This window comes from Podarcis liolepis (genome assembly GCF_965112155.1).
Source record: "Podarcis liolepis genome assembly, chromosome: 8".
NCBI lineage: Eukaryota > Metazoa > Chordata > Lepidosauria > Squamata > Lacertidae > Podarcis > Podarcis liolepis.
Window position 1 is genome coordinate 1,854,324 of NC_139560.1, and position 249,769 is coordinate 2,104,092.

The 249,769-nt window shown below is 48.5% G+C and overlaps 8 protein-coding genes and 2 long non-coding RNA genes across 16 annotated transcripts; 5 read left to right on the forward strand and 5 right to left on the reverse strand.

The window, feature by feature from the left end:
• The first annotated feature begins 18,255 nt into the window (after window positions 1-18,255).
• On the forward strand, window positions 18,256-63,115 carry SLC39A4 (solute carrier family 39 member 4). The gene is given in 13 exon segments (XM_083516689.1): window positions 18,256-18,916; window positions 18,918-19,214; window positions 31,799-32,083; window positions 34,252-34,456; window positions 35,679-36,004; window positions 38,050-38,221; window positions 42,592-42,764; window positions 45,084-45,251; window positions 46,796-46,900; window positions 51,584-51,641; window positions 55,758-55,910; window positions 58,568-58,755; window positions 61,428-63,115. Coding segments are annotated over 13 exon segments (2,370 nt in total). The 5' UTR covers window positions 18,256-18,805; the 3' UTR covers window positions 61,557-63,115.
• A 5,319-nt stretch (window positions 63,116-68,434) lies between these two features.
• CPSF1 (cleavage and polyadenylation specific factor 1) lies at window positions 68,435-110,632 on the forward strand. Of its 3 annotated transcripts, none has more exons than XM_083516507.1 (38): window positions 68,435-68,533; window positions 72,487-72,643; window positions 74,180-74,207; window positions 74,966-75,099; window positions 75,927-76,007; window positions 77,709-77,860; window positions 79,096-79,242; window positions 80,775-80,914; window positions 81,734-81,844; window positions 84,032-84,125; window positions 85,175-85,262; window positions 85,410-85,535; window positions 86,720-86,771; window positions 87,394-87,488; window positions 88,354-88,428; window positions 88,690-88,770; window positions 91,139-91,234; window positions 91,376-91,486; window positions 92,801-92,942; window positions 93,194-93,372; window positions 95,544-95,680; window positions 97,056-97,230; window positions 97,329-97,535; window positions 99,165-99,254; window positions 99,389-99,532; window positions 99,729-99,881; window positions 100,056-100,172; window positions 100,306-100,396; window positions 101,322-101,406; window positions 102,552-102,693; window positions 103,982-104,134; window positions 105,547-105,723; window positions 105,836-105,902; window positions 106,256-106,303; window positions 106,655-106,810; window positions 107,583-107,712; window positions 108,653-108,791; window positions 110,416-110,632. In XM_083516507.1, exons 2-38 carry the CDS (start codon window positions 72,500-72,502, stop codon window positions 110,461-110,463), a joined length of 4,335 nt encoding a protein of 1,444 aa, XP_083372633.1. In that variant the 5' UTR covers window positions 68,435-68,533; window positions 72,487-72,499; the 3' UTR covers window positions 110,464-110,632. The 3 variants fall into 3 exon arrangements, with proteins under 3 accessions (XP_083372633.1, XP_083372634.1, XP_083372635.1); XM_083516508.1 differs by having other exon boundaries at window positions 68,457-68,549; XM_083516509.1 differs by having other exon boundaries at window positions 68,484-68,533; window positions 72,348-72,643.
• An 876-nt stretch (window positions 110,633-111,508) lies between these two features.
• ADCK5 (aarF domain containing kinase 5) lies at window positions 111,509-136,271 on the reverse strand. Its single transcript, XM_083516749.1, has 15 exons — window positions 135,951-136,271; window positions 128,663-128,766; window positions 128,194-128,343; window positions 127,082-127,157; window positions 125,497-125,697; window positions 125,149-125,289; window positions 123,816-123,929; window positions 122,527-122,658; window positions 120,147-120,230; window positions 118,363-118,444; window positions 116,659-116,737; window positions 115,846-115,937; window positions 113,800-114,058; window positions 112,724-112,840; window positions 111,509-111,958 (listed from the first exon to the last, which is right to left on the reverse strand). Exons 1-15 carry the CDS (start codon window positions 135,966-135,968, stop codon window positions 111,844-111,846), a joined length of 1,764 nt encoding a protein of 587 aa, XP_083372875.1. The 5' UTR covers window positions 135,969-136,271; the 3' UTR covers window positions 111,509-111,843.
• Window positions 136,272-138,022: 1,751 nt separating this feature from the next.
• Window positions 138,023-147,405, reverse strand: MFSD3 (major facilitator superfamily domain containing 3). Of its 2 annotated transcripts, none has more exons than XM_083516891.1 (6): window positions 147,261-147,405; window positions 142,658-143,357; window positions 141,352-141,499; window positions 140,672-140,778; window positions 139,565-139,674; window positions 138,023-138,547 (listed from the first exon to the last, which is right to left on the reverse strand). In XM_083516891.1, exons 2-6 carry the CDS (start codon window positions 143,334-143,336, stop codon window positions 138,383-138,385), a joined length of 1,209 nt encoding a protein of 402 aa, XP_083373017.1. In that variant the 5' UTR covers window positions 143,337-143,357; window positions 147,261-147,405; the 3' UTR covers window positions 138,023-138,382. The 2 variants fall into 2 exon arrangements, with proteins under 2 accessions (XP_083373017.1, XP_083373018.1); XM_083516892.1 differs by lacking the exon at window positions 147,261-147,405 and adding an exon at window positions 143,808-143,937 and having other exon boundaries at window positions 142,658-143,451.
• A 1,635-nt stretch (window positions 147,406-149,040) lies between these two features.
• On the reverse strand, window positions 149,041-195,351 carry RECQL4 (RecQ like helicase 4). Of its 2 annotated transcripts, none has more exons than XM_083516506.1 (25): window positions 195,226-195,351; window positions 188,567-188,676; window positions 188,423-188,456; window positions 186,960-187,069; window positions 186,209-186,352; window positions 184,486-185,609; window positions 183,798-183,897; window positions 181,116-181,245; window positions 178,940-179,071; window positions 178,504-178,653; window positions 177,451-177,543; window positions 176,261-176,397; window positions 175,411-175,494; window positions 174,387-174,575; window positions 174,102-174,284; window positions 172,932-173,136; window positions 165,284-165,561; window positions 164,189-164,326; window positions 160,433-160,589; window positions 158,947-159,076; window positions 156,145-156,311; window positions 153,746-153,932; window positions 152,260-152,422; window positions 151,445-151,553; window positions 149,041-150,055 (listed from the first exon to the last, which is right to left on the reverse strand). In XM_083516506.1, exons 2-25 carry the CDS (start codon window positions 188,648-188,650, stop codon window positions 149,934-149,936), a joined length of 4,350 nt encoding a protein of 1,449 aa, XP_083372632.1. In that variant the 5' UTR covers window positions 188,651-188,676; window positions 195,226-195,351; the 3' UTR covers window positions 149,041-149,933. The 2 variants fall into 2 exon arrangements, with proteins under 2 accessions (XP_083372632.1, XP_083372631.1); XM_083516505.1 differs by lacking the exon at window positions 195,226-195,351 and adding an exon at window positions 190,217-190,262.
• LOC310713286 lies at window positions 159,554-160,424 on the reverse strand. Its single transcript, XR_014529187.1, has 2 exons — window positions 160,220-160,424; window positions 159,554-160,086 (listed from the first exon to the last, which is right to left on the reverse strand). It is a non-coding gene; the product is annotated as an uncharacterized lncRNA (long non-coding RNA).
• A 100-nt stretch (window positions 195,352-195,451) lies between the features above and the next one.
• Window positions 195,452-210,111, forward strand: LRRC14 (leucine rich repeat containing 14). 2 transcript variants are annotated; one of them, XM_083516793.1, is made up of 4 exons: window positions 195,452-195,620; window positions 203,191-203,545; window positions 204,335-204,976; window positions 208,694-210,111. In XM_083516793.1, exons 2-4 carry the CDS (start codon window positions 203,223-203,225, stop codon window positions 209,262-209,264), a joined length of 1,536 nt encoding a protein of 511 aa, XP_083372919.1. In that variant the 5' UTR covers window positions 195,452-195,620; window positions 203,191-203,222; the 3' UTR covers window positions 209,265-210,111. The 2 variants fall into 2 exon arrangements, with proteins under 2 accessions (XP_083372919.1, XP_083372918.1); XM_083516792.1 differs by lacking the exon at window positions 195,452-195,620 and adding an exon at window positions 195,932-196,455.
• Window positions 210,112-211,276: 1,165 nt separating this feature from the next.
• On the forward strand, window positions 211,277-219,260 carry LOC310713073 (uncharacterized protein). Its single transcript, XM_083516796.1, has 3 exons — window positions 211,277-211,411; window positions 213,149-213,233; window positions 217,544-219,260. The coding sequence occupies exon 3, from the start codon at window positions 217,545-217,547 to the stop codon at window positions 219,102-219,104; it is 1,560 nt and encodes a 519-aa protein (XP_083372922.1). The 5' UTR covers window positions 211,277-211,411; window positions 213,149-213,233; window position 217,544; the 3' UTR covers window positions 219,105-219,260.
• Window positions 219,261-221,250: 1,990 nt separating this feature from the next.
• LRRC24 (leucine rich repeat containing 24) lies at window positions 221,251-247,314 on the reverse strand. 2 transcript variants are annotated; one of them, XM_083516781.1, is made up of 5 exons: window positions 247,156-247,314; window positions 229,819-229,990; window positions 228,206-228,484; window positions 226,444-226,612; window positions 221,251-223,529 (listed from the first exon to the last, which is right to left on the reverse strand). In XM_083516781.1, exons 1-5 carry the CDS (start codon window positions 247,188-247,190, stop codon window positions 222,511-222,513), a joined length of 1,674 nt encoding a protein of 557 aa, XP_083372907.1. In that variant the 5' UTR covers window positions 247,191-247,314; the 3' UTR covers window positions 221,251-222,510. The 2 variants fall into 2 exon arrangements, with proteins under 2 accessions (XP_083372907.1, XP_083372906.1); XM_083516780.1 differs by having other exon boundaries at window positions 229,819-229,993.
• Window positions 241,522-244,911, forward strand: LOC310713664. The gene is made up of 2 exons (XR_014529392.1): window positions 241,522-241,703; window positions 244,710-244,911. It is a non-coding gene; the product is annotated as an uncharacterized lncRNA (long non-coding RNA).
• Window positions 247,315-249,769: the final 2,455 nt, after the last annotated feature.

Consider the following 249,769-nt stretch of genomic DNA (forward strand, 5'->3'; position numbering starts at 1 on the left):
CCACAGAAAAAGCCCTGAAACCATTTTGTCCCTCCCAAATTGACCTCAAATATTTCTCTGCAAGATCGAAGGAAAATGAAAAAGCCTCCCCATTGTCTTTTTGTTCACAAATCCTGTCTTAAGGGTATGTCTGTATATGAATAGGGTGAGCCTGTGACCTGGCTCAGGAACTAAGTATTTATCATTGCAAAAGACTGGCCAGGCTCCCCAGGGTATCCAGTCAAGTGACCATTAACAGGTACCTTTCCAGACAGGAGATAAATAACGCACTCAGATTTCTGTTGTAGACCGCCTTTTCTGTGATATAGGTATGATGTTTGGGGGAGAGGGTTGTCTTGAGCACCAGGGAAGGCAGTTTAAAATATCTATATAAGGGTGGGCACACCTTGGTTCGGGGTCCTCCTCCTTCTCCTGCGTGTGAAGGGGGCACCCTGTTGCAACAGTCAATAAAGATCAGACTTACTAGCTGTTTTGCTTCTCAATATTCTCTGGTTGGTCTCTGTTATTTTCTCCTACTGATGGAGAACCTGCAAAGGACTCTATATGGGCTCTTGTGTCCCCCATAAGGGAATAAGGGCAGATTTTTGTTTATTACACTCTCTTCACTGTTCAGCGGGAGTTAGTTGTAAGCCTGTTAATAGCATCAGCTGCACCAAGTAACGAACTTTATTTTTTCTCTTGCAGTTTATCACATGGTGGAAAATAGAAGCCAAGCTTCCCATCAACAATGCCTGGCAGTAAGTATGGCAACCTGTTGAAAAACGAAAGGCGCTTGCACTGAGACTTTGAGATTCGGTCCTTCGGTGGAAATCTCTTCTGAAAAAGGAAAAGCAGAAACAAAATGTGGCAAGTGTGAGGCATCTTTGAACGTGGAGCTCTGGCTTCAGACGTTGTAGCAGGCGTGCTCATTGCTATCCAGAAATGTATTAACTGCTTTGATTTTAACTGCTATTGTGAATACAATACTAGTCAAACCGACCGAAGTGGTCACATCAGGTAGTGACCACCAGATGGTGCAGGTGCTCTTTAGGACTTATATAGGCCCGGAGTTGCCTTGCCCTTGGAAATCTCAGAAAGCAGAGCTGCTCTGGTCTCTCAAGAGCATGTTAAAAGAGCCATGGGCTCTATTCAGCATGCCGGCAGCACAATCATTTCCCACATGGGCTGGAAGAATGGGTCCCTGATTGACTCCAGCTGCAGAAGCTGAGGCTGCTTGGACTGGGGTATTGTTTGTGGGGGGTAAGTAATACAAATTACTTATTTGTATCTTTATTTTAGAGCTCATGACTTACTTTATGTGTACTTCTTGATGTTTTATTTATTGCCCATGACTGCTTTTGTTACATTTAGAATTAGTAATTTTTAGTAATTTTGTTCATTTTTCATTTTAGAATTAGTAATTTTTAGTAATTTTGTTCATTTTTCAAGACACCTTGAACATGGTTTGGACTATGGAAAGGCAGCATACAGATAATACAGGGGTCAGCAAACTTTTTCAGCAGGGGGCCAGTCCACTGTCCCTCAGACCTTGTGGGGGGGGGCAGACTATATTTTTTTGGGGGGGATGAATTAATTCCTATGCCCCACAAATAACCCAGAGATGCATTTCAAATAAAAGCAAACATTCTACATATGTAAAAACACACAGATTCCTTAACCATCCGTGGGCCGGATTTAGAAGGCGATTGGGCCGGATCCAGCCCCTGGGCCTTAGTTTGGATAAAACGATGTATGGATGAATGTATATCATAGAATCATAGAATCATAGAGTTGGAAGAGACCCCAAGGGCCATCGAGTCCAACCCCCTGCCAAGCAGGAAACACCACCAGAGCACTCCTGACATATGGTTGTCAAGCCTCTGCTTAAAGACCTCCAAATTAGGAGACTCCACCACACTCCTTGGCAGCAAATTCCACTGTCAAACAGCTCTTACTGTCAGGAAGTTCTTCCTAATGTTTAGGTGGAATCTTCTTTCTTGTAGTTTGGATCCATTGCTCCGTGTCCGCTTCTCTGGAGCAGCAGAAAACAACCTTTCTCCCTCCTCTATGTGACATCCTTTTATATATTTGAACATGGCTATCATATCACCCCTGAACCTCCTCTTCTCCAGGCTAAACATGCCCAGCTCCCTTAGCCGTTCCTCATAAGGCATCGCTTCCAGGCCTTTGACCATTTTGGTTGCCCTCCTCTGGACACGTTCCAGTTTGTCAGTGTCCTTCTTGAACTGTGGTGCCCAGAACTGGACACAGTACTCCAGGTGAGGTCTGACCAGAGCAGAATACAGTGGCACTATTACTTCCCTTGATCTAGATGCTATACTCCTATTGATGCAGCCCAGAATTGCATTGGCTTTTTTAGCTGCCGCGTCACACTGTTGGCTCATGTCAAGTTTGTGGTCAGCCAAGACTCCTAGATCCTTTTCACATGTACTACTCTCAAATATCACCTCTCGGTATTTTCTTCTCCATGCCCAACTCCCTCAAGTATTCTTCATAAGGCTTGGTTTCCGGACGCTTGAACATTTTGGTCAAACTCCTTTGCACAGGTTCCCTTGCACACCCTCCTTTGCAAAACATCTTTCTTAAATTGTGGCACCCAGAACTGGACACAGTATTCCAGCTGTGGTCTGCCCAAGGCAGAATAAAGTAAAGGTAAAGGGACCCCTGACCATTAGGTCCAGTTGTGGCCGACTCTGGGGTTGCGGCGCTCATCTCGCTTTATTGGCCAAGGGAGCCGGCGTACAGCTTCCGGGTCATGTGGCCAGCATGACTAAGCCGCTTCTGGCGAACCATAGCAGCACACGGAAATGCCGTTTACCTTCCCGCCGGAGCGGTACCTATTTATCTACTTGCACTTCGACGTGCTTTCGAACTGCTAGGTTGGCAGGATAGAGCAGTACAATTACTTCCTTTGATCTAGACACTAGACTTCTGTTGATGCAGCCTAGAATAGCATTAGCTACTTTTGCTATCTAGATGCCTAGATACTTTTCACATGTACTGCTGCCAAGTCAGGTGTGCATCTGCAGCACCACAAATCCAACTCAATGGTGTAACATAGGAAAATGTCATTCACTTATCCTACCTGGGCAGTTATCTTTCAACAAGGGCCAACATTGATGCCGAAATCCAGCATCGCCTGAGCTCTACGAGTGCGGCTTTTTCCCGATTGAAGTGCAGAGTGTTTGAGGACCAGGACATTCACAGGGAAACCAAAATGCTTGTTCACAAAGCTATTCTACTACCAACCTTACTGTATGCTTGTGAAACATGGACCACTTACAAACGCCATCTCCAACTCCTCGAAAGATTCCATCAATGGTGTCTCCGAAAAATTTTACACATCACTTGGGAAGACAGGCAAACTAATGCCAGTGTACTGGAAGAAGCAAAGATCACCAGTGTTGAAGCAATGATTCTTCAACATCAACTTCGTTGGATTGGTCATGTTGGACTGGTCATGATTATTGTCTTCTAAAGCAACTACTTTATTCTGAACTTAAAAATGGAAAGTGTATTGCTGGTGGTCAACAAAAGAGGTTTAAAGGCTGTCTCAAGGCAAATCTTTAAAAGTAGTATACACACTGACAACTGGGAAACACTGGCCTGCCAGCGCTCCAGTTGGAGAACAGCCTTTACCAAAGGTGTAATGGGCTTTGAAGACACTCAAACTCAGGATGCAAGGGAGAAACGTGTTGAGAGGAAGGCACGCTTGGCAAATCCACACCATGATCAACTCCCTCCCGGAAACCAATGTCCCCACTGTGGAAGGACGTGTGGATCCAGAATTAGCCTCCAGTCACTTACAGACTCATTGTTAAGACCGTGTTTATGGAAGACAATCTTACTCGGCTACAAGGATTCGCCAAAGAAGCACCTGGTTATTCCTGCGTAAGTGTAGAACCATGCATTTGCCCCTGTTGAAATTAATTAATTAATTAAGCAGACTTAATTAACCAGCAAACTAAGCCAACTTCTTTGCTTTGGGCTGGATGGCTGGGTAGGAGTTGACATTGACCTGCAGGCTTCTCTTGGCCTTTCACCAGTGGGCAGAAGTGGAATCCGCCAGCAGTAGCCAAGAGATCTCTGTGTGCCACCTCTGCCTTCTGCCCTGCCTATTGCACAGATGTGGCACTCCTGAAAAGCCCTACTGGGCTTTGCGGATGGAGAAAGAGGGCAGTTAGGAATGCTCCCTGAAAGGATAGATGATTTTTAAAACTGGACTGCTGTGCATCTAATCTGCTCAGAGAGGCTGAACTTTGTGCACTAGGTACCCGCTGACCCTCAAACCGTGCCGTTTGTTTATTCCACCCTTCAGGTATCTTTGCACCCAGGTGACTGCCAGCTGAACTCCACCAGCTGGTAAAGTTTGAGCCCCATGACTGCATTTACGAGGTGTGTTATCGACGCTTCTTGCAGAAGTCTGGCGTCAACAGCTGATAATGGGGGGCAGGCAGCAGGCAAAGGGCTCCCACCTGGGGAAGGAGAGAGGCAATAAGGTGCAGGAAGCACATCAGGGCAAAGAAGAGCCTGCTGGATCAGACCAGTGGCCCATCTGGTCCAGTACCCTGTTCTCACAGTGGGCAGCTGGAAACACACAAGCAGGATTTGAACACAAGAGCCCTCTTCCCTCCTGCAGCTTCCAGCAACTGATATTCAGAAGCCTTGCTACTTCCAACTTTGGAGACAGAGCAGAACCATCCTGGCTAGGAAGAAGAAGAAGAAGAAGAAGAAGAAGAAGAAGAAGAAGAAGAAGAGAAGAAGAGTTTGGATTTGATATCCCGCCTTTCACTCCCTTTAAGGAGTCTCAAAGCGGCTAACATTCTCCTTTCCCTTCCTCCCCCACAACAAACACTCTGTGAGGTGAGTGGGGCTGAGAGACTTCACAGAAGTGTGACTGGCCCAAGGTCACCCAGCAGCTGCAGGTGAAGGAGCGGAGATGCGAACCCGGTTCCCCAGATTACAAGACTACCGCTCTCAACCACTACACCACACTGGCCTTCAGTAGCCCTCTCCACCTCCATGAATTTGTCTCATCCTCTTTTAAAGCCATCTAGGTTAGAGGCCATCCCGGCCTCCTGTGGGAAGGAGTTCCACAGGTTAACTGGGCGCAGTGGGAGAAAGGCCTTCCTTTTGTCTGTTTAAACATGTGCTGCTGAAAGAAATGCTTCCTTTTATCTGTCCCGAAACTTCCCGCAAGTACAAGTCACTGTCTCTAGGACTCCCACATCCACTCCCCAACGCTGCCGAAGCCGTTGGCTTCATCTCACAGCGTAATCTGGAGACCGTGAGCACCAGTGGGGCAATGTTCTGGCTGCTTCTGGCGGTGGCAGCAGCAGCAGCAGCTTTGAGTTGTGTGTCTGTGCCAGGGCACATTGCCCGTTGCCACACAGGCCAGACCTAGCTGAGCCCAGGGAGGTAACAACATGTCCTGGTGATGGATGGGCTGCGCAGTTTATCAGCTGGGCTGCCAGTATTAATGGATGCATGGAAAAGAAGATTGCATGGAGAAGAATGAACAGTCAACAGGGGGCCATTCCTTCAGGCCACACCACAGCCGCACCCTATATTTAAGACACATTGCTTCCCCCAAAGAAACCCAGCAGCTATAGTGTCAGGTGTGCGTGCAGGAGCCAGGCCCTGTGACCAATAGGACTCTGCAGGACTGGGGCCTTCCTACATTTGTTCTAAAGAGGCAAGGTGCAGCCTCACAGGTGAGGCCAATTGGTAACTCACAGCACCTGGTGGCAACAGCTGGGAAGGGATATAAGGTCAGCATTTTCCTTCGACTCTTTGCCACAGCAACACGCTTTCTGCCTTGCTGAGTTTGGCTTCTTGCTTCCTGATCCTTGAACCTTGGCTTCTGGACTCCCGGCTTTCTGACCCTCGGACTCTTGGCTCCTGACTCCTGGCTTCTGGACCCCCGTTCCTGCTCCCATCCCGCCATCTTGCCTTCGGTCCTGACATCCCCTGCCGGGACTTCGATCGCCCATGAACCGGACCATGACATATAGGTTGTTAAGGGTGCTGGAAGCTGTAGCTCTTTGAGGGATAAACTACAGTTCCCAGGATTCTTTCGGGGAAGCCATGTACTTTAAGTGAATGGCATGGAAGTTTTAGCCAGGGGAAAGGCAGGAGAAAGGTTTAGCAAGAATCTCTGCTGAGAATTCCTTATCTGAGATACCAGAAACTTCTCTAGAGATTTGTAAGAACATCAGAAGAGCCTAGAATCATAGAGTTGGAAGAGACCACAAGGGCCATCGAGTCCAACCCCCTGCCAAGCAGGAAACACCATCAGAGCACTCCTGACATATGGTTGTCAAGCCTCTGCTTAAAGACCTCCAAAGTAGGAGACTCCACCACACTCCTTGGCAGCAAATTCCACTGTCAAACAGCTCTTACTGTCAGGAAGTTCTTCCTAATGTTTAGGTGGAATCTTCTTTCTTGTAGTTTGGATCCATTGCTCCGTGTCTGCTTCTCTGGAGCAGCAGAAAACAACCTTTCTCCCTCCTCTATGTGACATCCTTTTATATATTTGGACATGGCTGTCATATCATCCCTTAACCTCCTCTTCTCCAGGCTAAACAGGTCCAGTGCCGAGGTCCAGTGCCGAGGGCCTTCTGGCAGTTCCCTCACTGCGAGAAGCAAAACTACAGGAAACCAGGCAGAGGGCCTTCTCAGTGGTGGCACCCGCCCTGTGGAATGCCCTCCCACCAGATGTCAAAGAGAAAAACAACTACCAGACTTTTAGAAGACATCTGAAGGCAGCCCTGTTCAGGGAAGCTTTTAATGTTTGATGCATTACTGTATTTTAATATTTTGTTGGAAGCCGCCCAGAGTTGCTGGGGAAACCCAGCCAGATGGCGGGGTAGAAATAAATTATTATTATTATTATTAATTTATTTATTTATTTATTTATTTATTTATTTATTTATTTATTTATTTATTTATTTATTTCCAACTATGCAATATCCCTTTTGAGGCAAGGCGAATGAAATTGTACACAGTACTCCAACTGCACCCTAGATTTGTATAAGGCATCATGATATTTTATTTTCAGTTCCTTTCCTAATTATCCCTAGCATGGGAATTTGCCTTTTTCATGGCTGCCACACACCGGGGCCACATCTTCATCGTTTCCAGTAATTTGGAGAAGGGTGATATCCCGGAACACTGCAGGAAGAGGGACAATTTGCTCCTTGACCTCACACCAGCCAAGGAGAACTTCTGGAGGTCAGCCAGAGGTGATTCAAGCCGAAACTCCTTATATAACCTGCAATCTTCCTCATCATATCTCACACAAGACTGGGGAGAAGTTGGCATGAAGACAAGGTCTTGGACTTCGGTTTACCTGTCCGCGCTCTGATCCCAGCAGCTCTAAACAAGCTTTAGAGGAACTTTCTGTCGCCATTAAGAATGCCAAAAGAACTCAGCTGCTGCTGGATCAGACCAAAGGGAGACTGCAGAATCCAGCTCCTCCTTCCTTTGGAGAGTAGCCGGTCCCAGAGGACTCCCAGGACTCTGGAAGACCCACAACCAGGGCAGGAGGACAGCTGCCAATCGAGGGCACAGTGACATTGACAGTATAGCCGCCGACACCCTTAGGATTTCCATTATTTTGTAAAAATTATACTCTGCTTGATTGCAAACAACAACACCCCTCAAAGCAATTTACGAAAAAGTTCAAGCAATACAGATGTTGTTGTTGTTTAGTCGTGTCCGCCTCTTCGTGACCCCCTGGATCAGAGCACGCCAGGCACTCCTGTCTTCCACTGCCTCCCGCAGTTTGGTCAAACTCATGCTGGTAGCTTTGAGAACACTGTCCCACCATCTCGTCCTCTGTCGTCCCCTTCTCCTTGTGCCCTCCATCTTTCCCAGCATCAGGGTCTTTTCCAGGGAGTCTTCTCTTCTCATGAGGTGGCCAAAGTCTTGGAGCCTCAGCTTCAGGATCTGTCCTTCCAGTGAGCACTCAGGGCTGATTTCCTTCAGAATGGAGAGGTTTGATCTTCTTGCAGTCCATGGGACTCTCCAGAGTCTCCTCCAGCACCATGAAAACACCATAATGTGAAACTTTCAGAAAGTTAAGGCAACAGTAGGCCGGGGACAGATTAAAACTGGCACCAGCTTTCTAAGCATCTGGGAAGCCTTGTCTTGACAAAAATATTTTTAGCAGGTGCCAGAAAGACCATCATGAAGGCCTGGAGTCAAGAAGCAGGGAGTTCCATAGATGCTGCCTCACTAAAAGAGGACGTCCTTACAAATGCCGTTCAGATATCATGTGGCAGCTGTAAATGAGCCAGTTCCTCCACCATTTGAAGTGGCTGAGTGGGCAGATGTGGAGCAAGGCGATCTCGTAGGTAAACTTACCCTCTGGGAATCTGTCTAATCCTCTTTTGGATGCCCCTAAGAGCTCCTATTGCTCGGTCCCAGCTCCTGCCCACTTAGCAGTTCGAAAGCACATCAAAGTGCAAGTAGATAAATAGGTACCACTCCTGCGGGAAGGTAAACGGTGTTTCCGTGCGCTGCTCTGGTTCGCCAGAAGTGGCTTAGTCATGCTGGCCACATGACCCAGAAGCTGTACGCCGGCTCCCTCAGGCAATAAAGCGATATGAGTGCCGCAACCCCAGAGTCTGTCACGACTGGACCTAATGGTCAGGGGTCCCTTTACCTTTAAGTGAGAGGCCATGACGGTATCCTGTTCATTCTTTAGATTAACTCTGCGTTGTGTCACAGGTCAGGAACCTCCAGCCCAAAGGCCAAATCTGACTTGGCGTGGGGGCCAGTTTAGCCCACAAGGTCACTTCCCCTAAACCACACCTGCCGGCCTTACACCTGATGGCACATGTAAGTAACATCAGCTGCAGGTTGGGCGGAGATGCAGCCAGATCAGGAACAGTTTCCCTGTGGGGATCTTGACCATGGAGCTGATCCCTGCAGAAAGCCATTTAGCCAGTCCTATGCTTGATGCTGGCAATAACATCAGAAGAGATTGCTGGATCAGGCCCGTGGCCCATTGAAACCAGAATCCTGTTCTCACAGGGACACGGGTGGCGCTGTGGGTTAAACCACAGAGCCTAGGGCTTGCCGATCAGAAGGTCGGCGGTTCGAATCCGGCAGAAAGGTAAACAGTGTTTCCGTGCGCTGCTCTGGTTTGCCAGAAGCGGCTTAGTCATGCTGGCCACATGACCCGGAAGCTGTCTGCGGACAAACGCCGGCTCCCTCGGCCAATAAAGCGAGATGAGCGCCGCAAGCCCAGGGTTGGCCACAACTGGACCTAATGGTCAGGGGTCCCTTTACCTTTACCTTCATGCTTGACGCTGGCAATAACATCAGAAGAGATTGCTGGATCAGGCCAGTAGCTCATCGAGACCAGCATCTTGTCCTCACAGTGGCCAACCAGAATCCGTGAGAAACCAACAAGCAGGATTTGAATACAAGAGACCTCTCCCTTTCTGTGGCTTCCCGGACCTGGGATTCAGAAGCCTTGCTGCCTCCAGCCCTGAAGGCAAAGCATTGTCATCCTGGCTGGTAGCCATCAATAGTCTTCTCCTCATAGAATCTTAGAGTTTGAAGGGACCCAAACAGGCATCCCCAAACTCGGCCCTCGAGATGTTTTGGGACTACAACTCCCATCACCCCTAGCTAACAGGACCAGTGGTCAAGGATGATGGGAGTTGAAGTCACAAAACATCTGGAGGGCTAAGTTTGCAGGTGCCTGATCTAGTCCAACCCCCTGCGATGCAGGAATCTTGGCGAAAGCATTCCTGACAGATGGCCATCCAACCTCTGCTTAAAAACCTCTGAGGAAGGAGAGGGAGACTGTTCCACTGTTAACAGCTCTTACTGTTCGTGAAATTGTCCAACCCTCTTTTAAAGCCCTTCAAATTGGTGGCCATCACTGCTTCCTGTGGGAGGGAGTTCCACAGGTTAACGAGGTGCCGTGTAGTTTAACTGTCCCCCAGTCTTCCCAGCATTCAAATTCATTGGATGTTCATGAGTTCTTGAGTTACGAGAAAGGAAGGAAAACTTTTCTCTATCCGCTTTTCTCTATTAAAGTCATCCCAAGTTGACGGCTATCACTGCTTCCTTTGGCAGTGAGTTCCTACAGTTTAACTATGCATTGCGCAACAAATTGCCGTACATTTCCCCGCCTCCCGTCCTGAATCTTCCAGCATTCAGTTTCGTTGCGTGTCCATAGTGTTATGAAAGAGGGAGAGAGACTTTAGACAGGCTCTCCCTGCCCTCGAGAACCCAGCGGTGCCCAGATTTTGCCATCTGTCCACTCACCATACAGACACCCAGGTACACATCCTGTTCTTCCTCCTCTGGGTCCGTATGGCCTGAGGCATCCCAGCTATGAGGAAGCTGGCGGGAGTGAAGCCGCTGGGGAACCCCCCACCCATGGTGACGCAATCCCAGGGGCCCTTCCTATGTTGAAAGAGCTCAGGTTCCTTTCCATGAATGGGAGCAGAGAAGCAAGTGAAAAGAAAGTGGTCAAATATTGAAGTAAACTTAAAAGGTTCGTGACGAAGGTAGGGGGAAAAGGAGGGGGAGAGGCATGGCAGCAACAGAAGACTTTGCTCTGGGTGGGGAAATTACCGTATTTTTCGCTCTATAACACGCACCAGACCATAACACGCACATAGTTTTTAGAGGAGGAAAACAAGAAAAAAATATTCTAAACGAAATAGTGGATATATGATTTTTGTGGTTCATGCTGTGGCCACAGACATGTGATCTGACAGTGAGTTTGGAGTAGCCCAATGCAAAAATCCTGAGGATCCATGTGGATCCATGCTTTGTAACCACGGAGGAGGGAAGGAAGGGGAACCATGGATCCTCTGTTCACGACTGCAGCAGATCCCCCCCCCCCACTCACAGGCATTCGCTCCATAACACGCACAGACATTTCCCCTTACTTTCTAGGAGGAAAAAAGTGAGTGTTATGGTGCAAAAAATACAGTATATGGGGAAAGAGAGAGAAAGAGGTTTTAACATGCAGCTTAAAAATAATAATACTGGTTTTATTTAGATTTTAAATTGGGCAGGGGTCACTGAGTTTTTGGTTTCTGAACTCTCACAATAATTCTAATATATCCTTTTGAGGAAATGGGTTAGTATCTCTCATGACTTATATCCTGCCTCTAAGGAAGTTGGTGTCCACACTTCTCCTTTCCAATCCTCACAACAACCCTGTGAGGTCAGTTGGGCTGAGAGGCAATGATTCGATCACAAGAGAGGCCACTCACTTCAAGAAAATTAACTACGAACCCCAAAATCTGAGATCCTCTCTAAACCCAGTCCAAAGTTTTGCAGGTGGGGGGTTTTGTGTGTTTTTTGGCAGCATTTTGCTGCGAAATCCCTGTGTTTTGCAGTACCCCACAAAACTGATCAATTGATACATCAAATGTGGGGTTCATACTCAACATTAACTATGAACTCCTCAAATTTGGGGTCCCCTCCAAACCAGTGCCAAACAGTTGCAGTTGTTTGGTACTGTTTTTCTGTTAAAACTCCAGATTTTGCAAACTGAGCAATTGCTGCTCAAACCTATGGTCATAGCTATTGCCCCAAAACCCAACGCTGTCCACTTCAAACCGGTGCCGAAGTCTGGCAACCGTTTCCAGTGACTGGCATTCAGAAACATATACAACTTCTGACTCTGGTGGCAGAGCATGGGGGCTAATGGCCACTGATAGACCTCTCCTCTGTGTTGTTACGAAAAAATCTAGGTGTGAGGCTGCTCAGTCACTCAGCTCATCAGGCAGAGTCCGCGGGTCCCTGCGGAATAAAGGAAAGAGTCCAGCCACCAGCCGGAGCAAATAGCTGTAGACCAAAGTTTATTGCGCAACAGGTACAAAGAGGAATTTTGAAGCCCGAGGATGGGGTGACAAGGACTTTTAAAACTTTCCCACCATATCCCAGAATACAGTTCGTACAGCATCATTGCTACATCACTGACATGTCACAAAAGGGGGGGGGGGTAGACAGGGGTTACACTAGTTTAACCTTGGGAAACCTGTCCAGACAAGTCCTTGGTACAATATTAGCATAACCAGGCATGGCAGGGCAAGACTCAGGTATAAGATTAGCATAGGCAAACACCTCTGAAGTCCCACCACCCAAAGTACAAGAGAACTTCCTTTGCATGTCTGGGCCCTTGGCAAGTTTGGTGATGGCATTAGGCTTTCCCAGGCCAACAATCAGCTCAGCAATTGTCACCTCTGGGAACTTCCTGGAGTACTTTTTCAAGGGGAAAATAGCTTTGGAATGGAGGAAACTGGCAAAGGAGTTGATTTTATATTATTTTTAAAGCTAGGTAACTTCCCTGAGCTGTCAAATTGAAAGGATGTTGTTGTTGTTGTTTAGTCGTTTCCGACTCTTCGTGACCCCCTGGACCAGAGCACACCAGGCACTCCTGTCTTCCACTGCCTCCCGCAGTTTGGTCAAACTTATGTCCGTAGCTTTGAGAACACTGTCCCACCATCTTATCCTCTGTCGTCCCCTTCTCCTTGTGCCCTCCATCTTTCCCAACATCAGGGTCTTTTCCAGGGAGTCTTCTCTTCTCATGAAGTCTTGGATCCTCAGCTGCAGGATCTGTCCTTCCAGTGAGCACTCAGGGCTGATTTCCTTCAGAATGGAGAGGTTTGATCTTCTTGCAGTCCATGGGACTCTCAAGAGTCTCCTCCAGCACCAGAATTCAAAAGCATCAATTCTTCGGCGACCAGCCTTCTTGATGGTCCAGCTGTCACTTCCATACATCACTACTGGGAAAACCAGAGCTTGAACTATACGGACCTTTGTCGGCAAGGTGATTTGTCTGCTTTTTATGACTGACTCCCCTTGCCATCTCGACATAGTCAGAGCAGGGAGGCTGGGATGACAATTCTCCTTCCACCTGGGGCTTAAGGTCTTGCTTGGTTAGCCCTTAGCACAGCTGAGCCCCTAGGAGTGGGCTAATCCTGGAGCGAGCGGGGCTTGTTGCTCCAAGTGAGCCTCTGGTTATTAACTTTAAGGGTGTGGAGCCAGGATTGCAGCCACCAAACCAGAATGGATTGTCTATCTCTGCTTGCTGTTTGTCTTGGCCACATCACTGCTCATTAAGCATCACAAACCTAAACCACAGAGGAAAAGAGGACATTCTTTGTACACAGCAAGATTGTCAGGGAGGATTTCTGTGAGATCAGCGCATAGCGGCAAAGTTCCAGGGTTATAATTTGCGTCAAAATGATAATTAAAAACCAACAACCTTGCAGGTTCTTCTGTAAGTTTGAAGGTGTGCAAGGGAGCAGCAAAAACTACAGCAGAGATTCCTGTGGCTCCTTAAATACTCGTAGATTTATAATGGTGTAATCTGCTTTCATGGTGGTTTCTTGTTTTGCCCCTGATGAAAGAGGTTCTACAGTAATCCCCCAAAGCTTTTGCCAGATCTGCACATATTTAATGTTCCATTACCCTGTTTTGTCGTGCTTGTAAGTTAGGAGCTATTTATAACCTGAGCAGTTACACAGCACTTTCAGAACATTCTCAGATGCTGGAGAGACAACATGATGTAGTGGTTAGAGCGTCAGACTAGGTCCTGGGAGACCAGGGTTCGAATCTCCAGTGAGCGATGAAGCTTTCCTGGGTGACCTTGGGCCAGTCATCATCTCTTAGTCCTAACCTAGTTTGCAGGGTTGTTGTGAGGATAAAATGGAGGACAGGAGAAATCATGGGCTGCCGGGGGTTGGTATGGATGACCCTTTGGGTCCCTTCCATCTCTGATTTAATGAATGCTGCCTACCAACAAACGAACCTGTTTGCATTAGGGGATGTCCTGAAGTAGGGGACCTTATGCATTATATCTTGCACTGCCCCTTATATAATGAAGCAAGAGAACAATTTTTAGCACCTATAATGACAAGGTCCCCAAGCCAGAACCCCTCTGACATGATTTTATATCTCCTCGGAAACACAGATAAGTATGTGACCTGGCGTGTAGCACTCTTTGCAATTGCCGCTAGGAAAATTAGAGCAAATTATATAGCCAAGGTAGCCACCAACTGTAAAGGAGATGAATTTATTTGACCCTATCTACATCAAGCTATCTTTATCACCAAATTCCGAATATAATTGCACATTGTATTAATTAACATTATTTTTTAATATAATAGTGGCCATGTGATGATTTTAGCCTATCAATTTTATTGTTTAAGGTCTTAACCTGTATATTAAGATACTTTTATAGCTCTTTTTTAGAGTAGGTAATGTCTTGATAATATAAATGTTTTAAGTTTTTTGTATTAATCCAGCATATTTTATTTTAATTGTGGATTGATTCTGTGTACATTGTGGCAGCCCTTGGCTATGTGCAATAAAACTGACTGACTGACTGACTGACTGACTGAATGCAGCCGTAGCCCCTTGGCTGAAAGGTGGAATATAAATGAAGTCAGTGTACTTGCCAAATCCTCATGTTTTAGAATCTTAGAACTGTAAGTTGGGAGGGACCATGATGAGGGCCATTTATTCCAACCCCCTGCAAAGCAGGAATCTTTTGCCCTTCGTTGGGCTCGAACCCACAACCCTGAGATGAGATCAAGGGTCTCATGCTTTACCAACTGAGCTATCCGGTAAACGCAGAAAGCTGGGATGTGTGCGGAGGAGGGCAACCAGGATGATAAAAGGTCTGGAATTGGAAACCAAGCCGTATGACAGGCATCCCCAACCTTTGGCCCTCCAGGTTTTTGGACTACAATTCCCATCATCCCTGACCACTGGTCCTGTTAGATAAGGATCATGGGAGTTGTAGGCCATAAGGCAGGAGGTTGGGGGTGCCTGCCTTATGAGGAATGGTTGAAGGAGCTGGGTATGTTTAGCCTGGAAGAGATTGAGAGGAGATAGGAGAGCCAATATCTCAAAGGCTGCTGCATGGAGCAAGCTTGCTTTCCCTTGCTCTGGAAGGTAGGACTCGAACCAGGGGCTTCAAGTTACAAGAAAGGAGATAACTTTCTGACTGTAGGAGAACTCTACAGTTCTGTGATTCTGAATGAATGAATAAACAAGCTCAGTCACATTTACAAGAAAGCTGAGAAAATAACTGTAGGGTTGGGAGGGGCTGAGAAATCTCAGGAGCATGACTTAGGCCATCTAGCAAGTTCCTGGAAGAAGTGAAACCTGAACTCGTGTCTTCCTAGTCTGCTCAACCGCTACACCATGCTGACTCATTCAGTTCTTGGCTTTGAAAAGATTTTAGCTTCAAGCCTTTCTCAAACAAGAAAATAGACATTGAAACATAAACAGAAAGCGGAGGTGCTTGGGAAATCTTTTCTCTCTCTCAAGGGACACCGAGTCGCAGGGGGTGGAGTGGAACCAGTAACACAATTGCTACAGGTGATATATAGTAATGCCCAGTAAAGATCCTGCAGAGTTGTTGAATTTCCCTGAAGTTCTGCATACTCAAGTTCTGATCCATTGACTCACAATACTCCAAAAAGTTAGAAGGGACCTGCAAGGGGCATCTAGTCTAACCCCCCTGCAATGAAGGAATCACTGCTAAAGAACCCCGGACAGATGGCCGCCCAGCCTCTGTTTAAAAATCTCCAAGGAAGTAGAGTCCACCATCTTCTAACGGAGCCAGCTGCAAAGTCTGACAGCCCTCGCCGTTGGAAAGTTCTTCCTGATATAGCCGGAATCTCCTTTGTCATTGGAATCCATTGGAACAACTTTCTGCCATCCTCCATGTGTCAGCCCGGGCCCTAAGGAAGTCAGATTATCCTCCCCCAGGGCCAGGGCCTTCTCAGTGGTGGCTCCAACCTGGTGGAATGCTCTGTCCCATGAGACCAGGGCCCTGCAGGATTTAACTTCCTTCTGCAGGGCCTGTAAGACAGAGCTATTCCTGGCTTTCAGTTTGAACTTAGCCTGAACTTTTATTCCCCTTCCTTCCCTCCCTCTTCCCTTTTTATGAAGATTACCCACTCTGGGATCCCACAGCTAATTCTCCCCTGGTCTCCTCGCTGGCCCAGATAGGACTAATTTAGCCAGCTAGCCCTGGTGATCCTCTAATGTTTATTGGATGGATTTCCCCCCTAAATTGATTTTTGAATTCTGAATTTATTGTTATTTACGTTTTATACTGTATTTTATGCTGTTTTTGTTGCATCAATTAAGTGTTTTGAATTTGTTGTTAGCCGCCCTGAGCCCGGTTTTCTGAACCGGGAAGGGCGGGGTATAAATAAAAAATTATTATTATTATAATAACCCTTCAGATATTTGAACATGTCTATCATACCACCTTCTTGAAGACTTCTGCTGCACTCAGAAGCTTGCCACGTTTGTTGACTTTCTGGCGAGCCCTAATGAAGGTTTTACTTTCTGAGATTCCCCTCCCCAGCCCTGCAAACCAGCTCAGCTACTCTTGCTTTTTAAGAAAAAATGCTATAATTATCCCTATTCAGTGCTACCATTTGCGCAATGGATCAGAACAATAGGGTCTTTTTTATGTACTGTATAAAAGAAATCACACTACCTGTGCTAATTGGCTTTCCAATGCCAGGATGTCTGCGTAACCAACAACTGTTTTGTGTATTGCCCCTGTTGCTTACGCAACTAACTCTATCTCTGCTCTTATCTGCTTTTCATTCCCTCTGACCTGCCTGCTCCCAATGCCCTCTTCCCAAAGCGAATATATCTGAAACTCAGGATAACACTTCAAGCATCAGTCCAGGAAAGCTTATGCTGTGATAAAACGCGTGAGTCTTTAAGGTGACACAGAAGTCTGTGTTGATATCCCCGGAGAGGGAGGCAGGTGAAGACACGCACCTGTGATTTCAGCCAGGTTAAATCCCTGGGCCAGTTGCTGCCTCTCAGGCTAGCCCTACCTCACAGTGTTGTTGTGAGAAGCAGGAGAACAACGTAAAGTCCACGACAATCCTGTAAAGCGACTGGCCTGAGGTCACCCAATGAACTTCATGTTCAAGTGGGAATTCGAACCCCGGTCTCTCCAGGGTCCTAGTCCAGCACTCTAACCACTAGGCAGCACTGATTCTCTCACACCCTATGCATTGCTTCTGTGCTGCCTGTCTGGATACTTCAGCTGGAGGGGCATGCCCCTGGGTGGTCAAGGAATGTGCTGTTTATGCTCCTGAAAGTCAAGGAAATTGGCCCTCAACATTCCTGGGTCCTCTTTAGGACCGCAAAACAGGGGTGTGGCGAAAGAGCAAGGAAATGTGTCAGCACGGCTGGGTTTCATTCCCAGCAGCTGGAAAGAGGGTTGTGGCCTCTAGGGGTTAGAGCAGGCTAGGCGGAGCAGGAATGCTGGGCGCTCAGTCCCCGAGGGCTTGGAGGAAGAACAAGGCTGGAATGATGGGAGAGGGAGAGGCAGATTGGCAGGTGCATAACTGTTCCTCGTAATGCCATAACCAGACATAATTTCTTATTTCTAAAGCACCAGCTGTTTGGCTGCTTTTAATAGTGTGTTCCCAACGCAGGGGAGGGAGCCCAAGGGCACCTGTGGAATCCTGCTGGGTGCCCACTTCTTCAAAGACATCCTTTGCTCCTAGTTTAGGCGCTGTCTCCTGTTCAGTGCCTTGAGGCAGGGAACCAGGCAGAGGGCCTTCTCGGTGGTGGCGCCCGCCCTGTGGAACGCCCTCCCACCAGATGTCAAAGAGAACAACAACTACCAGACTTTTAGAAGACATCTGAAGGCAGCCCTGTTCAGGAAAACTTTTAATGTTTGATGCATTACTGTATTTTAATATTTTGTTGGAAGCCGCCCAGAGTGGCTGGGGAAACCCAGCCAGATGGAGGGGGTATAAATAATAAATTATTATTGTTATTACTATTTCCTGAGCAATGTCTCAATCTCTCCCTTTTTGGCAGCCCCTGCAGATGAGAAACCTACACCGCCTAAAATGTTGCGTTTGAGGTTTAAACAATTACCCTTTTAAAATTTCCCGTATGACGCTGCCCCCTTTCGTATTGGAAAAAAATCTGGCACTTTGAGCCAGTACCCTCTGAGCACGTGCAAAGCGCTCCCCACCCCGATTGTGTGTGTGTGTTTTTAAAGGAAATAAAGGCAAACTAACTCAGTTCACGTGCTGAGTGTCCTCTTCTGGCGAGGATCTTTTCCCTCTCTCTTAACACAACAAGCAACAGTTTTGTGATGCCTTAAAGGCACTCTGGTTGTCGCATAAGCCTTTGTGGGCTCACGAAAGCTGATACCGTAATGAATCTTGTCAGTCCTTAAAGTGCCACAAAACTCTGTTTTCAATATGTGCTGTGGAATACTAATCCTCTGGAAAGCTTTTAATGCAGTTTACAGAAAGCTCAACAAAAACACACATCCACACATAAACCAAACGCTCACACCTCCCAAAAAGAAAAGAAAAAAATCACACACTTTAGATGTCCCTCTGTCCTGGAACCCAGCCAGGAGCCTTTCAAACTGTTTGACACACACACACAAAATGACTCATTCTGGGCTGAAAGGGGATCTCATGAGCACCGGTTGTGAAAAAACCCACCGAACGCCTCTCTCCCTCCTTCCTCATCCTCACCCTTGTGGCCTGGATGAGGTAACAGCGGAGGATCCCTTCCACCCCAAAGGGGGACGTTGGGTGGGTGAGCTCATGAGGACGGTTGGGCAAGAAGCTGGAGGCTGAAGCTGGCTCATTTCCTCCCTGGCTGGAGCCTTGGCTGCTCGCCTCTTATCCTGGTGACCCAGGAGCTCGGATTAGACAGGGTCTGCCGCCTCTGCCTCTCTGCTTGCCAAGACCTGCCCCTCTATCAAGGTGAGGGATCTGCGTAGCTGGACAGGTTCTGTGGAATGGTTAACCTGAGGCAATCTCACCCTGAGCCAATCATCGCAAGCGGCAGAGCGGGGCAGCCGAGAGTCTACAGCACCTGGGCACCTGCCCCAAAGCCTGTCTTGGAGAAGCAGCCAGCCAGCCAGCAGCAGGCACACCTGCCAGTCTCCAGAAGACAGCCTTGCCAACCCAGCCATGACACCTCTCCCCTGGACAGCCTCCGTCGTCGCCGTCGTCCTCCTGCTCTGCCTCCCAGGGATGGCAATGCCAGGGCCCGGCCCGGAGGATGCCAGCCTGGACCCGGCCCTGCTGGAGCTGCGGACTCTCCTGGCGTCGGGTGAAGAAGGCGCTCTGCCCCAGGGCACCCTGGAGTCCCTGTTAAATATTGCGGTGGGTCGTGTGCAGTGCCCAGCAGTGCCGTGTGAAAAGGTAAAGAGGATGGCGGCAGGTGTGCAGTCTTCTCCCACTCGCCTGGGTCAAACTCCAGCCGGGGTTCAAAGGTCCGAAGGATGAGGCAGGCAGCCTGGACGGGATGCCGCCGCCGGCCTCACTCGCTCGCTTTAGGCGCAGAATAGGAGGAGGGGTGGGTTGGGAAAAGGAGGCAACCAGGGAGAAACCCCTTTCCTATTAGCCGTCTGGGAAATCCCTTTCTCTCTCCTGCTATCTATCTCTGGGAAACCACAGGAGCTTTGGCTGGTCTTTGTGGGGTGCTGGGTTCAATCTTACGGTTGTGATTGATTGATTGATTGATTGATTGATTGCACTGATATCCCACCTTTTATCCCAGAAGCTCAAAGCGGTGCTTTTAGGGCTCCCTTCCCCTTCTCAACAGCCCTGCGAGGTAGCCAGGGCCAGATTTAGGTTTGATGAGGCCTTAAGCTCTTGAAGGTAACGGGGCCCTTTATATGTCCAGCTGTCCTTTGTCAACAACAAACTGTTGCTGTTTTTTGTGTTGAATATATGCTATATGGTAATTTATGGACCTGATAGGTATCTAAAGTCATTTGCACATCACAAATAGGAGCCTACACAACACAAAACACTGTTGCTGTATGTAGGTTTTATTTTTATTTTTTTATCTTATATTTTGGAAATGTACATCCAGTTTTATTTTTTATTTAAATTGTTTGGGGCCCCCGAGAGAGTGGGGCCCTAAGCTATAGCTTGTAAATCCGGCACTGGAGGTAGGTTAGGCTGAGAGGCAGCGACTGGCCTCCAAGGCCACCGTGATGAGCTCCCTGGCTCAGTGGGGATTCGAACCCTGGTCTCTCCCACATTTTAACCCCCTGCACTGCACTGGGACACTTCCCAGTGCAAGTTTCTCCAGTTGTCTTTCCCTTCTGCCTCTGAACTGTGTTATGTGCGGGCGGGGGGCGTGCATTTTGCCAGGAATGGCGAGACATGTAAAATGCCCGTGCGTGGACATTTAAGGCGCCGCAGCAACACCTAGCATGTTATTTCACCTGCTGGCAAGACTCACTTTGAACCACTTAATAACAGGTTGCAGGACAATGAAGGTTTTTCCCCCCCAGCTGTATCATGGATCTAGAGAGCCAAAGAAAACTTTCAGCTTTAAAACCGGTGGAAACCAGGCTGATGTGAAGACACGGCTGCCAGCAGATCCACACCATATATTAAAGCGCACATGACTTGCCCCCCTCCAAGAATCCTGGGAACTATAGTTTTCTGCTACAGTTCCCAACACCCCAGTTCTCAGGGAACTTGGGGGGGAGCCATTCCCCTGAAATGTGTGCCCTTTTAGGGGGGAAATGATGTGAATCTGCCCAGAGCATGTAGGGGATGAGGGCTGGCGATGATCCTTGGTGTGGCAGGAAGGGCATAGAATCCTAGAGTTGGATGGGGTCCACCAGAGGCCATCTAGTCCAACCCCCTGCAATGAGGTCGTTTGACGCGGGGCCCATTCTTGCCTGCAAACTGTTGGCAGGTATGGAGTTGCCCTCCTACATCCCTAAGGAAGGAGAAGGAATCCCTTCAACTCTTTGCTGTGGACTCCGTGCAATGCAAAGCCATAGAACGTGTCTTAAAAAGAGGGTAAAGGTGTAGTTATCTTCATTGTATGCTTTCGTAAAGTTATGTGTAAAGTGAGGGTGGGGTCATGAATCCATGGAGCTCTCTAATAAGAGCATAATCACAGGGTGGTACTCAGTCCAGATGAATTGGGACCAGAATCTGATTTTGGAGAAAGCTGGTCTAACAGAACAGCTGACAGCCCACGCACAGGCGTGCTCTTAAATAAATGAAAGGGGTTTTTTTCCAAAAAGGAGAAGAAATAAAATGCAAACAGTATCAGCTGAAGGAGCAGCAGGTACTCCTGAACTCGGATCAAGAGGTCGTAGAATTTTAGACTTAGAAGGGACCACAAGGGTCATCTAGTCCAACCCCCTGCAATGCAGGAAAACAGTGGGGCAGATGAGGAAATTTCAGCAAAGGATGCAAAGCCCAGCTCCCCATGCCCAGACGCCTCTCCTCGGCAGCTGGTCAACTGAAGGACGTGCCTCACATTCCTGGAACAGTTTGCTAGGCAATATTTGTAAGAATTCTCAATGGTCCTCCAGCCTCACCTGGAATCCAGTCAGTTATTAACAGACTTCCAGACCATAGGCTGGCCCCATTCCTCCCAGTAGATTAGGAAATTGGTTGTCTGCTAGAGTTTCAGGCAGGGGACTCTTCCAGCCCTATTGGAAGATGCCATCAGGCCTCCTGCCCCTTAGTCACAACCCTTCCTGGGTGAATCCCCGTTCTCCTGCCCTGGCACCGGATCATAGGTTTAGACAAAAAACAAGGTATTTAAAAAAAACAGATGTTTTGTTATCCGTGCTCACCCCTTTTGCACAGTGTCTCTGGGGAAAGCACCAAGCAAAGAACGAAATGTGGAAAAGTTAAGAGCTCGCCGGGGCAACAGGAACTGTCTCCTGGCTGGACCAAAGAATCTAGCCCAAAGTATCCTCATCATCATGGAATTGCAGAGTTGTAGAGCTGGAAGGGACTTCTGGAGATCATCTAGTCCAACCCCCCTGCGATGCAGGAATTGCAGTTAAAGAATCCATGACAGATGGCCATCCAGGAAGGATACAGCTCACTGCCTTAATCAAACACCTTTTTTTATACTAAAATGCATTGGGTAACGATTGCAGTCGTAATCTCTTGGTTGACAGGATCTTGGCTGCAGCTACGGTTGCCAAAGTTTTCACTTCCACTGCTTCTGTGGGCTTTAAGAGAGGTTTTAAGAGGCTTTAAGAGCTCAGAGAGGTTAGGCTGGCCTCAACTAGAGCCAGGGCCTTCTCGGCTGCGGCTCCAATCTGGTGGAATGCTCTGTCACAAGAGACTAGGGCCCTGCGGGACTTGACATCTTTCCGCAGGGTCTGCAAGACAGAGCTGTTCCGCCAGGCCTTTGGTCAGGGCGCAGCCTGACTCCCTCCTCTGGCAACCTGCACAGAATTTTGCTTAATCGGTTGCCATCAATCTGATTTTAATTAATTTTCATAATGAAATATTTTTAATTGTGTGATTATTGTTGTTAGCCGCCCTGAGCCCGGCTTCGGCTGGGGAGGGTGGGATATAAATAAAATTTATTATTATTATTATTTAAGAGTTTCACGTCAGGCTGAAGTGCTGCAGAGCATTTTCTGCACTGCATTTCCCCGCAGCGTTCAAACATCATCTGCTACATTTCTGCCTGTACTGCAGCTATTAGCTCAAGGAACAAGAGCCCTGTCAGAATAACGGTTGGCAACCTCCGCTGGGGCAAGGTTTGGCCGCAAAGCTAATGGCCATGAGTTTGAAGAAGGGGAAGAGGCTACATCACAGATTGAAGCAAAGTGGGGGCCCCTTCCCCAAGGGCTGTGGGCAGCAAAGAGTTAATAGCCAATATGCAGATGGCCTACAGAAGTTGGAGATTTCACAGGGTCAAAGGACTGTGCAGGTCCTTTTATCAGGACAGATAAAAGAAAGGCCTTCTTGATGTGGCACGGAGTTAAACTGTGGAACTCCCTGCCACAGTGATGGCCACCAACTTGAATGGCTTTAAAAGAAGACTGGAGGAGGAGAGGGCTATTGAGGACTACTAGCCAGAATGGCTGTGCTCTACTTGCACAGCTGGTGGCAGCAATGCTTACAAATGCCTGTTGCTGGAAACTGCAGGAACAGAGAGGGCTCTTGTGTTCGAATCCTGACCCTGGGTTTCCCACAGACATCTGGTTGGCCACTGTGAGTGTGATGGCCTGGGACTCGAAGCCAGAAGAGTCTCAGTCCGCACTGGACCCTTTGCCTCAGGCGGCAGCTGAACCTAGTCTGGGGCCTGATCCTGAAGAGTCCCAGTCTGCACAGGTTCCCCTGCAGCAAACACCAGCTGGGCTGAGTCAGGGGCCTGATCCTTCCCTGGTTCCAGATGTGGGGATTATATTGTTGCCTCCAGCTGGGCCACCATTTACAGCTGCTCCACTACCGGTTGGGTCAGGGGAGGCTGAGGCGGCCCCTGGGTCTAGTAACCCACCGACGTCTCCCGAGCTGCAGAGACTGAGGTCTGAGAGAAGGAGAGACCTGAGTATTCACAGGAGGAGTGCTCGCCTTCGGCCGAAACAGGAAGGTGAGTCTCCAGGGGATCAGGACCGGCCCCGACAAAGATAAAAGGCTGTCGGACTCTGCCCCAGGTTGCGGGAGCAACAGTGGCGTAGCGTGGGGGGTGCAGGGGGGGCCGGCCGCACCGGGCGCAACATCTGGGGGTTAGGGTTAGGGGGCGCAAATCCACGGGTTAGGGGGCGCAAATTACTTGCCTTGCCCCGGGTGCTGACAACCCACGCTACGCCACTGGGGAGCAACATTGCTGTTTGCTAGAACCTGCCTGTGATCCTGTGCCAGACCTTGCCTGGTTTCCTGCCTTGGCCCTGTTGGACTGACTCCTCGCAGAACCCTTGGATTCGGGACCAGACCTGGACCGCGTTACTCTGGCTACCCGCAGGCCCAGCACAATGGATGAGCTTTCATCTGATCCAGCAGTCAGGCTCTCCCGAGCTCCTTCCGCCTTTGAAGCTTTTCACCCTGTGATGTGGTCAGTGCAAAGGACTTCTGTTTCTTTTTCTGCTGGAGCCACTTTGCTGCATCATGTTCAACCTGCAAAAAAGGCTTGGCGGTTGTGTTTCACCTCAGACACCACCGCAGCCAGCAGAGTGGAGAAGTTGAGCTTCACCTTTTTTTGGCATGAACCAGCCCGCCCCCTGCCCAACCTGGCACCTTCCAGGTGTTTAGCGCTACAACTCTCATCACCGACAGCCAGAACATGATGGAAGCAATAGTCCAAAACATCTGAGAGGCTTTTTAGCTTCTTAGAGATTCTTGCAGAGGAACTGACCCTGGGAAGGTTAAAAAGGTAAAGAAGAAGAGTTTGGATTTGATATCCCGCTTTATCACTACCCTACAGAGTCTCAAAGCGGCTAACAATCTCCTTTCCCTTCCCCACAACAAACACTCTGAGGTGAGTGGGGCTGAGAGACTTCAAAGAAGTGTGACTAGCCCAAGGTCACCCAGCAGCTGCATGTGGAGGAGCGGAGACGCAAACCCAGTTCCCCAGATTACGAATCTACTGCTCTTAACCACTACATCACACTAAAGGTAAAAGGACCCCTGACCATTAGGTCCAGTTGTAGTCAACTCTGGGGTTGCGGCGCTCATCTTGCTTTATTGGCCGAGGGAGCCGGCGTCCACCTTCCGGGTCATGTGGCCAGCATGACTAAGCCGCTTCTGGCAAAACAGAGCAGCGCACGGAAACGCCGGTTACCTTCCCATCAGAGCGGTACCTATTTATCTACTTTCACTGACGTGCTCTTGAACTGCTAGGTTGGCAGGAGCAGGGACCGAGTAACAGGAGCTCACCCCGTTGTGGGGATTCAAACCGCTGACCTTCTGATTAACAAGTCCTAGGCTCTGTGGTTTAACCCACAGCATCACTCGCCTCCCTCTGGGAAGGTTAAGCCTAGAGAAAAGTAGGGACTAGGAAAGCATGGATTTCCTTCAGGTTCTCTTCCCAGATATCTCTGGAACTTACGGTAAATTAGACTTTGGGCCCAGCTACTATCCTCGTCAAGCATGTCTCTGATCATGCACAAAGTCCATTTCCTTGAATGGCCACAGATTGTTCCTATCCATGAGTTGAAGTAAACGGCATTAGCCCATCGAAAGTGACAGCTTCCAAGCAGAAAGGAGACCCGAGACTGTTTCTTATTAAGAAACCAACCACCATTGCATTGCTTGACCCCAGAATGGCCAAGTCCAAACCCCCAGGATCCAGATTTTCACAGAGCCAGCCTTTGAAAACAGGGAAGCGGAGATAATAGAATCATAGAATTGTAGAGTTGGGACCCTGCGGGGTCATCTAGCCCAACCCGCTGCAATGCAGGGATCTCAACTAAAGCATCCACGATAGATGGCCATCCAACCTTCAATGAAGGTGGGTCCACAACCTTCTGGTGGACTCCGTAGCGTTCTGCTATTGAACAGCTCTTACCATCAGAAGGCTCTTCCTAATGTTTTGTTGCAATCTCATTTTTTGCCATTTGAATCTGTTGGTTCGGATCCTGCTCTCAAAGAGAACAAGGGTTCTCAGGATTCTTTTGGGGGACAGGATTTTTTTGGGGGGGCAGAACCAATGTGATTGGGCAGTTAAGTATTCCTATTGTTTTACTTGATTTCATGGCTTGCACATAACTTCTGTTTGTATCCTGCCCTCGATGACCAGCTCTGTCTTCCCACTTCTGTTCCCACCCCAAGCCTCCATTCACCAGAAATTCTTTACCTGTTACAAGCAAATGCAAAAACCCGTGTAGGGCCCTCAGGTAAACCCCAGAGGCTGTGTGAAATGCCTTTATTATGAGGATTAGTTTAGGAACGGGATCAAGGAGGAGGAGGCAACTGTTTAGGGTGGTGCCCATTTTTTAAATGCATTTATTTTGCATCTCCTGCTCATCAAAAGCATTCAAATGCCCTCACCCTTCCTTTCCCCTTTGATCTGTTCCTTTGCAAAGGAAGGATGAAAGGGCCTCAGCTCTTTGGGTTGTCTTAGTTACCCTCCAGCAGGCTCAGCTGGAGACAGAGCCCAGCAACCTTCAAATCAAACCACAAATACAGAGGGGAGTCCCTAAGGCAGTTGGATGGTGCCTTGATGAGGGTGCTCATCAATGGTTCCTCTTCATCCTGGAGAAGAGTGACTAGTGGGGTGCCACAGGGTTCTGTCTTGGGCCCGGTCTTATTCAACATCTTTATCAATGACTTGGATGATGGACTCAAGGGCATCCTGATCAAATTTGCAGATGACACCAAACTGGGAGGGGTGGCTAACACCCCACAGGACAGGATCACACTTCAAAACGACCTTGACAGATTAGAGAACTGGGCCAAAACAAACAAGATGAACATTAACAGGGAGAAATGTAAAGTATTGCACTTGGGCAAAAAAAAATGAGAGGCACAAGTACAAGATGGGTGACACATGTGAAAAGGATCTAGGAGTCTTGGTTGACCACAAACTTGACATGAGCCAACAGTGTGACGTGGCAGCTAAAAAAGCCAATGCAATTCTGGGCTGCATCAATAGGAGTATAGCATCTAGATCAAGGGAAGTAATAGTGCCACTATATTCTGCTCTGGTCAGACCTCACCTGGAGTACTGTGTCCAGTTCTGGGCACCACAGTTCAAGAAGGACACTGACAAACTGGAACGTGTCCAGAGGAGGGCAACCAAAATGGTCAAAGGCCTGGAAACGATGCCTTATGAGGAACGGCTAAGGGAGCTGGGCATGTTTAGCCTGGAGAAGAGGAGGTTAAGGGGTGATATGAGAGCCATGTTCAAATATAGAAAAGGATGTCACATAGAGGAGGGAGAAAGGTTGTTTTCTGCTGCCCCAGAGAAGCGGACACGGAGCAATGGATCCAAACTACAAGAAAGAAGATTCCACCTAAACATTCGGAAGAACTTCCTGACAGTAAGAGCTGTTCGACAGTGGAATTTGCTGCCCAGGAGTGTGGTGGAGTCTCCTACTTTGGAGGTCTTTAAGCAGAGGCTTGACAACCATATGTCAGGAGTGCTCTGATGGTGTTTCCTGCTTGGCAGGGGGTTGGACTCGATGGCCCTTGTGGTCTCTTCCAACTCTATGATTCTATGATTCTATGATTGGCTGAGTGGGGCTTTGAACCCTGGTCTCCCAGGTCTAAAGTCCAACACTGATGTTCACCAAGCAAACAGAAACACATAGTTCTTCAGTGAGTCTCCCCACAGCCTGCGCCCAGCAGAATAGGAATTAAAGGGGAATCTGCAAAAAAATATGGCTCTGCTGGGAGGGATGTCTAGAGGTTAGCATGGTCCATCCTAGCAGTATGTCTGCATCTGGAAATAAGATGCGGAGGTGACAGACAGGGGCGTAGGAAGGGGGGGTGCAGTGGAGACGGTCCGCCCCAGGTGCCATCCCAGAAGGGGGGTGACAACACCCCCCCCAGCGGATCGCACCGCCGTGCCGCTCCGGATGTAGGAGCAGCTAGCTGAGCCACTGGTGACAGAGGAGAAGGAGCCTGCGGATCAGGCCAGCTGCCCATTTAGTCCATTTGATGAGGAGGGACAGGATAGCGACAGCGTGGCAGAGTGATTAGAGCGTAGGACTTAATGTGCTTCACAGGGTTGTTGTGAGGGTGAAATGGCAAGGGGGAGGATCTTGTAACAACAACAACAATTTATTATTTGTTCCCCAGCCACTCTGGGTGGCTTCCAACAAAGATCAAAAATATATTAGAATGTCACACATTAAAAACTTCCCTAAACTGGGCTTCCTTCAAATGTCTTCTAAATGTCTGGTAGTTTTTCTCTTTGACATCTGGTGGGAGGGCGTTCCACAGGGAGGGCGCCACTACCGAGAAGGCCCTCTGCCTGGTTCCCTGTAACTTGGCTTCTCGCAGTGAGGGAACCGCCAGAAGTCCCTCGGCGCTGGACCTCAGTGTCCAGGCTGAATGATGGGGGTGGAGACGCTCTTTCAGGTATACTGGAACAAGGCCAATTAGGGCTTTAAAGGTCAGCACCAACACTTTGAATTGTGCTTGGGAATGTACTGGGAGCCAGTGTAGGTCTTTCAAGACCGGTGTTATATGGTCTCGGCGGCCGTTCCCAGTCACCAGTCTGGCTGCTGCATTCTGGATTAGTTGTAGTTTCCGGGTCACTTTCAAAGGTAGCCCCACGTAGAGCGCATTGCAGTAGTCCAAGCGGGAGATAACCAGAGCATGCACCACTCTGGCAAGACAGTCCGCGGGCAGATAGGGTCTCAGCCTACGTACCAGATGGAGCTGGTACACAGCTGCCCTGGACACGGTTTAACCTGTGCCTCCATGGACAGCTGTGAGTCCAGAATGACTCCCAGGCTGCGAACCTGGTCCATCCCCCCCCCCTTTCCCCATTCCCCATCAAACCCCACCGAGACATTCCTCAACTCCTCTCTCTGATTTCTCAACCCATGTCGCTCTCTGCATATTATAAAACTATTTCCATCCTTATATTATCTATCTACCGTGTTACCAAGCACTAAATTTGTGTATGTTTATTCAAAACCTGCCAAGGAGTCCAATTCATTTCGTTGTCTTTTTAAATACTTTGTAAAAAGTTCCCATTCTTCCTTGAAGTCACAGTTGTCCTCATCTCGCAGTTTGTATGTCAGTTTAGCCAATTCTGCACAGTTCATCAACTTCTCTTGCCACTGCTCCTTTGTTGGGGTTTCTTCGTTCCTCCATCCTTGTGCTATCAAGACTCTTGTCGCTGTTGTGGCATACATGAATAAAGTCTTTGTTTTCCTTGGCAGCTCTTGTCCTAAAATCCCTAACAAAAATGCCATAGATAGCTCTTCTCTCCCGTGAATTTGTCTACCCCTCTTTTTAAGCCCTCCCGAGTTGTCAACCGTCACTGCCTCCTGTGGCAGAGAGTTCCACAGTTCAACCCTGCACTGTGCAAAGAGGTATTTCTTTTCCTGCTGCCTCGTATTTCACAGTGCGGAGGAGACATGCCGGCACCCAGACAGAAGTTGGACGTGTGCCAGGTTGCGAGAGACACAGAGAGAATGACTCTTTGTACTCTCTGCCAGCGTCACGCTCGGGAGTACACAGGCGAGAATGTCAGGCTCCAGGTGTGATCATGCACACCTTCCCCTGGGGTGCCACCCACTTTGGCACAAATTGAGGCACGCTTGCCTTGGGGAGGAAGGCATTCCATTCCTGGAACGATAGAGCTATAGCAGTTTCGGCCGGCGCAGTGATACTGTAGTGGGGCGGAAAAACTGCAGAAGTCGAATTTATTTGGAACATGACTACATTCCACCTATTTCAAGAAGAAATTCTCGATGGGTAATAATCAAAAGCAACAAGATCCCCCTAGGGCAGGCATCCCCAACCTTTGGCCCTCCAGATGTTTTGGACTACAATTCCCATCATCCCTGACCACTGGTCCTGTTAGCTAGGGATCATGGGAGTTATAGGCCAAAACATCTGGAGGGCCAAAGGTTGGGGATGCCTGCCTTAGGATTGCCATCTGACCAGGTCTGGCCTGATCCTATGCCATTCACGGCCAGCTGACCTGTAGAAATTAGCAAGGCAACCTCTTTGCCGTGTCAAGAGTGACAGAATTCCTGCATTCCTGCACTCACCTGACTTATTCAATCAGGGGGGAAATGGATCCCATTCGCAACCAGTGGTACCACTGTCCTCTGATTCCTGGACCATTCGCAGGCCGGATTTAGAAGGCAATTGGGCCGGATCCGGCCCCCGGGCCTTAGGTTGCCTACCCATGGTCTGGACTAAGGATTCTGAGCTCCTGTGTTCTGATCCGATATGTCCAATCACAGAATGTTTCAGGATTTGGGCCTCTGCCATTGGCCCTTGAACTCTGAGTCGTGATTCGCAACTTGGAAGTTTAGCCAGCCAATCACGTTGGGAGTGGGAGTGGCCCAGGCTTTCAGAAATGTATATAAGCATTTGCTTTGCCCCTGTTTCCCAGTTATGTCGTTCAGTAAAGGTTCTTGTTATGTATTGAAGTTCTCACCCTGGGCCAGCAGGGGGATACTGTAGATAGTTATGCAAATGAAGGATCGAAAGTGACATTCAGTGATTGGATAGTTTGTATGCAAATGAAGGCTCGAAAGTGACGTTCAGTGATTGGATAGTTTTAGAAAGTTGCAACAGTTACGATTGTTCTGGAGCTCTATATAAGCAGGCTGACTGAGCTCCTCAGTTCAGTTCTGTTCCAGCTTACAAATAAAGAGCTGTTTTGGAAGAATCGCTGTGTCGTCTGATATGTTCGCCCCCAACTTAACAGTTCTTGCTGTTATCACTGTGCCTTGCCTCATGGGAACCCACCTACACTTCACTGGCATTTGGGATCAGAGTTTTCTGGGTCTGGATTTTTCTTGTCCTAAATTAAAAAGAGGAAAGGGGGTGCCTCTGCCTATTATTATTATTATTATTATTGTTGTTGTTGTTGTTGTTGTTGTTGTTGTTGTTATTTATACCCCACCCATCTGGCTGGGTTTCATGTGATCTGGCCCCAACCAGACCTGACAGAATAGCTTCAAACAACTGGCAACTTCCTAAACTACCTATCCAGGCTTTGCAAACAGCTCAGCAATCCTTTATCAGCACCAGGGCAAAAGCCAAGGACTCCATGGTTTGTCTCAGCCCAAAGCTATCCAGACCCATCTAGTTGCAGGCTGAGCAGCCTAGTGAGAGCTGGGTTCAAATCCCACGTGAATCATTCACCTCTTATCTGGTGCTGATAACACCCAAGAAATTCACTTTTATTAATGTTCTGTCCCCTGCACTCAGAGGCCCTGATTCAGCTGATAGCTGCAGGAAACAGAACGCTAGGTGCAATGGATCTTTGGCCTGATCCAGCCTTCCCCAACCAGGTGCCCTCCAGAAGTTTCAGAGGAGCCACATAGCTTCGAGGCCGCTTTACTTTCAAAAAGTTCTTTTATTTTCATGTCAGCGTGTGCAAGCTTCGGAGCTACACAGCACTCGGCGTCAGATGTCGTTTATTTATTATTAAATGTGTCCACCCATCAACAGAATAATTTGGGCAGCTTGCAACGGAAAAACGAACAAACACCATAGGGTTTATTTTTAAAAAACACAATAATGAAAACCAAATCTCCAAATGAATCCGAAGTTCAATGTCTAAAATCCCTGGTAGAGGACAAGGCTCCTGAGATCGCGTTAAGGGTAGCCAAATTCTGTGCGATTGCCATAAAACTTAGGGAACAAGCTATGCTATCATAATGATTAAGGTTTTATTTTTTTAAAAAAAAATATTTATTGCAGATTTAAAACAGAAGAAAGATTAACAAACATACATAGTGCCATCACCATACAGTCCAGCAAAGAAAGAACAGAAAAGATTTACAAAGTAAAAAGAAAGAAAGAGAAAAAAAAATGCATAAAAATCAATTTGTCCATAAATCATATTTCCATAAACTTTGGACTTCCTCACATCACCTTTTCCTATGTTCTCAGTCATACAGTTATAAACAGCAATTTATTACCTTATTTCAAATCATATTAATAGTTCTCGAATATTATGTCCCCAATTATCAATATTTTTATCATATATTAAACCAATTAACTTAAGCATAATATTATCTCAAATATCATCATTATCTTATACATCGCTTACTCATATCTCTCATAATGATTAAGGTTTTAAATGATAATTTTAGGTTATATGTTAGTGACTAAGTTTTAATTTATATATTTTTAACTGTTGCTATGTCTGTATTGTCCCTGTTACACCTAATTGCAAATTCAAATGTATCCCTATCGTGTTTTATGATTTCCTTGATATTGTATGTGGGCTGGAACTGGTCTGGGACCGAAATAATAAAAAATCAAATAATGAAAACCATAAAAATCTGTGCAAAAATAACAAATTGTCCCCCTCTTCTCTCTCTCTCTCTCTCTCTCTCTCTCTTTCCCCCTTCCAGTGTCTCTCTGCTTCGGATATTTTTACACTCACAAAGGGAAAAACTCCCAGGGATGCCAACCTCACATCCTCGGAGCTGTTGCCGTTCTCCGCTGGCCTGGTCTACTACCTCTCTGACCCCATGACAGCTTGCCAGGCTGTGGCGGACGGAGACTGGGTGGCCAAGGTCCGCACTTTGCAGAGCGAATTCTTAGAGGGGAATCCTCCCGCTGAGCCTGATCGAGAGAAGGTGGCCGAGCTGATGGGGGCCGTTCAGAGAAACATCCAGGAGAATGAAAGAAGTGAGGTAACAACAACAACAAAATTTATTTCTACCCCGCCCTTCCCGGTTCAAAATCCGGGCTCAGGGTGGCTAACAACAAATTTAAAACAATTATAAAAGCAGCATAAAATACAGTACAGTGGTGCCTCGCAAGACGGAAAACTCGCTAGACGAAAGAGTTTTCCGTTTTGGAGGTGCTTCGCAAAACGAATTTCCTATGGGCTTGCTTCGCAAGACGAAAATGTCTTGCGAGTTCCTGCTGGTTTTTTTCCCCTTTCCCCCCTTTTTCTAAGCCGCTAAGCCGCTTATCAGCTGATCGGATCAGCAGATAAGCCACTAAAAGCCACTAATAGCACTAATCCGCTAATCCGTCAATGGGCTTGCTTCGCAAGACGAAAAAACCGCTAGACGAAGAGAATCACAGAACGGATTCTTTTCGTCTTGTGAGGCACCACTGTATAAAAACATGGATAACAATAGCATTCAAAAATTAAAAATAGATTAGATAATCCCCAGGGCTAGCTGGCTGAATTGGTCCTACTTGGGCCAGCGAGGAGACCAGGGGAGAATTACCTGTGGGGTCTCAGAGCGGGTGATCTTCATAAAAGGGGAGGGAAGGGAAATAAAAGATCAGGCTGAATTCATATTAAAGGCCACACGGAATAGCTCTGTCTTACAGGTCCAACGGAAGGAGGTTAAATCCTGCAGGGCCCTGGTCTCATGGGACAGAGCATTCCACCAGGTCGGAGCCATCACTGAGAAGGCCCTGGCGCTGGGGGAGGATAGTCTGACTTCCTTAGGGCCTGGGACCTCTAAACTATGGTTATTCATAGACCTTAAGGTCCTCTGCGGGGCAGACCAGGAGAGGCAGTCCCATAAACACGAGGGCCTAAGAGAGGTAACACCTGGGAAAGGATCTGCTGGCAGGATCTACTCCCATTCCAATTAAGAACATAAGGAGGAGCCCAGCCTTCTGTTCTCACAGTGGCCAACCAGCAAGCAGAATTTGAACACTAGAGCAACTCTCCCCTCCAGGGACTGGGCTTCAGAAGCATTGCTGCCTCTCAACTGTGGAGGCGTCATAGAGCCATGCTGGCTAGGAGCCATCGATAGCCCTCCTCCTCCATGAATTTGTCTGACCCTCTTTCAAAGCCATCTAGATTGGTGGACATCCCTGCCTACTGTGGCAGGGAGTTCCACAGGTTAACTGGGTGCAGTGGGACAAAGGCCTTCCTTTCGTCTGCCCTGAATCTGACAATATTCCATTTCACGGGATGTCCATGAGTTCTAGGGTTGTGATACAGAGCAAAACATTTCTCTATACACTAAGATTTTAATAAGTTTATAATTAACATGTAGCTTAATGTGCAGACCAGTTTTCCCCACATTGGTGAGTTTCAGGTGTTTTGGATTACAACTCTCACCTAGCCAGGTCAAACTCCATGTTTTTGAGAGATGCTGCCAAGACGAATTTCCTGATAAATGGTGATGCCCGTTAAAGGAAAACCGTAATTAAAATGCTGGCATTCCCCTTGCCTTGCCCTGCCATTGCCTCCTTGCCTCCTGTGCTTGTGAGAGCCGCACGGTGGCATGGAAATTAGACAGCGAAAGCTTTTCCTGTCTTTTCCTGATGGGGTAAAGTTCTACCTATTGGATATCTGTCTGTCACACTATAATTAAGGAGGGGAGAGCTGGCAACTCTAATCTTCTCTACTGTTAATCATCTGGCCTTTGATGGCAAGGAAGAGGAGGAAGACTGAACTTGATAAAGTTCTAGGTGGGAGCAGTTAAAAGCTAGTTAAATACGACAAGGCCAACTTTCTCGTCCTCATTGCTAAGACAGAAAAGCCTCAAGACACACAGGCTTTTCTTATTGCTCCCATCGCTAAATTCCCACACTTCCATTCCCTTTTCACGTCCTTCTCTCCTCCACTGCCACCCTCTGTTATTCCTCTGTCTCGCCATTAAATTAAGTACATCGCTAGACATTCTGCAGCCATGGGTGTCAGGGTGGCTTACAAAATAAAGCACAAATACGTAGCTGTGATTCCTGCTTTGCAGCAGGTTGGACTAGATGCCCCCTGGGGGTCCCTTGTAGCTCTAAAATTCTAGGATCCTGTGAAATAAATTGCTCGGCTGAGCCGCCTCAGAGACTCAGCCTGTCGCCTGACCTGCTCTCCTCTCCTTCCCAGCCCTGCGCAGGAGTGGACCAGATCCTGGAGAGCAGCGCACGCATCTCCAAGCAAGTAGCCTCGGAGCCAGCTGGGCGGGTGCTGGCAGCCGTTGCCTACCATGCCCTGGCGGGGGGCTGCTTCCATGCCCTCCCCCCCGAGCACTACTTTGTGGAGTACATCTTTGGGCTCTATGGCAACAAGACTCACAACCTCACCTTGGCAGGTAATTTCATCCCACTGGGGTTTTTTGTTTGTTTTTTGAATTCGACAGTGTTTATTATACAAACCATTAGAAGTAAATTTAGGTAAAGGTAAAGGGACCCCTGAGCATTAGGTCCAGTCGTGGCCGACTCTGGGGTTGTGGCGCTCATCTCGCTTTACTGGCCGAGGGAGCCGGCGTACAGCTTCCGGGTCATGTGGCCAGCAGGACGAAGCCGCTTCTGGCGAACCAGAGCAGCGCACGGAAACGGCATTTACCTTCCCACCAGAGCGGTACCTATTTATCTACTTGCACTTTGACGTGCTTTCGAACTGCTAGGTTGGCAGGAGCAGGGACCGAGTAACGGGAGCTCACCCGTCGTGGGGATTGAAACCGCTGACCTTCTGATCAGCAAGTCCTAGGCTCTGTGGTGCATGTAGTGCAAGCTCTGTCTTGCAGGCCCTGCGGAAAGATGTCAAGTCCCGCAGGGCCCTGGTCTCTTGTGACAGAGCGTTCCACCAGATTGGGGCCACGGCCGAAAAAGCCCTGGCTCTGGTTGAGGCCAGCCTAACCTCCCTGTGGCCCGGGACCTCCAAGATGTTTTTATTTGAAGACCGTAAGGTCCTCCGTGGGACATACCAGGAGAGGCAGTCCCCTAGGTTCGTGGGTCCTAGACTGTATAGGGCTGTATAGGTCAAAACCAGCACCTTGAACCTGATCCTGTACTCCACTGGGAGCCAGTGCAGCTGGTATAGCACTGGGTGAATGCGATCCCGCAGAGAGGACCTCGTAAGGAGTCTCATTGCAGCATTCTGCACCCGCTGGAGTTTCTGGGTCAGTCTCAAGGGCAGCCCCACGTAGAGTGAGTTACAATCCATCTTTGGAAATACACCCGGGTGTGGCGTAGCTACCAAATGCAACAGACAAATGTCAAAAGCTCAGCTGGGGACTCTGTGAGAGTGCTATTGAGACATTAACAGTGCAGTCTCTCTAATCCATGTCCACCGAGAAATAAGTCCTGTTGAATTCAATGGGCCTTATTCCCAGGTAAGTGGGGGTTAGGATCGCAGCTGAAGGCTGTGAGCCTGAAAGTCCTTGGCTGCTGGTGCTGCTGCTGCCACCAGCTCCGTAAGTCTTTGATAGAGAGTGTGCAAAGAGCTCAAGGAGTTGGGTTGGTGGTAAATCCACCTGGCAGTGATGCTGAGGGCATCTGGTGAGATCAGGGCCTCTTCTGTGTTTGCAACAGGCTTGACCAGGCTGATGGAGCAGCTCAAAGTGGGTCCTGAGGCGTCCCATGCAGGACACGACCACGGGGAACCTGGGCACGAGCACCCTCACGATGACCACGCACTTGGCAGCCACCACGACCACTCGCACGAGGGCGCCACGCACGATCACCCTCATGATCATGGTGACCACGAGGGTCACGATGACCATCACCACGGCAATGACACTGACCACCACCATGGCGATGAAATGGACCACCCTGGAAACCGGACGGAGAAGAGCATGGCCCGGCGAAGGCGGAGTCTGCCTGGAACGGGAGAGCAGGACGCAAACGTCTGGGATACGGTGAGGAGCGTTTCTCCCCCCCCACACATAATATTTATTATTTTCAGTAGATAAACATAGTAAAAAAAGAAAAGATTAACAATAATAAAGACAAACAAAAAATAGGAGAAAAAGAGAAAAAAGATACATACAACAAATTACCACTTAATTAATTAAAATTAAGTACCATCCATCTTCATAAACATAATATTTGACTTCCTCGAATCTCTTCCATCCGAATTTCTTAGTAATTATATGTAGCATTTTCCAATATCAGAGTTTCCAAAGACCATATCACAGTCCTAATCATATTACATAGCTTTCCTTATCGTACATTTTCTTATTTATAAATTTAATTCCATTTTAATCCTAGGCCTAATTGTTTCTTTCAAGTGGTTACATATCTTTAATATTACAATATTTATAATAAATATAGTCTTTAAATTTCTTCCAGTCTTCTTGGTGTTCCTTGGTGAGGAGCGTTTTCTGTCCCATCACAAACATCTAAAGAGAGGGACCTCTTGGTGGTTCAAGGGTAGGAGCTGCTCAGGAGTGCCAGTTTGGCCCTGCAACCATGGGTGCCCAGAGACGTGGATGCCATGCAGCATGCATGGCCCTGGCAACAAAATTTATGGGTGCCTGGCCCCTTCATGGGGAGTTGTGTGGGTGACCAGGGAGTTGGCACCTATGGATCTGCTAGATAGCAACCATGATCATGTTGCTCGTTACTTTCCCATCCCTGGTCCAGGGCTCCCTCCTTCTCTTCATGTTCCACAAGGGAAAGGAGAATTTGACTTAAAAGTCTCGTGAACGTCTGACGTGATGAAAGCTGGCACAAAAAGGCTTTTAAATAAAAACTGAATTAATTTCCACATGGTGTGGAGTCGGAGAGGGATGTTGCCTTGCCCTCCGTGCATCAGGTGATGTTGGAAACAGGTGGTTTTCTCATGAAGGGCAGAGCCCAGAGGCAGATGATGAAATTCTTTTCCCACTCCATGTGTTTCATCAGCACTTAGACAAGAAACTGAGAACAGGACTCTGATTGTAGACCAGTGGCGAGGGGTCTGTGTGCATTTGTGTTCTGTCCATTAGGATTGCCGTCTGGCCTGCTCCTATGCCATTCAAGGCCAGATGACCTGTAGAAATCAGCAAGGGAACCTCTTTGCCATGCCAAGCGTGACAGAATTCCTGCATTGCGGGGGGCTGGGCTGGATGACCCCTTGAGTCCCTTCCAACCAATTCTATGGTTCTAGAATTGAAGTGTAGATGGGTCCCACCAGGCAAGGCACAGCGATAACAGCAAGAACCTTTATTGAACTACATAACTGGGAAACAGGGGCAAAGCAACTGCTTATATACATTTCTGAAAGCCTGGGCCACTCCCACTCCCAATGTGATTGGCTATCTAAACTTCCAAGCTGCGAATCACAACTCAGAGTTCAAGGGCCAATGGCAGAGGCCCAAATCCTGAAGTGCACTGTGATTTGGACATCATGTATCGAATCAGAACACAGGAGCCCAGAATCTATAGTCCAGACTCAAGCTCAGGCAAACAGACCACGGAACACATAACAGGAATCACCTGGTTCCAATGGCTACAGATCAAATGGATGCAAAAGACATGGTGATAGGGGCCATTTATAACAACAACAACAACAACAACAACAACAACAACAACAATTTTATTATTTATACCCTGCCCATCTGGCTGGGTTTCCCCAGCCACTCTGGGCGGCTTCCAACAGAACACTAAAATACAATAACCTATTAAACATTAAAAGCTTCCCTAAACAGGGCTGCCTTCAGATGTCTTCTAAAAGTTTGGTAGTAGTTGTTCTCTTTGACATCTGGTGGGAGGGCGTTCCACAGGGCGGGTGCCACCACCGAGAAGGCCCTCTGCCTGGTTCCCTGTAACTTGGCTTCTTGCAGCGAGGGAACCGGCAGAAGGCCCTCGGCGCTGGACCTCAGTGTCCGGGCTGAATGAGGCATTTGAAGAACTGGCAACCCTAGTCTCCTTGGGATCTCCTTGTGGCTCACTCATCTGGGGGGCATGTCTTTATTTCCAGGTCTGCCTCAGCCCCAGTGACCTGTTTGAGATTTACGGGATCGACGAAGGCGCAGGAATCTCCAGCCCTGATTTCAGCCGCGTGAGCCCAGCGCTGGTGCAGCAACAGCTGAGCAAAGCCTGCTCTGCCCCCCGGAACACCCCTGCCGATGGGCGACTCACCACTGCGCAGAGTGAGTCCACCCATCCTTAAAAAGAAACTGGTCTCTTAAGCCAATTAGAAAACAAATTGCTGAGTCCTGTAGGAACCTGTCCAGTTAAAGGTCTGGGCTTGAGGTCCTAAGGCTGCTTCTGTGTAAGATGCCCAGTAGCTTACTGAGACATTCCCAAAGCAAAGGAAGGGTTAGACTCTGATTAATAACACACAGAGGCTTGAGCCAGCAAGACTCTGGGAGGAGTGCGTATAATAATAATTCCTGTCCACCCTCCGGCCCAGGTTGTTTTATTCACAAAAGAACTTTTATTCACAAAAGAACACAAAAGCATCAATAGGAGTATAGCATCTAGATCAAGGGAAGTAATAGTGCCACTGTATTCTGCTCTGGTCAGACCTCACCTGGAGTACTGTGTCCAGTTCTGGGCACCACAGTTCAAGAAGGACACTGACAAACTGGGACGTGTCCAGAGGAGGGCAACCAAAATGGTCAAAGGCCTGGAAACGATGCCTTATGAGGAACGGCTAAGGGAGCTGGGCATGTTTAGCCTGGAGAAGAGGAGGTTAAGGGGTGATATGATAGCCATGTTCAAATATATAAAAGGATGTCACATAGAGGAGGGAGAAAGGTTGTTTTCTGCTGCTCCAGAGAAGCGGACACAGAGCAATGGATCCAAACTACAAGAAAGAAGATTCCACCTAAACATTAGGAAGAACTTCCTGACAGCAAGAGCTGTTTGACAGTGGAATTTGCTGCCAAGGAGTGTGGTGGAGTCTCCTGCTTTGGAGGTCTTTAAGCAGAGGCTTGACAACCATATGTCAGGAGTGCTCTGATGGTGTTTCCTGCTTGGCAGGGGGTTGGACTCGATGGCCCTTGTGGTCTCTTCCAACTCTATCATTCTATGAACTTTTTACACAGTGTTCGTAAGAACCAATCAGACTTCCTCTGAGCATTTCAAAACCCCCACGTGGGGACAAAGTCAGATCAGAAGAAATTCTTTTAACGACAAAGACTACTCTGAACATGCATACACAATCTGAGAGTAAATAAAAGAGGAAGCAATGCTTTTTGGAAACTACGGAGGTCATAAACAGCAATAAACAAGAGAGGACGGAAGGATGGCAAGGAAAGAGTATTTACCAGCTCCTTGTGAACTCTCTTCCTGGCTCTTAAGATCTATCTAAAGATTAACAAAACCAAGGAAAGTTACATCAAAGCTAACTATCATTTTTCATAGAATCATAGAGTTGGAAGAGACCCCAAGGGCCACCGAGTCCAACCCCCTGCCAAGCAGGAAACACCATCAGAGCACTCCTGACATATGGTTGTCAAGCCTCTGCTTAAAGACCTCCAAAGCAGGAGACTCCACCACACTCCTTGGCAGCAAATTCCACTGTCAAACAGCTCTTACTGTCAGGAAGTTCTTCCTAATGTTTAGGTGGAATCTTCTTTATTGTAGTTTGGGTCCATTGCTCCGTGTCCGCTTCTCTGGAGCAGCAGAAAACAACCTTTCTCCCTCCTCTAGGTGACATCCTTTTCTATATTTGAACATGGCTATCATATCACCCCTTAACCTCCTCTTCTCCAGGCTAAACATGCCCAACTCCCTTTTTATGGCCCAGGATGCCTGATGAAGCAACTGGCCTGTGTTTAGAATGCTGATATGTGCCTGTCAGGCAGAGAAATAGGACAGAGATGCAGAGGTGTGGATTGATCAGAAATCATATCAAATTGTCTCAATCCCAGTCAACACAATGCTTTCATTGCTGACACAAATGGCTTGCTCCATATTTTTTATATTTCCTCATAGCAATCCTACCTGATCACTACAGCTGACAGCTGTCAAGAGAGCCATGCCATGGAAGGGGCTAAAAGACATTCCACTTCCACAATGGCTCTGCTCTTCTTCCGGCAGCTGGGAATTGCAAGCGGGAAGAGTCCTGGTCTTGCTTGTGGACTTCGGGATGAATAAAAGAAAGCATTTCTTAACACAAGGCATAGTTAAGACTGTGGAACTCCCTCCCACAAGGGGCAGGAACGGCCACAACTTGGATAGCCACAAATTCATGGAGGAGGAGTGGGTTTTTGATGGCTACTAGCCAGGATGACTGGGCTCTGCCACCATGAGTATAAAGATAAACTGTAATTGCATTAGCCAACGGCCATGGCAACATAAAACAAGCAATATATACAAATAAAAAGACAGCAATGGGTAAAAAGGGGAATCAGATGACCAAGATTATCGTTCAGATAGTGGCCCTTAAACTCACTGCACCCTCGATAAACCTAGCATCCTTTGCTGTTGTCTGATCATTTTGATCTGATAAAAGAAAGAACAATGTGGCCTCAGATGGGCGGCCTGGGATGGTAAGTAAGAGTGGGGTGATGATCTCGTTCCTCAGATTTTTATAAAGGGGACAGGACAGGAGAGCGTGAGCCACTGTTTCCAGACTGCCATCTCCACAGGGACAGAGTGGTTTCTCTGTTGGAATCTTTTGGTATCTGCCCTAAAGTACGGCAGAGGGCATCACATCCAGTCTGGCCAGTGCGAAGGCATGTCTGTATTTTGGGATAATTAATTTATACAAATATGGTGCCATATTTCAAACTGAGAAGGGGGAGTTCCGCAGTGGCAGTGAGTTCCGCAGTTTAAAACTGCGCGGCATGATTTTATCTGTCCTGCATCTTCCAACTTTCAGCATTGGATGTCCACAAATTCTAGAGTTAGGAGGGAGAAAAACTTCATCCGCTTTCTCCGTGCCACACATAATTTTATAAACTTCTGTCACGTCACTTCTGACTTTCCTCTCATCCTAAGCTAAACCTTCCCAATGGCCTCCATGCCTCTCTGCCCAGTGGTGCTTCGACAGACTTCTTTCCCCCTGTGTCATTCTTTTCTTAAGATTTTAATTTGATTGAGAGTATTACAGTGAGTTAAAGTCAATATGAAATAAAAGGGGAAAAGAAAAAGGATATATAAAAAACATTTTAAAAGGCAGAGGAAAACAACAATAACAAAATAACAATAAAAAGTTATATAACTATGTAGTAGTAGTAGTAGTAATAATAATAATAATAATAATAATAATAATAATAATATAATTTTTATTGATACCCCGCCCTCCCTAGCCAAAGCCGGGCTCAGTAGGTGTTTAAGCAGATAAGCTTATTGTTTCCCTCAAGTATACGTTGGTTCGTGGTTCACAATGGTTTTGATAATAGCATAATCTTCCTCTGACAGCGATGTCTTCATGGGTTGCAAGAGATGTCCTGCCATCTATCCATTCATCCAAGGGGGCAATATCTTTATCCTTCCAATATATTAATATCGATCTTCTTGCAGATATAAGGGCCCAGAGAATCCATTTATGCTGACCAATAGTCATGCCCCATATGTTAGGCATATAGTTTAAGACGATGATAATATTAATATAATAATAATAATTTATTATTTATACCCCACCCATCTGGCTGGGTTTCCCCAGGCACTCTGGGCAGCTTCCAGCAAAATATTAAAATACAATAATTCATCAAATATTAAAAGCTTCCCTAGACAGGGCTGCCTTCAGATGTCTTCTAAAAGTCGGATAGTTGTTTATTTCCTTGACATCTGATGGGAGGGCGATTCACAGGGTGGGCACCACCACCAAGAAGGCCCTCTGCCTGGTTCCCTGTAACCTCACTTCTTGCAATGAGAGAACCGCCAGAAGGCCCTCAGAGCTGGACCTCTGTGTCCAGGCAGAACGATGGGGGTGGAGATGCTCCTTCAGGTCTACTGGGCCGAGGTCGTTTAGGGCTTTCAAGGTCAGCACTACATGAGACACACCCAGGGGTAGTAAGAATGAAGGCCCTCTCCAGGAGTTATGTGTGGTGGCTGGGGATTGACAGAGAGATAGAGGCCTGGGTCAAACACTGCCAGGCCTGCCAAGAATCCCACCTTCGTCGCCAGTGAAATATACTCGGAGTCGAGAGTGGATTTCATGCTCTTTATTCGGCTCATATTGGTGAGGAGGAATAGAAGTTCCCCCAGGATGTCTGCTTTATATACATTATTTACACAATGGGCCCCATGTGATTGGCTAATTCTGGGACTCACCTGTAGCCAATCAGGTTGCGGATTCACTTCCACCTGGAGCTGGATTGGGTGGCTCCTGTGGACCAATCAGACTGCTGCTTTCTGGATCCTATTGTTCTAGGGCCAATCAGACTGCTGCATTCTGAATCCTATTGTTCTAGGACCAATCAGACTGCTGCATTTTGGATCCTATTCAACTCAGTACAGAACACCAACACTTTGAATTGTGCCCGGAAATGTACGATGTCATCTTCTATCTTCTGAGACATACGTTTAACTCTTTCCCCGCAACCCCTCATTGCCCCTCTTCCAGAATACATCTACGGCTCGCTGGCGACCCTGCTGATCTGCCTGTGTGCCCTGTTTGGCATCGTCGTCCTCCTCTGCACCACCTGCATCAGCGCCTACCAGTACGTGATCCAGCTCTTCGTCAGCCTGGCGGTGGGATCCCTCACTGGGGATGCCATGCTCCACCTCATCCCCACGGTCAGTTCACACGGCGGGTGGGGCTGTTTCTGGCTTGTGCTGAGGCTGCGCTCTCTGGGCAGGTGTGCCTCAAGGTGTGCTGGCAAGAGCATCCATTTGCAGGTGTGTGCAGCTGCACGTGATCCAACCTTTCCCTTAAAAAAAACATTTATTAAGTTTCGATTTTATCACCTTTAAACAAATCCTTATTATACTCATTACACATCTGCTCAATCGAGCTACGACTTCCCTCCCTCCCGTCTCATGGTTTCCATAATTCATTATTGCCTCATTGTGTAGCGTTCCCAAAGCAAGGAAGGATTGGACTCTGATTAATAAAATACACACTGTTGTAAATAAAAATATGCCCTTTTCCCTTATTGGGTATCCAAGAGCCCATATAGAGTCCTTACATAGGTTCCCTATTGGTAGGAGAAAATAACAGAGGCCAACCAGAGAATATTTGAGAAGCAAAGCAGCTAGTAAGCCTGATCTTTATTGATCTGTTGCAACAGGGTGCTCCCCTCACACGCAGGAGAGGAAGAGGACCCCCAAAATTGCTGTGCAAGGGCTTATAAAGACTTTTTAAATTCCCATCCTCTAGATCAAGACCACCCCCAGAAACATTATGCATACATCACAGAAATTTTAATGTTGTTTTTCTCCTGTCACAGTTTATCTCCTGTCTGGCAAGTTACTTGATTGGATTGCCTGGGGAGCCTGGCCATTCTTTTGTAGTGGTAAAATACTTATTTCCTGGGCCAGGTCACAGGCTCACACCTTATTCAAACAGACATATCCTTGAGACAGGATTTGTGAGGAAAGAGACAATGGGGAGGCTTTTCCAGTTTAACCTTGCAGAGAAAGGATTTGGTCAGTTTAGGAATCAAAATGGTTCCAGGTTGGTCTTCCTGTGTTGATCTATGTATGTGCAGTTATGAACATTACCATATATCTAAGACCATAAAATTCCTATCACAACACAAGGCTTGACCAGCAAGACTCTGCGAGGGGTGCCAATAATAATTCCTGCACCCCTTGGCCCAGGTCATTTTATTCACAAAAGAACTTTTTACACAGTGTTCGTAAGAATCAACCAGATTTCCTCTGAGCATTAAAAAAAAAAAATCCACGTGGGACAAAGTCAGATCAGAAGAAATCCTGTTAACTACAAAGACTACTTTGAGCATGCATGCATATCTGAGAGTAAATAAGACAGGACTAGAGGAATGCATTCAGGTCATAAACAGGCAGGAAAGGAAGGAAGAATGGCAAGGAAAGAGAATTTACCATCTCCTTGTGAACTCTCTTCCTGGCCCTTCAGACCTACCTAAAGATTAAACTACATCAAAGCTAACTATCATCTTTATGACCCAGGATGCCTGATGAAGCAACTGGCAACTGGTCTGTGTATTTAGAATGCTTATATGTGCCTGTCAGGTGTAGAGAACGCAAATGCCAGAGGTGGAAAGGCTTGTGAGATGTGATCAGAAATTATTGTCAATGAATCAAACCCAGTCAACGCAATGCTTTCATCGCGGACACAATGGCTTGCTTCACATTTCATAATTCCTCATAGCAATCCCACCTGACCCCCACACTCTGGATATATGCATTCCTACATCATAGCATTTGTACATTATCCCATTTACGTTTCACTCCTTCCGTTAATCACAATCTTTTAAACGAATATAAAAAGGTACAAATCCTTAACATTGCAAGTTTACTTACGCCAACCCTGCTAGTGTTGTTAATTGTTTGCAATTGTCCTTCAAATATTGTACAAATTTACTCCAGTCTTTTCGGAAAGTTTGATCGCGATGGTTTCCGATTTTCCCGGTCAGCCTCGCCAATTCTGCATAGTCCATCATCTTCGTCTGCCACTCTTCTAGCAATTCCATTTTGGGGCTAAAAGAGTTCTTGCTGCTGTTGTCACATACATAAACAGTTTTGTATCTGTCTTCAGGATGTCATTCCCTACTATACCTAACAGAAATGCCTCTGGTTTTTCCACAAATGTACTTTTAAACATTTTCTTTGACTCATTATATATCATTTGCCAGTGAGCTTTTACCTTACTACACGTCCACCACACGTGATAAAAAATTTCCCTCCTTTCGCAATTCAACCTTTCCCAATCTGGTGCCCTGCACCCGGTGCTATACTACAACTCCCACCAGCCACCATGGCAGCTCTCCTGACAGCATCGCATGGCCACAGTGGGTGCTGCTGTGGATGGGAGTTGTAGTCCGGCATGTTTCGAAGGCAGGGATGTGTGGTCTTCAGAAACTTCTTCCCTGTGCCCCAAATCAAGCTGTGCCTCCTCTCTCCTGCCCGCAGTTCCTGGGTCTCCATTCTCACTCCCATGGCGAGGGCCACTCCCACGACCCCCACGGAGCCGAGGGCCACAATGTCCTGTGGAAGCTACTGGCTGTGCTGGGGGGGCTCTACCTCTTCTTCCTCCTCGAAAAGTTCTTCATCCTCCTGGGGCACTCGGACGACGACGAGGTGCGTTGGTTGTTTATCGGCTGCTAATTGTTGGCAGCGGTGGGGAGGAGGAAGGGAAAGGGAAAGGGGCGCGCTTTGGCAATCACAGGGAATATGGCACCCTGAGCGAGGCCAAATTCTGGTCCCACAAATGGATTGTCTCAATTATGGATCTTCTCAGTTTGGCACCCCTTCTGCTTGGCACCACCCACAGTGCCCTTAATCATGGGTAGGCAAACCAAGGCCCGGGGGCTGGATGCGGCCCATTCGCCTTCTCAATCCGGCCCCCGGACGGTCCAGGAACCAGTATGTTTTTATATGAGTAGAATGTGCCCTTTTATTTAAAATGCATCTCTGGGTTATTTGTGGGGCCTGCCTGGTGTTTTTACATGAGCAGAATGTGTGCTTTTATTTAAAGTGCACCTCTGGGTTATTTGTGGGGCATAGGAATTCATTCATTTCTTTTTTCAAAATATAGTCCGGCCCTCCACAAGGTCTGAGAGACAGTGGACCAGCCCCCTGCTGAAGAAGTTTGCTGACCCCTGAATCCAGGGCCGAAAGTAGCTTGTAACACATCCTTTCTCCGTAACCTGATGCAGAAGTGGGGAGCCTCTGGCTTGCAGGCCCATCTGTAGAGGCATTTTTTTGGGTAGCGCAACCAGTGCAGCTGCACTGTGCGCTTTGCTGCAGGGGGGGCCAGAACATTGCTGTAGAACAGAGTGCAAGAGGTTGGGGGGGGGATTTTAGCGTCGCACAGGGTGCCGCTGAAATTTGAGAGCCCAGGGTCCGCTGCTGCAATATTGACCCAATGTGGCCAGCGAGTCCTTTAAAAAAAATAATTGCTCACCTCTCCGTCAGCTGACATCACCCTGATTGGAGGGTGATGTCAGCTGATGATAGGGGTTCAATCCTGTGGGGAACTGGAGTGCCTACTTGATCCCTGCAGAAAGCAGGATTTAACCTCCTGCTCATCGGCTGATGAGCAGGGATTGAACTCCTTTTTTAAAATAAATCATTTTTATTAAGTTTTCCGTTTTAACAATCCAATCAAATCACATTAAATATTCCAAATTACAGTATACATATAGGTAAAGGGTAAAGGGACCCCTGACCATTAGGTCCAGTTGTGGCCGACTCTGGGGTTGCAGCGCTCATCTCGCTTTATTGGCTGAGGGAGCCGGCGTAAAGCTTCCGGGTCATGTGGCCAGCAGGACTAAGCCACTTCTGGTGAACCAGAGCAACTCACAGAAACGCCGTTTACCTTCCCGCCAGAGTGGTACCTATTTATCTACTTGCACTCTGACGTGCTTTCGAACTGCTAGGTGGGCAGGAGCAGGGACCGAGCAACGGGAGCTCACCCCGTCGCGGGGATTCGAACCGCCGACCTTCTGATCGGCAAGTTCTAGGCTCTGTGGTTTAACCCATAGCGCCACCCGCGTTACATATCAAATAATCGAAATATTCTGCCAAATTATAAATTAGCAGGGATCGAACTCCTGCTGGGTTGCCTAGCAACTGCACGGGTCCAACCGGATGACATGTTCCCTTGTATCTCCCGCCTCCAGGAGCACAGCACAGGGCACCAGTGTGACCACGGCATGTCTCTGCAGCTCTACCAAGACGAGATGAAGAGGAGGAAGCAGGAGAAGGGTGCTTCTCACGCTGACCTGGTGAGTGGCCTGCCCTGCCTGCCTCCACCTGGGACTGGCATCCTGGCTGCTGAGATGCCCTCAGTCTCTCTGGGTTGTTTTACGCATTTCTGGGAGGAGTCAGAGGCTAAGCAAAGATTACTCAAGGTCCTGGAAAAGAACCCCAAGCAAAATAAGAGTCGGCATGGCAGCTGTTATGTACTGAGTTGAGTATTATCCAGAATGCAGCAGTCTGATTGGTCCTAGAACAGTAGGATCCAGAATGCAGCGGTCTGATTGGTCCTAGAACCATAGGATCCAGAATGCAGCAGTCGGATTGGTCCTAGAACAATATGATCCAGAACACAGCAGTCTGATTGGTCCTAGAACAATAGGATCCAGAATGTAGCAGTCTGATTGGCCCTAGAACAATAGCTTCCAGAATGCAGCAGTCTGATTGGTCCACAGGAGCCACCCAATCCAGCTCCAGGTGGAAGTGAATCCGCAAGCTGGTTGGTCTACAGGAGAATCCCAGAATTAGCCAATCATGTGGGGCCCATTGTGTAAATAATGTATATAAAGCAGACATTCTGGGAGGACTTCCATTCCTCCTCACCACTATGAGCTGAATAAAGAGCATGAAATCCCCACTTGACTCCGAGTATATTCCAAGCAAAAGTAAGAGTCGGCATAGCAGCTTTGGCCAAGTTGATGCCCTCCAGATGTTTGGGCAGGGGCTGATAGGAGAGGTTGTGCAAAACATCTGGAAGGTGCCAGCTTGCCCGACACTGCACCGTTGTATAGATGAAGGCTGTTCCTTTAACCCAGGAGACAAGTCCTCATGGATACTTAGAAACTTAAGAGTTAGAAGGGACCCCGAGGGTCATCTGGTTCAACCCCCTGCAAAACCTTAATCTCAGCTAAAGCATCCCTGACCAATGGTCACCAAACCTCTTCTTAGAAACTTCCAAGGAAGGAGAGCCCAACTTCCAAAAGAGTCTGTTCCCCTGTCAAACAGCTCTTCCCATCAGAAAGTTCTTCCTGATGAAGTTGGCATCTCCTGTCCTGCTACTTGAAGCCGCTGGTTGGAGTCCTAGCCTCTAGAGGTCCCTAAATGGCAACACCCTCGAGGTCCCGGGCCCTAAGGAAGTCAGATTAGCCTCAACCAGAGCCAGGGCCTTTTCAACACTGGCCCCAGCTCTGTCTCATGAGACCAGGGCTCTGTGGGATCTGATTTCTTTCCGCAGAGCCTGTAAGACAGAGTTGTTCTGCCTGGCCTTTGGCTTGGAATCAACTTGATCCCCTTCCCCTCTTTCCTCTTTCCTTTTTCCTTCTGTGATGGAACTCCCCAAAAAGGGGTGTAGCTCAAGACCACCACCCGCAGAGACATCATACCTACATCACGGAAGGGCGGTCTACAGCAGAAATCTGAGTGTGTTGTTTATCTTCTGTCTGGCAGGTTACCTGTTAATGCTTACTTGATTGGATACCCTGGGGAGCCTGGCCAGTCCTTTGTAATGATAAATACTTAGTTCCTGAGCCAGGTCACAGGCTCACCCTATTCAAACACAGACATACCCTTAAGACAGGATTTGTGAAGGAAAAGACAATGGGGAGGCTTTTCCATTTTCCTTTTACCTTGCAGAGAAAACATTGGGACTGTTTGGGAATCAAAAATGGTTCCAGGTCGGTCTTCCTGTGCTGATCTATGTACGTGCTTGGCTGGTACACTTATGAATATTGAACATATATCTAAGACCTGAAAATTCCTACCACACCACCCTTTTCCTTTTTTGCTGCTGCATCACACTGTTGACTCACGTTAAGTCTGGATGAGCCAGTGAACTCTGAGATACCCAGAGATGGCCAGAGAGCTGCTTCCACCTGTAGCCCGGCATTCCAGGAGCTGTGAGTGATCTCCATAAAAAAGCAAAAAATAAATTTCTGCCTTCCTCTTTCGCCCAATTCTGTGCCATGCCTTTATACAGAACCCAAACATGATTTACCAGCCCCACCTAATGGTGGAAGGTGGAAATGGTGGAATGGTGGAATGGTGGAAGATGTGCGGGAAGAAATATGTGGCTATGTGAAAAATGCCTTGCACTGCTCCAGACTATTGGTTCATCGAGCCCATTATTGTCTTCTCGGACTGGCAGCTGCTCTCCCAGGTTTTCTGGCAGGGAAGGGTATTCTCCCTATCGCCCGCCACCTGAGATCCTTCTTAACTGGAGAGGTCAGGGATTGAACCAGGGACGTTCTGCATGCAAGGCAGGAGCCTATTCCACTGCTCCACGGTGCCTCCCTGTTGGGTTTTGCTCCTGCTGCTTAATTCCCACATTCATTTTTATTTTATTTTTTAAAGTGGGAGAAATCAGCAGTCTGAGTCAGTGGGGCATGCAAACACACACCCTTCGAAGATTTGAAATTGAAATGAAGTATAAAAAACATCGATGCTCAAGACATCGATTCTATAAAACATATTTTGCTGCACTGTGCGAAATACGAGCAAGCTAGGACTGAACTGATATTACCTTTTCCGGGAAAATCAGGGGCTCACTATGTCAGTTTCCTATTGGAAGAACAGACAAACACTACAACATTAGCAGTGGCGAAGTTTTTATCGGCGGTTGCAGGAACCAATGATCCCTATCTTTAAGTCTGAACAAAATGCTTGTTTAACCTGGAGGTAGGCTGTCTGAATTGTGCATTGCTTTGTGACGATTTGTTGGGTCTCTGGACCGTGATAAAGATTGAAAAAACAAGCAACAGTGACCCAAAGTCTAAAGCAAAAATGGGTAGTGATTTTGTCCTCTAAAATCAGCTTGAGAGTACGATCGCTCTGTTGTTCTGTTTCCAAAACAGGAGAGAAGTCTTTCCCCCAAGGTTTGCTTCTTTAATGTATGCTTAAAAAAAAAAAAAAAAACAACCTGGGGGGAAACCACACCAACCTTTTGAAAATGTTATGATTTATTTGGGGAGGCGAGGACGTGGAACTGTGTTACTCATCTTTTAATTTAATTTAAATTTATTATCACAGAATTGGAAGGGACCCCAAGGTTCATCTAGTCCAGCCGCGTCTGATGCAGAATTTCTCACATTCATATTCCACCCAAGGAGCTCAAATTGTTGTACATGGTTTCTCCCCTCCCCATTTCTCCCCTCACAACAACTCTGTGAGGTAGGTTGGGATGAGGGACAGCTAAAAAAGCCAATGCAATTCTGGGCTGCATCAATAGGAGTATAGCATCTAGATCAAGGGAAGTAATAGTGCCACTGTATTCTGCTCTGGTCAGACCTCACCTGGAATACTGTGTCCAGTTCTGGGCACCACAGTTCAAGAAGGACACTGACAAACTGGAACGTGTCCAGAGGAGGGCAACCAAAATGGTCAAAGGCCTGGAAACGATGCCTTATGAGGAACGGCTAAGGGAGCTAGGCATGTTTAGCCTGGAGAAGAGGAGGATAAGGGGTGATATGATAGCCATGTTCAAATATATAAAAGGATGTCATATAGAGGAGGGAGAAAGGTTGTTTTCTGCTGCTCCAGAGAAGCGGACACTGAGCAATGGATCCAAACTACAAGAAAGAAGATTCCACCTAAACATTAGGAAGAACTTCCTGACAGTAAGAGCTGTTTGACAGTGGAATTTGCTGCCAAGGAGTGTGGTGGAGTCTCCTCCTTTGGAGGTCTTTAAGCAGAGGCTTGACAACCATATGTCAGGAGTGCTCTGATGGTGTTTCCTGCTTGGCAGGGGGTTGGACTCGATGGCCCTTGGGGTCTCTTCCAACTCTAGGATTCTATGACTGGCGGAGTGGGGCTTTGAACCCTGGTCTCCCAGGTCTATAGTCCAGCACTCTAACCATTACACCACCAAGCCTCTTCTGTTTGGAGGGAAGCACCTGCTTATTATGTTGAAACCTGACTGTGCAGAAATGCCTCTTGTCTGGTGACTGGCTGCCATTGGTAGGGCAGGCGGCAGGGAGCCCAACAGCAGGGGGCGCCAATCAGTTCTGAGCTTCATCCCCAAACTCCTTGCTGAGTTCCGAGGGGGAGCAAAATTGTCTAGATCAGGCTTTGGTTCCTGCACTGCAAGGGGTTGGACTAGATGACCATTGGGATCCAATTCTACAATTCTGTGATTCATTGCAGGTGTTTAAGCAGAGGCTGGATGGCCATCTTATCAGAGAATATTTAGCTGAGATTCCTGCATTGCAGGGGGCTGGACTCAATGGCCCTTGGGGTCCCTTCCAGCTTTGCAATTCTCTGATTCTATGAATTGCCCAGCGCTTTCGTATGTAGGTGACTCTTTAAATTTAATTAATGCTACTACAGTCATACCTCGTGTTACGTTTGCTTCCGGTTGAGCGTTTTCAGGTTGCGCTCCGCGGTGACCCGGAAGTACTGGAAAGGGTTACTGCCGGGTTTCATCGCTCGCGCATGCACAGACGCTCAAAATGACCGCATGCGCAGAAGTGGCGAATCGTGACCCGCACATGCGCAGACACGGGTTGCGTTCTGCTCAGGTTGCGAACGGGGCTCTGGAACAGATCCCGTTTGCAAACAGAGGTACCACTGTACTAATAAAATGGAGGGCTCAGAAAATGAACAGAAGGCAGGGACTGCGCCTTGGAAAAGCAGGGCCTTTTTTGCGTGGCCCCAAAGTGGGACGCAGGCTATGCCTGTCTCACATTCTCTTTTTCTACCCGCCTGTTCTTTCTTAATAGGTGACTGCTGAGGAGGCAGATTTCAGCCGGATGCGGAAGAAAGAGACCCTCAGTCGAGGTGAGCACCAGCAATGTCCTGTCCAGCAACCACATGGGATTCTCCTTGACATGTCTAGCATTTATTTTTATTCTTCTTATTATTTATTAAATTTGTATACCACCCTATACCCGTAAATCTCAGGACGGTTCACAACATAACCTCAAGAAGCTGCTTTGATTGAACGATTTTCATTTCTAACATTTCCATGCACCAGGGCAGGTTATAACAACCAGAAATATAATTATAAAAACAGGAAACCGTGGTAATAATGAAACTAAAGACCAACTCAGAGCAAAACCATGATCACAATCGTTCACTTTTTTTTAAAAAAATCGCTTATATTAAGTTTTCCATTTTAACAATCCAATCCAATCATATTAAATATTCCAAATTATACATATACATATCAAATAGTACAAATATTCTGCCGGATTATAAAATTTTAGTTGTTGGGACTTCCCATGCTTCACGTTCGGATGAGGCTCTGATCATCTCATATCTCTTTTGCTTTTGATAGTCATTTCTAATAGTTCCTTTAAATCTTCCTGTTATTTTCACAATCGTTCACTTGTATGTTGCCTTTCCATAGTTAAAACCACTCTCAAGACAGCTTACAGACACAGAAATATTTGCGCAAGTACAAAACTGTAACCAAAGCAGTCCTAAGCGATGTGTCAGAGTGGGCACGACAAAATCAAACAATCCCCGCATGTCATAAGAAGATCCAAAAATCAAGGCGCAGAGAATTGATACCAAGAGCAGCAAAACGAACACCCGCAAAGTGGAATCTTGGCCCCCAACGCAAACCCTAAAACGATGCCCCACTCCAAGAGTCTGTAGGGTTTATATGAGTTTTCCATCAGTGAGATCTCTTGGGGTTTGTATCCTGTGTGAAGCTGGTCTCAAGGGCTGGACTCGCCATCACTCTGCAACGCAAGCAAATCTCTGTTGCGTCCTAAATCAGTCTCCCCCAACCTGGTGACTTCCAGATGTTTTGGACTACAACTGCTGTCAGCTGGTGATGCCGTCCAAAACATCTGGAGGGTACCCTCCAGATGTTTTGGATGGCATCACCAGCTGACAGTAGTTTTGGTCCAAAACATCTGGAGGGTACGAGGCTGAGGAAGGCTGTCCTAGATATAATAATAATAATAACTTATTTATTATTTATTATTTATACCCCGCCCATCTGGCTGAGTTTCCCCAGCCACTGTGGGCGGCTCCCAATTGAGTGTTAAAAACAATACATAGATTTGTCAGCCACTTCCTGATGGGGCCCAAATCGTATGTCCAAACCTGGGACCCCGCTTCCTGGACACACTTTTGGTTGAACCCCGAGCCAAGAAGTTGTCTGAATTGGCACTCAAAACCTGCCCAACTTCCCACCTTGATTTAACCCTCCTCCTAATTTCCCATATCTGAGGTTTCCTGTCTGCAAATTCCCTCCTTTCGGCGGGGAAAAAAGAATTCTCTTAAAACAAAAGAAGCTAGCCGTCCGACCCAGGTGGGACTTGAACCCACAATCCCCAGCTCCGGAGGCTGATGCCTTATCCATTAGGCCACTGGGCCACTCCTGCCACAGTTCCCTCTCGTTTTTCAGAACAAACGGCGCATTGTGTTACGGGCTGAATCCCCCAGCATGAAGGGAGGGCGGCTTGGGAAGGGTCATTGACAGCTCAAGTAGAATTGCTCTCTGCCTGCTTCCCAGAGGCTGCCTCTGGCACATGTCGCCTCCAGCAGGGCGCAGGGCCTGAAGGCTGCCAGCTGGGAAGGAAAAATGCAAAGGGTTTCAGGGCTTGTGTTTCGCACACACTGCTCTTTGTGTGTCCTGCAGGGGGTGAGGACACATGGAAGGAAGCCTTTATTTCTGCGTAGCTGAGCTATGGAACCCGCAGGAGGCAGTGAGGGCCACCGACTTGGACGGCTCCAGAAGGGAATTATAATAATAATAAATTAATAATAATATTTTTTTATTATACCCCACCCTTCCCGGTTCAAAAACCGGGCGGCTAACAACAAATTTAAAACACTTAATTGTAAAAGCAGCATAAAATACAGTATAAAAACATGAATACAGTGGTACCTCGGGTTACAGATGCTTCAGGTTACAGACTCCGCTAACCCAGAAATAGTACTTCGGGTTAAGAACTTTGCTTCAGGATGAGAACAGAAATCGTGCTCCGGCGGCGCGGCAGCAGCAGGAGGCCCCATTAGCCAAATTGGTGATTCATGTTAAGAACAGTTTTAGGTTAAGAACGGACCTCCAGAATGAATTAAGTACTTAACCCGAGGTACCACTGTAACAATAAAATTCAGAAGTCAGTTTAAGGGAAATAAGCATTAGATAATCCATCGGGGCTAGCTGGCTGAATTAGGCAAATGCGTGGAGCATAATGCTTTTGATGGAGCATAGTGCTTCCATTTGTCAGAGTAACGCTTCTTCATCCCAGTTGCTGGAAACCTCAGGAAGGGTCTTGCGCATGAATCCTGCTGACAGGTTCCCCAGATGGGTATCTCTTTGGCCACTGTCAAAACAGGTCTATTACGGAGGTCTGTTGTCAAAGGAATAATAATAATAATAATAATAATAATAATAATAATAATAATAATAATAATAATATATTATTTGTACCCCGCCCATCTGGCTGGGTTTCCCCAGCCACTCTGGATGGCTTCCATAGAAACCAAAAAAACACTAAAATATCATACATTAAAAACTTCCCTGAACAGGGCTGCCTTAAGATGTCTCCTGAATGTCAAGTAGTTGTTTATTGTTTTGACATCCGATGGGAGTGCATTCCACAGGGCGGGCGCCACTACCGAAAAGGCCCTCTGCCTGGTTCCCTGTAGCTTTGCTTCTCACAATGAGGGAACCGCCAGAAGGCCCTCGGTGCTGGACCTCAGCGTCCGGGCAGAACGATGGGGGTGGAGACGCTCCTTCAGGTATACTGGGCTGAGGCCGTTTAGGGCTTTAAAGGTCAGCACCAATACTTTGAATGTGCTCGGAAATGTACTGGGAGCCAATGTAGGTCTTTCAAGACCGGTGTTATGTGGTCTCGGCAGCCGCCCCCAGTCACCAGTCTAGCTGCCGCATGGAGGAAAGCCTCCATGCCCGGGGCAGTCTATCTCTTGAGTACCAGATAACGGAGAACAACCATTAGAAAATACTGATGTGCTCAGGTCCTGCTATGAGGTCAGGTTGTTGGACTAGGTAAGCCATTGCCCTGAGCCAGCAACAAGGCTCCTCTGTCCTTATAGAACCTCCAGGTGCAGAGGCAGTCTAGATTCCTAGCTCCTTTTGGCCACTGGGAGGACAGAATGCTGGACTTAGATGGGGCCACTGGCCTGATCCAAGAAGCTCTTCTACGTCCCAGTATACCTGAAGGAGCTTCTCCACCCCCATCGTTCTGCCCGGACGCTGAGGTCCGAGGGCCTTCTGGCGGTTCCCTCATTGTGAGAAGCAAAGCTACAGGGAACCAGGCAGAGGGCCTTCTCGGTGGTGGCGCCTGCCCTGTGGAACACCCTCCCACCAGATGTCAAAGAGAAAAACAACTACCTGACATTTAGAAGACATCTGAAGGCAGCCCTGTTCAGGGAAGTTTTTAATGTGTGACATTTTATTGTATTTCTAATCTTTGTTAGAAGCCGCCCAGAGTGGGTGGGGAGGCCCAGCCAGATACAGTGGTACCTTGGGTTACATACGCTTCAGGTTACATACGCTTCAGGTTACATACGCTTCAGGTTACAGACTCCGCTAACCCAGAAATAGTGCTTCAGGTTAAGAATTTTGCTTCAGGATGAGAACAGAAATTGGGTTCCGGTGGCGCGGCAGCAGCAGCAGGCCCCTTAGCCAAAGTGGTGCTTCAGGTTAAGAACAGTTTCAGGTTAAGTACAGACCTCCAGAACAAATTAAGTACTTAACCCGAGGTACCACTGTACAAATAATAAATTATTTGTATAATTTATTTGTATAAAAATACTGGGGAGGCCCAGTACAAATTATTATTATCATTATCATCATTATTATCATTATTATCATTCTTCTTCTTCTTCTTCTTCTTCTTCTTCTTCTTCTTCTTATTATTATTATTATTATTTTGAGGTTCTGATGTCTCCCCTTTGCTCCTTCCGCAGAGCTGAGGATGCTGCCGTACATGATCACCATTGGAGACGCCATCCACAACTTCGCCGACGGACTGGCCGTTGGCGCCGCCTTCTCCTCTTCTTGGAAGACGGGTCTGGCCACCTCGCTGGCCGTCTTGTGCCACGAACTGCCCCACGAACTCGGTGCGGAGGGAGGAGGGGCTGGGCATTGCATGGCACTGAAGGCAGGGTTGGGGTTTATTTAATTTTGTGCGCTGGAGGAAGCCGGCGGGCAGACGAAAAGGAAGTCCTTCTTCACACAGCACATCGTTAAACTGTGGAACTCCCCGCCACAGGAGGCAGGGATGGCCGCCAACTTCGATTAATTTTTAAAAGGATTAGGCAAATTCGTGGAGCAGAGGGGTATCAGTGGCTACTAGGCATGACCGCTGTGGTCTACGCCCGCAGTTGGAGGCAGGGATCCTTCTGAATCCCAGTTGCTGGAAACCGCAGGAAGGCAGAGGGCTCTTGTGTTCGAATCCTGCTTGCTGGTTTCCCGTTGGGTCACATAGCTGTCAACTTTTCCCTTTTCTTGCGAGGAATCCTATTCGGAATAAGGGAATTTCCCTTTTAAAAAAGGGAAACGTTGACAGCTATGTTGGGGCATCTGGTTGGCCATTGTGAATTTAGGGTGCACAGTCTTTCCCATCCTGGCGTCCTCCATATATGTTGTACTATAACTCCCATTGTTATAGCAGTCACGAAATGGTGACGAAATGGTGATGGTGACAGCAGTCACGAAATTAAAAGACGCCTGCTCCTTGGGAGAAAGGCGATGGCAAACCTAGACAGCATCTTAAAAAGCAGAGACATCACCTTCCCAACAAAGGTCCGTATAGCTCAAGCTATGGTTTTCCCAGTAGTGATGTATGGAAGTGAGAGATGGACCATCAAGAAGGCTGATCATCGAAGAATGGATGCTTCTGAATTCTGGTGCTGGAGGAGACTCTTGAGAGTCCCATGGACTGCAAGAAGATCCAACCTCTCCATTCTGAAGGAAATCAGCCCTGAGTGCTCACTGGAAGGACAGATCCTGAAGCTGAGGCTCCAAGACTTTGGCCACCTCATGAGAAGAGAAGACTCCCTGGAAAAGACCCTGATGTTGGGAAAGATGGAGGGCACAAAGAGAAGGGGATGACAGAGGACGAGATGGTGGGACAGTGTTCTCGAAGCTACCAGCATGAGTTTGACCAAACTGCGGGAGGCAGTGGAAGACAGAAGTGCCTGGCGTGCTCTGGTCCAGGGGGTCACGAAGAGGCAGACACGACTAAACGACTAAACAACAACAACTCCCATCAGCCTTAGTGCCTTATGGCTATGCCGGCCTGTGGATCATGGGAGCCGCAGCATCTGAGGGGTGCCAGCATGGGGAAGGCTGAGCCGGGATATGCCGCATGGTGGCAAAACAACGCGGCAATTTTGCTTTTCCGTTCGACGGGGCAAGCGCTCAGAGTGGGCAGCTGCAAGCTCCTGATAAATAAGTTGGAGTTCTTGTTATTAAATAGACCAAGAAAAAAGCACACCAAGAACTCTGGCCAATATAAGTTTCAGTAGTGGGAGTGGTCCCTACTCGCAAATCAATAGTCAATTGTAACGAAAACTAATCCATTCAAAAGTATGTATTCTGACAAGGATTACAAACTCAAATAGAGATTACAAACTCAAACAGAGATAACAAACTCAAACTCATAAGGATATGTATAACACAATAATTCATTACAGAATTAGAGATAAGAGTTTATGGGTAGAGATACCGGTAAGTTCATGTTAGTCCATAGTCAGATTCGACGTGAAGGTGTTAATTTCATTCATAGAATCATAGAATCATAGAGTTGGAAGAGACCCCAAGGGCCATCGAGTCCAACCCCCTGCCAAGCAGGAAACACCATCAGAGCACTCCTGACATATGGTTGTCAAGCCTCTGCTTAAAGACCTCCAAAGTAGGAGACTCCACCACACTCCTTGGCAGCAAATTCCACTGTCGAACAGCTCTTACTGTCAGGAAGTTCTTCCTAATGTTTAGGTGGAATCTTCTTTCTTGTAGTTTGGATCCATTGCTCCGTGTCCGCTTCTCTGGAGCAGCAGAAAACAACCTTTCTCCCTCCTCTATGTGACATCCTTTTATATATTTGAACATGGCTATCATATCGCCCCTTAACCTCCTCCTTTTGAGCAGAAGTCAAAAGTCAGTTATGGATTAGAAGCCAGGACAGGGTCCTGTTTCGATGTATTCACCTTCATCAGCTGGAAGTATCAAACATTACACGAAAATACATTTAAATTCAAAATTATCATAAATTATAAAACAGTCATAAATTATAAATTATTGTGTTATACATATCCTTATGAGCTTGAGTTTCTAATCTGTGTTTGAGTTTATAATCTCTATTTGAGTTTGTAATCCTTTTCAGAATACATACTTTTGAATGGATTAGTTTTTGTTACAATTGACTATTGATTTGCGAGTAGGGACCACTCCCACTACTGAAATTTATATTGGCCAGAGTTCCTGGTGTGCTTTTTTTCTTGGCAAGCTCCTGAGAAGGCAGTCTTGCCTAGCAGGTAGATCCTGGGCGGCTTCCAAGCAGGGATCTGAAGGCAGGTGCTTCCCCTCCACCCCCAAATGATAGGGACGGGGTGTCTCCTTCGGGCTGCATGATACCTGGCCGAATGCCGCTGCTCCTAGTAGAATCATGGAGTTATAGACGTAGAGGGGAACCCTGACACCATCTAGTCCAGCCTTCTGCAATGCAGGAATCTCAGCTAACGAATGGCTGACCATCTTCTTCCCGCCTTTGCAGGGGACTTTGCCGCCCTGCTCCACGCCGGGCTGAGCGTCAAGTGGGCTTTGCTGCTCAACTTCCTCAGCGCCCTCACAGCCTTCGTGGGCCTCTACATCGCGCTTTCTGTGTCCACGGGAGAAGAGTTCGAGGCCTGGATTTTCACCGTGGCCACTGGGCTCTTCCTCTACGTGGCCCTGTGCGATATGGTAAGCAGTGAGAGTTCTACCCCTGGCAGTTGCTCTCCTTTTCTTACCATTCTCCCACCTTATTATTATTATACCACAGAGCCTCTTGGGCTTGCCGATCGGAAGGTTGGCGGTTCGAATCCCCGCGACGGGGTGAGCTCCCGTTGCTCGGTCCCTGCTCCTGCCAACCTGTACTTCAAAAGCACATCAAAGTGCAAGTAGATACAGTGGTACCTCTGGATGCGAACGGGATCTGTTCTGGAGCCCCGTTCGCATCCTGAAGTGAACACAACCCACGTCTGCGCATGCGCGTGTCATGATTCGCCACTTCCACACATGCGCGTGACGTCATTTTGAGCGTCTGCAGGTGCGCGAGCGGCGAAACCCAGAAGTAACGCACTCCGTTACTTCCGGGTCGCTGCGGAGCGCAACCCGAAATGGCTTAACCTGAAGTGACTTCAACCCGAGGTATGACTGTAAATAGGTACCGCTCTGGCGGGAAGGTAGACGGCGTTTCCGTGCGCTGCTCTGGTTCGCCAGAAGCGGCTTAGTCATGCTGGCCACATGACCAGGAAGCTGTACACCGGCTCCCTCGACCAGCAAAGCAACCCCAGAGTCGGCCACGACTGGACCTAACGGTCAGGGGTCCCTTTACCTTTACTAGTTTAGGGGAAACATGTGTAAGTGGGGAAATGAGAGAAGCATGTAAAATTACAAATGGTGTCATATGAGTCAACTCCAGGAGACCATGGGTGTTTGGGCACCCGCAAGAATATAATTTTGGAGTCCGGATACCCACAAAGTCAAGGTCACCAAGAAGAGAAGCGGTCCAGCTCCACCTTCCACAGCCAGCCAGCGAGGCTACCGTATTTTGCGCCCCATAGGACGCTCCGGCCCATAGGACGCACCTAGTTTTTTGGGGGGGAAATAAAGAAAAAAAATATTTCCCCCCCAGGTGCGGGGCTGGAAGAACCAGGTCAGGGAACAGTGGGAAGGCACGCTCTGCCTCCCCGCTGTCCCCCGAGCTTGTGGGGCTGGCGATGGGGAGAAGTGCGCTGATCCCAGGACTGCAGGCAGCTCTGCCCCGCCATCTGGAGCGGGGCGGGACTTAGCGCCCCGTTCCCGGTGGCCACGCAAAGCTGCGCTGATCCCGGGACTGCAGGCAGCTCTGCGCAACCCTCGGAGCCGGTCTCCCGAGGGTTGCGCAGAGCTTCCTGAAGCCTGGAGAGCGAGAGGGGTCGGTGCGCACCGACCCCTCTCGCTCTCCAGGCTTCAGCGAAAGCCTGCATTCGCCCCATAGGATGCAGGCACATTTCCCCTTCATTTTTGGAGGGGAAAAAGTGCGTCCTATGGGGCAAAAAATACGGTGCCTTTTCCGGGGCTGGGGGAGGCACAGACACAATAGCAGGGTCTCTCTGCCTCCGAGTCCAAGCCCTTCCACTTGTTGTGGAGAGGAAGAAGAAGAGGAGCCGCTGCCATCGACCGCCACAATGCGGATGTGCACCGTTACACACACGAGCCAGATGTAGCGCGTGTGCCGTCACACATCCGCGTTGTGGCGGCGGGCACCCATGATCCTGAGGGCGAGTCGGCACCCCTGAATGGTGTGGGGGAGGTGGGTGCTAGAACTCATGACTACAATGAAGCTGAATGTAGGAAGATTCTGGACCAAAGAAAAAGGCATGGCTAAACTCTGTAGTTTGCTCAGAGAAGATGTCTCCGAATATACCAGTAGCTGGGAGTTGCAGGTGGGGCAAGAGTTGCACACGCCCCGCTTCTGGGCATCTGGGCATTAAATAATATTTAACGCTGTATTGTTTTTAACACTCAGTTGGAAGCCACCCAGAGTAGCTGGGGAAACTCAGCCAGATGGGCAGGGTATAAATAATAAATTATAATTATTGTCATTGCCCCCTCTCGGGGACAACGAAATTATTATTATTATTATTATTTACAAGGAGGACAGGATGCTAGACTCAATAGGCCCTGTTGGCCTGATCCTGCCGTCTGCCTCTTCTTACACTTGATTATTTATTTGTTGCAACAACAACCACCACCACAACAACAACTTATTACTTATACCCCGCCCATCTGGCTGGGCCTCCCCAGCCACTCTGGGCAGCTTTCAGCAGGGCATTAAAAACACAATAAAACATCAAACATTAAAAACTTCCCTAAACAGGGCTGCCTTCAGATGTCTTCTAAAAGTCAGGTAGTTGTTTATTTCCTTGACATCTGGTGGGAGGGTGTTCCACAGGGCGGGTGCCACCACTGAGAAGGCCCTCTGCCTGGTTTATATCTCACCTTCTCTTCCAAGGAGTGCACAGTATCGTACATGGTTCTCCCTCCCATCTTAATTAATCCCCACAACAACAGCCCTGCGAGGGAGGTTAGGCTGAGAGGCAGTGGCTGGCTCAGGGAGCTTCGTGATGGCCAGGCGTGGATTCGAACCTTGGTCTCCTGGGTCCTAGTATGATGCCCTAACCACTGCACCACACTGTCTCTGATGTACACAAACAATAGATGGCATGAATGAGTTCTGTGGGCAATTTCTGGAAGAGTGGGACAAGGAAGGGAAGGGAAGGGGAAGGGTGGGTTAAAGAATTAGACTGAAATCGGGGCACAAGGAGACTGGGGTTGTGGGACCCAATCTGTGGTGCTCGCTAATCTCCCCTCTCTGCTCTGGTTTGCAGCTCCCGGCCCTGATGAACGTGAAAGATAAGCGCCCGTGGCTCCTCTTTGCCCTGCAAAACGTGGGACTCTTGGCTGGCTGGGGCATCCTGCTGGTGCTTTCCATCTTTGAGGACAGAATCGCACTTTGAGTGCAGCCGGGCACCTCTCGCTTGCCTGCAGGTGTGGCGAGGTCCGGGCTGTCCTTTGCCAGAGACTAGAGAGTGGGCGGACAAAGGCCCGGCTGTCATCATCCTCAAAATCAAAGACTGGGGACTTTCTTTGCCACCCATGCCCACAGCATGGCCTTGAACGATGCCCATGCAACAGCTCCCCTCTCCCTCTTCTCTTATTTATTGCATTTCGACATGCCACCCCAATCTCTGAACGGTGCATGTTTCAGGCGTGCTTGACCCAGGGTCTGGTCTTCATTTGGAAATTGGGCACAGCAGAGACTGCGTCTCTACGATATATGGTTTATTTACCTGTCTACACAACCTGAGTCTAGATGGTGGGCCGATAGCGGAATTCCAGCTAGGCTTGGTTCCCATCTACAATCTTTACTTGAAACACAATGCCCCCCAAAGCTGGGCAAGGGAATGGTCGTTGGGCCAGTGAAGGGGCCCCTCTGGGTCTCTGGGGCCAGTGCCCAACTTTGCTGACCGCTGATGTGAATAATAAGGGACAAATTCAGAAGCCAAAAGCTAGTCCTAGCTGGATAAATCAAGGGGAGGAAAGCTGCTAGTTCAGGGGTGAGAGACCAGGGGTTCGTCCCTGGCATGTCCTGTTAAAAGCATCTTAGCTGGCGAGGCCACAAAAGGAAGATGCTTCTCTGCTTGGGACCCTGGAAAGACTAGCATGACTTATATTAAGACAGCCCTCTGGGCGGGACACAAGCTGGCTGGGCCTGATGGGAATTGTAGTCCGGAACAGCTGGAGCGGCTCTAGCTTAGCAAAGTCAGGTGTAATAATTCTGCAGGGATGGATTTAGGGCTACGCTTGTGGGGCACCCGCACTGGGCGCTGAGCTGAGGTGCTGGGCTTTGGGAAGGACGCATGAGGCTCTGACAGTGTCTTAGAGTCCTTCCGCTTCCTTCCAAAAGCCTAGTTAGTGCTTTCCCAACTTTGGGAAGGAGCTGGGAGGGCTCTGGGACTCTGCCAGAGCCCTTGCACCTCCTTTACAAAGTCTGGCGCCTCCTTACCCACCTTTGGGAAGGCAGTGAGAGGGCTGGGGTGTCAAATGTTGGCCTTGCACAGGGTGTTGTCAGGGACTGTGTTGAGGAGGGCTGCACTGAGGAGGAATGGGGGAAGTCCACCCCCCTGCTCCAGACCCTGAATCTTCCCAGGAGCAGGAAGACAGTATAGATTTGGAACAGTGGTTTGTAGAGGGACATAGTTCAGAAGGCAGCAGCTGGGAAATACTGGATGGGCAACAGCTAGGAGAAGAAACTTTGGGAGAGAGAGGGTTAACAGATTCACTGTTTCTGGAAAGCATTCCTCCGCTTTCCCCAAGGTCAAGAAGAGCTGAGAAAGCGGCAAAACAGAAAGCACACAAAGCACAGAGGGGACAGGCTCAGATTACAAGACATAGTAGTGATGTGGATTAATAAAGACTTAAGGGGGTGGGATTCTTAATTCAGAGCACCACCATTTCTAGGAGATGGATTCTTTGTTCTCTTGCTGTGATTATTAAAGTTTCTAACTGGTAAGAAGACTCCTTTTCCTTTGTTCTGCTTATCTACTGCCACGAGGGGGGGGGGACCGATTCCCTGAAGCCTGACAGGTGCCATAGTACTCACGTCCACCACTGAATTCCGCAATCGTGCTATATATATATATATATATATGCAGGTTTTGGTGTCCTCGGGTGTCTTCCCGTGTAAAAGTTGGGGTGTCTAGGCGACGTTTCGACGAGGTCTCACTCGTCATCTTCAGGCTGGTGCTTTCGGCTTCTTGTTACTGGAACAGAGCGGGATCTCAGTGTTTGAGTTCCTATAAATACTGTAGAGGGGTGTGGTGTATTGCCTCAAAAGTTCTGGGCAGAGGGGAAGTTCCCAGGCTAGTGTTCTTTTCTTCTTTTGTTCCTTAATTACTTGAGGGATATCTTGAGTGATTTCTTGAGTGATATTCTGAGTACCACTTAGGTGGGTCATTAGGTGTGGATTAGTTGCTAAAGCCTTCATGTCTTGACCTCTTGAATTTGTGAAGAGTTTTTCTGGGAAGATGGCTGTACTGCACTTAGTTGTGCTTTGGCTTGGCTTCGTGTATAGGGGCGAGCTGTGGTTTTGTGCCCTGTGCCAGCCAGATCTGTGTAGGGATTGCAGGGGGGTGCAGCATCCGGAGGTGCCACTATGGTTTGGTTACTGGATGGTGTCTGTAATTTATCTGTGGAGAGGGTCTGGGTTTGGGTCTGGTGTGGTTGATTGGTGGTGGCGTTCTGTGTGCCTCTGGATCTGGTGTCGGTTTTTGTGGGGAGGGCTAATTTCCAGATGTCTGGCAGGCGGGACGTGTCGTCACGCTTGTTCATGTTGTGAGGGTGTTTCTCTATCTCGATGGCTTCCATGATTATTCTCTTGTGGTGATGTTCCATGTTAAAGAGCAATTTGGAATCTGCAAAATTAATTTCGTGTCCTGTTTCTTTCATGTGTTGGAAAAGAGAGGAAGATTTTTCTTCTTTTTTGACGGCATTCTTGTGTTCTGCGATACGTGCATTTATTCGTCTGTTTGTTTGTCCAATGTACGTGGCTGGGCAGACTTTGCAGGGTATTTCATAGACCCCTTGGTTTTCCAACTGGATTTTATCTTTGGGGTTTCTGAGGATATCGGCTATTTTTTGGTTGGTGCAAAAGGCTGTTTTGATATTGTGTTTATGGAGGATTTTGCTAATTTTATCTGTAGTGCCCTTGATATAAGGAAGGAGGGCCATGCCATTGTTTTCTTCCGTGTCTTGGTTTTTGGGGGGTGTTTCTTTTTGGATTAGCTTCTTAACCCTGTTTTGCTGGTATCCATTGGCGATTAACACATTTGAGAGATTCTGTAACTCAGTTGTCAAGTGGTCTTTGTCAGCCAGGCGTTTGGTTCTGGAGATGAGGGTCTTGGCTACGGAGTTTATTTGTGCAGGGTGGTGGTGTGATTGAGCATGTAAGTAGCGGTTGGTGTGTGTTTTTTTCCGGTAGATAGTGTGTCCTAGGGAGCCATCAGGTTTTTTGTAGATTAGGACGTCAAGGAAGGGAAGCTGGTTGTTGGCTTCTATTTCCATAGTGAATTGTATTTTGGGGTGTAGGCTGTTGAGATGTGTGAGGAAGCTATCTAGTTTTTCTTTCCCGTGTGGCCAAATTACAAAGGTGTCGTCAACATATCTGAGCCAAAGTTTGGGTTTGTGTTCTGACTTGTCTAAAGCATTGGTTTCAAAGTGTTCCATGTACAGATTTGCGATGACCGGTGAGAGGGGTGATCCCATAGGTGCTCCTTCTATCTGTTTGTATCTTTGTCCATTGTGGATGAAGTACGTGTTGGTTAGGCAGTGGTTGGTCAGGTCCAGGATGTATTCGGGGGGATTGTATTTGTTTTGAATGGCTGTCAAGGCTTCATTAATGGGCACTTGTGTGAAGAGAGATACAACATCGAAGCTCACAAGTAGGTCATCGGGATGTAGGTTTTGCTTCTTTATTGTTTCTATGAACTGGAAGGAGTTTGTAACGTGTGAAGAGATGGATTCTGCATAGGGCTGAAGTTGCTTAGCGAGAAATTTAGCGAGATTTTGTAGAGGTGAGCCTATGGAGCTGACTATTGGTCTGAGTGGTGTTCCTTCTTTGTGTATCTTGGGGAGGCCGTAGAGTTTGGGGCATCTGGATGATTTTTCTCTGGGGATGATTCTTAGCTGGATTTCTTCACTGATAGGAGAGGCTTTTATTTTGGATTTGGTGGTTTTTTCCAGATAGGTGGTGGGATCTGTTTTTATAGGTTGGTAGGTAGGGTCTTGGAGTAGATTTGATAGTTTTGCTTGGTAGTCCGATGTGTTCATCACAACAGTGGCATTACCTTTGTCTGCTGGGAGAATGATTATGTTGTTGTCTTTCCTCAGGTTGGTGAGTGCTTTCTGTTCTTCTTTGTGTAAATTGCTTCTGGGTGGTTTGCTGGAGCAGAGGATGTTGGTGACTTCAAGTCTGATTTTATTGGCTTCATCTGGGTTGATTTTGGTTAGGCTAGCTTCGACTCCGCATATGATGTTTTCCGTGGGGATGCGTCTCGGGGTAACTGAGACGCATCCCCACGGAACCCCACCAACCTGGGAACTTCCTCTCTGCCCAGAACGTTGGAGGCTATACACCACACCCCCTCAACAGTATTTATAGGAACTCAAACACTGAGATCCTGCTCTGTTCCAGTAACAAGAAGCCGAAAGCACCAGCCTGAAGATGACGAGTGAGACCTCGTCGAAACGTCGCCTAGACACCCCAACTCTTACACGGGAAGACACCCGAAGACACCAAAACCTGCATTCCTGTACCCGTGAAAATCTACGAAAGCATATATATATATATATATATATATATATATATATATATATATATGTATGTATGTATGTATGTATATACACATTTTTATTAATTTTTTAATATATCATTTCTAACAGTCATTTAACATAACATATTATACAATATTTTAGACTTCCGTCCAAATCTCTGAAGATTTTCCGTTCTTTATCACTTGTTCTGCATTTCTTAGTTTCTCCATTACTTTTAATTATCATTAACTAATAATTCTCTTCATAGTCTTCCTTGCAATATTTCACATAATCCTCCTTACAGAACTTCTTGCAGTCCTACTAGCACAATCTGTTTATTACAATTGCTTTTCAAATAGTTCAAGTATTTACTCCAGTCTTCTAAGAATCTCTGGTCCCGCAGGTTTCGAATCCTTCCTGTTAATTTATCTAATTCTGCATAGTCCATTCATTTCATTTGCCATTCTTCTTTCGTTGATAATTCTTCTTGCTTCCATTTTTGTGCCAATAATATTCTTGCTGCCGAATTCTGCAGTCGTTCTATGGCTCAATTTTTATCTCATGTTTGAAGAGCTGGCCCAACTGTTTGCCCTTGGGGTGAAGGAAAGTGTCGTCCCTTTCTCGCCTTCCTTCGAAAACTCATCTGCTGGGTTTCAAAAGAGAGGTGCTGCTGGATCTCAAATCGAGCCGGAAAATGCGCCTTTTGATTGGAAGACCTGCCTCTCCCCCTTCCAATATGTCTGAGGTTGGGCTGTAGATAATTCAGCGGCAAGGACTCCACACATGGTCTGTGGCACTCTGGTCCTTACCCCTTGCTGCTGCAAATCTGATGCCTGGAGTCCAGCGAAGAAGCCCAGCCAAACCCTCCCTTTTCTCCTTCTCAACATCACCTTCTTTCTGAAGAGTTTTATCTGGGAGCTGTGCCGTCTTTCTGCCCCCCAATCCATAAGGTGCTGTCCAGAATCCAGATGTAGGGATCTCTCTGCCCTGACCCTGGGCACAGTAACCGTCACGCAGGCTGCGGTTGACCGATGGGTGACCGATGTAGTGGAATCTGTGTGTGGAATCAATGTGTGGAATCTACTGTTTCCTGTCTTGTCAATGGTAAATAAAAATCTGTGGGTTTTAAGCGTTTCTCATCCCTTGCCTTGCAATGCACGTTTGGATCGGGGAAAGAGCTTGCGGCTGCAGAGGGGAGGGTCCCAGTGGAGAAGAAGCCCCTGGACCCCAAGCCTATAGGGTAAAACGGGAGACACACAACTCATTTCCAACTGCAAGGGGTGTGTACACACCTGTTATGGAAAAATCTAGGTGTGAGGCTGCTCAGTCACCCAGCTCATCAGGCAGAGCCCGCGGGTCCCTGTGGAATAAAGGATGGAGTCCAGCCACCAACTGGAGCAAATAGCTGTAGACCCAAGTTTATTGCGCAACAGGTTCAAAGAGGAATTTTGAACCCCGAGGATGGGGTGACAAGGACTTCTAAATCTTTCCCACCATATCCCAGAATACAGTTCATACAGCATCATTGCTACATCACTGACGTCACAAAAGGGGAGGGGTAGACAGGGGTTACACTAGTTTAACCTTGGCAAACATGTCCAGACCAGTCCTTGGTACAAGATTAGCATTCCGTAACAACGCCATTGTCATCAAATCACGATTTGTTTGTTTGTTCCCCTGCCCTTCACCCTAAGGTCAGGTTACAGCATTAAAACACAATATTGAAAACAATTTATAACAACTTACAATCATAAGGTAAAGGTAAAGAGACCCCTGACCATTTGGTCCAGTCGTGAGCGACTCTGAGGTTGCAGTGCTCATCTTGCTTTACTGGCCAAGGGAGCCGGTGTACAGCTTCCGGGCCATGTGGCCAGCATGACTAAGCTGCTTCTGGCGAACCAGAGCAGTGCACGGAAACACCGTTTACCTTCCCGCTGGAGTGGTACCTATTTATCTACTTGCACTTTGACGTGCTTTTAAACTGCTAGGTTGGCAGGAGAAGGGACCGAGCAACGGGAGCTCACCCTGTCGTGGGGATTTGAACCAACGACCTTCTGATTGGCAAGCCCTAGGCTCTGTGGTTTAGACCACAGTGCCACCCGTGTCCCTTATTATATATATGAGACCTTAAAATAATAATAATAATAATAATAATAATAATAATAATAATAATTAATAAAATAAATAAATATTGATATAATAATGTAATAATAATGTAATAAATAATAATAATCCCCCTTTATGTGTATACCCCTTTCTTCTCTGCTTCTGCACTCTCTCTTCTCCCTCTCTCAATTCCCCCCCTTGCTTCTTTCTTTCCCTTTTCCCCCTCCTCCCTCCCCACATCCCTCCCAGGACAAGGCTTCTTCCATTTGCCCCCCAAACGCCTCTGCCTGCCTCACAAGTTCAACCCCGCGCGGCACCTCTACCCTTTCCCAGCTCTATCGTTACGTCCCGCTCGACGAGGCCCTTGCCATTGGGCCTCCGGCTTGCCGCTCATTCTCCTCCCCGCCAATCAGGAGTCCGGTTCCGCCTTCCGGCCTGGCGGCTGCGCCGAAGGTTCCGGCGGGAGCGGTTTCCTCCCGGACCGGTTATGCCCGCGCACCCCGCCGGCTGAGGGGGAGTTGAGGGCGGGGGAGGTAAGGCCGGGGCCCGGGATGGGGGGGGGACGGCGGGAGCGGGAGGGGAGAAGCGGAGGGGCGAGGGGGGAGAGGAGGGGGAGCCGGTCCGGCCCGCGAAACCGGCCCCGGGGAGCCCCGGGCAGGGTGGCCCTTGAGGGCGGCCTTGGGCCCCTGCAGGAGCGGCTCCAGTGAACGGGCCCCCTCGCCCGACTCCCCCCCGCCAGAGCAAGGCGGCCTCGTCAGGGGTCTGCCCTCCCTCCCCCCTCAATATTATATCATATACTGTGTATATCAAATATATGCCATATATGAGATCATCTATATCGTAAGCATATATTTATCATGGATATATATATCTTCCACTATATTTGATATATATATATATATATATATATATATATGTTTTCGTAGATTTTCACGGGTACAGGAATGCAGGTTTTGGTGTCCTCGGGTGTCTTCCCGTGTAAAAGTTGGGGTGTCTAGGCGACGTTTCGACGAGGTCTCACTCGTCATCTTCAAGATGACGAGTGAGACCTCGTCGAAACGTCGCCTAGACACCCCAACTTTTACACGGGAAGACACCCGAGGACACCAAAACCTGCATTCCTGTACCCGTGAAAATCTACGAAAACAAATATCTCATGAAGATGACGAGTGAGACCTCGTCGAAACGTCGCCTAGACACCCCAACTTTTACACGGGAAGACACCCGAGGACACCAAAACCTGCATATATATATATATATATATATGTGTGTGTGTGTGTGTGTGTGTGTGAGAGAGAGAGAGAGAGAGAGAGAGAGAGATATTTAATAAAATATGTATTTTAAATCATATATATATATGATTTAAAAATATATATTTTATTAAATATATATCACATATATATATACATCAAATATAGTGGAAGACAGGAGTACCTGGTGTGTTCTTGTCCATGGGGTCACGAAGAATCAGACACAACTAAAAGACTAAACCAACAAATCAAATATATGTCATATATTTCATGCACATATCTCTATCATATATGATTTTTTTAAAAATATTTCATTAAATATGTATCATATATATCAAATATATGTCATATATCGTATATATATATATATATATATATATACACACACACACACACACACACACAGTGGTACCTCACATTACATACGCTCCAGGTTACAGACTCCGCTAATGCAGAAATAGTGCTTCAGATTAAGAACTTTGCTTCAGGATGAGAACATCTGCGGCGGCAGTTGGAGGCCGCATTAGCTAAAGTGGTGCTTCAGGTTAAGAACAGTTTCAGGTTAAGAATGGACCTCTGGAACGAATTAAGTTCTTAACCCGAGGTACCACTGTATAGTGGAAGACAGGAGTGCCTGGTGTGTTCTTGTCCATGGGGTCACAAAGAGTCAGACACAACTAAACGACTAAACAAACATATCAAATATATGTCATATATTTCATGCACATATCTCTATCATATATGATTTTTTAAAAAATATTTTATTAAATATGTATCATATACAGTGGTGCCTCGCAAGACGAAATTAATTCGTTCCGCAAGTCTCTTCGTCTTGCGAGTTTTTCATTTTGCGATGCACGGTTTCCCATAGGAATGCATTGAAAATCAATTAATGCCTTCCCAGGGAAACCGCCTTCAGACCAGGTCCGGGGACAGACTGTCCCCGGACCTCTTCTGAAGGCTGGGGGGGGGGGGACAAGGGCTTTTCTTCCCACCCCAGCATTTTAAAAAACCCCGGGACAGCGGAGGACTTCTCCGCTGTCCGGGGCGATTTAAAAGCCCCTGGGAAGGCAGGCAGGGGGGACAAAGACTTTTGCCCCCCGCCAGCCTTCAGAAGAGGTCCTGGACCTCTTCTGAAGGCGGGCGGGGGGCGAAAGTCTTTGCTCCCCCCGCCTGCCTTCAAAAGCCCTCCGGGACAGCGGAGAAACGCTGTGTTTCTCCGCTCTCCCGGGAAGGCAGGCAGGGGGGAACAAAGACTTTCGCCCCCCGCCCGCCTTCAGAAGGTGTTCCCTCCCCGCCGCCCGGCTTCGGAACGATGCTCCGAAGCCGGACGGCGGGGGCAGGTGTTCCCTCCCCACCGCCCGGCTTCGGCGGGAGGAGGCGTTCCCGCCCCACCGCCCGGCTTCAGAGGAGGTCCGAGGACAGTGGGGAAGACGCGCTGCGCTTCCCCGCTGTCCCGGATATTTCCCTATGGGCTGTCGTCTTGCGAAGCAAGCCCATAGGGAAATTCGTCTTGCGAAGCGCCTCCAAAACGGAAAACCCTTTCGTCTAGCGGGTTTTCCGCCTTGCGAGGCGTTCGTCTTGCAAGGTACCACTGTATATCAAATATATGTCATATACACACACACACACACACACAGTCATACAGTCATACTTCGGGTAGAAGTAGCTTCAGGTTGAGCATTTTTGGGTTGCGCTCCGTGGCGACCCAGAAGTAATGGCTCACGTTACTTCCGGGTTTCGCCACATATCACACGCATGCACGGAAGCGGCAAATCGCAACCCACAGACGCGGGTTGTGTTCGCTTCAGGATGCGAATGGGGCTCCGGAACGGATCCCATTCGCATCCAGAGGTACCACTGTATATGATTTTTACAAAATATTTTATTAAACAAACATTACATACAAAAAACAAACTAATCTTATATTGGATATTTCTAGACTTAAGATCGTTATTAAAGTATACATAAATTGTCAAGAAATCTAGAATAGATGTATATTATATAAAGGAAATAAGAAGAGAGAGGGGGAAAGAAGAAAAGGAAAACGCACAACGATAAAACCGAAAAATTAACATAACTAAAACTAACTGTCAAACAAAAAGCATTATTTGATTAATTCAGACTGGTACCAGGGAGAAATCTTGGATGGATCAAATATCAGAGTTGCCTGGGTTACCCAAAAATGCTTCCCCCCAACTATTCTGGTCTCTTCAGAGGATTGGTGGTCTCTCAGGTGTTGTTGGACCGACCCCAGCACTCATCAGCCCCAGCTATCAGGGACAATGGTCTGGGATGATGGAAGTTGCAGTCCAACATCTGGAGTGCCACAAGTTTCCCATCCCTGCAATACACTGCTGGGCCATGTATATGAGGGATTAATTGTGCTTGCCATATTGCTTTAAGCTTATCTGTCAGTTCAGATGAATATAGCGCTACCCCAAAGACAGCTGTCAGTCAGGCCTAATGTGTGGATGCCGGGGTGAGGGAAGTGTCTACTGGGAGTAGCTCATGTGACCCCCTCCAGATGTTACTGTACTACAACTTCCACCATCCCTGACCTTTTGCCACGTTGGCTGGGGCTGATGGGAGTTGGAGTCGAGCGGTATCTGGAGAGCACCAGATTGGCCATCCCAACTCCATTTTATTTCATAAAATCTGTACACTGCTTGTGGTTGTTGTTTTTTTAAGAATCCTCAAAGTGGTTTGCTAAGAGAAAGAAACAAGAAAATTGCCTTTAAAAACAACTTTTTGAAGCGTTCGGAAGATAAAATCAGCAATAAACTAAAAACAGATTAAAACACACACGTGTGTTCTTCTACATGTCTGAGTAGGCTTGTCTGAATTAAAATGTTTTTAGCAAGCACTTTAAAGATTACACAGAAGGCACCTGCCTGATGTCAATTGGCAGGGAGTTCCAAAGTCTATGTGCTGCCGCCCTAAAAGATCGATTTCTTGTAAATGTGGAAGGAGTATTATGTGACAGCTGCAATAGTTGCTCAGGTTGAAGTAGTTGATTGGGCCCATATGGGGTAAGGTGATCTTGTAGGTAAACTGGTCCCATGTTGTGATCTATTGCAGATAACGTAGCAGCAGAGTCCCCTCCTTTGGCTCAGCTAGTTGGCAGATAGGCTGACACCTCTCAGGGCCAGGTCCTGCTGTGGGCTTGTGTCCTGGCCTGCTTGCCGCTTTCCCCACACTGAGTTGTGCCTTTCTGCAGGGAGCCTGCGGAGATGTATGCCGTGTACAAGCAGGCGCACCCTCCCACTGGGCTGGAGTTTTCCATGTACTGTAACTTCTTCTCCAACGCCGAGCGCAACTTGGTGGTGGCAGGGACCTCTCAGCTGTACGTGTACAGGCTCAACCAGGACTCTGAGGTATGGTGGAGCGCCTGCTTGGGGGCGATGTATGCTGGAGGGATCCAGGAGGAAGGGAGCCATGGCCTTTCACTTTTGTGGTGGGTGTGCATCTCCTGAAAACAACAGGCCGTGGGCTTGGCAACAACGAAAGAGTTCTTTCCCACAATGTAAAATTGTGGAGCACCTGAAACTGAGTGTATAACCCTGCCTCAGACAAGTGGTCTTGACAAATGGGGAGAGGCCTGGCCCAGCAGTGTTGGAGAGCCAGGCGTAAACAGGATGCAGCCCCCACCCAGGGACATTAGCTGATTGTCAGGTAGGCATGGTTAGGAGGAAATGGCATAGGAACCCCCAACAGGCCAAGATTGAGTATATAACCCTGCCTCAGACAAGATTGGCCTGTGGGCCAGAAGTTTCTCACTCTTTACTTCAGGGCACATCTCTGAGTTTTGCCTCCAGCTTCCCAGGGGCATATGCCCTGCAGAATTTCTCCTGTTCGGTGATAATGCTGAACTTGGATGAGGCAACTTCCCCTTACTGGCATCCCTGGAAACTGATTTCTACCCCCACCCGACCCAAGCATGGATGTGGCCTTGCAGCTCTCGCTGAACTGCGTTAGGATGGAAAGTGCCTGTAAGGACTGGAACTGGCCGTCCCTCCCTCCCCGCTTCCAATCTCTCTCACAAACACAGCCTTGTCGTTAAGCACCCACCTCGTCACCTAAAGCAACAAGAAACTGCATGCAGGCGAATTCATAGACTTGTGTGTTGGCTGGCAGATGTGCGGAGCGTTCAAACCGTCCTCTGCACCAAGTGTAGAAATGCAGCAGAGACTGCAGGGCGAGCGTTGGAGCTCCCCGCCTTTTTTTGCAGGCTATTAACTTTTGTGGGCCAATTTGCAAAGCTGCACAAACCCCATATCCTGCCCCTCTGCTCTTCCCATGCCAGATGGTGTTCCTGGCATGGGTGCCTTTTGTGTAATTGCTTCCAGCACTCAAGTAGATTCCCTGGAGCGCTTGTTCTTTTTGAGCCGGCCTGGAATTAACGTTCCTTTTGCAGAGAAAGAGTGATGGTGGCCCAGCAGGGCGGATTTGTTGACCTGCTCTTTTTTAAAAGATAGAAGGAACTGACTGTGGCACCTTTTGCAGCAGGGAGGCCTGGAAAACCCTGGGCCTGCTCCCTAGGATGGGTGTTTCATCCAGAGCCAAAGAGGCCCAAAAGACAGAGGCCCAAAAGACAGGGAGTTGGGTTGGAGAAACCTGACGCAGTCTGAGAGCCATGGAATGATTTGGGTTGGTGCGGTTATGGGGTACATTATGGTTCTGGGCTGCATCCTCGGGGTGTGCAGTTCTGGGGGTGGAAGGGAAAGCAATGCACAGGTGATTTGCCATTCTTTGCTTTCTCTCTGGAGCCTTAATGCAGCTTTGAGCAATGCCTTGGCACGCTGCCCCAGAGAGACGGGAGGTGCTGGCCTCCTCAGCCAGACTGTGCAGCCGGTGCAGTGCGCCTGCATTGATGCTGCAGGACTGACGGTGTTCCTTTGCTTCTCTTCTAGACCTCGACCAAAAATGACAGGATCTCTGGTGAGTGGGGTGTGGGGAGCTGGGGCTGCAGTGTGCAGGCATTGGGGGCAGGGGGGGGGGAGCGGGAGTCTGGGCAAAGGAGCTGTGGAACCAGAAAGCTTGTATTAAGAGGTTTCTGTGGAAGAAGACTGCTTGAAGGAAGCTGCTTCTGCAACCCCCATGGGTAGCTCAGCTAGGAGAGCAACACACTGAGGGCCCCGGGTTCAAATCACTGGGCAGGCATCTTGCTTGTGGGTTTCCCATAAGGGCATCTTGTTGGCCTCTGTGAGAACAGGTTGCTGCACTAGATGGACTGCTGGCCTTGAGCCAGCAGGTTGTTATTATATTCTTATAGTGGGCTCTGATTTTCTTGCCCGGCAGGCTCTCCCAGGTGCTGTCTTGGGGCCGTAAGTGCTTGGTTGCTTCTGGTGCCAGTTCTCAATTCTTGAAAAGAAGCAGCACGGCCACCTGGCCACCAGCATTGAAACACACTGAGGTTGGCTTTCCATGCTAAGCCCATCTTCTCAGTGCTTATGTAGGCAGGTCTAATGTAAAGGCTTGCTAGGAACAGGTCCTCTCCTCTTCACCTAAAGCAGAACATTTAGGTGGTCCTTTCACTGGTCTTGGTAACGTCCACAGGCTGAGTTCACCTGGGGGCAGGATGCAGGCTGAAAGGTTTTGGAGGCTTCTTTCAGGCACAGAAAAACGGGTTGTGGGAAGGGGCTCTGTGCAGCAAGGGCCTCAGAGCCTAATGCGCCTCCGCTTGCTGTCTTGCGCAGAAGGCAAAGGTCACAAGGAGAAACTCGAGCTGGTGGCTGCCTTCTCCTTCTTTGGTAATGTCATGTCCATGGCCAGCGTGCAGCTCGCGGGAGCCAAGCGAGATGCCCTCCTGCTCAGCTTCAAGGATGCCAAGGTAAGGGGTCGGCTTGGGTGGGGAGCCGTGAGATGCAGAGGGCGCAGGAGCCTCAAGGCACCCTGCTTGGGGAGCTTCACATCTTGGAGGTGGTGGAGGGTTTCGATAGGTAGTGGGGTATAAGTTGGAGGCCCTCGGAGCCTTTCCTAAGGGCCCCTGACCCCTCGACTTCCAGTTGACAGTATATGGCACGCCTCCTGGGTGGCAATTTTGTCTGGCATGAGGCTAAACAAAATAGCCCTGGAGTTCTTAGGCTGAATGGAAGCCAGACAACTTTCCAGACCCTCGTGGGGAGAAAATGCTTCTGAATACCAGTTGCTGGAAGCCAGAAGGAGGAGGTTTCTTGGGCTCGAATCCTGCCTGCTGGTTTCCCACAGCTTCTTAGAAGACAATGGAACTCTTAGTACAGCCTTCCTCAGGCTGGAGCGTCCAGATTTTTGGACTACGGCTCCCATAATCCCCAGCCAGCACCAGTTTAGGGAAGGCTGCCTTGGTGCACTGTGTGACTTGCAGCAGTTAAATGAGTTTTTGTTTTGTGAAACAGGAAGAACTGAAGAGCAACCATGCAAATTGAGGAGTGAGTTGCCTTAAAGCTCTTGGATTACACGGGGTTCTCCTTTAGGTTGGAAAAATGGCCTTGCAGCAGGCAGATTAGAAGTGAATAGGCACATGAGAAAATGTAGCAAGCTTTATTAGGGGAGGGAGGTAATTAGTTAGATTTATAGCCTGGCCCTCACTGTCTGTCAGGTTGATTATTACAATTTTCCACTAAAGAAAAAAAACGAAACTAGCAGATTGCCTCTAATTTCCCTTTTCCTGCCTCCTAGCTCTCCGTGGTGGAATATGATCCTGGCACCCACGACCTGAAAACTCTCTCCCTCCATTACTTTGAGGAGCCAGAGCTGAGGGTAGGTATCCTAAGGCTTGTGAAACAAAATAAAAAAATTTCTTCTACAAGCACCTTAGAGACCAATTAAGTTTGTTATTGGTATGAACTTTTGTGTGCATGCACACTTCTTAAGATAGTATCTGAAGAAGTGTGCATGCACACAAAAGCTCATACCAATAACAAACTTAGTTGGTCTCTAAGGTGCTACAGGAAGGATTTTTTAAAATTTTGTTTTGACTACGGCAGACCAACACAGCTACCTACCCATAACTAGAACTAAGGCTTACACTTGAAGTTTTGAAAGCTGCTGTGGGAGGAGCTGCCACCTGTTCTCTTTCATAGCCAAGGGACATTGTCAAATCTCTTGCAACCCCTGAGACTCTTAAGGCAGCTGCTGGAATTCCTGTGTGGTGGTGATGATGATGATTTATTATTTGTACCCTGCCCATCTGGCTGGGTTTCCTTAGCCACTCTGGGTGGCTTCCAACAAAAGATTAAAAATACATTAAAACATCAGTCATTAAAAACTTCCCTAAACAGGGCTGCCTTCTGAATGTCAGATAGTTGTTTATTTCTTTGACATCTGATGGGAGGGCATTCCACAGGGCAGGCACCACGACCGAGAAGGCCCTCTGCCTGGTTCCCTGTAACTTTGCTTCTCGCAGTGAGGGAACTGCCAGAAGGCCCTTGGCGCTGGACCTCAGTGTCCGGGCAGAACGATGGGGGTGGAGACGCTCCTTCAGGTATACTGGACCGAGGCCGTTGAGGGCTTTAAAGGTCAGCACCAAAACTTTGAATTGGGCTCGGAAACTTACTGGGAGCCAATGTAGGTCTTTCAAGACCTGTGTTATGTGGTCTTGGCGGCAGCTCCCAGTCACCAGTCTAGCTGCCACATTCTGGATTAATTGCAGTTTCTGGATCACCTTCAAAGATAGCCCCACATTGAGCACATTGCAGTAGTCCAAGCGGGAGATAACTAGAGCATGCACCAATCTGGCGAGACAGTCTTTGGGCAGGTAGGGTCTCAGCCTACCTGGTATCCCTCTGTCTAGCTGGTATCCCTCTGTCTCCCTGTCCATCTCACCTTCATCTCAGTATTCATTCAAAGCAGCAGCTATTGGAAAGGTGAGCAAGTGCCTGAAATAGAGAGCCATTTTGACCTGTTTGCTTTTTCAGTTAGGAGTGGGCAGCCTTTTGCCGCTGTCCTCCCTTGTGGGGAGCCCCTCACTTTGGATAGCAGCTCTCCATTTGTCAGTGAACACAACCAAGACTTCTCCCTTCCTGAATCCCTTCCAACTCTGTGCTCATCCAGACTCCCATGTCGCCTTTGGGCAGGGGTCAGCAAACTTTTTCAGCAGGGGGCCGGTCCACTGTCCCTCACACCTTGTGGGGAGCCCGACTATATTTTTTGGGGTGAAATGAACAAATTCCTATGCCCCACAAATAACCCAGAGATGCATTTTAAATAAAAGCACACATTCTACTCATGTAAAAACATGTTGATTCCCGGACCGTGTGCGGCCTGGATTTTGAAGGCAATTGTGCTGGATCCAGCCCCCGGGCCTTAGTTTGCCTATCCATGCATTTGGGTAAGTTCCGTGGGTTGAGAGTCACCGTGTATTCCAGACCCAAGGGAGCACAGCAGATTAAAAGGAAGGGTCTCCTGCTCCCTCTGTGTTGCCCTGCCCGGTACTCATGGCCTGCTCTGTCTCTCCCCCAGGATGGCTTTGTGCAGAACGTCCACATCCCCAAAGTGCGGGTGGATCCTGATGGGCGCTGTGCGGTGATGCTCATCTATGGCACGAGGCTGGTGGTGCTGCCATTCCGCCGAGAGACCCTGACGGATGAGCACGAAGGCGTCATGGGAGAAGGGTAAGAGCTGCCTTGGCTCTGCACTGAGGTAGCATTTAAAATAATCAGGGTCTCAGAATGGGTGTGTTCCGTTGAGAGTCCGTCAAGGCTGTGAACAGCGAGACTGTTGGGGCATCCAGTCCGCTTCCACTGTGCCAACCTGCTTCTCCCGGCTACATCAGAGTATCTTGTGCAGCGGTGTACCTGTGTTGAAGGAATCTCAGCCAGGCAGTAAAACTCTCGTACAACAGCTTCTGTTCTACGAAGCTTTATCGTACAGCAGTAAACAAACACTTCAGCCAGGAGAGAGCGAAGACATGATGCTTCTCCTGTCGCAGCCAAAACAGAAAGTAAAAACGTTCACATAACAAAGATGTGAACACACCCGCAGTGACAGGACGTCATTTCCCCTTGAGCTGTTAACCCCGTAAGCTCTGGGTATCCTCACAGGGTGGCATTTAGAGGAGAAAGGGACTGCAGTGCAGGGCGGGACAGTCAGAAAACTGCAAGTAAGGGCTCAAAGCAAGAGTACCGTATTTTTCGCTCTATAACACACACCCGACCATAACACGCACATAGTTTTTAGAGGAGGAAAACAAGAAAAAAAATATTCTAAACGAAACAGTGGATGTATGATTTTTGTGGTTCATGCTGTGGCCGCAGACATGTGATCTGAGGGTGAGTTTGGGGTAGCCCAATGCAAAAATCCTGAGGATCCATGTGGATCCATGTTTGTAACCACGTTTTTGCACCACTGTGGCCCCAGGCAACAGTGGGTGCGTGGTTTTTTGGTGCAAGCTGTAGCCATGGACATGCTATGTGATCTGATGGTGAATTTGGGGTGACCCAGTGCAAAAATCCTGAGGATCCATGTGGATCCATGCTTTGTAACCGGGCTCTCTGTCCCTCTCTCCTCCCCACTCAGCGGCTCTTCTCCCGCTTTGCTGTTTCAAAGCGAGCCACGGAGGCGGGAAGGAAGGGGAACCATGGATCCTCTGCTCATGACTGCAGCAGATCCCCCTGCCATCCGCAGGCATTCGCTCCATAACACGCACAGACATTTCCCCTTACTTTCTAGGAGGAAAAAAGAGAGTGTTATGGAGCAAAAAAATAATAATAATTAGTGCCGCATTGCCAGTTTTTCATCTGTGAAATGGGTACTTTGTGGAGCTCGTGACAGTTTCTCAAGCGTGTGCCTTGGTAACCCTGGGGTGTATTTGGCCTCTGTGAACTCCTGGCGATATCTCTTGTTGCAGCCAGAAGTCAAGTTTTCTGCCCAGCTACATCATTGACGTGCGGGAGCTAGACGAGAAGCTGCTCAACATCATCGACATGCAGTTCCTGTATGGCTACTATGAGCCCACCCTGCTCATCCTCTTTGAGCCCAACCAGACCTGGCCTGGGTATGTCTTGCCTTCCTTCTCCCTCTCTGTTGTTAGCTTTGCCCCAGAACAAGTGCTGGCCAGCTAGCCCCCCGTCACAAGAAAAAGGAACTGGCACTGCAGCTCAGTGCTAGAGCATCTTTTTTGCGTGCAGAAGGTCTCCCGCCTGAAATTCTGGAGAGCTGCTGCCAATCCGTGTAGACACTACTGAGCTAGGTGGACCAACAGTATAACTTGGTACCGGTATGTGGCAGCTTCCTGTGCTCCTCTGTGTCTGCCTCGGAAAGCTAAACTCAGTCTGCAGATAGCCAAGGGAGAGCTGTGGGTCTTAGTACGGATGAATCCCACTGTTATGTTAGGAAATGAGCTCTGTGGTTGAATCATAGAATCATAGAATCATAGAGTTGGAAGAGACCACAAGGGCCATCGAGTCCAACCCCCTGCCAAGCAGGGAACACCATCAGAGCACTCCTGACATATGGTTGTCAAGCCTCTGCTTAAAGACCTCCAAAGAAGGAGACTCCACCACACTCCTTGGCAGCAAATTCCACTGGTTGGAGGGAGTCTGTGCCCTTTGCCAGACGTGGTATGTCAATGCTGGGACAAAACCTGGGGCTTTTGCTTCCACTTCTGTCCCCTTCAATGTTGCTCCCTCCCAAGCACCATCTGACGCTTCATTCTCTTTTTTACATATACATTTTTATTGGGTTTTTTAAAGGTATCATTTCCAACAATCATATAACATAACTTCTTGTCTTATTTCCAACAATCATATAACATAACTTCTTGTCTTATTTCCAACAATCATATAACATAACTTCTTGTCTTATTTCCAACAATCATATAACATAACTTCTTGTCTTATTTCCAACAATCATATAACATAACTTCTTGTCTTATTTCCAACAATCATATAACATAACTTCTTGTCTTATTTCCAACAATCATATAACATAACTTCTTGTCTTATTTCCAACAATCATATAACATAACTTCTTGTCTTATACAATGTTTTAGACTTCCGTCGACACTTCTGATCATTTTTCGTTCTTTATCACTTATTCTGCCTTTCTTAATTTCTGTATTACTCTTAATTGTCAACTAATAATTCTCCTCATAGTCTTTCTTGCAATATTTCAAATACAGTGGTACCTCGGGTTACATATGCTTCAGGTTACAGACTCCACTAACCCAGAAATAGTGCTTCAGGTTAAGAACTTTGCTTCAGGATGAGAACAGAAATCGTGCTCAGGATGTGCGGCAGCAGCTGGAGGCCCCATTAGCTAAAGTGGTGCTTCAGCTTAAGAACAGTTTCAGGTTAAGTACGGACCTCCGGAACGAATTAAGTACTTAACCCGAGGTACCACTGTAGTCTTCCTTACAAAACTTCTTGCTGACGCGTCATTCTCTTGGAACCTGATACTGCCAATGTCTGTTCCTCTCCTCCTACCACCTTCCCCAGTTTCGGCTCACCTTGACTGCACCTGCCCCACATGCTAGGCTGTGCGGACAGCGATGTCAAGTAGCGGAGCTCTTTCCTTGTCACTCTTCAGGCGGGTGGCTGTGCGCCAGGACACCTGCAGCATTGTGGCCATCTCCTTGAACATCATGCAGAAGGTCCACCCGGTCATCTGGTCTCTCAGCAACCTGCCCTTTGACTGCACCCAGGCCCTGGCGGTACCCAAGCCCATTGGTGAGAGGAACGGTTTCTTCCCACTTGTTGTGTGGAGAGGGGGAGGCGGCGCAGGCGCTTGTGCGTGGGGAGAACAAGGTGGCTAGAAGCTGTGAAGATCTTGGGGGAGGGATTTCCATTTTGAGTGGAAATCCCAAATTGTGGCAAAGGTGGTTAGACAGTGCGGGGAGGCCCATAACGCACGCAAGCTCTCAAGTTCAGTTGCCAGTAAAGATAAAGGGACCCCTGACCATTAGGTCCAGTCGTGGCCGACTCCGGGGATGCGGCACTCATCTCGCTTTATTGGCCAAGGAAGCCGGTGTACAGCTTCCGGGTCATGTGGCCAGCAGGACTAAGCCACTTCTGGAGAACCAGAGCAGTGCACGGAAACGCCGTTTACCTTCCCGCTGGAGCGGTACCTATTTATCTACTTGCATTTTGACGTGCTTTCGAACTGCTAGGTTGGCAGGAGCAGGGACCGAGCAACGGGAGCTCACCCCATCGCAGGGATTCGAACCGCCGACCTTCTGATCGGCAAGTCCTAGGCTCTGTGGTTTAACTCACAGTGTCACCTGCATCCCAGTATCCCCCCTTAAAAAGAGATCTTTGGAAAAGGCACGCACCTGAGACCCTTGAACAGCCTCTGCCAGTCAGAGTAGGTGATAATGCGCTGGATGGGTCTAGCATATTTTTCAGATAGGGGGTGTGTTCTGGGCAGCAGCCTCCCTTACTCGGAGGACAACGTAGACAAGCTCACTTTCCACCAGCTTGAACCCTGCGCCACAAGAGTGACAACTCCGTCTTGGCCTAACTCTCCTCTCCCCTTCCTTCCTCCTCTAGGTGGAGTTGTGATCTTTGCGGTGAACTCATTGCTGTACCTGAACCAGAGTGTGCCGCCTTACGGCGTGTCCCTCAACAGCCTCACCAACGGCACCACCGTCTTCCCGCTAAGTAGGCCTCGCTGCTTTCCTTCACTTCTATCAAAAAGAAGGTCTAAAGCGCTTCATATTTTAAAGATCCCTCAACATGTACAATATGAAAACAACACACCTTAAAACAAAAATGCAACCTAAAATCAACAAAACAACACAAAAGCGTATAAACAAATACAAAAACAAGTACAACAGAGATGCATGAAATTTGTAGTCAAAGATCAGGGTCCAGTCTCATGAGCCAGAAAAAGTCTGGGCAAAAAGATTTGCCTATATAAGACATCTAAAGCAACTGATGGCTGCTGCTCTGCCTATGGCAAAGGGAAGGGATTTTCAGTGTCGGGCAACAGCAGAAAAGGCCTGTTTTGGGATCACTGCCCTACAATATTCTGCAGGGTTGTGTGCTGCAAGTAGAATCTCCCCCAGATGATCTTGCTGATCTTTACAGGAGCAAGTGATCTTTCACAAAGGTCATCCGGTCCCAACTTGTTCAGGGCTCTATATGTTAACAGCAAGACCTTGAACTTGGCCTGGGAGCTGATCAGCAGCCAGTGCGCTTGCTCAACACAGGTGTAAATATGTGTGCCTCCACCTGCCCCACTCTGCAACCTGGCCACTCCCCCCCCCCCCCACTTTTTGAAATATGGCAACCCAAGGTTACCAACACATGAATCACAGTGGCTAAGCTATTCCTGTCCAGGAAAGTGTGCTGTTGGTGTACCTACCTAAATTTGATAATGGGTGCTCCTTGCCACAGAGGTTATTGGATGTTGGCAAGCTGCTGGTGGCCCTGGAGGTCTGGCCACTGTGCTCCTGATCCTTATGGGCTCAAACTGAGCAGCTAGCTCTATATAGGACCCTTTCCCTGCCCTTCCAGTTTTACTTTCCTGTACCCATGAGTGGACAGAAAAGGAGAGCAGCGAACTCCTAACCTTGTGCCCTTAACCAGATGCTGTTCAACAGAGAATACTACCTGTTATGTCACTTCTGGCGCAGGTTTTCATAGAATCATAGAGTTGGAAGAGACCACAAGGGCCATCGAGTCCAACCCCCTGCCAAGCAGGAAACACCATCAGAGCACTCCTGACATATGGTTGTCAAGCCTCTGCTTAAAGACCTCCAAAGTAGGAGACTCCATCACACTCCTTGGCAGCAAATTCCACTGTCGAACAGCTCTTACTGTCAGGAAGTTCTTCCTAATGTTTAGGTGGAATCTTCTTTCTTGTAGTTTGGATCCATTGCTCTGTGTCCGCTTCTCTGGAGCAGCAGAAAACAACCTTTCTCCCTCCTCTATGTGACATCCTTTTATATATTTGAACATGGCTATCATATCACCCCTTAACCTCCTCTTCTCCAGGCTAAACATGCCCAGCTCCCTTAGCCGTTCCTCATAAGGCATCGTTTCCAGGCCTTTGACCATTTTGGTTGCCCTCCTCTGGACACGTTCCAGTTTGTCAGTGTCCTTCTTGAATTGTGGTGCCCAGAACTGGACACAGTACTCCAGGTGAGGTCTGACCAGAGCAGAATACAGTGGCACTGTTACTTCCCTTCATCTAGATGCTGTACTCCTATTGATGCAGCCCAGAATTGCACTGGCTTTTTAAACATTGTTTTAAAACATGGCTTTTATTGGAGAGGCAGGGGTTGGGATAGGAACCACATAGCATCCTTTGCAAACTTTCCAGTGCAACCCTTAATCATTAGGACTAGAGATGTGTACAGTGGTACCTCGGGATGCGAACAGGATCCGTTCCGGAGCCCCGTTCGCATCCTGAATAGAACGTAAGATGCGACGACGCATCTGCGCGTGCGTGGGTCGCGTTTTGCCGCTTCCGTGCATGACATCATTTTGAGCGCCTGCGCATGCGCGAGTGGCAAAACCCGGAAGTAACGCGCTCCATTACTTCCGGGTTGCCACGGAGCGCAACCCGAAAGCACTCAATCTGAAGCACATTCAACCCGAGGTATGACTTTACTAGTGTGTGTACACACTTTCAGCTTCTGAAATTCTGCCCCGGTTAGCAGGCTGTGAACTCTCGTTGCAAACCTGGTAAGTGGATAGAACGCTTATAACCCCAAGCAGTACTGCATGAGGGAAAGCGCTCAGACCAGGCTACCTTTCCAAAGGGGTCAGCAGAAGCGTCCTGAGTCCTGCCCCTGTGTCCTGCTACTTTGGGCTCTGCTGATGCCTTCCTCCTCTTTACAGGGATCCAAGAGGGAGTGAAAATCACACTGGACTGTGCCCAGGCGGCTTTCATCTCCTATGACAAGATGGTCATCTCGCTGAAAGGAGGGGAGATGTAAGGCTTCGGATTGCTCTCAGGTCACCAGGCACTAGCAGGGAGCTGTTCTGTTCAGACCTGGGATGTTTCAGCTCTGCAGCTCTGCTCACTTGGCCAGATGCAGGCAAGCTGGCTTGCTGCTCCCAGTTCTCTTGGACCGTAAACATCCATCCCATTGGAAAGAGATTCTGCTTTTGATGTTGTCATGTGCTGGGAGGCAGCCTGAGCCTGTAGCTAAGTCAAGCTGACCTCTTTCTCCCCGGGTTCTGTTTCTGCCCCCCTCAGTGCAGTGAAGTCGGTAAATATTTCATGGCTTAGCAGATAAATTTAAAGCCCAAAGACGAGCCTGACACGGGTGATGGAGAGGCAAGAGCACATATTTCTTCAAAGCACCAGAAAGAGAAAGAAGTGGAAGAGAAAATTTTGCATCTGCTAGCCGATGTCCTATAAAAGAGATTATTGGACACCCGGCTCCAGTCTTGGGCAGGGCTGAGTTTGCTTTAGTTGAATGCATGTTCTTTAAACTTAACTGTTTGCAGTGTTTCTGGTGAGTGGGAGTCGAGTGGAACTTGGTTGCCTGAACAGCTGCAACACTCGGCTTTTTGCTGTTTTTCTTGGGCAACTCATTGCAAACCTCTGGAGCCGGACCCCTTCAGACAACCTAGTTTTGCTTAGTTGCCAGTGTGTGGCAGTTGCAAATTTCAGTTAACGTAGAGGAGAAAAGTAGTCTTCTAGACCCACCTAGGGAGAGTATGGTAGGGCAGCTGAAACAAATAGAAAATCGGCAGTGGGAGAAGGAGTCCAGTGTGTGGTAGGTCTTTTGGCCTTTACCTTGAATTGTGTTGTCTCCCTCTCATAGAATTTTATAGTTGGAAGGTACCTAAAGAATCATCTAGTCCACCCCGCTATGCTTTGTGTTCAGTGAGAGAGGGGCCAATATCCTGGGGTTGAGCCTCCCCAGGCCACCACATGTTTGACAGGGCTCCTTGCAAGCTTTCTTGCTCAGACACTGCTTGCCCTCTGCCAATGGGATCCCTTCACCTGCCTCCCTCCCTCCCTTTCCCTAGCTACGTCCTGACCCTCATCACCGACGGCATGCGGAGCGTCCGATCCTTCCACTTCGACAAGGCGGCAGCCAGCGTCCTCACCACTTGCGTAAGCTCCATCAGGCCGGGCACTGGCAGAGTCAGGTGCCTCTGGGCGCCCCCTGCTCCCTTTTGATGCCTCTTTGCCCGCTTCTCCCATGAGCCTTGCCTGACACTCCGTCTCCCCACCCTGCCCCTTCTACCTTTCGCATCTCAGATGATCACCATGGACCCCGGCTACCTCTTCTTGGGCTCACGTCTCGGCAACTCCCTCCTCCTCAAATACACAGAGAAGCTGCAGGAGACCCCCATGAGCGTTGCCAAGGACCCCGCAGAGAAGCCAGTGAGTTCACCTGGGACCTGGCCTGCCCCATTTACTTAAAGAGCAGCGTCGCATTAGAAGCTTCCCCCACCCCCCATTGCAGGACAAACCCTTCCTGTCCAGTGCTGCTTGAATCTGGCCCAGCCACTTGGTCACAGGATTTTGGCCATTCAATAACCTTGGCCCAATGGGAAAACTTAGGGAAAATCAATTGGAAATTCACAAATTGTTATACAATTAGAGAGAACTTTCAAAAAATGCAACACCGATGGTACCTAACGCCATGGAAACTTTTGAAAATGTATAAAAATGTGTCAAGTAATTGTTGGAGATGCAGAGATAACTCAGGAACTTTCTACCGTATGTGGTGGATATGTAGGGAAATACAGGTATTCTGGGAGAGTATTCATGCAGAACTGCAAAAAATGCTAAAGGTCTCTTTTAATAAAAAACCAGAGGCCTACCTCCTGGGAATAACAGATCTGGATACTCCGCAAAAGAGGAAGGGTATCTTTTTATATGCAACGGCGGCAGCAAGAGTTCTGAAATCCCCTCTATACAAGATTGGATCCAAAAGCTGATAGAATATGCCGAACTAGATGGTCTATCAGAAAAAATAAAGAATAAATCAAAACAGGAATTTGTCTCAAAATGGGAGGTTTTCAAAGAATATTTGAAAAGTAAATATAGTAGTTTAAATTCTGTTGCAGCATTCAAGGAACTTCAGTAATAGTTGCAAGGTAGAAATAAGAAATTAGATATATTAAGAAAAAGTTTGATTATGATAAAAGCGTGTATTGGCAATAAGTAATATGAAATCAAAATATGGACTAGACGGGCGGTTGGGTCTTTAGTGTTAAGACCAATTTATGTTTTATTGTTTGTTAAGAAAATTATGTGTCTGTGGTTATTCCTGTGTGTAATTTGGTATTTGTGTTTTTTCTTTTTTCTTGCTGTATCAATTTTTTAAAAAAGAAAAGAATCTGGCCCAGCCACAGAGAGTGTTGGGGGGGGGAGGCATAGGGAAGGGGAGCCCGGTACTTGAGTGGGTGTTGGTTGGAGGGAGAGCAAAGCAGTTGATACACTGACTGCTGTGAATGAATGGAGGTTTCAGCTGGAAACTCTTCGCCTGTTGGCTTCCAAGGGAAGCCGGACTTGGTGAGTCCCCTGCCTTTTGTCAGCATGCAACTTCCTTCCGCCTGCAGGAGGAGCCTCCAGTCAAGAAGAAACGTGTGGAGCAGACTGCAAACTGGACGGGTAGGTGGCTCTGCCCCAGAGCCAACGAGAGGGGATGCTGGGGGATCCGGTACAAATTACCGGCTCCTGGTGTTCTGGGGAGTGGGTCTAAAAGGGGGGGAAGTGTCGGGATACTGCCGGGGAGACGGGGGCATTTGGCAGGCCCCCAGCTGGCTCCAGCCACCGGCCGGCAGCCGGGTGATCTCCAGTACAGCATCAATTAGCGACATGAGCCTCAGATACGTTTAGAGACTCGGCACGCTCTTATCAGCAGAGTGAATAAATCTTCACAACGGAAGTGGCGGACAGAGACATGTGTAAGCCTTATTTACAGGCGTTTATTCAGCATAGTTCAGGAACAAAGGAAAAACATGTCTGCTTCCCTTCGTCTCCAGCAAACAGCAGGATAGCAAAAGCAATAAAGAAACGGAAGTTCCCAGCAAGCCTGTGCTGGAAGTAAACAGGCATGTGACACACAGCAGTCATGCCTGCTCCTTTTAAGGTGGAACGGAACTATATCCTAAATGGAAGTACCTAGGAAGAGCTGTTGAGTGGAGTGTGCAAGAGAAGGAAAGCTATGAAGAGGAGGCGCAGAGCTAATCCCGAGGCTTCTCCTACCCACATCCTAATGTGTCCTCTGCAGGGGGAAAGTCAACTCCTCAGGACGAGGTGGATGAGATCGAGGTGTATGGCAGCGAAGCCCAGTCTGGGACCCAACTTGCCACCTATTCTTTCGAGGTACCATTTAAATGTAGCTTCTGTTGTTTTTCTTTTAGAATAATATTTATTGAAGTTTTACAAACATTAATAAGTTTCAAAATTTATACTTAAAAAGATAAAGACAAAAAATAACCCTAATAGGATAAAAAAAGAATTACAAAAATACAAAAACAAAACACATGGAAAATACAGAATAGAGAACAGTTAACACGAAGAAGAATGAAAATAAAAAAATAAAAAATAAAATCAATAATTTCATATCTTATACTTCATTTACTAGTTTCCTGACCTCCTCACACCTCCCTTTTTGTATTCCAGTTCAGATATTTAGTTCAGCAAGTCCTTACCCTCTATCATTTGTCCTTACTCAGTATCTTAACCTATTATAAATATATATTTTCCACCATTGTCAATCCATATTTACATATTCTTGTTAATCTTTTTACCAACACCGCTTATTTTCAATCCAACATCCCTTTAACATTCATTAATTTTACAGTATTTCTGCAAGTAGTCTTTAAATTTATTCCATTCTTCTTCCACCGCCTCTTCTCCCTGATCTTGGATTCTGCCAGTCATTTCTGCCACATTTAAATGTAGCTTCTGAGGACAAGATACAAGCCTGCTTATGGCAGGCATGCTCTCTTTTCCTGGGGCGACGGAAGAAGGGCAAGAGAGTTGCGAAACTCAGTACTAAAGACTCAGCTCCTCTTCCCTTCCCCATGCTAGGCCATTCCTCTGAGCTGGCAATGGATCAAAGCACACCTGGAATCAGAAATGATTTGGAGTCTCCCATCCTTGCTCCTCTGCCCAGAGCTATTCCTTGAGCAGTAGGTAACCCATGTGCCTTTTCTGTTTCTCTCTCCTCCCCCAACACTGACAGGTTTGTGACAGTATCCTGAACATCGGTCCCTGTGCCAACGCCGCCATGGGGGAGCCTGCTTTCCTTTCTGAAGAGGTGTGCACTTGGCTGGTTCCTTCTCTGGGTGTAGGGACAGTTCGAGGGTCCGGTGCCTGAAGAAAGAACCCTAAGACGGGTGGGGAAACGTGCTAGGTTTGGCCCTTCTGCCCTCCCAAGGGGTTTTAATGGCACGGAGGAGCTTGCAAAGGGTTCCTGGAGGAAACCAAGGACACTTGCTGTGGAGTTGCTGTGAGTGAGGCTAGCTCACCACTCTCAATCGCCTAACAGTGTCTGTCTGTCGTGTGTGTCCGTCTTCAGTTCCAGAACAGCCTTGAGCCCGACCTTGAAATCGTAGTGTGCTCAGGATACGGCAAGAACGGCGCCCTCTCGGTTCTTCAGGTGAGCGAGCAGGTGAACTGCTGGGGTGGGAAGCGCAGGGATTGCACTGTGCGAAGGCCTGCGTCGGTGAGGAGAGTCTGGCGCAGGTCAGGTACCAGTGCTACAGCAGCAGCGGCATGCCCTAGGCTTACCAGGGCTGCCCCAGAGATCAATGGAGCAGCCTATAAACACCTAGGAACATGTAGGTGGGTGGGGTAGCACACAGGAGGAGGAAACCACGCCTGATGAGGAACGGTTGAAGGAGCTGGGTATGTTTAGCCTGGCAAAGAGGAGACTGATAGGAGATATGAGAGCCATTTTCAGGTATCTTAAGGGCTGTCGCATGGAAGATGGAGAAGGCTTGTTTTCTCCTGCTCTGGAGGGCAATGGCTTCAAGGTGCGAGAAAGGAGATTCCGACGAAACATCAGGAAGAACATCAGTTCAGCTTCTGAGTCCTTTTGTGGTCTTCTCCAGACTTTGGCCTGCTACTGTGCCCAGCTGTGTTCCAGCTTTTAACAACCTTTCTAATGTTCCAGCTTTTAACAACCATTTTGGCATTTACCCCTCTGTCTTGCAGTTGTTCAGAGGGCTCTTCAGGTCTTCCGGTGTCTGACTTCTCAACTTCCTTAGTATCATATTTTCTAGCTTGGCTTATATACAATATTTCCATTTCCACTTCCAATCTTTTAGCCAATCAAGACCTGCTATTTCACACCAGAGCTATTTTTCTTCATGGATCTCCCTTCCACACAGTGAGACAAACAGGCCCTTTGAGGTGCATACTTGGTTTACCTGCCCAGAAATTGTACAACTGCAAGGGAGCCCGCCTTGAGTGCTGGAGTCCTAATTTCAGGGGGGCACGACTGGTGTGGTCGCATTGGGTGCTGTGCTGCAAGGGGCGCCACAACAATGCTGTAGAATGTAGCACAAGAGACAGGGAATGTTGAATTTAAACATTGCACCGGGCACCACTGAAACTTGGGAGCCCAAAGTCTGCCACTGCCTAATTTCTTTTATACACACACACACACACATAAACATTTTTATTTATTTTTTAACTTATTAATTCCAAGTCATACAATATTTTTGGACTTCCGTCAACGCCTCTGATGATTTTCCATTATTTGCCACTTATTATGCGTTTCTTAATTTCTATATTACATTTAATTATCCTTAACTAATAACTCTTCTCATTACCTTTCTTGCAATATTTCAAACAATTCACCTTACAAAACTTCTTGCAATCCTACTAGCGTAATCTGCTCATCACAACTGCTTTTCAAATAGTGCGTATATTTACTCCAGTCTTCTGAGAATCTCTGGTCCTGCAGGTTTCGAATCCTTCCTGTTAATTTATCTAACTCTGCATAGTCCATCAGTTTCATCCTCCATTCTTCTTTCGTCTGTAATCCTTCTTGCTTCCATTTTTGTGCCAATAAAATTCTTGCTGCCATCATTGCATATAAAAACAACTTACAATCCTTTCTGTTTATATCATCTCCTACAATGCCAAGTAAAAATGCTTCTGGTTTCTTAATAAATGTATATTTTAACATCTTTTTCATCTCATTATATATCATTTCCCATAAGTTTTTCACTTTTTTACATTCCTACCACATGTGATAAAATGTTCCTTCTTTTTCTTTACATTTCCAGCATTTATTACTAACTTTATACATTTTAGCTAATTTCACAGGCATAATATACCACCTATACATCACTTTCATCACATTTTCTTTTAAGGCATTGCATGCAATAAATTTTAATCCTTCTTTCCACAGTTTTTCCCAGTCTTTTAACTGTATATTATACTCAAATTCTTTGGCCCAATGTATCATAACTGACTTTACCTCCTCATCTTTCAAATGCAATTCAAGCAGCAATTTATACATTTTAGACAAAGTTTTACATTTATTACTCAATATCTCCATTTCAAATTTTGATTTGTTTTCATCAAATCCTTTCCCCTTAAAACCCTGTTTAAACATTTCATTGACTTGGCGGTAGTGCAGCCAATCATTCACATATTCTTTAACTTCTTCATAGGGTTTCATTTTCCATTTACTCCATTCTTTTTGTATTAATTTTCCATATATAACCCAATTCTTGCTCATATTTATCTTTTTCACACTCATTGCTTCTAATGGAGATAATCACTGTGCTGTTTTACGTTCTAATAGGTTTTTATGTTGTTTTTGTTTAGTCGTTTAGTCATGTCCGACTCTTCGTGACCCCCTGGACCAGAGCACGCCAGGCCCTCCTGTCTTCCACTGCCTCCCGCAGTTTGGTCAAATATAGGTTTTTATACCTATCCCATATTTCAAATAGAGATCTTCGAAATGTATGGTTTGCAAGCCACTACCTAATTTCTTCCTTCCTTCTCAACAGAAAAGCATCCGCCCTCAGGTGGTGACGACCTTTGAACTCCCAGGCTGCTATGACATGTGGACGGTGATCTCGCCCCAGAAGACGGAAGAGGCAGCGGTGTGTATGGCCTCTCCTTCCCAGGGGCTTTGAGCCACCTTCTTTTGAGGAGGAGGATTTCCTTCCAGCCTCTCTCCCACAAAGGCAGAGGCTCTGTGCACTTGTGACAGCATCACCCTGGCCACCCTCTTCTCCCGACAGGAGGAAGACGCCCAGGGAGAAAGCGCAGAGAAGGAGCCGGCCCCGCCAGAGCCTGCTGACGACGGGAAGCGGCACGGCTTCCTCATTCTGAGCCGGGAAGACTCCACCATGGTGAGTGCTGGCATTTGTCGTTGGGCATGGCCCCGGGTGCACTTTGGAGCTTGGCTGAGTGTGCTTCAGTGACTAAGGGGAAGGCAATTGGCAGCTCAAAGGGGCTGTTTTGAGGGAGATCAGCCGAGTGGGCTGTGTCAAAGAGGTTGCGGGGTGTGCAGATCTGCCAAGGGCTGGCAGCATGAGAAGAAAGCTGGAACTTGCTCTGACCCTTCACTCTGGCCCTAATAATAATAATAATAATAATAATAATAATTTATTATTTATACCGCGCCCATCTGGCTGGGTGTCCCCAGCCACTCTGGGTGGCTTCCAAAAAAATATTAAAATACTGTAATACATCAAACATTAAAAGCTTCCCTAAACAGGGCTGCCTTCAGATGTCATCTAAAAGTCTGGTAGTTGTTCACTTTGACATCTGGTGGGAGGGAGTTCCACAGGGCGGGCGCCACTACCGAGAAGGCCCTCTGCCTGGTTCCCTGTAACTTGGCTTCTCGCAGTGAGGGAACCGCCAGAAGGTCCTCAGTGCTGGACTTCAGTGTCCGGGCAGAACGATGGGGGTGGAGATGCTCCTTCAGATATACTGGACCGAGGCCATTTAGGGCTTTAAAGGTCAGCACCAACACTTTGAATTGGGCTCGGAATCCCAAAGGATCCATCTCCTCAGAGTATTGCGGAAGAACAATGTCAATCAACATCTGATGATCTCCTTCTACCAGTCCACAATAGAAAGTGTCCTTTCCTACTGCATCACGGTGTGGGACGCTGGTTTGACATCAGCTGATAGGAAGTGCCTACAGAGGGTGGTGAATACAGCACAAGATATTATGGGCTGTCCCGTGAATCCGCTGGATGAAATAGCGGAAGAACGTTGCCTCAGGAGAGTGAGGGAAATTCTCAGGGATGCTTCACACCCTGGCCGGCACTTTCTTGCTCTCCTGCCCTCGGGCAGAAGATATAGAAGCACAATTAGTCGCACCAACAGGGTAAAGAATAGCTTCTATCCTGGGCTGTTAGGCTGCTGAATGAAAAGATAACAACAGGGCAACTGACCTTCGGGTTTGGTGGGTGTGCGTCAGTAAATGAGGGGAATTAAGACTAAGAGAGCTGAGTGGGGGGTGCTCCTGTAATCTCCCTGTATACAAGTTGTACAAGTGACAATAAAGTATTTCATATTTCATATTAATTAGGGGTGGCATGACTCCACACACACCTTGCTTTTTCCGGGGGCAACCCCTGTATGATCTCCCTCTTGGGAATATTCCCTGCAAGGGCACATGGATGTGACTGTTTCTTCTTTGCCTCCCCCCTCAGATCCTGCAGACGGGCCAGGAAATCATGGAGCTGGACACCAGCGGCTTTGCCACCCAGGGGCCGACTGTCTATGCCGGCAACATTGGCGAGAACCGCTACATCGTCCAGGTGTCTCCCCTGGGAATCCGCCTGCTGGAAGGAGGTGAGTGCAGCTGGAGGTCTCGAGCTTGGTTTTAAAGGCAGCCGTTCCGGGAAAGAGCCCTTGGCCTAGAAACTGAATCACTAGGCAGGGGAAACGGTGGAGGTTGTTGAGAGAGACTTGAGCAGACATACTTTTGAAAGCACCACGGATTCTGGGACTGTTGGTGTCCGGGGTGGGGGCCATTGGAGGGCAGCCTGAGCTGCCGTCAGGGCTTGGTCTGCCTTTCAGCTGCCTGTGTCTCTGCCTCACAGTGAACCAGCTGCACTTCATCCCAGTGGATCTCGGCTCGCCCATCATACACTGTGCCGTGGCCGACCCCTATGTGGTGATCATGAGCTCCGAGGGGCAGGTCACTATGTTTGTGCTGAAGAGCGACACCTACGGGGGCCGGACACACCGGCTCACGTTACAGAAGCCACAGCTGCATCACGTGAGTACGAGCTGCAAATAAATAAATAAATGAATTTTATTTATACCCTGCCCTCCCCAGCCAAGACCGGGCTCAGGGTGGCTAACACCCAATATAAAACAAATTGATTGAAATACAACTTAAAAACAAGATTGGAATACAACATTAAAATACAGCCTCATTTCAGTAGAAACTCAAATCAAAAACTTTTGGGGGGATGAAAACGTCAAGTCTTCACCAAGGCTAACTTTCCAAACTGGTCCTACGTGGGCCAGAAAAAGCCAGGGAAGTCCCCAAATAGGAGTTCCATCACAGGAGGAGAAAGGAAAAAGGAAAGGGGGGAAGGGGATCAAGTTGATTCCAAGCCAAAGGCCAGGTGGAACAACTCTGTCTTACAGGCCCTGCGGAAAGAAATCAGATCCCGCACGGCCCTGGTCTCATGAGACAGAGCGTTCCACCAGGCCGGGGCCAGTGCTAAAAAGGCCCTGGCCCTGGTTGAGGCTAATCTGACTTTCTTAGGGCCCGGGATCTCTAGGGTGTTGCTATTTATGGACCTTAAGGTCCTCCGTAAGCGTAGAATCATACAATACAATTGGAAGGGAGCTTGAGGGTCATCTAGTCCAACCCCCTGCGATGCAGGAATCTTGCCCACAGCCGTCCCTAGATGAGCTTGAACCACCAACCTTCTGGTCCACAGCCAGACACACTGACCCATTGCACCAGGAGGGAGTCACAATCCCTTAGAACAGCATTGTGATTATCCTAGTCTCAACCCTGCAAACATTAGCTGCTTGTTATACAGAGGGCTTCGCAGTCACATCTCATCACGGAAACTCAAAATCCTGTGTCTGGTTCTGCAGCTCAACCACAGAGCATTTATTTTACTCGCAGAAGGCCCATGGTTCAGTTTGTGGCATCTCCAATCTGCTTTGTTTTACAAGGAAAGGATCCTAACCCTCCTCCACCAGGGCCAGGGCCTTTTCAGTGGTGGCTCCGACCTGGTGGAATTATCTGTCCCACAAGACCAGGGCCCTGCAGGATTTAACCTCCTTCCGCAGGGCCTGTAAGACATAGCTATTCCGCCTGGCTTTCAACTTGAACTTAGCCTGATCTTTTATTCCCCTTCCTTCCCTCCCCCTCCCTCTTTTATGTAGATTACCTGCTCTGGGATCCCACAGCTAATTCTCCCCTGGTCTCCTCGTTGGCCCAAATAGGACTAATTTAGCCAGCTAGCCCTGGTGATCATCTAATGCTTATTGGATGGATTTCCCCCCTAAATTGATTTTTGAATTCTGAATTTATTGTTATTCACATTTTATACTGTATTTTATGCTGTTTTTTGTTGTATCAATTAAGTGTCTTAAATTTGTTGTTAACCACCTTGAGCCCGGTTTTTTGAACTGGGAAGGGCGGGGTATAAATAATTTATTATTATTATTATAACCCGTATGTGATGAATATAGGGGTTGCTCGTGCGTAAGTTGCCGCTACTCCTGGCTAAGTTGGCTTGTTAAACCTTTTCTGTCTGGCCAGCCCTTCACTTCGTGGCTGCCTCAGTCGCTAGCAGAATCCGTCAGTGGGCGTTTCTTAAACCTTTTCCAGCATAAAAGCTGTTTGACGCCAAGTCTCCTCCTACTCTCCCTGCGCGGAAGTCTTCTGCGCAGGGAGGGTGTGGGTAGCGGAGGACCCGTGCTTTCCCCACTGGTGTCCGGTGAAGAGTCCTGGAGCCTTCTCGCTGATTCTCCCATCAGCCCCTCTATATCCCTGGTGTTGCGCTGATTTGCTTCCCCAGCTGATGAGCTGCCTCTCTCCCTGCTGGGTCCCTCTCCAGTATCACTTGAGAGCCTTCCCTCCGCCTCTGGCTCCGACACCGTATGATTAACTTGCAGAGATACATTTGAAAACACTGAGCAGTGCCTGGCATGGTGAGGCTCTGTGCAGGGGCTTTTATCACCCCTTCTTCTTGGCTAGCAGTAGCAGAAGACATTGTGCAAAAAACATTCACGTTTGCTCAGTTTGCATAGCTTATTAGTGAGGTCTCCAAATGTGTATCTTGTAACAATGAAGGTGCATAGCCTGCTTTCAGCTGAGTTTCTTGGCATAACCAGATTCTGAGTCTGCTTCCCTGCTGCTCAGTTAAGAGCAGGTCATCCTGTGTCTTGCTCTGAGGCAACCTGTTGTCGCCCCTCCAGCAATCGAAGGTGATTGCGCTGTGCGTATACCGGGACGTCAGCGGCATGTTCACCACTGAGAGCCATTCATCCAGCTCCCGGGACGAGCTTTCCTTGAGGACTCAGTCAGAATCTGAGGCTCCCATCCAGGACATCAGGTGGGTCTTGAGGCATGGCGAAGAACTCTGGGAAGGGCTAGGGATTTAGCCATTTTGTGTGGGAGTTTGGGTTGTAAAATAGGGCTTGTGAGATGGTTGCTTTGGGTTTTTAAGGCTTTTCTGCGTAGGAGGTACATTGGATGGGTAAAAGTACAAAGGGGTAGCTTGCTTAACTAGTTTTGCATGGAAGGGCCAAAAGTTCGTCTTAGGAACCCAGCAATTCGGAAATAGAAACTTAATCAGTACTCCCTTGTTCCGATTGCTTAAAAGGTTGAAAGGGGGGAGTGAAAATGTTGTATATAAGTCATGCTAGAAGGTAAGTTAGGCAGCAGTCCTAATCATGCCCAGTATTGGAAGGAGGCTGGGCCACTTCATCCAGGTTAAAGGACTGTCTGGTAGAGACAGTGAGAGGAAAATAAAAGATATCCACTTGGTCGTGGCGGTTCACTTAATACACTGGTTCTCAAACTTGTAGGACCAGTGGGCAAGTATGATGGGAGTTGTAGTCCAACAGCAACTACAATTGGGAGACCCAATTTGAGAAATACCGATTTAACAGGAAGTAGGGATTGGATTGGCTGGTTTGTTTGCCAGCCTCTCTCATGGTGCAAGCTACAGCCTGCACTGTCACACCCGTTCTTTCAGGGCAGGTGTGCTCAGTGAGGAGGTGGGAGGATTCAAAGTACCGTATTTTTGGCTCTATAAGACACACTTTTCCCCTCCTAAAAAGTAAGGGGAAATGTGTGTGCATCCTATGAAGCAAATGCAGATGGGAAGCTCTGCTCAGCGCTCCCTTTAAAGAGCTGCACACACACTCTGCGCGCTCTTTAAAGGGAGCGTGCGGCTCTTGGGGGAGCCTTAGCTGTGCGCAGCCTCTCCCGGGCAGGGGATGAAAGCTCCTCTTGCCCAGGAGAGGCTGCACACGGCTATCCCATAAGCCAGAACAGCCAGCGGGATCGCTGCACTGTGATCCCTCTTGCTGTCCTGGCTTCTGAGATTCAGAATATTTTTTTTCTTGTTTTCCTCTTCCAAAAACTAGGTGCGTCATATGTTCTGATGCGTCTTATAGAGTGAAAAATACGGTGCCTTGTGTAGATCCTGAGTAAAGAATCAGATACCTACTTGTGAGGACAGTAGCAGGAGAAATTCTCAGCCAGCCCTCAGTTTCTTTGGCCCTCAGTGTTGTTCAACCCTGTAGTGATTCCCCATCTGGGACTTCATTTAAGCTTTGGGCGCATGTGCTGCCTACAAAAGTTTTGAGACCTGCACTGTAATCTTGCTGTGAGTGGGCCCGTTCTTGGATCCAGCTTTGCAACAGCTGCCCAGCTGTCTTGAACGTCACTGCCTTCCTCCTCCTCTCTTCTCCCATGTACAGCAACACAATAGATGATGAGGAAGAAATGCTCTACGGTGAATCCGGCACCTTGTTTAGCCCCACCAAGGAGGAGCCGCGCCGCTGCAGCCTGCCCTTGGCCGACAAGGATCCTCACCAGTACAAGGCAGAGCCCACTCACTGGTGTGTGCTGGTCCGGGAGAACGGTGCCATGGAGGTGAGGCCCACGCAGTGCCCGGGGCAGCGGGAGTGAGCCAGTCTCAGCCGGGTCCCTCTTGGCCCCTGCTACTTTCTCCCTCTTTCTCTCTCATGTAGATCTACCAGCTGCCTGAATGGCGCCTGGTCTTCCTGGTGAAGAATTTCCCCATGGGGCAGAGGGTGCTGGTGGACAGTTCCTTTGGGCAGCCTGCCAGCCAGGGCGAGGCCAAGAAGGAGGAGGTGGTCCGCCAGACCGAGATGCCGCTGGTCAAGGAGGTGCTGCTGGTGGCCCTGGGAAATCGGCAGAGCCGGCCGTACCTCCTGGTGAGCTCCGGGGGAGGGGGGTCCTCTGTGCGTAGAGTTATCTGTGTCTCCCGTCTGCTTGGATCTGAAGCACGTAGACATTTTGATACACGTGCAAAGCAGCAAAGCAGGAGACCCAGTAAATCAGGTACAGATACTCAAGACACCAGCCCTTCTACAAGTTTGGCTCTCTGACTTGGATGGTGTTACTGGGGCAAATGGTTTCTGCACAATAAGGTAAAGGTAAAGGGACCCCTGACCATTAGGTCCAGTCATGACCAACTCGGGTTGCAGCGCTCATCTCGCTTTATTGGCCGAGGGAGCCGGCGTACAGCTTCCGGGTCATGTGGCCAGCATGACTAAGCCGCTTCTGGCGAAACCAGAGCAGCGCAGAGAAACGCCGTTTACCTTCCTGCCAGAGCGGTATCTATTTATCTACTTGCACTTTGACGTGCTTTCGAACTGCTAGGTTGGCAGGAGCAGGGACTGAGCAACGGGAGCTCACCCCATTGCGGGGATTCAAACCGCCAACCTTCTGATCGGCAAGTCCTAGGCTCTGTGGTTTAACCCACAGCGCCACCCGTGTCCCTAAGTAGGTGCAATTGCTTTTCATCTGGTGCAGGAAGTGGGAGGCAGAGAGCCAATTTCTTGGGAATGCCTGGGCTCTTCCATGATCATGTTATAAGGTGTGTTTCTGATCCCCACCCCTTCAGTGCTCAACACACATGGTGAGCTAACGGGATTGATGCCCACATTCTCCGCCAGCAATCATACTCGCGGAAACTATAAGCCAATGGCCCTCTGGATGTGGCTGGACTACAACTCACACCATCTTTGACCATGCTGGCAGCTGAGGTTTGTGGGAGCTGGAGTCCAGCAACATCTGGAGAGTTCCTGAGACCCTTTGCCCTAAGCTGTCATTCACTCCCTGCGTCTGCTCCCTCCCTGCTCTTAATGATCTTGTGGGAGGAACTGAGGGAGACACCCACTGATGCACCACCCTCCCCACCTCACCTGGGGCTCGGGGCTTTCATACTGAGGAGGACCAATCAGAATCCCTGCAGGGCTGAGCGTCTAATTCATAGTGCTTATCTTGCCCTGTCCTCAAAGCTGCTTGGTCAGGTGAGACTCACATTACTGGTGCCTGAGCCTACAGTGAGGATAATTGAAAGTGATGGTTTAAACCTTTAAAGCCCGAACTGGTGTCTGGGATGCCGTTGCCTAAAGGACTGCCTTTGTCGGTGTGAGGTTATCCAGCGTTCAGCATCGTCATCTCAGGCTCAGCTCTCTGGTCTCCCTGTAGTGAGTAACAGGAGTGGGGCCTTCTCTGCAACAGCACCTTGATTGTGGCATTCCCTCCCTGGGGGGAAATAGCAAGAGCGTGTGCTGTCTGGCTTTTACAAATTCTTTTCCCTAAGGGGAGCGTTAATACCATGGGAGAGCTGCTGTAATCAAGGTCTGTGATGAAGGATCCAGGAGCTTAGAGGACCATGAGGGCTACAAGGCGGGGTCATGGCAAGGCCTTGGCGCTATGGTTCTTTTTGCCCCAGCAATGAGCTGTGTCCCTATGGCCTGAGAGTGCGCAATCTGTCGATGCAGTGAGCCACGGGACAGGGTGAAGCTCACTTTATTTCACCACCCTCTTGACAGGTCCACGTGGACCAAGAGCTGCTCATCTACGAAGCTTTTAACCACGGCTCTCAGCTGGGCCAGACCAACCTCAAAGTGCGGTTCAAGAAGGTAAGAGCCACTCTGCCTTCTCCCCAGGGCACTGGAACGCTGCAGTCTCCCTTGCAGGCTTCCCTCTGCACTCGAAGGGAAGGCTTCCCCACTGATCTCCTTCTGCGCTTTGATGCCCTTTCCCTCCCAATCAGGTTCCCCATAACATTAACTTCCGGGAGAAGAAGCCCAGGCCGTCGAAGAAGAAGCCGGACGGCGTGGGTGGAGAGGAATCGGGGGCTGCCAGGGGGCGGGTTGCCCGATTCCGCTACTTTGAGGATATCTATGGATACTCGGGGGTGAGTCTCGCGGAGGAGGCATCCTTGGGAGATTCTCAGGAGAAGCTTTTCTCTTTGGGGAGTTGGGCACGGGCGTTCTCTTCCCGAGGCTTTGCAGAACCTCTGCCTGCCAGAGCAGGCACTACTGGCCTGGCGCAGGAGAAGGCTGTGCTCACGTGCAGCCCCGGGTCCTGATTGTGTTTGCATTTCTTCCCAGGTGTTCATTTGTGGCCCCTCCCCACACTGGCTGCTGGTAACGTCTCGGGGGGCCCTACGCCTGCACCCCATGACCATAGACGGCCCCATCGAGTCCTTTGCCCCCTTCCACAACGTCAACTGCCCCAAGGGCTTCCTCTACTTCAACCGGCAGGTAGGCCTGGCCTGGCGACAGACGCTTGGGTGGGATGCCTGCCTTATTTCTTCCATTTGCCTTCTGCCTGCTACATTTGAGGCAGCTCACTCTGTGCACCTGAGATGCTGCTGCAGAGAGAAGCAGATCTATCTGCAGGTGAGAACGAGGCCTTGTCTGTGTCCTCTGCTACAGGGGGAGCTGCGCATCAGCGTCTTGCCTGCCTATCTTTCCTACGACGCGCCGTGGCCCGTCCGGAAGATCCCACTGCGCTGCACCGCACATTACGTATCCTACCACGTGGAGTCCAAGGTAGGGCTGTGTGGAGCGGGACCTTCAGCAGGGCCTTATCGGTGGTGGGGAAGTGGAGTCCTCCACTGTCACAACAAAGCCTTCTGCTCAACTCAACCCCCAAATGCCTTAATGAATTTGCTCCCTCTGGCAGGTCTACGCAGTGGCCACCAGCATCAACAACCATTGCACCAGGATCCCCCGCATGACGGGCGAGGAGAAGGAATTTGAGACCATCGAGCGAGGTGGGTGGCTCGCAGCTGTTGGAAAACGCTGCCTCCTCTCTGCAGAGGAGAGGTCTTTGACGTGAAGAGTCGGCCCCTTGTGCTGGGCAAGTCTTGAGGTTGGGCTGCAAGATGGAGGGAGACGGGCTTTGGACTCCTCTCTCTTCCACCACAAAGGGCCACCCAACCCCTTGGTTTGCCCTCCAGAACAAAGCAGTCTGACTTGTTCTGTCTAGCTCACTCTTGCTTTCTCTGGCTGGTGGTTGCTCTCCAGGGTCTCAAGGTGGGAAAACAACAACAACAACAACAACAACAACAACAACAATAATTATTATTAATAATAATAATAATTTATTATTTATACCCCACCCATCTGGCTGTGCTTCCCCAGGCATTCTGGGCAGCTTCCAATAAAACACTAAAATACAGTAATGCACCAAACATTAAAAGCTTCCCTAAACAGGGCTGCCTTCAGATGTCCTCTAAAAGTCAGATAGTTGTTTATTTCCTTGACATCTGATGGGAGGGCGTTCCACAGGGTGGGCACCACCGCTGAGAAGGCCCTCTGCCTGGTTCCCGGTAACTTCACTTCTCGCAGTGAGGGAACCACCAGAAGACCCTCGGCGCTGGACCTCAGTGTCCGGGTAGAACGATGGGGGTGGAGACGCTCCTTCAGGTATACTGGACCGAGGCCATTTAGGGCTTTAAAGGTCAGCAGCAACACTTTGAATTGTGCTTGGAAACATACTGGTCTTCCACATCCCCTGGTGCTTGATATTTAACCTGGAGATGCTGGAGGCTTAGGCAGCCAAAGCAGGTGTGCACTCTCCGTGATAAGCCATGGCCCCTTGTGCCCCCCTCCTCTGCCCAGCTGGGTCTGATGGTGATGCCGGCTGCATACCTATTTCTCCCTTTGTCTTTCTCTCTCTCTGATCCCCACCTCCAGATGACCGCTACATGCACCCGCTGCAGGAGGCCTTTTCCATCCAGCTGATCTCTCCGGTCAGCTGGGAGACGATTCCAAACACCAGGTGAGGAGGGTGCTCAGCCCTTGGGCTTGTGGCAGCAGGAGCCCAAGAAAGCTCTTCCCAGGCAGCGGCAGGTGGGGAAGATCTGGTGCCTGGTTGGGTTCCTGGCGTGGAATATCAGAAGAGCATGGCGGTTGCTGCTGGATCAAAGCAAAGGGCCACCTGGTCCAGCCTCCGTTTGCCTTCAAGGGCCATTCAGATGCGTCCTGGAAGCAGAGCTGGAAAGCTTTAGTTCAGTGGTCCCCAAGGTTTTTGGGCCTCTACCCACTTAGTCCCCAGTGCTCCCTACCCTACAAAAAGCATTATTCAGAACAGCAGCTTGCATAACCCACTAAGGAAGAGCAAAACACAATGGCCCCAGCTAAGGGTGCTTCATTCAGTCTTGGGGAAGGGGAAGAGGCTGCCCCTTCTCTTGGTGCAGAGCCTGCACTCACTCTACGTGGGGCTGCCCTTGAGACTGACCCAGAAACTCCAGCAGGTGCAGAATGCCGCAGCGAGACTCCTTACGGGGTCCTCGCCGTGGGATCACATTCACCCGGTGCTATACCAGCTGCACTGGCTCCCAGTGGAGTACAGGATCAGCTTTAAGGTGCTGGTTTTGACCTATAAAGCCCTATACAGCCTAGGACCCTTTTACCTACGGGACTGCCTCTCCTGGTATGTCCGCGGATGACCTTATGGTCTTCAAATAAAAACATTTTGGAGGTCCCGGGCCACAGAGAGGTTAGGCTGGCCTCAACCAGAGCCAGGGCTTTTTCGGCTGTGGCTCCGATCTGGTGGAACGCTCTGTCACAAGAGACCAGGGCCCTGCGGGACTTGACATCTTTCCGCAGGGCCTGCAAGACAGAGTTGTTCCGCCAGGCCTTTGGTCAGGGCACAGCCTGACTCCCTCCGTCAGTAATTCTTCACAGCACTCTAGCCCAATGGTTGCCATGAATTTGATTTTGAATTGATTTTAGAATGAATTGATTTTAGAATGTTGTGTTACTTTTATTGTTGTTAGCCGCCCTGAGCCCGGCTTCAGCTGGGGAGGGCGGGATATAAATAAATTATTATTATTATTATTATTATTATTATTATTGGGGCACCCAGAAGGCATCTTGGCCTGGCTCCCCCTCCAACCTCTCCTGCCCTTTTTCAATCTGCAGGATCGACCTGGAGGAGTGGGAGCACGTGACCTGCATGAAGACCGTGTCTCTCAAGAGCGAGGAGACCGTCTCGGGCCTGAAGGGCTACATCGCCGTGGGGACTTGCCTCATGCAGGGCGAAGAGGTGACCTGCAGGGGCCGGGTGAGTCAGACAACGCTGGGCGCTTGAACCAGAGGCAGCACAGCTGGGGGCTTCTTCTGCACAGTTCCACCCATCCTTCTCCCACAGTTCCTGCCTGCTGCCTTCACAGGCCCAGTCCTTGGTCCAGATTTCCCCAGTTTGGACATCTTGGACTCATTCATCCATCTGGTGAACTCCGTGTTTTGCTGGCAGCCTCTCCCAGTTTGGGATGAGTGGTGGCATCAGGATCCAAGGAACACAATCACAGAATTGTAGAGTCGGAAGGGACCCCAAGGGTCATCTAGTCCAACCCCCTGCAATGCAGGAATCTCAGCTAAAGTAGCCATGACAGATGGACACCCAACCTCTGCTTAAAAACGTCTGAGGAAGGAGAGTCCACAACCTCCCAAGGGAGACGGTTACATTATCAGACAGCTCTTACCATCCGAAAGTTCTTCTGGTGTTTAGTTGGAATCTTTCTTGTAACTTGAATCCATTGGTTCAAGTCCTACCCCCAGAGCAGCAGAAAACAAGCTTGCTCCCTCATCCATATGACAGCCCTTGAGATATTTGAAGAAGGCTGTCGTATCTCCTCTCAGACTCCTCTTTTCCAGGCTAAACATACCCAGATCCTTCGACTGTTCCTCATCAGGCTTGGCTTCTAGATCCTTGATAATCTTGGCTGTCCTCTGCACACGTTCCAGCTTGTCAACATCCTTCTTAAATTGCAGTGCCCAAAACCGGACACAATATTCTAGGTGTGGTAGGACCAAGGCAGAATAGAGCAGGACTATGATTTCCCTTCATTGGGACATTACTTCTGTTGATGCAGCTTAGAATAGCACTAGCTTTTTGGCTGCAGCACACTGCCACCTTATGAACTTGTACCTCCAAGCTTTTTCATTGTGCTCTGAAGAGGGTCTTGTATGTGTTCTGGGCTCTACAGCGAGTGCATGGAGAAGTGAGGCAAAGACCTGAAGGCTCAGAAACGGAAGTTACAACTCCTTAGTTGTGAACAGGCAAAGTTCTGCTCTGTGCCAGCTAATTGAAAAAGTAAATTATAGTAATAATCCACTCACCCAGTGTGCCACCATATGACGCTGGAATCATTTACCTGCTGCAATGGCACCTTATCCTGATGAGCACAGTTGCAATTTTGCAGCTCTCATTTAGTATTTTGTTTATCGCAAGAAGTCCCCGGTCTCCCGGCTTGCAACAGAGGAAGGGGGTGTTTCTAGGTTAGCAATGCAAAGCCAAGCTGCCCTGGTTATGTAGGATGACTCTCCCTTCCTTGCTCCCCTGCCCTCAGATCTTGATCATGGACATCATCGAAGTGGTTCCAGAGCCTGGGCAGCCCCTCACCAAGAACAAATTCAAGGTGCTGTACGAGAAGGAGCAGAAGGGGCCTGTTACTGCTCTCTGCCACTGCAACGGCTACCTGGTGTCGGCCATTGGCCAGAAGGTGAGCAGGGCCTGGAAGAGGCGGGTGGGATGCCGCTCTCGGGGGCTTATTCAGTGTAGAATGTGGATTTGTTGCTCCTAAACGCTCCGCAGCCATCCTTGGGGCGGAAGCTTCTGTCGCCCTTTCAGTGTAGGTTATTCTGACCTACATAGGTGGCTATGAGTATGCCGTCAGGGAGCTGTAATTATTCCTGTTGAGTTAATTCATAATATTGTGTGTGTGAGTTTGTATGCACAGTGTTGGTGCGCAAAGTTGGGAAGTTACGGAAGGTACAGTGGTGCCGCGCAAGACGAATGCCTCGCAAGACGGAAAACTCGCTAGACGAAAGAGTTTTCCGTTTTGGAGGTGCTTCGCAAAACGAATTTCCTATGGGCTTGCTTCGCAAGACAACAATGTCTTGCGAGTTCCTGCAGGTTTTTCCCCTCCCCCCCTTTTTCTAAGCCGCTAAGCCGCTTATCAGCTGATCCAATAAGCCGCTAAACGCCGCTAATAGCGCTAATCCGCTAATCCTTCAATGGGCTTGCTTCGCAAGACGAAAAAACCGCTAGACGAAGAGAATCACAGAACGGATTCTTTTCGTCTTGCGAGGCACCACTGTAGTTTGAACACCTCAAGTTGAAACAGGATAGTAACCCCCAGGCTGCAAGGAGATGGTTCTGTGATGTGGACTCTGTTTATAGAGTGTAGACTTGGGGGTGTCTGGAAAGGAGACCTCTTCTTCCATTACAGTGGTTCATCAGGTTAAGAACTTAATTTGTTCCAGCGGTCCATTCTTAACCTGAAACGGTTCTCTTAACCTGAGGCGTGCTTTCGCTAATGGGGCCTCCTGCCGCCGCTGTGCTGCTGGCATGCGATTTCTGTTCTTATCCTGGGGCAAAGTTCTTAACCTGGAGCAACCACTTCCTGGTTAGCAGAGTTTGTAACCCAAAGTGTCTGTAACCTGAAGTGTCTGTAACCCGAGGTACCACTGTACTGCTTTTATGTAAAAGCTTTCTGTACCGCTTTTCAGAGAGTTTTCCAGGGTGTGCTTTACAGTATGACAATAAAGCGCAAATTAAAAGGGGTGGTTAGAGTGCAGAAGTGCCTTGCAGGGCTGGCAAGGTGAGCTTTCTGTGGTTTAGAGAAGGAATTGCTGAAAAACAGAACTTGAGGCATCAGCAACACGGTACAGTGGAAAGATGGGGAGAAGAACCAGCCCAGACCCTGTGACCATCATCTATCTGTGTTTTTGTCTGCTACTGTGTTGTGCATTTTTGAGTTTTTATATTGCAAACTGTGATCCTTGGATGAAGGGCGGTATAGAAATTAAGTAAGCAAATAAATGGAACGTGAGAGTGGGAGATGAGGTGAAGGGCTTTCCTGTCCCCTTGCCCCCTGCCTGGGCTGAGGCCTGGTCTCTCTCCCTGCTGCAGATCTTCCTATGGAGCTTGAAGGACAATGACCTGACGGGCATGGCCTTCATCGACACGCAGCTCTATATCCACCAGATGATCAGCGTCAAGAACTTCATCCTGGCGGCTGACCTCATGAAGAGCATCTCGCTGCTCCGCTATCAGGAGGAGAGCAAGACTCTCTCCCTCGTCAGCCGGGTATGGGGCGTGGACCCTTCTCTAGAGGGTTGGCAGGGTGTGGGGCAGAGGAGAATGGGTCTGTTTGAGCCCTGCCCCACCTGCCTGACTTCTCCTTCTCTCTCGCCTCCAGGACGCCAAACCCCTGGAAGTTTACAGTGTGGACTTCATGGTGGACAACGCTCAGCTGGGATTTCTCGGTGAGCAGCCTGAGCGTGGCATTGGGGGAGCCCTTTCAGGAGGGTTCAGTCCAGCAGCCTTGGCTCTGCCCCAGGATGCTGGTGTTGGGGGCTGGGGAAGACTCAGACCCATGCCTGGGCTTTACAAGGTGGCGGCCCATCTGTGTTTTGAACAACACAAACCCTTTCCCCTGCATTTGGAACAAGCCAAAATACAGAATTATAGAATTGGAAGGGTCTGTTTAGTCCAGTTCTTTGCAATGCAGGAATCACAACCAAAATGACCACTCTGTTTAAAAGCCCCCAAGCAAGGGGCAGCTGTGTTTCTGGCACAGTCAGGCTACATCATTGATCTGTTTTACTCTATTTTGCAGTGTCTGACAGGGACCGGAACCTCCTTGTTTACATGTATCTGCCAGAAGGTGAGATCAAAGTGTGTCTTCTTTTTTTGTTCTGGGGAGATTGGATCTGACCCTCTTCCTGTTTCCCATCACTCACGTGACTCCCAGGCTCGGGGAACAAGAATCCTGGCGCTTCCTCAACAGGAAGGAGTGCTGGGGCTTTTGGAAAGAGATGTTTGGGCCGGGTGGGCTTTCTCTGGATCTCTGGCTCAAGCCCCTACGTTGTCCCACACACTGCATGGCCTCTGAGCCGCCTTCAACAGTCTGGTGCCCTCCAGCCACCCCTCCGCTGGGGCTGATGGGAGTTGTAGTTCAGCAGCACCCAGAGGGCGAAGGCTCATTGTCTGTCTCCCTCTTTGCTTTTCTCTCCAGCAAAGGAAAGCTTTGGGGGGATGCGCCTCCTCCGCAGGGCCGATTTCCACGTGGGAGCCCATGTCAACGCCTTCTGGAGGACCCCGTGCCGCGGGGCCATGGAGGGGCCCACCAAGAAATCCATTGCCTGGGAGAACAAGCACATCACCTGGTTTGGTAAGGGGGCCTCTGAAGGACACATCCGGGAAGTCATCTTGGCCAGAGTTGAAGGGAACTGAGCCTGCAGCCTCTTGCGTTTCAGGTTTAGAATTTCAAATTCTAAGATTTTAAAATCTGGGAAGGTTTTGTTGTAAAATCCAGAATTCTATTTTTGAGTGTTGGCAACTGAATATAAAGAAGGAAAGGACTTTACATTTGTGTGAAGACAGCTCAATTTTATGCCTTGGGGATGAGTTCGAAATTACCTACCCTTGTGACATTTTGAGTTTCCCATTCAAGAGCTTGCTGACACATTTGCACTTAATGCCAAGCCATCGTTTCTTCAGCAAGGCACAAGTCATCTCACGGACAAACAAAGCAGCCATAGCTTATTTCTGCAGAGCTTGGTTTCCTCCCTCAGCTGTTTGCTCCATATTCCTCTATAGCTCAGCAAGCAGCTGGGCTGGGATGTCCGAATGATGGTTGAAGCAAAAACAACGCTGTGGGCTTCAGAAATGCCAACCAGTAGTTAAAACAAGCCAAGGTTGAGAAGCCAGAGACGGTCAATCATGGCCCCACATGGTAGTTTGTTGCTGGAACAGAAACTATGGTTAGCCTCCTGGGCTGAGGTGTTCTAACAAACCACGGTTTGGCGTTACGTGCAAACCATGGTGTACTTATGTGAGTGGGGGAATCCAGATGGCTAAACGTGTCCATGCTCTCAGAGCCAAAGGCACCCGCTTGAGCCTTGACTCTGAAGGGGGGGTGTGGTGTTTCTTCCCCCCTCCAGCCACGCTTGACGGAGGGATCGGGCTGCTGCTGCCCATGCAAGAGAAGACCTACCGGCGCCTGCTGATGCTGCAGAACGCCCTGACCACGATGCTGCCCCACCATGCCGGCCTCAACCCGCGTGCCTTCAGGTAGCTTGTTCCCAGGGCCCTGCCTCTTCAAGTCCCCCTCCCGCCCCGCTTAACCCCCCTCTGTGTGCCCCTTGAGGAGCAGCACTGTTGGAGGGCAGGAAAGAGCCACCCACAGTCTCATCTATGTGCCTATGTTTGGTGGGAGGGGAGTCTAGCTCTGCAATCCCCTTCTGCACATACTGCTGTCTGCAGAGCGCCATGGGCCACTCTGGCACCTGTGCCTTCCACACCATTTCCTGCAAGCAGAATCTGCCCGTAGGAAGACTGGCGGGATATAGGCCTTGCAGGGAGAGCACGAGACTGTTTCAGGGCTGATGGGCGACTTGGCTGGGGAGCAGAAGACCTTGCCTGTCCACATGTGGAAGAAGCAGTCTGGCTGCTGCCAAGTTCACCCCTGGGTTATGGGTCACACATAAGATCAGATTAGGCAGCCCTGTTTAGGGAAGTTTTTCATATTTATTGCTGTATTGTTTTTAACACTCGATTGGAAGCCGCCCAGAGTGGCTGGGGAAACTCAGCCAGATGGGCGGGGTAGAAATAATAAATAATTTTATTATTATTATTATTAGTTAAAGGCAGGAGTCGGCAAGGTTTACCTCACCTGGGCTGGTTCACTTCAACAGAGATCCCTCCGTGGGCTGGATCGCGCACGCACCTGCAATTTCTGGTGTCTGCACAGATGTGATTTCCGGCACCATGGAAGCAAGTCCCCGCACTGCGCCAGTTTAGTGCAGCGCACAGGGACTTGCCGAGCAGGTGGCTCGATTTGGGGGCAGCTTGTGGGCCGGTTAAATGACCCCCATGGGCCTTAGGTTGCCGACCCCTGGTTAAAGGATTACAAACCCCATCACCATTCCTGCTGCCTGCTGGGAGCTGGAGGGGTTGAATGAGGCAGGGAGCCCAGCACTCCTCTCACGATGTTCCTCCTGCCCCTCTTTAGGATGCTGCACATGGACCGGCGCATCTTGCAGAACGCCGTGCGCAACGTCTTGGACGGGGAGCTGCTCAACCGCTACCTTTACCTGAGCACCATGGAGCGCAGTGAGCTGGCCAAGAAAATTGGCACCACACCGGACATTGTGAGTGGGTGGGGTGGGGAGAGCCAGGAAGGCAAGGGTCACCTCCTCTGGCAGGAGCTGCTTCCGGCTCCAGAGCAGCCAAGGTGCGCATTGTGTGCCTGCTGCGCTGTGGGACAGCCAGCCTCTGTCTCAAGGGATTTCCTGCAGCGCTCCTTGCAAAACTGCTTGGGTGGCAGCTCAACCCAAGTGGCCTTGAGAGCAGCCTTTGCAGGAAATAAGGGAGGGAATCCTTTAGTTTTTATCAGGAGCATAAATCACTTGTGCCGAGCTGGATTTGTAGCTGTTGTTATTGTAATGCTTGGGCTTCTTCCACCCCCAGGTGGCTCTTGTGGCCTCTAAGGCGGTGGTTCCCAATTAGCTAATGACTGAGGACCCCCTCTTTTGCAAAAGTCAAGCCACAGACCCCCCCATTTTTGAAAATTCTGATAACTCTATGGTAGTTGCCTGTGCAAAGCCAGACAGCAGCAGGGTGAGGGCTCTGTGAAACTGCTCTACTGTGTAGTTTCCACTCCCCTCGGTTGAGCAGTTAACGGAGCCCCCAGCTTGCTGCTGGCTTGTGCGAGCCGGCGATGGTGGGGGGCTCTGTTAAAGTTCTCCTCCCCCCTGCTGTAGGGAGCCCCAATGCTTGTATGCAAACCAGAGAAGCATTGGGCTCCTTCAGCTGGGGGGCAGGCTGCCTTCTGAGGCATTGGAGCTGTTCAGCTGGGGAACGGGAGGCCTCTCCCACGCCCACCCCCCCGCTGAGCAGTTCTGCAAAGGATCAATACTCTTCGGCTTGCCCTTTAGCCTGAGAGACATCAGGATCCGCTCCCCGTGTGGGGCTGGGCCATGTATCTTGGAAGAAGCAGCTGAGACAAATTCCAGTCATTGTGATATATCACCATATACTGGTATTTAGCTGGTGATAGATCACAATGTTGAAAACAAAGAATCGTCCAGCTCTAACACTAAACTAAATAATCAGAGGGCAGGCTGTTGTGCTAATCCTAGTGGCAATTTGCTTACCTATTTTCCCCTGTTGGACTTCCAAGATGAACCATGAACCCCCAAACCTATCAGGCAAGATTCACTGAAAACCCAATTCCAAGCAGTGGGAGACTCTTCAAAACCTGATAGTTGTTGAAAGCAATTAGAAGTTCTTTTCAGTTAAAAATTAAGGAACAAGGGGAAGGGATCCCTTACATTAAAAAAAAAAAAGATAAGCATGTGAATCGGTGGAGCAATCCATTTGCATTCTCTCTCTCTCTCTCTCTCTCCACCCCTCCAATTGCAAGAGCCCTAAGAAACTGTGTCAGAAGTTTGTGCCCAATCCCAGCTCCCTTGTCATCCAGCAACTATTTCCCAGTTTTTCCCCTTCCAGCAGGCAAGCGCTAGTCACGAGCAGAGGCTGGGTGATCCATGGATCACTATTGTGGCTTTCACTGTGCAATTAACGAGATAAGTGAGTCCCTGGCAAGGGATGGTGCCACGGATCCCCGGACCCCTAATTGGGAACCACTGGGCTAAGGGATCTGCGCCGTAACAGAAGACCGCCTTTCAAGGGGAAGTTCCTTGCAATGGAGAAATGTCCCTTTTCCCTCCCGGGCAATTCCTAATGACCCTCTTTCCCCCCTTCCATCTACAGATCCTGGAAGATTTGCTGGAGATCGATCGCGTCACAGCTCATTTCTAAGGATTCCCTTTCCCCACAACTGCCCCTCGATTTGGCTGCAGGGGGCGGCCCAGCCTCCCTGTCTGCCCCCCCCTCAGAACCCCAATGTTTGTAACGTCTTCCTGGCTGGGCTACAGGACTCTTTATCAGTTATGTGTTTTTATAAAGCTGGCAAGGATTTGTAAAGAAATTGTGAACTCGCAGTGATTGGGCTACCGGTTTGTGGAGCTGCATTGGCGAGATCTTGTGCCATGCATGGGTGGTGTAGTACAGAGAGGCTGGCTGCAACTCATTGCTGCTGTTGAGGAAGCCGGTGGCTGACATGGCTTCATATGTTTGAGACCACCTGCCAGGGTTTAGTGGCTTCTCTGTGTCCACAGGTTGGGGGGGGGGGCAAGAGAAGAAGAAGAAGAGTTTGGATTTGATATCCCGCTTTATCACTACCCGAAGGAGTCTCAAAGCGGCTAACATTCTCCTTTCCCATCCTCCCCCACAACAAACACTCTGTGAGGTGAGTGGGGCTGAGAGACTTCAGAGAAGTGTGACTGGCCCAAGGTCACCCAGCAGCTGCAGGTGGAGGAGCAGGGAATCGAACCCGGTTCACCAGATTACGAGTCCACCGCTCTTAACCACTCCACCTGAAACCTGTCCCAGGATTGCCTTTCCCACAGTGTTCACAGAATCGTAGAACAGCAATGCAGGGGTCACATCTAAAGCACCCCTGGCAGGCAGCCATCCAACCAACCTGTGTGAAAAACCTCCAGCGTAGGAGAATCCACCTTCTGCAGCAGCCTGCTCCTCTGCTGAACAGCTCTCACCATCAGAAAGTTCTTCCTACAAGACTGTTGGGAGCCAAGCTACGCCCAACCTCTTCACATCCAGAGAAACCCAATTTGCTTTGTCATCAGATGAACTCATCGCACCCGCCTCCCCTGTGGAGCAAGTTGGCCAAAACAGGCCTCCCTCCCTGGTCTCTCTCTCTCTCTCCCCCACTCCACTCTATTAAATTTCCCTATGTGTGGGGAAGCTTCCCCACCAGACTTTGAGCCAACAGAAGATACCAACAGAGGATAAAAACGGGGCATTTATTATCACAAGCTGTTTGCTGCAAGGAGTTGGGAACGTGGCTCCCGTTCAGCCCTGCGGCTAGCAGAATCTGAGGTGCAGGAAGGCTGCAGCCCACCCTGGCGTTGGTTCTGCCTAACAGATGACTGCAGAGAGGCTGGATCAGGTCCTGCATTTCTCACCGGTAATTTTTTTAATAGAAAAGTGGGAGAGCACCTTGTCCTCCTCTGCAGGCATGAAAAGCACCTGGTGTTGGATCAAGCTGGACAGGCCTTCGGCCATCCTCTGGTAAGGCTGCGATCCAGCCTGCGGCAGAAGGTCGTAGCAGCAGCCGCTCTATGCCTTCAGGAACTCGTAGATCTCCCCCGGCTTCTTGCTGTCCTTCAGGAAGCCAACAAAAGCCAGGAAGCGCAGGACAGAGGTAGTGAGCTTTATGGCGGTGACCTGGAACCTGGTTTGGTTTTTTTTAGGGTGGTGGTGGAAGGAGAGACAAAAAGAAAAAGTGAGTAACTGAGCCAGAGATTTGAAATACTGCAAAACAAATGAAATACCGTGAAAATCCCTGAAACGAGAAGTAATCGGCTAGAAATATTATCTTATGAAAATAAAACACAAACCTCGTTTCACTGAACTATTCCGTTTCCTCAGAAGGAAATAGAAAAATCATAAACCTTAATGACCAAAATTCATAAAAAGGGGGTATAACTCCCCAAAATTCTGAAGTATTATAATCCCAGCTCGACCGAGGTGAAGCAATGAGCAGTAATAAAGGATTGAGGACTATTCTGAGGAAACTGAATAGTTCAGTGAAACGAGGTTTGTAGCCGGCATCCCGTTAAGACTTTGTTCAATTTTAGGTTTTTCTAATTTTTCCCTTAAACTTTTTGATTGTTATTATTTAGTTTATTTTCATAAGATAATATTTCTAGTCGATTACTTCTCATTTCAGGGATTTTCACGGTATTTCATTTGTTCTGTGCAACTTCTCGGTTCTGTGACTTTTTTCTACAGAGCTTTGAAATTCAGCAGCCATCATGAAAGCAGATGATGCTTGACTATGACTCCCATAATCTCCGGCCAGCACAGCAGGGCTGGCTGTAAGTCTTGCTCCAACAGCTGGAGAGCAACAGTTTGGTTATTTAAATTAACTGAGGTAGGCGTTTGTCAGGGCTCCCAGCCCAATATCTGGGGGGCACACAAACACACACCCCCTTACCTGAGCGAAAACTCAAACACGAAGGTGTTCCAGGCTGCACGGATCCAGCGAACGAAGAAGATGTTGTTGATCCCTCCTGATCTTTGGCTAATCATGTGACTCCAGCATCTCACCGCACTTTAAAAGAGACAGACAGACACCAGAGTCTGAATCCTGGTGCTGTTTTTTTTGGGGGGGGGGGTGGGTTGCAGGGAGCAAGAATCACTCAGGGCATAAATTATTGTATTGAATATTGTAACTCGCTCTAAGCGGGGCTGCCCTTGAGAATGACCCAGAAACTCCAGCGGGTGCAAAATGCTGCGGCGAGGCTCCTTACAGGGTCTTCACTGCGGGATCACATTCACCTGGTGCTCTACCAGCTGCACTGGCTCCCGGTGGAGTACAGGATCAGGTTCAAAGTGCTGGTTTTGACCTATACAGCCCTATATGGCCTAGGACCCTCGTACCTACAGGACTGCCTCTCCTGGTATGTCCCACGGCGAACCTTACAGTCTTCAAATAAAAACATATTGGAAATCTTGGGCCACAGGGAGGTTAGGCTGGCCTCAACCAGAGCCAGGGCTTTTTCGGCCGTGGCCCTGATCCGGTGGAACGCTCTGTCCCAAGAGACCAGGGCCCTGCGGGACTTGACATCTTTCCGCAGGGCCTGCAAGACAGAGCTGTTCCACCTGGCCTTTGGCCAAGGCACAGCCTGACCCCCTCCTTTGGTGATCCTCGTAGAACTCTTGCCCAGTGGTTGCCATTTGATCTTGAATTGATTTTAGAATATTGATTTTAGAATGCTGTGTTACTTTTATTGCTGTTAGCCGCTCTGAGCCCGGCTTCGGCTGGGGAGGGTGGGATATAAGTAATTTATTATTATTATTATTATTATTATTATGATTATGATTATGATTATTAAAGACATAAGAAGTGGCTGCTGGATCAGGCCAAGGGGGGCCCATCTAGTCCAGGCTCCTGCTCTCACAGCGGCTGAACTATATGCCCATTCTGGGAAACCAAGCAGGATCAGAGCACAAGAGGATTCTCTCCTAGTGGTTTCCAGCCACTGGCTCCAAGGCGTCCTACCCCCTCACCTGTGGGCCATGATGTAGTATCGGTCCACGGGGGTCCCCAAGGCCACGTTGATGCCCCGGACGGTGTTGATGTTGCGGAAGACGAGCAGCATGGAGCGGGGCATGTCCTTCAGCACCTGCATGATGCGGTCAAAGCGGTTCTTGGCCATGTCCTGCATGTAGGCCGTCTCCTCGCGAGTCAGCACGTTGGAGAGCACCAGCTGAGCCATGTTGATTGGCCGCTGCAGCAGCATCTCGCAGAACAGGAAGTAATCCTGGGCTGGGGGAGAGGAGAGGAGGGGCTTAGGCGCCAAGGGCAACGCCCACAATGAGCACAGGGCAACGGGGCAAAGGCAGGAGAAACCATAGAGGCAGAAAGGGACTCCCAAGGGCCATCTGGTCTAACCCCCTGGAAAGCGGGAAGTGGCTCAAGTCAGATCTCACCTCCGCCAGGAACGGAGGCCGGCACCTTCAGGAAAGCCAGCCCATCTACATCCCAGGGATCATAATACTGTTAAGGAGAGAAGCGAGCCTAAAGCTGGCCTCTCCAAAACAATTATTCACATTTTATTCAGGGGTTCCGTTCCAAGTACAGTCATACCTTGGGTTTCAGCCACTTCAGGTTGTCTTTTTTTTTGGGTTGAGGACCGCTGAAACTCGGAAGTACCAGAACGGCTTGTTTCTGGGTTTTGGGAGTTGCACATGTGCAGAAGCGCTAAATCGCACTTTATGCATGTGCAGACGTGGGTAGCGAATGCTGCGGGTTGCAAACATGCATCCCGCACGGATCACATTCACAACCTGAGCATCCGCTGTATACACAAAAAGGTGTATTCTTCTAGGAGCAAACTCCATGGCGTAACCCTGTGCTGGGTGAGGGTTCAGATTTGCTGGTTAACCCCCTTTGGGGTTCTGTTATGAGGGAGGGAGGAAAACCCACATCCGCTTTCTCATTTCCAAATTAGCTAGGAACGGGGAGGAGATGCACAAAGAACCTGTTGTCCTTACCCTCCACGGGAGCTGTGTGCAGAGCAGGTGTCGACCAGCTCCATCTGGCACGCAGGCCGAGACCCTCCCTGCCCACAGAGTGTCTCACCAGAGTGGTGCATGCTCTGGTTATCTCCCGCTTGGACTACTGCAATGCGCTCTACGTGGGGCTACCTTTGAAGGTGACCCGGAAACTACAATTAATCCAGAATGCGGCAGCTAGACTGGTGACTGGGAGCAGCCGCCGAGAGCACATAACACCGGTCTTGAAAGACCTACATTGGCTCCCAGTATGTTTCCGAGCACAATTCAAAGTGTTGGTGCTGACCTTGAAAGCCCTAAGTGGCCTCGGTCCAGTAGACCTGAAGGAGCGTCTCCACCCCCATCATCCATCCCGGACACTGAGGTCCAGCTCCGAGGGCCTTCTGGCGGTTCCCTCACTGCAAGAAGCCAAGTTACAGGCAACCAGGCAGAGAGCCTTCTCAGTGGTGGCACCTGCCCTGTGGAACACCCTCCCACCAGATGTCAAGGAAATAAACAACTATCTGATGTTCAGAAGGCATCTGAAGGCAGCCCTGTATTGGGAAGTTTTTAATGTGTGATATTTTACTATGTTTTATATATGCTGTGTGTGTGTGTGTATGTGTGTACACACACACACACACACACACACACACACACACACACACACAGTGGTACCTCAGTTTACGAACTTAACCCATTCTGGAAGTCCGTTCTTAAACCAAAGCTGTTCTTAAACTGAGGCGCGCTTTCCCGCCGCCGGTGCCCCTCCACCGTTTGGATTCTGTTCGTAGACCGAGATAAAGTTCGCTAACCAGAACACTGACAGTTTTGCGGAGTTCTTATACCAAATAGTTGGTAAACAGGGTTGTTCTTAAACCAAGGTACCACTGTAAATAATAATAATCAGCACCTCCCATTCAAAGAAACACAAAATCCATGGGGAGCATGACCCTCAGCCAGAATGTGTGCATGTGTGTAAAAGGGGAAGGATTCTACCTGCTGACTGGGAGACCCTTAAGGCTGCCCCCCCCAAGTGGCTCCCAGCTGCCCCCTCACCTTTCACACCCAGCTGCTTGGAGTACATCTGCATGCCTGCATCATCGTGCAAGATGATCGCGTGCCACAGCTTGCACAGCGCTTCCCGTTCGCTGGAAGAGACGGAGAGAGCAAAAATCACAAGAGCTTGCTTGCCAGGGGGCCAACACCGGAAAGGCCTTTTGGGGAAACAGACTAACACTGGCTCAAGATGGGAAACCTGCTAGCAATGGAGATATATCGTCAGAGGAACTGGTCTTGTCTACGAGCTTGGCAACTCAAACGGTCAATGCAAAACAACCCAAAATCCTACACGATACATCTTTATTGTCACTGTCCCATACAGAACAGCGAAATTGAAAAATCTACATAAGACATTCAAAACCCAACAAGCCTGCTATCCCAGCTATCCCAACCTGGTTAGCCCCCTAAAAACTCTGATACCCCATTTTTAAATACAATATACTCCAATACAGACTACCTTATACTGCGTTTAAAACCAAAATCGCATTTGGGTAGAAACTGTTTCTCAGGCAGCTAGTCCTAGTCTTTATACTGGACGTTGGTACCGCTCACTTTGGGGTATGGCGATAACGAAGCAAATCACGCACAATTTGAGGTTTTGGCAAAACACTAGAACCTAACTCCCATCTGCTGTTATAAGCCGCTCTCTCTGTTTTTATATACGTTGTAAAATGGAATAAAAACATATTTAGCTCCCCAAAATGGGGGGGGGGAGAGACAAACCACATCCAAGTGGGATGCTATTGCATCAGCCCGATACCCCCACCACCACCCCACCCTGAAATTACTCAGGTCCTCGTGCTGACTTACTTCTCGTGAAGGATCTCGTACAAGCCGTGATCAAGGAGAATGAGTTGCACCTTTCCGTCGGGTCCCTTATGTACCAGCACTGAGAGACGAGGGGAAGGAGGGAGGCAGGTGGTGAAGATGCTTCTCGCCTCAGTTATAATTAAATAAATAATAATTTTTTATTTATACCCCGCCCTTCCCGGTTCAGAAAACCGGGCTCAGGGCGGCTAACAGCAAATTAATCGATGCAACAAAAAGCAGCACAAAATGCAGTATAAAACGTGAATAACAATAAATTCAGAATTCAAAAATCAATTTAGGGGGGAAATCCATCCGATAAACATTAGATGATCACCAGGGCTAGCTGGCTGAATTAGTCCTATTTGGGCCAGCAAGGAGACCAGGGGAGAATTAGCTGTGGGGTCCCAGAGTGGGATAAAAAGGGGTGGGGGAGGGAAGGAAGGTTATGGACTATGTTCTCCAGGAAACAAGGGAGGGGGGCACGGAAAGGGCCCCAGCAACTAGGTCCGGCCAGCTTCCCAGTTCCAGTTCTTTCCCACCAGCCCCTCAAGGCACAGGTAAGCCTGCACAAGCTTCTTAGACAAGGTCAGAGCACCAGACGTTCCTCCCCCCCCCCCAGAATGCCCCCTCAGCTTCTAGCAGCCCACACCAGAACCCCCATCCCACCCTGACCCCACACTCTGTGTCCATGTATCTCATCTCATCCTTTGGCCTGACGGCCACTACAAGCAGTCGGAGACAGGAAGGGAAGAGCAACAGGAAGCCCGGTACATCCATTTACGTAAGACCATGGACCCCTATGGGTCTCAATAGCTATCAGGATTATACATCATTTCTTTAAGACCTTTAAATTAAACTGCAGCTGTCCTCTGAACTTTAGAACTCTATGCCTTTAAGATCATCTAGCCCTTTAAGCGCATATAAAAGGCTCACTTCTAAATTGAAAACGCACAGAAAAGCTCAAGATACACGTTGATCTACCCACACTTAGGTGAGGAATCATATGATTATATGCTGCCTTAGAGTTTTTAATTTGATTCAACACATATTATTATTAATATTATTTTCAGTTGTTATCTCTGAGAAACGTAGAAAATAACAGGATATATTTATACAAATTCTTGAAACTTACACAACCCCTTAAAAATTAGGTAAGGAACCAAATGTTGTATAATACTGTTTTGCAATTTGTTTTATAATTTATGCTAATTTAGAATTTAAAGGTACTTTCATGTAATGTTTGATACTTCCAGCTGATGATGGTGAATACATCGAAACAGGGCCCTGTCCTGGTTTCTGATCCATAACTGGTTTCTGCTCAGTGATTGAAACTAAGACCATGTCGAATCTTGACTATTGACTAACATGAACTTATCTCTACTCATAAACTCTTATCTCTAATTCTGTAACGAATTATTGTGTTATACATATCCTTATGAGCTTGAGTTTGTAATCTCCATTTGAGTTTGTAATCCTTGTCAGAATACATACTTTTGAATGGATTAGTTTTTGTTACAATTGACTACTGATTTGCGAGTAGGGACCACCCCCACTTTTGAAATTTATATTGGCCAGAGTTCTTGGTGTGCTTTTTCCTTGGTATATTTAATAACAAGAACTCCAACTTATTTAACGTTAGCTCCCCAATTCACCCCGCATGCCCCAACTAAGCCTGCCCTCTTCCCTGGCTGCAGCCCTCTGTACCGTTTCCTGGGTGGGGATCGGCATGGATGAATCCGGTGAGGAAGATCTGTTCTGCAAACGCCTGGACCAACTTTTTTGCGGCCTGCAAGACAACACAGGAGGGCAGGATGATGGGGAAGCCCAGGCCTCTGCGTGAGCGCAGGCAACCCCTCTCCACCTCCAACCCCCCACCTCAACTTACCTGGGGGGGTGCTAAGAGGAAAGGGGGGCAATGAAGGCGCAAAAGCCTTTCGGACTTTGGAGAGCTAGTGTTGCTGCATCAAGTTCATCAATTCTGTTGAAATAACTAAACTAAATGGTTTTAACTGGCTTTTGTGTGTGGGGGGGTGTCAGGTGGGATTGCTATGAGGAATTCTGAAAAATGAAGCAAGCCCTTGTGTCAGCAATGAAAGCATGGCGTTGACTGGGTTTGAGTCATTGACAATAGTTTCTGATTGAATCCCACAAGCCTCTGCATCTCTGCCCCATTTTCTCTGCCTGACAGGCACGGATAAGCATTCTGAAACACAGGCCAGTTGCTTCACCAGGCACCCTGGGTCATAAGGATAGTAGGTAACTTTGATGTAGTTTGTTAATCTTCAGGTAGAGTTTAAGGGCCAGGAAGAGAGTTCACGAGGAGATGGTAAATACTCTTTCCTTGCCATCCTTCCTTCCTTTCCTGCCTGTTTATGACCTCCGGGGTTTTGCTAAAAGCATTCCTCCTCGATTCCTGCTTTCTTTGCTCTAAAACATGTATGCAGGCTCAAAGTAGTCTTTGTAGTTAAAAGGATTTCTCTGATCTAACTTTGTACCCACGTGGTAGTTTTTTTGAAATGCTCAGAGGAAATCTGATGGGTTCTTACAAGCGCTGCGCTAAAAGTTCTTTTGTTAATAAAAGGGATCTGGGCCAGGGTGTGACAGATTATTGCTGGCACTTCCTCCCAGAGTCTTGCTAGCCAAGCCTCGTGTTTTTTTGTTTTAATCAGGGTCCAATCCTTTCCTTTGCCTTTGGAATGCAACATTTTGAATGTGCAATTCGCTGTTCTGAACCTTATTGTGCTTTCATCTTCCTTGCTGGGTCGTGCAAACTGCTATTCCGAACAATGCTTCCAATAGCATGGGGAACAAAGGGGATGAGTTATGCAACCGGGGGGGGGGGGCGGTCCTCAAAAGTCTGGGAAACTCAGATTTGAATGCAAGGGAGATTAAACGGGTGGGGAGGAATCATCGCTCAGGGACGGGGCCCATTAGTCCGCATGCAGATGTTCCAAGGTGGAATCCCGGCCGCCTTCAGTTGAAAGGAGCCAGTGTTGGGGAAGACCCAGAGGGCGGCAGCTGCCCATCAAGAGGAAACAACAGCCCAGGATTCTAGGATTTGGAGGAGGAGGAGGAGCGTAGCATATAGTTTGGACCTGGAACTTCTGCGTGCAGAGAAAAGGGTGATGAAAAGGACATAATCCTGCTGGATCAGGCGATGAGTGAAGGAGGGATTTCTCTTATCTGCCCTGAAGCTTGCAAGATCTGCCACGGCTTCTATCCATCAGGGGAGTCCACACTGGCCTAAATGGATGTCCAGCCTGAGCCGTCAGGAAGGCCGCTTCCGATTTCTGCATAAAATACATACAAATACACCCCACCACTCCCTCGGAGGCCATGAAGCGAAGCGAAGGTGCTGCTGCCTCTGGGGTGGTGCATGAAGGAGGCAAGCTGTTCAAGCCAGCGTGGGACGGAGCCTCTGCTGTTGCCTGCCCTGTCCCTCTGTCCTGCCCGCCCCCCCCCCCGGCGCTGCCCCTCCACCCACTTACGTCCTTGGCATGCAGGCCTCGCCTCTTGATGCCCTCCATGTCGTTGATTTTGCAGCCGTCGTAGAAATCAGCTGTCAGGACCCTCTTGGGGCAGAGAGAGAAAGGAAAGAGGACGTCAAATGTAGCCAGAGAGCAGCACGCACAGTCCTGTTTTGCTTTCCAACCTGAGCCATGGACTGCTGAGGCCCCGAGAGGGAGAGAGATCTGATATTATTATTGCTGTTGTTGTTAAATTTTCGGTTTCACAATTTAAAATACTAATTTTACACCCTTAACATATCAAAGACTTCCCTTCTTCTTTCCACAGTTCATTTTACGTATCATAAATCCCTGCGTATTATTCAAAAACTGTACCATTCAGTATTCCATTATTGCATCCATAAAAACTTATTTACCCTGCTGAATTTATCTTAATGCTGTCAGCGTTCTCAGCTGTACACAATTATTTCCCATATAGTCAATAAACGTTGTCCAATCTTCTTTAAACGTATCTGGGTTTTAGGCCCAAAGCCATTAGGGGAAAGGGACTCGCTGGTGACCCTTTTCCCACCTGCCTTGCCCCACCTCCCAAAATATGATTTGTGGTGTAATTGTGATGGCTTATAGGGACGCAGGTGGCACTGTGGGTTAAACCACAGAGCCTAGGACTTGCCGATCAGAAGGTCAGCGGTTCGAATCCCGTTGCTCGGTCCCTGCTCCTGCCCACCTAGCAGTTCAAAAGCACGTCAAAGTGCAAGTAGATAAATAGGTACCACTCTGGCGGGAAGGTAAACGGCGTTTCCGTGCGCTGCTCTGGTTCGCCAGAAGCGGCTTAGTCAGGCTGGCCACATGACCCGGAAGCTGTACACCGGCTCCCTCGGCCAGTAAAGCAAGATGAGCGCCGCAACCCCAGAGTCGGCCACAACTGGACCTAATGGTCAGGGGTCCCTTTACCTTTACTGTGATGGCTTCCAGTGTTATTATTTATTGCACGTAAGCCACTTTGCGACTCATGCAAGTGAAATGCAGCACGATACAGAACAAGTAAAAATAAAAATTCTATTTCCACAGAAAATAAATAATAAAATAATAAAATAATATAATAATAATAATTTGCTGCCCATCTAACTGGGTTGCCAATCAGAGAATTGGAAGGGACCCTCAGAGGTCATCTAGCTCAACCCGCTGTAATGGAGGAGTCACACGCAAATATTGGGCAGTCCTGCTCAGGTGTTTGTGGGGACACTACCTGGAACCCCGAGAATATGTAATGCGGGAACGACCCGAAGCTGGTATTCCCCCCCTCCACACACACACTAATGCAGAAAATGTACTTGTCTCAGGTGGGGGGGGGCGTTGTGTGCACAGAGGGCAGGCTTCCCCAAGCTGGTGCCCTCCAGTGTCTCAGGCCACAACTCCAGCAGGGCTGCCTGATTGCTGATGCAAGTTGGAAACCAAAACCCCTGGACCAAAACCAGGTTGGGGATGGCGGAGATGCTCTTTCAACTGGCATGGGGGTGAGTAAGAATACAGCCCCCCCCCCAATGATTTCACTCCTTTGGGCTGGAAGTGGCCAAGTTCCTTCCCCAAACTCATTCATTTCTCTGCTCCACCCACCTCCAGCCATCAATTGGAGGGGTGCAAATATCCAGAGTGTGGGGGTCACGTGGGATTGCTATGAGTAATTATGAAAAAGCCATTGTGTCTGCAATGAAAGCATGGCGTTGACTGGGTTTCATTCATTGACAATAATTTCTGATCGAATCCCACAAGCCTCTCCACCTCTGCCATTTGTTTTCTCTACACCTGACAGGCACATATGAGCATTGTGGAACACAGGCCAGTTGCTTCATCAGGCATCCTCAGTACATAAAGATAGTAGGTTCTTTGATGTAGTTTAAACTTTAGATAGATCTTAAGGGCCAGGAAGAGAGTTCACAAGGAGATGGCAAATACTGCCATCCTGTTTATTCCTGTTTATGACCTCCGGGGTTTTGCTGAATGCATTCCTCCTTTTATTCTCATTTTATTTACTCTGCACTACATATGCATGCTCAAGTAGGAAATAGTTTCTTTGTAGTTAACAGAATTTATTTTGATCTGACTTTGTCCCACGTTGGGTTTTTTGAAATCCAAAGAGGAAATCTGATTGGTTCTTACGAACACTGTGTAAAAAGTTCTTTTGTGAATAAAACGACCTGGGCCGAGGCGTGGAGAGGAATTATTACGACCTGGGCACCTCCTCCCAGAGTTTTGCTGGTCAAGCCTCGTGTGTATTCTATTGATCAGATTCCAATCCTTCCTTGCTTTGGGAACGCTACGATCAATGGCTCTTTTATACACAAACACACAGAGACACCTCCCTCGCCGCCACATCCTGCCGCCATGCGCAGAGACGCACCTTGCTGCTTCTCTCCCAGTAGACCCGAGGAACCACCACAAAGTCAAAGTGCTTCAGCTCCTGGGCGCAGCGCTCCGAATTGCGTGCCTCGTTCTCAAAGTCCAGCTCCTGGGCCAGCGTGTCCTTCAGGTCCTGGGGGGCGAGAAGGGGAGCTTTGAAGGGGGACCAGGAAGCGTTACGGGAGGAGCGTGGTATTGGGTTGTTGTTTTTATTCTGATTATATATGCTGTGATCTTTTCTGTGAGCCGCACTGAGACCTCCAGGTATAGTTTGAAATACTTTATTGTCACTTGTACAACTTGTATACAGTGAGATTACAGGAGCACCCCCCACTCAGCTCTCTTAGTCTTAATTCCCCTCGTTTACTGACGCACACCCACCAAACCCTAAAGTCAGTTGCCCTGTTGTTATCTTTTCATTCAGCAGCCTAACAGCTCATGGATAGAAGCTGTTCTTTACCCTGTTGGTGTGACTAATCGTGCTTCTATATCTTCTGCCCGAGGGCAGGAGAGCAAGAAAGTGCCGGCCAGGGTGTGAATCATCATCCCTGATAATTTTCCTCATGTTCTTCTGCTATTTCATCCAGCGGATTCACGGGACATCCCATAATATCTTGTGCTGTATTCACCACCCTCTGTAGGCACTTCCTATCACTTGATGTCAAACCAGCATCCCACACCGTGATGCAGTATGAAAGGACACTTTCTATTGTGGACCGGTAGAAGGAGATCATCAAATGTTGATTGGGCAATATATAAAATAATAATAATAAAGCCATCCAAGTTGGAGGCCGTCACTACTTAAGAAAATAGGAGGAGCCGGCTGGATCAGGCCAATGGGGGCCACATCTACTCCTGTCCTGTCCTCACGGGGGCCGACCAGAGGCTTGTGGGAAATCCTCAAGCACATCCTGAGCACAACACTATTTCCTATTGTTGTTCCCTATTATCCGGAATTCAGAAGTAGAGTGTCCCTGGGCATGGAGGCTCTGCTATTTCAAGAGACCTCCCTAAGAAGAACCCTGCTGGATCAGGCCCCATCAAGACCGGCATCCTGTCTTCACAGTGACCAACCAGATGCCCCAGGGGGAAGCTTGCAAGTAGGATTCGGGTGCAAGAGCCCTCTCCCAATCCTGTGGCTTCCAGCAACCAGCCTTCAGAAGCCCTGCTGCTCCAGGGAAAATTCCTTCCATCCGCCACTTCTTCCAATTCCCGCCCCCCATGGCAGTCAGTGGGGGAAACAGTAGGGGAACCGCCCCCCCGCCCCCCAGCTAAGAGCCCAGAAAGGACCTTCAAGACCCAGCTGAACCCAAAGCTAGGGTGCATCAGCGCCACGATCTGCAGCAGGAACTCCAGCGTGCGAATGTCTCCGTCAAACCGGTCCCGCAAGTCAATGTACTGGACCTGCAAAGGGGCGGAAAGGGAGAGACTGGGAATCTGGGGCGGCAGAGGACCCAGAGCAAAGCCTTCCGAGAGCACAGTGGTACCTTGGTTTTCAAATGCCAAAAACCCGGAAGTAAGTGTTCCGGTTTTCGAAATTTGTTTTGGAAGCTGAACGTCCAATACAGGTGTTGGCTATTGTTTCCGGGGCGCCTGCACCAATCAGAAGCTGCGTCTCTGTTTTTGAACATTTCAAAAGTCAAACGGACTTCCAGAACGGATTAAGTTTGGCACTTTTGTTTTTGCTATTTATTTTGCGTTTTTGAGGCTTTTTTGGTTAATTTGTTTTTGTGACTGTGTGGATGATGATTTTTATCATCTACAATTCTGTCTTGTTTACTTTATAGTACAGCACATTGATTAATGCTTTCATTTTATTTTTATTTGCTTTCATTTTTCATTATTTTCATTTTATGGATCAATGGTCTTGCTAGATAGCAAAATTAATGACATTTCAAAAGTCAAATGGACTTTAGTGCTTTTGTTTTTGCTATTTATTTTGCGTTTTTGAGGCTTTTTTGGTTATTTTGTTCTTGTGACTGTGTGGAACCCAGTTCAGCTACTGATTGATCGATTGTGTGACTGAGGAAATTGATAAAAGCCCCCCCCCCGTCCAAACAATGACTATCATCAGTACAGGTAAGAAAAAATAAAGATTTTAACTTTTATTATCTACAATACTGTCATGTTTATTTTATAGTACAGTACAGTGGTACCACAGGTTACAGATGCTTCAGGTTACATACGCTTCAGGTTACAGACTCCGCTAACCCAGAAATAGTGCTTCAGGTTAAGAACTTTGCTTCAGGATGAGAACAGAAATCGTGCGGCAGCAGCAGGAGGCCCCATTAGCTAAAGTGCTGCTTCAGGTTAAGAACAGTTTCAGGTTAAGAACGGACCTCCGGAACGAATTAACCCGAAGTACCACTGTACATTGATTATTGCTTTCATTTGATGGATCAATGGTATCGCTGGATACTAAAATTCATGTTAAATGGCTGTTTTAGGAGTTATTTTTAAAAGTCTGGAACGAATTAATCCGTTTTGCATTACCTTCTATGGGAAAGCGTGTCTTGGTTTTGGAACGCTTTGGTTTTGGAACGGACTTCCGGAACGGATTAAGTTTGAGAACCAAGGGACCACTGTAATGGGGGGGGGGGAGAGGGGCAGCACAGCCACGGACCTTCACGGCCACCGGGGTGCCGTCGTGGAGCTTCGCCCGGTGCACCTGGGCCAAGCTTGCAGCGGCGATTGGCTGGTAGTCGAACTCCAGGAATAGCTGGTCCGCCTTGGCTTTGAAATCCTCCAGGAAGAGCTCGTCCACCTGCAGAGAATGACACGTGAGGAAGACGCTTAAGCCGGCTTTGGCCAGCCTTGGCCGCTAGAGAGCTTGCCCATTCCACTTCTTTATTTCAAAAGAGTCATTTGCCGACCGATTGTAAAAAAGCGAAGCAACTGATTGAAGCGGCTGGACTCCAGCTCCCACCCAGCCGAGCCCGCGGTGGGAGGAATGGCAGCAAACTTCCTTTACCTCCTTGTAGCCGCGGGTGAGGGCACGGTCCTCCAACGTGCGCAGGGTGTTGATGTACTCCGGGGGCAGCAGGTGGTTGAAGGCGCATAGGCCCTGGCCCAGCTTGATGTAGAGGCCCCCGTTCCGGATGGCGCCGCGGACGATGCTGTCGGCCGCCCGCTGGTGGCATTCCGAGAGGACGGTCTTGTACCCTGGGCTGTTCTGACGACAGGGAAGAGGGGGAAAGGGGTCAGAAACTGGCAGCCCCGAGGGTGGGGCAGGGGGTATTCCTGCAGCCCTCTGGATATGGCGGGCGGACTCCCGACGTCTTGGAAGCCACCCTGTGATCCTCGGTCCTGTATACCTGAAGGAGCGTCTCCACCGCCCTTTGTTCTGCCCGGACGCTGAGGTCCAGCTCCGAGGGCCTTCTGGCGGTTCCCTCCCTGCGAGAAGCAAAGCTACAGCGAACCAGGCAGAAGGCCTTCTCGGTGGTGGCGCCCTCCCTGTGGAACACCCTCCCACCAGATGTCAAAGAAATAAACAACTATCTGACTTTTAGAAGACATCTGAGAGCAGCCCTGTTTAGGGAAGCTTCTAATATCTGATGAATGATTGTATTTTTGATCTTTGTTGGAAGCCGCCCAGAGTGGCTGGGGAAACCCAGCCAGATGGGCGGGGTATAAATTATAATTATTATTGGTCAAAAGGTGGCATTTAAACCGTTCGATATAGCTCGGTTGGTCAGAGCGCGGTTCTGATAACGCCAAGGTTGCAGGTTTGATCCCCATGTGGGTTCCTTCCGCCTCTACAGTTCTATGATTCTAGGACTCCTTTTGCCACCCCGTTCCGCTGCATTAAGCATCCAGCAAGGAAACCCTCAGGGCGAGGAATCCAGCTCCCGCTGCCCCACTGAGACCCTTCTGGGCCTCTCAAGGCTGCTTGGCAATAATAATAATAATAATAATAATAATAATAATAATAATAATATTTATACCCCACCCTCCCCGGCCAGAGCCGGGCTCAGGGTGGCTAACACCAGTAAAATTACAATAAAAACATAATGGGGTGGGGGCAATTTAAAATACGGGTTAAAATACAATTTAAAATGCAGCCCCATTTTAATAGTACAGTCATATCTCGGGTTAAATGTGCTTCAGGTTGAGCGCTTTCGGGCTGCGCTCTGTGGCGACCCGGAAGTAACGGAACGTATTACTTCCGGGTTTCGCCGCTTGCGCAGACAGTCAAAATGACGTCACGCACATGAGCAGAAGCAGCCATGCGCAGACGCGGTTGCGTTCGCTTCTGGATGCGAACTGGGCTCCGGAACGGATCCCGTTCGTATCTGGAGGTACTACTGTAGCCCATAAATCAAAACCATAAGGGGAGGGAAACATAAGGGTCAGACTGAGTCCAAACCAAAGGCCAGGCGGAACAGCTCTGTCTTGCAGGCCCTGAGGAAAGATGTCAAGTCCCGCAGGGCCCTAGTCTCTTGGGACAGAGCGTTCCACCACATCGGGGCCAGTACTGAAAAGGCCCTGGCCCTAGTTGAGAGCTGGTTGAGTTCCTTTGAACGGCTCAGAGCTTCAGAAACAGCAGGGAACCGTACCTCGTCCAGGCCCCGCAACGAGATGTGGTGCGTCCACCAGTAATCCAGGGAGATCTGGATTCCCAACTGCAAGGACCTTTGCGAGAGAGGAAAAGGAAAGTTACCGTTCTGCACCCGACAGAATTAGTGGGTATTTCTTCTGGTCCGCTGTTTTAGGCTGTAAACCTGAGCGGGAGAAAAACCTGTCCATACAAATTCAGGATTCTACATGGGATGGGCTACGGTCATCTGAATCAAATTGGGTGAGTCTCGGTTTACGTGAGAGTGTGTTCTGTGAAAATCCTATAAGGATGGCATGGCACAACATGACAACTTGCCCACATAACATCCCAGAACTGTTGAAAGGGTTGTGGAAAAACAGGCACTTTTCTCAGCTATGGTGGGACTGCCCACAGGGATTCAAATTCTGGGCAACGGATTGTCAAGAAATGTCCGAAATACTCAAATAACTCACTGCAACTTTGCCGCAGCTCTGTTCACTGAATCTATGGGATAATCAGCTGAAAGGGTTCAGCTCTCAGAAACTATTGACATGGATGCTAACGGCTGCCGGAACCTCAACTGCCCCCAAATAGGGGAAAATTCAGGACTTGTGACTTTCTCTTTTGGTATAGTCATACCTCATGTTATGTTTGCTTCATGTTACGTTCTTTCAGGTTACGTCCTGCGGCGACCCGGAAGTACCAGACAGGGTTACTTCCAGGTTTCGCCGCTCGCGCATGGCAGATGCACAAAATGACGTCACGCGCATGCGCAGAAGTGGTGAATCGCAACCTGCGCGTGCGCAGATGCACCACTGCAGGTTGCGCTCTTTTCATGTTGCGAACGGGCTTCCGGAACAGATCCTGTTCGCAACCAGAGGTACCACTGTAAATATATGTGGACCTTAGCATCACCTGGAAAAAATTAACTCAGGGCCCCTCACTCTCAGCCAAACGTCCCTCCCTTGCAGGATGGTTGTGAGGCTAAAACGGAAAGGGGAGAACGAGGGACAGCCACCTTGAGGTCCTTTGCAGCAAAGAAGGCAGGATGTAAATGCAATCAATAAATTAATTAAACAAAATCCCTCCCTCCCTGGGAAAGGGGAAAGGAAAGAGTGTGTTGCCAGCCACCTGGTAAAGCGCCCCAGTCCCTCAATCAGCAGCCTCATCCTTCGCCGTTCCGGCGTCTCGGCCATCCAGTAGCGGATCCCAGCTGCGAGGGGGAGGCCCACGGACAGCCCCAGGAACGCCTTCTTCAGCAGCCCCCTCTGTCGACGAGAGCTGCAGTGGGGCAGAGGCGTGAGCAGAGATCCACAGCACCACCCCACAAACACCTGGCCCTCATTCCGCACGGAAACCTCCCCTTCCCCATCCATTGAAAAGCAAAGCACGCTAGACAGCACTGCAGAGTTGGAAGGGACCCCCAGCGATCATCTAGACCAACCCGCTGGGGGCACCTGCATGGCAGGGGGTTGGACTAGATGGCCCTTGGAGGTCCCGGCCAGCTCTACAAATCTGCGATGGCTTTGGCCAACCTGGCGGCCTTCAGGTGTTTGGGACTACCAACATCTGGATTCCTAAACATCTGGAGGAGGTATACCTGGATGGCTGGGAATCGGAGCGCTGTCTGCACTGGGGGGCAGAGATCAACCAAGGGGTCTTCTTGCGCTGCAAGAGCAGCAGGTGAAAGCGGCAGATCTGGACCTGAGGAATCAGAGGAGAGAGAGAGGCTTAACATGGCTGAGAGCCCCAGGGAAGGAAGGCCCACCCTAATAATAATAATAAATTTTATTTATACCCCGCCCTCCCTAGCCAAGACCAGCCTCAGGGTGATTAACACCCGATATAAAAGCAAATTGATTAAAATACAACTTAAAAACAAGATTAAAACACCGTATTTTTCGCTCCATAAGACGCACCTGACCATAAGACGCACCTAGGTTTCAGAGGGGGGATGCAAGGGGGAAAATATTATTTAAAGGGAGCGCTGAGCAGAGCCTGCGTGCACCCCAGGCTCTGCTCAGCGCTCCCTTTTACGAGCCGAGTGGAGCGTGTGTGCGGCGCTTGCAGGCTTTTCCCCGAGGAGGGAGAAGGGCAGCCCATCACTGACGGGTTGCACACACACTCCACGTGGCTCTTTAAAGGGAGCGCGGCTCTTGCGGGCTTTTCCGGGAGGTGGGGGAAGGGACAGAGTACGGCTAAGCCAGAAGCTAGAACAGAGAGAGGGAGTGCTGCGCAGTGATCCCTCTCGCTGTTCTGGGTTCTGGGATAGCTGCGCAGCCTGCATTCGCTCCATAAGATGCACACACATTCCCCCTTACATTTTAGGAGGGAAAAAGTGCAGCTTATAGAGCGAAAAATACGGTACGACATTAAAATATTAAAATACAGCCTCATTTCAATGGAAACTCAAATCAAAAACTTTTGGGGGATGAAAACGTCAAGTCTTCGTCAAGGCTAACTATCCAGACTGGTCCTACATGGGCCAGAAAAAAGCCAGGGAAGTCCCCAAATAGGAGTTCCATCACAGAAGGAAAAAGGAAAGAGGGGTAGGGGATCAAGTTGATTCCAAGCCCAAGGCCAGGTGGAACAACTCTGTCTTCCAGGCCCTGCGGAAAGAAATCAGATCCTGCAGGGCCCTGGTCTCATGAGGCAGAGCGTTCCACCAGGCTGGAGCCAGTGCTGAAAAGGCCCTGCCTCTGGTTGAGGCTAATCTGACTTCCTTAGGGCCCGGGACCTCGAGGGTGTTGCTGTTTATGGACCTCTGCGGGGCATACTGGGACAGGTGGTCCCGTAGGTATGAGGGTCCTAGGCCGTGAGGACAGCTGAGGTTTCGGGGTGAATGTGGGTGCAAGCAATGTCAAACCCAGCTCCCCAAAGCCGAAAGAACGGTCTGCACTCTCGGATGGAAACTTGTGGGCACGTTGGTTAATTTTTTTAATGTATGCAGCGACAGCAGCAAGAATATTGCACGCTCAAATATGGAACGAGGAGGAGGTTTCAACGAAGGAAGAACAGGCCATGGAAAGGGTGGATTAAGCAGAACTGGCAAAGCTAACAGCAAAAACCAGAGGTTGAAATGGCGAAGCATTCTTTGAGGACCAGGAACCTTTTTGTAGAATAGCTAAAGAAGTTTTTATGTGTTTATATGCCTATTGCACTTTTAAACTTAAAATCCATTGTTGTTGTAGTAGGCTGATCTGATTGGAAGAATCCACGACCAGAAAGAAGAGGAGACCAAAGAGGATTGGAAGAATTTTAAAGAATATTTGGCTAAATATTGTAACATAAGATAAAGAGAAATTTCTTGGATGTAATAATTAGGCTTAGGGGTAGAATAAAAATACGTTGTTAATAAATATTAAGGATTAGAATATTAATAACGGAGAAGAAGTAAGTAAATGAAAGAAGTTAATATTATTAGAAATATGAATTTGGAGAACTGCTAAACAGGGCATATAATGAAATTCAGTCAGAGGGGATTCGAGGAAGTCTGTTGTCAATGTAATGAAATTAGGATTTGGAAGTAAAAATCCTTTTTTGTTTTTGTGTATTGTAATGTTTTTCTTTTTTCTTTTTTATGTGATAAATGTGAAAACCAATAATTTTTTTTTGAAAAATAAATAAATAAAATAAATCCATTGTTGTATATTGTTTTAAATGTTTGTTTTGCTATTGGGATTGCAGTTCCATTTGCGTTCCTCAAGCTGGTCTCTGACCGTAATAAATTTCATGTTCGTGTTCAATATCTAAAGAACTATTATTGTTGCATGAAAACACAAGAAAGATTTGAAAGAGCAGCAACAGTAGAACGACCTAAAGGCTAATAATTTAGGATGCATATGTGGAGTATTGTAAGTTAAAATATGCAGCATCGATGAATAAATATCATGGAGGGAGCGGTGGGAAGTCAATGGATAAATTAAACATTGGTGATGGTTATGTGCGTGAACTTTTGAAAACAAAAAAAAACATGTATTTATTTTAAAAGAAAGGAACTTGCTGGCACAGGGGGACATGGAGACAAGAGAGGGGATGGGGAAGACCTTGGCCTCCTGTTCTCATTCCCCGGGATGGAGGCAGCTAGCAAGGACAGTGGCCTTTATATCAGAGAGAACATCTGCAGGACAACAGACCAGGCCAAGGAGAGGGCCAGGCTAGCTTGCAGGCTGCCGCCTTCCTCTCCCATCCGATCTCAAACCATCTGCAAAGCGCCTTTAGAAAGCTGATAAGCAGCAAATACACAGAGCAAAGGTCCCTCTGCGATACATGGACTGGCAACCTGCCCGCTGATGTGCAAAAGGTGTTCAAAGGTTGGGTCCGGCAATCCTTGCAGCATCCTGGAAAGAGAGGCAAACAGGATTGCACCCATTTCGCAGATTGGGAAGACTGAGGCAGAGAGAAGAGAAGCTTGCCTAAAGGCACCAAAGGAGTATTCGGAAGAGCTGGGGCTTGTGTGGCGCCTTCCAAGCTCGCACCAGGTCCCTGAACCACCACGCCAGACACAGTTTCCCAAGACCATTCTGGGCCTCCTCACATCAGCAATCGGCTATTTTATTTTATTTGCGGCATTTATGTGCTTTTAGTCACCGGAAAGCTTCTTGGGGTGGCTTACGAAAACTTAGCTCTGAGACAATCCTGGCCTACTGGTTCACCATTTTAATAATAATAAAAAAGACACGACACAAAAGGAAAAAAGGAATGGGCAGGAGGAGGAAAGAAGTTGGATCAAGGGCAAACACTTTCAATCACCGTTCTTAAAAGCTGAAAAGTCAAGGCACAGGCAGAAACCATAGCTATGGAGGATGCTGTGAGGGCAGCCCACAGCACCAGTAGCCAAGCAGCCCTGCGGGGGAGACCTCTCTCTAAGCCCCCCAAATGGTGGGGGGGGGGCAAAGTGAAGCCCACCTCAGGGCCTGTTCTGCCCACCTTCCTATTCTGCCACAAACAGCTCTGCAAGGAAGAGTCCTGAGGAATTGCAGCGGAATTTTTACAGGTTTTTTTTTTAATGCAGTTTCTTAATACTGTACTGGTAAGACACACTTTGGAACTCCTTGCCACTTGATACCAGCCTGATGCTCTTCATTGTACTCATTTTGGCACCTGCCAAAAACATTCTTGTTTAGAAATGCCTAGCCAGATGCTTAGAAAATTGGTGAGAGTTTCTACCTGTTCTTAGTCTATTGTTATTTTAACTTCCTGACAGTTTTAAATTATGCTTGTTAATTTTTCTTAGCAATAATTTTACTGTTTCATCTTTTTATAGCAAACCACTTTGTGGTTTTGTTCTGTTCTTACAATCAAGCAGTATATAAATTTCATGAAATAAGTAAAACATGAAATAACCTGATTTGGAAGGCTTTGTATTATTGTGCCCAACGATTTATTTATTTTATTTACTACATTTTTAGGCCGCCCTTCATCCAAGGATCACAGGGTGGGTTACAGCATGAATTGGATCACCCAGAAGACTCTGTCCAATTCTATGACTCAAGGAGACTGCAGGAAAAAAAGCGAATGCAGTTCTAGGCTGCATCAACAGAAGTCTAGTGTCCAGATCAAGGGAAGTCATAGTCCCACTCTCTTCTGCCTTGGTCAGACCACACCTGGAATAAGGATCAACATTTATTGTCGAGTGAAAAAGAGAAAACCTTTGTAACGAATTATTATGTTATAAATATCTTTATGAGTTACAGTTTGTAATCTCTACTTGAGTTTGTAATTCAGAATACATACTTTTGAATGGATTAGTTTTTGTGATTGTTGACTATTGACTTGTGAGTAGGGACCACTCCCACTACTGAAATTACATTGGCCTGAGTTCTTGGTGTGCTTATTTCTCAGTTAAGATTCCTGCATTCCATGGGGCTGGACTAGATGACCCCCGGGTGCCTTCCAGCTCTACTGTTCTATGATTCTATGAGTCAACTTTTATATGCCTGATGTCTTTGTCCATGGAGTTTTCTTGGCAGGGATACTGGAGTGGCTTGCCGGTTCCTGCTCCAGCTGGATCACGTTTGGTCAAAACTCTCCACTATGACCTGTCCATCTTGGGTGGCCCTGCACGGCATAGCTCGTAGCTTCTCTGAGTTATTCAAGCCCCTTCGCCACAACAAGGAAGACAGCATCTTAAAAAGCAGAGACATCACCTTACCAACAAAGGTCCGTATAGTTAAAGCCATGGTTTTCCCCGTAGTGATGTATGGAAGTGAGAGCTGGACCATAAAGAAGGCTGGTCGCCAAAGAATTGATGCTTTTGAATTATGGTGCTGGAGGAGACTCTTGAGAGTCCCATGGACTGCAAGAAAATCAAACCTCTCCATTCTGAAGGAAATCAGCCCTGAGTGCTCACTGGAAGGACAGATCCTGAAGCTGAGGCTCCAAGACTTTGGTCACCTCATGAGAAGAGAAGACTCCCTGGAAAAGACCCTGATGTTGGGAAAGATGGAGGGCACAAGGAGAAGGGGACGACAGAGGACGAGATGGTGGGACAGTGTTCTCGAAGCTACCAGCATGAGTTTGACCAAACTGCGGGAGGCAGTGGAAGACAGGAGGACCCAGGGGGTCAGGAAGAGTCGGACAAGACTAAACAACAACTTGAGTTTGTAATTGTTGTCAGAATACATACTTTTGAATGGATTAGTTTTTGTTACTATTGACTTGTGAGTAGGGACCACTCGCAATACTGAAACTTACATTGGCCTGAGTTCTTGGTGTGCTTATTTCTCAGTTAAGATTCCTGCATTCTAGATGACCCCCGGGGTCCCTTCCAACTCTACAATTCTATGAGTCAACCTCAGCACATGCCAGCCACGTCCTGGGAAGATCCTGGCAACCCTGCCCTTTGGAGGCCCCACTCCACAGATACTGGGTGGGGGGCATTTGTCCCCCGAGAATCTTCCTGCTGCGCTTCTTTTCCGATGTGCTGGAAAAAACCAGGTCAGGACCAAGATTGCAAGCTCTCTGGGCGGCCCTTTCTGCCTCCAGCCTCACGCCCACAGTTTGTCCTTGCAGGCAGGAAACCAGCGCAGGCACAAGAGGGGTCTTGACTCTTCCTCACGCTGGGAACATCTCAAGGCTGGAAGAAAGCACAGCTGACAGCCGGCCGGCCCTCTGGACTGCACAGACAGCTGAAAGGATCTAGCAGCGGTTGCCAAACGTTTTCAGACCACCCTTGGGTTCCATTAACTCACCCCCACTGCCCTCCCCCACTATAATAATAATATTTTTTTATTTGTAACCCGCCCTTTGGGGTTCAGAAAACCAGGCTCAGGGCGGCTTGCAACGAATTTAAAACACTTCATTGATGCAACAAAAAACAGAATAAAATACAGTATAAAATGTGAATAGCAATAAATTCAGAATTCAAAAATCAGTTTAGGGGGGAAATCCATCCAATAAACATTAGATGCTCGCTCTATAATTATTATCATTTACTAAACGTGTTCGTTGCTTTATTTTGCCCAGGGCAACCCAAATCGACTTACAACCAAACAAGCATTGTTCAGAATGATCGGCGCTAAGAGAATTATACAGCAGAATTCAAAACAGGAAGAAATAATTGCACGTTCATTCAAAATCCAGTTCAAACTATTTCATTCAACAAAATTGATGGACCTGATTCGGGGATACCAGCTTTTCAAAGTCATTTGCACTTCTTGCACACACACCTCCTCCTGCCACCCCCTCTCCTCTTAGAGCCCCCCAAGGAAAATCCCACTGTCCCAGGTGGCGCCACCACCCACTTTGGGAAAACAGCTGATGTGTAGCGCACGTTTCTGGGAATGAGTTGCTCAAGAAGCTTTGAACGGGCGCAAAGATCTGAGCGGCAATAAACAGCACGGAGGGAGAAGAGTGTGGAACGAAGAGCCTGCTTGGGAAAAAGTAATTTCACAACATCCGCGAAGTCATTTGCAAGCAAATTCCATACGGGGGAGGAAAAGGAACATGGTTTTCATGCGCCGCACACAGAATGGGCCACCACATTTCTGCCAATGTTTCCCCAGCCACTCTGGGCAGCTTCCAGCAAAAGAGAGGCTCTGCTATTATTTATTATTATTATTATTATTATTATTATTATTATTATTATTATTATTATTAAATATTCTTTACACCAGACCCATCTGGCTGGGTTTCCCCAGCCACGCTGGGCAGCTTGCAGCAAAATATTAAAATACAATAATTCATCAAATATATTACGAAGGGGGGCCAGGATCTGAGCCTCAACAGGGATCACCAGGATCGGGGGGGGGGCACCTAAGAGCCCCACTCCTTTTTTACTATTGTTATTTTTTTACTTATTTACTATTTTACTGGTTGTTTTTTTTTACGTATTTACTATTTTACTATCACTATCGTTCTCTGTTCTCCTCAGCCCCAAACCAATGAGCTCTGGAGAGAGTCTCCCCCCTGCAGGAAAGAATCAGGGCTGCCCCCTCCCCGCTCCCAGCCCCACACTGGAATGGGGGGGGGCAGAAAGTACCGTAATGTGCATGGCAAAGGGGCACTCCTGCCATGCTTGCAGCTGGGGGAGGGTGTCGGGGGTGCATAAAGGAGAGAAATGCCCCCAGTTGCAAGGAGAGGGGTGGATAAATATGATAAATTCAGTGGGGCAGAAAAAAGGGGGGGTTACCGTAATGCCTAGCGATGAGCGCACCAGAAAAGGGGGCGCTACCGTAATGCCCCGAAGAGAGACGCGGGAGGGAGGGGGATTTACCGTAATTCAGCCCTAAAGGGGCAGCCTGAAACAGACCTGCGGTGAGGGGGAGCTGCTACCGTAATGCTCCTAAGAGACGTCCGCGGGGAAAAGCTGAGGTAACGACCTTGCTGAGGGAAAGGGCGGGAAAACGGGGAGTTGAGGGGAAAGGGGGGTCGAGGGTTCTCCTCACCGTCCGCTGCAGCTCCATGGCGCCCCTTCCTTCCTGCCCGCCCGGCGGCCGCCCAACCTGCGCCGCCGCCCGCCGCCTGCTGCTGCTACTACGACCGAAGCCGCCGAGCCTTCGGGCCGCGCTGCCCCCGCCCAGCCGCGCTCCGATTGGCTGCGGCCGGAGAGGGGGGCGGGGCCGCGCCTCGGCGGCCAATGGGGAGGAGGCTCGCGGGAGTGGGCCGATGAAGCCCCGCCTCCTGGACGCGGCGTCATGACATCACGGGAGGGGCGGAGCTTCGGAGGAGCGCTGAGGACTAGCGCCTTGGAAACCAGGAAACTTACAAGTGTACAAGGCGAGGAGGAATAACTGGGGAAGCAGCAAAATGTGAGGTGTATTTGGGAAAGGTAGGGTATGAAAATGGTAAGAATATAAAAAATAATTTAGTTGAAGGGTTTTAAAATCGAGGAATCAAAAGAAGCAGAAGTAGCAAATATTTAAATAATAATAATAATAATAATAATAATTTATTATTTGTACCCCGCCCATCTGGCTGGGTTTCCAGAAGAGGAGGTTGAGGGAAGTCAAGGGAGGGGGGAGATTTGGATTTGTGAATTTTCATTGTGTTCATGAGGATTGTGTTGAATATAAAATTGTGAAACCCAATAAAACTTTTTTAAAAAGAAAAAGAAAACAGCTGGGTTTGTATTATTATTATTAGTGCTTTTTTCTAAAAAAAAATGTTTAGGGGTGTAATAAAAAAATTAAGGTCATATATATATATAAAATAAATGTTCATAAATGTACCAATGTCTGGAGCAGCACAGGAAGACCTTCCTGAAACCGTTTTGACTCCCAAACTGACCAAATGTTTTCTCTGCAAGCAGGGAGGGGGTGAGGGAACCTTCCCATTGTCTCAGGAATTGGGTAATCACCATCTCAAAGGAATGGCCAGACTACCAGGAAAGGCAATCAGATAAGGCATTATCAGATAACCTGGCAGACAGGAAAAACAACAACATTCAAATTTCTGCTGTAGACCACCTTTTCTGTGATGTATGTATGGATGTATGGAGGGGTGGTCTTGAGCTCCAGGGCAGGGAATTTAAAATGTCTATATAAAGACAGGCACACCTCCTCTGTCCTCCTGTGTGTGAGGGGAGCACCCTGTTGCAACAGCTTTAATAAAGATCAGGCTTACTAGCTGCTTTGCTTCTCAATATTCTCTGCTTGGCCTCTGTTATTTTCTCCTACCAATAGGGATAATAATAATAATAATAATAATAATAATAATAATAATAATAATAATATATTAGTACCCCGCCCATCTGGCTGGGTTTCCTATTTAAGGACTCTATATGGGCTCTTGGATACCCCATAAGGGCAGATTTTGTTTACAACAGGGGTATACTCTCTTTTGACCCAAGAAAAATAAATATATCCTGTTATTTTCTATGTTTCTCAGAGATAACAACTAAGTGTGGGTAGATCAACGTGTATCTTGAGCTTTTCTGTGCGCACAGACCCCTTAAAACTCTTATCTGTAATTCTGTTACGAATTATTGTGTTATACACACCTTTCTGACTTGACATCTTGTATGGCAGTTATGGTAAACTTCCAAGCCATGGCTAAGTGGAAGAAGAGTCGGAAGCAGACTTTAAAGTGTTCCCGAATCCTCCTTTGCAGCTGTGGCTTGAATTCAAGACAGAAATGCAAAGGGAAAAAGATATATTCCTTTGCAGGTGCAGCCTGAACTCAAGCCACACCTGCAAATGAAGAACTGGAAGTGTACTTTTGGAGTCTTTCCTCTGGCATTTGAGTCACCTGGCGCTGTTGGTGACCATCAGGTGATTAACAGGTGGGGAGAGATGCTGTGCCACTCAGAGGTCCAGCTTCTGGGTCTCCCGTTGAGGCATCTGGATGCTGGACTGGGTAGGGTTTGGGCCTGATCCTGATCTCATGATGTCCCTTGGCATTCTCCAGGACTCACTGGGGCTCGCTGCTCCAGGACCCAAGCAGAGCTGGGTTCAAGAAGCCATCTTACCTCGCAGCCCAACCCGATGAGCATTTCCTCAGAAGTAAATCCAACGGTGTGTTTTTGTTTTTTTTTAAAAAAAGTTTATTTATTTGCTCTCACACCCTGCCACAGACAGCGATCCTGCCCTCCTTTACTTCTCAGTCACTGGCAATAAACACTGAGGCATTAACTGACCTTGGAATTCAGTCTAAACACACCGTGGACATTCCCTGGCAAATAGAAGGAGTGTTCCTGAGACAATTACTTTCAGGGAGGCCCTTGCCAGCTCTTCCCCCTCACAAAAGGCTGTGAGATCCCTGAGGAATTGTGGCTTACGGGGCTGCGGAGACCTGGAAAATCCCCCTTGGCCACCTCTGGCCCACAGTGACCCTGCTTCCTGTCAGGTTCTCCTCTTCTTCCTCCTGGCGGCAGCAGCCATCACCTTCTGGAAGACAGTATGTAGGCAACAGAGGTGCTGGAGAGGGCGAGGAAAACGCTAAAGGCCCCGACGAAGCCCAGCCAGTCCACCACGATGCCTGCCAGGCTGCTGAACACCAGTTTGCCCAGCACTTCCAGCGTGGCCAGCAGGGAGTAGTGAGTGGCCTGCAGAGGAAAGAGAGGCGTCGTAAGGAGAGGAGGGGATCCAGCCCACAGCCCAGAGGCAGCACACAGAATTGTTCCCCTCCCCATTTATATTTGTAAAGGTAAAGGGACCCCTGACCTTTAGGTCCAGTCGTGGCTGACTCTGGGGTTGTGGTGCTCATCTCGCTTTACTGGCCGAGGGAGCCAGCGTACAGCTTCCGGGTCATGTGGCCAGCAGGACTGAGCCACTTCCGGTGAATCAGAGCAGCGCATGGAAACGCCGTTTACCTTCCCACCAGAGCAGTACCTATTTATCTACTTGAACTTTGACATGCTTTCGAACTGCTAGGTTGGCAGGAGCAGGGACCGAGCAACGGGAGCTCACCCCGTTGCGGGGATTCGAACCGCCGACCTTCTGTTCGGCAAGTCCTAGACTCAGTGGTTTAACCCACAGCGCCACCTGCATCCCATTTATATTTGAAGAGAGCCTAAAGCAGGCATAGGCAAACTCGGCCATCCAGATGTTTTTGGACTACAACTCCCATGATCCCTAGCTAACAGGACCAGTGGTCAGGGATGATGGGAATTGTAGTCTCAAAACATCTGGAGGGCCAGGTTTGCTTTTGCATGGCCTAAAGGCTCATTTCTACACACCCTTCTTGAAGGCATAGCGAGGGAGGAGCAAATGTTATTTGTTTATTCATTTGTTCCCCACCCTTCACCCTAAGGTCCCAGGGCAGGTTACAGCTTTAAAGCACAATGTTAAAGAAAAAAAATATCTTATTTATCCTGGCTCTGGATAAATAGTTTGAATATTCCACACACTCCCCCCCCCCCTCATTTTTCTGGGGGGAAACGGCTTTGGGGGGGAAACGGAAAAAAGCCGGGTCCCCCCCCATTTTTCCAGGCCTTCCCATCTCTAGTTAAGATGTTACTAGTTTATATTAAGTGAACTGGCTTTTTAAAGAACCAAAGCAAACCAACACATGTTCTTTGGGCAGTGGAGTGGGGAGCCGAACGTAGAGGCAAGAGTTGTACCTGTATGTTCTCCTGGGCCTTTTGTGCGCATTGCATCATTATGCTGAACGTTAAGGTGGTTACAAGGCCAGCGATGAAGTGCTGTAGGAAGATGCTCAGCACAGCTGCCACTGGACACACAGAGAGAAAGAGAGGGAGGGAGGGAGAGATCTGTTAGTCTAGAAGCAGCAAACAGGGGAAAGTGTCTGGTTGGCTTCCAAAAACCCAAAGGAGGTGTGGGTTAAGGATTCAAGAGCTACAGTCTCTTTACCTGTTGCTGGGCCTGAACTCTTGAGGAACTCAAGAGTTCCCATTGCTTAGCAAAATTTTGGCCTTCCTGGTTGCAAGTGTGCATGTGCAAATTTGCAGGCAAGGTGTGCAAATGACTGTGTGTGTGTGTGTGCGTGTGTGTGTGTGTGTGTGTGTGTGTATATATATAAATTTTTATTTATACCCCGCCCTTCCCGGTTTAAAACACTTAATTGTAAAAGCAGCCTAAAATACAGTATAAAAACATGAATAACAATAAAATTCAAAGTTCAGAAATCAATTTAGGGGAAATCCATTTAATAAGCATTAGATAATCCCCAGGGCTAGCTGGCTGAATTGGTCCTACTTGGGCCAGCGAGGAGGCCAGGGGAGAATTAGCTGTGGGGTCTCAGAGCGGGTAATCTGCATAAAAGAGGAGGGGGGGAAGAGAAGGGAAATAAAAGATCAGGCTGAATTCAAATTAAAGGCCAGGCAGAATAACTCTGTCTTACAGGCCTGACAGAAGGTTAAATCCTGCAGGGCCCTGGTCTCATGGGACAGAGCATCCCACCAGGTCGGAGCCATCGCTGAAAAGGCCCTGGTGGAGGACAGTCTGGGTTCCTTAGGGCCCGGGACCTCTAAACTATGGTTATTCATGGACCTTAAGGTCCTCTGCAGACCAGGAGAGGCGGTCCCTCTACACTGCCAGTATAAAAGGTCGTCCTCATTGAAGTCCCTCAAATTCTGCAAACACTCAGATTCAGGGTGGGGAGAATAAACCACAGTAAACACATTTGTGACTTTAGGACTCTTGGATGAGATCTGAACCGAGACTGAAGCAGAAGAAGCAGCTGCTGTGTTGGGCTGCTTTCAGCTCACCTTCAAAGACTGGTTTTTTGTCCTCATAGGCAACCAGCAGGAGTGTTTGGAAGACCAGGCTGAACAAGCGGAATATCATCAAGGTCTTCAGCATAGAAAAGGCGTTGCTGGGGAGAACAAGCCACAAAGGAAAGTCATCAGGGATGGCAGAAGCACTCAGGGACAGCACAAGAAGAGGTTCATTGCAGGGCGGCAAGGGCAGAGACTGACGTGAAAAGGCTATGAATCAAATCAGGCTGCCCTGGAGAAAAGATCCAGCCTTCAGCATTCTGGAGTAGATGTTGCAAGCAGGGCAAAAGATGTGCTGTGGAAATGTTAGCTATTTCTAACTGAGTGCAGAGGAAGTCAAAGGATAATAGGTGGCAGGTGGGCGTGTTTTCAAAAGCATTTGCAAATGGCCATTCAACCCTCCAAGGATCCATAGTTTTTTTGTTTTTTGTAAAATGCTTCTGGTCCTTGAGGCGGCAAAAGATACGGATTCCTGAGAGCAAATCAGGCATTCCCGATTCCCTTTTCTCCCCGCTTCTCAGTGTACGGCAGCCTCATAATTCTGCATAAATGGGACAAAGCACGGCAGGAAGAAAGTGCCTGCTGGAAGTGAAAAACTGGGCAGAGTAAGATGAAAAACCACATGGAGAATCCATAGCATGAAACCCCATTTGAAGGCTGATGGTGCTTACCCCTGTTTTGACATCAGATAGCCTCCAAGTGAGGAGCCTATAATGGAGAAGATCATGGCCACAATCCCATTCCAGAAGCCAAGCTCCTGTGGGGAAAAGGAATGGTCCAGTAGGAAGAGGGGAAACATGGATATAGCCCCTTGTTCACCTGCAAGGAGAATCAAGGTTCAGTTTCCAGCAAAGCCTATCCTGGGCTGGGAAACCTCAGCTGCTGCAAATAATAGGGATAGGAATTACAGTTACTATTACAGGCAGCAACCACTTTGCGCAGGGACTCTATTCCCGGCCCCTGTGTGTGTCGGTGGGGCGAGCATAAGCCTGCCCACCTTGTTATGCCCCACCCTGTTCTGCCCCTATTCTGCCCTCTGCCAGGTCCAAAACAACCCATGTATTGGTGTTCACACGTCAATCGGACGCATGCAATATGGTTGCTGCCTGTATGGGTGAGTATAGCCTTTCAGATAGCTTAGGCTAGAACCATATAGTAATAATTATAATAATTTATTATTTGTACCCTGCCCATCTGGCTGGGTTTCCCCAGCCACTCTGGGCGGCTTCCAACAAACATCAAAAATACACTAAGATAGGGCAGAGCTTTCCAAACTTTTCATGTTGCTGACACACTTTTTAGACATGCATCATTTCGCAACACAGCAATTCAGTTTTACTAGCAAACCGGAGGTTAAACCCTTTTCCAACCCCAGGAGGAGCATGGGAAGCGTTCACACGACACAACGACACACTGCAGCCGACATGCTAACATGTTGCGACACAGCATTTTGAAAGCTCTGTGACTTTACAGGTCACAACCAGCACTTTGAATTGGGCCTGGAAAATAGGCCAGTAGCCAGCAGAGCTGGTGTAACAAGGGAGTCAGACACACAGGCTGCCAGAGAAACTATCTCTGTTGTAACTCTGGGGGTGGGTCACAAGATGCAGGCTAACTCAGTTACTTAAAAAAAGCACATGACGTAAGACAGCCTCCCCATGGCTGATGGGGGTTGCAGTCCGAAACATCTGGAAGTCACTAGGCTGGAGAAACCGGAAGAGCTAAGAAGCTGAAGGTGCTTAAGAGGAGGTGCATTCAAAACTGTAGTGGCCTCACCCTCACCTCTCACACCTGAAACGGCATCAACTTGGAAGGTCTACATCATCTGACTTTGCTGAACTGCACACAATATCCCCACGTTATCCTCTCCCCATTAGCCTGGACCCCTTTCCCAAAGACACACTGTGCATGTCCTAACAGATCAACCATTTGGCTCACCAGCGTAATCTGCAGCTGCTAGTCTTTAGAAGGACTCACCCAACTTATAGAGGAGCACCAAACCAACAGTCCAAAGAGTGTCCGGCACCTTGAGAAGCTCTTGGAGCATGAGGCAGGGGTTTAAGGTTCTGAACCTGACCCAATCGTATTGAGGATCGAACCTCACTTTCAGTTTTAGGTTAGCATTCCAGGTGACTCCAATGGCCACAACATAAAGAAGGGCCAGGCCCACAAAGAGGGTCTGCCAGCCCAGGTGATGGAGGACAGTGAGCAGGCCCCCTCCTGCCAAGACGGAGCCCAGCTTGTAGGCCACGACCTGGATGGTGTTGCCGTACCCAATCTCACGTTGCGTCAGCAGCTGGATGGCAATCGCGTCCACTGCAATGTCTTGGATGGAGGCGCAGAAGTTCATGAGCAGGAGGACGATGGCCACCGGGAAGAAGTTTGCCTCGGGGGCCATGAGGGAGCAGGCCAGGCAGGCCAGCACGAAGCCATACAGAGTGAGCAGCAGCCACGTCCTCTTGGTGAAGTAATGGTCCACCAGGGGTGCCCAGAGCATCTTGAGAATCCAGGGCAAATAAAGCACCTTAGAGAGGCTGATCTTGGTAAAGGAGAGGCCCAGCGTGCGGAAGTAGATAGGCAGCAGCCCAGACTGGAGCCCATACGGGATGCCTTGGACAAAATACAGCATTGCGAGGACAGCATACTTGGCGTTCATCCTTCAGGAACTGCCATCCACCTGCAGGGAGAACAAGCAAAGATGGGCAGAGCTCAACAGGCTGAGGGATCTGTACCTTCACGTGCATCCAGGAGAAGTGTAGGTACAGTAGTGCCTCGCAAGACGAAATTAATCCGTTCCGCGAGTCTCTTCGTCTAGCAGTTTTTTCGTCTTGCAAAGCAACCCTATTAGTGGATTAGCGCTATTAGCGGCTTAGCGGCTATTAAAGGCTTAGCGGCTATTAAAGGATTAGCGGATTAGCGGCTAAAAGGCTATTAGCGGCTTAGCGGCTTAGAAAAAAGGGGGGAGCGGAAAAAAATCGGAACACTCACAAGACGTTTTCGTCTTGCAAAGCAAGCCCGTAGGGAAAATCGTCTTGCGAAGCAGCTCAAAAACGGAAAACCCTTTCGTCTAGCAGGTTTTCCGTCTTGCGAGGCATTCGTCTTGCGGGGCACCACTGTATTCAAGGACCAGAGGGAAAGGGAGTCTGCCCATTGGTAGTTGTGGAAAGAACTCAGAGGCTAGACATGTTATACACAAATAATGAAAATGAGACGGCATGGATTTAGCTTTCTCTGCCCAGCATAATATTTTGCAACTTATGGGCGCTGTTAGAGAGACACAATGATTTTCCAGGTAGATACCTGGTCAACCTAATATTCTAGAAAGCAGAACAGGGGAGAGTCTGGGTACGGTGGCATGGCTTCACAGAATGGAATTGCCCCGGTAGATGAAAGACAGGACTTGAAAACGTTTATTGTTTTTATTTTAAAATACCTGAAAGTTGCCTTTGGCCAGTAACCTCCAGGTTGCTAATGAAACTTACTGAAACATAATAAAGTCACAACAGCTTTATACAAATATTTGAGAAAACCCGTAAGATATCTTCTTGTATCTTAGCTTTTTGATTGGCTGCAGAAGCCAACACCCTACCCCACCCTGCTCTCCTGTCATTGGTGGAAAATAAACTACAAAGGGTACCATAATTCAGTCTTATTATTATTGTTTTACTTCTGATATAATTGATTTAATACCCTTTAACATGGTACAGCTGAAAATTGAGATAACACTGCATTTTAATATTGCTTGTTACGCACTTAAAGTCTTTACTACAATCAACTGGTATATAAATTTTGTTAAATGAATAAAATAAGATTTGAGGTCTTTATTTTACATATTCTTGTTTAGCTTTAAAATGACACAATATGGTACTGGAATCATTTTATTTTACCATGGGCTGTAAGAAGGACATAATAGACCTGATGGTTTTCACGTTGCTAGTAGTTAACCAACGTAACCAATCTTCAATAAAAGCCATTAATCATCGCCTGCCTACCTTCTCTGTTGGACACAACAATGTATTCAAGACATTGAGTTTTTACATGTGCTTGGTCCTTAATGTATATAATTTTATCAGCAGTTAGCATTTAATCCTTAAAGGTAAAGGTACCCCGGCCCGTACGGGCCAGTCGTGTCCGACTCTAGGGTTGTGCTCCCATCTCACTTAAGAGGCCAGGGGCCAGCGCTGTCCGGAGACACTTCCGGGTCATGTGGCCAGCGTGACAAAGCTGCAGCTGGCGAGCCAGCACCAGCGCAGCACACGGAAACGCCGTTTACCTTCCCGCTATAAAGCGGTACCTATTTATCTTCTTGCACTTAAGGGTGCTTTTGAACTGCTAGGTGGGCAGGAGCTGGGACCGAAAGACAGGAGCTCACCCCGCCGCGGGGATTCGAACCGCCGACCATACGATCGGCAAGTCCCAGGCACTGAGGTTTTACCCACAGCGCCACCCGCGTCCCTATTTCATCCTTAGAGTACGCTAATAGAATCTGATCAGAGTTTTACAACAGGATGGAGGTATATAAATTCATGCATGATATGGAGAAAATGGGTAGTGTTTTTCTCCCTTTCTCAAAATACTAGAAATTGTGGACCTCCAATAAAATTTAATGCTGAAAGATTCGGGACAGACAAAAGAAAGCATTTATTCATACAGCACACAGCTAAACTACGGAATTTGTTCCCACAAAAGATAGTGATGACCACCAACTTGGATGGCTATAAAAGAGAATTAGACAAATTCATGGAGAAAACAGCTACCAGCGGCAGCTAGCCACAAGGGCTATGCTCTGCTTCTGCTGTTAAAGGCCGTGTGCCTCTGAATAACAGCTGCTGGAAACCTCAGGAGCAGAGCATGCTCTTGAACTCAGGTCTTGCTTGCAGGCTTCCCATATTGGGCGTCTGGCTGTCCACTGTGAGAACAGGATACTGGAGACATTAGATCTTCTTATGTCTGTAACCTAGGAAGCTCCTTTCTAGCAGATCAGAATATTTGTTCGACCAGCCCAGTGGAACCGGCACTGTTGCAGGTCCCACAAAACACGCATTCCACATTTGTAAGAACTTGGTCTTTTAGCGTGGTGGCACCTACCCTTTGGAACTCCCTGCCTATTGACATCAGGCAGGCTCCTTCACTGTACTCTTTTCGGTGCCTGCTTAAAACATTATTGTTTAGACAAGACTACCTAGATGTTTAGAAAGTAGATGCAAGTTTTAATTTGTTTTTGGTCTGCTGTCATTTTAGCTCTGTGAAAGTTTAACCTTTTTTGTAAACCACTTTGAGGTTTGACTGTTTTACAATCAAGTGGTGTATAATATATATTTTTTAAATACACACATGCACACACACATATATAATATCCTTTCTAACTGGCAGTGGATGCTTAGGACCCTTTTTTAAAAACTGGGGTTGCCGTATTTAGGAACTGTGCCTGCTAAAAACATTCTTGTTTAAGCAAGCTTACCAAGACACTTAGAAATGCTGGTATGTTTTTTAACCCCCCTCTTTTTTGAGGGGGGCCATCAAGGGTAGCCAGCATTATGCCCCCCAAATGATGTTGGGCTCCCTACTCATAACAGCCCCTGCCATGCTGTAGTCTGTCATCATCTGAAGTGCATCCGGTTGGCTCCCTGTGCTTCGATTCCTTTTGAACATCCTTTCAGTCCATGCGAAAGGACTCCCTTAACTATCTGTCACCATCAATCTGTCATCTTTTCTTTGTGTAGGGGTCCAGTGCCGGTGTATTCATATTTATTTCTTACGTCTCATTTTTAAAAATCTATTATGTGTTCTCATTTTGTATTTTTACGTTGTGAACTGCCCTGTGATCTTTGTGGTATGCAAATTTAATAAACAACGAATATAAATAATTTTCTTATTTTGACTTTCCGTATCTTTTATGCCGTCGTCGTGGTTTTGTTATTGTTTTGTTATCTGATTTCTTTCCGCAGGGCCTGTAAGACAGAGTTGTTGCGCCTGGCCTTTGGCTAGGAGCCAATTTGATTCCCTCTCCCTCTTTCTTTTTCCTTTCTCCTCCTGCGATGAGGCTGCATTTTAATGTTTCAATATTTTAATGTTGCATTTTAATCTTGTTTTTTAAGTTGTATTCATTCAACTTGTTTTTATTATCGCTTGTTAGCTTGTTAGCCTTGGCTGGGGAGGGCGGGGTATAAATAAAAAATATTATTATTATTATTTTAACCTTTTTTTCGTAAACCACTTTGAGGCGTCGTTGTTTTGCCAATCGTGCAGGGTATGAATTCGGAATAACTGCATAAATGCTAACGGAGTTTGGGTTTGGGGGCTCTCCTGCCTGCCAAACGTACACCCCCTACTCCCAAAAACGAAGCTTCCCCAGCCCCCACAGGAACCCCTGTGGCACCAGCAGGACTCAGCATCACTGGGTTGCCAGCCTCCCTGGCAGCATCAGCAGCATCCCCGAGGCGAGTGGTCCAGCTTCCCCTCCGTTGCCATGGCAACCCCCTCCCCACCGGCCCTTCCGCGCTTCCGCCGCTAGAGGGCGCCGCTGAGCCGCCCCCTTTCCGCCCCCTCCCTCTCCTTCCCCGCCGCTCGCGGGACCCACATAAAAGTCCAGCCGCTCCGCTTCCACGGCCAACAGCGAGAGCGGAAACGCCGCCGCCGCCCTCAGAGAAACGGAACCAGGCCCAGACCATGAGCGCAGGTACACTTCCGGTGAAGGAGAGAGGAAAAGGGCAAGCGTCGCTTTCGGACCGGAAACGGCGCTCCGTCGGTGAGGCTTCGCGGCCCTTCTAGGCGGCGCCTCTCGGTTGACTTCGCTCGGCAGGCGCCGCGACGCTATTTCACCCTAAAGGGCACAGTCTCACTGCAAAGGCCGAGACTTCCGGTTGTCGATCGAAAGCGGGCTTGGGCAGAATCGGAGAGTGGCGCCGCTCTATCCTTTTTACCTCTCTAGAGGTGCAGGATTCAATCCCCAAAGGCGCACCCCTCCGTTGTCTCTCGAGACAGACGGATGCCAACAACGGGGCAGGCTCACTTTGCTATGAAGAGGCAGAGTTCGACCGAGTACCGGTAGTGTTCATAAGGACTTCATTGAAACTGTGTTCCCTTTGGGTCAGGGGACCATAGAGGTAGAAAACAGCAAGAGGTCATCATCCCGTTTCAGCACTTGACAAGCTGCATCCAGCACTGCCAATAAAGGACACTAAGATGATGCTGTTAAGGTGCTACACTCAATATGCCAGCAAGTTTGGAAAACTCAGCAGTGGCCAGAGGATTGGAGAGGATCAGTCTACATCCCAATCCCAAAGAAGAGCAGTGCCAAAGAATGCTACAACTACCGCACAATTGCACTCATTTCACACGCTAGCAAGGTGATGCTTAAAATTCTACAAGGCAGGCTCAAGCAGTATGTGGACCAAGAACTCCCAGAAGTGCAAGCTGGATTTCGAAGGGGCAGAGGAACCAGAGACCAAATTGCAAACATGCGCTGGATTATGGAGAAAGCTAGAGAGTTCCAGAAAGACATCTACTTCTGCTTCATTGACTATGCAAAAGCCTTTGACTGTGTTGACCACAGCAAACTATGGCAAGTTCTTAAAGAAATGGGAGTGCCTGATCACCTCATCTGTCTCCTGCGAAATCTCTATGTGGGACAAGAAGCTACAGTTAGAACTGGATATGGAACAACTGATTGGTTTAAAATTGGGAAAGGAGTACAACAAGGCTGTATATTGTCCCCCTGCTTATTTAACTTATATGCAGAATTCATCATGCGAAAGGCTGGGCTGGATGAATCCCAAGCTGGAATTAAAATTGCAGGAAGAAATATCAACAACCTCAGATATGCAGATGACACAACCTTGATGGCAGAAAGTGAGGAGGAATTAAAGAACCTTTTATTGAGGGTGAAAGAGGAGAGCGCAAAATATGGTCTGAAGCTCAACATCAAAAAGACTAAGATCATGGCCACTGGTCCCATCACCTCCTGGCAAATAGAAGGGGAAGAAATGGAGGCAGTGAGAGATTTTACTTTCTTGGGCTCCATGATCACTGCAGATGGTGACAGCAGTCACGAAATTAAAAGACGCCTGCTCCTTGGGAGAAAAGCAGTGACAAACCTAGACAGCATCTTAAAAAGTAGAGACATCACCTTGCCAACAAAGGTCCGTATAGTTAAAGCTATGGTTTTCCCCGTAGTGATGTATGGAAGTGAGAGCTGGACCATCAAGAAGGCTGACCGCCAAAGAATGGATGCTTTTGAATTCTGGTGCTGGAGGAGACTCTTGAGAGTCCCATGGACCGCAAGAAGATCAAACCTACTACTATTAAATTCCTCACCTGTTTAGTTCCTGCTCAAACAGATGGGAAGGCTGCATATAAACTTCTTTGTATATTTATTAAGGCAAATGTACAAAAAGGATGTGGGGGAATTGAGAGAAAAATCAGTGCTAAATTAAGACTGTCCGTTCACGATCTATTTTATAACAATGCAAGCATTCCTCACTTATTTAAAAATATGTTAAAGGCCCCTGCATACAATGAAATAGATTTATTGCAGGTGAAGAGGTGGGCGGCAGCCAAACATTTACAGCATTATATTTCTAAATGCCATATAAAAGCAAATCCTCACACTTCTTTTATGGAAGAGGATCTGCCCATTAGATTATGCTTGCTGACGCCAGTCCCTCCTGTATGTCTCCCAATTGTATGTGCATGTTCTACCCTTAATCATGGGTCCTCCTTTTATACATATTTTATTATCATTATTTATTAAATCAACCTCCCTCCCTCCAATGCTGGCACCCTGGAGGGAGGGAAGGCATCCATTAACACACTTGGAGATTTGCAAAGTATGTAGAAGTCCAGATAATAAATAAAAATAATAAAAATTCATAGAGGTTAGAAGAAGACTTAACACTCTCCCTTACATTAAAAAATATTTAAAAATCAGGACAATTTTGTAAAAAATCAAAAAATAAAAAGGAAGCTTTACATACAAAAATAGGAAAGGCTTGGAGATGAAAACAAGCAATTTTCCCCCAAACCTTTGCTTATTTCAGGGCAACAGAGAAGTCCATTCAGGTGCCCAGCTTTCCACCTGCCTTGCAGAGAGGTTCTGCAAAACCGCAAGGGGAGCAGGAGGTGCTGTTTTGGCTCCTGGGATGCTGGCTGGTCAGTTGCATCTTGCAATTAGAGCAACCTGCACACAGGCTTGAGGGAACTGTGGAGCTGTGCTCTGGGGTTTCATCCCTGGAGATGGCAGTGCAGGCTCAATTCAGTTCCAACGGATGATTTCTTCCATGGCCATGCGTATAATCTTGTTGAAATCAAAATGTATGTACTTCCTCCAGAAGCGCCGGTCTCTGCCATAAACTTGGGCTGGGTAGCGTGGGCTTCCTGTCCAAACGGAGAAAAATTCAATCAGCCACCAAAAGAATTGCAAGTGCTTGTTCATTTCTCAAAAAAACAGAGCAATGCCAGCCATTAGAGGGCCCAACAGAGCCTCCTGCTAGGCCTACATTATTGACATAGAGCTAAGGATTATGTGATAGGAATTTTGAGGTCTTAGATATATGTTCAATATTCATAAGTTTACCAGCCAAGCACGTACATAGATCAGCACAGGAAGACCGACCTGGAACCATTTTTGATTCCCAAACTGACCAAATGTTTTCTCTGAATGGAAAATGGGAAAGCCTCCCCATTGTCTTTTCCTTCACAAATCCTGTCTTAAAGGTATGTCTGCGTTTGAATAGGGTGAGCCTGTGACCTGACTCAGGAACTAAGTATTTATCATTACTAAGTATTTATCATTACAAAAGACTGGCCAGGCTCCCCAGGGTATCCAATCAAATAAGCAGGGTATCCAATCAAGTAAACAGGAAGAAAAACAACATTCAAATTTCTGTTGTAGACCGCCTTTTCTGTGATGTAGGTATGATGTATCTGGGGTGGTGGTCTTGAGCTACACCCCTTCTGTGATGTATGTATGATGTTTCTGGGGGTGGTCTTGATCTACAGCACGGCAATTTCAGAATGTCTATATAAGGCCTTGTTAGCTATTGTTCTGGGTTCCTCCTCCTTCTCCTTCATGTGAGGGGAGCACCCTGTTGCAACAGATCAATAAAGATCAAGCTTACTAGCTGCTTTGCTTCTCAATATTCTCTGGTTGGCCTCTGTTATTTTCTCCTACCAATAGGGAACCTACGTAAGGGCTCTATATGGGCTCTTGGATACCCCATAAGGGGAAAAGGGCAGAGATTCTGTTTACAACAATTACCAGTTTTGTTCACTTTGCAGCAGCCTTTGCCAAAGTAGTAGCCTCCAGGTGTCTTTAAGACTACAACAAACATCAGCCACGTCCAGGGAGTTGTAGTCCAAAACATCTGCAAGGCACCAGGTTGGAAGAGGCTGTTCTACAGCACTGTGGCAAATGTGATGCTCAATTGCCTTTGCCCTTGGGAGATCAGATTGTGATTGAGCAGAAGTGCCCTCTGGAGGTTTTGGTGGATTTCAGCCTATCGCCTGTGCGGTGCCAGGCTCTGTGCTGATGCAAGAAGCAGAGCAGACCACGGAACGGCTGGAGAATTACATCCTCACCTATAAAAAAATTCCTTCCAGTAGCACCTTAAAGACCAACTAAGTTAGTTCTTGGTATGAGCTTTCGTGTGCATAGCTCATACCAATAACTAACTTAGTTGGTCTTTAAGGTGCTACTGGAAGGAATTTTTTTATTTTGACTATGGCAGACCAACACGGCTACCTATCTGTAACTGGAATCCTCACCTATGCCGTGGAAGATCCTGGCCACAGCCCTGCCAGTGAACTTCTCGTCTTGGCGGAGAGACAGGAAGTTGCGGACGTCAGCTCGTATCTGCTCTTCCCAGTCCCGAAGCTGAAATTGGGAAGCAAAGCATACTGGGAGTTTAGTTACCGATTTGGACATGTTGAGCTGCTTTGTACCAAGTCAAAACACTGGACTCAGCTTTGCTCAGCATTGTGTACTTGACAGTTGGAAGTGTCTCCAGAAAGGACTCTTTCCCACCTCTGGTTTAAAAGGGAGAAGAGAACTCACTTCTTTGCACAGGTAGAAAAGTGGGCAGCGTAAATCTACTGATTATCTAGCCCAGAACTTCCTTCTGGCAGCAACTCAAGGTCTTTCCAGCCCCTTGCGGCCTGAGGCCTTTTTAAAACGGGAGATTTCTGCCTGCATAGGAGGTAATCTGCCACTGAGTTACGACCCTCTCCTTTGAAAAATAAGAGGAGTAGCCATCTGTCCATCTGCAGAGCAAGTCCCTAACCACAAATAAGTGGAGAGTACACAGTTAATATGAACAAATCTGCCAGAGGTTCACCTACCCACCCATCGTTATCTCAGGAGATCTTTAGAAAGCCTCCTCAGACCCATAAATAGTATTATGAAACAGATGAGGACCATGAAGTCCCAGGAGCATGGCAGGATTAGGGCACAGGAGACAGTGGCACATTGCCACACACGGTGCCTGACTGTGGCCACAATCTGGAGAAGCCCAAAAGAGATGCCTGTGTCATTCTACGCTTCAGTGCCATTAAGAGGAGGCGAAAAGAGCAGCTTCTCTCACTTTAATGTCTTGGAGATCCTCAGTGTCCTGCTCTTCACTTGGGAGTGCAGGATCCGCTTCATCTGTATCCTTCTCAAAATAATCCAGCAGCAAAGACTTCAGCTGGGCGCTCTTCTCCTCACCCCCGTGGTCACAGCACGAGGCACAGACGCGGAAAGCCACACTGCTCAAAAAGACGAGGGAGAGAGAATACTTTTCTTTTTGCAAATCGTTCTTAGCTGTAAAGGGAATCTGAAGGAGCGTCTCCACCCCCATCGTTCAGCCCGGACACTGAGGTCCAGCTCCAAGGGCCTTCTGGCGGTTCCCTCCCTGCAAGAAGCCAAGTTACAGGGAACCAGGCAGAGGGCCTTCTCGGTGGTGGCGCCCGCCCTGTGGAACGCGCTCCCACCAGATGTCAAAGAGAACAACAACTACCAGACTTTTAGAAGACAGCTGAAGGCAGCCCTGTTTAGGGAAGATTTAATGTTTGATGTATTACGGTATTTTAATATTTTTTTGGAAGCTGCCCAGAGTGGCTGGGGAAGCCCAGCCAGATGGGAAGGTATAAATAATAAATTATTATTATTTGTATGAGTTAACACTTTATTATCCCTTTGGAAGGAGGCTTCCCAACTGGTGCCTCCCATCCCTTCTCAGCTTCCAGCCAGTCCGTGACAAGCATCTGTTGTGTCGCTTAAACGCAAGGTGGTTTAATGAAGAAAAAGAAGGGACATTTTACCATATGTGGTGGGAATGTAAGAAGGTGAAGGGTTTCTGGGAGATGATATATAATGAACTGAAAAAGATGTTGAAATATACATTTGTAAAGAAACCAGAAGCTCTTCTGTTAGGAATAGTAGGAAATGAAATAAATAGAAAGGACTGTAAACTTTTCCAATATGCAGTTACAGCGGCGAGAATATTAATGGCCCAAAGATGGAAACAGAAGGAATTACCGACCCTGGAAGAATGGAGAATGAAAATGATGGACTATGCAGAACTGGACAAATTAACTGGGAAGATTAGATATCAACGAGACCATAAGTTCATCGAGGACTGGGGAAAATTTGTAGAATATCTGAAAAATATATGTGATGAACAAACAACGTTCATGGGATTTCAAGAAGCTCTGTGAAAGGTTGAGGAGTATTGTAAAAAAGAAAATAAGATTAGGAAGGCATATAAAAAGGCAGTATTAAATTTAGGAAATGGGTAACTAAAATTTAATTACGGATGATTGGCAGATAAGCTGAAGGAACTCCATAATATATAATTTGTGATAAATCTTTGATATGGTATTATATGTATATTGTATTGAAAATTAATAAAAACTATAAAAATAATAATAAAAAATAAAAATAAACGCAAGGTGGTTCTACCTCCCTGTTAGAACAGGAGATCTTTCTCCTCTCTCCCGTCCCCAGACTGAACACATTGTTCTTTTGCCCAGCTTCTCACACGCAGCAGAGCCCACCTTTTAAAGTGGTGCCAGTTTGTGCCTACCCACCTCTGAAAGGCCTGGAAGCAGGCCTGCAGCTGGGAAAGGGCAGCTTTTTCGCGGCCCGTCACTCGCTGGTGCAGGAAGTCACAGACCGAGTCCAGCTCCTCGTCTGTGAGATCGCCGTAGGAGCGCAGGTGGAAAGCAAACTGACCAAATTCCACGAGGATCCCGCTCTTCCTAGACACATGGGAACCTGTGCCACAAGGGAAGGGAAGAATTAAGAAGAGTGACCAGTGACCAGTGATGTGCCCTTTGGGGGAGGCCACACGCAGGGCATGAGCACAGCAACAGCACTCAGAGAGCCAGTGTGGTGTAGTGGTTAAGAGCGGAAGACTTGTAATCTGGGAACCGGGTTCGCGTCTCCGCTCCTCCACCTGCAGCTGCTGGGTGACCCTGGGCTAGTCACACTTCTCTGAAGTCTCTCAGCCCCACTCACCTCACAGAGTGTTTGTTGTGGGGGAGGAAGGGAAAGGAGAATGTTAGCCACTTTGAGACTCCTTTGGGTAGTGATAAAGCGGGATATCATGTCCAAACTCCTCCTCTTCTTCTTCTTCTTCTTCTTCTTCTTCTTCTTCTTCTCTCCCCACTTGTAATTCCCAGCACCCAGAGGCTACTACTTACGACACTAAAACTAGAACACAGCTGTCGCGGCTAGTAGCCACTGACAGTCTTACCCGCCTTGAGCCTGTCTACCCTCTTTTAAAACCATTGAAATTGGTGGACAACGCTAACATTTGTAGGAGCCCAGTTATGCACTGGGTGAAGAAGCCATTTCTTGTGTCCGAGTTCTGAATCTTCCAATGTTCAATTTCACTGGAAGGTTAGGTAGAAATCATGCAATACCCACTATCAGGGAGGCTGGTGCCATGTACGCCAGAGGGTAGTCCAGCCACAAAATCGGCAGGAACCAGTTTAGGAGGAACTGAATGGCTGAACAGGGACACGGGTGGCGCTGTGGGTTAAACCACAGAGCCTAGGACTTGCTGATCAGAAGGTCGGTGGTTCGAATCCCTGCGACGGGGTGAGCTCCCGTTGCTCGGTCCCTGCCATCCTAGCAGTTCAAAAGCACGTCAAAGTGCAAGTAGATAAATAGGTACCGCTCCGGCAGGAAGGTAAACGGCGTTTCCGTGTGCTGCTCTGGTTCGCCAGAAGCGGCTTAGTCCTGCTGGCCACATGACCCGGAAGCTGTACGCCGGTTCCCTCGGCCAATAAAGCGAGATGAGTGCAGCAACCCCAGAGTCGGCCATGACTGGACCTAATGGTCAGGGGTCCCTTTACCTTTAATGGCTGAATGGTAGAGTGAAAAACAACTCCAGTTAAGGAGGGCTCTGCATGTATAGTAAAAATAATTGGGTTGTGGAAGCGTTTTCAAGGATCAAGGTTAGGTGAAGAGATGGTGGAGCAACAGGGGTGGCAGGTGGTTGGCTAGGAAATAAAAAGCCAAAATGACACACATTTCCTCTTTAGGGTGTGTGTTAGAATCATAGAATAGAATCATAGAATCCTAGAGTTGGAAGAGACCACAAGGGCCATCGAGTCCAACCCCCTGCCAAGCAGGAAACACCATCAGAGCACTCCTGACATATGGTTGTCAAGCCTCTGCTTAAAGACCTCCAAAGTAGGAGACTCCACCACACTCCTTGGCAGCAAATTCCACTGTCGAACAGCTCTTACTGTCAGGAAGTTCTTCCTAATGTTTAGGCGGAATCTTCTTTCTTGTAGTTTGGCTCCATTGCTCCGTGTCCGCTTCTCTGGAGCAGCAGAAAACAACCTTTCTCCCTCCTCTATGTGACATCCTTTTCTATATTTGAACATGGCTATCATATCACCCCTTAACCTCCTCTTCTCCAGGCTAAACATGCCCAGCTCCCTTAGCCGTTCCTCATAAGGCATCGTTTCCAGGCCTTTGACCATTTTGGTTGCCCTCCTCTGGACACGTTCCAGTTTGTCAGTGTCCTTCTTGAATTGTGGTGCCCAGAACTGGACACAGTACTCCAGGTGTTAATGGATACTCTCACATTCTTTTGGACTATGTCTGGCAAGGCATTGTGGAATAGTCTGACTAACTGGGAATTTGGTGCGAGCCTCCACCTTAAGCCCCCAAAGGGAGTTTTCTCCCACTGTGGCCCTGCTGGGTCAGATATTAAGAGGGTGGGGATTGCCTTGGAATCACAAGTTCCTCCATCCTTGTCACTCAGAAGGCCTTTCCATCCAAAGAACAGCACCCCCCCTGATCCCCAACCTTCCAGCCGAGATTAAATAAGGGATGAACGGCCAACAAGATGTGGCTTCTCTGCTTCTTTCCTAAACCAAGACTGGCTGGGGGCTTAGGCAGACGGCCTGCTCTCTGGGACAGCTGTTCCCAGCCCAGCCCACCTTAGATAGGCTTCCCACTGACTGGTTACCATTCTGAGTGGTCCACTGCAGCTGACGGAGAGCTCGTTTCACTGGCAAGACCTCCCATCCCATGGAGTCGGCCAGCTCAATGACGTCAAACTCTACAGAGCTGGCATGAGCAAGGTCCACCCCTTTCAGGCGCTGCTGGGCCAGACAGACTGCGAGAGGAGGGCACCTGGGGGAAGGGGGAGGAAGAGAAGTCAGCACGTGAGAAGTCCGTAGGGGAGCAGAAGAGGGTCTATTTTAATAATAATAATAATAATAATAATAATAATAATAATAATAATAATAATTTATACCCGCCCATCTGGCTGGGTTTCCCCAGCCACTCTGGGCGGCTTCCAACTAAATATTAAAAACAATACAGCATCAGACATTAAAAATGTCCCGAAACAGGGCCGCCTTCAGTTGTCTTTTAAAAGTAAAATAGTTGTTTATTGCCTTGACATCTGCTGGGAGAGCGTTCCACAGGGCAGGAGCCACCACCGAGAAGGCCCTCCGCCTGGTTCCCTGTAACTTGGCTTCTCGCAGGGAGGGAACCGCCAGAAGACCCTCTGAGCTGGACCTCAGTGGCCGGGCTGGATGATGGGGGTGGAGACGCTCCTTCAGGTATACTGGACCGAGGCCGTTTAGGGCTTTAAAGGTCAGCACCAACACTTTGAATTGTGCTCGGAAACGTACTGGGAGCCAATGAAGATCTTTCCAGACTGGTGTTATATGGTCTCGGCGGCCACTCCCAGTCACCAGTCTAGCTGCCACGTTCTGGATTAATTGCAGTTTCCGAGTCACCTTCAAAGGTAGCCCCATGTAGAGCACATTGCAGTAGTCCAAGCGGGAGATAACTAGAGCATGCACCACTTTCATCTGACAAGCTTGGATTCAAGCACAGATGGAATGATTGGAAGAGTGCAAAGTTCAAATCCACCCCTAATAAATTATAATAATCATCAAGGGGGCAGCCTCAGTTCATCCAGTGAAACTGATGCAAGAACGCAAGGAATCCTCAGCTCCCCAGATACAATTAGGGCTCTGTGTGTACTCTCCCTGATCGCGCCAAGCTGCGAGCATGAAAACGGGCATCTGGCACAGAATGCAGCATTTTTCAAAAGGATGCTTCTAGCCCTCATGTTTTCCAGCTGAGCTGTCACTGCAGCAACCTGTGTCACATCTGGGGACACCTCAGAAATGGGGTGGAGGACAGCTGTGCCAAACTGCCAGGGGGCTGCAAAGATCTTTATGCTCCCTTGTCTGGCCTAGCAGGGGGCGGACGCAATTGTTATAACTATTATTATTTCGATTTACATCCTGTTTTCCCATCAGGAACGATACTCGAAACAGCCTGTGCCAAAACAGCTATACAGCAACAAGTGATCAGAACAGCGAAACCATACGTGTGGGTGCACAATGACAAAACCTACAATTTATTGTATTGTTACAAGAGAATGAATCAGCTTCATGAAAATGTGCTTTACTTGACTCCTTCAACCAGGCAACAAAATCCTCAGGTTTGCTTTAAGGCTGAGGGTGTCATGCGACCCTGGTCACAACAGGTACCCCCCCCCCCAATAATCCAGACTCTTCCCTTGGGTTCTTTCTGGGTCCCTTAGAAGCTTATCCACATGCCATCATTTCCCAATGCTCAGTTTCCCCCAGGTCTCAAGCTCAGAGCAACAACAACAACAACATTTTATTTATATCCCACCCCACCCCCCAGCTGAAGCCGGGCTCAGAGCGGCTAACAACAGTAAAATAATACAGCATTCTAAAATCAATTCATTATAAAATCAGTTCAAATCAAATTGATGGCAACCATTGGGCTAGAGTTCTGTGAAGAATTACCAAAGGAGGGGGTCAGGTCTCTTGGGACAGAGCGTTCCACCAGATCGGAGCCACGGCCGAAAAAGCCCTGGCTCTGGTTGAGGGCAGCCTAACCTCCCTGTAGCCCGGGACCTCCAAGGTGTTTTTGTTTGAGGACCATAAGGTCCTCCGTGGGACATACCAGGAGAGGCGGTCCTGTAGGTACGAGGGTCCTAGGCCGTATAGGGCTTTAAAGGTTAAAACCAGCACCTTAAACCTGATCCTGTACTCCACCGGGAGCCAGTGCAGCTGGTAGAGCACTGGGTGAATGTGACCCCGCAGCGAGGACCCCGTAAGGAGTCTTGCCGCAGCATTCTGCACCGGCTGGAGTTTCTGGGTCAGTCTCACGGGCAGCCCCACCTAGAGTGAGTTACAATAATCCAGTCTGGAGGTGACCTTCGCATGGATCACAGTGGCTAGGTCAGGGTGAAAGAGGTAAGGAGCCAACTGCTTAGCTTGGCAGAGATGAAAAAATACCGCCTTTGTTATAGCTGCAATCTGCACCTCCATGGAAAGGGAGGTGTCAAAGATTACACCCAAACTCTTAACGGACCATGCTGGCACTAACTGCACCCCCGCAAGAGATGGGAGTTGCCCCCCCAATCCCATATCGTCCCAACCCAGCCAAAGGACCTCTGTCTTCAAAGGATTTAACTTCAACCGGCTCCCACGTAACCATCCAGCCACAGCTTCCAGACATCTGGTCAGTGTGTCTGGGGCCGAGTCAGGATGGCCATCCATCAACAGATAGAGTTGGGTGTCATCAGCATGCTGATGGCAGCCCAACCCAAAACTTCGGACAAGCTGGGCGAGGGGGCGCATAAAGATGTTGAAAAGCATCGGGGAGATTATCGCACCCTGCGGCACTCCGCACACCAAGGAGTGGCGCGATGACAGTTCCCCCCCAAGCGCCACCCTCTGTCCCCGACCAGAAACCACCATCCCCTCCGTACCTTTGAGCCACTGTCCGCAGCTGCTGGGGGCCACCGTAGCAGACCACCCGGCAGGAAGAGAAGGTGGGGTGCAGGAGCTCCACCCACTGGCGGGGGTGCAATTCCAGGTAGCACAGAAGCGTCTCTATACCTGAACGGAGAAAGAAGAAAACTCTCAAGCTGGAGGGGGCATCTGCTGCTGCTGCTGCTGTGCATCCATCTCTGGTGGAAAGCCTTTCATGGAATCATAGAAATGATTCCAAGCGTCATCTGGTCCAACCCCCTGAAATACTCAGGGAATGTTTGGCCCAACATCAGACTTGAAGCCACGACCCCAAGATTAAGGGTATCATGCTCTGCTAACTGAGCTATTTCATTCCAAACAAAACCCCATTTTTATGCCATCGGTTTGCAAAGGAATCAGAGCCAGTGTTCATTTACATTTGACATAAAAACACAGCCCCCCCCCCATTTTACAATGAGGCAGAGGCATTGTGGGTCAACTTTGAGAGGAGCTCCACCTGGGCCCAGGGCAAGGGGGCCTCTAACCCCTGGGGGCCCATGGAAAAGGGCAGACACCCAGGGACAATTAACCCCTGTGTGATGATGATAATAATAATAATAATAATAATAATAATAATAATAATAATAATAATAATAATAATTTATACCCTGCCCTCCCCAGCCAAGGCCGGGCTCAGGGCGGCTAACAAGCAATAATAAAAACAAGTTGAATGAATACAACTTAAAAACAAGATTAAAATACATTAAAATATTGAAACAATAAAATATTAAAATGCAGCCTTATCACAGGAGGAGAAAGGAAAAAGAAAAAAGAAAGAGGGGGAGGGAAGCAAATTGGCTCCAAGCCAAAGGCCAGGCGGAACAACTCTGTCTTACAGGCCCTGTGGAAAGAAATCAGATCCCGCAGGGCCCTGATCTCATGAGACAGAGCGTTCCATCAGTCCGGGGCCAGTGCTGAAAAGGCCCTGCCTCTGGTTGAGGCTAATCTGACTTCCTTAGGGCCTGGGACCTCTAGGGTGTTGCTATTTATGGACCTCGAGGCTCTCTGTGGGGCATACCGGGAGAGGCAGTCCCGTAGATACAAGGGTCCTAGGCCGTGGCCTAAATAGAGGCAGTGTTGTGCAGTGGTTAGAGCACCTGGGAGAGACCATGTTTCAAATCCCCACTCTGTCATGAAGCTGACTGGGTGGTGGCCTTGGGCCAGTCATTGCGTCTCACCCTAACCCACCTCACAGGGTGGTTGCTGTTGTGGGGATTAAATGACAAGGACCTGGGAGAGACCTTGGTTTAAGTTCCCCACTTGGCTAAGAACATCTTTGTGCATGAGTGTGCCAAAGGCTCACAACCAGCAAGAGAAGGAAGCTGGGCAGCCACCAGCAAAGACACAGGGCAAGGGAGGGCTCAGCAGTTGTGAGGCAGGGGCTGGCCCTGTCCTCGTCCTCCTTTGGGAGCAGGAAGTTTACCACCGGTCTGACCTCCTCACCTTCCTCTCGGAAGTCCAGGGCCTCCACAGTTTGCTGAATGGGGATAGCTCGCTCGTGCTTGTAACAGATCCGAGGACGGCCATCGCCTGGATCAGGCTGCTCCTCGCCGCTCCCTTCCAAGGCAGCCAACATCTCTGCATCACCCACTTCACCGCCCTAGATGTGAAAATAATAATAATAATTATTTTTATTTATTTATTTATACCCCGCCCTTCCCGGTTCAGAAAACCGGGCTCAGGGCGGCTAACAACAAATTCAAAACACTTAATTGATGCAACAAAAAAGCATAAAATACAGTATAAAACGTGAATAACAATAAATTCAGAATTCAAAAATCAATTTAGGGGGGAAATCCATCCAATAAACATTAGAGGATCACCAGAGCTAGCTAGCTAAATTAGTCCTATTTGGGCCGGCGAGGAGACCAGGGGAGAATTAGCTGTGGGATCCCAGAGCGGGGAATCTTCATAAAAAGAGGAGAGGGAGGGAAGGAAGGAAGGGGAATAAAAGATCAGGCCAGGTTCAAATTGAAAGCCAGGTGGAATAGCTCTGTCTTACAGGCCCTGCGGAAGGAAGTTAAATCCTACAAGGCCCTGGTCTCATGGGACAGAGCATTCCACCAGGTCGGAGCCATCACTGAGAAGGCCCTGGCCCTGGTGGAGGATAGTCTGACTTCCTTAGGGCCCAGGACCTCTAAACTATCGTTGTTCATGGACCTTAAGACCAGGAGAGGCGGTCCCGTAAATACGAAAAGTGGCTTTACTGCACACAAGAGAGATCAAGGGCAGGCAGGCAGCAGGGAAAGGGACCACGAACGGATTCAAATGACACAAAAGGAGATTCCAACTGAACATTACAAAGACCTTTCTGATGGCAAGAGCTCTTCGACAGAGGAAAGGACTCCCCCTGGAGCTGGTGGACTCTCCTTCCTTGGAGGTTTTAACGCAGAAGTTGGATGGCTGACTGCCATAAATGCTTCAGTTGCAATTCCTGCATAGCAGGGGGTTGGACTGGATGACCCTTGAAGTACCTTCCAAAGGTACCATTCTATGATTCTTCCTAAAGACAAGGGAGACACTTCTTCCTCCAGGAGACAAGAGCTGTCCTATGGACCATGATGCCATCTGGTTGCTTATCCTACCCTGGGGCTAAGGGGTTGCATGCTGAATTCATAGAAGCATAGAACTGCAGAATTGGACGGGACGCTAGTCCAAGCCCCTGCAATGCAGGAGTCTCAACTAGAATTCGGATGTGGAGAACGCTTCTCTGCCCCCAACAGAACCACAAAAATTGGAGCAGAGTCCCTCCTAACTTTGACTGGCAGCTCTCACTGAACCTCAGGGACTCCACGATCCACGAAGCAATAAAGAAAATACTAAGAATATCATATAGTAAAAGGCCGGAGGCATTCCTTTTAGGAATTTTAAATGATAATATTCTAAAAGACAAAACTAAAATTTTCTTATACGCGACGTCTGCAGCAAGAATCCTGGTGGCTAAGTACTGGAAAGGGAATCAGTTACGCACTAGAGGAGAGTGGCTATGTAAGCTTTCAGAATACTTAGAATTAGCCAAATTGACAGACATAATAAGACAAAAACCAAAAAGTGAAGTAAAAAAAGAATGGGAGTGCCTAAATGAATACCTCAAAAGTCAAGGTTCGAGGACAGAAATCTGGCTGAGTCTGGAATAACCTTGTGAAGTGAAAGGATAAGAAAGAGGGATTTATATCTAGATAGGATAGAGATGATAAGGAAAACAGGAAGACACAATGAGAGGTAAAGGAGGTGCTGTGGGATTGGTGAAGTCAATGTTTTTCTTTTTAGGGTTTATATTAGTAACTTGTAAGATATAGATTTTTTTGTTTTGTTTTTTGAATGTTGGTTTTTGTGTATTGTTATGTATTGTTATGTTTTGATATTTTTAGTGTTGTTGTTGTGTGGAAAATACTAATAAAATTTATATTATTAAAGAAAGAAAGAACGAACCTCAGGGACTCTACTGACCCTCCTAGCCATGAGAGCCATTCATTTTTCTAGGTAAGTTATGTACCTGTCAGGGAACTGACATCGGAGCTAGGGGCGGAGGGAAGGCTCTCAAATGATGCTGGAGAAGGGCCCAGCAGGGAGAGAGGCAGCTCCGCAGATGGGGAAGCAAATCAGCGCAACACCAGGGATATAGAGGGGCTGATGGGGGAATCGGCGAGAGGGCTCCAGGACTCTTCACCGGACACCAGCGGGGAGAGCACGGGTCCTCCGCTACCCACGCCCACCCTGCGCAGAAGACTTCCGCGCAGAGAGAGGAGGAGGAGACTGGGTGTCAAACAACTTTTATGTTGGAAAAGATTTAAGAAACGGCCACTGACGGATTCTGCTAGCGACTGAGGCAGCCACGAAGTGAAGGGCTGTCCAGACTGAAAGGTTTAGCAAGGCAACAAAGCCTGGAGAGGCGGCAACTTACGCACGAGCAACCCATACACATTACAGCACCCAACCATACTTGGAAGAAACCACCTCCGAGTGGTTTGCAGCATCATAAAAAAGTACAAAAATACCATTTTACAAAGCCACATCTTTAAAGAAGCACAAAAAAATGTCGGTAAGATATCCTTGTAGAACAGCAATATAAACGAAAAAACGAGCTAGCCTATAGGGACCAGGCTAGCAGATCCAAAACATGATTGAGTCAGCCAGATCCACCAACCACATATGCTGGCATTGCACTGATAGGTAGCAGCAACAGCACCCTCACTTTTGCAGGGGGTTGGACCAGATGACCCCCTGCACTCCTTCCAACTCTACAGTTCTATGACCCTGTTCTGAATGGGTCCACAGGAGATTTAGAGCTAGATGGTTATGTAGGCTGCGCTTTGCAGGCCCAGAGAAGCAGTTTTTCAGGGTGCCTTCGGGGAAAAGGCTAGGAGTCAGCAATGCAGGGACGTTAAAGCGCTCTTTACACAGCCGCAGTCCCAGAATCGGCTAGTATATTCACAAGACCTTGGAGGACCCTGAATGCAGTCTGTGCTAGCTGGTAAAAAGAGATGAGGGAAGCCAGCAAACCTATTTGCACGTCACTAGCTGGCCTTGCAGGTGGCGCTGTGGATTAAACCACAGAACCTAGGGCTTGCCGATCAGAAGGTCAGCGGTTCGAATCCCCGCAACGGGGTGAGCTCCCGTTGCTCGGTCCCTGCTCCTGCCCACCTAGCAGTTTGAAAGCACATCAAAAAGCAAGTAGATAAATAGGTACCGCTCCGGCAGGAAGGTAAACAGCGTTTCCGTGCACTGCTCTGGGTTCGCCAGAAGTGGCTTAGTCATGCTGGCCACATGACCCAGAAGCTGTATGCCAGCTCCCTCGGCCAATAAAGCGAGATGAGTGCCACAACCCCAGAGTCGTCTGCGAATGGACCTAATGGTCGGGGTCCCTTTACCTTTACCTGGCCTTGAGGCCTGCACTTCATTAAAGAGGAAATGTTAACTTCTGGTGTTGCAATTTTGCTTGTTTACCCTATGACAGAACTGAGTTGTTTATTGATCCTCTTTATATGAGTTTGTAGTTTTTGTATATTGTTTTCCACTACTTACTTTTATTGCTTTGTGCCCTGCTCTGGGATTGAAAACATTCAAAGAGTGGGCAATAGATACTGCAAATGAAGAAGAAGCGGCGGCGGCTGCCACCACTTTTGTCCCTGCAGGCTATCAGGGAGAGCAACGCCACCCCAAGAGATCTCTGTTCTCCGCTCCACTCTCTCTCCTGACCTTGCTGAGCTCCTGCTGTTTCTCATGCAGCTCCCGGCACTTGCAGGAAGGGAAAACCTTCTGTACGAGCCTCTTCACAGTGAAGAAGTCAACCGTGTCAGCGTAGATGTGCCGTCTCAGCTCGTGCAAATCCTCACCCTAAGGAGAGAGAAGGCTAGCCGTGTGACTTTGTGGGAGCAGGGGGAAAGGAGACAGACTGCAGGAGCTGCTGCCACCCGGCAGGAACTCCCACAAGGATCAACCTGTTACGGAGCTGGCAGGGAAGGCTCCAGAGTTGAAAGAGGGGGAGAGAGACGGGCTGGTAGAAGAGGCAGCACTGGAAGAAGGTGGAGGGCAAGGGGAAGCCACTCAGGCGGAGGCAAGGCTCCCTGATGTTAACGAGCATCGGCACCTCTCTACCAGCTCAGGCACGGAGGGAGTGGGAAGACCTGTTCCGTCAGCTCAGGACAGGAGGGGGTTAAAACGCCGGGAACAACGGAGGCGTTTGGGATTGCCCAAGCTGCTTTGCTGGAGGACAGCAAGAAGTTCCCACTCCCGGGATCTGCTACGGATGATTCGGATGCTTGAAGCGATGCTCTGTACCTTGTAAATAATGTACAATAAGATCTGTAAAGTATTTTTCGCTCCATAAGATGCACCTGACCACAAGACGCACCTTGTTCTTAGAGGAGGAAAACAAGAAAACAAATATTCTGAATGAAACAGTGGAGGTATGATTTTTGTGGTTTATGCTGTGGCCACAGACATGATATGTGATTTAACGGTGAATTTCGGGTGACCCAATGCAAAAATCCTGGGGATCCATGTGTATCCGTGCTTTGTAACCACTGCGGCCCCACGAAACAGTGGATGAGTGATTTTTTGGGTGCAGGCTGCAGCCATGGACATGCTATGTGATCTGATGGTGAATTTGGCTCCAGGGACCACACATTTGCTCCAGAAGACGCACAGATATTTCCCCTTACTTTTTAGGAGGAAAAAAAGTGCATCTTATGGAGCGAAAAGTACGGTATATCTCTGATTGAGCAGAGGGATTTATTGCAAAGGGCTCAACAAACCCATCACACAACCCGAGCAGAGTCCAGCAGGCCTTACCTCGGGGTGCAGGAAGAGGTGGCATTGGGCTGGTTTGCCATCTCTGCCCGCTCTCCCGATCTCCTGCACGTAGCTCTCAAAGTTCTTGGGCATGTTGTAGTGCACCACGCCCCGCACATCGGACTTGTCCAGCCCCATGCCAAAGGCCACCGTGGCCACCACCACCCGCAGCTGGCCGGACATGAAGTTGTTCTGCACCCGGCGGCGCTCAGCAGCAGACATGCCGGCGTGGTAGGCTTCGGCAATCCACTTCAGGGGGCGGCGGATGCTCTTTTTGGCTACGAGGAAATGGGATTAAAAAGAGAGAGAACAGGAGCAAGGCTCACTTGACAGGGCTCTGAGGCTTTCGGTGCAGAATAAATAATAATAATAATAATATTTTTATTTATACCCTGCCCTCCCCAGCCAGAACTGCTCTCCAGCACTGGGAACTGCAGCTTCTTTCTGGAGAAATCCAACAGATGCAGCTCCCGATGGCAGCACAAAATTTTATTTGTTTTTTTAATAACATAATAATCAACTTTTATTTCTATCCCGCCCTCCCCGGCCGAAGCTGGGCTTAGGGCAGCTAACATCAAATATATAACATTCGTAGAAAATCAAAGAATAATTAAATTACCTCCTAAAAACAGGTCAAAATCAAAGTCTAATTAAATGGCTTTCCGCAGGGTTAGGGTTGGGATCAGTGAGTGCTCATCGGCCCACCACTGTTTACGCTGATTTTATATGGGCCTGTGAGAATGCTGGGAGGCCTTTTTCATATTAGTTCTTATACGCAAAGAAAAGGGGAGTCAGGCTGAGCCCTGACCAAAGGCCTGGCGGAACATGAAGCTGCCCTGTTTAATTTCTGCAGGCTGTGCTGCTGTTAAAGGCTGGTAGTCTGAGTCACCTGAGAGAGCGCCCCTGAGTTCTTTGCCACATTGCAAGGATTCCTGGGGTGCATGGATATTTCAGTTTCCCGCTCTGTGTGCCTGAGTATCTCCTTGGGACATGTTACACTATACACTCTGAAGCTTGGGGTTAAGTGCAAGGTAGCCACTGTGTGGGGACGTGGGTGGCGCTGTGGTCTAAACCACAGAGCCTAGGACTTGCTGATCAGAAGGTCAGCAGTTCGAATCCCCGTGACGGGGTGAGCTCCCGTTGCTCGGTCCCTGCTCCTGTCAACCTAGCAGTTCGAAAGCACGTCAAAAGTGCAAGTAGATAAATAGGTACCACTCCGGCGGGAAGGTAAACGGCGTTTCCGTGCGCTGCTCTGGTTCGCCAGAAGCGGCTTAGTCCTGCTGGCCACATGATCCGGAAGCTGTACGCCGGCTCCCTTGGCCAATAAAGTGAGATGAGCGCCGCAACCCCAGAGTCGGCTACGACTGGACCTAATGGTCAGGGGTCCCTTTACCTTTACCCACTGTGTAGCTGGAATTTAGGTGGTTCCCAGTCATTTTAGTTATATTTTTACAGGGTATTTCAGCTTTAAAAAAAATTATTATGACACACTCCAGGCCTCTGGAGTGGAGCCAGCTATAAATAAATGCATTTTCAATTTGGCCTGAGAACTGGAAGAAAAAGACTTCCGGTCGGTGCCAGCGCTTAATGGCGGTCCTAGCTCCGAGCTCCGGAGAAGGACTGCTTCGCAAGTTCGGGTCTTACCCGCTACGGCAAGCGGGGGACCCCTAAAATCCCAGGCGCTGAAGCCTGAGAACAAGGAGACTCGGTGGGCACCTTTGCGCCCCCCGGTACCGTGAAAGAGCCTTTTTAAAGGCTACGGATCGACATCGGGAGTGAGCGCGGTGCTGAGAGTCGCTACCCAGCCTGCGAAGTGAAGCCGCGTCGCCATAAGCGGAGAGCGCCGATTCCTTCCTGAAAAGAAAATTCGGACTGAATCCCCGTGAGTAAGAGCTGAAATATAACCGGGACCTTTTAAATTTCAAAAATTGGGCTAAAAACGGGGGAGATCTAAACAAAGGAAGTCTGCCTCCCCCCGACTGCATGAAAGTGAAAGCAACGGAGCTTTAAACCTGCATCCGTTTAAACCTGCTACTTGATTAGCTTAACCGGACATTTAGACCCTTTGATCTCCCCTCTAGCTAGCAGGGCAGAGGGGAGGTGAATTTGAACAACAACTGCATGATTTGTTAGAAGTAAAAAAACCTCTGCTGTCTCATCCATCTGAAAATGAAACGGTCTGCCTTTGTACCATACCGAACTGACTTTTCCCTGTGAAGTGATACCTTGATACAAAGTTTCCACAGTGCCTGGCTACTGTACAATACAAGAAGAAGTAGCATAAATTGGGCAACTGTGGCAATCTAAAGTAACAAGTTTTTAGTAATACTGACTTTGACTGTGTTAACCTCCCTTTTTACATTCTGGACAGTCTCCTTTGTTTCTATACTTGGAAACTTTGTTCTATGGCCATTTTGATTTGCTCCCTCTAGAGGACAAAGTGAGGCCCGGCACGGCCTAAGACAGTGGAATTTTCCAAGGGAGAATAAATCCCGTGGGAACTGACCTTGACATGAGTGGCGCACAAGAGGAGATAGTCACAAGAGCCAAAACCAAGCAACAACAACAACAGCTGCAGCAGCTACAGGTAAAGAAAAGAGGCTCAATCTCAGGCGCAACAGTTGGATCAACAGGAACAACAGGACAAGACAAAGGAGCAGCCGTCTCCATGGAAGCTGTGACAGATGCTTTGCTCAAGATAAATCAAACTCTGGAGTCTCTGACAAAACAGACTTCAGAGAATACACTAAAACTAACAGAAATTTCAGCAAGACTAAACCAGAATACAGAATCCATAAATAAATTGGTGGAGGAAAACGCCACTACGCGCCAAATTGCCGAAGACGCCAAAGCTACTGCGGGAGAGACACAGGAGAAGTTAGAGCCGATCGCCAAGAAGGTCTATGAGCATGATGCAACTTTGGCCTTGTGGGAGTTACAGAGGAAAGAGAGGAATTTAAAAATAAGACTGATTCCGGAGAATGAAGGAGACAACCTTGTGGAATACTTGACAAGGGAGTTTGTGGACTGTTGGGACCTCCAGGAAGACGAACTCAAAATCACGACTGCCTTTAGATTGGGCAAAAAGCAAAACAGAAAGACCCCGAGAGACTGTTTGATCACACTCAGATCCAAGGAGGAAAGAGACAAAATATTGGGACTACACTTTGAAAAGGCCTTGCAAATTGGAAACTCAGCTGTACAGATCTTCAAAGACATCCCAAAATACATTCTGGACTTAAGAAACTTTTATAAGGATTTAGCCCTTTTACTAAAGAAAAACTCTATCCGCTTCAGGTGGGAATTCCCACAAGGGCTGTCATTTGACTACAAGGCAAACAAGGTGAAAATAAAGACAATTCAAGATAAAGACAAATTTTTGGCAAGATACCAGGAGGATCTACAGAAGGGGACTGTGGACGCACTTGCAGAACAGAGGAGAGCGTTGGACATCCTGAATCTCTCGTTTGGACAAAAATCACCACCATCAGAAGAAGAGCAACAACTGGGAGCTGTTGGAGGAGCCTCAGAAAAATAGCAAGATGGCTCTGCAATTCCTTAGTTGGAATTGTAATGGGCTCAATGGGCCTTTGAAGAGAAGACAAGTATTTCATGTATTAAATAGAGAACAACTGGACTTGATATGCTTACAAGAAACTCATATAACTAGAGCCCACAGGAGATTACTTACAAACAAAAGGCTAGGACAAGAATTTATCTCATCAGACAAAGTTAAGAAGAGAGGAGTGGTAATATATGTGAAAGAGAAATGGGCTCCAAAAATGATATTCAAAGATGAACAAGGGAGATATCTGGCTGTGGAGATACAAGTACAAGGAGAAAAATTTCTAGTTGTTGGAATTTATGCACCAAATGAAGGCAAATCCGACTTCTTTAAGAGACTTCATGAAACGTTGATGGATTATTTGGATTACAATATGATAATCATGGGAGACATGAATGGCGTGGTCTCCACCAATATGGACAAGGCACAAAGACTAACAGTCACCAAAGAAGGGAGACTCCCTAAGACTTTTTTCGAAATGACTGAAAACATGGACTTGATAGACATTTGGAGAACAAGGAACCCTCTGGAAAGAGAGGGAACCTTTTTCTCCCAAGCAATGATGACCTGGACCAGAATCGATCAAATCTGGGTTACTAGTGGAATGGCTCCAAAGATTAAGAAAGTGGAAATCTGCCCAAAAACTTGCTCCGACCATAACGCCGTGAAGATGGAGATGAAGCTCACAATAACTGGTCAATTTAGATGGAGAATGAATGACACCCTCTTTCGTGATAAGGAGATTCTCACGAAGGCCCAAAAGACTCTAAAAGACTATTTTGAAATAAATTTGAGGACCGACGTGGAGAAAAGAGTGATCTGGGATGCAAGCAAAGCGGTTATGAGAGGATTTTTGATTCAACAAAATTCAATAAAGAGGAAAAAACAAAATGAGAAAAAAGAGAAGATTTTGGAAATGATAAAGGAAGGAGAGAGGAAATTAAGAACAAAACCAAAGTCTCAAGACATTTTAAGAGAGATCAAGCTATATCAAACACAATACATGGAATTGATGAACCAAGAGATTGAATGGAAGATAAAGCAAATGAAGCAAAAGACCTTTGAATCAGCAAATAAATGTGGTAAACTTTTGGCATGGCAACTGAAGAAAAGGCAGAAACTAAATACAGTTACAAGCCTTGAGGTGGATGGAAAGAATATATCTAAGCCCAATGAAATCAGAAATTGCTTTTTAAGTTATTTCAAAAAACTCTACACTCAAGGCCCGCAAAATGAAGAAGATATAGACAAATTCCTTGGAAAATATGGATTACAAAACATCTCTCATCAAAGTAAGATGGATTTGAACCAGAGAATCTCAGAACAAGAGATAGAGGCTGCCATTCAGAATATGCAACTGGGCAAATCTCCGGGACCAGATGGACTGACTTCCAGATACTACAAATCGCTGAAGGAATGGTTGACTCAACCACTAAGAGAAGTTTGTAATGAGATCCTTGAGGGAAAAAGGGCGCCTGAATCGTGGAAAGAGGCATATATTTCACTCATACCAAAGTCAGAGACTGAAAAGACCCAACTCAAGAACTACCGCCCAATATCACTCCTTAATGTGGATTACAAAATTTTTGCAGACATTTTGGCAAAAAGATTTAAAAGAGTTTTGATGGAGAAGATTCATAAGGACCAAGCAGGCTTTCTCCCTAAAAGACACCTGGCAGACAATGTAAGGAATGTAATAGACATTCTGGAAAAGCTAGAGGTGAATATAAACACTAAGGCAGTATTGATCTTTGTGGATGCGGAGAAAGCCTTTGACAATATTTCTTGGAGTTTTATGAAGAAGAATCTTCATGGGATGGGGGTAGGCCGGGGTTTTGAGAATGGTATGGCTGCAATATATTCTGAACAAAAAGCTAAACTGATTGTAAACAATGTTGTGACTGAGGAACTTAAGATAGAGAAAGGAACACGACAGGGGTGCCCGATTTCCCCATTACTTTTTATTTCAGTTCTGGAGGTGTTGCTGAACATGATAAGAAATGACCAGCAGGTTAAAGGTGTGCAGGTCGGAGCTAAACATTATAAGTTAAGAGCGTTCGCAGATGACCTAGTATTGACTTTGCAAGAGCCAAACACTAGTACGAAAAAGGTATTAGAAATAATACAACAGTTTGGCCAGGTAGCTGGATTTAAGTTGAACAAGCAAAAAACCAAAGTTTTAGGGAAAAACCTAACAGATATGGAAAACGAGAAATTTCAAGAGGAAACAGGTTTGACTGTGGTCAAGAAGGTTAAATACCTAGGGGTTTACTTAACATCTAAGAATCAGAATTTGTACAAGGACAATTATGAAAAATGTTGGTTAGAAATCAAAAAAGATTTAGAAATATGGTCAAATTTGAAATTGTCAATGTTAGGCCGAATTGCAGTAATCAAAATGAATGTATTGCCTAGAATGTTATTTTTGTTTCAGACCTTGCAGATTATTGATAAGATGGAATGTTTTAAGAGGTGGCACAAAGACATTTCGAAATTTGTCTGGCAGGGCAAAAAGCCCCGAATTAAATTTAAAATATTGACAGATGCTAAAGAAAGAGGGGGGTTTGCCCTGCCGGACCTGAAACTGTACTATGAGGCAGCAGCTTTTTGCTGGCTCAAAGAATGGATGCTCCTCGAGAACACGGACATCTTGGATCTGGAAGGTTTCAATAACGCTTTTGGTTGGCATGCATATCTTTGGTATGATAAAGCTAACAGTGCCTTTAAAAATCACATTGTCAGAAAAGCATTGTTTAATGTTTGGATAAGATATAAAGATCTATTGGAAAACAAAACCCCTAGATGGGTGTCACCAGTGGAGGCTAAAGCAGTGAAGAAACTCAATATGGAGGTCGGATGGCCGAAGTATTGGGAAATTTTAGAACAGGATGGAGATAAGTTCAAACTACAAAGTCAGGAGAAATTGAAGTATAAAGTAGAAAATTGGTTCCAATATCGCCAAATAATGGAATTTTTTAAACAGGACAGGAAAGTCGGTTTCCAGGTGGAAAAATCAAAATTAGAAACCGAACTGTTAGAACCCAATACTAAGAATCTATCTAGAATGTACAACTTGTTGTTGAAATGGAACACACAGGATGAAACAGTTAAATCGGCTATGATTAAGTGGGCTCAGGATGTTGGACATAACATTATGTCAGCTGACTGGGAATGGTTATGGAACACCGGTATAAAATTTACGGCATGTAATGCCTTAAAGGAAAACATTATGAAAATGGTATACAGGTGGTACATGACCCCAGTCAAGCTAGCAAAAATCTATCACTTGCCCGATAACAAATGTTGGAAGTGTAAAGAGACTGAAGGTACCTTTTATCACCTTTGGTGGACATGCCCGAAGATTAAGGCCTTCTGGGAAACGATCTATAATGAAATGAAAAAGGTACTTAAATGTACCTTTCCTAAAAAACCAGAGGCCTTTCTCTTGGGCATTGTCGGCCAACTGGTGACAAAGAAAGATAGAGCCTTTTTCATGTATGCCACAACAGCAGCAAGAATACTCATCGCAAAGTATTGGAAGACACAAGACTTACCCACTGTGGAAGAATGGCAGATGAAAGTGATGGACTATATGACACTGGCCGAGATGACAGGCAGAATCCGTGACCAACGAAAAGAGACGGTGGAAGAAGAGTGGAAAAAATTTAAAAGTTATCTTAAGGACTACTATAAACTTAATGAATGCTAAAATGTTGTGGTTTTCAGAAGCAAAAGGGTACAGGGATACAAGGTTAGACTATAAAAGAGGACTAAGATGATAAAGATTGGAAAGTAACAACTGGAAGTTGCTAGTTGAATTTTGGACATTGGGATGCAGAGAGGGGGGGTATGGGGAAGTCCAAGAAAAGAGGTTTATGAAAATATGTTTGAAACTATACGTGTATGTTTGTCATTTTTAGTGTTTGTCTGTTTTTCTTAAAAATTTTGTAAAACCAATAAAAATTTTATAAAAAAAAAAAAAAAAAGAGAACTGGAAGAAAAAACCACTAGCTCTCCTGTTTTCTGACCCCACCATTTCCCAGCCTGCCTCTCCCAACAACCAGCCAAGCCAGTGACCACCACCTTTTGCTTTCTTCCTCTTGCTAGCGAGGCTGCTGCTGCTGTCCTCCTCCTGCTCCTCAGCACTGGGGGGTTCTCTGAGCTTCACACCCTGGAGGCACGTGCGGATAAGGGCTGCGATCCGGGCCGTCTCCTCGCGGCGTGTGCAGTAAACTATGACCGAGTCTAGGCTCCCAAACCTCTCCCCTTGCAGCAAGTTCACCAGGGCCTGGAATCAGAACAAAGTTGGCAACTTTGAGGTACAGGACTGCCTCCCTAGATGCTCAAGGGAAAGCGACGTGCGTTGTTCAGTGTGGAAGAAGGGAATGCCAAAAGACCATCACCGGAGAGACGAGGGATGTGATAGGAATTTTGAGATCTTAGGTATATGTTAAATGTTCATAAGTGTACCAACCAAGCACGTACATAGATCAGCACAGGAAGACCGACCTGAAACCATTTTGATTCCCAAACTGAGCAAATGATTTCTCTGCAAGGTCAAAGTGGGAAACCTCCCCATTGTCTTTTCCCTTCACCTATCCTGTCTTAAGGGCACATTTAAGATATGAATAGGGTGTGGGCCTGTGACCTGGCCCAGGAACTAAGTATTTATCATTACAAAAGACTGGCCAGGCTCCCCAGGCAATCCAATCAAGTAAGCAGGGTATCCAATCAAGTAACCTGCCAGACAGGAGATAAACGACATTCAAATTTCTGCAGTAGACCGCCTTTTCTGTGATGTAGGTATGATGTATCTGGGGTGGTGGTCTTGAGCTATACCCCTTCTGTGATGTATGTATGGTGTTTCTTTCTGGGAGTGGTCTTGATCTACAGGGTGGCAATTTCAAAAGTCTATATAAGGCCTTGCGCGCCATTGTTCTGGGTACCTCCTCCTTTCCTGCGTGTGAGGGGAGCACCCTGTTGCAACAGATCAATAAAGATCAGGCTTACTAACTGCTTTGGTTCTCAATATTCTCTGGTTGGCCTCTGTTATTTTCTCCTACCGACAGGGAACCTACGTAAGGACTCTATATGGGCTCTTGGATACCCCATAAGGGAAAAAGGGCAGATTTTGTTTACAACAGTCCCCAGACTCCGCAACATACGGCTGGAAATCAGCAACCAGAAAGACTTCTGAAGATGGAGCCTCTCCCACACAGTAGTGATAGGCAGCAAGTCGGGCCCCAGACTCACCTGGTCCTTGTCTCTGTCTGCAGAGACAGAGAGATGCAAGTTTGGAGGGACAGCAGCAGAACGCACAGCGATCCCCTTGGCTTCTGGGATGCCCAAGTGATGAGCCACATCCCGCGCAGTGGAGAGGGTGGCGGTGGCTGTGAGGCCCAAGAAGCAGCGCACGCCCAAGCGGTCCCGAAGAACCTGCCGGAGAGAAGGTGTTACCTAGCCAGGCTCTGCTGCTTGTAGGTATTCCTCATGAAACACCTGTGTTGCATCTTGCTTCTGTGCGCATAGATTCCATACCTTACAGAGGCGAAGGTAACAAGGGCGGAAATTGTGGGACCATTCTGAGACGCAGTGTGCTTCATCAATGCAGGCAAAAGCTACTGGGGGCAGCTGATCTGCTGGTGGGAGGCAACTGGAGGCCGAGGCGCCTCCCCCAACCAAGGCCTCGGGGGACAGCAGGAGCACATGAACCTTCCCAGCCTTGACCTGCAAGCATGAAGAAGAGTTTGGATTTGATATCCCGCCTTTCACTCCCTTTAAGGAGTCTCAAAGTGGCTAAAATTCTCCTTTCCCTTCCTCCCCCACAACAAACACTCTGTGAGGTGAGTGGGGCTGAGAGACTTCAGAGAAGTGTGACTGGCCCAAGGTCACCCAACAGCTGCATGTGGAGGAGTGGAGATGCGAACCCGGTTCCCCAGATTACGAGACTACTGCTCTTAACCACTACACCACACTGGCTCTCATGGAAAGCTGGCAAGTCGTGAGCCATCATTTCCAATTTTAACATTTCTTTTAAACTAATTTAAAAAGTCTTACAATGCCGACTTGCCCCACAGGGATGTTGTAAAGACTACAGGTTGATTAGAATATTTGTATGAGATTGTATGGAAAAAATACAGAATAACAGATAGAAATTTGCTTAAAATGTATATAGGAAGTGCAGTGTAAGCGATGGAAGTCAATCAATGAAATTTTATTATTGAGATATTTGTAGAATAAATTTGGAAGAAATTCTTCCAAATTTTCTTCCAATTTTTCATTTTCTCCCCCCCTTCCTTTCTCTTTTTTGTTTTTTTTATATATGTGTGCTTATCTGAAAAATATGTGTATTATGTATTTTACTTGTATTTTGTAATAATTATGTTAAATAAAATTTAATAAAAAAATGTTTAAAGGCATGTTGTGCTTTGAGCATTTGACAGCATGCTACAAATTTATTACTATTTTCAAGTTGCAAACCGGAGGCTGGAAGGTGCCCGGGACACCCTAGAATTTTGCAGTTACATCAAGGATTACGTAGCCTCTACATCAGTCACCTCACCCTGTCCATAGCAGCCTCTCTCTGGGTCTTGGACATGTTTGAGTGAATGCAGACGGCTTTCAGGCACTGGGGAAGGCCAGAGACCTGCAAAGGAAGCACAAAATGTGTGTCACTGAAGGAAGATCCAGTGGTGGACATAGAACAGTCAAAAGAGATGGAGATCTCCTCAAGCCACATTGAGGCTCCCAGAGCCACCTCCTTGCAAACTATCCCTCCTCTGTAACTTCCTCTGAGGGGGTGAAATATGTTGAGGTTTACCCTAAACTCATTCCCTGATGCTAGGGTCATGTCACCCAACAAACTTGTTGGGGGAAGGAAATGATTTGCAGGGAGGGGATCTAAGTTCTGGCTTAAGAACCAGGATTGAGTTAGAGTGGAGTTGGAAACCTTTTCAAGGGAACCTGCTTGCAAATACTGTATTTTTCGCTCTATAGGACACACTTTTTCCCCTCCAAAAATGAAGGGGAAATGTGTGCGTCCTATGGAGCGAATGCAGGCTCCTTGGCTTTGCGGTGACGTGCCTGTCCTGGAAGCTGGAGGAGGAACAGAAGGGTCTCCTTCTGTTCCCTCTCCAGCTTCGCTGAAGGGCGCTGCGCCTTCTCCCTCTCTGCGCAGCGCCTCTCCTGTGAGAGACTTCAAAGAAGTGTGACTGGCCCAAGGTGACCCAGCAGCTGCATGTGGAGGAGCGGAGACGCGAACCCGGTTCCCCAGATTACGAGTCTACTGCTCTTAACCACTACACCACACTGGCTCTACTAGAGCCTGGAGAGCTCCCCCCCCCCCCAAATCCCTGGACCACAAGCAAGGAAATGACACCAGCCTCCAAATCCAAAAGCACCAGCAAACTTACTTGGTCATCCATCAGTGACACCAATGGTGAGATCACCAAGGTGATGCATTTGGACCTCTTGCTGTACAGGTATGCAGGGAGCTGGTAACAGAGAGATTTCCCCATCCCTGTGGACAGGACCACCAGCGTAGAGAGCCCTAGAGAAGTGACAGAATTAAGAGCAGCGGCGGCAATCTGCACGGGCTGCCTATAGCAGTGATTCCTGCACTGCAGGGGCTTGGACCAGATGATCCTTTGAGTCCCTTCCAAGTATAAAATTATATTGCTGTTGGCATCCATCTGTTCAAGTTAACAAGGGACTGTGCGTACGGGGGTGAAGACAAACCTCCTCGGCGCACAAGCCTGGGCTGCGTGTCTGGAGCTCCTGGGCTGCCCAGACGACAAGACCCCCCTCTCAGACTCGCTGATGTGGTCCAAAGGAAATCAGAGCAAGATGTTTTGCACCAGCTTGGCTGCAGGAGTTTCTGGAAGGAGGCATACAAGACGCCATCCAACCGCCTTAGGGACTCTGCTCCGCATTTGTATAGGGTTTACTCCTTAGCCTTTCTTCTCCTGAAGATATCCCACAAGGCAGCGGATGTTCAGAATCAGTTTCCCTTCTCCTAAATGGGCTACCTTCCTAGGCTGACGAGTCCTATCTGCCCCTCACTTATCTCTACAGCATGAGCAGGAACTGCCTTCTTGACTGTTGGACCCGCTCTCGATCTCGTCCACTCAATCCACTATCTTCGCATGCCTATCTTCGCATGCCTATCTTCGCATGCAGGGGAAGTCATACAATTTGATGACTCCATGTTATTGGACTCAATTCAAGGTGCCAACATTAAAATATAAACCCTTAAGCAGCTGGTACTGTTGTTGCAACACCTCTCCCCATATCAACCAGCTCCTATATAAATTCAGCCCTTCAGTGTTGCTTGGTCATTCCTTGGAAGTTGCATCTGGCAACAGTCTCCCCCTGCCTAGTGCCCTCCTGGTGTCTTGGACTATAACTGCCATCAGCCTAGTCGGCACAGCCATACTGTAGTTCAAAACATCTGGAGGCCACAGGGTTAGAAAAGGATGCAGCAAGACCACATCTGGTCACCAGCAACAATTGCTTGGCTGCACATCCAAGTAAACTGCATCCTTTTTTTTCACTCTGCATTTCCTGCAAGATGAGGAAGTTTCTTGCAAACAACCCTTCTCACCTGAGAGTATCCGCATAATGGCTGTTTCCTGTCCTGGCCGGAAGGTGGCATAACCCAACTCAGCCAGTGCTTCCAACACTTCTGGTGGGGTCTCTGCATAAGACACGGAACAGAGATCCAGTCAAGAAAGGGGCAAGACCTGTCCCACCTCCACAGAATGACTCCACACTCATAGAAGAATCAGGAGAAAGAGACTTAGGTAGAAATTCTGCAAAACCCCTTATCAGTGAGAGTGAAACCTGTTCACAAAAGTGGCAAGAAGCCCTTTAGGAAAACCTCACACCGATTGTTAACTAGGGCCTTTTAACTGGGAGCTGTGGCTGTAAGGTGAGTCTGATGGCAGCTGCTTTGGGCCTTGGCTGGTATCCGCCGCTGCGGGCCTCCATCCCAGCACGGGTCCCCAGAAGCCCTCCTTAGATGGAGAAGGGAGGCAAATAGCTGTACGCCTGCCACGGTTTTTTCGTTCTTTGGGGTGGGGAAGATTGAAATTCGGGCGGCTGGAGAAGTCCGGGATTGGGGCGGTAGGGGAGGGGGAATGGCCTCTGCAAGTAGCTGGGGATTCTGAAAACCCCAAATGTAGACGCCTTGCCTTTGGAAATGCAAGTGGGCCGTAGGAGAAACAGATGGGGAGGAAATCAGTTCTGTAGGTTTTCTGCAGGTAGGCCTCGTCTTTTCGGCTCATCCTTGGGTGGGTTAAGTGGGAAGGCAAGATGAATTCAAGGATTTAAAAAACAAGAATTTCATATGTTGTGTGTCTTTGTTTCTCAATTTGGTACTTTTACATGGTCTTGTATGCACTGTGGCTTTTGGTGCATTGTGACCTGCTGTTATTTTTTATTATATATTTCATTTTGTTATAAGGTGTGTGGATTCTGCTGCAGACGTTGCTGTTTCTTCAGCTTGTCAACTGCCTTGAGTATAGTAATGTAGAAAGGCAGTATACAAATGAAAAGTGAAAGTGAAATTCTGCACCAAGTTCTGCCTCACCACTGCATGGAAGCTGGTGACAACCAGGCTTCAGGGGGCAGCAGAGACACTCTTTTGGAAACTTACCTCTCACTTTCCCGTCCTGCCCCAGTTTGTAGAGAGGTTCTGTTGGCGGAGGTGGTGGGAGAAGTTCGAACACGGGCCTCTGCACACACAGGTGAACCTCTTCCTCCTGAGCAAGCTGCTTCAGGCCTCCTTGGCTGCTCTCACTTTTTGCTGGCGAAGAAGGAGGGGGAGGAACAACAAGTTATGAATATTATTATATTTATTAATAATTAGTATACCAGCTGGACCGTAGTGTCTTTGCACCAGCTGCAGCCTCTATACCAGCTGCAAGGAAAGCCCCAAATAATTCCTTATCTTGACACCATGGCACTTGTACCTGCTTACAGAAAAATGCCCTGATAGCGCAGCGGGAACTGACCTGTGGCAAGTTCTTCCTGATCTGAGACCACATAGCATCAGACTGGAGGGGGCTACAGATGCAGCCTTTGCCTCTTACCTGAGATCTTGCTGTAGGCTGTGTTGGTCATCTGAGCCACTTCCTCCAAAGTCAGCAGTGGCACCTCCTCTTCGGCAGCAGAGCCATCTCCCTTCTGTTGGGGGTCCGCAGCAGAGAGCTGCTCAGTAGCAGCTAAAGGAAGAAGAGATGCTGCTTTGGAGCAATCAAAACAATGGAAGGAAAATGCCTTCCCCTTTGGGAAAAGGAGCAGAGCGTGTGCTTTACATCAGGAGTAGAGCGTGTGCTTTACATCAGGAGCAGAGCGTGTGCTTTACATCAGGGGTGGTAAACCCTAGTTCAGGGGCCTGCTGTGCCCCCCAAACAGCAATTGCTTTGACCATAAAAGGTAAAGGGACCCCTGACCATTAGGTCCAGTCGTGGCCGACTCTGGGGTTGCGGCGCTCATCTCGCTTTACTGGCCGAGGGAGTCGGCGTACAGCTTCCAGGTCATGTGGCCAGCATGACTAAGCCGCTTCTGGCGAAACCAGAGCAGCGCACGGAAACGCCGTTTACCTTCCCGCCGGAGTGGTACCTATTTATCTACTTGCACTTTGACATGCTTTCGAACTGCTAGGTTGGCAGGAGCAGGGACCGAGCAAAGGGAGCTCACCCCATCGCGGGGATTCGAACTCCCGACCTTCTGATTGGCAAGGTTTAACCCACAGCGCCACCAAGACCACAAATTCTGGTAGCAGTGGGGTAGGCACAGCCCAGCACACTGGGGTAGATGCAAATCACCTTTTCCCTATTGATTATTTTGTTTGATTATTTGACGAGGGGAGACAGACAATGCCAGCCCCCCTCACCCCATTTGTACAGTTCAGTCGTGGGGAGAGGGTTGTGTTCCTGTGTTTTCATGCAAGAACATGGAGTGGCCATTTCAGCATATGGCCCCTGAAATATTGACAAAGGGTGAAAGAGGCCCCTGGGCCAAAAAAAGTCCAGCCCACCTTGCTTTACATGCAAAGGGTTCAATTCCTGGCATCTTCAAGTAGCTCAGGGAAAGACTTCCATCTTAAACCCTAAAGAGATGCTGCCAGTCAACTTATGGGCAATGCTGAGTTTACTGGTCTAAGGCAGCCTCCTTCTGCAAAGATGGCCAGGGACTTGCCTATGGCCCAGGTTTCCCTGGGCTTTGGTGCAGTTGCAGGAAGACGACTAGACGTTCAGCTTCCTCATTCAACTAACCTCAATGACTTATTACAGGCATGGCCAAACTTGGCCCTCCAGATGTTTTGGGACTACAATTCTCATCACCCCTGACCACTGGTCCTGTTAGCTAGGGATGATGGGAGTTGTAGTCCCAAAACATCTGGAGGGCCGAGTTTGGGGATGCCTGACTTATTATGCCCCAACCAGGAACTGTGGCAAGTGTTGGCCTGTTTCACTAGAACCATAGCTAAGAATAATACCCACAGTTTGAAGTTGGCTGAGTTAACTAAACAACCACAGGCCACTAATGAGAGACCACCAACCACACATCACTAGCAGCCAAGGTTAGCTGGCAACTGAAGCAAAAATTCCCAAGCTCCATCTTGCAGCTGAGGTGGAGGATGGGAAAGAACCTGAGGCTCACACATGCAAAACTAAACCTTGAGTTTAATATTAATGTACAAACTCAGTCATTGTCTGCTAGATGTGCTAATCCTATGGCCAGAAATAGTGTCTTCCTCAGAAAGCATTCCAATGTCACAGGACAATTCAGGGAGCCTTCATGGCCTTATGAAAAGGTCAGTGAAAAAGCATTTTCCAAATAAGGCAATTCTTGATTGATTGGTTTTATCTATCCCAGCCTTCATCTCACAGTCTCGGGGTGGGTTTCCAGTCAATTTAAAAATCAAAACCAAACCGAAGGAATGGACAGAGCTGATAAAACATACTTAAAATCACCTGAGGAGTAATAATAAAAAACATCTTATGGAGTCAACCCAACAAAGTAGTCAACTGGTTTATGAGGACTTTTTACTTGTCTTTGTGCTTGACAGCCAGATCAAGACTCTGCTGGTAGCTTTCCTAATAAAAGGGCAGTGAGGGCTTGTAGACATTGTAGACTCCTTCTGCATTTTTGTGACAGTCTTTGTAGCCATCCATAACAAACTCGACAGGTCTTCTGCTCTCTTAATGCAAAGCATGCCAATACCTGGTCTATCTGGCCATGGCAGCCAGGGGGCCTTACCTCTCCCCTTGCACTGGGAAGCCCAGTGACCAAGTCCTCCACACCGGAAGCAAGTGTCAGAGCCTCGGTCCAAGCGCCTGCCACCTCCTCCAAACTGTTCCCCCTTTTTCTGCCACTTCTGCTTCCATACCTGTCAAGACACCAAAAAGACGAAGGCTAAGTCAATGGATTGATGCTTTTGAATTCTGGTGCTGGAGGAGACTCTTGAGAGTCCCATGGACTGCAAGAAGATCAAACCGATCCATTCTGAAGGAAATCAGCCCTGAGTGCTCACTGGAAGGACAGATCCTGAAGCTGAGGCTCCAAGACTTTGGCCACCTCATGAGAAGACTCCCTGGAAAAGACCCTGATGTTGGGAAAGATGGAGGGCACAAGGAGAAGGGGACGACAGAGGATGAGATGGTGGGACAGTGTTCTCGAAGCTACCAGCCTGAGTTTGACCAAACTGCGGGAGGTAGTGGAAGACACGAGTGCCTGGCGTGCTCTGGTCCATGGGGTCACGAAGAGTTGGACACAACTAAACTACAACAAAGTCAATGGATGCCTCTCCTGCGTCACTAAAGGAGGTTGTGATCAGGCTGTGTGAGTCATGGGCTGGCCAAGGACCCAGCTGATGGCTCCAGTGACTTGTGGGGGAATCTGTCAGCAAATATTTGGCAGGAGGGTGCCCCAAAGTGTTCTCTCACCCCAGTTATCCCTGTGGTGGGAGTCATGAGCTCATCCCCTCTCTGGCGGGCTCTCTGGGCTTAGCAAATAATAATAATAATAATAGTAATAATAATTATTATTATTATTGTCATTATTATTGTTATTATTATTATTATTATTATTTATACCCCGCCCTCCCCAGCCAAGGCCGGGCTCATGGCGGCTAACAACAAATAATAAAAACAAGTTGAATGAATACAACTTAAAAACAAGATTAAAATACAACGTAAAAACATTAAAATGCAGCCTCATCACAGGAGAAGAAAGGAAAAGAGAAAGAGGGGGAGGGAATCAAATTGACTCCAAGCCAAAGGCCCTGCGGAAAGAAATCAGATCCTGCAGGGCCTTGGTCTCATGAGACAGAGCGTTCCACCAGGCTGGGGCCAGTGTTGAAAAGGCCCTGGCTCTTGTTGAGGCTAATCTGACTTCCTTAGGGCCCGGGACCTCTAGGGTGTTGCTATTTAGGGACCTTAAGATCCTCCACGGGGCATACTGGGAGAGGCGGTCCAGTAGGTACCAGGGTCCTAGGCTGACACACAAAGCCCTGCCCTGACACACAAGCCCTGGTGCCACTGAAGACTGGGAATAGCTCCATCTGCCCTGAAGGGAAGGGGTCAACAGCCACCTTTCAGCAGCTGGAGCCACACCCACCCATCACCCAGGTCTAGGAGGAGTGAAATGAGAAGGGGGCAGAAGAGCTCAGCCCACCAGGAGGAGTGAGAGACTGCAAGAGCACACACAGCTTTAGTGACCTCTTACCTCCCAGAGGTGTGCCTTTATGTACTCAGATCTATAAATTTAGACATCCACTCACTGTCTAACCACACACTGATACACAAGCCCATGAGAGGTGTTGGGCTTTCCTTCCTTGGAGGTTTTTAAGCAGGGGCAGAATGGCCATCTGTCATGGATGCTGTCAGGGAACTGCCATCAGAACAGGGGCGGGAAACAGAGGGGCGGTTGTGTTACAGGGAGCCTCCGAAAACCTTGCGAAGCAGTTCCTTCTCTGGTGATGAGGAAAGCCCCACCTCCAGTGGGGAAGAGGTGAAAGGACCAGAGGATGTTGGTGGGAGCCTCAGGACCACTCCTGGCCTAGCCGGCCAGGAGGGAAGCACACCCCTTCCGCCGCCCACCCTGCGCAGAGGTCCAAAGCGCAAAGAGGGAAGGAAAAGGCTGGGAGTAACGAGGCTTTTATGTTGGGGGAGAGCCAGGAAACAAGCACTCTCGGATTCTGCTAGCGATTGAGGGAGACATGAACTTTGAAGTTCCGCACTGTAAATAGTTTTTACACCTAAATAAAACCTGTAAAAGACAGGTCGGAGTCCTGCCTGGTTACTCGTGAGCAACCACCTTTGCCATCTGACAGATGCTTTAGCTGAGATTCCTGCACTGAAGGGGGTTGGACTAGATGACCCTTGGGGTACCTTCCAACTCTACCATTCTGTAACAACTGTGGCCCCCCACCCACAGTGCAACAAGGCAGAGACCTACCCACCCCACACAAACAAATGAAGAAATGGCAAAAGCGTTGAGAGTAGCTGTCATTTCCCAAAATGTTTTAAACATAAATATTCTTCTTCATGTGAAACTAAATGCAAAATTGGAAGGATAACAACAAGAAGATTTAAAGAAAGAACTATTGGAAAATCAAGGCAGTAGAAACATAAGATGATTAGAACCCCACTGAACTTGAAGTATGTGAAGCTCCAACAAAAATTTATAATTTGGCAGAATATTTGGACTATATGATATGTATTTGTATAATTTGGAATACTTAATGTGATTTGATTGGATTGTTAAAATGGAAAATTTAATAAAAATTATTTTTTTTAAAAAGAAACTAAATGCAAAATTGAATTCAATTCCCTCCAGAGCAAACAGGCTGCTTCAACAGTTGGAAGTTCCACTCAGATATGATTCATTCCAATTCTATTTTACAGGCTGTAAATACCACTGAGTCAAGAGGCAATTTACCTGCTTGCGAAGCTGTCTCCCTCTCAAAGCGTACCCTTTCACGTGAGATTTATTCTTGAGATTGATTCGCACAAAGTTGCCATCCTTCTTTGGTAGTGGTCTAGAAAGAGATAAGATCCCTTTATTGTAACAGTTCAAAATAGGGTGCCTCATGTTTAGTTGTACTCTTGCTCAGGCCTTAACAGTCACTGGCAAAAAGGCACAAAGACTTCAGCACCAAAGCAGTCCTGATTCCCACCAGCCCCTAAAGACCCTAAGGGACTGTATTTCTCAAAAAGGTCCTGAGATCTCTCTTCTCTTTCTCGCTAGTTGAACACAAGTCTTTGAGGGTAAAACATCCTCAACGTGGAAAAGGAAGGGTGACACTGTAGTGTTAGTAAAACAAAACCATGCAAGGTGTCAGCATGGAGAAACACTGTAGGAAGGTACTGCATAAAATGACTATTTTATGTGACAGCAATTTGTAGAATGCAAAATCAGGGTAGGGATATCAGGAGAGATGGACTGCACAAACCATTCACTTTCCAGTACAAATTTATGAGCACATACCGAAACAGAGGAGAAAATATTAGATTACGTTGTACTTTGAGGATGCCACTTTTTCTCTTAAACAGCAACTCTCCAGGCTATTCCTTGGCCATGCAAGAGGAGCAACAATCGCCAGCTCCAGAAAGCTCCCTGGACATACCTGCAGGCCAGACTGTTGGATCTCTCACTCTGTCTGGGACACTCCTCCCCATCGACTTCCCCAAGGAGGTTTTCAAAGCAAACTGGGGTGCCTGCTCCACTTTTGTCTTGTGCCTCAACAATGTCCTGATCATCAAAGTCATATTCACTGAGCCCTGGCTGTTGACTAGCACCACACAGTTTTTTGAAGCGGCTGCCCTCCGCTACCTCTTTAGTTCTCTTGCGCTTTACGCCAGAGGTGCCACTGTGGGACCTGTCCTTGCCCTCATCTCCGTGGTCTTCAGCATCCCGTTTCCTCTTCTTGCAAGAAGCTTTCCCTCTCTTAGAAGGACTCCTCTGCTGCCTGTCCTCCACTTTGCAGAAAGCACCACTCAACTGCGGCGAAGTTCCTTCCCAAAGCTGCATCTCGGTTTCCTGAGTGGCCTCCTGGGTGCAAATCTCCAGTTTGCGGCTATGCTTGAAGGAAGAAGATTCAGCTTTGCCCTCAGTGAGTGCTACGTTTGCACCTGTTTTGCATGGGGTCTCACCCGCAGGGTGGTTAGCCTGCCCACTGGACTTGCAGTCATCTCCAACACTTTGGACCAGGGGCTGGCTCTCCACCGCATCTCCTTGACTGTTTTCCCTGGGAGAATTGCAACACCTCTCCTGTTCCTGCTCTCCAAGGTGGGGAGGAACACCCCCTTTCCTCTGAGAATTGTGTCCTGGTGAGCTCTGCCCTGGATCTGCCCCGCCGCCTGGGTTAGGAGAGCCGTCTCCAGGCAGCCCCTCTCTTGCCTGCCATTCTGCCCCTTGGCACCTGTCCAGCCAACCAGGATCCAGGCAACTCAGCCGCTTGGTCAGTGTCTGCTTCAGCTGCCGAAACTTATCCAGCGAAGGCGGCGGCCTTGCCTTTGGGTCAGAGCAAAGGAGCTTGTTAGGAATCAGCCCTGGGAATGAAGGTGGCAGGAGGGTTTCAAGTTCCATGGGATCGGGGCAAAGCAGCTGATCTGGGCTATTTTCTAGCAAAGGAGCCTCAGGTGGTTTGGGAGACACAGCCTTTGCGGTGGTTTGGTCCATGTCCTTCTGCGCTGCTGCGACTGACTTCCTCCTGGGGGTGAGGGATTTCCTTAAAGTTACGGGGCGTTCCTGAGATCAAAAGTAAAATTCAGTTAGTTTCCAGCAAGTGAGCCTACCTATAGCCCCGAAACTTTCTCCTCTTATTTTATACTGGAACAGAAAACCTTTGAAGCTAACCACAACAGACATCTTTCCCTTCCCTACTGGAAATCTTTGCTAAATGGCTGGCTCTTCCTCAGCAAGTTTTGAACCACATAACAAGTCTCAGGTTCCTTCCATGGGGTTTCCAGTTAAAGGAGATCAAACACCAGAGCTGAGAAAAACCTTGGACACCGAGCGAGAGCAGACAAAATCTCACTTAGTATTCAGAAATGTGTGTTCATGCGTCTGCAAGGTCAAATTATACAGATAAGTAATTATTTAGGTAAGGGAAATGAGCTCAGACTTTCCAAACAGCCTTATCCCTTTGTCTGGTTCAAGGTGCTCATCAAGTTTGCAGACATCATTGAAATGGAAGGAAGTGCAAAGACTAGATCGTATGGCAGGCATAGATTAAATGGAGTTAGTCCTTTTGTTTCCTCAAGGATCTTCAGCCTTCAGAAGCTGCCCTGTCCCTGCACTCAGCCTGGGCTCAAGGCTAGAATTAGTCACTCACCAATCACACAAACCTTAATAGCTGATCCCAAGTTGCATTTCAACTTCATGCCAAAATACTTTACAGAAGCCTGCAGTGTCTCTTGATCCTGCGGGGTCAGTTTAGGAGCCATATTTCCTCGATTCAGGTGCGCACCCCAGCAATCTGACTCAGGTACCTTGGAACAGAGACGAGGGGAGGGGTTGGGAAAATACTGGTGGAAGTTTTAGAAGGTCATTATGGCATGCAAAACTAATTTTTGTGAATTTTACTTGCAAATCGTTCCTCTGTGCAGAGTTACGTTTAATAGTTAAGTTTACATATCTATATTGTAGTTCGTTTTCCGTGTAACTGCTATCATTCTCCAACTATTTATACTTTTATTACATTTATATCCCACTTTTCCTCTAAGGAGCTCAAGGTGGTATTCATAGTTCTCCCTACTTAGTCCCCACAACCATGTGAGGTGGGTCAGTCTGAGAGTCAGTGACTGGCCCAAGCCCACCTAGTGGGAATTTGAACCCTGCTCTCCCAAGACGTGGTCCAGGCCTCTAACCACTACACCACACTAACACTTTATTGCCTTCTGAAAACAGTTCAGCCCCAACACAGCTTCATCTGGTTCACATTTAGAGACTGTAGGTGACAAAAATGGAGATGGGGGTGTTAACAGGCTGCAGGGGTTTTTGATCTGATAATAACAAACATGGGCTCAAGCCTTTCCCCTGCAAAGTCAGTGTCCACAGACAACATCACAACTGTAAAACACAAAGCTCCTTTGTTACCTGTTCTGTTACTGGCAGCTCCTGAATTTCTTTCTGGCAGATGGCTTCAGATCCAAGGAGGCCTTGCTGTCCTTTGGTTTCTTTCAGTGCCTTGTACTCTTTGTACAGTTCTGTGCACAAATAGCAGTTCAGAATGACTTCTAAGCTGACGGGGAATTACCTGCCCAAATCAACTCTGGGGTCTATCAAACCCAGCATACACACTCTCCCTCAGGTAGTAGTAATATTCAGGTGTGATGGTTCTACAATAGATAATGATTTGAGAAGAGCCCGTCTGTAGGGAGGTCTTGTTCTGATAGTATATGTTTAGAAATTCACCCACTGGGTTAGGCATTGAGGCCTGCAGCTTGAGCTGAACGAAACCACAGTAAATGTTGCAAGGGACTGAGATGGAGAGATGGAGAGCTTCAATGAACAAAGCCACCCCCACCCCCCATCTGACAGGCCATGGCTCCACAGAGCTGCTGCCAATCAGGAATGACAACACTCTAAAGATGGACTGTTGGCCTGAATCTCGTTAAGGCAGCCAGCCACAGGACCTTTCTGTAATCATGTTTCCATGTGTTATAAGGGGTCAAATTTCACAGCTCCTGGAAAAGCATATTAGGTAAATGGAAAAGCATTTTGTACACTGAAAACCCCTACACAAATAAAATATATTTAGATGGCAATGGCCCAGTGCTGACCATATAAGTGATTAAGGCACATCATCTCAGTGTTTTGGGGTCTTGTGTTGTCTGTGTTTGGGGTCTTGCCTGAGTGTTGGGGTCACTCTGTCTGCGAATCGGAGCCTGTGTTACATCTTGAATTTCTGGAGCAACAGGAATACTTTATATCTGTATCTGCAAAGCTTACAAACTATATGTCTATATATCAATGTCTGGAACTGTTTTACTGAACCTAATCTTCTAAAGCAGTAAACTATTTTGGATCTGCCTCTGTGTGGTAAATGAAACTGGGGGCAACTTCTGCTACATACGTGCCTCACCTCAGATCCCTAACAGTATTTGTTATTCAATTAGGGTTTCTCAGCTCTGCATCAATACTTTAGATTTGCAATGCTACCTTGTCTTTTATAATGTTTGTATACTACTGTTTAACTTCATTTATCTTCTCTTTTGCAACGCTTCCTATTGAGGCATTTGCAGGGGAAAGGTGCTGGAATAGAGAGGTTGCCCTGAACCAACCAACTCTTCCTACCTTAAGACAATGTGTTCTTAAAATGAGCAGTGGCAATTATTCTGCTAGTTGAATTTTTGTGTTTTAATTAGGAGGAGTTACAGGGTTTTAGAGTTCTAGGCGCTCCTTACCACCATAGGGAACTGGGAAGCATACACGTGACTCTGGGGACTTGCCAGCTGATCTAAATTATTCCAAAAATAAAAGCTGTCCCCTTGATTAACATCCCTTCCACTACTGCAGTACACAAAAACAAATATGCTATGGAGAAAAGTCACACTTACGTCTGACCTCTTCAGGAGCCGTTGCAACATCAGCCTAGAAAACAGGTGCAAATTTGTCAGGATAATTTTAGAAATGTGAATGGCTACAGACGTGCTGTCAGCAATAACTCAAATGTCCATCCTAGTCTACAGTGTTCCAAATACCTTTCCAGGTTTCCTCTGGTGCTCCTGAAAAAACAAAACCTCCCAGTTTTTCAGCAGGCGTTTCACCTTGCTACATCTGTCCATCGCTCCCCAAGACAGGCTTCCAAAAACTGCACGAGAAGACAGAGGTTTTAGGTTAATATGTTCCAAAAGAACCCTTCAGAGCTGGGTTGGTAGCAGGCAGGAGGCCACACTGCAAGTCCAGAATATGTTACACAGCAGGCAATTCATAATTGGAGAATGCAACTTTCAGATTTAATATTGTTCATAAATTATTATTATTATTATTATTATTATTACAGTGTAATCAATATAGATGACATTAGAGAAGATAGACTGACTCCCTTCTTACTGTCCTTCATCCAGCAGGTGAAGACATTCTAGTTTCAACAAGCTTTTCGGAACGGGATGCTTTAAGGAAATGGCTGGTGCTGTGCTGTTCTTATTGTAATTACCTGTATGTTTTTAATACATCTTATTAAAACACCTCTTCAACTAGGCGTGTTTGGCTGATTTAAGGCTTTTAAAATGTGTTTCTTTTACTATGTATTTTGTATTCTCATTTTGTGTTTTTCTGTTGTGAACTGCCCTGGGACCATTTATATGGTGGCATATAAATTTGATTATTATTATTTTCTCCTACAGATAGAGAACCTACATAAGGACTCTATACGGGCTCTTAGATACCCCATAAGGGGAAAGGAGCAGTTTTTTCTTATAACACTATAATCTGAAAGGAAAGAGAATGCACATTACTTCTCTGCCAAAGTATACTCTGGCACACATTGAAGTCTCTCACATGCCTGCATCACATGTGAACTAAGTCAGAGGAAGTTCTGAGGGAACTTAACTCTTTTGGGATTCTTTTTTTAAAAATATATATTTTTATTTCATTTTAATACACCACATACAAAAAAGAAATACGAAGATAAACAAATATCCATTACCTGCTAACAACTAAGACAGAAAAAAATAAAAAACAACAATATATTGAATAGTGCTCACAATACATTTAACATAAAATGACTTTTTCCTATATAGCTGACTTCCTGTTTACTCCTTGCTTCTATTTCTCATCCATTATTCACTGCCATATTATAGCATATTTTGGGTTTAATGTTATTTATTCTATCCTAGGTTTTCCATTAGATTTAAAATTCCTACTTGAAGTTATTCAAATGCTGCTACAGACTTCAAACTGCCATTACTATTTTTCAAATAAATTTTAAAGACTTCCCGTTTTGTGGTGAATACTTCCTTTGATTTATTTTTTATTCTTTCTGATAAATGGTCTAATTCTGCATATTCGGTCATTTTTTGGATCCACTCTGATCTAGAAGGGGCTTTATCACTTTTCCAATTTGTCGCATGAGTATTCTTGCTGCAACTGTAGCATAGAGAAAAAGTTCTGCTTTTTTAGGAATATCCAAATCTGTGATTCCTAGTAAAGCTTCTGTTTTTTGCTAAAGTATATTTTTAGCATTTTTCCCAACTCGGAATGGATATCCTCCCAGAACAACTTGATTTCTTTACACTGCCACCACATGTGATACAGAAGGCGGGCAGGTGTGGAGGACTCCCTGGTCCTGAATGGGGTAACTGTGCCCCTGAAGGACCAGGTGCGCAGCCTGGGGGTCATTTTGGACTCACAGCCATCCATGGAGGCGCAGGTCAATTCTGTGTCCAGGGTAGCTGTTTACCAGCTCCATCTATGTATGCAGGATGAGACCCTCCCTGTCCAAAGACTGTCTTGCCAGAGTGGTGCATGTTCTGGTTATCTCCTGCTTGGACTACTGCAATGCGCTCTACGTGGGGCTACCTTTGAAGGTGACCCGGAAACTGCAATTAATCCAGAATGCGGCAGCTAGACTGGTGACTGGGGGCGGCTGCCAAGACCACATAACACTGGTCTTGAAAGACCTACATTGGCTCCCAGTACGTTTCCAAGCACAATTCAAAGTGTTGGTGCTGACCTTGAAAGCCCTAAATGGCCTCGGTCCAGCATACCTGAAGGAGCGTCTCCACCCCCATCATTCTGCCCGGACACTGAGGTCCAGCGCCGATGGCCTTCTGGCAGTTCCCTCCCTGTGAGAAGCCAAGTTACAGGGAACCAGGCAGAGGGAACCAGAACCTCCTCAGTGGTGGCACCCGCCCTGTGGAACTCCCTCCCACCAGATGTCAAAGAGAAAAATAACTACCAGACTTTTAGAAGACATCTGAAGGCAGCCCTCTTTAGGGAAGCTTTTAATGTTTAATATTGTATTTTAGTGTTTTGTTGGAAGCCGCCCAGAGTGGCTGGGGAAACCCAGCCAGATGGGCAGGGTACAAATAATAAATTATTATTATATATAGATTTTGGGATTCTTAGCTGGACCCACTAAGGGTGCCATGATCAAGTTCCCATTGGGCTTCCCCCGCCCCCCACCATGAAACACAACACTGTGGCAGCCATCCCTGTACATGAAAAAGATAAGCAGGAGACCCCTGCCCCGAAGAGGGGCTCTGAAAGGGACCCAGGCATCCGGGGATCCCTCCCCCTCCCAAGGCTGGAAGGGACCCAGGCGTCCGGGCACCCCCTCCCCAGGACACTGAAAGGGACCCAGGCGTCCGGGCACCCCCTCCTCAGGACACTGGAAGGGACCCAGGCATTCGGGGATCCCTCCCCCTCCCAAGGCTGGAAGGAACCCAGGCGTCCAGGCACCCCCTCCTCAGGACCCTGGAAGGGACCCAGGCGTCCGGGCACCCCCTCCTCAGGACCCTGAAAGGGACCCAGGCGTCCGGGCACCCCCTCCTCAGGACACTGAAAGGGACCCTGGTGTCCGGGCACCTCCTCCTCAGGACACTGGAAGGGATCCAGGCGTCCGGGCACCCCCTCCTCAGGACACTGAAAGGGACCCAGGCGTCCGGGCACCCCCTCCTCAGGAGTCTGGAAGGGACCCAGGCGTCCGGGCACCCCCTCCTCAGGACACTGGAAGGGACCCAGGCGTCCGGGCACCCCCTCCTCAGGACACTGGAAGGGACCCAGGCGTCCGGGCACCCCCTCCTCAGGACACTGGAAGGGACCCAGGCGTCCGGGCACCCCCTCCTCAGGACACTGGAAGGGACCCAGGCGTCCGGGCACCCCCTCCTCAGGATACTGAAAGGGACCCAGGCGTCCGGGCACCCCCTCCTCAGGACACTGGAAGGGACCCAGGCGTCTGGGCACCCCCTCCTCAGGACACTGGAAGGGACCCAGGCGTCCGGGCACCCCCTCCTCAGGATACTGAAAGGGACCCAGGCGTCCGGGCACCCCCTCCTCAGGATACTGAAAGGGACCCAGGCGTCCGGGCACCCCCTCCTCAGGACACTGGAAGGGACCCAGGCGTCCGGGCACCCCCTCCTCAGGACACTGGAAGGGACCCAGGCGTCCGGGCACCCCCTCCTCAGGATACTGGAAGGGACCCAGGCGTCCGGGCACCCCCTCCTCAGGACACTGGAAGGGACCCAAGCGTCCGGGCACCCCCTCCTCAGGATACTGGAAGGGACCCAGGCGTCCGGGCACCCCCTCCTCAGGGTACTGGAAGGGACCCAAGCGTCCGGGCACCCCCTCCTCAGGATACTGGAAGGGACCCAGGCGTCCGGGCACCCCCTCCTCAGGACACTGGAAGGGACCCAGGCGTCCGGGCACCCCCTCCTCAGGACCCTGGAAGGGACCCAGGCGTCCGGGCACCCCCTCCTCAGGATACTGAAAGGGACCCAGGCGTCCGGGCACCCCCTCTTCAGGACACTGGAAGGGACCCAGGCGTCCGGGCACCCCCTCCTCAGGACACTGGAAGGGACCCAGGCGTCCGGGCACCCCCTCCTCAGGATACTGAAAGGGACCCAGGCGTCCGGGCACCCCCTCCTCAGGATACTGAAAGGGACCCAGGCGTCCGGGCACCCCCTCCTCAGGATACTGGAAGGGACCCAGGCGTCCGGGCACCCCCTCCTCAGGACACTGGAAGGGACCCAGGCGTCCGGGCACCCCCTCCTCAGGACACTGGAAGGGACCCAGGCGTCCGGGCACCCCCTCCTCAGGACACTGGAAGGGACCCAGGCGTCCGGGCGCCCCCTCCTCAGGACACTGGAAGGGACCCAGGCGTCCGGGCGCCCCCTCCTCAGGACACTGGAAGGGACCCAGGCGTCCGGGCGCCCCCTCCTCAGGACACTGAAAGAGACCCAGGCGTCCGGGCACCCCCTCCTCAGGACACTGAAAGGGACCCAGGCGTCCGGGCACCCCCTCCTCAGGATCCTGGAAGGGACCCAGGCGTCCGGGCACCCCCTCCTCAGGACACTGGAAGGGACCCAGGCGTCCGGGCACCCCCTCCTCAGGATACTGAAAGGGACCCAGGCGTCCGGGCACCCCCTCCTCAGGATACTGGAAGGGACCCAGGCGTCCAGGCACCCCCTCCTCGGGGTACTGGAAGGGACCCAGGCGTCCGGGCACCCCCTCCTCAGGACCCTGAAAGGGACCCAGGCGTCCAGGCACCCCCTCCTCAGGGTACTGGAAGGGACCCAAGCGTCCGGGCACCCCCTCCTCAGGATACTGGAAGGGACCCAGGCGTCCGGGCACCCCCTCCTCAGGGTACTGGAAGGGACCCAGGCGTCCGGGCACCCCCTCCTCAGGACACTGGAAGGGACCCAGGCGTCCGGGCACCCCCTCCTCAGGACACTGGAAGGGACCCAGGCGTCCGGGCACCCCCTCCTCAGGACCCTGGAAGGGACCCAGGCATCCGGGCACCCCCTCCTCAGGGTACTGGAAGGGACCCAGGCGTCCGGGCACCCCCTCCTCAGGATACTGGAAGGGACCCAGGCGTCCGGGCACCCCCTCCTCAGGGTACTGGAAGGGACCCAGGCGTCTGGGCACCCCCTCCTCAGGGTACTGGAAGGGACCCAGGCGTCCGGGCACCCCCTCCTCAGGATACTGGAAGGGACCCAGGCGTCCGGGCACCCCCTCCTCAGGTTACTGAAAGGGACCCAGGCGTCCGGGCACCCCCTCCTCAGGACACTGGAAGGGACCCAGGCATCCGGGCACCCCCTCCTCAGGGTACTGGAAGGGACCCAGGCGTCCGGGCACCCCCTCCTCAGGATACTGGAAGGGACCCAGGCGTCCGGGCACCCCCTCCTCAGGGTACTGGAAGGGACCCAGGCGTCTGGGCACCCCCTCCTCAGGGTACTGGAAGGGACCCAGGCGTCCGGGCACCCCCTCCTCAGGATACTGGAAGGGACCCAGGCGTCCGGGCACCCCCTCCTCAGGTTACTGAAAGGGACCCAGGCGTCCGGGCACCCCCTCCTCAGGACACTGGAAGGGACCCAGGCGTCCGGGCGCGCCCTCCTCAGGACACTGGAAGGGACCCAGGCGTCCGGGCGCCCCCTCCTCAGGACACTGGAAGGGACCCAGGCGTCCGGGCACCCCCTCCTCAGGACACTGGAAGGGACCCAGGCGTCCGGGCACCCCCTCCTCAGGACACTGAAAGAGACCCAGGCGTCCGGGCACCCCCTCCTCAGGACACTGAAAGGGACCCAGGCGTCCGGGCACCCCCTCCTCAGGATCCTGGAAGGGACCCAGGCGTCCGGGCACCCCCTCCTCAGGACACTGGAAGGGACCCAGGCGTCCGGGCACCCCCTCCTCAGGATACTGAAAGGGACCCAGGCGTCCGGGCACCCCCTCCTCAGGACCCTGAAAGGGACCCAGGCGTCCGGGCACCCCCTCCTCAGGATCCTGGAAGGGACCCAAGCGTCCGGGCACCCCCTCCTCAGGATACTGGAAGGGACCCAGGCGTCCGGGCACCCCCTCCTCAGGGTACTGGAAGGGACCCAGGCGTCCGGGCACCCCCTCCTCAGGACACTGGAAGGGACCCAGGCGTCCGGGCACCCCCTCCTCAGGACACTGGAAGGGACCCAGGCGTCCGGGCACCCCCTCCTCAGGACACTGGAAGGGACCCAGGCGTCCGGGCACCCCCTCCTCAGGACCCTGGAAGGGACCCAGGCATCCGGGCACCCCCTCCTCAGGGTACTGGAAGGGACCCAGGCGTCCGGGCACCCCCTCCTCAGGATACTGGAAGGGACCCAGGCGTCCGGGCACCCCCTCCTCAGGGTACTGGAAGGGACCCAGGCGTCTGGGCACCCCCTCCTCAGGGTACTGGAAGGGACCCAGGCGTCCGGGCACCCCCTCCTCAGGATACTGGAAGGGACCCAGGCGTCCGGGCACCCCCTCCTCAGGTTACTGGAAGGGACCCAGGCGTCCGGGCACCCCCTCCTCAGGACACTGGAAGGGACCCAGGCGTCCGGGCGCGCCCTCCTCAGGACACTGGAAGGGACCCAGGCGTCCGGGCGCCCCCTCCTCAGGACACTGGAAGGGACCCAGGCGTCCGGGCACCCCCTCCTCAGGACACTGGAAGGGACCCAGGCGTCCGGGCACCCCCTCCTCAGGATACTGAAAGGGACCCAGGCGTCCGGGCACCCCCTCCTCAGGACACTGAAAGGGACCCAGGCGTCCGGGCACCCCCTCCTCAGGACACTGAAAGGGACCCAGGCGTCCGGGCACCCCCCTCTCAGGTTACTGAAAGGGACCCAGGCGTCCGGGCACCTCCTCCTCAGGACACTGGAAGGGACCCTGGTGTCCGGCCGCTCTCCGTTACCTCGGCCTCCTTCCCGCCGCGCTCTGAGGCGATTCCCTTCTTCCCGCGCGCCCGCCGCGCCGACCAATCGGCGACGGTTCTCCCGCTCGAGGGGCGGCGCCTGCCGCGCCCCAATCAGGAGGAGCCTCTGGGGTGTCAGGGAAGAAAGGAAGGCAGGCCGCTGGTCTCCTTGGCAACCCCGTGGGAGGGGGGGAGGGAAGAGAGAGGAGGGCGAGGAGGCGGCGGCGGCGCCCCGTCCGCGCCTGCGCACCACGTCCTCGCGGCGCTACGGCGGCTGCGAAGGGGACGGCCGGCGGTGCGCGCGCGCAGGAGGGTCTCGGGGCCGCCTCGGGATGGCCTGAGGGGAGAGCGGAGCGTCGCCGAGAGAAGGAGCGAGGAGTGGTCGCGGGGGCCCGGTAAGACCCGAGGCCTACTACGGGAATTGAGAGAGAGAGAGAGCCCGGTTCTGGGGAGGGGGGGGTCGCTGAGGGGGATGTCGTTGCCATGGCGACGGGAGGGGTCCTCCGTGACAGGAATGCGGCGGTGGGGGGAGGGGCGTGGCGGCAAACGGAGGCGGGGGAGCCGCGCAACAAAAGAAAGGCCCGGCCTCGCCTTAAAGGCATCGCCTTGCTTCAAAAATGGCCGGGGTGGGGGCGCCGGTTTCCGCCCCTGAGGCCCACGGAGCGGGGGGGGGGAGGGGCAGCCCCCCCCTCCGGATCGGATTCCCCTCACAGTCGGGCTCCTTCTCGGCCGGGAGAATCGAGCTCCGTCTCCTCCTCCCTCCCTGCCGAGGCGCCTCTCCTCTGCCTTGGAAGCGGGCGGCCCCCGCGGCATCGCCAGGCCGGGCTGGCAGGGAGGGAGGGAGGGAGGGAGAGAGAGGAGGCCTCCTCCCGACGGGACACCGGTGCCTGGAAGAGAAGCGGGTCCGATCCGGTGTCGCAGCTGCCGCCGGTCGACCGACCGTCGCAGATCGGCTTGCGGTCCCCGAAACGCAGGAACACGTAGCCTAAGAACAAAGCGATAAACCCCACCCCGCGGTTGCAAAGGCCCCACGCGTTGCATAATACCAAGCGGAGGCCCGGGAGGAGAGGAATAATGCCCGATCGCCTAAAGGTGTCCCCGGGAGAGCCGTCCACCCAAACCGGGAGCCTCCCGGGGTGGGGAGAGCATCACACAAGCGCAGAAAAGGCCCGATCTCGATTACCGCAGCTCCCTATGTTCCTCTGTTGCACGCCAAAATGGCTTCTACAGGTAGAAAATCAAACCATTTTATCAACGTTGCTTTCCTTTCTTTCTTTTTTGTAAATAAATTTTTATTAATTTTCACAGGCAGTAAACAATAAGGATGCAAAAATCAAAGCACAATCTAACATTTGAACTTCTGATAAGGGATTCTACTATTTTGCAAGTCTTCTTTTGAAGCTCTTTAAACCTCAAGACTTCCTTCCACCCCCCTTCTACTGGTTCTTTACATCTTACACCATTCTCTGCATTTTGTTATCATTTTTATCCAATTGTTACTCTAGTACCTTACTGCTTATCAGTGTTGCTTTCAATGCCATAACCCACACTGGGACCTTATGGCAAAGGGCAGGTAATAGTAATGAGTAAATAAAAATAAGAATGCACAATATCAAATCCATTGGGGCACGAAAAGCATTCATATATATGTAGCTGTTGAGCACTATCTTAGAAGAGGCAAAAGAGAGAGAGAGAAATCCTTTCTGTCATGGTGCTGAGACAGCCTGGATTGCCAACAGGTTTACTCTGATCTCCCAGAGATCATCTGCCACCATGACCAAGGTGATTTCCATTCTGAAACCAGGCTGGAAGCCAGCCTGGAATGAATCCAAATATTCAGTGTCATCCAGGACTGTCCGAAACTGGAACAGCATGACTGATGCTAATACCTTAATTAAGAACAATAAATTTGACACTGGATTATTGTTCAGGTCAATAGAGTGGTTATTTTATGTATATATAAAAAAGGAGCTGGAACACTTCTTGCCTTCAGGGCAGACAGAAGGTCCCAGATTTGACAAACTCCCTACAGGTAATTGTAACAATAGACCCCTCCTTTTTGGCAAATGAGGGAATAATGAAAGCTTTCAAGTTTGTGATTTCAAGAGATTGAGCATGCTACCCCTTTTCAGTTACCTATGCTGATTAGATCTCCCTTGTCTATATCCAAATGGAGTGTGCATCCACTGCACTATCAGCACGATACGATACAATATCTTTATTGTCCCCATACAGAACAATGAAATTGAAAAATCTACATAAGACATTCAAAACCCCTAAAAACTCTGAAACCCCATTTTAAAATACAATATACTCCTATAGAGACTCCTTATACTGCGTTTAAAACCAGAATTGCATTTGGGTAGAAACTGTTTCTCAGGCGGCTAGTCCTAGTCTTTATAACCCTGTACCTTCTTCCAGAAGGCAGAAGCTGAAAGAGATCATTTCTGGGGTGTGCACTATCCTGCCCTATCTCTGCAGCTTTCTTATGGCACCTGGAAGCATAGATTTGATCCAAGGGGGGAAGAGTGCACCCAGTTATTCTCCTCAGTCTTTACAACCCTGGACAGCATTGTTTTTCCCCTGACCGTGCAGCTCCCAAACCACACACACAGACCATAAGTTAATACACTCTCCACAGTACAATGGTAAAATGCCATCAACAGGTCCTTTGAGAGATTGTTGTCTCCTCCCCCGGGCACAAACCTGGGCAGTGAGTATGGAGGTCCTGGGCTACCCAAACAAGACCCCTCTCTCAGCCTTGCTGATGTGGTCCACAGGAAAGCAGAGCATTACGTTTGGTACCAGCTTGGCTGCAAAGTTGCTGGATGGAGGCGTACAAGACACCATCCAACCGTCTTAGGGACTCCACTCTGGATTTTTGTAGGGTTTACTCTTGAGCCTTTTTCTCTCCCAAAGATATCCCTCAAGGCAGCGGAGGTTTTTGCCTTCTCCTAGATGGTCTACTCTCCCAGGTGGCTGACCCCCAACCGCCCCTTACAACCCTCTGCTCAATGTGCAGAAACTGCTTTGTTAACTGTTGGAGCCCCTCTTGGCTTTGTCCTCTCAATCCACCAAACCCTATCTTTGCATCCAGGGGGAGTAGCTAACTCACCAAGGGTTTGAGACTGATTTAGCCGGCTAGGTCCCTTCTAACTCTACAATTGTAGGAAGTAGAGGAGGTTAATTAAAAACAAGGCTGGGGGAGGGATATAGTGGGTGGAACTCGATTCACTCTGTTAGTCTTCAGCATTTGTGGTTGCTGAAAAAACCGAAAGCATTCTCCCCCCCCAAAAAAACAACAACAACAAAACGGCCTAAATACCAGTAATTAGAAATAAGAGGGGAGGGAATCAGATCAGAGGCTGGGTGCTTTTGCTTGATGGAATTCCTACTTTAGGCTACTAATTTAAATTGTAACACTTTTTTGTAAAATTGTTTGCATTTCTAATTAAAACCCAATGGTTGTCTTTCAGCTGGCTGGATATCATTTTTTTAAAGAAAAAAATGTTCAGTGTGTTTTTCAAGTTTATTAAGAAACCCTTTCCCCCCTGTTCTTCGTTAAAAACTGTTCCACGATGCTTACACTAAAAAACAAAATAGTCCCTATTGTCAGGCATGACATAAAAGGGAAGAGGAGGAAGAAAAAGCACTTAGGCTTCAGTCATTGATCTGCTGGAATGGAAACAGGTAGCCAGGTGGAATGGTTGCTTCAGGCTGAAGTTCTGAAGGCAGGTGAAATAAAAAATTCCTTCCAGTAGCACCTTAAAGACCAACTAAGTTAGTTCTTGGTATGAGCTTTCGTGTGCATGCACACTTCTTCAGATACACGAAAGCTCATACCAAGAACTAACTTAGTTGGTCTTTAAGGTGCTACTGGAAGGAATTTTTTATTTTGACTATGGCAGACCAACACGGCTACCTATCTACTACTGAAGGCAGGTGGTTTCTCAGCAGTGCTGATGGGGCAATCCTGCTTCCCTCCTCACCCTCTGCTCTGCAGCCTAATGGCATGGAAGTTAACAAAGCACCTCTGAGCTCAATGGTTCTTATTCTCAACACAACATCCCTAGCCATGCTCCAAAAACCTTTAGTCTTGATGGTGCCATAAGACGCTTACTAGCCAAAAATCAGCATTTCCCCATAGTCTGATGTTTGTGCCAGAAAACAAGAGTGTCAGTAGTCCATTTATATCAGTTCAAATAATGGATCATATATACCGTATTTTTGCACCATAACACTCACTTTTTTCCTCCTTAAAAGTAAGGGGAAATGTCTGTGCGTGTTATGGAGGGAATGCCTACGGGTGGCATGCCTACGGGATTTTCCTCCTCTAAAAACTACGTGCGTGTTATGGTCGGGTGCGTGTTATAGAGCGAAAAATACGGCACTTGAGAAGGGGAAAATCATAAAAATTTGGAAGGGGGAAGTAATGTCAAGTCCAGCCATAATTTGTAGACCCCTTGAACCACCCCATCCTTCAAGGAATCATTCATAACTTCTGGTACAATGAAAGTGGTAGCTCTCAAACCTCAAAGCAGCTTATCTCTGGGTGGCATACTTGCCCATAATAATCTGACAAGAAGGCATCTTGGTTGCATTTGTCTCTGACCTTCATAACAGTACATTTCTGAGCACAATTCAAAGTGTTGGTTCTGACCTTTAAAGCCCTAAACGGCCTTGGTTCAGTATACCTGAAGGAGCGTCTCCACCCCCATCGTTCTGCCCGGACACTGAGGTCCAGCTCCGAGGGCCTCTGGCGGTTCCCTCGCTGCAAGAAGCCAAGTTACAGGGAACCAGGCAGAGGGCCTTCTTGGTAGTGGCACCCGCCCTGTGGAACGCGCCCTCATCAGATGTCAAAGAGAAAAACTACCAGATTTTTAGAAGACATCTGAAGGCAGCCCTGTTTAGGGAAGCTTTTAATGTTTGACGGACTACTGTATTTTAATATTTCGTTGGAAGCCACCCAGAGTGGCTGGGGAAACCCAGCCAGTTGGGCAGGGTATAAATAATAAATTATTATTATTATTATTATTATTATTATTATTACTACTACTACTACTACTACTACTACGGTGTCTAGATGCAAGCACTTGATTGACAAAGTGTAAAAATGACATTGACCACAGCAGGCTCAAGTATGTGGTTGATTCCGTTTGCTTACTTGAAGTAGACCCCCTTATCACTTGAAGGAACTCTGCTGGCTGGAGGAGAGGTGGGCTTCACCACCACCATAACCACAAAGATGGCTCTTTAGTGGGCTCGAGTCTGTGTTTTTTTTGGGGGGGGTCATCCTTTTTTTACTCTTCCATTTTTGCACTAATGATCAACCCAACCGTTTCTTTGCCCTCAAAGTAACACAGCACTAAGATGAGACTGTGGTTGGGGTGAAGACACTTGGGAGTAGTTGACCAATGCCATCTTATTTCTAAGACGTGCATATATCAATTTATCTTTTCCAACTCGAAACAATGCTTATGGTGGTTTATAACATGTAAAAAATTACATCATTACAAACATAAGAAAAGTCATAATAACCTCAAAAAGTACATAACCAAAGTGGACAAGAGAGCCTAGGCAAGACCCTCAGCCATTAACCAGAGGAAAATTCCCCCAGAGACAGCAGGAAACCACACATGATCCATAAGTCTCTGAGAGCACACTGTCACACTTCACCCCTGTGAAGGCTGGAGACTGCATGCAGTCCAAATCTGAGGGACTTCTGGGTTGGCGCCACCGGCAATGGCAGAATTCCTCTGATCGGGAGGAATTTGCCTCGTGGAAATTCGGGTCTGGCCGCCACGGCGAAGGCGGAGACCCACTAAAAATCACAGGCGGGTGAAGCCTGTGAACGTGGGATTCGGCGGGCACCTTTTGCGCCTCCCCTACTCGCGGGGAAACCCGGTTTCGGGGATCCGGAGCGATGTGGGGTGAGCAGCACGGTGCTTCGGATCGACTGCTTCTTCCACGGAGCGAAGCTGCATAGCTGTTGCCGGAGAGCGCTGACTTTTTCCTGTGGACAATTTGATCTTAAAGCAGCTACCCATGAGTAGAGTGAAGAATTGGATCTTTAAAACGTCTTAATTTGGCACTGAAACGGGGAGGTCCAAAACAGGAAGTCCACCTCCCCTTTTTGTAAATAAGACTGAGGCAAAGAGGCTGCAAGCCAAAGTCTTGGAAAGCCTATTGTAAAGGACTAAATCCTCATCAGTAAAAAATATTAAACCCCCCTTGGAAGCAGGAGAAGAGGGGGGAGGCTTTGGATTGTATATCCCTGCAGGAGTGAGTGAGGAAGTCGACAGAAGAGGCCTTAGTGGCTGCATTATTGAAAATAAACGATTCGCTGGAACAACTCCACAAGAAAACAGATGCGAGAAATGTGAAATTGGATGTTGCAAATATTGAAATTGATTCAATTGTAGAAAGTTTAAATAACTTGGGACAAAAGGTGAATACTAATTCAGAAACCACTCAGAAACTGACACAGGAATCTACTTCAATATGGCAAACTGCAGATGAAGTCGGGGGAAAACCCTTGCTGCTGAATCTAAAATAATACAACTGGAGAGGAGAGTCCCATCCATACAAAGACAACCTGATGAACATAAGTTGACATTCGTTATGATTGAACTTAAAGAAGAACGGATGAATTTGAGGACCAGAGCCCTATCTGAATTGGAAAAGGAAAGCTTGACAGAGTTTCAGGAGGCGATACTAACATTGATTGAGAAAGAGAGGTATTTGGGGGTTAGTATGACGGCCAAAAATGTGAATTTGCTTAAGGATAACTGTGAAGGTTGTTGGATTGAGGAGAAGGGGGATTTGGAAATATGGACAAATCAGAAGTTGTCACTGTTGGGCCGAGTTACTGTGGTGGGGATGAGGGCTGCTGTGTTGTTGGGGATGTTGCTTTTGTTTCAAACACTGCAAGCGTCGGGATGGGATGGAGGGTTTCAGGAGGTGGCAGAGGTATGCTCCTAGAGTTGTTTGGCAGGGCAGGAAGCCTCGAGTAAAACTTAAGATATTGATGGATGCCAAAGAAGGAGGAGGACTGCCCTGCCAGACCTTTAAATTTTGCTGTGAACTATCTGCTTTTTGCTGGTTGAGAGAATGGTTGCTTTTTGAAAACATTGAAGCGTTGGACAATGGCAGATGAAATTAAAGGACTATATGGAATTGGCGGAAATGACTGGCAAGATCCGAGACCAGGGAGAAGAGTCGGTGGAAGAAGATTGGAAAAAGCTTAAAGACCATTTATAGAGATATTGTAAAATTAAGGAATGTTAGAAAAATGTTGGAATGAAATTATATGGCTTTAGCAGAAATGTCATAAGGAATTAGGTATAGATAGATTAATAGAAAATTAAAGGAAAAGTATGGCAAGAATGTGTTAAGATAATTATAGAACAGAAAACAGAGTAAGATGGAAAGGAATTGCTGAAACAAATAATAGAAGTGGAATACAAAAAGGGAGGTGGGAGGAGGTCGCTGGAAATAAGTGAATGAAATATAAGATATTGAAAATGTTTGAGGTGTTTTTAAACTGTTTTTGCTTGTTTTTGTTTGTTTTTTTAGTCTATGTAGCGATTTTGTATTGTATTTGCATTGTTTTTTCTTTTTTTGTTTTTTCTTTCTTTGAAGTGTTGTGTTGGAAATGTTAAAAAATTAATAAATATTTTTTAAAAATACAGTCCAAATCTGATACAGTGTTGGAGCTGGGGTGGGTGTTCATTATTGTGACAGCTGGTGCAGTATGGAAGTCCCAAGATCCATCGTCATTTTTGAAACTCATTGAGTAGCCTTGCACAAGTCAGTTTCCCAGCCAGTGCTTCTGTAGAGGTAAAAGGTGTAGGGAGGCCTTTTTAATATGCACTGAATGTTTGGAATTTGTATGTTCAAGCGGTGTGTTTTATGAAATAAAAATAAACTCAGTAATAAATCTAACAGAAGCTATTCTTTCCTCAGCTTTCTGGCTTGCCTTCTGCTCAGTCGCTGCCATGAACTCCCTGGTGTTCCTCTGCTCTCAGAAGGTTGTCGCTGACTTTGATAGCCTGCAAGATGCCTTGGGCTTCCTCCCAAAGGAGCTCTACCCCGTCTTGTTCAAAGCGGCCTTCATGGACAAGAGGACCCTGTCCTTGCAGCTGCTCGTGAACACCTGGCCCTTCCCAGTCCTCAGTTTCCAGAAGCTGCTGCGGAAATGCCAGCACTGCGAACGGGCCCTGATCCGGGAGAAGCCCAACAAGTACTGCATCCAGATGGTTATTTCGGGAGTTGTGACATACCTAATCAAGCTGCTGGACAACCGGCGTGGCAGTAAGAGGTATGTGATAGTCTATGTAATTCGCTCTACGCTGGGCTGCCCTTGAAGCTGTCCCAGAAACTCCAGCGGGTGCAGAATGCTGCAGCGAGGCTCCTCACAGGGTCTCTGCCATGGGAGCATATTCACCCAGTGCTTTTCCAGCTGCATTGGCTCCCAGTGGAGTACAGGGTCAGATTTAAGGTGCTGGTTTTGACTTTTAAAGCCCTTCACGGCCTAGGACCCTTGTACCTACGGGACCGCCTCCCACAGAGAGCCTCAAGGTCCATAAATAGCAACACCCTAGAGGTCCCGGGCCCTAAGGAAGTTAGATTAGCCTCAACCAGAGCCAGGACATTCTCAACACTGGCCCTGGCCTGGTGGAACGCTCTGTCTCTTGAGACCAGGGCCCTGCGAGATCTGATCTCTTTCCGCAGGGCCTGTAAGACAGAGTTGTTCCACCTGGCCTTTGGCTCAGAATCAGTTTGATTCCCTCCCCCTCTCTCTTTTTCCTTTCTTCTCCTATGAAGAGATTGCTCCCTAATTGTTTTAATGTTGTATCTTAATCTTTTAAATTGTATTTTAATCAACTAGTTTTTATTATTGGTTGTTAGCCGCCCTGAGCCCGGTCTTGGCTGGGGAGGGTGGGGTATAAATAATTTTTATTATTATTATTATTATTATTATTATTATTATTATTATTATTATTATTAGGCCCCTGGGCGTCTCCTAAAGGGTGTGGGCAGGGAGAGCTACCTGGGGGGCGGGACTAGGGTTGCCCTAATGGCTGTTCTTGTTTGGCCTCCCTGGCAGCAAAGGGCCGCAGCAGCGGCTGCAGATTCTCGACATGACTGGCCTCCAGGACGAAGGGCAGGGCCCAGAGAGCATGAGTCTCTGGTCCCGGACAGTCACGCTGGCAAAGGCTTGCCTGGACATCTCCAAGCAGCAAGGCAAGTGGACGAGGCGGACGTCCAAGCGGAGAAAAAGCCCCTACAGCAAACCCCCGGGCCCCCCAGCCCTCCCTCCCGTCTCCGTGGATGTTTGGGTGGACCTCTTTGTGAACAGCACCTCCTACGGAGTCCTGAAGGACGCCTTGCAGATCAACAGCTACAATGCCCTGCGGCTGAGGTGCCGGGACTTCCGGGCAGAGGAGCTGTCCATCGCCAGCACCGTGGGGCTGCTGGAGTTCCTGGACCCGGTCGGCGTCCGGCAGGTGGACCTGAGGTTCAACAACCTGGGCCTCTCCGGCTTGCGAGTGGTCCTCCCCCACCTGACCAAGTTCACCAACCTGGCGAGCCTGAAGCTGCCCTACAGCAACGTGGATGTGAGGCGCCTCACCGTGGGCATGGAGGGGAGCCTGCAGTACTTTGCCAACCAGCTGAGCCGACTGAGATGCCTCAAGGAGCTGAACCTGGGGTCCTCCCGGCTGTCCGGCAAGCTGAGGTTGCTCCTAGGGTAAGTGGCTGAAAGGGGGGCTGTGGGTGTGTGTGAGCTTCTGCTAATACCCTACTTTGTCACACAGGGCATCGTTGTCGTTTGGCATCGGTTTCTGTTTTCACACGAGTAATAATACCAACAATAAAGAGAAAAGAACAAAGCAAAAAAGGAAAGGAAAGCTATGAGGAGAGAAAAGGGAGTGGTAGAATTCCAGTAACAGCCTAATAATAATAATTTTTTTTTTCTACCCCACCCATCTGACTGGGTTTCCCCAGCTACTCTGGGCAGCTTTCAACAAAAGATTAAAAATACATTATCAGTCATTAAAAGCTTCCCTAAACAGGGCTGCCTTCAGATATCTTCTAAATGTCATATAGTTGCTTATTTCCTTGACATCTGATGGGAGAGCGTTCCACAGGGTGTGAGCCACCACCGAGAAGGCCCTCTGCCTGGTTCCCTGCAACCTCACTTCTCGCAGAGAGGGAACTGCCAGAAGGCCCTCAGAGCTGGACCTCAGTGTCCGGCTAGATGATGGGGGTGGAGACGCTCCTTCAGGTATACTCGGCAGAGGCCGTTTAGGGCTTTAAAGGTCAGCACCAACACTTTGAATTGTGCTTGGAAATGTATCACTGTCCTTAAGTATATTAATCAATAATGTTTTCCGTAGGAGTCCATGGCACACAGGGCATAGTTAGGAGAGTATGGAGCTCAATCCCCCAGGAGGCAGTGATGGCCACCAACCTAGCTGGCTTCCCTGTACAGGGAAGTGTTTTAGGTCTGATATTTTACTGCGTTTTTATATTTTTCTGGAGCCACCCAGAATGACTGGAGTGAACCAGTCAGATGAGCAACACATCAATAATAAAATTACTATTATTACTAAAAGACAAATAGACAAATTCATGGAGGAGGGAGCCAGTGTGGTGTAGTGGTTAAGAGCAGTGGACTTGTAATCTGGTGAACTGGGTTCGATTCCCCGCTCCTCCACCTGCAGCTGCTGGGTGACCTTGGGCTAGTCACACTTCTCTGAAGTCTCTCAGCCTCACTCACCTCACAGCGTGTTTGTTGTGGGAGAGGAAGGGAAAGGAGAATGTTAGTCGCTTTGAGACTCCTTAGGGTAGTGATAAAAGTGGGATATCAAATCAAAAGTCTTCTTCTATCAATGGCCACCAGCCATGATGGCTATGCTCTGCTTCCGTAGTTGGAGGCAGCAATGTTTCTGAAGACCAGCTCCTGAAAGTCACAGGAGTAGAGAGTGCTCTTTTCTTTGAGTCCTGCTTGCTGGTTTCCCACAGGCATCTGGTAGGCCACTGGGAGTACAGAATGCAGGCCTAGATGGCCACCTTTGGCCTGATCCAGCAGGGCTCTTCGTTCCGTTTTTAAGCATCCACTCTACAGATCATGCATTCAGAAGTCCAGTAGGCAGACCACGATTTAAAACTGATTATGAAGATAGGCAGCTGTCTTTCCCTGAACCAGACCCCTCATCCAACTTGCTCTGTATTGTCTATACCAGGGTAGACAACCTGGTGTTGTGCAGGTGGTGTTGAGCTCCCAGCACCCATCAACTCAGCCAGGGCAGTTTGGGAGTCTAGCAGCCACTGAAGGGCATCACTTTGCCTTACACTGACTGGCAGCAGCTTTCCAGGATTTCAAGCAGGGCATAGTCCCAGTTCTACCTGGAGATACCGGGGATTGAGCCCTGGAGCCTTCTGCATACAAAACAGACACTCTGCTGCTGGGCTGCAGCCTTTCCCTGCTTTTCTTTTCCACCTCCTTGACGCTGCTGACTCTATGGCGCAGCAGCCTCTCTTTTTTTAAAAAAAATAATTAATTATATTTCTCCTTAAACAATATTTTCAACAGTACAATAACATACACATTTACTTTCAGCTCTGCCAAGCCTGTGGCTTCCCTCCCTTCAGCAGGTTTTCCACTTTCAAGTCCTATCTCACAGTTTAGCTCTTTAACCTATTATCCACACTGTAGGATTTATGTCACTAGTCCTGCTAATTTTTGCAATTATTATTCAAATATACAATAAATTTACTCCAGTCCCTTTGAAATTTTTGATTGTCCTGGACTTGAATCCTGCAGGTCACTTTGGCCAATTCTGCAAAGCCCATCATCTTCGCCTGCCACTCCTCAGTCATTGGTAATCCCTGTAACTTCCACTTTGGGGCATGAAAGCAGCCTCTTGAGGTGAAGCGTCAGTTTCAAGACTGGTTTGGCGCGACACGTGAAAATTCAAAAAGAGAGAACACAAATATACCTGTAGTTTGCCCCGCACGTGCTTGTGTGGATTCTTGGTTCTGCACGCTGGTCCCTCTTTAAAAGAAGGCTCAGTTTCCAGGACCCAAAAGTTTGCAAGTTGTGTCATTAGCAGTGGCTGAGATAAAGCCATTTATTTATAGCTATCAGAAGTTCCAACCCGCAAAAAAAAAAGTCACAGTGTAAAGAGGGATTTCAGCCCTTTTCCAGAATACTCCATGTCATTCTCGCCTCCCTCTGGTTTCTGTTGTCTCCCTCTTCTCCACCAGGCACTCATCCAGCACTCCACTCACAGTTTTTTCTCGGGATGGGGGAGAAGTTGGTGCTTCTGCAGACTTTGGAGTGCATGAAATCCACTGATACCTTCCTCTTACGCATCCGTGGTGGCCTTTTGGCTACTGCTGTGGAACTCCCTCCGTATGGAAGGAAAAACTCTCCACACACATTAATAACATTTGACATCCTTTGAAGGCACACCTGTTTATGCAGCCTGTGTGGGGAGGTGTGTGAATGAATGATCACTGGAGCTCCTTTTCCTGGACTGTTTTTCTGGGTATTAACTGAACTTCTCAGTCAGTGTTCGAAACTCCCATTGTTCTAGGCGCATTTTGCGACAGGGAATTTCATTAGTGCGAGCAGTTTCTGAGCTCTGCGCAGAGTACTGCGCCTAAGATTTCAGAGTAAAACTGCAGAGTGGAAGAAAAGGAGGACTTTTTCTGCCTCCCCTCTTCCAACTACTCTGTGAAGACGAGACCCTCTGAAGAATATTAGGCGGGTGGGCAGGGGAAGGACCAGACCATGTGAAAAATGAACATAATATGTAATGTCTCACAACAAATTAAATTGATACGTAGAAAACGCAACTTGAAAAAAATGTATTTTTGTAAACTAAGGAATTTTTAATACAAATATTTTTAATGAACATAATATTTTAGCTGCAGTTGATTCATTTTCAGCTTTGTATTCTTGTTATTCAACAAGCGCGCCTAGACATTCCATTGTTGTGCCCATAACCTAGGTTTAAGGTGCCATTTAGCTCCTAGCTTTCATATCTCAGTTTCTAACACTGTTCTCAGTGTTGAACTGTATTTACTAAGCTGAAGTTTTGTTTACGTAACCCACTCATGAGATCTTGCATAAAGAGCAGTATGTAAGTTGGATAAGTAAAGAAGGATCAACACTCAGAGAAGGAACTGGCTGGCTACGGTGTGAGTGGTCTAGATCCCACCCCCCCAATTCTTGTCAAAAGGCTCCTAAGGTAATTATGCTAAATAACAAAATAATTCCTGTCCTCAGGCTTGCAGTCTAATATGACAGGACACAAAAGGAGAAAAGGAAGGAGAGAGAGAAAAGTTGCTAGTTTGCAAGTAAAAATACTTCAAATGTTTGAAAGTAATCAGGGGCTGAATTAGCTGGAGGGCGTGTTGAGAGTGTGTAACGGTGGCCCTTTTCCTGTCTCCACAGTGACTTGCAAAGCCCTTTGGAGAGCCTGGAGCTGGCCTTCTGCTACCTTCTGCCCAACGACCTGGCCTACCTGTCCCAAAGCCTCCACACCCCTGCCCTGAAGAAGCTGGACCTCAGCGGGAACAACCTCTCCGACTGCCTCCTGCAGCCTTTCCAAGGCCTGCTGATGGAGGCTGCCCCGACCCTCCTGCACCTGGACATCATGGAGTGCCGCATGATGGACACCCACCTGAACGTCCTCCTGCCGGCCATCTGCCGCTGCTCGCGGCTCCGCTACCTGGGCGTGTTTGGCAACCCCATCTCGGCCAAAGGACTGAAGAACCTCCTTCACAAGACGGTGGGCCTCTTGGACTTGAAGCTGGTCATCTACCCCTACCCGGTAGACTGCTATGGGGATGACCTGCCGTGGCCCCCCACTTCCTCCAACCTCCTCAACGGCAACGTGGACGAGGAGAAGTTCTTCCGGGTCAGCAACGAACTCCAGCAGATGCTGCTGAGCGCCAATCGGGCAGACGTCACCTGGACCACGAACCTCTGCCGCCACAATAGTCTGGACTTCTTTAGTTTATAGCCCCACGCGCATCTCCTGCCAAGAGACAAGGAATGGGGCTTGTCCTCTCCTGCTGCCACTTGCCTGCCAACGCTCCCTGTCTTGCACCGTACTGCAGTGGGCCAGTGCTGACTGCCTTACCTGCCCTGGTGCATCTCAGCCAGAAAGATCCACCTGGGAGAGCCTTGCAGACAGCACCTTGAGTGGCCGTCTCTGCTCTCTTTCCGGCAGAGACTGAGAGTTTGGAGGCACCATAGTCTTGCTCTGCTCTTTCTTCCTGCCAGGAGAAGGATGCAGCTGCCTTTGCCTGCTTGCCCTCAACCTTAAAGGGGCAGGCAGGCAGGCAGACGAGCCTTGCATTCCTTCCAGTCAGTGGAAACAGCGCTGTAATGACTACGGAAGGAGGGAACAGGCAGGCAAGTGGTGGCCAGGAGAGAGGAGCGGATGAAAACTGCCCTGGTGTGGTGGCGAGTGGCGGATGGGTATTTCTGTTAACATAAGACGGCCAGCAGTGAATGCCAGGTCAGAAGCACGTGAGCCCTTTCTGGTGCATGTAAGAATACCGGGGGTTAGGTTTTGGATTTTGTTTTTCTCCCCCAAACATCTATTTTGTAACATCTTAGTTAGAGCTTAGCAAAGTGGATATTACCGCCTCTCCTTCTGTGTGTTTGATGGGATTGCCAGAGGTCATTGGGGTGGGTGCCTTTGAAATGATTTGGTCCCTTTCAAGACTTGACAGGAGCGGGAAGTTTGTCAATCCAGAACCTGGAATAAGGCCTAAATATTGTAAGGGCCAAAGGAAGGGGAGGTGAGATTATATACAGAGAACTTTGGGACCTGAAATAAAAGATGATTTGCCTGAGAGCAACCAAGGTGTCTGGTGTTTGCTTATGAAGAGGGTTCAGCTCACATAAAAGCAGTAAGAGAAGTGTTCTCATCAGTGGGTTAGATACAGTTCTCCTGAAAGCCCAGTAACATCTGGCTTCTGGCTGTGGGGAGAAGTGGGCGTTGAAGTGAGAAGGGGATTGTACCGCGGCAGGGTCTTTTTTTGAACAGCTTTTGCATCTCGCTGGCAGCCTTTGCCGACGTATCCACAAAATGTTGCTTGACTACAGCTCCCCTCAGCCCCAGCCATAATGTTTTTGTGACTCTTGCTATAGTTTCATGCACACAAGGATAAGCGGAGGCAACCGAGTGTTAACGGAGCCGCCACATGAGCAAATTGGGATGGATGCTCAATAAACAGGTTGTCCAGAGGAGCTTGGAAACAGTAGCAGAAAAAATCACTCCAGTGCTGAAAAGGACTAAAACTATGGAGGGTGGCAGGCATGAGTTTAGGGCTCAAAGGCCAGGGACCATCAAACCATTTTTGGTGTGAAGCCGAAACCTTGCCATGAGCAGGCCTAGAGAGGATGGCGTCCCTACGACCAGCAAGAGGATCTTTAATGATTGCTTAACATGCAGATGTTGAGTCAGTGGGAGTTCTTCCTTGTCATTTCATCTTCCTGTCTGGAATTTTTGCTTCTGGTGCTGCTATTTATGCACAGTACCCACAACCCTTCTGCACTCATGCACACACGATGCTCTGAATTTCGCCCATGCCCCCAGCCTGAGATGTGTTGATGCTTTGAGTCTATCCGTCTTTTCACAATAAAAAAGTTCCTTCCAGTAGCACCTTAAAGACCAACTAAGTTAGTTCTTGGTATGAGCTTTCGTGTGCATGCACACTTCTTCAGATGAAGAAGTCTTTTCTCATTGAGAGGGAAGGCAAATCAAGATCTCCAATGCACTGCTTTATAACCTTTGCAATTTGCCAGCAATTGATGCTTAAACCTTCCCTGGCCTTGAGCAAAACAAATCAGTAGGAGCAGCACTAGGAAGGATCTCCCCTCCAAAATGTGTTTTTGTCAAGGTGTGAATGGGCCACACACCTGTGAAGAACCCAGGAAGCAGACTGGATGCTCCCACTTCCAACTTGTGCTGCCAAAGGCTCCCCCCACCCAACCGCCTGTGATTGGCTGCCCACAGGCCATGATGCCACAATTGTAGTGATGTCAGCATGTGATGTTGGGAGCCCCCAGAATTTCTCGGCCCATGTAAGAGGTGGCTGGAAGGTCCTGCAGAAGGGAGAGAACAGGCTGTGCATGGGAGCTGCCGTCTGTATATAGGTATGGCACAAAGAGGCTTCCTGTGGGAACAGAAATGGATACGGTTCACCTGGATTCAAGGCAAGGGAGCACCGCTGTCTCCCAACTTGGCCACCCACCATTTTAGTTCTCCTTTGTCAAGTTGTGCACAGTCTGGCCTTCCAAAAACCCATAGCCAGACCCACTAGGCACCCAAACTCCCAACATCAGCTGCTGTAGATGTGCAGAGGTTCAGCATCCCTGTGGCTTGCCTCTTTGATTCCCAGTGGGCTGTGTTTAAAACCATAATTACTTGAAAAGTATGGGCTAAAATAAAATAAATATTGGCAGGTGTGCAGCATTAGCTCTGAGCTAATCTGGGCGCTCTGAGCCTGGCCTTGGCTGGGGAGGGCGGGATATATATTAAAAATTATTATTATTATTATTAGTAGTAGTAGTAGTATTAGAAAAGGCAGGTTCTGGGATCACCTTCATAGCAAGGGAGTTTTGGTTGCAAGGTTGGACAGTTCCTGTCTGGGAGATGGAAATTTGGGGAATGTGTCGTTATGCAATCGCCTCACCTCAAAAAGGACATTGTAGAGCAACTCCTCTGTGAAGAAAGGTTGCCGCATTTGGGACTTTTTAGTTTAGAGAAAAGGGGAGTCAGAGGCAAAGTTTATAAAATGCTGCACAGCATGGAGGAAGTGGAGAGAGAAACGTTTGCCTCCCTCTCATAACACCAAAAACTTGCAGACATCCAAGGAAACTGAACATTGGGAGGTTCAGGACAGATAAAAGTCTTTCATGCAGTGCGGAGTTAAACTGTGGAACTCCCTGCCACAGGAAGCAGAGATGGCCACCAACCTGGATGGCTAAAAAAGAGGACTGAACAAATTCATGGAGGAGGGGGCTACAGATGGCTCCTAGCCCTGATGGCTCTGCTCTCCCTTCACAGTTGTAGGCAGCAATGCTTCTGAATGCCAGTTGCTGGAAATGGCAGGAGGGGAGAGTTGCCCTTGTGCTTGAATCCTTCTTGCGGGTTGACCTTTAAAGCCCTAAATGGCCTTGGCCCAGTAGACTTGAAAGAGCGTCTCCACCCCCATCGTTCTGCCCGGACACTGAGGTCCAGCGCCGAGGGCCTTCTGGTGGTTCCCTCGCTGCGAGAAGCCAAGTCACAGGGAACCAGGCAGAGGGCCTTCTCGGTGGTGGCACCTGCCCTGTGGAACGCCCTCCCATCAGATGTCAAAGAGATAAACAACTACCTAACATTTAGAAGAAATCTGAAAGCAGCCCTGCTTAGGGAAGTTTTTAATGTGTGACATTTTAATGTATTTTAAATCTTTGTTGGAAGCCGCCCAGAGTGGCTGGGGATACCCAGCCAGATGGGCGGGGTACAAATAATAAATTATTATTATTAATTATCCTGCAGGCTCCTGGCTGGCCACTGTGAGAACAGGAGGCTGGGCTAGGTAGATCACTGGCCTGATCCAGCAAGCTTTTCTGACGTCTTCTGAAAGAGGAGGGGCCATTTCTGTTTCTTAAACAAGACTGCCCAGCCTGAGCTAATCTAGCAACCGGTTGCTTTTCTTGGGTAGTTGATGGAGAGGGTTGAGGTGAGGCAGCTGCAGGAAGCCTTGGATGAAATTATCTAGGCCAGCCTTCCCCAACCCAGTGCCCTCTGGATGAGGTGGACCAAGCCTCACACCAGCCTCAGCCGGGCTGTGGCTGTGTGTGTGTGTGTTTATCTTGTGATGCTGTAAACAGCTTCTCTCGCCGTAGGGTATATCCAGCCCTATGCCTAACCGGAGGCAGCTGCAAAGAGGCACGATCAAGGTGGCAGAGCTGACATGGTTGCCTGAGAAAGGTAATAGACCACCATCCCTTTTACCCCTGCCCTATGGAGGGGGGTGAGGTGGGAAGGAGGGAGGCAATCCGGCCCTCCCGGCCCCTCTCTCTGGCCCCTGAGAAACTCTCTGCAGGCTACACCTCCTACCCCAGCCAGCAAGTTTGTTTTCTGCTGCTCAGAAGGGAAGGACCCTAATCGGTGGATTCAAATTCCAAGAAAAGGGATTCTGACTAAACATTAGGAAGAACTTCCTGGCAGTAAGAGCTCTTTATAAAAAAAAACAATGAAATTATAATAATTATTATTATTCAGCTGCGGAATGGACTCCCTTGGAAAGAGGTGGGATGGCCCCCTGCCAGGGATTCTTTAGCTGAGATTCCCTGACAAGACAGAATTACTGTTTTGGGGGGACAGGGGGCGGGCAGGTATGGAGGACTCCCTGGTCCTGAATGGGGCACCTTCTGGACTCACAGCTGTCCATGGAGGTGCAGGTCAATTCTGTGTCCAGGGCAGCTGTCTACCAACTCCACCTGGTACGCAGGCTGAGACCCTACCTGCCCGCAGACTGTCTTGCCAGAGTGGCGCATGCTCTGGTTATCTCCCGCTTGGACTACTTCAATGCGCTCTACGTGGGGCTACCTTTGAAGGTGACCTGGAAACTACAACTAATCCAGAATGCGGCAGCTAGACTGGTGACTGGGAGTGGCCGCCAAGACCACATAACACCGGTCAGAAAGACCTACATTGGCTCCCAGCACGTTTCCGAGCACAAGTCAAAGTGTTGGTGTTGACCTTGAAAGCCCTAAACAGCCTCAGTCCAGTATATCTGAGGGAGCGTCACCACCCCCATCATTCTTCCCGGACACTGAGGTCCAGCTCCAAGGGCCTTCTGGCGGTTCCCTCGCTGCAAGAAGCCAAGTTACAGGGAAGCAGGCAGAGGGCCTTCTCGGTGGTGGGGCCCGCCCTGTGGAACGCCCTCCCACCAGATGTCAAAGAGAAAAATAACTACCAGACTTTTAGAAGACATCTGAAGGCAGCCCTGTTTAGGGAAGCTTTTAATGTTTAATAGGTTATTGTATTTTAGTGTTCTGTTGGAAGCCGCCCAGAGTGGCTGGGGAAACACAGCCAGATGGGTGGGGTATAAATAATAAATTATTGTTGTTATTATTATTACTATTATTAGTTGAGCTAGATGACCGCTGGAGTCTCTTCCAAACTTGAGAATTCTATGATCCTCTTTCCCAGGCCAAACACCTTGAATCTCATCTTCCTTGAGGGCTTTTGCCTGGCTGGAAGGTGCAATCAAATTCATAGGTAATGGCTCTGGATGGCCTAGGTGACACCCAGGGAGCAGGGTGTGAGCTGAGCATAGAAACCATCCTCTTCTACAAAGTTAAAATGGTTATGTTCCCTTCTCCACCCACGTTTGCTTAAGACCCTGCCCACCACTAGCATTCGGCCCTCGGACAGTCGTCCAGGAGGGAATGTGGCCCCCGGGAGAAAAGGAAGTTCCCCCAGGCCTGTTTTGGATCTACATTCTGCAACAGGCAAGCAATCCACCAAACATCCGCATCGTTCCCCGCAGGCCTGCCAAGACTCCATTCCTTTCCCTTTTGCTCATCCTGAAGGCTGCCAGTCCTTCTGTCCTGGCTGACTCTCGCAGCTGTGTCCATCAGCACGTAAGGAGTGGAACTGTTCCCGCATTTTGTTCCCCTCCTGGCTAGGTACCAGAATAGACTGGTGCCAAGCTGCAGGGTGGCAGCGGGTGGGGAGAGAAATGGCATTATTTATTTCATTTATGTACTCCAAGGTGCATCTAACAGTGGAAGCATAGCATTGGGTCATCTATTCTAGTCCAGCCCCCTGAAATGCAAAAATCCGACCTCTGCTTTAAAATCTCCAAATAAATGGCCAAGGGAGTCCGTTCTACTGTCAAGCAGCTCTCGCCCTCAGCAAGTTTAATCAAAATCTCCTTTCCTGAAACTTGAATCGGCTGGTTCGGATCCCACTGGCTCCATCTTCCATGTAATGTCCCTTCAGATTTCTGAAGATGGCTTTTATGAAAACCTTCAGAAGGGAGCAGTCTGTACCTGCTCAGAGGTACTAAATACCGTATTTTTCGCCCCATAAGACGCACCGGCCCATAAGACGCACCTAGATTTTTGGGGGGGAAATAAAGGAAAAAAAATTTATTTCCCCCCCCAGGTGCGCTGCGCTACACCAAGAGCTTGGGGCGTGCGGAGCTCAGCGCGCCCCAAGCTTCTGCGTGCCGGCAAGGTCTCCGCTAGCGTGGGAGAGCCGGGCGCCTCTCCCAGGGCTAGCGGACCCCTGCGCTAATCCAGAAGCTTGGGGCAAGCTGAGGTCAGCGCGCCCAAAGCTTCTGCGTGCCGGCAAGCAGTCCGCTAGCCCTGGGAGAGCCACGGGGCTCTCCCAGGGCTAGCGGATCACTGCGCTACACCAGGAGCTTGGGGCGTGCTGAGCTCAGCTGGCCCCAAGCTTCTAGGTGCGCGCAAGCAGTCCGCTGCCGCCCCAAGCCTCGCGCACCCGGCAGGAGGTCCCACGGGGTGCGCGAGGCTTGGGGCGGCAGCGGACTGCTTGCGCGCACCTAGAAGCTTGGGGCCAGCTGAGCTCAGCCCGCCCCAAGCTTCTCGGTGCGCGCAAGCAGTCCGCTGCCGCCCCAAGCCTCGCGGACCCGGTGGGACCTCCTGCCGGGCACGCGAGGCTTGCAGGCATTCGCCCCATAAGACGCACCCCGATTTCCCCTTCATTTTTGGAGGGGAAAAAGTGCGTCTTATGGGGCGAAAAATACGGTACACAAAGTTGTTGTTTTTAAGTTGCTTTGTATCTTTGAAACTTTTTATTTTAAGCTCCTTTTTGCTGGGGTGGGGGAGGCAATCTGCCTGTGCTCAGAGACACCGAGTCTGAGGTGCAAGGAATGTTGGCAGCTACTGTGAGGGGACGCGGGTGGCACTGTGGGTTAAACCACAGAGCCTAGGACTTGCCAATCAGAGGGTTGGCGGTTCGAATCCCTGCGACGGGGTGAGCTCCCATTGCTCGGTCCCTGCTCCTGCCAACCTAGCAGTTCAAAAGCACGTCAAAGTGCAAGTAGATAAATAGGTACTGCTCCAGTGGGAAGGTAAGCAGCGTTTCCGTGCGCTGCTCTGGTTCGCCAGAAGCGGCTTAGTCATGCTGGCCACATGACCCGGAAGCTGTACGCCGGCTCCCTCGGCCAGTAAAGCGAGATGAGCGCCCCAACCCCAGAGTCGGCCACGACTGGACCTAATGGTCAGGGGTCCCTTTACCTTTACCTACTGTGAAAACTTATCATTTAACTTTATTTATTGAAAATATATATTTATGGCCACCTTCCTCTGGCAGAGAGCAGTGCCCAAGTGTGGCTTTTCCAAAGACTTTTAACACTAACAGGGAACTGCTGGGCAAATTTTGTGTGGTTTGTGTCTGTGTGTACTTGCGGAAGTGCATCCACACCCATGGCAGAAGCTGAATGTTGGGAGATTCAGGACAGATAAAGGCCCTTCTTCAGGCAGCTCACAGTTAACCTGCGGAACTCCCTCCCACAAGAGGCAGTGATGGCCACCATCCTGGGTGGATTTAAAAGATTAGACAAATCCAAGGAGGAGAGGGCTATCAGTGACTACTAGCCATGATGGCTAATTGCTGGAAGAGAGTGTTCTTGTGTGTTTGAATCCCAGTTGTGGGTTTCCCATAAGGGGCATCTGGGTGGCTGCTGTAAGAAAAAGAGGTTGACTAGATGGGCCATTGGCAAGATCCAGCAGCCAGGCTGTTATGTCCTTATGGAACCTCCAGCTCCAGAAACAGTCTATCTAGGTTCTTTGGGTCACAGTGAGAACAGGATGCTGGACTAGACGGATGCTCTTCAGACGTTGTTAGGTAGAAGGCTTGATGATGGGAAGGGGAGCATGAGAGACCAATGAGTTAACAGCAGGGGGCAAATTTCAGGGGAGATGCAGAGAAATTATAGTTAGGGGCTGCATGGTAGAGGTCTTTGACTAGAAGCTTGAAGCTGAGGTGGATGGGAAAGGAAGCCATTCTGAGGAGCTTTGAGGACAAGAGTGGCACATTTACAGTGATGGGGAGAGGAGGAAAGCATCTTTGAGGTGAGATTAAAAGCCAACAGAAACACGGGCAATTCTAGGGGAAAGAGGTCACAAAGTGGAAGGGTATCCCCCTAAAATGGAGCAGGGTGGAGAGGAGACAATCCGTCCACCCTGGGACCTCACCTGAGGCCCAAAATGGGGCAGGGATTCTGGTCTCTGCCTGATGCCTGCCCTTTCCGCCCCTTCCAGGATGGAGACCTACGAGGACCACCTTTGGTGCCCCTACAATTCCCAGAGCGGGGAGGACGAGGACGACAATGAGGAGCCCTACCACGACCCCCACCTGGCCAGGGTGCGTGCCCGGAGCACGAGCCGCTCCCGCCACCGCTCCTCCTTCCTGGTGGACGAGCTAGACATGCTCATGGACAAGGCAGCCACCACCATCCAGGCCACGTGGCGAGGCTACCTGGTGCGGAGGCGCGTCCTTCGGGAACACGCTGCCGCCTCGGTCATCCAGGCCGCGTGGAGGCACTTCATCACCCGGGAGTACGCGGCCCTGCAGCGGGAGCAGATGCCCTCGTGGCAAGGGTATAGGCAGGAGCATCGGGTTGAGAGGAGGAGGAGGAGAACAACGACGAGGAGGAGGACGACACCCTCCCTGGCCTCCTTCAACGAGGGGAGCAGGTCCTGGGGGGGCCCAGAGATGGACAAAGAGCAAGCTACGATCATCATCCAGGCACACTACCGGGGCTACAAGACCCGGCAGGCCCTCGCAGAGTGCAGGCGGGCAGCCACGACTATCCAGGCGCACTGGAGGGGCTACCGCACCCGGCAGGAGCTGGCGCAGATGCCACAACGCCCTGCCCACCGGCCCGGCCCGAGAGGGACCTACTATGGGCAGCCCAGCTACATGCCCGGGAGCTCCTCTTGGGTGGGCCCCTACCCCAGGAAGCACTGGCGCAAGTGTCTCGTGGGAGACCCTGAGGAATGGGCGAGCAAGGTCCCTCGGACTCAGTCGTCACACGCGAGGGAGCACCCGGGGGGAGGCAGGAGAGAGCACCTGCAATTCCGGGAAAGGGAGCGCCCCGAATTCAGGGAAAGAGAGCAGCCAGGAGCCAGGGAGAGAGAGCGCTCGGAGCCCAAGTCGTGCCCCCGCTGTGGGAGATGCACCACTGTGCGCGTCCTGGTGGGGGTTGGCAAGGGCCCGCCCTCCGAATCAGACATGGACGACAGCGAGTGCGAGGGGCACGCCCGGCCTGCGTCCACCAGGAGGAAGAGCCCGGCTCCCAGGTCGAGAGGGTCACAGTCGCCTGCCAGGCCTGAGCCTTACGGGTCCCATGTGTCCTACCAGATGGGCCCCAGGGCCTATTACCCCGGGAACCAGAGCATAGCGTCTGAAGACCAGCCGCGGAGGCAGGGCCGGGATCACGGAGGCCTGAGCCAGCGCTATTCCACGGGCCATTCGTCTGCCCGTCCCACGCGGGACCGCAACACAGCGCGGAGCCTCTCCTCCACCAGCCTCAACCAACAGGGAGCACCCAGCGCGGGGACCTCCGAATGGCTTTATGAGAACTACTATGCCCGCCGGATGGGCGAGGGCCAGAAGCGGGTGTTCAAGACACGGAAGCAGATGTGGCAGGTGGCGCGGGCAGCAACCCTCATCCAGGCCTTCTGGAGGGGTTGGAGGGCACGGCAGATCTTGCGCCAACAGCAGGAAGCTGCCATCAAGATCCAGTCCGCCTATCGGGGCTACAGGACCAGGCTGTACCTCATCGAGGCCGGAGTGCTGAGTGAGGGAGACACTGAGTGACACCCGGCCCTTAAGAATACGGGGCCCAGTGGGAGCCCGATCGGGAGGGGCGGGCAGGCTGGTGGTCGTCACTGGATGGCTGTTCCCACTGCAGCCTTCTCCTTCCTAGTACAAGCAAACGAGCTTACATCCCAATAAATAAATCCTAATTACAAACCTTTCGGAAAAGTCATGTAAACGTGGTAGAACCTAGAATTTCAAGTATTGCTGGGAGGGAACTGGAACTGGCAAAATGAGGACCAATTGTGTTCTGCCAAAGCAGGGAGTGGACAGGAACCAGGCCCTGAAAGTTGACAACTGGAAGACATTTGCTGGCTTTGATTCCTGCATTGCAGGGGGGTGATGATGCTTGGGGCCCCTTCCAACACTACATTTCTGTGTGTGCTGGGCCCGGGGTTAACCCGAGCAACGCGGTCCAGGTCCAGTCCCAAATCCAAGGATTCCATGAGTCAGTCCAACAGGGCCAAGGCAGGAAACCAGGCTAGGTCAGGCACAGGGTCTCAGGCAGATTCCAGCAAGCGGCAATGTTGCTACCACAACCTGGGGCGGGGTCCCGTAGCCTTATGGCCGGTCCTGATCCCCTGGCGACTCACCTCCCTGTTTCGCCCGAAGGCGAGCACTCCTCCTGCGAGTACTCAGGTCTCTCCTTCTCTCAGACCTCAGTCTCTGCAGCTCGAGAGACGTCGGTGGGTTACTAGACCCAGGGGCCGCCTCAGCCTCCCCTGACCTAACCGGTAGTGGAGCAGCTGTAAGCGATGGCCCAGCTGAAGGCAACGAGGGAATACCCGAATCTGGAGCCAGGGCAGGCTCAGCCCTTGACTCGGCCCAGCTGGGGTTTGTTGCAGGGGAACCCGTGCAGACTGGGGCTCTTCAGAATCAGGCCCCAGACTAGGTTCAGATGCCGCCTGAGGCAGAGGATCTGGTGCAGACCAAGACTCCTCAGGTTCTGAGTCCGAGGCCATCACACTATGGTGCCATGAACGTTCCAATTCTAAGTGTACTTTCTGGGTGGCAATTACTTGTTTTTTACATGCTGTAAGTCACACCCTGGAGCCTTCAGCTGAAGGGCTGTTGGTGGTGATAATGCTAACAGAAGTGAGATTCCCAAAAGACCTGGATAGCCAGCTGTACCCAAGAAGCCTGTTTTCAGGGACTGCAATGCTGGCTTTTGCCATTGCAACCAGAGTGCTTTTCCCACTGTAGAGGGAAGCCAGTTGCATCCTTTAAAGTATCCTCTCATGACCCCTTGGGGTGGGAGACAAGAATTCAAAGGAGCTGCCCAGAAAGGGTCACAGACCCGCAATTTTTAGGTTTGCACACAGACTGCAGGGTTCCTTCCTTCCTTCCTTGGCGGGAGAACCGGTGATAGATGTTAACAGTGGAGAAATCCAGGTGCTACAAGATTACACGCAAGTCACAATTGAGTGCTGCATTTATACTGGAAAGTGAGGGTGGACTCTTTGCTACAGCACAAAGCAACATCGACACGGAGTCTTGTGGCACCCTGAAGACTTTCCAAGTTCATTGTGGCCTATGCCAGCCTTTGCCAACCTGGTGCTTTGTACTACAACTCCCAACAGCCCCAGTTGATGGGAGTTGTAGTACAAAACATATGGAGGGCAGCAGGTGGGTGAAGTCTGCCCTGGGCTGATCTTCCAGGCTTGAAATGGGCAAGCAGAAAGTTGATTTATGGGGTAGTTGGCAAAAGCAGGCAGTTCAATACCTCTCCTCCCTGTATGATAATTCTGCATGTGCCATTTTTTGCTCTTGGCTCTCTCTGGCCTGGATATGGTCTGATCCAGAGGGTGGGGGAGATATGGAGTAGCTGGCCTTCCTCCCTTCCCGGCTCTCTGAGTCCAGGGAGGAATATAGTCAGCAAAACAGACCGTGCTCTGTGCAGGGATTGGCTGCTTAGTTTGTAGAGCCTTTGAGAGAGCTCCCTGGATGTTCTGCATCATCTTCACTATGCTCTGCGTAAAATGTATTATCACAGGATCAGGAAAATGCGAAAAATAGAAATCCCCAAAGCTACACCCTACTTACAGGCGTGCAAGGAAACGTGTGACTGCAACTCGTTTTGGACCACAATTTTGTGTCAGCGCGCACACTTTCCACAAGAGGAAATAATTTATAAATAAATAATATAAATGAAATTACTGGTCCATGGCACCCCCCCGGCACCAGCTACATTTTATTGGCTTCTCGTTTGCTCAGATCGCTTTGCGACGCTGCCATTTCCATTTTCCTGGCAGAGCCTGGTGGTACCTCCCCATTTCCTGTAGTTTTCAAGGTTCCTGCAAAACCACAGTTGTGTAGCACCAGAAAAGGAGGGTGGGGGTGGCTGTGCAGGTGAGGGGTGGGGGGGTCTACCTGTGGGACTTACAAATACAGTGGAGCTGTTCAACTCATTGTGATTGTCACAGTATGTTTTCCTTCATCCTTAAAACGAAACAAAAACAAAACGAAACACCAAATTGGAAAACAAATGTCACACTTGTCCTCCGGCCGGAGAAGCTCTCTCTGTTCTCAGAAGGTATACCCCGTCGCCCCCCCCCCCACCCGGCTTCATCTCCACAGTGTCAGTTGAAGGTCAGTGAAAGAGTGGGGGGAAACAGAGTCAAGACTGCACAGTGTATGACATTTATGGATTCCATCAGCTTCTTGTCAAGAGACTGAACTTACGCCTAGGAAGTGGTTTTTCTTTCATTCGCTGAGTAGTCAAATTCCTTCTGTCCAACCACAGGGTACACGTTGGAGGGCAAATTGGGGGGCGACTGGGATAAATCAAGGGGTGCAGCCTGTTGCTGTCCATCAGTGGCCACCAGTTCGGTACCCCGTAACCAGAGCTTTTTTTTTTCAGGGGGAACTCGCCGGAACTCAGTTCCTGCACCTCTCAGGTGGGTGCAGTTGCCATTCTAAGAGAACGAGGGAGGTGTTCATGGTGGGTTCCGGCACGTCCTTTTCTAGAAAAATAGCACCGCCTGTAACACTTTCTGAACGGACCTTCTTATGGAGGCTTCTTGAACCGCTCTCCTGTCTTTGTGGAGAGCATCTGGGAAGCTCCAGAGAGACCGAGGGAGTGCTTACTCCTGAGGAACGGTGCTGAGAGGGTGAGACATACTTCCACTTGGCAGCCATGTGGGGTGAGATTGCTCCCAGGAGAGAGGCTTAGAAAGAAATCCCCCGTCTCCCCTGTGGGTGCCACTAATGGTCACCGAAGCATCGCGGGCTCCACTCCTGCATCACCTTAAACCGCAAAGAAGGCAGACCTATCGGGAAGGCCAGGGCGGAGGTGAAAGGTCAAGGAAGCAGCTCCCCTAAGGGGGCAGGGGGAAGGGGAGTCCACCCACCCCAAAGGTTTCCTGGGCACCTTGCTTGTGGGCTCTCCCCGCCTGCCCAAAATCCTTCAGCAGTGGATTTCATAAGCAATCTGAGGCTGGAACATGAGTCCCTGGTTGACAAAGAGCTCGCTGGCTTCCGGGGGGCCGTCTTCTTCCCCTTCCAAGGTCTGGGTGGCTTGATCCTGCAGCTGCTCAGGGAAGGTCCCCACCAGGCCCTGGGGGTCCTTGTAGGTGGCGAAGAGGGGCTTGTTGCGGTCGATGACGAACATCTCGTGGCCCCTCTCGTCCCGGTACTCCTCCAGCTGGGCGAAGGTGGTAGGCCCATCCGAGTAGTCGTTGACGTAGAGGATGTTCTCCTCCTTTTTGGCCTTTTTCCGTTTGCGGTGCTTCCGGTAGATCATGATCACCAGCAGGAGGGCCACCAGGGCCAGGAGGGAGATGGCCACAGCGATGGCTGTCTGCGTGGCCATGCTGAGGGCGTTGAAGTCCATGCTCTCCATGTCATAGAGGGGCTCCTGGCTGATGTCCACAGAAGCCGGGTAGCCGCGCGACGTCTGCTGCTGTTGCTGCTGGGAGAGGTTGACCATGAGGTGGAAGAGGACCCGGGCCGTCCCACCCGGGTTGGAAGCCTCACACTCGTACTTGCCGGCATGGGCCACCGTCACGTTGTTGAGGAAGAGCATCCCGCTGCCCGTGTCCGACTGCTCAAAGCGCTCCCCCACGCTGCGCTCGCTCAGGGCAAAGGTCCCGCCTGGGAGCCGGGAGCCGCTGGCCTTGGCACCCCCAGCCCCCCGCCAGTGCGCCAGCTTGCGCCACGTCACCAGGGGCTGCGGGTAGCCCGAGGCCTGGCAGGAAACGCGCAGGTCGTCGCCCAGCCGCGCCGTCACTTCCAGGGGCTCCACCTGCACGACCGGCGGGATGCAGATGAGGCTGTTGCCGGAGACGTCCATCAGGCTCTGGTAAGCCAGGCGGGGGGGCTCCGCGCACACGATCTTCTTGTCCTGGGGGCTCAGGAGCCGCTGCCCGTCCTCCTTGATCCAGGAGCTCAGCCAGTGCAGGGAGCAGTCACAGCGCCAAGGGTTCTCTGCCAGGAGGAAGGAACGGAGAGAAAGGGGGGTGGGTATGGTTACAAGTCAGTGTCACCCCAGGGGTTTCCCACTGCCTCCCCACCACTCTCCACTCCATAGCCCCATGCAAAATAAGAATATAGGAAGAGCCTGTGGAATCAAGCCAAGGGCCCATCCAGCCCACCATCTCACAGACCAGATGCCCCTATGGGAAATCCACAAGCAGGATTTTTAATATATATACAGTGGTGCCTCGCAAGACAAAATTAATTCATTCCGCGAGTTTTTTCGTCTAGCGAATTTTTCGTCTTGCGAAGCACGGTGTCGGAAATGTTTTGGAAAAGCTTCAAAAATCGCCAAAAACCTCAAAAAAGGCTACTCATCGAAGTCAAGTCGCAACTGTATTAACGGTGTTAAGAAAAAGGAAACAAACTTGCAAAAAACGCAAGACGTTTTCATCTTGCGAAGCAAGCCCATAGGGAAATTCGTCTTGCGAAGCAGCTCAAAAACCGCAAAACCCTTTCGTCTAGTGAGTTTTTCGTCTTGCGGGGCACCACTGTACATGCTTTTTATTGGTGTTTCGTTTAATACAAACAAACAAAATACAGTAAAATTCAACAATAGCCAAGGGTTGTTGGCGATTGTTGAATTTTCCCACATTCTTTCCCCACACTGTGCTGAGCATCGACTTCCTTCCCTCCCTTCAACAGGTTTTCTTATGTCAGTTGCTTTTTCCACCGTTTCTTTTTTTATCCAATCCTATCTACATCGTAAGATTTATTTCAGTCCTGCCGGAGTCTTCAAATTTCTACAGTTGTTATTTATGTACTCTATAAATTTACTCCACAATCTTTTTGGAATTTTGCTTCCTCCCGATTTCGGATTCTACAGGTCCGTTTTGCTAGTTCCGCGTAATCAACCATCTTCGTCTGCCTCTACTCCTCTATTGTTGGTAATTTCGGTGCTTTCCATTTTGGGGCTAACAAAGCTCTGGCAGCAGTCGTAGCATACATAAATAACCTTTGATCTGCTTTTTCTATTTCCCATCAAGCCTAGCAAGAAAGCTTCCGGCTTTTTCGGGAAAGTGTATTTAAATATCCTTTTCAATTTGTTATAAAGATGGAGATTTTTACCATCTTTGTGGTAACAAAAATGTTACCAACAAAATTGGAATGCCAAGACAAACTGTTTGAGTATATTGAACTGGCTAGATTAACAGAGGCAATTAGAGATCACAGTGGACAAGAGTTTCAAAAAGCCTGGGGGAAATGCAGAGAATACAAAACAGTGCCCTAAAATACATACCTGGACTTGTTTCAATTAATGTCTGCAGGAGACTTTGTGGATATTTAAGTTATAATTAGAAAAATCTTAATAATTATTCATAAAGGAAACAGCTTATAAGAAGTAAATAAGGAGGCCAGGATAAAGGAAGTCTTTTATTTGGTTGTTTGTATTGTTGTATGTTTTGCTTATTGTATGTTATGTTCACGTTTAATGAAGGTGGATTTCTGTATTGGGGGGTGGGGGGTTTATGTTATGTTGTAAATAAAATTTCCAATAATAAAAAAAGAATACTCAGTCAAACTAACTGAGGCTTCACCCAAATCCTGGAAACTGTAGCTGCTCGTAGGGCAGGCATGAGGAACCTTTTCCAGCCCATGGGGCCACATTTATTTTCATTTCATAAAATTTGCACATGGCTTGATTGTTGAAACAACAACACTCAAAGCGGTTTACAAAGAGGATAAAACAATAAAAATCACCAGTAAAAACAACTCTTTTAAAACATCCAGAATATAAAATGAGCAATAAACTAAAAACAGGATTAAAACACACCTCAGCATTCTACATGTCTAAAAAAGAATGTTTCCAGCAGGTGCCGAAAAAAGCACAGGGAAGGCTGTGCTTGATGTTAATAGGCAGGGGGTTCCAGAATGCAGGTGCTGTTGCACAAAAAACACACCGTTTCCTACAAATAAATCTTTGTGGCTCTTGCAGAGATTTCCTCCCAGCCTGACATGCCTGCATCCCTCCTGCCTACCCCAGCTTTTCTACCTTGGGGGCAATAAGAGAAGTGGGCAGCAGAGGCCCACTTTGAAATGGCTGCGCTAACACAACAGCAGCAAGAATACTTATTGCAAAGTATTGGAAGATCTACCCACTCTGGAAGAATGGCAGATGAAGGTGATGGACTACATGGAACTGGCGGAAATGACTGGCAGAATCCGAGACCAGGGAGAAGAGTCGGTGGAAGAAGATTGGAAGAAATTTAAAGACTATTTACAGAAATATTGCAAAATTAATGAATGTTAGAATGATGTCAGAATGAAGTTACCGTATTTTTCACTCTATAACACGCACCCGACCATAACACGCACGTAGTTTTTAGAGGAGGAAAATCCGTAGGCATGCCACCCATAGGCATTCCCTCCATAACACGCACATTTTCCCTTACTTTTTAGGAGGAAAAAAGTGAGTGTTATGGTGCAAAAAATACGGTAAGTGGTTTAAGCAGCAATGTTATAAAGGTGTATGTAAAAATGGATTGTAAACAGGTGAGAATCCAAAGTTATAATATATTATGTTAAAGGACTAAGATAAAAACAAAGAGGGAAAGAAATTGCTGAATTAACTAACTGAATTGGAATACAAAAAAGGGAGGCGTGAGGAGGTCAGGGAAGCAAGGAAATGAATGTAAGGTGTGGAAAGACTGATGTGTTTTTTTAAGTGTTTTTTATCTTTTTTTGTATTTTGTATTTTTTCTTCTATTTTTATTTTTGTCTTTCTTTTTCTTCTTTTTTTAAATTCATGCAATTCTTTTCTTTCAAACTTTAATAAATATCATTAAAAAAAATGAAATGGCTGCGCTATCACCAGCACTTCTGGCCTGCAGGTGGCGCCAGAAGAGCTCCCAGCGCGGCGACTCACCTGTCAATCGCAGCACCTGAAGACTGATGAGGGGCCGGAGAGCCACCCGGCTGATGGTGCGCAGGTTGTTCTTGCTGAGGTCAAGCAGCGCCAGCGAGGTCAGACCAGCCAGCGCCTGGTCCTCCAGAGTCTCTATGCTGTTCTCCTGTAAGTGGAGCTCCTGCAACCTCTGCAAAAGAGAGAATCAGATGGCACATTAGGTAGAAAGCAGGCCTTATCCACTTCTTCCTTGTTTTGGTACCACTGCTGTTTGGGGCTGTTTGTTCCTCATTCCTTTGCGCTGCCCATGCAGCCCCATGCAAATTGGGAGCTCTTGGCCAGGGGTCCAACCCCCTGCAAGGCAGAAATCACAACTAGAGGATACAAGACAGATGGCCATTCACCTTCTGCTTAAAAGCAGCCAGTGAAATTACAAGAAGTACCAACAGTGGAGGAATGGCAGATGAAGATGATGGACTTTTGGGAGCTAGCCGACCTGACCGGAAGAGTCCGTGACCAGGAGGAGGAGGAGTACCAAGAGGAATGGAAGAAATTTAAAGACTATTTAGCTAAATACATTAAGATAAGTTAAATAGAAATATTTGTGAGTAACAGATTGGCCTAGGATTTAACTATGTGAAATTGCATGATATGTTAATTCAACCAATAAACCTTATATGAAAATAGTGTTGGAAAACTGCTACAATGGGCTATATGGAAACTCAGTTAGGGGGATTTGAGGAAGTCACCCAACAATGATAAAAAAGTAGGACTATAACAGTTAGGATAAATGTTTGTTTGTTTTTTGATACTGTAATGTTTTTGTTTGTTTGTTGTTATGTTATGCCATCCATACCAGGTGATTTCCCTTGCTTAAACGAAAAAATTATCCTTTTCATCTCAACAGTAATTTGAAATTGTGTGGTTTTTGCCAGAGAAAATTTAAGATTTTCCTTTTTACAAACTTGGTGATCATAAAAAACATGTTTGTTACAATTTTGGAAAATCAATAAAAAAAAATGGGGGGGGGGGGATAAAATAAAAGCAGCCAATGAAAGAGCCCACAACCTCACGAGGGAGACTGTTCCACTGTCAAATGGCTCTTACAGCCAGAAAGTTTTTTCCTGATGTTTAGTCAGAATTTCATTTCTTCTAACTTGGGTCCCATCCTCTGGAGCAGCAGAAAACAAGTTTGCTCCGTATTCCATGTGACAGCGGTCTAGGTGGCATTGAAGGCGACTAGCAGATCTCCTTAAATTCTCCTCTTTTCCAGACTCCTCCCTCAACCATTCCTCATAACACTTGGGGGCCTTTTGCCATCTCTTTACCAGACCCTTTACCATCTCGGTCACCCTCCTCTGCACACCTTCCAGCTTACCAATATCCTCTGTCAATTTTGGTGCCCAGAACTGGACACAGTTTAATTGTGTATTGAAAGTCCCTGCTGTCCTGATATTAACGGCAAGTACTTGAACTTGCTTTTAAAATTTACACAACTGACTTTGTAATGTGGCTATTTCCATAATGTTCGGTTGCATACAGTAAGAATTAGCTAAGACTTAGCCTCCTCCAAGTCATTCATCTCTTTGCACTAAGCCGCTGCAGATCAGGGATGAAAGTGAGAGTTGCTCAAACCCTGACTAATACTGAGCCTCAGTTCCCTCATCCATAAAATGGGAACAGCAGGGTCCTAATGCAGAAAACATGGCTGTTTCTGGGAGGCAGACTGGGGCCACCTTGATGGACAATGGCTCACTTTCCAGAATGCCCCTGTGGGTCTCACCTCCAGGTCACAGAAGGTGAAGTCGGGCAGGCGGGTGATCTGGTTGCCCGCCAGGTAAAGGACTCGCAGGTGCTCCAAGCCCTTAAAGATGCTGCTGTTGATGAGGTGGATGCGGTTGCCATTGAGCGCCAGTTCCAGCAGCCGGTTCTGGTTGCGGAAGGCGCCTGGCTCCAGGGCTGAGATGGTGTTGTTCTGCATGTAGAGGTATTGCAGGCCTGAGAGAGACGCCAGGTCTTGCTGGTGAATCTGCGTGATGCCGTTGTCCTGAAGAAAAACCGTCTGCAGTGGGGAGAAAGCCAGGGGGAGATGCCATCAGTTAAACCCTGAGCTCAACATAGTGTCAGTTCCTGGAAGACCAACAATCCTTTTTTCTTGTCTGACTTTAGATTGAAGCTCACCATGTTCTGATGTCTATGTACTACAGAGCAAATCACCACCTGATTCATTTTGCTTCTTTATAAAATATTTTGATTACTTAATCAAGCTCTAAAAAGAAGACAGTAAATGAGTGGGCATGGGAGAGAATGTGCTCTTTCACATGCACAGGTTGCATTGGGAGCCCAAAGGCTTGGTGGTGGTAGCAATGTGTCTGCGTGCACACACTTTGGTTTTTTATATACGCTCTCCATTTTATTGGTTTAATATATCTGTTCTAGTCCCACATCCCAAAGGGTCTGAGCTGGCTGCAGCAGATTAAAAACAAATCTATACCAGGTACACACACACACAAATCCCGCCACCACCCAGATTCAAACACACCAAATTGGCAGTCTATTAAAAAGTAATTCTTGACACTTGCATGCACCTCAAGAAAGCATTTCCATATTCTTTTACAACTTTGTAGGTTATATTGGCTCAACACCAAATCAGTCATTGTATATGAGAGAGACATCACCTTGCCAACAAAGGTCTGTATAGTTCAAGGTATGGTTTTCACATGGAAGTGAGAGCTGGACCATAAAAAAGGCTGATCGCCAAAGAATTGATGCTTTTGAATTCTGGTGCTGGAGGAGACTCTTGAGAGTCCCATGGACTGCAAGAAGATCAAACCTCTCCATTCTGAAGGAAAACAGCCCTGAGTGCTCACTGGAAGGACAGATCCTGAAGCTGAGGCTCCAAGACTTTGGCCACCTCATGAGAAGAGAAGACTCCCTGGAAAAGACCCGGATGCTGGGAAAGATGGAGGGCACAAGGAGAAGGGGACGACGGAGGATGAGATGGTGGGACAGTGTTCTCGAAGCTACCAGCATGAGTCTGACCAACCTGCGGGAGGCAGTGGAAGACAGGAGGGCCTGGCGTGCTCTGGTCCAGGGGGTCACGAAGAGGCGGACACGACTAAATGACTAAACAACAGCAACAACAATATGCTACTTCTACAGAGATTCCAATTTTGGTGTTTTCGGAAAGACAACGTTCATTGTTCTTATTGTTAACGTTTGAATTTATTTATTTTTGAAAGCAAGCCAGCATTTGCACTGAATGGACGACAGTATTGTGAGGTAGCTTAGCTTGGGTTGAGAAAGGAAACCTGGCCCTAATGGTCACACACACACACACACACACACACACCCTTCCGGTGCTGGGAGTTGGGCTTCCTCCCACCTGAGCCTTACCTGGGTGGAGGGATGGATGCTGCCTGGGATCTCTTTGAGGCCCAAGGAGCCACACTCCACGGTCATGCTGTAGCAGCGGCAGGTGGCTGGGCAAGTGCGGGCCTGGAGTGCCAGGAGACCCAACAGCAGGAGGGAAACAAGCGTGGGCTCCACCGGAGCCATCCTAGAGCAGCTGCTGGCAGGAGACAGAGAGAAAGGGAGAGATTGAATGGTTGTATTTCTATGTCGCTTTGCAGTCAAATGAATCCCAGAGCAGCTTAACAAACGGTAGCAGAACAGAACATCACAGGGACAGCATAAATCACATAACAAATGTTCAGTAAAACAACTACAATCTGTGAAATGATATTAGCAAACCAGCAACTAAAGAAATCAGCTAAGCATCACAGTTACAGTGTAAGCCACATTACATGATTAACAAATCAATCAGGTGTTCGTAATCTATAAAGCAGTATTGACAAAATAATATAAACACTATTAAATTCATGGATACTCCCTCTCCCCCCTTCCATGACTCATGAGTCCCTGTCAGGGAAAAAGACACAATTTAAATAAATATATAATAACTGTAATATTTCACTCTATTCGGATCATTAAAATACACATACACATCCATCATACAGGAGGGACCTATCTAATAGAAATACCTAAAATAGGAAGACACACCACAGAAAATCCACAATAGGTTATAGCAGAGGCTCAACAAACCACAGAAGAGAAATAAAATCACAGAACTGCATAACTATTATTTTATCTCTCTTCTCTTCCTAAGAGTTAAATATGTTGTACATTGAGTTTTTCCCCCGCCGACATTTTATCTTCACAACAATCCTGTGAGGTAGTTTAAACTAAGCAAATAAATAATTAATAATAATAATAATAATAATAATAATAATAAACAGCTGCAAAGGCCTATTGGCCTTTGGCCCTCCAGCTATTGCTGGATCACAACTCCCAACATCCGTGTACTTATATGGATGTTGCGGAATCTCCTTTTTAGAGCTGGCAGACGCCTTCTTTGCCAACCTTTTGAACGCATGCTGAAAATGTTTCCATTCCTCCATGCCTGCACAGGCAATTAAGAAGACATCCTTCCAATTCATATCTGCTTTTTACTTTTTTATGGTTTTAAAAAAATATTTTTATTTATCTTTTTATATTGTAACAGTTCAATTTAAATGTATATAATACAACAAATTAACCAAGAATAACAAAAAAAAAACAAACCCTGAAAGTGACAGTTTGTTTTCTGTTTTCTAAGCATTTCTGTGTTTCTTTGATAAAGCTTGGAAGTACTGAGACATAATGGCATCTTTTAGTCAAATAAGTCCTTCCTAATATATTTTTAATGGTTTTTATTGTATGGGTTTCTGTTTATATTGCCACAAACCACTTTGATATATATGGCACAGTGGTATATATCTTAATTAAACAGGCAGGCAGGCAGGCATGTCCTGGATACACTGTTTGCCTTGCAGGATGAAGGAGAGCGATGTGCGGTTCCCCTAAGACTCCTCCACGATCAGTCCAAGATTCCAGCATTCATTTCTTTCCAGTGACCTACCAGATGCCTAAGAAAAGCCTGCAAGCAAGAAAGGCACACTCCTGCACTCAAGCATTCTCTCCTATCCTCCTCAGCAACTGGGAGTCACAAGCAGGCTACTTCTGATCCACAAGGACAAAAAAATATTTCATTGTGACTGGCAGCCATCGATAGCCTTCCACTCCTCCAAGAATTCTTCCAATCCCCCTTTGAAGCCGTCCAAGATGGCGGCCATGCACTTCTCGTGAACTCCACAGTTCCACCATGCACGGTGTGATTCAGTCCTTGCTAACCTGGGAGTTGCTTTGGTATCGAGGATTCTTTGCGGTTGGCCCTACAGCTTGGCGATGACCAAAACAGATGAGAACCTCTTTGGAGAGAGACCATCTGGGGTCCTTGTCTTAAGGTGTGGGCTGCTAGTGGATCCTCTGGGTTCAGCTGCTGGCTGTAAGCAAGGTACCAAAACCATGGCAACAAGCATCTAAAAATATAGGTACCAGTGGATGCCGCTGGTATGGCTGGATCCTTGCCACCAGGTGGAAACTGCTTGCAGAGCTGGACTGGGGTGAAGCCAGAATGAGGACGTTGCTGCAAAAAGGAGGCCGGAGAAGTGGAACAGACTCACCTTGCACCCCCTAGCATCTCGGCTCAGCACACCACCGTCGCATCTTCCCCACTGCCCCTTAGCTGGGGAGGGATAGCTCAGTGGCTCCTAAACCCATTAGAGGCTTTGAGCAACGTCACCAACAATCAGGGAAAAGGACAATAGTGCTACAGGCATCCTAATGAGAGATTAGTGTGAGGCAGCAGACACGCTGTGTGGGGCAATGGTCTTAAAGTCTCCCCTGGCTCTGGTTCCAGAGAAGAGCATCTAACCAGCTGGAAGAACAGATGGGGGTATGGATGCTGCCCTCTGAGATTTGGTAGGTTGTTTGTGCCAATCTCTGGACGAAGCTCCCTCTTAATTTCTCCATCAGCCTCAAAGGTCCTGTTCTTGCGTGCCTGTCCATCTCTGCTTCGCCAACCCCCAGCTATGGGCCTATTTTGATATGCAACTTTGCACTCAAGCAATCTCCTGCTGCAAAAGTAATTATCGCTGCTTTGGTGTTATAACAATGGTTTAGTATTCATGCGCCGATGCTCTGGCAAATGCACATTATATTTTGGATGTGCATTGTATTGATATTTCGCACCGCGGTGATTATACATGCATTCATTGCATTCTTGTTATCTTTCGAATCTCCTCTTGTTGACCTTGTTTTTCTTCAGCACATCTGGTTTTGCGATCTGTGCCCTGAAACTTCTGTGTAGGACCTCAGTGCAACTTGGCCAAATTGTAAGCCACGGGGGGGGGGGGGGGAGGCCATCATAGTTCAGTGGCAGAGCACCTCTCTGGGGTCGCCTCCAGGGAGGGCAGAGAATGTTCTCTGTTTGAAGCCCTAGAGAACCCGTACAAGTCAGTGCGTAAGAAATATTGAACCAACAGATGGGCACGCACTGTGTACACACCATTCATTTAAAGCACATCCTGGGAATGGTACCTTGTCAAGGGTGCTGGGAACTGAAGCTCTGTAATGGGTACACTACATTTCTCATGGGGGAGAGTAAAGTGCTTTAAATGTATGGCGTGTACATAGCGTCAGTACAAGGTAGCTTCCTATGACGCCAGGCCTTTTTGATGCCAAAGCTAATACAGCCAACTCTGCTGTGATTACATATTCATGGAATAAGCTAGTTTGGAACACAGCCTCTACCTCCTTGCTTCTAAAGCAGCCTCTCTCTCTTTCTCCAAATCCTTCCGTAGACTCTCTTCTTTGCCCCAGCAGCACAGGAGGAAGTGGTGGCCACCAACTTGGAGGGTTTCAAAAGAGGATGGACACATTCATGGAGGAAAGGGCTATCTATGGCTACTAGCCATGGTAGTTATACGCTGTACTGCCACGGTTGGAGGCAGAAATGTTTTTGAATACCAGTTGCTGGAAAACACAGATTCTGCTCAAAATCAATTCAGTTCCCCTGGTCAGCCTTTTCTACCACACGGTTGTTATTGCAACAATCACGGTCGAGTGAGTTGCAGTTGTGCACGAACTGAGCCTTTTTGGGGTGTCCTGACTCACAGAAGGGTACCCTCCTGAATTGGACCAAAGACCCACCTAATCTAGCACCCCACAGTAGCCAATCAGATGGCTGCAGGGGCACCACAAACAGAGCATGAGGGAAATACCCCTCACACAGTGGTTAATCCTCAGCAGTAGGTATAGAAAAGCCTGCTGCCTCTGGATCCTGGAAGGAGCATACAACCATCACCAATAGCTAATGTTATTATAGGCTGCATCAACAGAAGTATAGTGATCAGATCAAGGAAAGCAATGGTGCTGCTCTGTTCTGCCTTGGTCAGACCCTACCTGGAATCCTGTGTCCAGTTTTGGGTGCCACAACTTTAGAAGGATATTTACATGATAGAAGGTGTGCAAAGGAGGGAGATGAGGATGATCAAGGGTCTGGAAACAGAGCCTCATGAGGAATGGCTTAAGGAGTTGGGTTTGTTTTACAAGAAAGGAGATTTCGACTGAGTGTTAGGAATAACATTAAGAGCTAAAAATGCAAGAAGGGCCTTTACACTTGCCAGAAGCTCGGCTCTGCCTTCGCCGGTCCTGGAAGGAGCCTTTAAAAAAGTCCCATATGCTCAGAGATTTTGCACCTGTTCATTGGGGGAGATGGGAAGCCCAGAGCACTTCTTCTTTAGATGTCCCTTTTATGAAGAGGCATGCAGTGAGACCGTTGGTCCCCTACTGGTGAGGCTCGCTGACCTCCCGGAAAAGCAAAAATTCGACCTTTTCCTGTTAGGCAAAGATCAGAAGATGATCTGGATGGTCACCAGATTCTGTGTACAGATCTGTAGGTGCAGACCATCTCCCAACTCAAACTAGTTCGTTAAGAAATTCCCCAAACTTGGTTCCATGGGTGACTCTGGGTCATCGCCCTGCGGTAGTTTATTGTTGTACATTGTTTTAATTGTTTGTTTTCCTTCTGTGACTGTACCCCCAAGTGTTTTTTTATAAGGTGGTCTCCGACCATAATAAATTATCTATCTATCTATCAATCTATCTTTAAGAGCTGTTCAGTGGTGGAACTGTCTCCCTCTGAGGGTGGAGGGTTCTCCTTCCTTGGAGGTTTATAAACAGTTTGGATGGCTATTTGTTAGGGAGTCTTTAGTTGTGATTCCTGTGTTGCAGGGGTTAGACTAGATCACCTTGGGGTTCCTTCCAACTCTACAATTCTATGACTCTATCATGAGGAGGAGCCATAAGGTCCCTTTTCCTGCTCAGGCACTTGCCCAGCTGAGGTGGGGTTGCTGTTCCCTGCTAGCCTGAAGGGTCCCTTTTCACCGCACTCTTCTGTGTCATCTCTTGCTCAGTTAATTGCCTCCCGCTCTCTTTAATGCATAATAAATAATGAGCAAGCAAGGCCTTATTAAAATTTCATCGGGAGTTTGCAGCCGCTGCAAGAGATTGGGGTAAAATGGGAGGGGGGGTGCCCTCCATCTGTTCATTCACAGAGGCAGCTCGGCCTCCCAGCGGATGAATTAGAGAGAGGAGCATCCAGCTATATTAATCAGCCATTACTCCATGAGAAACCTTCATCAGGATCTCGCTGGGATGCCGGAGGGAAAGGATGGAGGACAAGGCACCAAACATCCTCCTAATGCCACTCTATAAATCCAAAGCACATCCACAGTGTCAAAATACTGGCTGCGGGCACAGTCCTCTCTGCTGCCTAATCGCTAACAATAGGGCGCCCTGCAGTGCCTGGAAACCAAAGCCCCTGATCTCTTTCCAGTACAGCGGCTCGGCCACAAAAAACATAAGGAGAACACCTCTGAGTAAATGCAGAGTGTCGACTGAGTGAATCCAAACAAGCCTTATGAGGAACAGCTAAACGAGTCGGGTATGTTTAGACTGGAGAAGAGAAGATTGAGAGGACCGAAACCAATGGATTCAAGCTACAAGAAAGGCGATTCTGCCTAAACATTAGGAAGAAATTTCTGACTGTAAGAGCTGTTCAATACAGTGGTACCTCAGGTTAAGAACTTAATTCGTTCTGGAGGTCTGTTCTTAACGTGAAACTGTTCTTAACCTGACGCACCACTTTAGCTAATGGGGCCTTGTGCTGCCGCCGCTGCACGATTTCTGTTCTCATCCTGAAGCAAAGTTCTTAACCCGAGGTAATATTTCTGGGTTAGCGGAGTCTGTATGTATGTATGTAACCTGAAGCGTCTGTAACCCAAGGTACCACTGTACTGGAACAGACCACACTATTTAAAGCACATTCCCTGCCACATGGGAACTGCAGCTTTCCCTCAAAGAACTAAAGTTCCCAGGGCCTTAAACTACAGTTCCCAGGATTCTGGTTGAGCGTGCTTTAAGTGTACAGTGGTACCTTGGGTTAAGTACTTAATTCGTTCTGGAGGTCCATTCTTAACCTGAAACTGTTCTTAACCTGAAGCACCACTTTAGCTAATGGGGCCTCCCGCTGCTGCCGCACTGCGGCCACGCAATTTCTGTTCTCATCCTGAAGCAAAGTTCTTAACCCAAGGTATTATTTCTGGGTTAGTGGAGTCTGTAACCTGAAGCGTATGTAACCCGAGGTACCACTGTATGGTGCAGGCTCAGTCTATGAATGAAATACTGTACTGGACTGGACTGAAAAGAGATCCTTCATGGAGAGAAGGCGCTCACTAGGAACTCTCCAATGTGCTGAAGCAACCAAGCCGCCTTCCTCTGTGGGCTTAGAGCAGGGAAGCAGCTCTTGTCAGGCTGCTGCATAAGCACTCCAGGCCTTTGCTCAGATGCAAAGCTTTGCTGCAATGCCAGGATCCCTTGAAACATGCTTTGAAACAGCACCCCCAGGGCAGCACTTTGCAAAGCCAGCCTGGAAACTTATTATTTTTTTTGGCACTCAGTACCAAACCACTCTGAGGGCGAGGGCATCCACAAAAAGCAAACCCAACAGGGAGACCTACTTTGCATTTACATAGTGATAAGCTCATCGCAGGGAGGACAATTTTCTTGTGAATGCAACCAGCGTGTGGCTTGAGGGGGGTAGCAGGGGAAGAGAGCATGTGAGCTGGGAGGCTCCATGCAATGGGAGAAATGGAAAAATGCAAGTCTCGCAAATGGAAACACGTGTTCAGAATTACAGTACAGGGAAATGCAGGTATTTGAGCACACTTCTAGGTGGTGCTGCTGAGGCTCTAGCACATGGGTAGGCAAACTAAGGCCAGGGGGCCAGATGTGGCCCAAACACCTTCTCAATCTGGCCCGCAGACGCTCTGGGAATCAGCATGTTTTTACATGAGTAGAATGTGTGCTTTTATTCAAAATGCAGCTCTGGGTTATTTGTTGGGCATAGGAATTTGTTCATTCCCCCCCCAAAAAAAAATATAGTCTGCCCCCCCCCACAAGATCTGAGGTGACAGTGGACCGTCCCCCTGCTGAAAAGGTTTGCTGACCCCTGCTCTAGCATATTTAGAAAGTTAATGTAAGATTTTAGTTTATTGCTATTTTAACATTCCCAAAGTCTTTAATGGTTATTGTCGATTCTTACTGATAATTTCCTTGTTTTATCTTTTCTGGCAAGCCATTCTGAAGGGATCTTTTTATAATCAAGCAGTGTCCAGAGTTTACAAAATAAGTAAATAAAATAATCAATAGGTAGGACAGACTCTGACAACCTGGTTTTGGGCTAAAACTCTCACCAGCATGTTGCCTAGCCTTAGAAGGGGCTACGGGGAAGCAGGCAGAGGGCCTTCTCGGTAGTGGCGCCCTCCCTGTGGAATGCCCTCCCATCAGATGTCAAAGAGAACTACTACCAGACTTTTAGAAGACATCTGAAGGCGGCCCTGTTTAGGGAGGCTTTTAATGTTTGATGTAGTACAGTATTTTAATATATTTTTTGGGAAGCCGCCCAGAGTGGCTGGGGAAGCCCAGCCAGATGGGCGGGGTATAAAAAATAAATTATTATTATTATTATTATTATTATTATTATTATTACTACTACAGCCATGGGGCCTGTCGTGAAGATAACTGGGGAATTGGAGGGGGGACAGAGCTGGATGGGCTACTGGTCTGACTCATGCCTTGTGTCCAGTTGTGTGTCGCCCAGCTCTACATCTCTATGATTCTGTACCTCATCTATTCCACCTGCGCCTAAAGGATGCTCATGAGGGCCCCCCCCCCGTGATGTGAGAGAAACATTCTCGCTAAACTGAAAAACAAGAAGTCTAACACCCACTCGAGTGCCAACAGGAAGCTGCTCTGCTCCTCACAGGAAGTCCCCCTCTATTTTGTCATCCAACGTTCCTTCCTCCAGGACACGGGTTCAAAACACCTACTAGGTTACGAAGCTCTTATGGTGGCTGAGGGCAAGTCAGTCTCTCTCTCTGCTTCTTCAACTTTTAAGTGGTAGTAACAGCAATCTACCTCGGGATATTGCTGTGAGAGGCAGACATGCCACAAAGACTGGATGACACGTGGGAAGTCTGGAGCGCTTATAAATAGGACGTAGCTATAATGTGTTTTTAAATTATTGTAATCCGCTCTGATCCTCAAAAGATAGGGTGGGGATTAAATAATATTATCAGCCTCTTAATAATGAAGGATTATAAAGGATCCTCCTTTGGGATTATAATGGATCACGCATGATGGTTCACCATAAAGCTGAAACAAGAGGGAAGGACCCCAAACCTGACCTTGAGGCCTGGCATGGCAGAACTGTGGGGCAGAGAGAGGTTGGCATAGATCAGGAAAGAGGGGCTTGTTGGGATTGAGCCATTGTGAAGTTTATATAATAATAAATGGCATGCAGAAAGAGGCTAGAGAAAGGTTTCTCTCTCTCGCAACATCAGAACTGAATGTTGGCAGTTTCAGGACAGATAAAAGAAAGCCTTTCTTCACATAGTCGATAGTTAAGCTATGGAACTCCCTCACACAGCAGACAGTGATGGCCACCAAAAAGAAGGCTTTAAAAGATGATTAGACACATTCATGGAAGAGGAGAGGGCTCTTGATGCTGCTAGTACATTTCCGAGCACAATTCAAAGTGTTGGTGCTGACCTTTAAAGCCCTAAACGGCCTTGGTCCAGTATACCTGAAGGAGTGTCTCCACCCCCATCGTTCTGCCCAGACACTGAGGTCCAGTTCCAAGGACCTTCTGGCGGTTCCCTCACTGCAAGAAGCAAAGCTACAGGGAACCAGGCAGAGAGCCTTCTTGGTGGTGGCACCCGCCCTGTGGAACGCCCTCCCACCAGATGTCAAAGAGAACAACAACTACCAGACTTTTAGAAGACATCTGAAGGCAGCCCTGTTCAGGGAAGTTTTTAATGTGTGACATTTTAATGTATTTTTAATCTTTGTTGGAAGCCACCCAGAAGCTCAGCCAGATGGATGGGGTACAAATAATATATTATTATTATTATTATTATTATTATTATTATTACACCCAGGATGGCTATTCTCCATCTCCATGGTCAGAAGCAGCAATGCTTCTGAATACTAGTTCCTGGAAGGAGGGGAGAGGGCTGCTCTTGTGCTTACTGGTTTTTTCCCACGGGGGCATCTGGTTGGCCATTGTGAGAACAGAATACTGGGATGGATGTGACATTGGCCTGATCCAGCAGGGCTCTTCTTGTGCGTGGGGATCACTTCCGTTTTTTCAAGTACTGACAACATTTAACATGGTGTTCTGGGCTGGTGGACTTTTACCATAGCAAGCCAAGAGCCTTGGGACAGCTGCTCCACTTACGCAGACGGAGAGACTGCCACAGAAGCATGCTGGGGCACAATGATGACTTCTTCCTGAATTGGGTTCCCTCTGCATTTAGAGAGCTGCAAATAATTCTAAAGCAGCTTAATGGTATGGGGAGGATTTGAGAGCCAGCCTGCTAAGGAGACGGATTAGCCACCAGCAAGAAGAAGCAGCCCTGCTAGGACACCTGGCTCCCTAGGAAGGGTAGTGGAACAACACGGCTCAACTGTCTATCACAGGCAGGGAGGACACACAAGCTTCAAAAAGCCTAGAGTGTCAACGTGGAAGCCAGGAAGATATGCTTGTGGGCTCCTAGGTTATGGCCCCTCCCTCTCTGGAGGAAGAGGGAATATGTAAACACTTTTTTTGCCCAAGTTTTCAAGTTAATTGGTAATATATATACTGAAACACCTACAGTATATTTATGCTGATATATTTTCATTTTTAAGCATATATTGTAACTGGGAACAGAGGTATCAGTCTTCTACAGAGCCACTTTGTCTTATCTAACTCCATACTGTCTACACCAGGGGTCTGCAAACTTTTTCAGCAGGGGGCCAGTCCACTGTCCCTCAGACCTTGTGGGGGGCCAGACTATATTTTTTGGGGGGGGGAATGAACGAATTCCTATGCCCCACAAATAACACAGACATGCATTTTAAATAAAAGCACACATTCTACTCATGTAAAAACACACTGATTCCCGGATCATCCGCAGGCCAGATTTAGAAGGCGATTGGGCTGGATCTGGCCCCTGGGCCTTAGTTTGCCTACCCATGGTCTACACTGAGAGGCAGAGGCTCATATTTACCCACACTCATGGTTTTTTTTAATTAGGAGGAACATTAATATATTAGTGGTCTGTCTTATACTCATCCATTAAGTAGACTTGTTCCTTTTACTATGTTAGCCACCTTGAGGAACAAAAATGCAACAAATAAGTTCAATAATAAACTAATAAATAATAATAATAGACTACAAATGCAGAACAGACCAGCGGCTGATGCAGTAAGGCATCGGCGACAAGAAAGTTCTCCTGCACAACCCCCATGAAATAAACGGGAGCCACACAAGAGCATCGCACCAGGGCTTGCAAGAGAGAACTATGGATTGTAGGTCCAATGATGTCAATAGCTGAAGAGGTATAACAGGAAGGGTTCCTCCTTCCCTATGTGAAAAGGCATGCTACTGTTAAATAGCAAGTAAGTACACAGGTTAAAAAGGAATGTACGTGAGCTGAGGGTGTTTGCTTGATGGGATTCTGCATGTTCGCCTCTGAAAAGATGCAATATAAGAACATAACTATGCACACTTCATTTTTTTTTCATTTCACTTTTAAGTTGTATACCGCTATATTAGAAAGGCTATATTACTATACACTATACTATACACAAGGCGGCTTATAAGCTGGGGGGGGGGGGAAATATACAAGATCACACATCTTATAGCAATCAGATGCAATACAAATAAACCATAGTAAAATATTTAATTATGGCTATGTATATATGTAAAGCAGGGGCGTGGGTGGCGCTGTGGATTAAACCACAGAGCCTAGAACTTGCCGATCAGAAGGTTGGTGGTTCGAATCCGCACAACGGGAGCAGTTCGAAAGCACGTCAAAGTGCAAGTAGATAAATAGGTACCGCTCCGGCGGGAAGGCAAACGGTGTTTCCGTGCGCTGCTCTGGTTTGCCAGAAGCGGCTCAGTCATGCTGGCCACGTGACCCAGAAGCTGTCTGCGGACAAACACCGGCTCCCTCGGCCAATAAAGCGAGATGAGCGCCGCAACCCCAGAGTCGGCCACAACTGGACCTAATAGTCTGGGGTCCCTTTACCTTTATGTATGTAAAGCAGCATCACTAACATGCTTAGAGATGCCCTCCCCTCCTCTTCAAGCCACTGGGCATCTCTTATTCCAATATGACAGTTCATATAAATGCATTTAACGTCGTAACTTGCCCACTACTCAGCACTGCTGAACTATGCTCCACCCCAATCTCATGCTGTCAGGTTTGTTTGAAACCAGCTTGGTGGAAGAGAAGATTCAATCTCTTCTGGTGTATCTGGGGGCAGGATAAGGGAGGGGAGAATATGTGGGGCAAGATGTGCAGCAAGGGGACCACAACATTGTTGGCGTATTTATTGCTGGCACTTCTGCCAAGCAGGTCTGCTGTTGCCATGGCGCAGGCAACTGGCTGCAATGCCCCCTAAGTTGGGAGACATCAGGGGAAGGGGGTGGCAGCACCGATGCCATGCTAAGCAGGACCCCTAGGGCACAATTCCCTCACTCTGCTGTCACGGTGGCAGGCTCCTGTCAGACCAATTTAGGGCGTTTCACAACAGAGGCTTGAGGATGCATTTTATCCTCTGGAAGGCTGCATTTGCAAATGATGTTGGTATTAGGTAAGAAAAATAAAGAGAAAGGTATCTGCATCTAATGTGCATTCAAACTAATGTTGGTTTTTTACATTCACAGTACAGTCTGCCCTCCAACGACATGACCCCCTGTTTACCAGGGGCAGCCTCTGAATTTTCTGGTTAGTATTTTAAAAATATCTTTGTTGCTTTTGCGGAGACAAATGCCATCAGTGTGCACTAAAGTTCTTCACATTTCAGGCTTCCCACCTGGATCTCTAGAACTTAAGAATTGGGGGGGAGGGGATATTCATTTTTATTCCATGTGCATACAGTTGCAGCTACCCTATATATGCAACTAGATAATTTGCAAGATTAAGCACTCATTTTTAAAAAACAAAGAAAAGCTACGGTCAGTATAATATGTACATCAGCCAGAGAAAAGCTTCCCAACAATATTTGGGGTGGCGCGCGCACACACACTCAAGCAACAACCTTTGTTGTTCTAAGGGGTTCCAAGCGCCCCAAAGCTGTCCTGGTTTTCATCTGGAAAATACTTGATATTAATTACTGAATACAGTGGTACCTCTGGTTGCGAATGGGATCCGTTCCAGAGGCCCGTTCGCAACATGAAAAGAGCACAACCTGAAGCGCCGTATCTGCACAGGTGCGTGGCACGATTTGGCGCTTCTGCACATATGTGAGCGGCGAAACCTAGAAGTAACCCTTTCCGGTACTTCCAGGTCACCGCGGGACGTAACCTGAAAGAACGTAACATGAATCAAACGTAACATGAGGTATGACTGTATATATATTATCATTTTTCTTCTGAAGAGTGTCTCCCCTTCCCCAGAAAGAATTGTGATTGGAGCAAGCCATTCCAGGCTTATGGTCGCTTTCCATTGTGCACTCATGATGATCTGCACTCAGGATGGTATTGGGGCTGTTAGACACGATTCTGCTTTCAACACTGCTTGCACCTGCTAAAGTTTTGGGGTGGAGGTACTGCTTCATTTCCAATCGGTGCAAGTCCCTTCCTGCAGAAAACTTGTAACTTTTTACCCCACAAATGCTCTGGAAGGGATTTCCCCCAAACACACTTTTGTTGCACTGTAGACACAAGACTCCTCCCTTCCAGGAGGCAATAATGTGGTAACGTGGGAGCATCACAAGACAGGCATGTGGATGGTTCAGTATAAACCCACCACCACTAAAGCACTATTATTGTGTCAATGGCATGTTGCAGAACTCGTCCTCCAAAAGGCAACTATTCTATTGCTGTCTCCTTGGAGCAGAGTATACATGTGTGATGATACTGTTAGGCACATCATGTATATTGATAGCACCATATAAATGATAAAATTGACACTGTAGAGTATTATTTTTATCATTATTATTTATTGAATTTATATACTGCCCTATACCTGGAGGTCTTAGGGCAGTTCACAGAACAAAATAAAAATATAAAACCACAAAATATATAATCAAAATAAAAAACCCCATTAACCCGCTCCCCCAAAACCCCACATTTTAAAAGGGCATAGGATGTCGATCAAATCAAGCAAAGGCCTGGTTAAAAAGGAATGTTTTTGCCTGGTGCTTAAAGGTGTATAGTGAAGGCGCCAGGCAAACTTCCCTGGAGAGAGCATTCCACAGATGGGGAGCCACTGCAGAGAAGGCCCCGTTCTCGTGTTGCCACCCTCCAGACCTCTTGAAGAAGCACACAAAGAAGGGCCTCAGAAGATGATCTAAAGGTCTGAGTAGGTTCATATGGAAAGAGGCGGTCCTTGAGGAATTGCAGTCCTGAGTCGTTTAAGGCTTTATAGGTCAAAACTAGCACTTTTAACTTGGCTCAGAAACTAATTGGTAGCCAGTGCAGTCGGACCAGGATAAATGTAATATGCTCAAACCATCTTTCTCCAGTGAGCTACCTGGCCGCTGAATTCTGCACCAGCTGAAGTTTCCGAACCATCTTCAGAGGCAGCCCTACGTATAACACATTGCAGTAATCTAACCTTGAGGTCACCAGAGCATAGACAACAGTAGTTAGGCTATCCCTGTCCGGATAGGGGCATAGCTGGGCCACCAGCCGAAGCTGATGGAAGGCACTCCGGGCCACTGAGGCCACCTGAGCCTCAAGTGACAGCAAAGGACCCAGGAGTAACCCCAGGCTACGAACTTGCTCCTTCAGGGGCAACATAATGCCATCAAGAGCAGGCGACCTCCCACCCACCTGGTCTAGGGAACCACCCACTAACAGTGCCTCAGTCTTATCTGGATTGAGTTTCAGTTTGTTGGCTCTCACCCAGTCCATTACCAAGGCAAGACACTGGTCCAGCACTCCCACTGCCTCGCCTGCAGATGTAAAGGAGAAATAGAGCTGAGTGTCATCAGCATACTGCTGACAACGTATTCTGACCCTCCGGACAACCCCACCCGGCAGTTTCATGTAGATGTTAAACAATGTGGGGGATAGGATTGAGCCCTGCCGGACCCCACATTGAAGGTTCCATGGGGCTGAAAAGCATTCCCCAAGCAACACCCTCTGGGAACAACCGCCCAAGTAGGACTGGAACCTCCGCAAAGCGATGCCACCCACCCCTGGTTTGGACAGAAGGGTACCATGGTCGATGGTATCGAAAGCCACTGAGATGCTGAGAAGAATTAACAAGGACATGTTTCTCTTCTCTCTCTCTCGACAAAGGTCATGATACAGGGCAACCAAAGCAGTTTAAGTGCCAAACTTTTGGCAAAGCATCCAACTTTTGTCAGAAGAAAAACAGCATCACCTGTTTTCATATTAAAACATACTCTCTCACTATAACCAAATGCCACTAAAAAAAGTTTGCATTCAGTGAATCCCTAAATACCACCATTTCTCACAATGTATAAATATGAGCATGAGTTGTGCTCCCAAGGATTCCTTGCAATGTGGCAGAGAACTTGGCAGAGTGAGGGTGGGGAATGAGAGACTCTCTCTCAGGTCACCCACAGTAGCAGCCTAGCACACAGATATCAAACACGACAAGCTACATAAGAAACCCAAAAAAGTTGTGCCGTCACAGAGAAGCTGCACCTGTTGGATTTCAGTCTGCCGCACAGGCTGCCAGAAAGAAGTTGCTGTTCCCAGTGCTGGAGAGCTATTCTGCAACAAAAGCCTCAATCCTTTTTTCTTTCCTTTTTGGCAGGGTGTGTACATGTGTCTGTGGTCCCAGCCTTTGCTGTATACACAGGGAAGCACGGCACTCCCTGTTTGTTACTATAGCTCCATCATTTGCTGTTGAGTAGCTATGGCAACCTGTGTGAACCAGGGGAAGGGAGCAGACAACCACTCACAAGACTGTGCAAACATTGCCTAATCAATAAAGCTGGCAAACAGGGGCTTGCAAATTGGGTTGCACAAGCCCTTCATTTAATTCTCTCTTTTTCTAAGAGGATTTCATGAAAGGAGTACAGTACAAACACTTCTTATGAAAGGAGTTAACCCTACTCCCAAAGCATTATTTCGTGTGAACCTTATCAGAGAACATATCACAGTTCAGAGGCTTATCAGAGAACACATCACAGCTCAGAGAAGGCGTTTCCTTCACTTGAGCACAGGCCCTGGGTCAATCACTGCTATCTTCAGGTCTGGGAATGTCCCTTTCCTGACACCCTAGAGAGTCTGCCAGTCAGTGCAGACATCACTAAGCCAAATGGACCAAGGGTCTTAACTTGGTGCAAGACAGATTCTTGTGATCCTGGAGCCCACCCCACCTTCACTCCCCTTCCCAGGATGCCTCTGTCCACCAGAGAAAGCAACTTTTCCTTTTTCAACAATGGGAGACATCCTTCCCATGAACTGGGGGAACGTGGCTCCCAGGTGGAGTCTATAAAGGTGCATTTGGCATCCCCTTGGGTATTTTGGACTACAATGCTCACCAGCCCCAGCCAGCAGTGGTCAGGGATGATGGGCATTGCAGTCCAAAACATATGGAGGGTACAAAGTTGCTGAAGGTTGCTGTAAAATGTTTCTGAAGGGATTTCCCTCCCCTGGAACAACCTTGGCTTTGCATACATGATGCTTGATCTCTGGATTGCCCTAATTCCATCTCTCCTCCTCCCTTTCCCCCCATCATATTTATTAAATGTGGTCATTAATGAATACACATACCCAAGGACCTGTGTGCGTGCAATATCTCTTGAAGGAGTGGAAAAACCCACCAAACAATGCCCCTGTAAAACCAAAAGACAACTCTCACAAACAAGCCCACAAAGGTTACTAATCCATAATAATTTGGGCTACATGCCTGCACTGAGAGCACCAGTCACCCTCAAGATTATGAAAACTTTCCTCCTTGTTTACCTGGAAGAGTTATTTCTTCCCTACAGATGGCAAAACGATCAGCTATTTACAAACCAGCAATAGATAATAGGGGAAAACAAGCAAAAACAAACTAAAACAAAACCCTCCCCATTCAGTTTAAAATACTATACTGAATTCAAAGTTAACTCAAGACACTAAGCGGAAACCCAAGCAAGAATGCCTGACTGGGCTCAGAAGGCTGCTCTTAAGGCGACAAGATGTCTCTGCATGTCTTTGCATGTGGCACAAGGATGGGGGCCTTCTAACCAGCCCATAAAGGCAATGGGGAGACCTTGAAGAAGCTGGCTTCCAAAGTAAGTGTGCAGGTCCCAAACCACATCATACTTCATAGATTAAAGACATCAGGCTCAACGGTACCAGTGATGGATGGCAATCGGCCCCATGGAGAATGATTGCGAAACCCTTTTGCCAAGGCTCACTGGGTGTGGGGGAAATGGGGAGCCCCTGAGATGTGCACCCCACAATCCACAGAGCTGGGGTAAGAGAATCTGATATGCTTGTTGCATGCTTAGAGGTCTGGGTTCAAATCCCAGTTCAGACCTGGCCAGGGGGGAAAGGCAGTCACATCTTTTTGCATCTCTCTGGACACAGAAGGTCGCAGCCCCGGCATCTCCGCTCATACAAGGGTCAGGGATTGGGGATAGATCTCTCTTCCTACCTGAGATCCTGGAGAGCCACTTCTAGGCTGGGGGAGCAGAAGAGCCCTGAATGGCCTTGCCCAGTCCCCCCACAGTGGGGAGACGCCTCCAGCAAGCCCTGCTGCCAACGGGGGCAGGAAGGCAATAGACCTTCCCCCTTAACCTTGCTGGATCGGCCCCACCAGCTGGCAGTCCAAGGAAGAATGGAATGGAGAGGCAGGATGGAGAAAGGATGCTCTGAGCCTTCCATCCATGCCCTCCTGCCTCCCGCCCCCTGCTCCTCCAGAGCCCAAGCGCTGCCCCCTTTCGGGGGGGGGGCGTCCCAAGGAAATAAAAAACCACACAGACACAACTACCCTAATGGAGCAACTGGGAGAGGGGAGACCCTTCGGGGGCCACCCAAGAACTCTGCCAGGGAGCAGCGCGGCTGAGAGGGACCTTGTGGCGGGGAGTCCCAGAGGCCCCGTCTCCCTTGTCTTGACAGACGTCACTCGGCGCGCGACCCCCGCCCGTCCGCGAGTTACCTCAGGGTGGTTGGGGGCCGCTGCCGCCTCTCCCTCAGGCGGACAGGTAGGTAGGCCGTCCGGCTCCCCTCAGCTCCCCCGCCCCGCGAAGGTCACGGGGTCTCACCTGCAGCAGCGCCGCCGGGCCCCTCTCCATGGCATCCGCCGGCCTCGCAGCAGCGCCGGGAGGAGCGGCCAAGGGCTGAGGGGGCGTCCAGAGGACGAGGGGCCGCCTCGCCACAGACACCGCCGCCGCCGCCACACGCGACGCCTCGACGCGCTTCTGCCGCCCGCGCGCGCCCCGCTCGGCCTTTTAAGCCCCGCGGAGGCCCCGCCCCGCGCCCGCCGCAGCCAACCGCGCCGCGACGATGTGACGTCAGCCGGGCCGCCGCTCCGGTTGGGCGGCCGCAGGAGACCCGGCCTGGGAGGAGGGAGGGAGGAGGAGGAGGCGGGGCGCGGGGAAGCCCCGCCCACCCAATGGGGGGGGAGGAGAGGGAGTGGCGCAGGGCAGGTGGGCAGGTGAGCCGCACCTTTGGGTGGGGGGCAGTGGAGGGAAGGGGCATCATCGCCCCAGGGAAGACCAGGGGTGTCAACATAGCTGTCAACTTTTCCCTTTTCTTGCGAGGAATCCTATTCGGAATAAGGGAATTTCCCTTTTAAAAAGGGAAACGTTGACAGCTATGGGGGGGGGGGGGAAATGATTCACAGGTGGTATTTTGCTCCCAGTAGGCTTGCTAACCGGGACGTGGGTGGCGCTGTGGGTTAAACCACAGAGCCTAGGACTTGCTGATCAGAAGGTTGGCGGTTCGAATCCCCGCTATCCCACACTGTCAGGAATTGAAACTGGAACCTGTACGCAAAGCAGATGCTCAAAGAACCTAAGAAGGCATTGTGGCTAGTAGCCCCGGATAGCCCTCTCCTCCACAAATTTGTCCAATCCTCTTTTAAGGCCATCTAAGTTGGTGGCATAGGGACGTGGGTGGCGCTGTGGGTTAAACCACAGAGCCTAGGACTTGCCGATCAGAAGGACTTGCCGAGCAGAAGGTCAGCGGATCAAATCCGGGCGACGGGGTGAGCACCCATTGCTTGGTCCCTGTTCCTGCCAACCTAGCAGTTCAAAAGCATGTCAAAGTGCAAGTAGATAAATAGGTACCACTCCAGCGGGAAGGTAAACGGCGTTTCCATACGCTGCTCTGGTTCGCCAGAAGCGGCTTAGTCCTGCTGGCCACATGACCCGGAAGCTGTACGCCGGCTCCCTCGGCCAGTAAAGCGAGATGAGCACCGCAACCCCAGAGTCGGCCATGACTGGACCTAACGGTCAGGGGTCCCTTTACCTTTACCTTTAGGCTTGCTAAGCCCCTTAAGGGATCACTGCCTTGTCGTGGCAAAGGGGCTTGAATAACTTAGAGAAGCTATGAGCTATGCCGTGCAGGGCACCCAAGATGAACAGGTCATTTGTTGTTGAGTCGTTTAGTCGTGGTTGGACAGTGTTCTTGAAGCTACCAGCATGAGTTTGACCAAACTGCAGGAGGCAGTGGAAGACAGGAGGGCCTGGCGTGTTCTGGTCCAGGGGGTCACGAAGAGGCGGACACGACAAAACAACAACAACAACAGGCTTGCTAATATTTACAAAGCAGACTCAGATAAGTGCTGGAAGCGATGAGCCTGCTGTCCTGGTTGGAAAGGAGTTCTGCAATATAGATTTTAAACCTTGGAGAAAAGCTCTGGAAAAGTGACTTGAAGTTCACAACATGTACCGTATATTCCCAGGAGAACTGCTTGAAAATGATTTACAGATGGTATTTATCTCCAAATAGGCTTGCTAAGATGTATAAGACTAAAGCACATAAGTGCTGGAGATGCAAAGAGGCAGAGGGAACGTTCTTTCATATGTGGTGGACCTGTAAAAGGGTAAAAAAGTATTGGGAAATGATCTATAATGAATTGGAAAAAATGTTCAAAAGTACCCCCCCCCCAAAAAAAAACCCCAGAGTCCTTTCTGTTAGGGATAATTCAGACTGAAATTCCCAGGTGTCAGAAAAGGTTATTTATGTATGCTACCACTGCAGCCCGTGTTTCATTAGCCCAAAAATGGAAAACTGGCAAGGTCCCAACTAAAGAAGAATGGCAACTTAAGCTGACAGAATATGCACAACTTGCAAACTTAACATATAGAATAAGAAAACAAGAAGAACACGTTTAGAGAAGATTGGAAAACATTTATTGAATATATGGGGAATAATTGTGTACAGCTGAAAATGCTGGCAGCATTCAGATCAGTTCAACAGTGTAAATAGGTTTTGATGGATGCAATAATGGAAAACTTAATGTTACAGTTTTTGTAAAATATGCAGGGATATAAGATATGTAAAATGAACTATGGTAGGAGAAGAAGGGAAGTCATTGATATCTTAAGTATGCAAAATGTTTATTTGAAATTGTAAAACAGAAAATTTAATGAAAAATTACATTTTTTTTTTAAAAAAGGAGTGACATGGGATGGAGTCTCCTGCAAAAGAGCATGCTTGAGAGACTCAAGCACCATTTTGCCCAAGCCTGCAGGAAGTTTGGCCTCACCATAAGGAGAGGCAGATTTGGGGGAGCGTGGCCATTTCTGTTGCACTGGGCGCAGAGCCTCAAGGGCAGTGCAGGGGAAGCCGCAGCTATGATTCAGAATGGAGTGAGAGCGACAGGGGGTACTGAATTTTGTTGTTGTGTTTTTTGTGTTTTTTTTTACTTTT

Excerpts from the sequence above, each read along its gene's own strand:
- ADCK5 (XM_083516749.1), bottom strand. Across the intron at positions 125,290-125,496 it reads TCACCCGCGGCTACAAGGAG|GTGGACGAGCTCTTCCTGGA; the intron begins GTAAAGGAAGTT and ends CATTCTCTGCAG. Across the intron at positions 120,231-122,526 it reads ACTGGGAGAGAAGCAGCAAG|AGGGTCCTGACAGCTGATTT; the intron begins GTGCGTCTCTGC and ends CTCTGCCCCAAG.
- CPSF1 (XM_083516507.1), top strand. The coding sequence starts at position 72,500 with ATGTATGCCGTGTACAAGCAGGCGCACCCTCCCACTGGGCTGGAGTTT. Across the intron at positions 76,008-77,708 it reads TTGAGGAGCCAGAGCTGAGG|GATGGCTTTGTGCAGAACGT; the intron begins GTAGGTATCCTA and ends TCTCTCCCCCAG. Across the intron at positions 106,811-107,582 it reads CAAGCACATCACCTGGTTTG|CCACGCTTGACGGAGGGATC; the intron begins GTAAGGGGGCCT and ends TCCCCCCTCCAG.
- LRRC14 (XM_083516792.1), top strand. Across the intron at positions 203,546-204,334 it reads AACCGGCGTGGCAGTAAGAG|CAAAGGGCCGCAGCAGCGGC; the intron begins GTATGTGATAGT and ends CCTCCCTGGCAG. Across the intron at positions 204,977-208,693 it reads AAGCTGAGGTTGCTCCTAGG|TGACTTGCAAAGCCCTTTGG; the intron begins GTAAGTGGCTGA and ends CTGTCTCCACAG.
- LOC310713073 (XM_083516796.1), top strand. The coding sequence starts at position 217,545 with ATGGAGACCTACGAGGACCACCTTTGGTGCCCCTACAATTCCCAGAGC.
- MFSD3 (XM_083516891.1), bottom strand. The coding sequence starts at position 143,336 with ATGAACGCCAAGTATGCTGTCCTCGCAATGCTGTATTTTGTCCAAGGC. Across the intron at positions 139,675-140,671 it reads CAAAAAACCAGTCTTTGAAG|TGGCAGCTGTGCTGAGCATC; the intron begins GTGAGCTGAAAG and ends CTGTGTGTCCAG. Across the intron at positions 138,548-139,564 it reads AGGCCCAGGAGAACATACAG|GCCACTCACTACTCCCTGCT; the intron begins GTACAACTCTTG and ends TTTCCTCTGCAG.
- RECQL4 (XM_083516505.1), bottom strand. Across the intron at positions 187,070-188,422 it reads GGCTCCTGAAGAGGTCAGAC|AACTGTACAAAGAGTACAAG; the intron begins GTAAGTGTGACT and ends ATTTGTGCACAG. Across the intron at positions 160,590-164,188 it reads AACAGCAGGAGCTCAGCAAG|GGCGGTGAAGTGGGTGATGC; the intron begins GTCAGGAGAGAG and ends TTTCACATCTAG.
- LRRC24 (XM_083516780.1), bottom strand. The coding sequence starts at position 247,190 with ATGCCATGGAGAGGGGCCCGGCGGCGCTGCTGCAG. Across the intron at positions 226,613-228,205 it reads TCACCTTCTGTGACCTGGAG|AGGTTGCAGGAGCTCCACTT; the intron begins GTGAGACCCACA and ends TCTCTTTTGCAG. Across the intron at positions 223,530-226,443 it reads TCAGGTGCTGCGATTGACAG|AGAACCCTTGGCGCTGTGAC; the intron begins GTGAGTCGCCGC and ends TCCTCCTGGCAG.